We start from the raw sequence: 216539 nt of genomic DNA, 5'->3' as shown, positions 1-216539 counted from the left end.
GTATTCTGCTTGCACGTATGTGTCTCACGTGCAATCCTTGTGCCTATGGAGCCAGGAGCGGGTGCTGGATCCTCTGGAACTAAAGATGGCTGTGAGCCTAGACCTGGGTGTTGGGAATATAACCCAGGTTCTCAGGAGGAGCAGTCAGTGCCGTGCCCTTAACCACTGAGCCATCTCTTTAGTGTGAAAATCCATCTATTTATGATGTTTTGCCTGTTTGTGTATGTCTGTGTGCACCATGTGTGTGCCTGGTGCCAGTAGAGGCCAGAAGGGGCTGTCAGCTGGACTGAAGTTGCAGATTGATTTTTAAGCCACCATGTGGGTTCTGGTATTGAACCCAACTCCTCTGCAAGATCAGTGAGTGCTCTTAAACACCAAACTATCTCTCCAATCTGAAAGTTCATTTTTTTTTTCTGTCTGTCTGTCTTGTTGGTAAAAGCACGAGTCCGTTTCTGCTTTCACCGGATGAGAATAGCTTCTAGTCAGGCACCTTGTTTTAATCTTACTTTCCAGGCAGGCCAAGCCCAATTTTACTTTATATCATACCTCTGGAGTATAAGAGACCTCCCATGAGCTTAGTCTTTCTTCTGCCTTCGTGGTATCTGCACGCACATACAACACACACAGTGGAAGACTAGTTGCATAATTTACATTTGTTTCAACCATTCTCAACAATAAGCCAGCATAATCAAAGGACAGATTAGGTAAGGAGGATGCAGGGCTTTATTAGGAACTGGTGTTAAGAAACCAGGCAGTAGTGTTGAAGACCCCCATACTCGGGAGACCCTTCCTCAAGCCTCCGGAATCGCGACCACCCAAAAATCACAAGAAACCATACCTGGATGCAATCAGCAGAGGTTTATTAGGGGAGGAGCCGGCGGTCAAAAACGACAAGCTCTTTAGCTCCAAGAGCAGGGTTTTTGGCCACGTGTGGTGGGATAAAGGGTCTTTTATAGCATGGGGTGGGGGGAGGAAGGCATTTTCACGCGCTTACACATGATTGGTTGTTTTACAAATTTTGAACATAGCACTGGGAAGACCAAGGGAGGGGTAACCAAGAACAGTGGAACATTTCAGAGAATCTAGCCCAAATGATCTAGAGTCATGTGAGATCACTCTGCACACTCATTCTTCTCAAAAATGTGGTTTTCACCATGCTATTGTGTCCTATTCTGCCATTTCAGATTACTATCTTTACTTTTTCCGGCTATAGGGCTATGGCCCCACCTAGGTGATAGCATCTTTATCTGTAGTCAGGAATGCCTTCCTGCCTTGGGCGAGGCTTGGGGAATGTAATCCAGCAAGTGTCCTTCACCTGGAATGTGAAGGCCTGAAATCTTATTTTCAGTTCCCAGTTCTGTAAGGCGGAAAAATGTATACATATTTCATAAAATGGCCTTTATAATTTTTCACTCTACAGTGTCACACACTGTTAATCCCAGCACTCTAGAGGCAGAGGCAGGTGGTGGATCTCTGAGTTTGAGGCCAGCTTGGTCTACAGTGAATTCCAGGACAGCCAGAGTTGCACATTGAGACCCTATCTAAACAACCCCCCCCCATTGCAAAAAAACCAAACAAACTAACAAAAAAAAAAAAAAAAACGACAAAAAGGAGTGGCTGGTAGGTAGAGGTCAAATAGGTCTATCGATAATCTAAGGAGCTACTGCAAACAGTAGCTTAATGTGGCAACCAAATATGCCTGCCTTCTAATTCTGTTACTTCAACACTATATTAGGGTTCTCTAGAGTCACAGAACTTATGGATAGTCTCTGTATATAGTAAGGGAATTTGTTATGATGACTTACAATCCGTAGTCCGACTCCCCAACAGTGGTCAGCTGTGAATAGGAAGTCCAAGGATCTAGTAGTTGCTCAGTCCCACAAGGCTAATAGAGTGTAACAGATATACTGGCAAGTAAATGCAAGGAGAAGAAGAGCAAATCTTCTTTCTTCCAATGTCCTTATGTAGGTCTCCAGAAGAAAGTGTGGCCCAGATTAGCGGTGTGTACCACCAAGCCGGGATCTGTGATTTGTTTTGTCCCAGGCTGACCTTGAACTCAGAGGTCTCCTTGCCTTAGTCTCCTGGGATTCATAGCCACTATGCCACAAGATCTCCATGTCAAGATCTAGGTCAGAAACTTGTGTCTCCCAGCCTCAAGATCTGGATCACAGGTGAGCAGTCCAGTTCTGGATTGTAATACATTCCAGATATAGTCAAGTTGAGAACCAGTACAGTAGCCATTACAAATACTGGTGTATTTGTAATGAACCTCACTTGAAACAACAGCAAGAATAAACATGTGCATCATTACCAAAACATTCAAGACTACTGGGGCATCACCTTACATCCGCGTAGTTAGAAAACAACTCAATGTCTAGATTCTAGTGGTTCTTAGGCAAAAGTTTGTCCTGGTTTTCAGTTCTTAATGTTGCTAAGACTCCAACAGATTTGATGATAATTATGAAACGGTAAAGGGCCTGAGAAGATTTCAGTTCAGTTTCCCTGGGACTTGGAGTTCTATGGTAGTTAGTCTCCATCTTGCAAATCTAAACTCAGTTGGGGAAAATCACTTATTAAGAGGTGAATAGTGGGGGCTGGAGAGATGGCTCTGGAGAGAGCGGTTAAGAGCACTGACATCTCTGACAGAGGTTCTGAGTTCACTTTCCAGCAACCACATGGTGGCTCACAACCATCTGTAATGGGATCTGATGCCCTCTTCAAGTGTGTCTCTGAAGACAGCTGCAGTGTACTCATATAAATAAAAAGTAAATAAATCTTTAAAAAAAAAATGAATAGTGGGTTGGCAAGACGGTTCAGTAGATCAAAACATTTGCCACCAAGCTTGATAACCTGAGTATAATCTGCAGGATCCACATGGGATGAGATTCATCCCTCAGCCACAGGTTGTCTCTGACCTGCACATGAATGTGTGATGCTCATGTGCACACACACAATAATCAATGTAATAAAAAAATCAGTAGCTGGAGAGATGGCTCAGTGGTTAAGAGCGTTTCCCACTCTTACAGAGGACCGGGGCTCAGTTCCCATTGCCCACAGTTTATATAAAACCTACTGACTGCTCATATGTAAATGTGTAGGGCTGAACACTTGGGATGGAATGAGCTATCAGAGAACTTCCCCCTAGAGAAAACTGATTCTCTCTGCTGGCATTGATTAGTTCTTAATCTTGCTGCTGGTGGGGAGCTTAAAAAATATCTTCCATCTATATCAGCATGTCACGTGATGTCATTATGCAGGTCTTGTTTAGGGAAGCATATTTCATGGGACACAGTTTCCCTGACCTGCTTCATCCAGTCCAGCTTAAGATTGTTTTGAGTCTTAGATCCCTTAACTGGGAAGTATTTAGAAACACCATTATCACCAGGAATCACTCCAATATTATACTTAAATTTTCTTTCAGCAAAACTCCGAGTTCCAAGCTGGAGACCTGGCTCAGTGGTTAGGAACACGTAGTACTCCTGCCGAGGATCCAAGTGATTCCCAGCCTCATGTCAGGTTCTCAAGCTCTGAGGAGACCCACACCTTGGGTTTTTGTAGGCACCTGCATGTACTCACACTTAGACACATATACATGATTTAAAAAATCATCAGGCTCAGCGGTTTAGAGCACTGACTGCTCTTGCAGAGGTCCTGAGTTCAATTCCCAGCAACCACATGGTGGCTCATAACTATCTGTAATGGGATCTGATGCCCTCTTCTTGTGTGTCTGAAGACAGCTACAGTGTACTCAAATAAATACATCTTTAGAAACAAATCTTTGGAGCTAGAGAGGTGGCTTAGCAGCTATGAGCACCTCCTATTCTTACAAAGGTTTGATTCCTAGCATCCATATGGTGGCTCACACCATTCGTAACTCCACTCCTGAGAACTTGACACCTTCTGGCTTCTGCAGTATCACAAATGCTTATGGTACACAGATACATAGTACACAGTACCCTTTCTAGTGTAGTTGTTATGAGACATGCTGAGAGCTATACTGCTCACAGGACACATATCAAACTCAGTTATGACCAAAGCCCACAGCTTGTAGACATTGCTGCTACTGAGATATTCATTCCCACATTGTACATTTCATTGGATATTTGGTCACAATTTATGTGAAAATATAGAGAAATGAGAGCATTGAGTGTCTGATATATTGAAAAGGTTCTTGCCAGGCGGTGGTGGTGCACACCTTTAATCCCAGCACTCAGGAGTCAGGGGCAGTTGGATTTCTCAGTTCAAGTCCAACCTGGTCTACACAGTGAGTTCTAGAATGGCCAGGGCCACACAGAAGCCCCATCACAAACAAACAAACAAACAAACAAACCCTACCCACTCCCCAAAAAGGAAAAGGTTCTTATTAACTGAGAAAATGTTTACCAGCCAAGTTTATGCTGAGAATCATTTATTGAAGAAATGAATGAATGAATTTGAAGCAAGTATCTTCTACTACCAAGTTGTTCTTCTCAAGGAGCTGCTCTCTTTCAACACTCCCTACGGCTTCGTACACAATAGTGTACTCTACCACTGAACTCCAGACCCTGGCTCCCAAATTGGGAATCTTTGAAGAGTCAGTCATACTCCACACGGCTCTCTGAGAACTCAGTAACTTTTATTAGTGTTCAAACTCATCTGAGGAGTGTTCCTGTAAGAGAAATGTTTGCTTAGAGGAACTGAAGTCAGATTAAGAGAAAAGCCAATGCATTGGTAACCACACATACCCACAATCCAGCAGGAGGGTGCTGAACACTGAACTGGGGCTGACTAGAGACATTCTGATCTCATTGCAGGATAAAAAGAAAGCAGAGTAGATATAGGCAGAGAGGAAAAGCAAAGGACGTGGCTGCCTATGTGATTCTGAGGACTCCACTCCAGCAGAACAGATGGGGAGTAGAAGCATTATATTAGAGGTGTGTGGTACCCTGGGATAGAACAGGGGCTGCATGAGGAACAGAATGGGAAACTGATGTCCATATTCAAAGTTTAGCCCTATTGATTTTCAGCTCAGCGTATGAGGTAAGTAAGTCTTTCCAGACCTCTGCTTCTTTGAATATGAGATGTAGCTAAGAGCTATGACTTTAAAGATTCTGTGAGGGATCTGGGAGAGGAGATAACAGTAAAGGGGGTGATAGTAGGCAGGAAACAGGGTTGGGGATAAGTGACAAGGACCAGCCCTCCTCCTGTTATATGATACAGATAGAGAACTTGTGCAAGGCTGTGGGGAGGAATGACAACCCATTTATTCAGTCTCTTGCTTCACACCATGAAACACTGCCATAGGCATGTATGTCACTTTGCAAAGCTGAGAACATTTCTTTGTACTTTTCAAGGTTTGGAAATACTGGTCCATAAGATACATATGTACTCAATTTGTTACACTGTCTATAACCTGGTTGTTCTCCACAATGACTTTAAGTCCTCCCTGCTCCCAGCCATTGTGAGACTACTGCCCTCTTGTCTCCACCAGCACTGATAATGTCCCAGCCTTTCCCAGTATAGCTGGTAAATTGGAATGCCATTATTGTTTCAGTTTGAATTTGTCCAGTTATTCAAGAGCATTTGACCAGGCTTTGCATGTTAATTAGCTCATGATCAAACCCAAGAGCACATCCTGTCCCTAATTTTTGTTTTAGAAACAAGGTTTTACAGTGGAGGCAAGGCTAGCCTCAAAATTACAATCCTTCTGCTGTAGCTCTCAGGTGCTAGCATGTCAGATGTGACTATTTCTTCTGTAAAACTAGTCTTTGCCTATTTTTCTGTGAGTTTTTCTGAATATTAAGGTACAAGTGCATGGCTTTAGTCCCAGCACTCTGGAGGCAGAGGTCGGTGGTTCTCTGTGAGTTCAAGGTAAACCTGGTCTACATAGAGAGTTCCAGGACAGCCAGGGCTACTTAATGAGACTATCTCAAAAAACAAACAAACAAACAAACAAACACCCCAAGGGGCTTGGGGTGCTTAAAGGAAGAAAGAAGAGATACATATCCTTGTTTTCTGCCTGAGATTTGGGATGTTGGGGTGGGAACATTTCCTTCCAGGTTCTGCCAGCTGTCTACTAACTTACCCGCGGTGTTCTTTATATACCGGAGATCTGGCATCAGCTGGAGTAATCATAGGAATATAATATTTTCTAATACAGTTTTAGAGAAAACTAACATAATCTTAATGTTTAACTCAAAATTTAGGAGAATGGATTGTTACCCTGTTGAGTTATAAATTTTTATTTCCTGTTTTACTCTTAAAAATGAAAAAGGAAAAGAGACTTTACTTACACATGGTCCATCATGCACTTTAATTACAGTTCTGTCTTCATATCTGGAAAAAATTATATTATGAAATCATTGTTTGTTTTTTATATGTATGTATGTATGTATGTATGTATGTATGTATGTATGTATTTATCTATTTATTTATTGAGGCAATGTTACTGTGTATAACAGTCTGGCTGTCCTGAAAGTCAGTCTGTAGACCAGGTTGTCCTGGAACTCAGAAATAGCCTGCCTCTGCCTCCTGAGTGCTGGGACCAAAGGTATGCACTACTACTAGCTGGCTTGAAATGATTATTTTTGTTTTGTGGTATGCCATAAACCATGACACACCAGTTCTTTCTTGGTGGGACCAGGACAAACAAAGTTAAGAAAGAAATATTTTGTTAATAACTCTGAATACACACACACACACACACACACACACACACATCTGATGCATTTATTTTATGTGTATGTGTGGTTTGCCTGCATGTATGTCTGTGTACCCATGGAGGTTAGAAGAGGGTGAGTTTGGACAGCTTACAATAGCCTGTGATTCTAGCTCCAGGGGATCCAGTGACCTCTTCTGGCTTCCATAGGCTCCTGTATTTACTAATATTGCTATGCTATTTACATGTGCTATGTGTCTACACATACACACACACATAAAAAAATAAAACAGTTCTTTTTGCTGTTGTTGTTTTTTTTTTCAAGACAGGGTTTCTCTGTATAGCCCTGGCTGTCCTGCTCCTGCCTCCCAAGTGCTGGGATTAAAGGTATGTGCCACCACGGCATATATATGTTCAATGAGACCCTGTTTCAACTAAAAAGACAAACTGGAATCCATATGAAGAAACAGCCAGTACTGGGCAGCTCTTATGAAGCTAGAAAACACAATGAAATATATATTGTATTTGTATATGTTTTTCTCCAGATTTAAAAGACAGTAATAATATTTATGCCTTTGTTAACTGGTATACAATGGATAAAGGCATAGATGGTATGGCAGTGACAGCTCAAAAAAAGGATGGAATATCTAATAGTTTCATTTGTAATTGTTGTGAATCCAGATTAGATTGCTTTAATGTAGGGGTTGGTCTTGTGTGCTGTGTATTCAGATGCTGACTTCTGTACCCCAAGGTCAAGTTGCAGTCTGGACATGGGCATTTTATTGACCAGTGTGCTGTAAAGAATGTTCCCCCCAATAATCCCTGATTCAATACTAAAAAGCTAGAACCTGTGATTGGGCAGGGAAGAGAGGAAGGGGGAACTTTAGGTCAAGTGAGGGCATCTCAGACAGGGAGAAGGATAGACCATGAGGATGGACCATGAGCATATGACCAAAAGAAGCTTGCTCTGAGGACACACATGGAACAGAGCAAGACTCAGTTGGCAAGTGTGATGGTTTGTATGTGCTTGGCCCAGGAAGTGGCACTATTTGGATGTGTGACTTTGTTGGAGCAGGTGTGTCACTGTGGGCATGGGCTTTAATACCCTCAACCAAGCTGCCTGGAAGCCAGCCTTTAGATGAAGATGTAGAACTCTCAGCTCTCCCTGCACCATGCCTGCCTGGATGCTGCCATGTTCCTGACTTGATGACAATGGACTGAACCTCTGAACTTGTAAGCCAGCCCCAATTAAATGTTGTCCTCAGAAGAGTTGCCTTGCTCATGGTGTCTATTCACAGCAGGAAAACCCTAAGACAGCCAATAATGGTGCATTTATCTGGTTGTTAACAGTTGGGTTAGAATAGCTCAGAACCTGCCTGACATCGAGCCAGTAGCTTGTTAATAAATCATGTCTTTTACTTGGGAGCTAAAAGGGAATGACAGAGTTGGGCAGACTCCCCCCATCCCCAGTAAAATTACTGCTGCACTGTAAAGTTTGTTTGTGACCCAAGGGCAACTTCTAAGAGAATATTTAATTTCCTTAATTAATTTATTTTTATTTTTCTAGAAAGGGTGGTTTTTTTTTTCTTTTTTCTTTCTTTTTTTTTTTTTCTTTTTTCTTTTTTTTTTTTTTTTTGTAGCCCCGGTTGTCCTAGAATTCAGTATGTAGACCAGGCTGGCCTGAAATTCAGAGCTCTGCCTACCTCTGCCTCCCAAATGTTGGGATTAAAAGTGTGCACCACCACCACCAGGTAAATATATTTTATTATAATTATTTTTGGTTTTGTTGGCTTGTTTTAGATGGATGTACTGTGCAGCTTTGGCAGGCCTAGACCTTGCTGTGTATACCAGACTGGCCTCCAGTTCACAGCCATCTGCCTGTGTCTGTCTCCTGAGTGCCAGGACCACACATGGACACCATAATTATTTTTGAGTTGTTGGAGATATTGAACACAGGGCCTCACATATAACAAGAAAGAATTCTATCACTGAGCTATCTCTATAGCTCAAGAAAACAGCTTTATGTTTATATATGTATATGTATATGTATATGTATATGTGTGTGTGTGTGTGTGTGTGTGTGTGTGTGTGTGTGTGTGTGATGTATGTGTGTGCTGTCTACTCATCTGTGTGTAGGTACCTGCTTCACTGTGTATGTGTGGATAACCTGCTCTATCTTCATTTACTTTATTTTCTTGAAATAGGGTCTTTCACTGATCCCAGAGCTAACCCTGACAAGCCACAGTGGTCCTCCTGCCTCTGCTCTTCAGAACTGGGGTTACACGCAAGCAGTCATGGCTGCCTTCCTCAGGTGGAATAGGGGATTTGAACTCTGTTCTTTATACTGGTGTCACAAACATGGTCCCCCTGAATCATTTCCCCAATCTCTAATTTTTTAAATATAGTAAAAGTGAGCTTGTATATAACAGCGCCTCTTTGTCTATTGTGCTATGGGTATTTCTTGCAGTTATCTATGCCAGTCATTGAGGCTGATAGAAAAATTTCACCTCAGAGCTGAACATGGTAGTATACTCCTTTAAACCGAGCACTCAGGAGGCAGAGGCAGGTGGATCTCTATGAGTTCAAGGCCAGCCTAGTCTACAAAGTGAGTTCAAGACAGCCAAGGCTGGTCACATTGAGAAATCTTGTCTCGAAAAACAAAACAAAATCACCTCACAACTTTTATGGGCTCTAGTGTAAGTTTTAGTATTTGTACAACCAAGTACACAAAACAAAGTTTATTCTTTCGTGGCCAAACATCTCTCATATGGATCAAGAAGATTATTCTTTTTCTTAAAAAGGATGATGACAAGGAGGGAGGGATGTTTGACCTAGCCATGTGTGATGTGCAGACTTCTGTGCCTTGGATCAAAGACTTGGGCATTTTGTAGTTGTTTTCAAAAGCTAAATGTCACAGGCCCCAAACTAAACCACTGACAGGATGAGTGTTTAAAAAAAAAAAAAAAAAAAAAGTAAGCTATGTGGGGGAATAATCTGCATTTAAAGACCAATAAACCATTAGTTGGGCAAACTTATCACCCAGCTCACTTCTGCTCCCCATCCTCTCCTCCTAGCCACACCTCCTTTTCTGCCCATCCCCCTCCTCCTCGTTAAGACATGTTTTAATTACATATTTTATGTGTGTGCATGAGCATGTGTTTGTGTACGTGTGTGGCATGGTGTATGTGTGGAGGTGAGGACAATTTCTAGAATTTAGGGTTGTCCTTCTACCATGTGAGTCCCTAGGATCAAACACCAAGTCATCAGGCTTGGTATCAAGTGCCTTTACCTGCCGAGCCATCTCACCAGCCCATCTCTGCTTCATTAGGCTGTTCTGTAGCCAGGTGAACCCACTGGGCTATGGTCACATGACCTGAATCCTGTGCCCACTTGCTACTGAGTTCCCTCCATTTGGTCATTGTCCATGCCAGGCACTGCACTCTGACCTCTGTGGCTTTCTGTTTCTGCATTATTGGACCAGGATCCCATTCAACTTTGGGGAGTAAGAGGAGAGAGGGAAGAAATGGAAAAGCAAGTAATGGAGGGGTGTGTGAAGGGAAGAATGGGAGTGGTTGAGGCCAGAGATAATAAAATGAAGACTCACAGAATTCTGGAGCAGAACTGGCACTCACCCTGGTAGGTTTCTTGGTGACTGCCACATATAGGCTCACTGACCTTGAAGTAGGGGAGTATGCAGCACATCTGTGTATTCTTGATTCACAAGGCCTGAAGTGAGACACAGAACACTGCTTCCTTCATCTCCCTCCAGGCCCCTTGACCATTGTTAGTGGTAGCAGGAATGGTGGATAGAGTAACGAACACTAGACCAGGAGTTCAGAAGACAGGCTTCAGATCCTCCACATCTATCCTGGTCCTCACCATTGTTCCCTATATAACTATAGTAAATGTTCTGTGCTTTCCTAGCTTCCCTCCTCTTCCTTATTAGAAAGAAAGTCTCTGTTCTACAAATCACAGAGTGTCATTGTGATAGTACAGAAAGTAAAAGCTGGGAAACGTCTTCCCAAACAGGCATTTCTGGAGCTGGAGAGATGGCTCAGCACCTGTTGCTCTTTCAGAGGAGTGGAGTTGGGTTCCCAGCTCCTGTACCAGATGGCTCACAACTGCCTGTAACTCCAGCTCCAGGGGATCTTCTGTCTTCCACTGGGACCTGTGTACATGTGGTGTGAGCTCATACAGACCCACATACATTAAAATAATTATTCATAAGAAAGGAAAGGAATTTCTAAAAAAAAAAAATGGAGGGAGTTTCTTTTATTTTTCTTTTTGTTGTTTCCTTTTCTACTTTTCTTCCCTCTGTGTAGCCCTGGCTGTCCTGGACCTCTGTAGACCAAGCTGGCCTCTCTGCCTCTCTACTTTGATATTTCTACTTTTTTGTTACTTGATTGATTGATTGATTGATTGGAGACAGAATCTCTTTATGTAGCTCTACCTATCCTGTAACTTACTATGTAGACTAGGCTGGTCTTAGACTCACATAGAACTTTCTACCTGCGTCTCCCCAGTACTAGAATTAACATGAGACATCGTATCTGGCAAAAATTGGGATTTATTATAAGCATTGGTGAGTGACTTACAATCCATACTGTCTTAAATAGCAATACACTCAAACTTACCACATCACAATTAAGAGGAAGTGCCGTTGGAACAAGACTGGTATCAGCACATTCCAAAAATATTCCTTTACTTGCAGTTTCCCACCCGTAGTTAATCCAGCAGCATTTTAAAAAAGAATTCAAAGATGTCAAACAACCCCTTACTGGGTAAATATATAAGAACATCCAGAAGTCAAAACTCTAAACTGTGGATTTATAAAAAGCAGTTACAACATTTAAAAAGATGAGGCTTCGCTCTCATCAATGTCCTTATCTGGATCCTGTTCCGCAGCTTCTCTTTCCTGTTGCTGTTTCTTCCAAAGCTTGGCCATCGCCAGAAGCTTGAGGTTAGGCTGGTTGGCAGCATCCTCTGGAAAGATGTAGTCATAGACTTCTACCCATCCGGCATCAGACCCATCGTCGGCCTGGACCTTTCTTCTCTTCTTGACCTTTTCTGGCATGAGTTTGTCTACTCTCTCCTTGTCTGATGCTGTTCCAAATTTATCTTCAAACTTTCGCCAGGATTCCAGCAACATAAGCCTCTCTTCTTTTTCCTCACAGTTTCTCATGGTCTTGTTAGCTTCTTCATAAATCTGTCTGCATTTAGCCACACTTCCTTCTTCTTTCCCAGAAGATAACTCAAACTGAGCAAAACTAATCCATACCTTGACGTGCTGTGTTCGCTGAAGCAACCGTCGGTAAAGGTTTCTTGTTCTCTCAGTTTCTTCCTGCTCAATCTCAAAATCAATATATGATTTCCAAAGTACCTCTGGCATATCCAAGCGTGGCTGGCTGATGGCTAATTCATATATTGCCCGAGCTCTCTCAATATCACCAAGGATTGTCTCTAATTCTGCAAACTTAATCCATGACGTACAATTTTCAGGTCCAAATTCCAAAAACTTTTCATAAAGCTTTCTGCATCTGTCAAATTCTCGAAGCTGTAGTTCCAGTTCTATGTAACCTTTGAATAACTTGTTCTTTGGACATTTGCCTATGGAAGTTCCCAGAGCTCTTCTGGCAAATGGCAGATTTTTCTGTCTTATTTCAAACTGTGCGTAATATAACCACATTTTGGCAAACGTGAACTTTTTGTGAGGAATGAGTTCCAAAGACGCTTGATATACCTGTCTTGTCCTCTCAGGATCCTTGGCCTCCAGCTCTTCATAGAGTGCATAGTTAATCCAGAGGTAGATGTAGCGCTTCCAGTGCCTCTTCTCCTGGATGGGTGGCACATTGGCAATGGCTCTCTCATAGACTTCCCGCACAGTGTCAGCTTCTGCATCACTTTCCACCAAGCGTAAATAATCAAACCATGCATCATAATTGTGTGGATCAGCCTTCACTTCTTCTTCATACTGGAATCTCCGCTTGCTCACGAGGATATCTTCTATACCCCTCCGGTCACCAAACTTCTTCTCAAAGAGGGTATAGTTTTTAAAGAGTTCTTGGGCTTCTTGTTTTGGAATCCTATCCAGGGCATATCTGTAGATAACTCGTACCCTTTCAAATTCTTTCTGGTTTTCCTCAAATTTAGCAAAGGCCACATACAGGTGTTCGTCCATATGCTCATCCCCAAAAAACTCAACCGCTCTCTCGTAGACTCTCCGAGCTTGAGCAAAATAAGCATGCTTCTCTTCAAACCGAGCATACTTGATCCAGTTCTTCACAGCAGGGTGCACGAGCACAAAGCGTTCATAAATGGTGCGGGCCTTCTCCACCTCTTTGTATCTCAGCTCAAAGTTGATATAGGAGTGCCAGGCCTGCTCCTCAGGGTGCCATTCCATCCAGCGTTCAAACACCTGCCGAGCACCAGGAGGATTGTTCAACATCTCCTCCATGTGTGTGTACTTGTACCAGAACTGGTCGACTCGTGGCAGAGTTGTTACAGCACGGTCCCAGATATTTCGGGCATGGTTGACCTGGCGGTTCTTCATTTCCATTTCTGCATATTTCAGCCAGAGTGGAATAGTCTGGTTGTTGACACCTAAAGCACGCTCGTATATGGATCGAGCCCTTTGAATCTCCTTTAGACTTTCCTCCCATTGTGCATATTTTATCCAGTTGCTAATCACAGTTCTATTTTTTCTTATGTTATCTTCAAAAGTCTTCCTTTTCCGTAGTTTGTAATCCTCTAATTCTTCTTTGTCTGTGATCTTCTGCTGAGGTGGAGGCGGGAGGAGCTCGAGTTCTCTTTCTTTAGCTTCTCTTAGAAGCTGCTCAGCAGTTATCTGTACCTCTGCAGGCGCTTTGTTTTTCACCTTGGCCACTTTAGGAATCCGCTGTTTCCCGGCTGCTGTGGAGGCCGCCATGATTGCAGCGGCGGAAAACGAGCGACCCTGGCCCACACCTGGACTTCAGAAACCGACTTCAAGAAACAGCCCGCACCGCAGAGCCAGCCCACAACAAACTAGATTCCGGAACCTGTTGGGGACCGCACTAGCCCCACGTTGGGTCGGCCAAAATAATGTTGCAGCCCAGGCAAAATGTTGAGGCCGGGGCCGACCCACGTTTGGGTGGCCACTGTATCCCGGCCCAAGCTGCTGCTCTGGTCTGTGGGTCAAGGTTCCAGCAAGAGCGAGGGTGACAGCAGATTCTACCTAATGTCAGAGATTCGTCTCTGATGATCCCTCTATATTCTCTGATCTCTGTCTATATTCTCTGATCTCTGGTTCTGTCTTCTATAGTCTGACTAATGTCTTCTATCGTCTCAATTCTGATCTGTTCTGTCTCTGCCTTTTATATGTCTCACTTCTAAGCCACGCCTCTAAGTTACACCTTTAATCATGCCCTTAGGGCTTGCCTCTAACTCTGATCTCTATAATCTCACACACCTTTAATCTCAAGGTATCTAAACCAAGATTATCAGAGTGTTCTCAGCTGTTGTAGGCGATTGTAATTCAAATCTCATGTCAGGGTATATGGCTCAAGATGGCTGCAAAGCTGATAGCCATTTTCTGCTAAAAGTTGGCACCCAACAGTAACCGGAACCGGAAAGGGAACTTGAAAGGATGACCTTTGACCACTGCACAAATCAGGGGAAACGCCCATCCTTTCCGTAGCAACCGCGTGGGCGTCCTCTGTGGAGCAGAGCAGCTTGCAGGAGGTGAGAGTGAAGTGGATAGCGCAGGCTGCACTGCAGGGACTTGGGGCTCGGATGGCTAGGGCTCACCCAGGTCTAGCTCAGTGATGCGTGCAGCTGTAGGCAGTGCCACCTTCGAGGGGCATAGAAACCCATCTCCGATGTGGAAACTCGGGGGAGAAGCCGAAGCAGTTCTTTCATTATAAAATATGGCAAGAACACACCAAGTCCCTGGAAAAGCCAGAAGATTTCACTTACAAGGAAATTCACATGAAGACAACAGGTTAGCTAGAAGAGACACCCACTTGGTTTTTCCCATTCTCTGCAGTCCTACATTCTCACTCATTAAGAGGAAGGGACTTGTGGTTTAATGGGATGGAGCTGCCTTGCTAGGCTAGCCATAGAACCACTCTGTGATCTGCTGAGTGGTTGCTCAAAATCTTAAAACCAGCTCTATGTATCACTCCCTTGCCCTGAAGGCTTCATACCTTCCCTAGAGTACAGAGAGAATTTAATGGGGAAATTACTAGATAGGCTTTAGTTATCTTTTTTTTTTTTCTAAAAACTTCCTCAGAACAGCTTTCTGATAGAGAGATACTTTTAAATTTCTTTCACTTATTTTTAGCGTGTGTAAGTGATGTGTGTCCATGGCACTGTGTGTGTGTGTGTGTGTGTGTGTGTGTGTGTGTGTGTGTGTGTAGACAACTTTGTGGAATTGGTTCTCCTGATGGGAAAAATCTTACCTTTTCTGTTTGCTTTGAAACTATATCGCTGTGGCTAGCCTGGAACTTGATATGTAGACTACACTAGCCTCAAACTCAAGATCTGCAGCTTGCCTTCACTGGGACTGGGACATCTTTATATCTGGCTGTTTTATTTGTTTTGTTTCTTTTTCTCTTTGTTTCTTTCTTTGCTTCTTTTTCCTTTGTTTTCTTCCTTCCTTCCTTCCTTCCTTCCTTCCTTCCTTCCTTCCTTCCTTCCTTCCTTCCTTCCTTAATAGGATCTCATGTACTACAGGCTGACCTCAAATTCTTCATGTAGAAAACACCAATGACCTTGATTATTCTGCCTCCAAATGAGAACTGGGTTACGGTTTATAGGCCTCTAGGAACAGAACCAAGCACTCTGCCCACTGAGTTCCAGACCCAGCCCACAGTACCCATTTTGTATGTATAGAAGCACATTAAAGAGTAACTGTATCTGAACCAATGGCCAACCTCCAGTGTGCTTGACTGTGTCTGCTTCATCCTTCCCACAACTTTTATACAAGCCTTCAACAAGGTAGAGGAAACTGAAACATTCCTTCTTTGGTTTGAGTTGCCCCTCAACTGTCTGGTGTCCAAATATTGTTGGGGTTTCCTTGCAGGATTTCTGGAACATGCATGTTATCTCTCCGGGTGTGGCTTAACAAGAAACCAACAAGACAGATCAGTTGTCTGTATTGCAAATCCCAAGGCCCAGATTTCCACCCAGGATATTCATGAGGTGAGTCTGGCCAATGAGTAGCAAAAGTTACCTGGATGTGAATTGTGATTTCATCTTTTTGTTGTTGGTGATGATGACACAGGATCTCCATGTATAGACCTGACTGTCCTAGAAGTCCCCATGTAGATCCACCTATCTTGGCTCCCCATGTGTCAAAAGGTTTACACCACACACCTGATTTCCCCCCTTTTTTAGATTTATGAGTGTTTTTTGTGTATATATGTATGTGTGATGCAAGTGTGTCTGCTGCCTGTGGAGGTCACAAGAGGGTGTCAAGTCCCTTAAAACTGTAGTTGTAGATGGCTGTAAGCTGTGGGCACTGGAGCTGTGGGCTGGACTCGGGTCCTCAGCTAGGCCATCTCTGCAGTGCCTGTCAGTGTTTCAAAGTTTTTATCATAGAGATTGTTCACATACTAGGTTGGGTTTCCCCAGGTATTCCTTTTTTTTTTTTAAGACATGTTTTTTATTTTATATATGTATGTGCCTTGTTAGTTTATGGTTGGTGCCAGATATATTTTTTATTTTATATGTGTATGTGCCTGTGTTAGTTTGTGGTTGGTGCCTGCTGGCCAAGGCCAGAGACTGAGATGTTGTGTAGGCTTTGGGAACCCACCTAGGGTCTTCTGCAAGAACATTACTTGCTCTGAGCTGCTGAACCATCACTCTGGCCTCTTGCTTTAGGGTTTGTTTGTTGTTGTATTTTTGGTTTGGAACAGGGTTTCACTGTGTAAGAACCTTGGGGGATGCTGCTCTGTAGACTGGGCTGGCCTCAAACTCTGAGATCTACCAATCTCTGCCTGCTGGGATCAAAAGTGTGTACCACATCCACCAGGCCCTTTTAGGGTGGTGTTTCAAGGCTGCTGTGGATGGGATGGCTTCCCTGATCCTCTCTCACTGTGTCTATTGCTGTATAGGAAGGGCACTAATGTTCTTTCCCATGTTAACTTCATAGCCTATCAATCTGCTGGAAGTTTATCAGTTCTAAGAGTGTTCCGGTGGAGTCTCGGGGTCTCTAAGTACAGGCTTATAGTGTCTGCCAATGAGGCAACTCTGGCCTCTCTTTTCTATTGGCATCCCTTTTGTTTGCTTCTTTTGTTTGATTATTCTTGCTAAAACAATACCATTTTGAGGGAGAGTAGAGATTGTGGATATACTTGTCTTGTTCCTGATTTTTCTGGAAATGCTTTGAGGTTTTTTGTTTGTTTGTTTTTGTTTTTGTTTTTGTTTTTGTTTTTGTTTTTGTTTTTTTTTGTTTTTGTTTTTGTTTTTTTTTTTTTTTGTATTTGAGGGGATTCAGTAAAGAAACTGCTGACATGACTCTCCATAATAATGATTAAGGTTGTTTACTGTAGATATGAGAGAGCAGCCAGAGGCATCTAGAAGAGTTCAGAGCAGACAGAGGAAGAAGTAGATTATGTTGTGTTTTTAAAAAACCAGGATATGTTTTGTGAGCAAAGTCTGGTGAGGTGGAAGGGTGCCTTGGTGGGCCGACCTTGAGGCATCCCTTCCCCCTGAGGTAGCAAACATATGATGGGTATAGTATAGAATAGAGGTTATTTAAGGCAATGATTAGGGAGGAGAGAAAGAGAGGAGGGGAGGGGGAGAGTGAAAAGGGAAAAGGGGGTTAAGGAGAGAAAAGAGTCAGACAGAAGGGGCAGAGAGAGCAAGGAGGGGACAAACAGCCCCTTTTATGGCAAGCCAGGCCTACCTGGCTGTTGCCTAGGCTGGAGCCTAGAAGGCATGCTGACATTCCTCCATTTTGCTTTAATTTTTAAAAGGAGAAACTAGAAAGAGGTGGTGGTGAACCAGGGATAGGACCATCTTGATCTTTAGCTAGTTCCTGCTGACTTTGAGGTGTTGTGTCCCTGGGAAACCTAAGAAAACGAAGATGGGGATGTTGGTCCAGTCTTAGGAGAATTGGCTGTTTCTTTGCTATCTAGGATCTGTGGGACCATCTGTGGATAGGAAGAAGCAGGTGTAGTAGAAGCATCTGTGTCTGTGAGAGCAGGTGCTGGCACATCTGTTGTTTCTCTGGAGCTGTTCTGGATACAGATGTTGAGTAGATGCCTGGATATAGCAAGATGCTGAAATATATATATATATGGTATGTATATATATAATATATATATTAGAGGTAGAGAATACAGTTTAGTACTTTGGGGAGAATAATCTTCTTAGGTGTATATTTGAAACCCTTAGGTCTTGGTGGTTGGAGTGATTGAAGTCCCAATCCCAGGGAACAAGAGGGGAATCCCATCCTCTGGAATAGGTAACAGGTAGAAACTTAGGCTATTGATTGGCAAGTGTACTTATCTAAATGGAGTCTGTTTGGTTACATGGATCTGAGTGGGTTTCTTGGAGCTTATAAGTTTACAAAAGAGATAAATCTGTTAACAGCATGAACACTATTTGAGATGCATTTAGGGAAGACAAAAACCTTTTGTGGAGCAGAAGGAGGAAGAAGGGCTTTTTCCTTCTATCTGGGAGATTGATTCTATTTAAATTTAGCACGATGATAAACCTTTTAAGGTTACATTTAAAAGACAATTAAATTAACTTGAAATTTTGACCTTGTGAATAAGATAGTTGAATATATAGATTAGTATGAGAAACACCTTAAGTCTATAGTTAAGAGTGATAGAGAAAAGGTACGGGGTCTTGACAACAGCAGAGTCAGGGCAGCTGATGACAGCTGAAGATGACTTGACAGGGTCACTGCAGATGCTGTAAGTGGCAATTGTGAGTTAGTTCACCGTGTACATATAGCCAGCAATCTTTAAAGTGCCCAGGTTGCATGACATTAAGGACTTGGTAGGCTGAGGTCAGGGTCTGAAGCAAAAGGTGAAATGGCAGGTTACTGTTATTTATGAGGGGGGATGTCAAGGAAGTAAGGACCTTGGAAAAGTGTAAGAATAGAATGTTCAGTCTCTGGAAGCTGCTTGGTGAAAGGAGAGAACTGATTCCCACAGGTTATTATCTATCCACTCCATGTATATGAGCATAGGCATGCACTCACACACACACACACACACACACACACACACACACACACACACACACACACACAGGCACACACACAGGTACACACACACATGTATACAGTTACTCGTACACACAGGCATGCATGCATAGGCACATACATACTCAGGTACACACACAGGAGTGCATACATATACATACACACATGACAAGTAAGTATTAAAAAGTTTTAAAACAAATTCAGGACTGTAATGTCATGATAGTCTAATTATCAGTTGATAAGCTTCACTCCCATTTGAGTACTGACATCTTGTTTTTCCTTTGACAGCTCTTATAACAAAACATTATATGACAATGTGAGCATAATTCAAATGATGACAAATGGTCCCACCCACAACTATCTGATGGCATATACCTTGAACATATGTTCTTGAAAACTGAGTAGGTTATGTGTCCTCTTCCTCAATGATAATAAAAGTCTATTTGCAAGCCCAGGCTGGTGATTTCAGTGTTGCTAAGAAGTGAAGAGCCCAAATGTGGTGGTGCACACCTTTAATCCAAATACTGGGGAGGCAGAGGCAGGTGGGAGATCTGAGTTCTGAGGCCAGCCTGGTCTACAGAGCTACTTCCAGGCCAACCAGGGCTACATTATGAGAACCCATCTCTGAAACAAAACCCATGGCTAGTTGTAAGAGCAATTTGTCTGTGACATTTGTCACTTCACTGCTATAGGTTTGACTCAGATGACCAGGGCATGTGGGCAGGTTCTCACTGCAGAAGCCATGTGGCAAATTTTCAAAAAAGATTTTTTTTGAGACTATAATTACCCTTTCCCCCTTCCTCCTTTAAACTTTTCCATAGAACTCTCCTCACTAATCTCTTTTGAATTCTTGACCTCCTTTTTTTTTATTTCTCAAACCATTTTTTTTTTTAAAATCAAGGGCATATGGGCTGGAGAGATGGCTCAGCAGTGAAGACCACTGGCTGCTCTTCCAGAGGACCTGAGTTCAATTGCTAGCACACATACAGCAGCTAACAACTGTCCTTAAAGGCAAAACAGCAACACACATAAAAATCTTTAAAAAAAAATAATTATTAAAAGCCCGGTGGTGTCAGAGCACCCCATTAATCCCAGCACTTGGGAGACAGAGTCGACCGGAACTGAGTTGAAGGCCAGCCTGGTTTACAATATGAGTTCCATCACAGTCAGGGCTATGTATGCATGTGTACACAGAGAAACCCTGTCTTGAAAAACCTGAAGATGGAAAATCAAGGTTTAATTGAGCTTATGGTATTGTTGCAGGAAATATTAAAGTTGGCATCACCCCATGCTCTGTCCAGCTACTCTATCCCCAGCAGTCCCAGGCTCACCACCTCCAAGGCAAGCCCCAATACAGTGGTCTTCCCAGCTCTGGTTCTCTTACCTCAGAGCTGCTAGTTCTTTTTATGCCATCCATCCCTATGGCTGGTGGTAACAAATCCTCTTAATCCGGTAAATCAAAGCTCTTGAAGCATATAATTCATCAGTCAGATTTATATATCAATAGATTCTCAATAAGATGCCCACACAATACTGCAAGGCACTGAGTAGTCACACAGGCTGGGGCTCTAATTCCCTCAAAAGACAGAGATCAGTATAGAGCTCTCAGCAGTGCAGCTTGGAATGACAAGATTCCATGCTATCTGGGTTCTCAGTGGCAGCAGCAGGCTGATCTCTGGCATGGAATCAGACTCCTGGTGACTGGGAACCCCTGCTGCCCTGGCTCTGGAACTAGACTGCTGTTGAGAAAGCTAACAAAGGTAGGACATCTCAATCTGGGGTCATTGTGGACTTAACTCCCTAATAAGGAAGGAGAAAAACAAACTGTGCCATGCCAGTATAACTTCTGACAAGAATCACAAACATAAACCAGGCAGTGTATCATACCTTTAATTGCAGCACTCAGAAGGCAGAGGCAAACAGATCTCCATGATTTCAAGGCCAGCTGGGACTACAGAGCTAATTCCAAGGGCAGCCAGGGCTACATAAAGAAAACCTGTCTTGAAAAGAGGGTGGGAAAAATTATAAAAGTGAAAAATTCTAGTAGATTGCCAGGCATGTTTGGCCTTGTTATGCCAGCACTTGAGAGTCTGAGGAAGGAGTTCAAAGACTGCCTGGGCTACACAATGAGGCCCCACCTCAGTGTGTGTGTGTGTGTGGGCGGGGAGTGTGGGATGTGTACCTCATTCTGTCACCATGCCTGTAGACCTGAGTTCAGTCCCTGGATTCCACATGGTAGAGGAATAGCTCCTGAAATTTGTGCTAACCTATTCAAACTCCTGGAAGTTGTCATCTGACCTCCATGTGCACTGTGGCATCCTTGTACATGTGTTCATACACACTCACACACACACACACACACACACACACACACAGGCACACACAATCACACATAGAGGCACACACAAGCACACACACACGTTTAAGAAAAAGTTCCACTACCATATTTAGAAGAAATATTCCTATAGACTGCTCCATGGCTTCTTTTGCCTCTGTCTCCCTTAGTACTGCCACAGACCTGGGCAGTGAGTGAGTTCCAAGCCTGGTCCTGAATTATGTTACTTCTGAAGAGATCCAAATGGGTTTTTCTGGATGAGTCTCTAGGCTGGAAAGAATGCCAAGAGGCCAAGTTGTTGGTGACCACCTTTCCCCCTTTCCCTAGAGCCCAACACATGGTCCCACCCAGTTCCATGAAGGTGGCTGGTGGCCATCCAGCCCTGACCAGCTCATTCTTGCTCTCTATGATCCTCTAGCTTTTCCTGCTTGCCTTGTAGCTGCGACTGGGCTAGGATCATGGAGGGGTTTGTTGTTATTGTTGCTGTTGTTCAGTTTAATTTTGAGACAAGGTCTCACTGTGTAGACCCAAATGGCCTAGAACTCACAGCGATGTGCCTGCCTCTGCCTCCCGAGTGCTGGGAGAGTTGTAGAGTTTGAAGGAAGAGAACAGGGAAGAGCCTGCATGGTAGCCATCAGACCTGGTCCTGATTGTCCTGTCTTTGTTGGCTTCTCAGGTGACCTGGACTACAGGAGAAGTTTATCTGAGCAGAAGTTTTTTTTCTTTCTTTACAGGACAGGGAAGATGGGGAGCCACAGCCCAAGGAGCTCAGAGAAGAGGAAGAGGAGCACAGGTAGAGCCTGGGGTGGGGCGTTATTGCTGTGACACACTGCCCTGCTCTTCCCACTGACACCCTCCCAGTGCTCCTCACGGCTGGACTTTGCTCATGCTGTTGCCATGTTCAGACCTGAAAAGATCAACCCTATCACTCGTTAGGACTGTCCCTTCCTTGCTTACTGTGTAGCTCAGGGGTTCTCAACATTCCCACTGCTGCAACCCTACAGTTCCTCACATTGTGGTGACCCCTAACCATAAAATTATTTTGATTGCTACTTCATAAATGTAATTTTGCTGTTGTTGCAAATCATAGTGTAAACATCTGTATTTTCCCATGGTCTTAGGTGACCCCTGTTACCACCCCAGGTCGCAAACCACTGGTCCAGCTGTTAGCTTGGGTCACATTCTAACCTTGTATTACATTTTCAGTGTGCCATGCACTTTTGTGTGTTCCACATCCCTGCAAATGCAGGTCCCACTGTGGGCAAAGCTCTGATCATCTGCTCTCACCTGCCTTCTCAGCACACACTCATTCATTCATTCATTCATTCACTCATTCATTCATTCTTTAACTATTGAACATCTTCCTTCATGCACAGGTATTGCTGCTTGGAGTCTATACTTTGTATAGAAGGTAGGATGGCCCTATGGGCAGGCACAGTTCCCCAGAGGAACTGGGCTGTGATGCCAAAGCATGCCTTCCTGTTTCCATAGTCCTCAATCAGCTTCATAGCTCAAAGAGCAGGCCCTGATCTTTTTCATGTCCAACATCAGTTAGGATGCTTTCACATCATCCTGTAGGCAGTCCTTCAAGGTCCTTGCCATATCTGTTGTGTACAGAGTATGTCAACTGCTCTCTATCCCGAGAAGCTCTGCACTGGGCTCTGTGGTTTGTGGAGCCCCTAGCACCTTGGGGTTTCTTGCCATGTGCCAGCAGACCACCAGATTTGGGTGTATTTGCCCTACATGCTCTCCCTTATTCTTTTTTTTTTTTTTTTAATATATATGAGTACACCGTAGCTATCTTCAGAGACACCAGAGGGCATCAGATCCCATTACAGTTGATGGTAAGCCATCATGTGGTTGCTGGGACTTGAACTCAGGACCTCTGAAAGAGCAGTCAGTGCTCTTAACCACTGAGCCATCTCTCCAGCCCCAGTCTCCTCATTCTTAGTCATTACTTAGAAGGTGGAGCGTTTCCTTCTGGCTTGTTCATGGGTTCTCAGTTCATAGGTTCTAGCTGGAGCCTTGAGTCTCATTTCTGGGCTATCTCTGATACACTAGATGGTCTCTTCTCATCTTCTTCCTTGCTGAGAAAGAAAGGTCACTGGTTAGCAATAGGTGGGTCAGTAAGAGACTCAGCTGTTGGGCCGCCATGTGGCTGAATCTCTGAGATGGTGCTGTAGCAAAGAGAAAGTTTAGGATGAAGACTCAATTTTGGAAATAGTACATGTGTGTTTACCAGTCCTTACCAGCTTCACCGAATATCTGCTGTGTGTTCTGCAGGACACTGCTGCAAACACCTGGGAGACAGCAGTCTGTGGGTGGTGGCATTCCCTAAAGGGACACAGGCTGTTTACAAGAGGAGTGGTGATAAGCTGCTGGCTATAAACAGTGTGAATGCATAGAGAGAGGTGGCTGCAGTTAACACTGGTGAAGAGGTAAAGAGACTGGGCCCACAGTGGCTTTTGAGGTCTGTAATATGTGCTTTATTTTTAAACAAAAGACCAAAGGAAAGGGGCAAACACATCTCACTGTACAGTAAAATGTGGCTTTTTCTTGACTCAAGTTGGGTGAGGACATAAGTTATGACCCTTTTCCTATCCTAACTGAGAAAGAAGAAGGAGTACTTAGTTCCAGGCTGCTGTCAGTAAAAGGTCCACCCTGTGAGGCATGTCAAGGCTCTGCTCACTTGCTTGGTTTAAAAAGGTCACATGTAATAGGGCACTGGCCCTGTGTTCTCCTGTAAGAGCAGCTGATGACCAAGTGTGGTAGACACTGGGTTAGGTCTGATTCGCTTGCTCACTGTGTTCTGTTCTTGTCTCATCTCTCCTCTTGAGCAGTGAGGGTCGATCATGCAACTTGTCTGGCTGGGGAAGGGGGCCCAGCTAGCAAGGAAATGTACCTGTCTTCACAGCTCCCTGAGAAAAGCAGGCTCTTCTAATGTGAATGCCTTCAGAGCACAGAGCCAGGAAGGCCAGGCTGAGTCTTGGCAACAGTTAACATGAAGCCAGACCTTTGGGCTGGACCCTACACAGTGGTGTTCAGGGACTGAGCTCTCTAGGAAGAGCAGGGCGAATGAAGCCGAGGGCAGGTACTCCATGCAGAAAGGGCTCCAGCAGGATCACCTGAGCATTCTATCAGATCCACACAGACCCTGAGGCCAGGTCCCCTTGGGGAGAAAGGGTGACCCACAGCTCCACTGCAGGGCTGGTCGCTGAGTCTAGACAGTAGTGAGCATATTGGTTTCTTTGGCTTCTTCAAGGTGGAAACAGTTGGCTTCAGTTTAATGAAGCAGAAGGGAAACTTGGGAGACAGCATCCCTTGAGTGTCCTGTAGAGACCAGCACTTGCTTAGGCTGTTTTCAGCCAAGGGCAACAGGACAAGGCCTCATGGAGAATGGAGTGCCTTGAGTTGGGCATGGAATTCAGAGGGCAGGATGTGGGTAGTGGAGCCAGAGGCCTGAACCTGTAGTGGGAAAGGGTGGGTGGGCTGTGAAGATGGATAGCACCTCAACTCCTAGGACCTCTTACTCATGAGCCCCCAATACCAGGTTTACACAGTGTCAGTAGGGGTCCATCCTGGGAATGATACTGAGGGACTTAGAGAATTGATGTCTGAGTTTCGGACTGGATGGGACAAGACTAACCTGGCTTCTGACGCCTCCTGACCCAGACTCTGACAGGGAGGAAAAGGGGCCCTCTTTCTCTCCTTCCTTCCTTCCCCACTTCTTTTTTGCCCTGACCTGGAGATTCCTCCCTAGCCATTGCCTCACACACTGCCACCAGCAGGGGGCTGAACTCTCTCCACCAGAGGACTCCAGGGACCTACTTACTGTCAGTGTACACCTGTGTGCTGGCACAGAGTATGATCCACCTGCCCCAGTGCCCCTGCAGGTCACTTGGCACCACCTTGACAGTACACAGACACTTGGCTGATGGCCATTTCAATTGATTTGTATACCTACATCATCATGCACCTAAAAAACTATCAGCAATCAGCCCTGAAAGCATAGGAGCCAAGCAGATAGAATGAGGCTTGATGTCTGAAAGTCATATCCAGATTACAGGTCAGAGCCGAGAAATTATTAGCTGTTTGTCCCTAGGGTAAGTCATGTTGCCTTTTTGAGCTTGAACTAAGCAATCAGAAATGAAAGAACCTCTGCTTCCCCTGATGGGAAACTTAGGATATTGCCCAGTGCAGCTGGGCTCTGAGCAGCATGAAGATGGTCCCTCCTGAGATGGTTACAGACAGGCAGAGCTTGAACCTACCTAACTAGTTCTTAGAGAACACACTGTGCTAACTTTACAGCTAGGACAGTAGCTGGGGAAACAGCAAGGTGGGTGCATGGCATAGAGGTGAGCATATGTGACCACGAGGGGGAGGAGCAGGAGCCAGCACAGACAGAGCCATGTTCACTTGACAGAGTAGATAGTTCTGGGAGGAAGCCGAGTGGCCACATTTCACAGATTGAGCTGTCTAACCAGAAACATTGCAAGGCCAGGGTATGCAGCTGAGGAGCCATGGGACCAGCACCCTAGGGTCCTGCCCCTGCTTCCCCAGCGAAGTTGGTCTCATGGCCTGGCCAGGGTGGCCATCCCGTTGTCCATAAGAGGTTTTCCAGAATCACTTCTGCTGTTCTAATCCTTTCTTTCCTTATAAACTTTACAGTCATGCTGGATGTAGTGGCTCACCCGACATCCCAGCACTAGCAAGGCTGAGGCAGGACGATTGTTAAAAGTTTGAGACTCCCCTGAGCTACAGTTTGAGACTGTCTCCAGACTCTCCTCTGCTCTCACTCCCTCTAACAACCAGCTTGCTGATGTCAACTAAAGACAGGGAAACAAGCTGGCATTTTGATTACAATTTCATTGAGTCTGTGGATAATAAATACTATTTATTTTTCTTCTAGTATAAGTCTCATCCTGTTCCCCACAGACAAACCTGAGTTCAGTCCTGGTACCCATGTTGAAGGAGAGGACTCACTTTTACAAGTTGTCCTCTGACCTCTGTGGTGCATGTGCACACACCCACACACACTGTAGACATACATACATACATACAAACAGAGACAGAGACAGAGACAGAGACAGAGACAGAGACAGAGACAGACAGACAACAACAACCAAACCCTGCAGAAATAGAAAACAGAGTGGAAAATTAATTCTTTTATGTATTGCGGAGACAGTCTTACTGTGAGGTTCAGGCTACCCTCAAATTTGCAATTCTCCTGTCTCAAGTCCATTTCTGATCGTTCCAGTACATCCTTGGATTTCAGTGACCCATGGATGTTATTTATGTTGGAGCCCATCTGAAATTCTGGTTTGTTTTTTTTGTTTTCTCCATAGAGAGCTTCTTGCCCCTCCCAACAACACCTGGCCTAGGGGTTCCCTGATCCTCCCTTGTGGGACTGATGAGGTGCCCAGTTATATCGCACTCCCTGCTGAGGGGTGATCTACCTGCCCTGGGATTGTAGAGACTATTTCTATCTCTGGCAAAGTGGTATGCTACAGGCTCACCCAGTTCTTAAGATGGGGTCACAGTGGGTAGCCCAGAGCTTTGCCAGGGCCCTCTCCTCCTGGGCTCTGCTACATTCTTCTCTCTCCAGCCTGTGAGGTTGCAGGGAGCCCTGCTTTTCAGACACCATTAGCAAGAGTCAGGGGTTCAAAAGAGGCCCTTGTTATTTCTTAGCTCCACGTGCTCCCCTGCAATCCTTCTTGGCTTGGTTCTCTAAGGCCGACCAGTGGATGTTTAAACTGTTTCTGTGCCCCAGTTTGTTGTTTGTGGAAAGAGAGTAAAATCTTGGACTTGCTTAGAAAAGCCCAAAGCACAACCCAGTGCCCCTTTTCCTGAGACTCCTGCCCTTTGTCAGTGGGCCAGGGACACAGGGATTCAGGCTTTGGACCCCCTTCATGCTGGTGGCCATCTGAGAACACGGGGTGGCAGGTAAAGCTACGCAGTAGTCTCTTATTACTCATGGACCCTGGATCTGGTTGTGGGGTTGGAATTATTTTTTTTACTCTCCTCACTCATCCCTGCTGTTTTCTTTCCACATCCAGTTTCTGTTCCTCTTTTCTTTCCACCCTGTGGGGAACAAAGCCATGGCAGCAGATAGGCTCCACTTCTCACTGTGCACCCCAGTGACCTGTTGCTCACTCCAGACCTGAGCAGGCATAGGGAACAGGGCCTGTAGGGTACCCCTAGATGTGTGGGATGGGCACTTGGGTACCAGCACTCCCCGGGTTTAGCCTGGCCCCAGGGCCTTGGCAGGAGGGAAGAGGTGGTATGTTGGTATGTTAGCTGGGGACATGGCCACTAGTTAGTTATGTGGCCACAGGCATCGTGCACCTCACCTGTGGAATGACTTAACCCTCTCATGGACTGGGGAAGCCAGCAGCACTCTTAGCCTAGCCTAGGCAGAGCTCTCATGGTTGGAAGGCTGTCCTGAAAACCTAGGACTTTCTGAGGGACCACAGTTCAAGACAGAGTGGGGAAATAGCTCTTTCTTCTGTGCCTCTGGCCTAGGGTCTGTCCACTGTCCACACCTACCTTAATTAAGCCGAGTGACCCATCAGGAACTCTCAACTTGTTGCCCTGTGGGGTAGCCAGGTCCCCTCTTCCCAGGGACAGTCCTCTCTCTATTTGATTTGGATTTGATGAGCTGCTGAGCTGGGAGACTGCCTGCAGGTAGTGGATAAAAACCTGGGCTCCTGCTGGGGAAATTCTGGTTTCTGGGATTCCACACCCCTAGGTTTGAGGATTTTCTAGTTGCATTCAAAAGAGCTGTCAGGGTTTGAGCTTTGTGAGTCTCACCAGCATGTGAGCAGATCATGACATATGGTTAAGCCTTGTCCCCATGGCCTTTGTGGGCCACACCCATCAGGTGTCAAACAGATCAGCCTCTTGTGTCTCCTTTGTGTTGGTCAAATCAACTACAGCCTCAGGCCCAGAAGCCACCTTCTGGAATCTTTGTATGTAATATAAAGCCCCCCACCTGCACTTTTGAACACAGAGAGTGTCTCTCTCTGTCACTCTTCTCTGTCTCTCTCTCTCTTTCTCTCTCTCTGTCTGTCTCTCTGTGTCTCTGTCTCTGTCTCTGTCTCTGTCTCTCTCTCTCTCTCTCTCTCTCTCTCTCTCTCTCTCTCTCTCTCTCTCTCTCTTCTTCATATCACTTGGCCCAGTATACACAGACCCTTTCCACTGAAAGTGATGGACTGTGTGACATACACTGGCTGTAAGACTTAAAGGTTCTGAGGAGGTTTGGCTGGGTTAGGAGAGCTGGTATGGAGGGCTTTGTCATTGAGGCATTATGCAACCCAGGAGCTCTGGCTTAGCCTTGATCTCAGATGTACAATCTCTGCTGTGTGACCTCATGAAAATGGCATACCCTCAGTTCCCATTACTGTCAAATGGAGACAACCCAGTAGATGCTATTGTCCTCAGTAACCATGGCCCAGTTTCTGAGGAACGTGTGTGTGTGAGTGTGTGTGTGTGTGTGTGTGTGTGTGTGTGTGAGAGAGAGAGAGAGAGAGAGAGAGAGAGAGAGAGAGAGAGAGAGAGAGAGAGAGAGATGGGGGATGGTTAAGTTCTGTGCTTCCCTTTACTTGGCCACCTCCAGACAGGAGGAGGAAACGTGGAACTTGCACATGGGAAGCAGGCATCCCATCCCACTCCTGCACTGAAGTGTGCTTGTGCTCTGCTCTCACAGGGAACTCAGGCTTCAGAACTATGTCCCAGAGGGTGAAGACCTGAAGAGGTGTCGGGTCCCCCAGGCCAAACCAGTTGCAGGTACATGGACCTCTTTTCCCCCATGCTCCTTCCAGTCACCCTCAGAGAAGAGGTACCAAGTCAGAGAGAGCTGTCTGGGGCATTCACACACCTTCTCAGGGAACATACATAAAAGGGTCAGGAGGGCAGGGAGGAGGCCCCTTGTACCTCCAACCTGGAGTGGGCCACAGGTCCTCAGGGCATGAGGAGTAGAAGTGACCTGAGATCCTTGGACAGCAAGGCAAGATGGTGAGTCCTGTATTGCTGGGGAGAGGGGCAGAATGAAAGACCCCAGAGAGAAGCTAACCATAGAGCCTCAGGGGACAACCAGCAGCAACACAAAGGCCAGAGAGAGCCTTGTCCAGATTCCCCACTCCTTTGACTGAGGGTGACAGATGTAGGGTGAAGAGGGAACCTCCTAGTCACAGGAGCAGATTTATCCTTTGTCCTGAAGGATCTGGCTTCGTTTGGTTTTGAGACAGGGTCTCACTGTGGAGCTTACTTTCTAGACCAGGCTGGCCTTAAGCTCACAGACATCTACCTGCCTCTGCCTCCCAAGTGCCACCATGCTTATCCAAGAATCTTAGTTTTTAATTCTTGATACCAACTTTCCATTGTGCAAGTAATGAATGAGTAAATACCTCATCAAAAATTCAGAAGTTGCCCTATTGTTCGTTGCTACTCCTCTTCCTGCCCCATGGAGTAGTGGAGGGTGGCATGGGCACCCCACAGGGTGGGAGGGTGATGAGAAACTGGCCCTAGGCCTCTACCAGGAGGCTACCAGAACTTAAGTTTGGCAGAAGAAAGGAATGTCAGAGAAACACATCCCTGGTGACAGGTCTGAAGGCTGTCCATGTTGTTCCCTTTCAGGCATCCATCCCCAGAAGGGGACACTCAGAGAGAGACCTAGGGACTTACTGGAGCAGGAGGTGCCTGTCATGAGTCTGAGGTGGGATGAAAGGGAAGATAAGGCACCCAGACTCCAGCCATGCCAGACCTAGAGGCCATCCCTAGGACCTTCCCTTTTAGTGCGATAGTTCCCATGGACACAGGCTCCTCCCATTTTGTATCTGGAAGCCTGAGGCCCGGGCCTTGTCCACTCCAGCTATAGCCTGCTCTGTCCCTTTCTGGGTCCTGGGGTCTGCCTTCAACCTAGGAGACCAGATGTCTTCCAGGGTTGCTGCTGAGTGGTGTCCCTCCTCTTCCCTGGGGCCCTTTTGGCTGTTAAGTCTGGAGGAAGAGCTCCCACCCACCAGGCCTGTGTTGTTCTTTCCCCCTCTAGTGGAGGAGAAGGTGAAGGAGCAGCTGGAGGCTGCCAAGCCAGAGCCTGTCATTGAGGAAGTGGTGAGTACCTGGGAGGCCCCTCCCTGCTTGTGCTGCTTCCTTCTCTATCTGTCTCTGTTCCCACCCTACTAACTTCCTTGCCTGCCTGCATTTTTCTGCCTCTATGCCCAGTCTCTGCACTCCCTCTCAGGATGAGCCTTGGCCTGAAGCATTGTCTCCTCTCTCCCTAGGACCTGGCCAACCTGGCACCTCGGAAACCTGACTGGTGAGTGTTGTCCATGAAGGCTGGCACAAGCCCTTTGGGGAGGTGATGGTGTTTGGTGCATGTCAGAGGCCTCGGCTGGGAGGACAGCCAAGGGACAGATAGGGAATAGGGACAAGCACTGCAGGCATAGCTCTGCCCAAGAGAGTCAGGGATGAGGGCTAAGTAAGTAAGGCATGAGACATGGGCGAGGGTAAAGTGCTGAAGAGGGGCCCGAGGGATGAAAGAGCAGGCATCCTTTTGAGCCTCTTCTGTAGGGGGCAAAACTCACATACTCTGGGGGCTCTGACTTAGCAGTGCACCCCTGTGTGCTCAGGATACCACAGTGAAGAGACGGATGGGCAAGCAGATAGGGCTTAGGCCTCTGTTGTAACTGTGAAGTAGGGAACCCAATCTCTTCAAGCCTGGAAGCCCCTCTGAGTGAGCTGAGAATATGGGTGAGGGAAGGTGCTGTAGGCACGTTTGTTGGTGCCTGTAAATCTGTGGGGTGGGTGACAGCACCTACCACAGTGCTTTAATTTGATGAAACAGCCATGAGGTATATGCTGAAGGAACTCCAGAACTAGAGAACTCAGGCTGATTTTAGGAATTCTGGAAGCCCCAAGAGTGGGGGTGGGAGGCTGTGGCCAGAGGGGGAATAGGGCTGACAGTTGGCCACCACAAGTTTCTCTCTGATGCTGACTTAGGGGACATAGAAGGGGGAATCCCACGGAGCCAGCCACCATTCTGTTTCAGTCTTCTACCTTGACTGAGTGTGTGGTAGGCGTCCCCTTCTCTCAGTTACCTCGGTGGAGTTAGGAAGGCTGATGGATGATAGGGTCCAGAAAAGCAGAGAAGGTAGCATCATGTTCTCCCCAGAGCAGCATCTCAGGCAGGATAAATATCAAAGCCCTGCAGGAAGATCCCAGGGCCACACCATGCTAACCCTTAGCTTCTGCATTTCCCCTCTCTCCTGATGTAGGGATCTGAAGAGAGATGTGGCTAAGAAGCTGGAGAAGCTGGAGAAGCAGACCCAGAGTGCCATTGCAGAGATGATCCGTAAGTGCACTCTGGCCAGTGGGGGCCTGCCCTTGGAGCAGTGACTTCATCACAGACCTTTTCCACTTGTCTGCTCTCTCTCCATCCAGGTGAACGGCTGAAAGGCCAGGAGGACAGCCTGGCCTCTGCAGTGGCTGCCAACATTGAACCAGAGGCCTGTGACTCCGACTGACATGTTTTCCTATTTCATCTCTTCAGCACAGACATCTCCTCTGATGTAAACTGTGCTTTTTAACTTCTATAAATAAAGCTTTCTTTAATAGAGTCATGTCGCTTCTATTTTTCTAAAGACAGGCAGAGTTTTTGTAGTTTTGACATCAGAGAAGACCTAATAGGGGCTGGAGAGATGACTCAGGGTTTACTGACTTCTCTTCCAGAGGTTCTGAGTTCAGTTCCCAGCAACAACCACACGGTGGCTCACAGCCATCTGTAATGGGAATCAATGCCCTCTTCTGGTATTTCTTAAGACAGTGAATGTGTACTCAGACATTAAATAAATTGAGAGAGAGAGAGAGAGAGAGAGAGAGAGAGAGAGAGAGAGAGAACCTAATAGTAGTCCCAGTACACAAGAGTTTAGTAACCACTGACATTATTTTAGGAATTCTTCCAGGATCATTGTTAAGAATTAAGAAATCATCTATTTGTAGGGCGGTGGTGGCCCACGCCTTTAATCCCAGCACTTGGGAGGCAAAGGCAGGTGGATTTCTGAGTTCAAGGCCAGACTGGTCTACAGAGTGAGTTCCCGGATGGCCAGGACTACACAGAGAAACCCTGTCTCAAAAAAACTAAAAAAGAAAATGAAAAGAAATTGTCTATATAGCATCACAAGACAATACATCTTCATTGTTCTCCAGAGATCTCCTCATTAAGTAGGGTTAATACCTAGTGATAGTTACATATATTTAATAACCGGAAACATATCAACAGCAGGAATCTTTCCTAAAAATGAATTTCTGATGGGCCTTACCTACTGTAGTTCTGTCATAAATTAGAATCCAAAGTGGACCCATCTCGGGAATGTCACCTGCTATTTTCTAGCTTCTCCCAAGTTGGCTCCTGACAGTTTATTTTAGGGCTTCCTCTCATGCTAACTCATGAAGTGTGCTGGTCCATGTGTGTTGTGTTCCTTCCATACGGTGGCCCAGCTTTGGCAGACAGTGCCAAGGACTTAGGTCATGCAGTACAGTGCATGTGCACACAGAAGTTAGGACACCCAAACAAAGTAAATATAATCATTCAGATGACAGTTTTGAATCTCCTTGTGGCTGCAGATAACCTGGAATACCAGCAGTCGAGGGAGGCAGGGGGATCAGGAGTTCAGATCATCCAGCTACAGGCCAGCTTGAGGCTAGCCTGGGCCATAGAACCTTGTCTCCGGAAGTAGAAAGAAGGTGGTTGTTGGGGTTGGGGCAGGCAAGAGAAGAGAGAAGAGAGAGGAGATGTAGGGAAGGGAAGGTTTAGAGGCATTTCATGTGTTTTGCCTGAGTGTATGTTTGTAACTGTATCTCTGCCTGGTGCCCAAGGAGACCAGAAGAGGGCATCAGATGCCCTGGAACTGCAGTTTCAAATGGATATAAGCCAAGGGTAATTTACAGCCATGGAAGCTGAACCAATAGCCCCCAAATAAGTGTCTGTTTTATTCTCAGCGGAATAAGCAGTGCTATCCCTCTTTACACAACAAGAATTAGATGTAAGAGCTGATCAGAAACCCTGAAAATCAGCTCAGAGTGGCGTTACACACCTGTAAGTCCAGGTCTTTTAGATTGAGGCAGGAAGTTGAGGCCAGTCTGTGCTATAGACAGATGCTCTCAAAAGAGAACAGCCTAACCCCAGGTTGAAAATAAGGGACTAGCAGATCTCTGGTGAGCACAGGATTGGCAAAAAGCAGCAGAGACAGCTGGGGTAACCTCGGTGCAATGGAGACTTAGACATGTGTTTTCAGCTACACTGATGTGCTGGGTTTGGGGATCAGGAAGGTTGGCACAGTGTGGTGGCAGACAGTGAGACCACTTTGGCCAGTAGTGTGTGTTTCCTCTGCCCCTTAGTGTCCTGGTGGACTGTTACACTTGTAGGCCAGGTGCCAGGCCAGGAATTTCATAGGATCACAATAGCTCATGTACACACACACACACACTTAAAACCATTAGGGATATGAGTCCCTTTGTGTGTCTTCCACCAACCCCCTGCTTCACCTTTCCATGGTGGCACCTGCATTCACCTCCGGTCCCATTCACCACACTCACTGTCACTTAGCTGGCCATTAATATATCAGGGCTTCCACAAGCTTCAACAGTGTAAGGAGGCTAGGGGGATGAGAGTGATCTAAGCCAGGCACGTCATCCATTACTGAAAGAAAGGCAGCAAGCCATGCTTGCCCAGGGATGTGGGAGAGAGACATGGCTAATACACTGGCATCTTTTGGAAAGATCAGTAAGGTTGACTGCTGAACAAGACTGATATGGAAGACATAAGACCCAGGGATGAGATGAGAGTGTCATAGTCCACAGACATCCAAATATAAAGGCACATTACAGATTCAAGCGTGACAAAGGCTAGAGAGACGGCTCAGGGGTAAAAGTTAGTCCTTGCTGGGCAGCCCAGACATCCTGTGCTGGAGTCCTGTAACCCACGCAGAGGTGGAAGAATGTAATCCACAGAGTTGGCCTCTGACTTCTGTGTGTGCGAGTACAAGTGCACATGTGTACACACACAGACACTCTACCCTCCAGACTATACCCCCAACCCCAGGCTAACGGGTAACTTTAGATCCTACTCATGTCCCAAGTTAAACCTCATCACATCCCCAGGAATTATCACCCTAAGAGAGCTGAAAGGCTGGGCCAAGTCAACAGCACAAGTGAACCCTGCCCATAGTCAAGTGGAGTTCCTTAGAGCTGGAACAGAGTCAGTCACAGCAGGATGGGCGGGCCTCCAGCCTGCTACAAAACTGAGAGACAGGACATGCCATATATATATATATATATATATATATATATATATATATATATATATATATATGCATGCTTCAGTTTTGATAAAATTTCTAGCCATTACTGTTTGAGTCAATTTCATTATTTATATGAAATTTTCATTAAGATTTTGTTCAAAGATGAGAGTTTTGACGAGATAAAATTAAAGAAGTGGTGAAGACTTGTGCTCTTATGTTAGACATAAAAATGTTTACTTTGTTGTTCTTGTATATCACTTCTACCAACGTTTCTATTTTGTTAAAGGTTAAATTCAAATAACTGTCAAATGTAACTCAAGTTGCCTTTTAAAAATTGTTAATAACTGTATGAACCTTCAACATCTTAATAATCCTTGCTGTGAAATGCTACAGATAAGGTAAAAGCCTTGCTTTCACAAGACCTTTGCAGGTTCTGGTCTTCAGATTGGGGACCCCGTCAATTGATCAGGCCGTGGTCAGCAGCAGGTCAATTTGGAGCAGATTTGACTGAGACCTCCATGTGACAGAAGATAAGGGACACCCAGAGGCCCACGCCAGATTCCGCTGATAGGTCTTGAGAGAGAAGATTATATGAGACCCCACTAAGTTTGATCAGGACACATGAGGTTAAGCAGAGATCAGATAAGTTACCCACAGCCTTTCTAGACTAGCTCATAGAGACATTCTGTCAGTGTAGACAAGGCTCCAGAGGCTACAGAGACTACAAGATAAGTCATTGAAAGATTTAGGAAGTATACTACATATTAAAATGATTGATGGTAATAGCAAGTGAGAGAAGATTTAAAAGAAAGGAATAGAGAAGAGGAATAGAGAAGGTTTAGTGTAAGTCTAGAAGAAAAGAGTAGAGAAGAAGAATAGAGATCAGTTGCTGTGAGTCCAGAGGAATCGAGAGGAATAGAGGAGACTAGAGAGAGGTGAAGAAAGAGAAAGGTGACAGGAAAGAATTTACAGAAAGCAGAAAAAAGGGATTCCAATCAAAGAGAGATAAAACTCTTTGAAAAAGACCAGTGTGCGCATTGCAAGTGAAGGAGCCAGCTTCAGGGTCCAAGAGGGCCCTAACAAATAGAAGCCAGGGCCAGAAAATCCCAGGCCTCGAAAAACACCCCAAGTGGCGAAGATAACAGCTCTGTGTGAAGACGGCTATTGAGATAGACGGGGCAGCTTGGAGCCACCCAACTTTTGATAGACACAGGGGCTTCCTCCAGGCCAATGGGTCAAAATGTATTCATGGACTACCCGAAAATGGTGGACTAAGAGATGGGCTGGGTATCCCATTCATTTATGGTCATCCTAGACTGTCCCTACCCTCTGTTGGGTTGAGACTTACTCCCCAGGATTGGGGCCCAGACAGGCTGCAACTAACTGACAAGAACTCACGGGTAGAGGAAAGGCTCCTCCTACTGACTCCAGCCGGGAGCCGAGGTAACGTGCTTTACAGACGGGAGCAGTTTTCTCCATGCTGGTCAGAGACAAGCCAGCGCTACTGTGGTGGACACAAATGTCATCTGGACTGACTCCATACCCCTGAGATCATCGGTGCAGAGAACAACCTTGGAACTTGGGGCTGACAAGAAGACCAACATCTGCATGGACAACAGGTATGCTTTTGCCACAGTCCATGCCTGCAAGGCTATATGCCAAGAGAGGAAACCCTGATGAAGCCAGCAACTGTGAGTACTCGTTGCCCAGGACACCAAAAGGGAGGAGACTCAGTGGCCTGAGGCAATAACTGGACAGATCAAGTGTCTTGATACGGCAGCCTGTTCCAGTTGTGGGCCTAAGAGATGGCCTCACTTAAAGCACAGAGTAAGAAAAAGAACTCAGATTGCTAGCCATCCTGCCAGATACTACCTAGAGAAAAATAGACAATGGCGCACACAAGAAGGGAGAACTATACTCCCCAGAAAGCAAAGGATTTACCAGGCTAAATACACAGATGGACTCTTAAGATATGAGTGCAACCAAGCAGCTAAGAGACTTAAAGCGTATAAGGGACCTTAGGTTCTAAGCCAGAGAAATAATAAGACTTAGAGTAGATAAGAAATACCTAGGAGAAAACAGCCTAGAATAGGGACCTTCCCGAGGTTTCAAGTGTCCTAGGTAATTAGATCAGAGAGCAGTTTTAAGGTAAGTCAGGAATTGAAGATCCACTGTTTACATTGTCTCCGAAGCTCAGGACAGGTAGAGAGAATATACAGGACCCTAAAATTAAACTACCCTTGGGAACTGGCGCTGGCTAGAGTGTCCCTTGTTCTTGCTCCATACCCAGAATGCCCATTTTGTGTGAGAAATGATTTTTCAGGCTACTAAAAGACTGTTCCTGGTGCTGTGGACCATCCGACCTCCTTGAAGTTCACCATCACCACCTGTGACTGATGTCAACTGGAGAAGATCCAGAAGCCTGAACAACCCCCTACTCTTTGGCTCCAGGTCTTCTGCTATTCTACAAGGCTAAAGAAGCAGCAGGCCTTGACTCCTGAGACCACCCCAGAGGCACAGGGAAAATGCTGCCTTGGAGGGTGGGACTTAGTGTGTGTACACCCAAGGTTAAATGACAGCTTGTGATTACAAGATTGAAGTTGAAATGTGAATCTAGAGTTATATAGATTTGTTCCTTTTGCAATTTCTCTTTATTATATATGTGATTTTATGTATATGTAGACAGCTATGTGCCACAAAATGTGGAAAAGTCAGAAGACAACTTTGAAAGTGTGCTACAAAGAAAAGGAAATGTTTTGAAACCCCTAGTCAATAGAATAGAGCCCAAGAACCCCTGCTAACAGATACCTAGTGCCTAAAATTGATAAATGGTAGACTTACAGCTCCGGGTTAACACCATGTGTTTCCACTGCTATCTTTGATGAAAACAAAGATTATTGTGTACTTGTCCAGCTAGATCCCGCAGGTACTCTTGAACTGAGTTTGAGATACACCCTAGATGATTCTGCAGACAGCCTATTTTCCTTGACTCTAGCTGTTACATTGTGACTAGGAGTGGCCATAGGTATAGAGACAGGTGTAACTACATTGATACAGACACCTCATTACTTTCATCAGCTGAGAGCTGCCACTGATGTGGATTTGAGAGCCCTAGAACAGTCAGTAACAAAGTTAAGTTGTTACTAGACTTGCTGTTTCTTAAAGGAGAAAGTCTGTGTGCTGCTCTAAGAAAAAATGTTACTATTATGTAGACCATTCAAGAGTGACCAGAGAGTAAATTCAGAAAAAAAGTTAGACCAGAGACAAGATAGAGAGGCACAGCAATGTTGATTCGAGAGTTGGTTCAATCCTCCCTTGCTGGACCACTTGTGATTTTACTTTTGCTTTTAACCATATGCCCCTACATTTTAAATAGATTAGTAACTTTTGTTAGAGAAAGGATAAATGCTGTTCAGCTTTTTGTGTTGCGCCACCAATATAAGACTTTGGGTCAAGAAAATGCTAATTATGATGACACTGGAGTTTAAACTTTTCTAAAGATCCTAATCGGAAAAAGTGGGGTGAAAATAGACTTATTAATAATTGAGTTTTTATGATTAAAAACATAACCAAATTGGAAGAGGTGGGGATGTAGAGTGAAAAATTATAAAGGCCATTTTATGAAATATGTGTAGATTTTTCCGCCTTACAGAACTCGGAACTGAAAATAAGATTTCAGGCCTTCACATTCCAGGTGAAGGACACTTGCTGGATTACATTCCCCAAGCCTCACCCAAGGCAGGAAGGCATTCCTGACTACAGATAAAGATGTTATCACCTAGGTGGGGCCATAGCCCTATAGCCGGAAGGAAAAAGTGACTCTAGATCATTTGGGCTAGATTCTCTGAAATGTTCCACTGTTCTTGGTTACCCCTCCCTTGGTCTTCCCAGTGCTATGTTCAAAATTTGTAAAACAACCAATCATGTGTAAGCGCGCGAAAATGCCTCCCTCCCCCCACCCCATGCTATAAAAGACCCTTTATCCCACCACACGTGGCCAAAAACCCTGCTCTTGGAGCTAAAGAGCTTGTCGTTTTTGACCGCCAGCTCCTCCCCTAATAAACCTCTGCTGATTGCATCCAGGTATGGTTTCTTGTGATTTTTGGGTGGTCGCGATTCCGGAGGTTTGAGGAAGGGTCTCCCGAGTATGGGGCTCTTCAGAAGTACAGCCCCTCCACCAGAATCCAGTAGTTGTTTGCCAGGAAGTAGAGGAAAAAGGTCACGACGACTAGGCAGCCAGCCTAAGAGACCAACCAGGGTTAGTTCCAGAAGGTAGAACCTGCATCTTATAGGCAAGGTTTAGTTTTCATTGGGGTGGAGATTTGGGGGGTGGGGGGGGCAGAAAGTTCACTCAAGGCTGCTGGGTTGGGACCAATGTAGTCCATAACTCTGTTTAGGAAATAGACTCAAGGAAGGGGGCAGAGAAGAGACCCCTGAGATGGGGCATCAGAACTTTGAGACTGGATTGGAGATGTCTTCAGTCCTTATGGCAAAGTTCCCTTAGGGATGCAGGGGGAGGAGCTGGCCTCCCTCTGTAGGTCAAACACCCTCTCTCTAGGCTATGGCTGAGTCACACCCCTCTCCATCCCCTATCCTACTGATCCCATCTAGTTCTAGGGAATCTGGTTCTATGTAAGAGCTCTGTGTTTCAGAGAGGTTTTTCACCATTCTAGGCATGGCTTGGCTATCTTTTTTAAAAAGGAAGTTGGCCCAGCCCACCCTGTTAGGCACAAGCACCCTCATCAAAGTTCCCAGCCAGCCCCAAGCCATCTAAATCAACTAGAACACTGTGCTTTGCCTGCCATCTGTAATGGGCAACACATATACTTTTTAACAATTTTTCCAATCCCTCTGCACTCCTTACACACACACACACACACACACACACACACACACAGACACACAGATACACAGACAGACACACACACACACACACACACACACACACACACACACACACACAGGAAGAGACAGAGAGAGAGAGAGAGAGGAGAGAGAGAGAGGTGCATGGTCATGTCTGGGTGTGAGGGCTCTGGTGGGCAGACAGCACTTTCCTGGGTCCAGGATGGTAAGGATCACCTGAGCCTGCTGACTTTCCCCTGCCTGATCCATCTCTTTTAGGCCTTCACTCTGGCTGGGTCTCCCTCTATTTATTGAGCCCACTCTAGGTAGCCCTGACTGTCCTGGAAGTCGCTATGTAGACCAGGCTGGACTCAAACTCAGAGATCCATCCACCTGCCTCTGTCTCCCAAGTGTTGGGATTAAAGGCATTCACCACCACTGCCATGTGCTGGTCAAACTCTTTCTATACTGTGGCGCTTATTTGGCCCTGGTTGCCGTTTGCAGGATCCTAGGCAGGGAAGGCAGCCTGACTCTGATTATGTTGCAGCTCCAGAAAGGGATGAGTGATCATTCTTGAGTTCATAGGAAAAGGCCATGCAGCCAGGTCTCCAACTCAGCAGGTCTGGAGTCCAACCAGAGAGTGGAGAGCAAGGCATAAGAGCAACCACTCATCAGGTGAGTTTGAGGTGCCACTGGCTGCTGCTGTCTGTAGAGCAGAGAGAGGATGACCTGAGAGTGAGATGGGATTGAGAGTGGCCAAGGCAGGTTTCTGAGTGTTTGTCTGGTAGTGGGGCTTTAAGAAGAGGTTATCCTATGTAACCAGAATGAACCCGACCCCATAATTTTAATGATGCCTCAGCCTCTGAAGTGCTGGAATTACAAACGTGAACCACCTCACCAGGCTCAGAAAAAGTTTCTCAAGGCATTTGCTCTTGAAGAATTGGCACAAGTGGATAAGGATGGCTAAGTATTCCAAGAAGGCAATCAGGAGAGGAGTGTGGAGGTTAGGCAAAACCAGAGCAATCCACTCCCTCTATTCTCTTCCTCTAAGGTCTGATTCACTTGCTTTTCTAGGAATTTGGTTCCACTTAAAAATTAACTGCCCCAGGACACATCCTGGGAGGAGCACATTCCTTAGTCCAAGGACACCTGCTGGATTAACATCCAGAGGAAACAGGGATTAACATTCTCAGACCACACCTGCAGGTGGGGAAGGCCCTAGGCAGGTAGACACATTCCTCAGGAGGAATCAATCCTCAACATTAACAGACAAGGGAGGTCCTTGCCACCTCATTCCCCAAAGACCAATCAGTTTCAAAGTCACATTGTTCCACCAATCATATTGTGCCTAGTCACTGTTTAGTCCACTCCGTAAACAGTATAAAAACTGCTCTTAACTTCAACTTGAGGTTCTTCTTGGTGCTTCTGGCCTGTATGCAGAGAACTCCAGTGCACTGGGTTATTATTATCATCCAACCTCAGGTTATTGCAGCGAATCCGGACCGTGAGAGTTTCTGGGGGATCGTGTCCCCTGGTTTTAGATCTTTAAGTCCAACACTTTCTGACTGAGTCTGCGTGAGGCCAGAGCAGAAAAGGAGGGGGGCCTCTGCAAAGATGGCGGCTGCTCCTGCTGGTGTGTGCCAACTTGAAGAAGAGGCGCTGATGCGGAAAGAACGGCTGAAGGCCCTCCAGGAGAAAGCTGGGTGCAAGGACAGGGGAGATGGGAAGCCACAGTGCAAGAGGCTCAGAGATGTGGAAGAGGAGCACAGGAAACCCAGGTTTCAGAACTATGTCCCAGAGGATAGAGACCTGAAGAGGTGGCAGGTCCCCCAGGCCAAACCAGTTGCAGTGGAGGAGAAGGTGAAGAAGCAGCTGGAGGCTGCCAAGCCAGAGCCTGTCATTGAGGAAGTGGACCTGGCCAACCTAGCACCTAGGAAACCAGATTGGGATCTCAAGAGAGATGTGGCCAAGAAGCTGGAGAAGCTGGAGAAGCAGACCCAGAGAGCCATCGCAGAGCTGATCCACGAAAGGCTGAAAGGCCATTAGGACAGCCTGGCTTCTGCAGTGCACACCACCATCGAACAAGAGGCCTTGTTCTCCGACTGAGATGCTTTCTGTCTTTCATCTCTTCAGCACACACACATCCTGTGGGAAGGTAGTCTCAGACAGGGATGGGGTTAGGCTGACCAGCACTTTTGGGTCTTGAGAACTGAGCCAGCCCACTGAGTCTCAGCTTCTGTTGGTTGTGACAGTTCATCTCCCAGGGCATTCCACTACCCCGAGTGGGTCAAAGCTGCGATCTGTACATATGTATGTAAACAGAGCTTTGTAAGTTCTGGAAATAAAGCTGCATTCAGTAGAGGCGTGTCGCTTTCAGTTTTTTTTTTTTTTTTTTTTTTTTTTTTTTTTTTTTTTTTTTTTTTTTTTGCTCGGGGGGTTGGACTTGGGATGCAGAAGTTTTACTTACTGTTCTTACTCCTGGGTAGGGCCAGCCTAGGTGAGCCTGGAGGGGTGGGCAGCGCCAAGGTTGACCTTCTGCTCCTAGTCTCTAGTCAGACTCAGCAGTGGTCGCCTCGGAACCCTTAGACCACAGATATAGAGACTGGGATTGTCCTCTTAAGACCCCTCACAAGGCCTTGCAGTAGTTTGTGCCAAGGAAGGAGAGAGTCCCACATGGTCCTCTGGACCCCTGCCAGTATGAGAGTGAGGAGGCTGCACTCTGAAGAACTTCACAGAGAACATGGAAGGTTAGAGGCTATCACACTGCTCTCCCTGATCCTGCACTACTACCAGCCATGCATCTCTTTCCTCTCCCAGTCAGAGCTATGGGTCAGTTCTACTAGAGATCAGGCTGTGGTATGCTAGGGTTTAGCTGTGATCTTGGAGCCTGGAGTAAGCTGTGAGCCTCTGTGTTGATTCTCTAGATGACAGCCTGGAAGCATGAAGCTGATGTAGGTATAGCCATCTGGAGCTCCTCTCTGGGAAGATTACACCTGCAGTTTGCAGGGCCAGCCCCTGCGGACTTCTTTCCTGTTCTGGTTCTTCTTGAAGCAGCAGAGTGAGAGGAACTTCGAAGGGGGTGAGACTTGGTCTTAGGAGATATTTAGGGTTGTTGTGTAATAATTGAAGACCCCCATACTCACGAGACCCTTCCTCAAGTCTCAGGGAATCACAACCACCCAAAGATCACAAGAAACCATACCTGGATGCAATCAGCAGAGGTTTATTAGGGAAGAAACCTGGCAGCCAGCAGTGTCACCAAGCACTCGCGCAGGAGTGGGGTTCCACCCCAACATCCAGTCTGTGGAGGGTTTTAAAGTGAAAAACCACAAACCAGGGGAGTGGGGAGGGGGTTTGAGGGGTTGCCAAGGATACAGAACATAAGAATAGCAAAACATTCCAGAGAAACCCACCCTGAAAGGTTAATAGCCATGTCACTGTGTCCCACCTTCTCATTTACCAACTACTTCAGATTAACTATCTTCACTTCTTCCTGCTATGGCCCCACCTAGGTGGCTAGCATCTTTTTTCTGTGGGCAGGAATGCCTTCCTGCCTTGGGCCTCTCCCACCCACAGCTGGGTCTACTGCCTGAGGCTTGATTCAGGTAATAGTGTCCTCCACCTGGAATGTGTCCTGGGGTAGTGAAACCTTACATTCAGTTCCGCATTCTGGGACCGGCATTTTTCTGCCCAGGTCTAAGGGCAAAGAAGTCTACACATATTTCATAAAATGGCCTTTATAATTTTTCACTCTACATAATAATAAAGCATTTACCTATCTAAGTCTAAGTCACTTTGCTACTGTAGCTGACCTACCTTGGAGGCCAGAAACTGCAGTCTCTGGCATTCAACACCTCAATGTAAAACAGCAGGCTATTAGGTAAAGGATTAATTGTTAGAGCTTTTTCCCTTTTGTGGGGAGCCTGCAGATATCATCCTTGCAGCCATCTTTAGCCATATATCCCAACAAGAGTCTTGATTACAACAGCCTACATTGCTGAGCACATTCTGATAACATCTGGTTTTAGATACCCAGGATCTTCCCTTGGGTGTGTGAGACTTAAAGGTGTGTTACTTAAGGGTGTGACTTAGAGGTCAAGTTTAGAGATAAGGCCTACGGGCATGACCACAAGGCTATGTGCAGAACAGGTACCTAGAGGAGCACCTAGTTTCTCTATTGATTCCATATTGGTTAGAATGAATGGCATATGACTTTAGGGAAGAGGAATTCTAAAGAACAGGGAAGACTGTTACTAGTGGTCAGCACTGGCTGATTGCAACCAATAGCAAAAGCAGTGAGAGGCCGCCAGGGGACAGCTACCTCCCCCTCTGCAAATGGATTCATAGACCCCACTCTAGAAATAACCATTTCCTGCTGGGAGCCTGTGAACAATGAAGTTCTAACAGTGTGGTGTTCTCTACAGAGCAGTGGCTTTGTCAGGGAGAGTACCTGCTGACACTGCAAAGCAGAGTCACTGGAGCACATCAGCAGGAGTGATGACAACTGAGGCCCCACCCCTCAGTCCCTTCACAAGAGATAAAGGGAGCAGAAATCTTATTGACAGTGTGAGGACAAGAATGGTGGAATAGAGACAGTGATCCCTGTGCAATGTCACATGGAGTAAGGAGAGCATGGCTGCAGCAGACTCCACGGAAGTAAAATTAAAAGCCTTTTTTGTTGTTGTTGAATTTCTATGGAACATATTTCTGAGGAAAAGTCTCAGTGTTCTGAAGCCCCTTTGTAGCAGAGAAGAAGAGGCAGACAACAACTGTCTTCAGGCCCCACATACTGTTAAGTGAGTAGGTCACAGCCAGCCCAGAGGGAAAGAACTGGAGACAGTGGCCTCACAGCTAAGGCCCAGCTATCAGGAGCTGATGACAAGGACACAGACACAGACACAGCTCATGATCTTTCAGACCCATTGCTTCTGGCTAAATAAAAAAGGTTCTAATGTGCCCCGCTATGACCTTTTTATAGATTATTAAAGCTATATATGTCTCATTTTTTAACAACAAAAGAAAGAAAATTATTTTTAAAGCAAAATTAATAAAGATACCAGAAAGGGTTAGTAATATTTGTGAAATGAAGGAATAAGTGCCCAGAGTTTTTCAATAAATGTTTTAAAGTTGCAGTCACTTCTGGGGCAGGACCTGAAAGTCAACAGATAGTAAGAAGCAGAAAGGGACAGAACCCCAGACACACACTCTTAAGCTTTGGTAACATATCGCTTTTGTGTTAATAGTAACTGATGAAATTCCCAAAATGAAAGCCAGAGCATTGGTAGCAAGAGAACTGAAAAGCAGGTCTGAAACAGCTAGGGTGCAGGTGCAGTCTATTCTTGTGTTCTGGAAAATGATCTTTCCTGGTAAGTTCAGCCCATGACCTTCCCTGAATAAAAATAGATAATAAAACACTCTTTTATTTTCAGAAAATTCAATTCCCAGCACCACATGGTGGCTCATAACCATGTGTAATGGGATCTGATGCCCTCTTCTGGTGTGTCTGAAGAGAGGGACAGTGTACTCACATACATAAAATAAATAAATAAATCTTTTTTTTTTTTTAAAAAAAAAGTTATCCAAATACTTAGATTATACACTTACCAAAATAATCAAGAAAACTGCTGGGCAGTGGTGGCACACACCTTTACTCCCAGCACTTGGGAGGTAGAGGCAGGTGGGTCTCTGAGTTTAAGGCCAACCTGGTCTACAGAGGGAGTTCCAGGACAGGCAGGGCTGTCCACAGAGAAACCCTGACTCAAACAAACAATTAAGAAAAAGAATCAGGAAAGTCAGACCTGATACTGCTTTGGTGTTATCCAATCCAATTCCTTCATTAGATATGTGAAGAAAAAGAGACTCTGATCATAGTGGCATCTAATCTACCATCACTTTCATCTGGGAGGGTCCACAAGGACTCACAGCAAAGATTCTAAATTGGTGTCTTAGTAACAGAACACTAAGTTCTGTTAGTTGTTGACTCCATGGTGGTGGTTTAAATGAGAATGTCTCCCACAGGGGCAGTTGTTTGAACTTGGTTCCCAGTTAGTGGTGCTTTTTGTGTAGCCTTGAAGCTGTGGAAGGATGAAGTATCTCATGGAGGACTCAGAGCCACACATCCCTTCCAGTCCTTTATTTCCTCTGGCTCCTGCTTACAGCTCAGGAGCCAGTCTGCTTTGTGCCCAGCTTCCATGTTTTCTGTTCCAATCATGACAGTCTCTTAGCCCTCTGGAATCCTAAGTCCAAATGAACCCTTTCTCCTATGCTTTGGTCACGGTGTTTTATCACAGCAATAGAAAAGGAACTAAGCCAACCACATTGTCACAGCTCTTGTGTGTCTGACAGTGTCAATCATATTCTTAGCTATTTTAGGGGCTGCATGGTGTAAGAAAGTTAGTGGTGACTGACAACTTAATAGGATCTGGCATTTCCTATGGGACAAGCCTCCAGGCACACTTGTGAGGGGCTGTCTTGATTAGGTCAAAGACATGGATGACCCCTTCTTTTTTGTTCTTGTTTTGTTTTTTGAGACATGTTTTCTCTGTGTAGCCTTACCTATCCCGGAATTCACTCTGTAGACCAGGTCTTGACTTTAGGATGCACCTGTTTCTGTCTCTTCTGTGTTAGGATTAAAGGCATTTAATGCAGGGCTAAACACTTCTTTAAATTTCTTGCATCAGAGTATTTGATCATAGTGATGGAAAAAGCAACTAAGATAAATGATACCTCGTGTTGTAACTTTACTTGTTTCAATGCCCATTTTTACTGATGGTCTTTAAACACTTTAATCTCCCTTCTAGCCCAGCACCCAGCAGAGGCAGTGGAAAAGAAAAAATAGAGGGGAAGTGGGCCTGTTTAGAGATGGTCCTTTGGAGCAAATCCCATGTGCATTGTCAGGAAATCAGCAGTTTAGTTCACAGGTTACAGCTCGATCCACTCGTAAACACTTCAGGGATATCCTAGCAGTCCAGTTCGGTAGTGTCAGGATATGCCCAGCAGGGGTGGCATGGCCTAGGAGGAACAGCCAGGCCTCAGTCAAACCAGCAGGAGTGAGCAGGAGGGACCAGGGCCAACAGCAAAGCCAGGATAAGTTCATGGCTGTGCCTTTCTCAATGAAGGGAAGATCAACAAAGGTGTGAGACCAACAAGCATTTAGCTATGCAAGCAAGCCAAGCTCAGCCTTGGTCACTGTCCATCAAGTCCTATTTAAACTCCCTCCAAACATCATGTGTCCTCCATGGTTCTTGCCTCAGCACCAGAGTCTGTCTCAGCAGACATCATTCTGCCAATTGGCTGGAAAACATACCTTCACATCAGTTTTAGCACAACACCATCCAACACAACTGACTTTCCAAAGAACCCTTAAGTTTCCTCTTCATCGTGTGTTTTTACTCACGTATTATTTTTACTTATGTATATGTGTATAGGGGGTATGTTCAGATGAATGCAAGTGCCCACAAAGACAAGAAGAGCATTGGAATTCCAGGAATTGGAGCTATGGGCAGTGGTGAGTTGCATGGTGTGCGTCCTACTAGGAACCCAACTCCCTTATCCAATGGTGGAAGTGTTAAGTATTTTTTTTTTTCATGCTCCCCAACCCCCCGTGTTAAGTATTTTTAATTTAGGTATTTTCCTTTTTATATTTTTCTTCTTAAGTTAAACCTTTTTGTAATAATTACAGATTCTCATGCAATTTTCACAATTAGAAGAAATAGAAAAAACAATACACATAACCCCATATCTACTTTACTGTGTTTCCCCCATGGGAGCAACCTGGAAACAAATGTAACATTACAAGAAATTCAAATGCATATATTTAAGGTGTTTTACAGGTCATCAAATGTCCCACCCCCATTCCTGGCTTTGTTTTTTTTTTTTTTTTTTTTTTTTTTTTTTTTTTTTTTGTTTTGTTTTTTTTTTTGCAATAGGTTTCATCATATAATTCTGGCTAGTCTGGAATTCCATCATATAAGATCAGGCTAGCTTTGAATTCACTTGCCTCTGCCTCCCGAGTGATGAGATAAAAGGTTTGTGCCACCCAGCATACCTCCTCACTCACTGTTCAGTGACTTCACAGTGATTGTCTTTGTGTGTGTCTGTGTGTTATGATGAACAGCTAAACTGTGTTACAACTTTGGGATGTTTGATCTCTCCTTTTAGAACTGGATTATCATATCAACTGCAGCAGGAACAACAGAATTAATTATTGCAAACAATGTCAAAAGTAACTAAGGGAGAAACTGTCCATCTATTTTCTGTGCCCTCCCCCCAGGCCTAAGCAGGCCTGCAAAGTCATTTACCACAATAGACCAAGCAACAGTAGGACCTAGGAGATGCATTGCATTACCAGCCTTGGCACCTTGGAGCCTGCTACCTGAGCTAAGAAGAATGGACTGCTTGCTGAGCTAGCCTTGACACCTTCTGGACTGCTATCTCCTTGCCCAGCCCCTGGGCTGAACTGAGAAGAGACTCTGGGGGATGGGGCTTTCCCTTTATATGTGAAAGCAAATTATTAAACTTCGAGCCTTGATCAGAGAACTTTGTCTTGGCTTCATCTCTTCCCGCCCGTTTCCCTATTCTCAGCCTCTCTTACAGGTGAACCAGGTTCAGCTGTTGCTGCTGACGGCAACAATTTTCTAGAACTGGGAAGCAAATATCCTTAGAGAGCATCTCTTCCATTTTTTGGATAGAATTATGGTTTCCCCAAGGAATAACTTTTCCTGACAGTGTGATTCCTTGTATTTTCTTACAGATCTCAGATACTCAGGCTTTTGAGATAGAACATGAATGAGAAACACGCACAGCAGTGGTGTGTCACGAGGCTGAGCTGGTTCTGTGGTGTAGGTGCCAGCAAACACACCAACACCTGTGTCCCTCTGAGCCCTAATGAAGCTTACAAGGAAAAAAGACAAGGCAGTAGATGGGACTTGTTGGGTGCCGACTTTTAGCAGAAAGCGGCTATCAGCTTTGCAGCCATCTTGAGCCATATACCCTGACATGAGATTTGAATTACAATCGCCTACAACAGCTGAGAACACTCTGATAATCTTGGTTTAGATACCTTGAGATTAAAGGTGTGTGAGATTATAGAGATCAGAGTTAGAGACAAGACCTAAGGGCATGATTAAAGGTGTAACTTAGAGGCGTGGCTTAGAAGTGAGACATATAAAAGGCAGAGACAGAACAGATCAGAATTGAGACAATAGAAGACATTAGGGAGACTATAGAAGACAGAACCAGAGATCAGAGAATATAGACGGAGATCAGAGACTATAGAGGGATCATCAGAGACGAATCTCAGACATTAGGTAAAATCTGGCCTCACCCTCGCTCTTGCTGAAACCCGACCTGCAGACCGGAGCAGCAGCTTGGGCCGGGATACAGTGGCTGCCCAAACGTGGGTCGGCCCGGGCCTCAACATTTTGCCTGGGCTGCAATATTTATTTTGGCTGCCCCAACTTGGGGCTAGTGCGGTCCCCAACAGGGACTCACTTGGAAGAGGAAGGAGACTAAGGGGCATGTGAGGAGGACAGCAGGGAGGAGGGTGGCCAGGATTGGAGCACAGGATGTGCTTGTATGAAAAGGTCATCATGAACTCATCCCTATGTATAACTAGTATGTCCCAATAAAACATTCTTTAAAGTTTGTGCATATAAAGTACATTCAGTTTGGACCTTTAGCTTTTAAAAATTAGTTTATTTACTTTACATCCTGATTGCAGCCTCCCCTCTCTCCCTCTCATCCCCCATAATAAAATATTTTTAATAGTATGTAATGGAATTGACAAGAAGCCATTTCAATAGCCACTAATAATATTTATAAAATGTTTGTATTGTGTTTTAAATTTTTATTTTATGTGTGTTGGAGTTTTGCCTGCATGTTTGGAGATGTTGGATTCCCTAGGACTGGAATTGCAGACAGTTGCAAGTTACCATGTGGGTACTGGGAGTTGAACCTGGGACCTCTGGAAGAACAGCCAGTGCTCTTAACTGCTGAGCCATCTCCTCAGCTGCCACTAATAATATTTTTGAAGTTAAAAGGAGAAGAATTTACATTTTAATTATGCCTTCTGGCACACATTTGTCTTCAGCAGGTCACCAGAGAGCTCCCTGTATTCTGTAGTATCTACCTTACACATTGTTTTCAGTCTGGAAGGTCAAAGTTGAGATTTGCCACAGCAAGAAGTGATGCTAGCTAGTTGTAGAGGGTCAGTGTGAGTGACTCTTCTAGGAAAATGGTCATTGCTTTTGCTCTTCCCTTCTGATCAGGTGGGAAAGAACATATTCTTCCAATGGGTAACTGCTCAGAAGCTGCCAAGCTGCCTCTGAAGGCAAACCCAGGTGCACAGAGACCTGGGAATAGCCACAGGTCAGGTTTTGCTGGCTGACTTTCCCCTGCCATGACCTATGTTGCTTTTACAGAGGTAAGACATAAGATGCAATGGACCTAATGGCCCACGTCTTTCTTCAAAGGCTACACTTTTGCCAGAATGAAGCATGCCTGCTTCATGATGCATTGATCCTTCAAGGCAATCCTTGGCCTACTCACCATGAAGGATTTTACTTCAGGAGTCATTTACCAGAGTCTGTCTCTGCCATAACTTTATATCACAGACCAGAAAAATGACACTGGAGTGAATTCATAGAACCACTGATCTACACGAGGTAGACATGGCCTTTTACCCTTAGGTTTTAGTGTTTCCCGTGTTATTGTGAGAGTTATAAGTTACTTTTTTTTTTTAATCACCAGGCCATCAGAGGGAACTCATCCAACTGCAATAGACCTAGGATTATTCCTTTCCCCTTAAGTCCCACTAGCCAAACAGTAGGTGATACATGTTTTTTATACATGCAAAGGTTCATTCACAAGAACATCCAAGTCCTGTTTGAATAATGGGCTCTGTGTGGAAGACTTGATCCATACTAAAAATGTGTAGGGGATCATGATTTTCTGCCTGGTGGCTGACATGAGTTTTCTGCACTCTGTTGCTTCTGGCTGTAGATCATGAATGCCATTATCATTGCACCTGTAGAGACCCACTCCTAGGAACAGCAAGGCATGCTTGCCACTGACATAAAAAATCTTATAGTTCATGACCCCTGGGTTGCAAAGCCAGCCTTGTTTCTGGTTTCAGCAAGTTCAACTCTCTTGCTTCTGACCATAAATGTCACCTCTGGGGTCCTGTTAGATGGACACCCAGGGAACCTAGATTCTTAGTTACTCTCTTGCCTTCACCTGAAAATACTTTAGAGTAGAGAACACTCTCATGGATGCTCCACTCACATTTAGAGTGCATTCTAATGGCCTGTGGAAGTGCACACCTTTAATTTCAGCACTCAGGAGGCAGAGGCAGGCTTGGACTACAGAGCGAGTTCCACGATAGGCTCTGTAGCCTGGTGGAACTAGCCTGGTGGAACACGATAGTACCACCAGGCTACAGAGAGAAACCTTTTCTTGAAGATTAAAAATGAATGAATGTATGAATGAATAAATAAATAAATAAATGTATGTAAAACTCAACAGATGAGTGAAGGCTACAAGAGGATATGGAAAGAGAAGCCTGGTTTCCTTCCACATTACAGCGACATCCATTTCCTCTGTATCTAGGTAGCATCACATTGAGTGCCACCACCCATGGGCTGACACTCACACAGAGTCCTGTATGTTTGCCTCCAGCACTGAGGCATTTATGGAGTAACTATATCTCCATTATTGTTTTCCACCCCACGGTTGTGAGCTCTGGGCACACAGTAGGCGTCTGGGTCAGTGGGAGACAGATGCACTATGTTGGTTCACTGGAGAACTTAGTAGTTACTTCTGATCAGGAATAGCACTCCTCCTCCATCCTGTGGACATAGAAAATAGCAACTGAAGATAATAGATCTCGGTTTCTAAGTGATTATTATTGAATAATAAGGTTCACATGGGCCTCGTGTGGAGAGGTCAGCAAGAGGAACATCAAATTTTTTCTTACAGGTTCTAGGAAGTATACCTTAGATATGATATAAAAACTTGCTTTTATTCAGTGAGTTTGTAGTTATTTTTATAATCCAGCCAGCATGTGTGTATGTGTGTGTGTACGTGTGTGTGTGTGTGCATGTGTGTGTGCATGTGCATGTGTGTATGTTCATATGCAGTTGTGTATCATGGATACATGGGGAAACCAGAGGTCAATAGTGATTATCTTCTTTAGTCATTCCCTGCCTTATCTTTTGACAGAAGATCTCACTGAAGTTGGAGCTAACCAGTCTGATTCAGTGAGTCTAACCAAACTGGCCAGGGATCTTCCTCCTCCTCTACCTCCTCAGTGCTAGAACAAAGATGGTTTTCCCCTTAGTTTGTCTTCTGAGGTTAGTTCCCCTTGTTTGTCTTCTGAGACAGAGTCCTAGGATGTAGAAATTGGCCTCAAATTTATCCTTCCACTTCAGTCCTTCAAGTGCTGGAATTATTGGCAGGGACCTCCATGTATGTGTGTGTGTGTATGTGTGTATGTATGTATATACATACATACATACATACATACACAGTTTTATTTCTCTGTTGTATGTGTGGGAGTGCACACAGCACAGCCTTGGTATAAAGATCAAAGGATAAGTGGGGGAGTCCTTCCCTCCTTCTTCCATGTTGCTCTTGGAGACTGAATCAGTTCCTCACTTTGGCAGTAAGTCGTTTACATGCTGAACCATCTTCTCAGCTCCCAGCTTAAAACAAGACATTTTCTCCACCCAGAAACCTTTACAAAGGTAAATCAGAAAAAAAAGAGCTTTAATAAGCCTTCAGTCAGAATGTAACACACATCACAGGTAACACACTGGGAGACTGCAAAGACACACTCACCCTCTTGTGTTGCTATGTGAGCACAACCTATTACACAGATGTTCACAAGAGTCAGGGTAATTAGTCCTTAATTAGTTCTCCCAGGGAGAGAATTTGACAGCACCATTCATTTATCCTAAATCCAGCTGATATGGGGTCACCACCTGCATCAGTTCATTGGTTTTATACAATAGAAAAACAGGCTTTCTTTATGAAAGAGGTAGTTTCCCAAACTGGAGCCAAGCTTTCCCTGAAGCTGGGCTCCTCATCCACAGACACTGGGAGACGGGGACCTAGTACAGTTCATCTCATTACAGATCTCTGTACATAAGTAATGAAACATTTTATAGTGTAATGACATATTTATATTACAAAGACATTTAATAGAAGACAATAAATTCATATGTAAGTATGTAATCGGTTTATACATGCTGTGTAATAAGATGTCAAAAATCATAAGATTTCAAAAGTCAATCTGAATGATGTCATCAGAGAAGTACCTAGGCAACTAAATTTGAGTAGACTATTTAAAGAAATACACACACATTTTGAGACAGAAATAACGTAACTTTTTTTCCTGAAGGAAAATGCTTAAAGTAACGGAGGGAAATCTTTCCCTTGTCCTTCGGAGTGAGAGCTGAACCCCACATCTGATCTGTTTTTAGGCTGACCTTGAGCAGAGCCACTCTGGGTCAGCCACAGTCATTCGTAACCACGGGAATGAGCTCGCTTATATTCTCGTTGGTTTAGGATTGGTTAATCCAGTCCCTTATCCTTCAGGTCATAATTAAATCTCATGCACCAGAGAGAAGTCTGGACTGTGTGGATTCAGCAGTGAGTCAGAGGCAGACTCTCTTCACTAGGGAAATTATACTGCACAAAAGGAAACAGAACAAACAGATGAATAAGTATACTTAATAGTTTATTTCCAGTCTGCCCACAGGGCTGTGGAGTGCAAGGAGAAGAATGAAGCAGCCTGAGGGCCTGAGCTGGGCGGATACTGTGCACAGGAGGGCTGTGCAGTCTGAACTGTGAAGGAGTTCACTGCAGATGAAACCAGTCAGTGTCTCAGCAAAGGAAACAGATGTGTGGTTGGAGGAAGGGAACAGTTGCCAGGGGTGTTCCACTGGGAGTAGGAACATAGAAAAGTGGTCAGTGGGGCCAGATAGAATCCTGCTTTAAAACATGGGAAGTTTGAGGTTTCTCTTTTTAAATATTTGTTTAGTTATTACTATTTTTATTTAAATAGTATGTCTGTGTGTGCGTGTGCATATGTGCACGAGCATGCAAGGCCAATGAAGCCAGAAAAGGATGTTGGAGCCATTGGAGTTTCAGTTATAGGCAGTTGTGAGCTGCTGGGAACTGACCTTGGTCCCCTGGTACAGTGTTGGGTACTCCTAATTACAGATCCATCCCTGCAGCTCCAGAGATGCCTCCAAAAAAACCCAAAACAACAATCCATTCTTGTATGGTTGTAACAAGTGTTTCACAGGTATGTTTGTCTGTTTTGCTTGCATGTATGTCTGGGTACCTCCTGAGTGCCTCAGAAGAGGGCATCAGATCCCCCGGAACTGGAGCTGTGAGCTGCCATGTGGGTGTTGACACATGCAAGAACAACTGCTCTTAGGCACTGATTTACCTCTTAACAACAAAATACAGGGCTAGCCTGGGACTCCATCTCCAGGTCATCCAACACCCTGTTCCATCTCCCGTGGATACCCACTCACATCTAACATATGCACACATGTAGACACACACAAATAAATAAACCAATAAAAATTTAATTTAAAAAGTAACATTCAGGGCTGGAGAGATGGCCCGATGGTTAAGAGTACTGGCTGTAGACCAGGCTGGCCTCAAACTCAGAGAGATCCACCTGCCTCTGCCTCCTGAGTGATGAAATTTAATGGTGTGCCTGGTTACCTGCCTATTTTTTCTTTTCTTTTCTTTCTTTCTTTCTTTCTTCCTTTCTTCCTTTCTTTCTTTTTCTCTTTCCTTTTACTTTTTATTTTTTTTAGACAGGTTTCTCTGTGTAGCCCTGGCTGTCCTGGAAGTGACTCTGTAGACCAGGCTGGCCTCGAACTCAGACATCCACCTGCCTCTGCCTCCCAAGTGCTGGGGCTAAAGGCATGTGCCACCACTGCCCAGCATCCCTGCCTGTTTTTGACTATATAAATACTTAGGTTTAATGAAATTGTTGTTGCAAAGATTACCATTTGCCTTATAGAATGGCCCACAATGGGCTGGTCCTCCCACATTAATCACTAATTAAGGAAATTCCCTACAGGCTTGCCTACCGCCTCATCATTTGAAGGCATTTTCTCCCTTAAGGTTCCCTCCCCTCAGATGACTTTAGATTGTGTCAAATTGACATACAACTAGCCAGGACCAGGTCTAATGTGGTTGCAGTCAGATGGTGTTTCCAGTCCCAGTCATCCTCAGAACCTTCTATATTCTGTCCACTGCCTGGGCTGCAGGATCTGAGCTTCTCCTTCGTCCCTCTTCCTCCATTTCTCTGGAAGGGTGTTTTGAGCCTTAGCTGTCCCTTTACAGAACCTCAGGGTAGCCAAATGTCTTACTGGAAGTTGAAGACTGTGATGACAAGTATCCCAAACCAACTGGATAACACACTAAAGCCTGTTATTAAGAGCTATAGACATCTTGCCGTACCCAGGAAGGTCCCAGCTATTTGCAGCATGCACTGGTTAAGAACCTGTGTGCACTCTTGCTCAGTCCCTCGTTAATGTTGTTAAATTAAGGTGGTATTACAGGATTTCCAAACGCTGTGAATGTGCAAATATGTCTTTATTCAATAACTGCAGTGGCCAGTCATGGTGGGCCCTTCTAAAAGATACATCTATGTCCCAATCCCTGGAACCTGTATTGCCTTAATAGACACAGGTGTGAATGTCATTTAATATGATAAAATATATGACTGGGTAGGACTGGGGACATGGGTCATCAATTAAAAGAAGCATAAACCACTTCTACAGAAGACTCAGGTTCTATTCCCACAACTTACTGGGGCAGCCCACAACTGCCTGCAACTCTAGCACCAGGGAGATCTGACACCTCTAACTTTGTGGGCACCTGTGATCAAGTTCACAAACACCCATGCTCATTCACATAATTTTAAAAATCAAAGATGTGACTGGGTTATCAATCTCAAATGAGGAACCTATCTTATTTACCTAGATGTGCTCTGAATACATTTACAGGTGACCTAAAAAGAAAGACATCCTAGCTGGATGATGGTGGCAGTGGTATTCGCCTTTAATCCCAACACTTGGGAGACAGAAGCAAGCAGATCTCTGAGTTTGAGGTCAGCCTGGCTGATGGAGTGAGTATCAGGACAGCCAGGGCTACAAAGAGAAACTGTGTCTCAAACAAACAAACAAACAAACAAACAAAAGGCGTCTCAGCTTGAAGATATGCACCTTTAATCCCAGCACTCAGTCCACTCAGCAGCAGGCAGAGGCAGGTGGATCCCTGTGAGTTCAAGTCCAGCCTTGTCTACAGAGTGAGCCTAGGCCACCAGAGCCACAAAATGAGATACAACAAAGCAGAGAAGAATGTGGACCAGGATGAGAACATTGACTGGTGGCAGAGACAGTGAACCACCGTTTCTCAGGTCCAGGGATGCCAGGGTAGCTTCTGGGACCTGGCAGAGACAAGGGGTGGATAGTCTCCTAGTGTTCCTGCAGAGAACAGGGCCCTACCACTGTCAGATAAGCAATGTCTAAACCTGGGAGACAGTGTGTTTTCCCACACACCCCATCTCTTTGACACTCACTTCTTAATGGCCCAGGAAGCTACTGCAACAACCATGTTCTACTCACCTTGTGTGGTGAATGTCAGAGCCCCAGAAAATGTTTTTCAGCTCATTTCTCTACTGGTCCCTTGATGATCCCTTTGCCAGATGACCATTATTGAAATACAGGTTTAAATACAGCGAGAAGAAGTATCTGTTTAGGGGCAGGAGAGATCGCTCAGTGGTTAAGAGTACTGGCTTCTTTTCCAGAGGACCTGGGTTTGATTTTTAGTAACCACATGGTGTCAGTACCACTCACAACTGTCTGTAACCTCAGTACCAGGAGGTCAAATGCCCTTTTCTGGCTTCAGCAGGCAAGAGATCTCATGTTTGAGGCCAACCTAAACTTCACAGTGAATTCTAGGCCATCCTGGACCATGGATGGCCTAGAATGTCCTAGAGGATGATGTCCTCTTTCATTCATTCAGTCTCTCTCTCTCTCTCTCTCTCTCTCTCTCTCTCTCTCTCTCTCTCTCTCACAAACACACACACACACATCCCTTAAACAATTATACATTATAAAATAATCAGATCTCCTTCATGGATGGAAAGTATCCATTGTTAAGGTGTCTGTGGTAGCAATGCCTCATGACTATCATAAGGAGTTATAACAGCTGTGCATGTGAACATCTAAATCAGTCACTCAGAGAAAGAAGCCAGGGCCATCCTCTGGCTCAGCAAACGTGCAAACAGAAAGTCCAAAGCCAAGCACTGTGGCACACATCTTTCATGCCAGCCCTTGGGAGGCAGAGTCAGGCTGATCTGTAAGTTTGAGGCCTGGACTATATATATCAAGATCGAGGCTAGTCAGTCAGGGCTGGAGAGAGACCCTGTCTCAAAATATAACAAAGAAAAGAGAAAAAGGAAGAATGAACAAAAGAAAGGAAAAAAGAAAGAAGGAAAGAAAGAAAGAAAGAAAGAAAGAAAGAAAGAAAGAAAGAAAGAAAATTGAGAAGAGTATAGCACAAGGAGGCCTATGGCTCCTTTTGGAGCCTGCACTGTGGCCTGTTGTCCTCTCTTCAGGCTGCTTTGCTTTTGCTGGGTGCTTCACATTCAACCCTCCAACTCTGTAGTAGTAAAGTCAGGGGTGGGTTCTGCAGTCCTCAAAACTATTGTCAGTCTGATTCAGTAGAGAGCATAGTTTAAGAAATGTGTCTCTCTGTGTATATACATATATCCATTTTGTGTGTGTGTCTTTGTGTGTATACATATGTCCATTTTGTCTGTGTGTGTGTCTGTATGTATATACATATGTTCATTTTGTGTGTGTGTCTCTGTGTGTATATACATATGTCCATTTTGTATATGTGTGTCTGTGTGTATATACATATGTCCATTTTGTATGTTTGTGTGTCTCTGTGTGTATATACATATATCCGTACACTCTGTCATAGCACTGGTTCCTTGAGTTATTGTCTGTATTATTTTGTCTTTTTTTTTTTTCAGAGCTGCGGACTGAACACAGGGCCTTGTGCTTGCTAGACAAGTGCTCTACCACTCAGCTAAATCCTCAACCCTGAGTTATTGTCTTAAATGACAAAGGAGCACAGTTACCAAGGGTCCAGGACTTAAGCTCCACCCTGTGGCCGCACAGGAGAAGGTAATGTTAGATGAAAACACATTCCGATTTCTGGTCACTAACATAACGAGCATGAACAAAATCAGCATGACTCTTACTTTTCTATTTCTGACACAAAGTCTCAGTCTTTAGCCTGTTGAAAATTAGTGTATTACTCTGTATTTTCTAGAAAGTTCTGACAAGTACATCATCAATGGGAGCTACTGCAGCTCATGTACTTTTTTGGTCTCCACAGTGCCAGGCAGGGGTTGTTGAGCTCATCTATGAGATGAATAACACTGTGGAGTGAATTTAGGTGTGAACACTCTTAGCTGAGTGTATCTGGCTCCGGTGAGTGTGTGTGTGCATTGATGTGAGGCTGAGAGTCTACACACCTGCAGCTTGCTACAATCAAAGCCTGAGGAGTTGCAGGTGGCAGCCCTGTTAAATCTTTGGCCAAGCCTTTAAAATTGGAGCAAGCTGGGGAGGAGAAAGAAGAGTCAATGTGGACTTAGGCCCAGTAAGATGGAGTTTGATTTTCCTTATGTGGAGCTGCTAAGAATCCTCTCCTATCTGGTTGGCATCAGTTTGCTACAGGCTGCCCAAGTGAACAAGGTAAAAAAAGCTCCTAAGCTGAACTCTCCATCTGGTGCATCATAAGGCCCCTTTGACCTTGTCTCAGATATCCCAGCATTGTACTCACACAACCTTCCTTCCCTTCCTTTCCTTCCTTCCCTTCCTTCCCTTCCTTCCCTTCCTTCCCTTCCTTCCCTTCCTTCCCTTCCTTCCCTTCCTTCCCTTCCTTCCCTTCCTTCCCTTCCTTCCCTTCCTTCTTGTGCTTCTCTTCCCTCCTTAAACTTACCTCATTCTGACCTGTCTACTCAGCTCTGGCACATTAATGTCTCTGGAACTCAGCTGCTTCTCTTGACCAACAGGAGAGCCAACCTACAGAATAGCAAACAGATATATATTCTCATGGGTTAGCATTATCCACTCTGAAGACCTCAACTACAATTCAATGAGGCAGGAGTGGTGGCACATGCCTGTAATTGAAGCACTTGGGAGGTGGAAGCAAGATGGCAGGAGTTTGGGTCATACTCAATTACATGAATTTAGAACCAGCCCAGGCTACTTAGACACCCTATCTCAGAGCAGCAACAGTGACAACAACATTCTGCTAAATGAAAAGAACAAGCTGCCTTCAGGGGAAGTGCTGCTGATATGTGGCATCCTTGAGACTCCCTGTCAGACCTGTGGAGACTGGCCCTCCTTCCTCTGAGCCCTCCCAAGGTGATTTGTGTTTGCTGGGGTAGGTCTCTCCAGGCTGGCTGGGCCTGGGGAGCTAGGACTGTGCTTGATTAACCTGTGTAGGCCCAGCACAGACAAAATTGAGAGCAAGGGGAAGGGGGCTGTTGTTGATTTAAGGATTCTTTTCTCTCCCATAGGACTGGAATGCAATTGCAAGCAGTGACATCCTGTGGAAGTAAGGAGGGGGGGGGTGAGAGGGGAAGAAGGGATGAGATGGGGCAGGTAGGGAAGAGGAGGCCTCCTCAGTCTGGACCAGGACCTCTGCTGTGTGAGGATGGTTAGTGAATAAAAGTTGTATGCACTGTAACTGTGGCTCTAAGGTGAGGTGACTGGGGTCAGCCTGATGGGGTTGCAACTGTGCATTGCAGGAAGCTGTGTGTGAAGAGATGGCACTTCTGTGAGGACGTCACCCCGCAGCTCCTGGGCACAAAGACATGGAAGCAGTTCTCTCATTATAAAATATGGCAAGAACACACTAAGCGCTGGGCAAAGCCAGAAGATTTCACTTACAAGGAAATTTATACGGAGATAACAGGTTTGCTAGAAGAGACACCCACTTGGTTTTTCCCATTCTCTGCAGTCCTACATTCTCACTCATTAAGAGGAAGGTACTTGTAATTTAATGGGATGGAGCTGCCGTGCTAGGCTAGCCATAGAACCAATCTGTGATCTGCTGAGTGGTTGCTCAAAATCTTAAAACCAGCTCTATATATCGCTCCCTTGCCCTGAAGGCTTCATACCTTCCCTAGAGTACAGAGAGAATTTAGTGGGGAAATCATTAGATAGGCTTTAGTAGTTATCTTTTTCTTTAAAAACTTCCTTAGAACAGCTTTCTGATGGAGAGATACTTTTAAATTTCTTTCACTTATTTTTAGTGTGTATATGTGATGTGTGTACATGGCACTGTGTGTGTGTGTGTGTGTGTGTGTGTGTGTGTGTGTGTGTGTAGAGAACTTTGTGGAATCAGTTCTCCTCATGGGAAAAATCTTACCTTTTCTGTTTGTTTTGAAACTAAATCTCTGTGGCTAGCCTGGAACTTGATCTGTAGACTACACTAGCCTCAAACTCAAGATCTGCAGTTTGCCTTCACTGGGACTGGGACATCTTTATATCTGGCTGTTTTATTTCTTTTGTTTCTTTGTTTCTTTTTTCCTTCTCTCTCTCTCTCTCTCTCTCTCTCTCTCTCTCTCTCTCTCTCTCTCTCTTTCTCTCTCTCTCTCTCTATCTGTCTTTCTCCCAAGACAGGATCTCATGTATTACAGGCTGACCTCAAATTCTTCATGTAGAAAACACCAATCATCTTGATCCTTCTGCCTCCAAATGAGAACTGGGTTAAGGTTTATAGGCCTCTTTAGGAACAGAACTGAGCACTCTGCCCACTGAGTTCCAGCCCCAGCCCCCAATACCCATTTTGTATCTATAGAAGCACATTAAAGAATAACTGTATCTGAACAAATGACCAACCTGCAGTGTGCTTGACTGCCTCTGCTTCATCCTTCCCACAACTTTTATACAAGCCTTCTACAAGGTAGAGGAAAAAGAAAGATACCTTCTTTGGTTTGAGTTGCCCCTCAACTGTCTGGTGTCCAAATATTGTTGGGGTTTTCTTGCAGGATTTTGGGAATATGTATGTTATCTCTCCGAGCTTGGCTTAATAAGAAACCGACAAGACAGATCAGTTGTCTGTATCGTAAATTCTGAGGCCCAGATTTACACCTGGGATATTCACAAGGTGAGTCTGGCCAATGAGTAGCAAAAGTTACCTGGATGTGAATTGTGATTTCATCTTTTTGTTGTTGGTGATGATGAGAGAGGATCTCCCTGTATAGACCTGACTGTCCTAGAAGTCCCCATGTAGATCCACCTACCTTGGCCCCCCATGTGTCAAAGGTTTACACGACACACCTGCTTTGTCCTCCCTTTTTTAGATTTAATTATTTTATGAGTGTTTTCTGTGCATATATGTGTGATGCAAGTGTGTCTGCTGCCTGTGGAGGTCACAAGAGAGTGTCAAGTCCCTTAAAACTGTAGTTGTAGATGGCTGTAAGCTGTGGGCACTGGAGCTGTGGGCTGGACTCGGGTCCTCGGCTAAGCTATCTCTCAGTGCCTGTCAGTGTTTCAATTTTTTTTCTGTTTGTTTTTTTTGCGACAGGGTTTCTCTGTGTATTTCTGGCTGTCATGGAACTCACTCTGTAGACCAGGCTGGCCTCGAACTCAAAATCCACCTGCCTCTGCCTCCCAAGTGCTGGAATTAAAGGCATGCGACACCACCAACAGGCCTGTTTCAAAGTTTTTATCATAGAGATTGTTCACATACTAGGTTGTGTTTCCCCAGGCATTCCTTTTTAAGATATGTTTTTTTTTTTTTTTATATGTATGTGCCTTGTTAGTTTATGGTTGGTGCCAGATATATTTTTTATTTTATATGTGTGTGTGCCTGTGTTAGTTTGTGGTTGGTGCCTACTGGCCGAGGCCAGAGACTGAGATGTTGTGTAGGCTTTGGGAACCCACCTAGGGTCCTCTGCAAGAGCATTACTTGCTCTGAGCTGCTGACCCATCACTCTGGCCTCTTACTCCAGGGTTTGTTTGTTGTTGTATTTTTGGTTTGGAACAGGGTTTCACTGTGTGAGAGCCTTGGGGGACACTTGCTCTGTAGAGTAGGCTGGCCTCGAACTCTGAGATCTTCCAACCTCTGCCTGCTGGGATCAAAAGCGTGTACCACATCCACCAGGCTGTTTCAGAGTAGAGTTTCAAGGCTGTTGTGGATGGGATGGCTTCCCTGATCCTCTCTCACTGTCTATTGCTGTATAGGAAGGGCACTAATTTTTTTCCATGTTAAGTTCATAGCCTATCAATCTGCTGGAAGTTTATCAGTTCTAAGAGTGTTCCGGTGGAGTCTCGGGGTCTCTAAGTACAGGCTCATAGTGTCTGCCAATGAGGAAACTCTGGCTTCTCTTTCCTATTGACATCCCTTTTCTTTGTTTCCCTTGTTTGATTATTCTAGCTAAAACAATACCATTTTGAGGGAGAGTAGAGAGTGTGGATATACTTGTCTTGTTCCTGATTTTGCTGGAAATGCTTTGAGGGTTTTTTTTTTTTTTTTTTTTTTCTATTTGAGGGGATTCAGTAAAGAAACTGCTGACATGACTCTCCATGATAATGATTAAGGTTGTTTACTGTAGATATAAGAGAGCTGCCAGAGGCATCTAGAAGAGTCCAGAGCAGACAGAGGAAAAAGTAGACTGTGTTGTGTTTTTTAAAAAAGATCAGGATATGTTTTGTAGAGCAAAGTCAGGTGAGGTGGGAGGGTGCCTTGGTGGGCCGACCTTGAGGCATCCCTTCCCCCTGAGGTAGCAAACATATGATGAGTATAGTATAGAATAGAGGTTATTTAAGGGATTGAGTAGGGAGGAGAGAAAAAGAGGGGAGGGGAGAATGAAAAGGGAAAAGGGGGTTAAGGAGAGAAAAGAGCCAGACAGAAGGGGCAGAGAGAGCAAGGAGGGGACAAACAGCCTTTTTTATGGCAAGCCAGGCCTACCTGGCTGTTGCCTAGGCTGGAGCCTAGAAGGCATGCTGACATTCCTCCATTTTGGTTTAATTATTAAAAGGAGAAACTAGAAAGAGGTGGTGGTGAACCAGGGATAGGGTCATCGTGATCTTTAGCTATTTTCTGCTGACTTTGAGGTGTTGTGTCCCTGGGAAACCTAAGAGTTGGTGCCCGCTCTGTTCCGCAGGTCGGGGTCTAGAGAGAGAAAGAGAGAGAGAGAGAGAGAGAGAGAGAGAGAGAGAGAGAGAGAGAGAGAGGAGGTAAAGGGGAAGAGACGAGAAGAATGGAGACAAGACAGGGGTTCTGACCAAGTCTCCAGTCTCGTTTATTGAAGGGAAATCTGGGGTATTTATACACTTTTGCCAAGTGCCTTGTAGGTGAGTGGATACCACCTGCCTTGCAGGTGTTGATACGATGTAAGTCTTACAGGCATGGATAGCACGTGCACCTTACAGGCATGTATGGCATGGATAGCACGTGGACAGCACGTGAACTGCATGCCTTGCAGGCGTGGCTACCACGTGCTCCTTACAGCTGGGGGCACTAAACAGCAAAACAAAATATGTGGGATATCAGAGTATGCTTCAGCTATTGTAGCCTGTTGAAAAACAAGCCTCACGTCAGGGTATATGGCTCAAGATGGCTGCAAAGCTGATAGCCGCTTTCTGCTAAAAGTCGACTCCCAACACTTAAGAAAATGGAGGTGGGGATGTTGGTCCAGTCTTAGGAGAATTGGCTGTTTCCTTGCTATCCAGGATCTGTGGGACCATCTGTGGATAGGAAGAAGCAGGTCCAGTAGAAGCATCTGTGTCTGTGAGAGCAGGTGTTGGCGCATCTGTGGGTTGCTTCTCTGGAGCTGTCCTGGATGCAGATTTTGAGTAGATGCCTGGACATAGCAAGATGCTGAAATATGTATATATATTAGAGGTAGAGAATAAAGTTTAGTACTTTGGGGAGAATAATCTTCTTAGGTGTACATTTGAAACCCTTAGGTCTTGGTGGTTGGGGTGAGAGAAGTCCCAATCCCAGGGAACAGGAGAGGAATCCCATCCTCTGGAATAGGTAACAGGTAGAAACTCAGGCTATTGATTGGCAGGTGTACTTATCTAGATGGAGTCTGTTTGGTCTATGATACATGGATCTGAGTGGGTTTCCTGGAGCTTATAAGTTTACAAAAGAGATAAATCTGTTAACCACATGAACACTATTTGAGATGCATTTAGGGAAGACAAAAACCTTTTGTGGAGCAGAAAAAGCAAGAAGGGCTTTCTCCTTCCATCTGGGAGATTGAATCTATATAAATTTAGCATGATGATAAACATTTAAGTTTACATTTAAAAGACAATTAAGGGAAACTTGAAAATTTGACCTTGTGAATATGATAGTTGATTATATAGATTAGTATGAGAAACACCTTAAGTCTATAGTTAAGAGTGATAGAGAAAAGGTAGGGGGCCTTGGCAACAGCAGAGTCAGGGCAGCTGGTGAAAGGTGAAGTAAGATGACTTGACAGGGTCACTGGAGAAGCTGTAAGTGGCAATTGTGAGTTTGTTCAGGGGGTACACATAGCCAGCAATCTTTAAAGTGCCCAGGTTGCATGACATTAAGGAGTTGGTAGGCCGAGGTTGGGGTCTGAAGCAAAAGGGGAAATGCCAGGTTAGTGTTATTTATGAGGGGGGATGTCAAGGAAGTAAGGACCTTGGAGGAGTGTAAGAGTGTCCTGTGGTGGGTGAAATAGCTCAAACTACTTTGTCAGCTCGGTTGTTTCCTTTGGAGACAATAGTTATCAGTCTTGTGATACCTGCAGTGGATAATTCCATTGTGACTCGGGCAGAGGTAGTTTGGCCATTAGACCCAGAAGATGAGAAGCTTGTGAGACTGAGTCATGTGCTCCATGGAAACAAGGACTTCACCAGGTTGCCTTTCAAAGGAGGCAAGATTGACTCAAAGGGGAGATTATGTTTAGAGGGAAGAAGAGGTAATTAATAATTTTCATGCAAATGGAGCTAGGGCTTAGAAATGGCTATATTGTTTGCTGCCTCTAATATTTTACTAAATTTAATTATGCTTTTCGCTTTTTGTTACTTACGCTGCTGCTGGTGGTGTGTGTGTGTGTGTAGGTATGTGTGTGTGTGTGTGTGTGTGTGTGTGTGTGTGTGAGAGTGTGTGTGTGTGTGTGTGTGAGTGTCTATGAGTGTTTGTATGAATGTGTGAGTGTGTGTGTGAGTGTGTGAGAAATTGTGTGAGAGAGTGTGAGAGTGTGTGTGAGAGAGTGTGTGATTTTTTTTAAAAGAAAAACTTCTTTATTTTATTTGCTTTATCTGCATGTATACCTACATGCCCAAAGATGGCATCAGATCCCATTACAGATGGTTGTGAGTCACCACGTGGTTGCTGGGAATGGAATTCAGGACCTCTGGAGGAATACTTGGTTCTCTTAACCACTGAGCCATCTCACTAGGCCCTTGATTTTTTTTTTTTTTCTTTAAGCTAAAGAAAAGCCTGGAAATGAACCTGCTTTTCTCATTTGCAGTGTATAAGAATTGATGATACAATAACCAGTTTTGGAATTGATTCATTGTAGATAGGTTTGTTTCAGAGTCAGAACTGAGGTGAGGAGAACTTTTGTAGACAAAACTGAACACAAGAAGAACTTAGAAGTAAATACATACCATTGAGAGCAATGGTATTAAGAGTAAAAACATCACTGTGACATCAGAGCAGGAGGAGAGAGTAGGACAAAAAAGCAGACTGGAATAACTTATAAACTATAAGGCAACTTAAAAAACTAAGAGAGCAATATGCAGCATGCTAAGGGAAGAAGGAAAACAGAGGAAGCTGCAGAGAGAAGAGAAGGAGCAGGCAGGCTTCTACTGCCCATGGGACAGAACAAGCCTTTTCTTAATAGCAAGGCAGGCTTAGTCTTATTAAAGAGAAGAAAACTTTCTTCTCTTACAGATTTGAGTTTAATTCAGTTAGCAATAAAAGGGCAGAAGCTTTTTCTTTCTCTATGCAAGAAAGATTGGAGCTCATTTTTCATCCAGAATGAGTGAGTTCTTTCTGCACTGGTGCTTGGTCTTTTGCTCCAAATGCATGTTAGTATGGGTATGTGTGTCCAACTGTAACTGTGAGACCATATACAAGCTGGACCTCACTGGTTTGAATAAAAATGTATAAGTGTGCATGCATGAATCTGTCTATGAATTTATATGAGCTTACTCCATATTTGCTTATGTAAAAGTTTTTCCTCCTGCTAGCTTGACTCTCTTCCCTTGGTTCAATAAGAGTTTACTTCTCCACCCTTCCCCCTAGCCTGACCAGGGAGAAGCATCTGGACAAAGGGGGAAAGGCTCTAACAATTAATCCTTTACTTAATAGCCTGCTGTTTTACATTGAGGTTGAACCCAAGAGACTGCAGTTTCTGGCCTCAAGGTAGGACAGCTACAGTAGCAAAGTGACTTAGACTTAGGTAAATGTTTCATTATTATAAAATAATCCTAAATATCTCCTAAGACCAAGTCTCACCTTCTTCGCAGCTCCTCTCACTCTGCTGCCTCAAGAAGAACCAGGATAAGAAAGAAGTCTGCTGGGGCTGGCCCTGCAAACTGTAGGTGTAATCTTCCTGGAGGGGAGCTCCAGATGGCTGTACCTACATCAGTCTTCATGATGCCAAGCGAGATGATGTCATCTAGAGAACCAACCAAGAGGCTCACAGCTTAGCCCAGGCTCCAAGATCACAGCTAAACCCTAGCATACCACAGCCTGATCTCTAGTAGAACTGACCCATAGCTCTGACTGGGAGAGGAAAGAGATGCATTGCTGGTAGCAGTGCAGGATCAGGGAGAGCAGTGTGATAGCCTCACTGTCTTAAGAAATACCAGAAGAGGGATTGGATCCCATTACAGATGGCTGTGAGCCACCATGTGGTTGCTGCTGGGAACTGAACTCAGGACCTCTGGAAGAGCAGTCAGTCAACCCTGAGTCATCTCTCCAGCCCTTATTAGGTCTTCTCTGGTGTCAAAACTGCAAGCCCTCTGCCAGTCTTTAGAAAACTAGAAGCCACATGCCTCTACTAAATAAAGCTTTATTTACAGAAGTTGAAAAGCACAATTTACATTAGAGGAGATGTCTGTGATGAAGAGATGAAATAGGGAAAACATGTCAGTCGGAGTCACAAGCCTCTTGATCAATGTTGGTAGCCACTGCAGAGGTCAGGCTATCCTCCTGGCTTTTCAGCCATTCACCTGGATGGAGAGAGAGTAAACAAGTGGAAAATGCCTGTGCTGAAGTCACTGCTCCAAGGGCAGGCCCCCACTGGCCAGAGTGCACTTACGGATCAGCTCTGCAATGGCTCTCTGGGTCTGCTTCTCCAGCTTCTCCAGCTTCTCCAGCTTCTTAGCCACATCTCTCTCGAGATCCCTACATCAGGAGAGAGGGGAAACACAGAAGCTAAGGGTTAGCATGGTGTGGCCCTGGGATCTTCCTGCAGGGCTTTGATATTTATCCTGCCTGAGATGCTGCTCTGGGGAGAGCATGATGCTACCTTCTCTGCTCTTCTGGACCCTATCATCCATCAGCCTTCCTAACTCCACCGAGCTAACTGAGAGAAGAGGACGCCTACCACACACTCAGTCAAGGTAGAAGACTGAAACAGAATGGTGGCTGGCTCCTTGGGATCCCCCTTCTATGTCCCCTAAGTCAGCATCAGAGAGGAACTTGTGGTGGCCAACTGTCAGCCCTATTCCCCCTCTGGCCACAGCCTCCCACCCCCACTCCTGGGGCTTCCAGAATTCCTAAAATCAGCCTGAGTTCTCTAGTTCTGCAGTTCCTTCAGCATACATCTCATGGCTGTTTCATCAAATTAAAGCACTGTGGTAGGTGCTGTCACCCACCCCACAGATCTACAGGCACCAAGAGACGTGCCTACAGCACCTTCCCTCACCCATATTCTCAGCTCACTCAGAGGGGCTTCCAGGCTTGAAGAGATTGGGTTCCCTACTTCACAGTTACAACAGAGGCCTAAGCCCTATCTGCTTGCCCATCCGTCTCTTCACTGTGGTATCCTGAGCACACAGGGGTGCACTGCTAAGTCGGAGCCCCCAGAGTAGGTGAGTTTTCCCCCCTACAGAAGAGGCTCGAAAGGATGCCTGCTCTTTCATCCCTCGGGCCCCTCTTCAGCACTTTACCCTCGCCAGTGTCTCATGCCTTACTTACTTAGCCCTCATCCCTGACTCTCTTGGGCAGAGCTATGCCTGCAGTGCTTGTCCCTATTCCCTATCTGTCCCTTGGCTGTCCTCCCAGCCGAGGCCTCTGACATGCACCAAACACCATCACCTCCACAAAGGGCTTGTACCAGCCTTCATGGACAACACTCACCAGTCAGGTTTCCGAGGTGCCAGGTTGGCCAGGTCCTAGGGAGAGAGGAGACAATGCATCAGGGGCAAGGCCCAGCCTGAGAGGGAGTGCAGAGACTGGGCATAGAGGCAGAAAAAGGCAGGCAGGCAAGGAAGTTAGTAGGGTGGGAACAGAGACAGCTAGAGAAGGAAGCAGCACAAGCAGGGAGGGGCCTCCCAGGTACTCACCACTTCCTCAATGACAGGCTCTGGCTTGGCAGCCTCCAGCTGCTCCTTCACCTTCTCCTCCACTAGAGGGGGAAAGAACAACACAGGCCTGGTGGGTGGGAGCTGTTCCTCCAGACTTAACAGCCAAAAGGGCCCCAGGGAAGAGGAGGGACACCACTCAGCAGCAACCCTGGAAGACATCTGGTCTCCTAGGTTGAAGGCCGACCCCAGGGCCCAGAAAGGGACAGAGCAGGCTATAGCTGGAGTGGACAAGGCCCGGGCCTCAGGCTTCCAGATACAAAATGGGAGGAGCCTGTGTCCATGGGAGCTATGGCACTAAAAGGGAAGGTCCTAGGGATGGCCTCTAGGTCTGGCATGGCTGGAGTCTGGGTGCCTTATCTTCCCTTTCATCCCACCTCAGACTCATGACAGGCACCTCCTGCCTCCAGTAAGTCCCTAGGTCTCTCTCTGAGTGTCCCCTTCTGGGGATCCATGCCTGAAACGGAACAACGTGGACAGCCTTCAGACCTGTCACCAGGGATGTGTTTCTCTGACATTCCTTTCTTCTGCCAAACTTAAGTTCTGGTAGCCTCCTGGTAGAGGCCTAGGGCCAGTTTCTCATCACCCTCCCACCCTGTGGGGTGCCCATGCCACCCTCCACTACTGCATGGGGCAGGGAGAGGAGTAGCAATGAACAATAGGGCAACTTCTGAATTTTTGATGAGGTATTTACTCATTCATTACTTGCACAATGGAAAGTTGGTATCAAGAATTAAAAACTAAGATTCTTGGATAAGCATGGTGGCACTTGGGAGGCAGAGGTAGATGTCTGTGAGCTTAAGGCCAGCCTGGTCCAGAAAGTAAGCTCCACAGTGAGACCCTGTCTCAAAACCAAAGGAAGCCAGATCCTTCAGGACCAAGGATAAATCTGCTCCTGTGACTAGGAGGTTCCCTCTTCATCCTACATCTGTCACCCTCAGTCAAAGGAGTGGGGAATCTGGACAAGGCTCTCTCTGGCCTTTGTGTTGCTGCTGGTTGTCCCCTGAGGCTCTATGGTTAGCTTCTCTCTGGGGTCTTTCATTCTGCCCCTCTCCCCAGCAATACAGGACTCACCATCTTGCCTTGCTGCCCAAGGATCTCAGGTCACTTCTACTCCTCATGCCCTGAGGACCTGTGGCCCACTCCAGGTTGGAGGTAGAAGGGGCCTCCTCCCTGCCCTCCTGACCCTTTTATGTATGTTCCCTGAGAAGGTGTGTGAATGCCCCAGACGGCTCTCTCTGACTTGGTACCTCTTCTCTGAGGGTGACTGGAAGGAGCCTGGGGGAGAAGAGGTCCATGTACCTGCAACTGGTTTGGCCTGGGGGACCCGCCACCTCTTCAGGTCTTCATCCTCTGGGACATAGTTCTGAAGCCTGAGTTCCCTGTGAGAGCAGAGCACAAGCACACCTCAGTGCAGGAGTGGGATGGGATGCCTGCTTCCCATGTGCAAGTTCCATGTTTCCTCCTCCTGTCTGGAGGTGGCCAAGTAAAGGGAAGCACAGAACTTAACCATCCCCCCATCTCTCTCTTTCTCTCTTTCTCTCTTTCTCTCTTTCTCTCTTTCTCTCTTTCTCTCTTTCTCTCTCTCTCTCTCTCTCTCTCTCTCTCTCTCTCTCTCTCTCTGTCTCTCTCTCACACACACACACGTTTCTCAGAAACTGGGCCATGGTTACTGAGGACACTAGCATCTACTGGGTTGTCTCCATTTGACAGTAATGGGAACTGAGGGTATGCCATTTTCATGAGGTCACACAGCAGAGATTGTACATCTGAGAACAAGGCTAAGCCAGAGCTCCTGGGTTGCATAATGCCTCAATGACAAAGCCCTCCATACCAGCTCTCCTAACCCAGCCAAACCTCCTCAGAGCCTTTAAGTCTTACAGCCAGTGTATGTCACACAGTCCATCACTTTCAGTAGAAAGGGTCTGTGTATACTGGGCCAAGTGATATGAAGATGAGAGAGAGAGAGACAGAGACAGAGAGACAGAGAGAGACAGAGAGAAGAGTGACAGAGAGAGACACTCTCTGTGTTCAAAAGTGCAGGTGGGGGGCTTTATATTACATACAAAGGTTCCAGAAGGTGGCTTCTGGGCCTGAGGCTATAGTTGATTTGACCAACACAAAGGAGACACAAGAGGCTGATCTGTTTGACACCTGATGGGAGTGGCCCACAAAGGCCATGGGGACAAGGCTTAACTATATGTCATGATCTGCTCACATGCTGGTGAGACTTACAAAGCTCAAACCCTGACAGCTCTTTTGAATGCAACTAGAAAATCCTCAAACCTAGGGGTGTGGAATCCCAGAAACCAGAATTCCCCAGCAGGAGCCCAGGTTTTTATCCACTACCTGCAGGCAGTCTCCCAGCTCAGCAGCTCATCAAATCCAAATCAAATAGAGAGAGGACTGTCCCTGGGAAGAGGGGACCTGGCTACCCCACAGGGCAACAAGTTGACAGTTCCTGATGGGTCCCTGGGCTTAATTAAGGTAGGTGTGGACAGTGGACAGACCCTAGGCCAGAGGCACAGAAGAAAGAGCTATTTCCCCACTCTGTCTTGAACTGTGGTCCCTCAGAAAGTCCTAGGTTTTCAGGACAGCCTTCCAACCATGAGAGCTCTGCCTAGGCTAAGAGTGCTGCTGGCTTCCCCAGTCCATGAGAGGGTTAAGTCATTCCACAGGTGAGGTGCACGATGCCTGTGGCCACATAACTAGTGGCCATGTCCCCAGCTAACATACCAACATACCACCTCTTCCCTCCTGCCAAGGCCCCTGGGGCTAGGCTAAACCCGGGGAGTGCCGGCACCCAAGCGCCCATCCCACACATCTAGGGGTACCCTACAGGCCCTGTTCCCTATGCCTGCTCAGGTCTGGAGTGAGCAACAGGTCACTGGGGTGCACAGTGAGAAGTGGAGCCTATCTGCTGCCATGGCTTTGTTCCCCACAGGGTGGAAAGAAAAGAGGAACAGAAACTGGATGTGGAAAGAAAACAGCAGGGATGAGTGAGGAGAGTAAAAAAAATAATTCCAACCCCACAACCAGATCCAGGGTCCATGAGTAATAAGAGACTACTGCGTAGCTTTACCTGCCACCCCGTGTTCTCAGATGGCCACCAGCATGAAGGGGGTCCAAAGCCTGAATCCCTGTGTCCCTGGCCCACTGACAAAGGGCAGGAGTCTCAGGAAAAGGGGCACTGGGTTGTGCTTTGGGCTTTTCTAAGCAAGTCCAAGATTTTACTCTCTTTCCACAAACAACAAACTGGGGCACAGAAACAGTTTAAACATCCACTGGTCGGCCTTAGAGAACCAAGCCAAGAAGGATTGCAGGGGAGCACGTGGAGCTAAGAAATAACAAGGGCCTCTTTTGAACCCCTGACTCTTGCTAATGGTGTCTGAAAAGCAGGGCTCCCTGCAACCTCACAGGCTGGAGAGAGAAGAATGTAGCAGAGCCCAGGAGGAGAGGGCCCTGGCAAAGCTCTGGGCTACCCACTGTGACCCCATCTTAAGAACTGGGTGAGCCTGTAGCATACCACTTTGCCAGAGATAGAAATAGTCTCTACAATCCCAGGGCAGGTAGATCACCCCTCAGCAGGGAGTGCGATATAACTGGGCACCTCATCAGTCCCACAAGGGAGGATCAGGGAACCCCTAGGCCAGGTGTTGTTGGGAGGGGCAAGAAGCTCTCTATGGAGAAAAAAAAAAAAAACAATCCAGAATTTCAGATGGGCTCCAACATAAATAACATCCATGAGTCACTGAAATCCAAGGATGTACTGGAACGATCAGAAATGGACTTGAGACAGGAGAATTGCAAATTTGAGGGTAGCCTGAACCTCACAGTAAGACTGTCTCCCCAAAACATAAAAGAATTAATTTTCCACTCTGTTTTCTATTTCTGCAGGGTTTGGTTGTTGTTGTCTGTCTCTGTCTCTGTTTGTATGTATGTATGTATATGTATGTACGTAATGTATGTATGTCTACAGTGTGTGTGGGTGTGTGCACATGCACCACAGAGGTCAGAGGACAACTTGTAGGAGTGAGTCCTCTCCTTCAACATGGGTACCAGGACTGAACTCAGGTTTGTCTGTGGGGAAGAGGATGAGACTCATACTAGGAGAAAAATAAATAGTATTTATTATCCACAGACTCAATGAAATTATAATCAAAATGCCAGCTTGTTTCCCTGTCTTTAGTTGACATCAGCAAGCTGGTTGTTAGAGGGAGTGAGAGCAGAGGAGAGTCTGGAGACAGTCTCAAACTGTAGCTCAGGGGAGTCTCAAACTTGTAACAATTGTCCTGCCTCAGCCTTGCTAGTGCTGGGATGCCAGGTGAGCCACTACATCCAGCATGACTGTAAAGTTTATAAGGAAAGAAAGGATTAGAACAGCAGAAGTGATTCTGGAAAACCTCTTATGGACGATGGGATGCCCACCCTGGCCAGACCACGAGACCAACTTGGCTGGGGAAGCAGGGGCAGGACCCTAGGGTGCTGGTCCCATGGCTCCTCAGCTGCATACTTTGGCCTTGTAATGTTTCTGGTTAGACAGCTCAATCTGTGAAATGTGGCCACTCGGCTTCCTCCCAGCACTATCTACTCTGTCAAGTGAGCATGGCTCTGTCTGTGCTGGCTCCTGCTCCTCCCCCTCGTGGTCACATGTGCTCACCTCTATGCCATGCACCTACCTTGCTGTTTCCCCAGCTACTGTCCTAGCTGTAAAGTTAGCACAGTGTGTTCTCTAAGAACTAGTTAGGTAGGTTCAAGCTCTGCCTGTCTGTAACCATCTCAGGAGGGACCATCTTCCTGCTGCTCAGAGCCCAGCTGCACTGGGCAATATCCTAAGTTTCCCATCAGGGGAAGCAGAGGTTCTTTCATTTCTGATTGCTTAGTTCAAGCTCAAAAAGGCAACATGACTTACCCTAGGGACAAAGAGCTAATAATTTCTCGGCTCTGGCCTGTAATCTGGATATGACTTTCAGATGTCAAGCCTCATTCTATCTGCTTGGCTCCTATGCTTTCAGGGCTGATTGCTGATAGTTTTTTAGGTGCATGATGATGTAAGTATACTAATCAATTGAAATGGCCATCAGCCAAGTGTCTGTGTACTGTCAAGGTGGTGCCAAGTGACCTGCAGGGGCACTGGGGCAGGTGGATCTTACTCTGTGCCAGCACACGGGTGCACAGTGACAGTAGGTCCCTGGAGTCCTCTGGTGGAGAGAGTTCAGCCCCCTGCTGGGTGGTAGTGTGTGAGGCAATGGCTAGGGAGGAATCTCCAGGTCAGGGCAAAAAAGAAGTGGGGAAGGAAGGAAGGAGAGAAAGAGGGCCCCTTTTCCTCCCTGTCAGAGTCTGGGTCAGGAGGCGTCAGAAGCCAGGTTAGTCTTGTCCTAACCAGTCCGGAACTCAGACATCAATTCTCTAAGTCCCTCAGTATCATTCCCAGTATCATGGACCCCTACTGACACTGTGTAAACCTGGTATTGGGGGCTCATGAGTAAGAGGTCCTAGGAGTTGAGGTGCTATCCATCTTCACAGCCCACCCACCCTTTCCCACTACAGGTTCAGGCCTCTGGCTCCACTACCCACATCCTGCCCTCTGAATTCCATGCCTAACTCAAGGCACTCCATTCTCCATGAGGCCTTGTCCTGTTGCCCTTGGCTGAAAACAGCCTAAGCAAGTGCTGGTCTCTACAGGACACTCAAGGGATGTTGTCTCCCAAGTTTCCCTTCTGCTTCATTAAACTGAAGCCAACTGTTTCCACCTCGAAGAAACCAAAGAAACCAATATGCTCACTACTGTCTAGACTCAGCGACCAGCCCTGCAGTGGAGCTGTGGGTCACCCTTTCTCCCCAAGGGGACCTGGCCTCAGGGTCTGTGTGGATCTGATAGAATGCACAGGTGATCCTGCTGGAGCCCTTTCTGCATGGAATACCTGCCCTCGGCTTCATTCGTCCTGCTCTTCCTAGAGAGCTCAGTCCCTGAACGCCACTGTGTAGGGTCCAGCCCAAAGGTCTGGCTTCATGTTAACTGTTGCCAAGACTCAGCCTGGCCTTCCTGGCTCTGTGCTCTGAAGGCATTCACATTAGAAGAGCCTGCTTTTCTCAGGGAGCTGTGAAGGCAGGTACATTTCCTTGCTAGCTGGGCCCCCTTCCCAAGCCAGACAAGTTGCATGATCGACCCTCACTGCTCAAGAGGAGAGATGAGACAAGAACAGAACGCAGTGAGCAAGTGAATCAGACCTAACCCAGTGTCTACTACAGTTGGTCCTCAGCTGCTCTGACAGGAAGACACAGGGCCAGTGCCCTATTACATGTGACCTTTTTAAACCAAGCAAGTGAGCAGAGCCTTGACATGCCTCACAGGGTGGACCTTTTACTGACAGCAGCCTGGAACTAAGTACTCCTTCTTCTTTCTCAGTTAGGATAGGAAAAGGGTCATAACTTATGTCCTCACCCAACTTGAGTCAAGAAAAAGCCACATTTTACTGTACAGTGAGATGTGTTTGCCCCTTTCCTTTGGTCTTTTGTTTAAAAATAAAGCACATATTACAGACCTCAAAAGCCACTGTGGGCCCAGTCCCTTTACCTCTTCACCAGTGTTAACTGCAGCCACCTCTCTCTATGCATTCACACTGTTTATAGCCAGCAGCTTATCACCACTCCTCTTGTAAACAGCCTGTGTCCCTTTAGGGAATGCCACCACCCACAGACTGCTGTCTCCCAGGTGTTTGCAGCAGTGTCCTGCAGAACACCCGGCAGATATTCGGTGAAGCTGGTAAGGACTGGTAAACACACATGTACTATTTCCAAAATTGAGTCTTCATCCTAAACTTTCTCTTTGCTACAGCACCATCTCAGAGATTCAGCTACATGGCAGCCCAACAGCTGAGTCTCTTACTGACCCACCTATTGCTATCCAGTGACCCTTCTTTCTCAGCAAGGAAGAAGATGAGAAGAGACCATCTAGTGTATCAGAGACAGCCCAGAAATGAGACTCAAGGCTCCAGCTAGAACCTATGAACTGAGAACCCATGAACAAGCCAGAAAGAAATGCTCCACCTTCTAAGTAATGACTAAGAATGAGGAGACTGGGGCTGGAGAGATGGCTCAGTGGTTAAGAGCACTGACTGCTCTTTCAGAGGTCCTGAGTTCAAGTGCCAGCAACCACATGATGGCTTACCATCAACTGTAATGGGATCTGATGCCCTCTGGTGTCTCTGAAGATAGCTACGGTGTACTCATATATATTTAAAAAAAAAAAAAAAAAAAAAAAAAGAATAAGGGAGAGCATGTAGGGCAAATACCCCCAAATCTGATGGTCTGGTGGCACATGGCAAGAAACCCCAAGGTGCTAGGGGCTCCACAAACCACAGAGCCCAGTGCAGAGCCTCTCAGGATAGAGAGCAGTTGACATACTCTGTACACAACAGATATGGCAAGGACCTTGAAGGACTGCCTACAGGATGATGTGAAAGCATCCTAACTGATGTTGGACATGAAAAAGATCAGGGCCTGCTCTTTGAGCTATGAAGCTGATTGAGGGGTATGGAAACAGGAAGGCATGCTTTGGCATCACAGCCCAGTTCCTCTGGGGAGCTGTGCCTGCCCATAGGGCCATCCTACCTTCTATACAAAGTATAGACTCCAAGCAGCAGTACCTGTGCATGAAGGAAGCTGTTCAATAGTTAAACAATGAATGAATGAGTGAATGAATGAATGAATGAATGAGTGTGGGCTGAGAAGGCAGGTGAGAGCAGATGATCAGAGCTTTGCCCACAGTGGGACCTGCATTTGCAGGGATGTGGAACACACAAAAGTGCATGGCACACTGAAAATGTAATACAAGGTTAGAATGTGACCCAAGCTAACAGCTGGACCAGTGGTTTGCGACCTGGGGTGGTAACAGGGGTCACCTAAGACCATGGGAAAATACAGATGTTTACACTATGATTTGCAACAACAGCAAAATTACATTTATGAAGTAGCAATGAAAATAATTTTATGGTTAGGGGTCACCACAATGTGAGGAACTGTAGGGTTGCAGCAGTGGGAAGGTTGAGAACCCCTGAGCTACACAGTAAGCAAGGAAGGGACAGTCCTAACGAGTGATAGGGTTGATCTTTTCAGGTCTGAACGTGGCAACAGCATGAGCAAAGTCCAGCCCTGAGGAGCACTGGGAGGGTGTCAGTGGGAAGAGCAGGGCAGTGTGTCACAGCAAGAACGCCCCACCCCAGGCTCTACCTGTGCTCCTCTTCCTCTTCTCTGAGCTGCTTGGGCTGTGGCTCCCCATCTTCCCTGTCCTGTAAAGAAAGAAAGAAAACTTCTGCTCAGATAAACTTCTCCTGTAGTCCAGGTCACCTGAGAAGCCAACAAAGACAGGACAATCAGGACCAGGTCTGATGGCTACCATGCAGGCTCTTCCCTGTTCTCTTCCTTCAAACTCTACAACTCTCCCAGCACTCGGGAGGCAGAGGCAGGCACATCGCTGTGAGTTCTAGGCCATTTGGGTCTACACAGTGAGACCTTGTCTCAAAATTAAACTGAACAACAGCAACAATAACAACAAACCCCTCCATGATCCTAGCCCAGTCGCAGCTACAAGGCAAGCAGGAAAAGCTAGAGGATCATAGAGAGCAAGAATGAGCTGGTCAGGGCTGGATGGCCACCAGCCACCTTCATGGAACTGGGTGGGACCATGTGTTGGGCTCTAGGGAAAGGGGGAAAGGTGGTCACCAACAACTTGGCCTCTTGGCATTCTTTCCAGCCTAGAGACTCATCCAGAAAAACCCATTTGGATCTCTTCAGAAGTAACATAATTCAGGACCAGGCTTGGAACTCACTCACTGCCCAGGTCTGTGGCAGTACTAAGGGAGACAGAGGCAAAAGAAGCCATGGAGCAGTCTATAGGAATATTTCTTCTAAGTATGGTAGTGGAACTTTTTCTTAAACGTGTGTGTGCCTCTATGTGTGCTTGTGTGTGCCTCTGTGTGTGCCTGTGTGTGTGTGTGTGTGTGTATGAACACATGTACAAGGGTGCCACAGTGCACATGGAGGTCAGATGACAACTTCCAGAAGTTTGAATAGGTTAGCACAAATTTCAGGGGCTATTCCTCTACCATGTGGAATCCAGGGACTGAACTCAGGTCTACAGGCATGGTGACAGAATGAGGTACACATCCCACACTTCCCCCCCCACACACACACACACTGAGGTGGGGCCTCATTGTGTAGCCCAGGCAGTCTTTGAACTCCTTCCTCAGACTCTCAAGTGCTGGCATAACAAGGCCAAACATGCCTGGCAATCTACTAGAATTTTTCACTTTTATAATTTTTCCCACCCTCTTTTCAAGACAGGTTTTCTTTATGTAGCCCTGGCTGCCCTTGGAATTAGCTCTGTAGTCCCAGCTGGCCTTGAAATCATGGAGATCTGTTTGCCTCTGCCTTCTGAGTGCTGCAATTAAAGGTGTGATACACTGCCTGGTTTATGTTTGTGATTCTTGTCAGAAGTTATACTGGCATGGCACAGTTTTTCTCCTTCCTTATTAGGGAGTTAAGTCCCCAAAGACCACAGATTGAGATGTCCTACTTTGTTAGCTTTCTCAACAGCAGTCTAGTCCCAGAGCCAGGGCAGCAGGGGTTCCCAGTCACCAGGAGTCTGACTCCATGCAGAGATCAGCCTGCTGCTGCCACTGAGAACCCAGATAGCATGGAATCTTCTCATTCCAAGCTGCACTGCTGAGAGCTCTATACTGATCTCTGTCTTTTGAGGGAATTAGAGCCCCAGCCTGTGTGACTACTCAGTGCCTTGCAGTATTGTGTGGGCATCTTATTGAGAATCTATTGATATATAAATCTGACTGATGAATTATATGCTTCAAGAGCTTTGATTTACCGGATTAAGAGGATTTGTTACCACCAGCCATAGGGATGGATGGCATAGAAAGAACTAGCGGCTCTGAGGTAAGAGAACCAGAGCTGGGAAGACCACTGTATTGGGGCTTCCCTTGGAAGTGGTGAGCCTGGGACTGCTGGGGATAGAGTAGCTGGACAGAGCATGGGGTGATGCCAACTTTAATATTTCCTGCAACAATACCATAAGCTCAATTAATCTTTGATTTTCCATCTTCAGGTTTTTCAAGACAGGGTTTCTCTGTGTACACATACATACATAGCCCTGACTGTCATGGAACTCACTTTGTAAACCAGGCTGGCCTTCAACTCAGTTCTGGTTGACTCTGTCTCCCAAGTGCTGGGATTAAAGGGGTGCTCTGACACCACCGGGCTTTTAATAATTATTTTTTTTAAAGATTTTTATGTGTGTTGCTGTTTTGCCTTTAAGGACAGTTGTTAGCTGCTGTATGTGTGCTAGCAATTGAACTCAGGTCCTCTGGAAGAGCAGCCAGTGGTCTTCACTGCTGAGCCATCTCTCCAGCCCATATGCCCTTGATTTAAAAAAAATGGTTTGAGAAATAAAAAAAAGGAGGTCAAGAATTCAAAAGAGATTAGTGAGGAGAGTTCTATGGAAAAGTTTAAAGGAGGAAGGGGGAAAGGGTAATTATAGTCTCAAAAAAGGTCTTTTTAAAAAATTTGCCACATGGCTTCTGCAGTGAGAAGCTGCCCACATGCCCTGGTCATCTGAGTCAAACCTATAGCAGTGAAGTGACAAATGTCACAGACAAATTGCTCTTACAACTAGCCACGGGTTTTGTTTCAGAGATGGGTTCTCATAATGTAGCCCTGGTTGGCCTGGAAGTAGCTCTGTAGACCAGGCTGGCCTCAGAACTCAGATCTCCCACCTGCCTCTGCCTCCCCAGTATTTGGATTAAAGGTGTGCACCACCACATTTGGGCTCTTCACTTCTTAGCAACACTGAAATCACCAGCCTGGGCTTGCAAATAGACTTTTATTATCATTGAGGAAGAGGACACATAACCTACTCAGTTTTCAAGAACATATGTTCAAGGTATATCAGAAATATCAGATAGTTGTGGGAGGGACCATTTGTCATCATTTGAATTATGCTCACATTGTCATATAATGTTTTGTTATAAGAGCTGTCAAAGGAAAAACAAGATGTCAGTACTCAAATGGGAGTGAAGCTTATCAACTGATAATTAGACTATCATGACATTACAGTCCTGAATTTGTTTTAAAACTTTTTAATACTTACTTGTCATGTGTGTATGTATATGTATGCACTCCTGTGTGTGTACCTGAGTATGTATGTGCCTATGCATGCATGCCTGTGTGTACGAGTAACTGTATACATGTGTGTGTGTACCTGTGTGTGTGCCTGAGTGTGTGTGTGTGTGTGTGTGTGTGTGTGTGAGTGCATGCCTATGCTCATATACATGGAGTGGATAGATAATAACCTGTGGGAATCAGTTCTCTCCTTTCACCAAGCAGGTTCCAGAGACTGAACATTCTATTCTTACACTTTTCCAAGGTCCTTACTTCCTTGACATCCCCCCTCATAAATAACAGTAACCTGCCATTTCACCTTTTGCTTCAGACCCTGACCTCAGCCTACCAAGTCCTTAATGTCATGCAACCTGGGCACTTTAAAGATTGCTGGCTATATGTACACCGTGAACTAACTCACAATTGCCACTTACAGCATCTGCAGTGACCCTGTCAAGTCATCTTCAGCTGTCATCAGCTGCCCTGACTCTGCTGTTGTCAAGACCCCGTACCTTTTCTCTATCACTCTTAACTATAGACTTAAGGTGTTTCTCATACTAATCTATATATTCAACTATCTTATTCACAAGGTCAAAATTTCAAGTTAATTTAATTGTCTTTTAAATGTAACCTTAAAAGGTTTATCATGGTGCTAAATTTAAATAGAATCAATCTCCCAGATAGAAGGAAAAAGCCCTTCTTGCTCCTTCTGCTCCACAAAAGGTTTTTGTCTTCCCTAAATGCGTCTCAAATAGTGTTCATGCTGTTAACAGATTTATCTCTTTTGTAAACTTATAAGCTCCAAGAAACCCACTCAGATCCATGTAACCAAACAGACTCCATTTAGATAAGTACACTTGCCAATCAGTAGCCTAAGTTTCTACCTGTTACCTATTCCAGAGGATGGGATTCCCCTCTTGTTCCCTGGGATTGGGACTTCAATCACTCCAACCACCAAGACCTAAGGGTTTCAAATATACACCTAAGAAGATTATTCTCCCCAAAGTACTAAACTGTATTCTCTACCTCTAATATATATATTATATATATACATACCATATATATATATATATTTCAGCATCTTGCTATATCCAGGCATCTACTCAACATCTGTATCCAGAACAGCTCCAGAGAAACAACAGATTTGCCAGCACCTGCTCTCACAGACACAGATGCTTCTACTACACCTGCTTCTTCCTATCCACAGATGGTCCCACAGATCCTAGATAGCAAAGAAACAGCCAATTCTCCTAAGACTGGACCAACATCCCCATCTTCGTTTTCTTAGGTTTCCCAGGGACACAACACCTCAAAGTCAGCAGGAAATAGCTAAAGATCAAGATGGTCCTATCCCTGGTTCACCACCACCACTTTCTAGTTTCTCCTTTTAAAAATTAAAGCAAAAATGGAGGAATGTCAGCATGCCTTCTAGGCTCCAGCCTAGGCAACAGCCAGGTAGGCCTGGCTTGCCATAAAAGGGGCTGTTTGTCCCCTCCTTGCTCTCTCTGCCCCTTCTGTCTGACTCTTTTCTCTCCTTAACCCCCTTTTCCCTTTTCACTCTCCCCCTCCCCTCCTCTCTTTCTCTCCTCCCTAATCATTGCCTTAAATAACCTCTATTCTATACTATACCCATCATATGTTTGCTACCTCAGGGGAAGGGATGCCTCAAGGTCGGCCCACCAAGGCACCCTCCCACCTCACCAGACTTTGCTCACAAAACATATCCTGGTTTTTTAAAAACACAACATAATCTACTTCTTCCTCTGTCTGCTCTGAACTCTTCTAGATGCCTCTGGCTGCTCTCTCATATCTACAGTAAACAACCTTAATCATTATTATGGAGAGTCATGTCAGCAGTTTCTTTACTGAATCCCCTCAAATAGCAAAAAAAAAAAAAAACAAAAAAAACAAAAAAAACAAAAAAACAAAAACAAAAACAAAAACAAAAACAAACAAACAAACAAAAAACCTCAAAGCATTTCCAGCAAAATCAGGAACAAGACAAGTATATCCACAATCTCTACTCTCCCTCAAAATGGTATTGTTTTAGCAAGAATAATCAAACAAAAGAAGCAAACAAAAGGGATGCCAATAGGAAAGAGAAGCCAGAGTTGCCTCATTGGCAGACACTATGAGCCTGTACTTAGAGACCCCGAGACTCCACCGGAACACTCTTAGAACTGATAAACTTCCAGCAGATTGATAGGCTATGAAGTTAACATGGGAAAGAACATTAGTGCCCTTCCTATACAGCAATAGACACAGTGAGAGAGGATCAGGGAAGCCATCCCATCCACAGCAGCCTTGAAACACCACCCTAAAAGGGCCTGGTGGATGTGGTACACACTTTTGATCCCAGCAGGCAGAGATTGGTAGATCTCAGAGTTTGAGGCCAGCCCAGTCTACAGAGCAGCATCCCCCAAGGTTCTTACACAGTGAAACCCTGTTCCAAACCAAAAATACAACAACAAACAAACCCTGGAGTAAGAGGCCAGAGTGATGGTTCAGCAGCTCAGAGCAAGTAATGTTCTTGCAGAAGACCCTAGGTGGGTTCCCAAAGCCTACACAACATCTCAGTCTCTGGCCTTGGCCAGCAGGCACCAACCACAAACTAACACAGGCACATACACATATAAAATAAAAAATATATCTGGCACCAACCATAAACTAACAAGGCACATACATATATAAAATAAAAAACATGTCTTAAAAAAAAAAAGGAATACCTGGGGAAACCCAACCTAGTATGTGAACAATCTCTATGATAAAAACTTTGAAACACTGACAGGCACTGCAGAGATGGCCTAGCTGAGGACCCGAGTCCAGCCCACAGCTCCAGTGCCCACAGCTTACAGCCATCTACAACTACAGTTTTAAGGGACTTGACACCCTCTTGTGACCTCCACAGGCAGCAGACACACTTGCATCACACATACATATATACACAAAAAACACTCATAAATCTAAAAAAGGGGGGAAATCAGGTGTGTGGTGTAAACCTTTTGACACATGGGGAGCCAAGATAGGTGGATCTACTTGGGGACTTCTAGGACAGTCAGGTCTATACATGGAGATCCTGTGTCATCATCACCAACAACAAAAAGATGAAATCACAATTCACATCCAGGTAACTTTTGCTACTCATTGGCCAGACTCACCTCATGAATATCCTGGGTGGAAATCTGGGCCTTGGGATTTGCAATACAGACAACTGATCTGTCTTGTTGGTTTCTTGTTAAGCCACACCCGGAGAGATAACATGCATGTTCCAGAAATCCTGCAAGGAAACCCCAACAATATTTGGACACCAGACAGTTGAGGGGCAACTCAAACCAAAGAAGGAATGTTTCAGTTTCCTCTACCTTGTTGAAGGCTTGTATAACAGTTGTGGGAAGGATGAAGCAGACACAGTCAAGCACACTGGAGGTTGGCCATTGGTTCAGATACAGTTACTCTTTAATGTGCTTCTATACATACAAAATGGGTACTGTGGGCTGGGTCTGGAACTCAGTGGGCAGAGTGCTTGGTTCTGTTCCTAGAGGCCTATAAACCGTAACCCAGTTCTCATTTGGAGGCAGAATAATCAAGGTCATTGGTGTTTTCTACATGAAGAATTTGAGGTCAGCCTGTAGTACATGAGATCCTATTAAGGAAGGAAGGAAGGAAGGAAGGAAGGAAGGAAGAAAACAAAGGAAAAAGAAGCAAAGAAAGAAACAAAGAGAAAAAGAAACAAAACAAATAAAACAGCCAGATATAAAGATGTCCCAGTCCCAGTGAAGGCAAGCTGCAGATCTTGAGTTTGAGGCTAGTGTAGTCTACATATCAAGTTCCAGGCTAGCCACAGCGATATAGTTTCAAAGCAAACAGAAAAGGTAAGATTTTTCCCATCAGGAGAACCAATTCCACAAAGTTGTCTACACACACACACACACACACACACACACACACACACAGTGCCATGGACACACATCACATACACACGCTAAAAATAAGTGAAAGAAATTTAAAAGTATCTCTCTATCAGAAAGCTGTTCTGAGGAAGTTTTTAGAAAAAAAAAAAGATAACTAAAGCCTATCTAGTAATTTCCCCATTAAATTCTCTCTGTACTCTAGGGAAGGTATGAAGCCTTCAGGGCAAGGGAGCGATACATAGAGCTGGTTTTAAGATTTTGAGCAACCACTCAGCAGATCACAGAGTGGTTCTATGGCTAGCCTAGCAAGGCAGCTCCATCCCATTAAACCACAAGTCCCTTCCTCTTAATGAGTGAGAATGTAGGACTGCAGAGAATGGGAAAAACCAAGTGGGTGTCTCTTCTAGCTAACCTGTTGTCTTCATGTGAATTTCCTTGTAAGTGAAATCTTCTGGCTTTTCCAGGGACTTGGTGTGTTCTTGCCATATTTTATAATGAAAGAACTGCTTCGGCTTCTCCCCCGAGTTTCCACATCGGAGATGGGTTTCTATGCCCCTCGAAGGTGGCACTGCCTACAGCTGCACGCATCACTGAGCTAGACCTGGGTGAGCCCTAGCCATCCGAGCCCCAAGTCCCTGCAGTGCAGCCTGCGCTATCCACTTCACTCTCACCTCCTGCAAGCTGCTCTGCTCCACAGAGGACGCCCACGTGGTTGCTACGGAAAGGATGGGCGTTTCCCCTGATTTGTGCAGTGGTCAAAGGTCATCCTTTCAAGTTCCCTTTCCGGTTCTGGTTACTGTTGGGTGCCGACTTTTAGCAGAAAATGGCTATCAGCTTTGCAGCCATCTTGAGCCATATACCCTGACATGAGATTTGAATTACAATCGCCTACAACAGCTGAGAACACTCTGATAATCTTGGTTTAGATACCTTGAGATTAAAGGTGTGTGAGATTATAGAGATCAGAGTTAGAGACAAGCCCTAAGGGCATGATTAAAGGTGTAACTTAGAGGCGTGGCTTAGAAGTGAGACATATAAAAGGCAGAGACAGAACAGATCAGAATTGAGACGATAGAAGACATTAGGGAGACTATAGAAGACAGAACCAGAGATCAGAGAATATAGACGGAGATCAGAGAATATAGAGGGATCATCAGAGACGAATCTCTGACATTAGGTAGAATCTGCTGTCACCCTCGCTCTTGCTGGAACCTTGACCCACAGACCGGAGCAGCAGCTTGGGCCGGGATACAGTGGCCACCCAAACGTGGGTCGGCCCGGGCCTCAACATTTTGCCTGGGCTGCAACATTATTTTGGCAGACCCAACGTGGGGCTAGTGCGGTCCCCAACAGGTTCCAGAATCTAGTTTGTTGTGGGCTGGCTCTGCGGTGCGGGCTGTTTCTTGAAGTCGGTTTCTGAAGTCCAGGTGTGGGCCAGGGTCGCTCGTTTTCCGCTGCTGCAATCATGGCGGCCTCCACAGCAGCCGGGAAACAGCGGATTCCTAAAGTGGCCAAGGTGAAAAACAAAGCTGCCTGCAGAGGTACAGATAACTGCTGAGCAGCTTCTAAGAGAAGCTAAAGAAAGAGAACTCGAGCTCCTCCCGCCTCCACCTCAGCAGAAGATCACAGACAAAGAAGAATTAGAGGATTACAAACTACGGAAAAGGAAGACTTTTGAAGATAACATAAGAAAAAATAGAACTGTGATTAGTAACTGGATAAAATATGCACAATGGGAGGAAAGTCTAAAGGAGATTCAAAGGGCTCGATCCATATACGAGCGTGCTTTAGATGTCAACAACCGGACTATTCCACTCTGGCTGAAATATGCAGAAATGGAAATGAAGAACCGCCAGGTCAACCATGCCCGAAATATCTGGGACCGTGCCGTAACAACTCTGCCACGAGTCGACCAGTTCTGGTACAAGTACACACACATGGAGGAGATGTTGAACAATCCTCCTGGTGCTCGGCAGGTGTTTGAACGCTGGATGGAATGGCAGCCTGAGGAGCAGGCCTGGCACTCCTATATCAACTTTGAGCTGAGATACAAAGAGGTGGAGAAGGCCCGCACCATTTATGAACGCTTTGTGCTCGTGCACCCTGCTGTGAAGAACTGGATCAAGTATGCTCGGTTTGAAGAGAAGCATGCTTATTTTGCTCAAGCTCGGAGAGTCTACGAGAGAGCGGTTGAGTTTTTTGGGGATGAGCATATGGACGAACACCTGTATGTGGCCTTTGCTAAATTTGAGGAAAACCAGAAAGAATTTGAAAGGGTACGAGTTATCTACAGATATGCCCTGGATAGGATTCCAAAACAAGAAGCCCAAGAACTCTTTAAAAACTATACCCTCTTTGAGAAGAAGTTTGGTGACCGGAGGGGTATAGAAGATATCCTCGTGAGCAAGCGGAGATTCCAGTATGAAGAAGAAGTGAAGGCTGATCCACACAATTATGATGCATGGTTTGATTATTTACGCTTGGTGGAAAGTGATGCAGAAGCTGACACTGTGCGGGAAGTCTATGAGAGAGCCATTGCCAATGTGCCACCCATCCAGGAGAAGAGGCACTGGAAGCGCTACATCTACCTCTGGATTAACTATGCACTCTATGAAGAGCTGGAGGCCAAGGATCCTGAGAGGACAAGACAGGTATATCAAGCGTCTTTGGAACTAATTCCTCACAAAAAGTTCACGTTTGCCAAAATGTGGTTATATTACGCACAGTTTGAAATAAGACAGAAAAATCTGCCATTTGCCAGAAGAGCTCTGGGAACTTCCATAGGCAAATGTCCAAAGAACAAGTTATTCAAAGGTTACATAGAACTGGAACTACAGCTTCGAGAATTTGACAGATGCAGAAAGCTTTATGAAAAGTTTTTGGAATTTGGACCTGAAAATTGTACGTCATGGATTAAGTTTGCAGAATTAGAGACAATCCTTGGTGATATTGAGAGAGCTAGGGCAATATATGAATTAGCCATCAGCCAGCCACGCTTGGATATGCCAGAGGTACTTTGGAAATCATATATTGATTTTGAGATTGAGCAGGAAGAAACTGAGAGAACAAGAAACCTTTACCGACAGTTGCTTCAGCGAACACAGCACGTCAAGGTATGGATTAGTTTTGCTCAGTTTGAGTTATCTTCTGGGAAAGAAGAAGGAAGTGTGGCTAAATGCAGACAGATTTATGAAGAAGCTAACAAGACCATGAGAAACTGTGAGGAAAAAGAAGAGAGGCTTATGTTGCTGGAATCCTGGCGAAAGTTTGAAGATGAATTTGGAACAGCATCAGACAAGGAGAGAGTAGACAAACTCATGCCAGAAAAGGTCAAGAAGAGAAGAAAGGTCCAGGCCGACGATGGGTCTGATGCCAGATGGGTAGAAGTCTATGACTACATCTTTCCAGAGGATGCTGCCAACCAGCCTAACCTCAAGCTTCTGGCGATGGCCAAGCTTTGGAAGAAACAGCGACAGGAAAGAGAAGCTGCGGAACAGTGTACCTTCCCCCCAACCATGAGCAAGCCTGAAGAGACCTTGGTTACCACAACAAGGTCAAGTGACTGGATCTAGGTGGAGTTACCCACCTTGGCTGCCCGGAACACAGAAGCAGAACTGCCCCTGGGCTTGCCTTGAGACATCTCTGACTGTGACCTGGAACGACTATGGATTATCCCACCCATCTGGAACCAGGAGGGGTTGTGGGTTGGGTCTTCCCCTTTAAATTGAGAGCTGCACATTAAAGCTTTGGGCCTTGATCAGAGAACTTTGTCTTGGCCTCATCTCTTCTTGCCCTCCAGCCCCTTTCATTCCCAGCCCCCCTTTCAGGTGAACCCAGTTGACTTGTGGCCGAGGGCGGCTACAATGGTCCCTCCTGAGATGGTTACAGACAGGCAGAGCTTGAACCTACCTAACTAGTTCTTAGAGAACACACTGTGCTAACTTTACAGCTAAGACAATAGCTGGGGAAACAGCAAGGTGGGTGCATGGCATAGAGGTGAGCACATGTGACCACGAGGGGGAGGAGCAGGAGACAGCACAGACAGAGCCATGTTCACTTGACAGAGTAGATAGTGCTGGGAGGAAGCCGAGTGGCCACATTTCACAGATTGAGCTGTCTAACCAGAAACATTGCAAGGCCAGGGTATGCAGCTGAGGAGCCATGGGACCAGCACCCTAGGGTCCTGCCCCTGCTTCCCCAGCCAAGTTGGTCTCATGGCCTGGCCAGGGTGGCCATCCCATCGTCCATAAGAGGTTTTCCAGAATCACTTCTGCTGTTCTAATCCTTTCTTTCCTTATAAACTTTACAGTCATGCTGGATGTAGTGGCTCACCCGGCATCCCAGCACTAGCAAGGCTGAGGCATGACGATTGTTACAAGTTTGAGACTCCCCTGAGCTACAGTTTGAGACTGTCTCCAGACTCTCCTCTGCTCTCACTCTCTCTAACAACCAGCTTGCTGATGTCAACTAAAGACAGGGAAACAAGCTGGCATTTTGATTACAATTTCATTGAGTCTGTGGATAATAAATACTATTTATTTTTCTTCTAGTATAAGTCTCATCCTGTTCCCCACAGACAAACCTGAGTTCAGTCCTGGTACCCATGTTGAAGGAGAGGACTCACTCCTACAAGTTGTCCTCTGACCTCTGTGGTAGCATGTGCACACACCCACACACACTGTAGACATACATACATACATACATACATATACATACATACATACAGACAGAGACAGAGACAGAGACAGAGACAGAGACAGACAGACAACAACAACCAAACCCTGCAGAAATAGAAAACAGAGTGGAAAATTCAATTCTTTTATGTTTTGGGGAGACAGTCTTACTGTGAGGTTCAGGCTACCCTCAAATTTGCAATTCTCCTGTCTCAAGTCCATTTCTGATCGTTCCAGTACATCCTTGGATTTCAGTGACCCATGGATGTTATTTATGTTGGAGCCCATCTGAAATTCTGGTTTGTTTTTTTTTTTTTCTCCATAGAGAGCTTCTTGCCCCTCCCAACAACACCTCGCCTAGGGGTTCCCTGATCCTCCCTTGTGGGACTGATGAGGTGCCCAGTTATATCGCACTCCCTGCTGAGGGGTGATCTACCTGCCCTGGGATTGTAGAGACTATTTCTATCTCTGGCAAAGTGGTATGCTGCAGGCTCACCCCGTTCTTAAGATGGGGTCACAGTGGGTAGCCCAGAGCTTTGCCAGGGCCCTCTCCTCCTGGGCTCTGCTACATTCTTCTTCTCTCTCCAGCCTGTGAGGTTGCAGGGAGCCCTGCTTTTCAGACACCATTAGCAAGAGTCAGGGGTTCAAAAGAGGCCCTTGTTATTTCTTAGCTCCACGTGCTCCCCTGCAATCCTTCTTGGCTTGGTTCTCTAAGGCCGACCAGTGGATGTTTAAACTGTCTCTGTGCCCCAGTTTGTTGTTTGTGGAAAGAGAGTTAAATCTTGGACTTGCTTAGAAAAGCCCAAAGCACAACCCAGTGCCCCTTTTCCTGAGACTCCTGCCCTTTGTCAGTGGGCCAGGGACACAGGGATTCAGGCTTTGGGCCCCCTTCATGCTGGTGGCCATCTGAGAACACAGGGGTGGCAGGTGAAGCTACGCAGTAGTCTCTTATTACTCATGGACCCTGGATCTGGTTGTGGGGTTGGAATTATTTTTTTTTACTCTCCTCACTAATCCCTGCTGTTTTCTTTCCACATCCAGTTTCTGTTCCTCTTTACTTTCCACCCTGTGGGGAACAAAGCCATGGCAGCAGATAGGCTCCACTTCTCACTGTGCACCCCAGTGACCTGTTGCTCACTCCAGACCTGAGCAGGCATAGGGAACAGGGCCTGTAGGGTACCCCTAGATGTGTGGGATGGGCACTTGGGTACCAGGCACTCCCCGGGTTTAGCCTAGGCCCCAGGGACCTTGGCAGGAGGGAAGAGGTGGTATGTTGGTATGTTAGCTGGGGACATGGCCACTAGTTAGTTATGTGGCCACAGGCATCGTGCACCTCACCTGTGGAATGACTTAACCCTCTCATGGACTGGGGAAGCCAGCAGCACTCTTAGCCTAGCCTAGGCAGAGCTCTCATGGTTGGAAGGCTGTCCTGAAAACCTAGGACTTTCTGAGGGACCACAGTTCAAGACAGAATGGGGAAATAGCTCTTTCTTCTGTGCCTCTGGCCTAGGGTCTGTCCACTGTCCACACCTACCTTAATTAAGCCCAGGGACCCATCAGGAACTCTCAACTTGTTGCCCTGTGGGGTAGCCAGGTCCCCTCTTCCCAGGGACAGTCCTCTCTCTATTTGATTTGGATTTGATGAGCTGCTGAGCTGGGAGACTGCCTGCAGGTAGTGGATAAAAACCTGGGCTCCTGCTGGGGAATTCTGGTTTCTGGGATTCCACACCCCTAGGTTTGAGGATTTTCTAGTTGCATTCAAAAGAGCTGTCAGGGTTTGAGCTTTGTAAGTCTCACCAGCATGTGAGCAGATCATGACATATGGTTAAGCCTTGTCCCCATGGCCTTTGTGGGCCACTCCCATCAGGTGTCAAACAGATCAGCCTCTTGTGTCTCCTTTGTGTTGGTCAAATCAACTATAGCCTCAGGCCCAGAAGCCACCTTCTGGAACCTTTGTATGTAATATAAAGCCCCCCACCTGCACTTTTGAACACAGAGAGTGTCTCTCTCTGTCACTCTTCTCTGTCTCTCTGTATCTCTCTCTCTCTCTCTCTCTCTCTCTCTCTCTCTCTCTCTCTCTCTCTCTCTCTCATCTTCATATCACTTGGCCCAGTATATACAGACCCTTTCCACTGAAAGTGATGGACTGTGTGACATACACTGGCTGTAAGACTTAAAGGTTCTGAGGAGGTTTGGCTGGGTTAGGAGAGCTGGTATGGAGGGCTTTGTCATTGAGGCATTATGCAACCCAGGAGCTCTGGCTTAGCCTTGTTCTCAGATGTACAATCTCTACTGTGTGACCTCATGAAAATGGCATACCCTCAGTTCCCATTACTGTCAAATGGAGACAACCCAGTAGATGCTAGTGTCCTCAGTAACAATGGCCCAGTTTCTGAGGAACGTGTGTGTGTGTGTGTGTGTGTGTGTGTGTGAGAGAGAGAGAGAGAGAGAGAGAGAGAGAGAGAGAGAGAGAGAGAGAGAGAGAGAGAGAGATGGGGGGATGGTTCAGTTCTGTGCTTCCCTTTACTTGGCCACCTCCAGACAGGAGGAGGAAACGTGGAACTTGCACATGGGAAGCAGGCATCCCATCCCACTCCTGCACTGAGGTGTGCTTGTGCTCTGCTCTCACAGGGAACTCAGGCTTCAGAACTATGTCCCAGAGGATGAAGACATGAAGAGGTGTCGGGTCCCCCAGGCCAAACCAGTTGCAGGTACATGGACCTCTTTTCCCCCATGTTCCTTCCAGTCACCCTCAGAGAAGAGGTACCAAGTCAGAGAGAGCCGTCTGGGGCATTCACACACCTTCTCAGGGAGCATACATAAAAGGGTCAGGAGGGCAGGGAGGAGGCCCCTTGTACCTCCAACCTGGAGTGGGCCACAGGTCCTCAGGGCATGAGGAGTAGAAGTGACCTGAGATCCTTGGGCAGCAAGGCAAGATGGTGAGTCCTGTATTGCTGGGGAGAGGGGCAGAATGAAAGACCCCAGAGAGAAGCTAACCATAGAGCCTCAGGGGACAACCAGCAGCAACACAAAGGCCAGAGAGAGCCTTGTCCAGATTCCCCACTCCTTTGACTGAGGGTGACAGATGTAGGGTGAAGAGGGAACCTCCTAGTCACAGGAGCAGATTTATCCTTGGTCCTGAAGGATCTGGCTTCGTTTGGTTTTGAAACAGGGTCTCACTGTGGAGCTTACTTTCTAGACCAGGCTGGCCTTAAGCTCACAGACATCTACCTGCCTCTGCCTCCCAAGTGCCACCATGCTTATCCAAGAATCTTAGTTTTTAATTCTTGATACCAACTTTCCATTGTGCAAGTAATGAATGAGTAAATACCTCATCAAAAATTCAGAAGTTGCCCTATTGTTCGTTGCTACTCCTCTCCCTGCCCCATGGAGTAGTGGCGGGTGGCATGGGCACCCCACAGGGTGGGAGGGTGATGAGAAACTGGCCCTAGGCCTCTACCAGGAGGCTACCAGAACTTAAGTTTGGCAGAAGGAAGGAATGTCAGAGAAACACATCCCTGGTGACAGGTCTGAAGGCTGTCCACGTTGTTCCGTTTCAGGCATGCATCCCCAGAAGGGGACACTCAGAGAGAGACCTAGGGACTTACTGGAGGCAGGAGGTGCCTGTCATGAGTCTGAGGTGGGATGAAAGGGAAGATAAGGCACCCAGACTCCAGCCATGCCAGACCTAGAGGCCATCCCTAGGACCTTCCCTTTTAGTGCCATAGCTCCCATGGACACAGGCTCCTCCCATTTTGTATCTGGAAGCCTGAGGCCCGGGCCTTGTCCACTCCAGCTATAGCCTGCTCTGTCCCTTTCTGGGCCCTGGGGTCTGCCTTCAACCTAGGAGACCAGATGTCTTCCAGGGTTGCTGCTGAGTGGTGTCCCTCCTCTTCCCTGGGGCCCTTTTGGCTGTTAAGTCTGGAGGAAGAGCTCCCACCCACCAGGCCTGTGTTGTTCTTTCCCCCTCTAGTGGAGGAGAAGGTGAAGGAGCAGCTGGAGGCTGCCAAGCCAGAGCCTGTCATTGAGGAAGTGGTGAGTACCTGGGAGGCCCCTCCCTGCTTGTGCTGCTTCCTTCTCTAGCTGTCTCTGTTCCCACCCTACTAACTTCCTTGCCTGCCTGCATTTTTCTGCCTCTATGCCCAGTCTCTGCACTCCCTCTCAGGATGAGCCTTGGCCCTGAAGCATTGTCTCCTCTCTCCCTAGGACCTGGCCAATCTGGCACCTCGGAAACCTGACTGGTGAGTGTTGTCCATGAAGGCTGGCACAAGCCCTTTGGGGAGGTGATGGTGTTTGGTGCATGTCAGAGGCCTCGGCTGGGAGGACAGCCAAGGGACAGATAGGGAATAGGGACAAGCACTGCAGGCATAGCTCTGCCCAAGAGAGTCAGGGATGAGGGCTAAGTAAGTAAGGCATGAGACATGGGCGAGGGTAAAGTGCTGAAGAGGGGCCCGAGGGATGAAAGAGCAGGCATCCTTTCGAGCCTCTTCTGTAGGGGGGAAAACTCACCTACTCTGGGGTCTCCGACTTAGCAGTGCACCCCTGTGTGCTCAGGATACCACAGTGGAGAGACGGATGGGCAAGCAGATAGGGCTTAGGCCTCTGTTTTAACTGTGAAGTAGGGAACCCAATCTCTTCAGCCTGGAAGCCCCTCTGAGTGAGCTGAGAATATGGGTGACGGAAGGTGCTGTAGGCACGTCTCTTGGTGCCTGTAGATCTGTGGGGTGGGTGACAGCACCTACCACAGTGCTTTAATTTGATGAAACAGCCATGAAGTGTATGCTGAAGGAACTGCAGAACTAGAGAACTCAGGCTGATTTTAGGAGTTCTGGAAGCCCCAGGAGTGGGGGTGGGAGGCCGTGGCCAGAGGGGGAATAGGGCTGACAGTTGGCTACCACAAGTTCCTCTCTGATGCTGACTCAGGGGACATAGAAGGGGGATCCCACGGAGCCAGCCACCATTCTGTTTCAGTCTTCTACCTTGACTGAGTGTGTGGTAGGCGTCCCCTTCTCTCAGTTACCTCGGTGGAGTTAGGAAGGCTGATGGATGATAGGGTCCAGAAAAGCAGAGAAGGTAGCATCATGTTCTCCCCAGAGCAGCATCTCAGGCAGGATAAATATCAAAGCCCTGCAGGAAGATCCCAGGGCCACACCATGCTAACCCTTAGCTTCTGCATTTCCCCTCTCTCCTGATGTAGGGATCTCAAGAGAGATGTGGCTAAGAAGCTGGAGAAGCTAGAGAAGCAGACCCAGAGTGCCATTGCAGAGATGATCTGTAAGTGCACTCTGGCCAGTGGGGGCCTGCCCTTGGAGCAGTGACTTCAGCACAGACCTTTTCCACTTCTCTGCTCTCTCTCCATCCAGGTGAACGGCTGAAAGGCCAGGAGGACAGCCTGGCCTCTGCAGTGGCTGCCAACATTGAAACAGAGGCCTGTGACTCTGACTGACATGTTTTCCTATTTCATCTCTTCAGCACAGACATCTCCTCTGATGTAAATTGTGCTTTTTAACTTCTATAAATAAACCTTTCTTTAATAGAGTCATGTCGCTTCTATTTTTCTAAAGACAGGCAGAGTTCTTGCAGTTTTGACATCAGAGAAGACCTAAAAGGGTCTGGAGAGATGACTCAGGGTTGACTGACTGCTCTTCCAGAGGTTCTGAGTTCAGTTCCCAGCAACAACCACACGGTGGCTCACAGCCATCTGTAATGGGATCCAATGCCCTCTTCTGGTATTTCTTAAGACAGTGAATGTGTACTCAGATACATTAAATAAATTTAAAGAGAGAGAGAGAGAGAGAGAGAGAGAGAGAGAGAGAGAGAGAGAGAGAGAGAGAACCTAATAGTAGTCCCAGTATAGAAGAGTTTAGTAACCACTGACATTATTTTAGGAATTCTTCCAGGATCATTATTAAGAATTAAGAAATCATCTATTTGTGGGGCGGTGGTGGCCCACGCCTTTAATCCCAGCACTTGGGAGGCAAAGGCAGGTGGATTTCTGAGTTCAAGGCCAGACTGGTCTACAGAGTGAGTTCCAGGATGGCCAGGACTACACAGAGAAACCCTGTCTCAAAAAACCTAAAAAAGAAAATGAAAAAAAACTGTCTATATAGCATCACAAGACAGTACATCTTCATTGTTCTCCAGAGATCTCCTCATTAAGTAGGGTTAATACCTATTGATAGTTACATATATTTAATAACAGGAAACATATCAACAGCAGGAATCTTTCCTAAAAATGAATTTCTGATGGGCCTTACCTACTGTAGTTCTGTCATAAATTAGAATCCAAAGTGGACCCATCTCGGGAATGTCACCTGCTAGTTTCTAGCTTCTCCCAAGTTGGCTCCTGACAGTTTATTTTAGGGCTTCCTCTCACCCTAACTCATGAAGTGTGCTGGTCCATGTGTGTTGTGTTCCTTCCATATGGTGGCCCAGCTTTGGCAGACAGTGCCAAGGACTTAGGTCATGCAGTACAGTGCATGTGCACACAGAAGTTAGGACACCCAAACAAAGTAAATATAATCATTCAGATGACAGTTTTGAATCTCCTTGTGGCTGCAGATAACCTGGAATACCAGCAGTCGAGGGAGGCAGGGGGATCAGGGGTTCAGATCATCCAGCTACAGGCCAGCTTGAGGCTAGCCTGGGCCATAGAACCTTGTCTCAGGAAGTAGAAAGAAGGTGGTTGTTGGGGTTGGGGCAGGCAAGAGAAGGGAGAAGAGAGAGGAGATGTAGGGAAGGGAAGGTTTAGAGGCATTTCATGTGTTTTGCCTGAGTGTATGTTTGTAACTGTATCTCTGCCTGGTGCCCAAGGAGACCAGAAGAGGACATCAGATGCCCTGGAACTGCAGTTCCAAATGGATATAAGCCAAGGGGAATTTACAGCCATGGAAGCTGAACCAATAGCCCCAAAATAAGTGTCTGTTTTATTCTCAGAGGAATAAACAGTGCTATCCCTCTTTACACAACAAGAATTAGATGTAAGAGCTGATCAGAAACCCTGAAAATCAGCTCAGAGTGGCGTTACACACCTGTAAGTCCAGGTCTCTTAGATTGAGGCAGGAATTTGAGGCCAGCCTGTGCTATAGACAGATGCTCTCAAAAGAGAACAGCCTAACCCCAGGTTGAAAATAAGGGACTAGCAGATCTCTGGTGAGCACAGGATTGGCAAAACGTAGCAGAGACAGCTGGGGTAAACTCGTTGCAATGGAGACTTAGACATGTGTTTTCAGCTACACTGATGTGCTGCGTTTGTGGATCAGGAAGGTTGGCACAGTGTGGTGGCAGACAGTGAGACCACTTTGGCCAGTAGTGTGTGTTTCCTCTGCCCCTTAGTGTTCTGGTGGACTGTTACACTTGTAGGCCAGGTGCCAGGCCAGGAATTTCATAGGATCACAATAGCTCATGCACACACACACACACACACACACACACACACACACACACACTTAAAACCATTAGGGATACGTGTCCCTTTGTGTGTCTTCCACCAACCCCCGGCTTCACCTTTCCATGGTGGCACCTGCATTCACCTCCGGCCCCATTCACCACACTCACTGTCACTTAGCTGGCCATTAATATATCAGGGCTTCCACAAGCTTCAACAGTGTAAGGAGGCTAGGGGGATGAGAGTGATCTAAGCCAGGCACATCATCCATTAGTGAAAGAAAGGCAGCAAGCCAGGCTTGCCCAGGGATGTGGGAGAGAGACATGGCTAATATACTGGCATCTTTTGGAAAGATCAGTAAGGTTGACTGCTGAACAAGACTGATATGGAAGACATAAGACCCAGGAATGAGATGAGAGTGTCATAGTCCACAGACATCCAAATATAAAGGCACATTACAGATTCAAGCGTGACAAAGGCTAGAGAGACAGCTCAGGAGTAAAAGTCAGTCCTTGCTGGGCAGCCCAGACATCCTGTGCTGGAGTCCTGGAACCCACGCAGAAGTGGAAGAACGTACTCCACAGAGTTGTCCTCTGACTTCTGTGTGTGCGAGTACACGTGCACATGTGTACACGCACAGACACTCTACCCTCCAGACTATACCCCCAACCCCAGGCTAACGGGTAACTTTAGATCCTACTCATGTCCCAAGTTAAACCTCATCACATCCCAGGGAATTATCACCCTAAGAGAGCTGAAAGGCTGGGCCAAGTCAACAGCACAGGTGAACCCTGCCCATAGTCAAGTGGAGTTCCTTAGAGCTGGAACAGAGTCAGTCACAGCAGGATGGGCTGACCTCCAGCCTGCTACAAAACTGAGAGACAGGACATGCCCCATGGGAGTGCCTGACTCTGGTCCACTTTCACCCTACCCACCACACTGGGCTCCCCACCCAAGCAAAGATGGTGAAGGCACACAGGTACTGCTTCTCTGAGAAAAAGACCATGAAGATGAGGCTGTGCAAGTACAGCCCCTCCACCAGAATCCAGTAGTAGTTGTTTGCCAGGAAGTAGAGGAAAAAGGTCACGACCACTAGGCAGCCAGCCTAGGAGACCAACCAGGGTTAGTTCCAGAAGGTAGAACCTGCATCTTATAGGCAAGGTTTGGTTTTCATTGGGGGTGGAGGGTTGGGGGGCCAGGAAGTTCACTCTAGGCTGCTGGGTTGGGACAAATGTAGTCCATAACTCTGTCCAGGAAATAGACTCAAGGAAGGGGGCAGAGAAGAGACCCCTGAGATGGGGCATCAGAACTTTGAGACTGGATTGGAGATGTCTTCAGTCCTTATGGCAAAGTTCCCTTAGGGATGCAGGGGGAGGGGGTGGCCTCTCTCTGTAGGTCAAACACCCTCTGTCTAGGCTATGGCTGAGTCACACCTCTCTCCATCCCCTATCCTACTGATCCCATCTAGTTCTAGGGAATCTGGTTCTATGCAAGAGCTCTGTGTTTCAGAGAGGTTTTTCACCATTCTAGGCATGGCTTGGCTATCTTTTTAAAAAAGGAAGTTGGCCCAGCCCACCCTGTTAGGCACAAGCACCCTCATCAAAGTTCCCAGCCAGCCTCAAGCCATCTAAATCCACTAGAACGCTGTGCTTTGCCTGCCATCTTTAATGTGCAACACATATACTTTTTAACAATTTTTCCAATCCCTCTGGACTCCTTACACACACACACACACACACACACACACACAAACACACACAGACACACACACACACACACACACACACACACACACACACACACACATGGAGAGAGAGAGAGAGAGAGAGAGGAGAGAGAGAGGTGCATGGTCATGTCTGGTTGTGAGTGCTCTGGTGAGCAGACAGCATTTTCCTGGGTACAGGATGGTAAGGATCACCTGAGCCTGCTGACTTTCCCCTGCCTGATCCATCTCTTTTAGGCCTTCACTCTGGCTGGGTCTCCCTCTATTGAGCCCACCCTAGGTATCCCTGACTGTCCTGGAAGTCGCTATGTAGACCAGGCTGGACTCGAACTCAGAGATCCATCCACCTGCCTCTGTCTCCCAAGTGTTGGGATTAAAGGCATTCACCACCGCTGCCCCGTGCTGGTCAAACTCTTTCTATACTGTGGTGCTTATTTGGCCCTGGTTGCTGTTTGCAGGATCCTAGGCAGGGAAGGCAGCCTGACTCTGATTATGTTGCAGCTCCAGAAAGGGATGAGTGATCCTTCTTGAGTTCATAGGAAGAAGCCATGCAGCCAGGTCTCCAACTCAGCAGGTCTGGAGTCCAGCCAGAGAGTGGACAGCGAGGCTTAAGAGCAACCACTCATCAGGAGAGTTCGAGGTGCCACTGGCTGCTGCTGTCTGTAGAGCAGGGAGAGGCTGACCTGAGAGTGAGATGGGATTGAGAGTGACCAAGGCAGGTTTCTGAGTGTTTGTCTGGTAGTGGGGCTTTAAGAAGAGGTTATCCTATGTAACCACACTGAACCCGACCCCATAATTTTCATGATGCCTCAGCCTCTGAAGTGCTGGAATTACAAACGTGCACCACCTCATCAGGCTCAGGGAAAGTTTCTCAAGGCATTTGCTCTTGAAGAATTGGCACAAGTGCATAAAAATGGCTAAGTATTCCAAGAAGGCAATCAGGAAAGGAGTGTGCAGGTTAGGCAAAACCAGAGCAATCCACTCCCTGTATTCTCTTCCTCTAAGGTCTGATTCCACTTGCTTTTCTAGGAATTTGGTTCCACTTAAAAATTAACTGCCCCAGGACACATCCTGGGAGGAGCATATTTCTTAGTCCAAGGACATCTGCTGGATTACCCTGCTGGATTAACATTCAGAGGAAACAGGGATTAACATTCTCAGACCACACCTGCAGGTGGGGAAGGCCCTAGGCAGGTAGACACATTCCTCAGGAGGAACCAATCCTCAACATTTACAGACAAGGGTGGTCCTTGCCACCTCATTCCCCAAAGACCAATCAGTTTAAAAGTCACATTGTTCCACCAATCATATTGTGCCTAGTCACTGTTTCTCTAGTCCACCCCTTAAACAGTATAAAAACTGCTCTTACCTTCAACTTGAGGTTCTTCTTGGTTCTTCTAGCCTGTATGCAGAGGACTCCAGTGCACTGGGTTATTATTATCATCCAACCTCAGGTTATTGCAGTGAATCCCGTCTGTGAGAGTTTCTGGGGGAGCGTGTATCCTGGTTTTAGATCTTGTAAGTCCAACACTTTCTGACTGAGTCTGTGTGAGGCCAGAGCAGAAAAGGAGGGGGGCCTGTGAAAAGATGGCGGCTGCTCCTGCTGGTATGTGCCAACTTGAAGAAGAGGCACTGATGCTGAAAGAATGGCTGAAGGCCCTCCTGGAGAAAACTGGGTGCAAGGACAGGGGAGATGGGAGGCCACAGCGCAAGAGGCTCAGAGAAGAAGAGGAGGAGCACAAGGAACCCAGGTTTTGGAACTATGTCCCAGAGGATAGAGACCTGAAGAGGTGGCAGGTCCCCCAGGCCAAACCAGTTGCAGTGGAGGAGAAGGTGAAGAAGCAGCTGGAGGATGCCAAGCCAGAGCCTGTCATTGAGGAAGTAGACCTGGCCAACCTAGCACCTCGGAAACTGGAATGGGATCTCAAGAGAGATGTGGCCAAGAAGCTGGAAAAGCTGGAGAATCGGACCCAGAGAGCCATCACAGAGCTGATCCACGAAAGGCTGAAAGGCCATTAGGACAGCCTGGCCTCTCCAGTGCACGCCACCATCCAACAAGAGGCCTGTGACTCCGACTGAGATGCTTTCTGTGTTTCATCTCTTCAGCACACACACATCCTGTGGGAAGGTAGTCTCAGACAGGGATGGGGTTAGGCTGGCCAGCACTTCTGGGTCTTGAGAACTGAGCCAGCCCACTGAGTCTCAACTTCTGTTGGTTGTGACAGTTCATCTCCCAGGGGTTTCCACTACCCCGAGTGGGTCAAAGCTGTGATCTGTACATATGTATGTAAACAGAGCTTTGTAAGTTCTGGAAATAAAGCTGCATTTAGTAGAGTTGTGTCGCTTTCAGTTTTTTTGGTGCTCGGGGGTTGGACTTGGGATGCAGAAGTTTTACTTACTGTTCTTACTCCTGGTTAGGGCCAGCCTAGGTGAGCCTGGAGGGGTGGGCAGCGCCAAGGTTGACCTTCTGCTCCTAGTCTCTAGTCAGACTCAGCAGTGGTCGCCTCGGAACCCTTAGACCACAGATATAGAGACTGGGATTGTCCTCTTAAGACCCCTCCCAAGGCCTTGCAGTAGTTTGTGCCAAGGAAGGAGAGAGTCCCACATGGTCCTCTGGACCCCTTCCAGTATGAGAGTGAGGAGGCTGCACTCTGAAGAACTTCACAAAGAACATGGCAGATTAGAGGCTATCACACTGCTCTCCCCGATCCTGCACTGCTACCAGCCATGCATCTCTTTCCTCTCCCAGTCAGAACTATGGGTCAGTTCTACTAGAGATCAGGATATGGTATGCTAGGGTTTAGCTGTGATCTTGGAGCCTGGACTAAGCTGTGAGCCTCTGTGTTGATTCTCTAGATGACAGCCTGGAAGCATGAAGCTGATGTAGGTATAGCCATCTGGAGCTCCTCTCTGGGAAGATTACACCTGCAGTTTGCAGGGTCAGCCCCTGCAGACTTCTTTCCTGTTCTGGTTCTTCTTGAAGCAGCAGAGTGAGAGGAACTTCGAAGGGGGTGAGACTTGGTCTTAGGAGATATTTAGGGTTGTTGTGTAATAATTGAAGACCCCAATACTCGGGAGACCCTTCCTCAAGTCTCAGGGAATCACAACCACCCAAAGATCACAAGAAACCATACCTGGATGCAATCAGCAGAGGTTTATTAGGGAAGAAACATGGCAGCCAGCAGTGTCACCATGCACTTGCGCAGGAGTGGGGTTCCACCCCAACATCCAGTCTATGGAGGGTTTGAAAGTGAAAAACCACAAACCAGGGGACGGGGGATGGGGTGAGGAGTTGCCAAGGATACATAACATAAGAGTAGCGAAACATTCCAGAGAAACCCACCCTGAAAGGTTAATAACCATGTCACTGTGTCCCACCTTCTCATTTACCAACTACTTCAGATTAACGATCTTCACTTCTTCCTGCTATAGCCCCACCTAGGTGGCTTGCATCTTTTTTCTGTGGTCAGGAATGCCTTCCTGCCTTGGGCCTCTCCCACCCATAGCTGGGCCTACTGCCTGAGGCTTGATTCAGGGAATAATGTCCTCCACCTGGAATGTGTCCTGGGGTAGTGAAAATCTTACATTCAGAAAAATGGGACCTGCATTTTTCTGCCCAGGTCTAAGGGCAAAGAAATCTACACATATTTCATAAAATGGCCTTTATAATTTTTCACTCTACATAATAATAAAGCATTTACCTATCTAAGTCTAAGTCACTTTGCTACTGTAGCTGACCTACCTTGGAGGCCAGAAACTGCAGTCTCTGGCATTCAACACCTCAATGTAAAACAGCAGGCTATTAAGTAAAGGATTAATTGTTAGAGCTTTTCCCCTTTTGTGGGGAGCCTGCAGATATCATCCTTGCAGCCATCTTTAGCCATATACCCAGACAAGAGACTGGATTACAATAGCCTACATTGCTGAGCACATTCTGATAACATCTGGTTTTAGATACCCAGGATCTTCCCTTGGGTGTGTGAGACTTAAAGATGTGTTACTTAAGGGTGGGACTTAGAGGTCAGGTTTAGAGATAAGGCCTAAGGGCATGACTTGAGGGAGAGACTTAGAAGGGAGACATATAAATGGCAATAGGCAGACAGAAGAAAGCTATAGAGAATGGGCACTTGGAATATGCACATGAGACTTGAGACTGGAACTTGGAGGCACTAGGGACTAGAAACTCAAGACTTGGGACTTGGACTAAGAAGAGAGACTGAAGGATAAACAGGATTGAATCACACTCTGTCTGGTCTCCATTCCTTGCATCTGTTCTCTCTCTCTTTCTCTCTTTCTCTCTCTCTCTCTCTCTCTCTCTCTCTCTCTCTCTCTCTCTCTCTCTCTCTCTCTCTCTCTCTCTCTCTTGCTGAACCCCGACCCATGTGGACTGGAGCAGCTTGGGGCAGTGTGGGCTCTAACAATTTAGGCCCCAAGGCTTTCGGTAGTGTGGGTTCCAATATTGATAGTGTGGTCACTGACATTTTGGCCCCCAAATGTGAGGCATCTTGGGCCATGACACCCTTTGTCTAGATGCCTCTTGCTGGTCAGGCTAGGGGGAAGGTTGGAGCAGTAAACTCCTATTGAACCAGGGGAAGAGAGTCAAGCTAGCAGGAGAAAAAACTTTTACATAATCAAAGATGGAATAAGCTCATATAAATTCATATTCATAAGCTCATATAAATTCACAGATTCATGCATGCACACTTATACATTTCCATTCTAACCAGTGAGGCCCAGTTTGCATATGTTCTCACAATTACATATGGAACCATACACACATCCATACTAACATGCATTTGGAGCAAAAGACTAAGCACCAGTGCAGAAAGAACTCACTCATTCTGGATGAAAAACGAGCTTCAGTCTCTATTGCACAGAGAAGGAAAAAGCTTCTGCCCTTTTATTGCTAACTGAATTAAACCCAAATCTGTAAGAGAAGAAAGCTTTGTTCTCTTTAATATGACTAAGCCTGCCTTGCTATTAAGAAAAGGCCTGTTCTGTCCCATGGGCAGTAGAAGCCTGCCTGCTCTTTCTGCTCTCTCTGGAGCTTCCTCTGTTCTCCTCCTTCCCTTAGCATGCTGCATATTGCTCTCTTAGTTTTTTAAGTTGCCTTATAGTTTATGAGTTATTCCACTCTGCATTCTTGTCCTACTCCCTCCTCCTGCTCTGATGTCACAGTGATGTCCTTACTCTTAATACCATTGCTCCCAATGGTATGCCTTTACTTCTAAGTTCTTCTTGTGTTCCGTTTTGTCTACAAAAGTTCTCCTCAGCTCAGTTCTGACTCTTCTGGTCGTCCTCAGCACATAGCCATCTTTCAGAATACATGATCATATGGTATAAAAAGTTCATCACAAGTTTACACATAAATAAGTTTACAACAGAGAATGTTTACATGCATAGACATTAGGAGTAATTATCTGGCCAGACATTATCTGTCACAGCTCTACAGGGTCATAGAGAGTTAAAAACAGTAAGTTATTAGTGAAGCTTTGTATAGAAAAACCCAGTCAATATTTTATCTTCTGTCCTTGTGCCTATAGTAAATTGTAGTTCCCTTTTTATGACCTTTGGTTAATGGTTTTACAACCTCTTGGAATGTGCTCTGAGTAGTAGGTGCCTGCTTGCTATCTCAGAAGCAACTAACTCATGACACTAAAGACTGGCAGAGTTCTCCTCGCGATTTTGACATCAGTGAAGACCTAAGAGGGGCTGGAGAGATGGCTTGGCAGTTGAGAGCACTGACTGCTCTTCCAGAGGTCCTGAGTTCAATTCCCAGCAGCAACCACATGGTGGCTCACAACCATCTGTAATGGGATCCAATGGCCTCTTCTGGTATTTCTTAAGACAGTGAAGATGTACTAGCATACATTAAATAAATTTAAAAAGAGAGAGAGAGAAAGAAAGAGAGAGAGAGAGAGGAGGAGGACCTAATAGTAATCCCAGTATAAAAAAGCTTAAAAATACTGGCATTATTTAGGAAATCTTCCAGGATCATCATTAAGAATTAAGAAATCACCGGGCAGTGGTGGCTCATGCCTTTAATCCCAGCACTTGGGAAGCAGAAGCAGGCAGATTTCTAAGTTTGAGGACAGCCTGGCTTACAGAGTGAATTCCAGGACAGCCAGGACAACACAGAGACACCCTGTCCTGAAAAACATCCTATATTTGTCTATATAGCATCACAACATAGTACATCTCCATTGTTCTGCAGAGATCGGCTCAAAAGTTTGGGTTAACACATAGTGATTTTTACATATATTTAATAAGAACAAAAAAGCATATTAATAGCAGAAATCTTTCCTAAAATGAATTTCTGATGGGCCTTGCCTACCCTAGTTGTGTCATAAATTAGGATCCAAAGTGGACCCATCTCAGGAATGTCACCTGTTAGTTTTTAGCTTCTCCTAAGTTGGCTCCTGACAGTTCATTTTAGGGCTTCCTCTCCCCCTAACTCATTCAGTATGCTGGTCCCTGTATGTTGTGTTCCTTCCATACAGTGGCCCAGCTTTGGCAGACAGTGCCGAGGACTTAGGTCATGCAGTAAAGTGCGTGTGCACACAGAAGTTAGGACACCCAAAAAGTAAATAAAATCTCTCAGATGACAGTTTCAGATCTTCATGTGGCTGTAGATAACCTGTAACACCAGCAGTCCAGGGAGGCAGGGGGATCAGGAGTTCAGATCATCCAGCTACAGGCCAGCTTGAGGCTCGCCCAGGGATGTGGGAGAGAGAAATGGCTAATATACTGACATCTTTTGGAAGGATCAGTAGGGTTGACTGCTGAGCAAGACTGATGGAAGACATAAGAACCAGGACTGAGATGAGAGTGTCATAGTCCACAGACATCCAACTACATAGGTACATTACAGATTCAAGTGTGGCAAGGGCTGGAGAGGTGGCTCAGGGGTAAAAGTCAGTCCTTGCTGCGCACCCCAGACAACCTGTGCTGGAGTCCTGGAACCCACGCAAAGGTGGAAGGACTGACTCCACAGAGTTGTCCTGTGCCTGTATGTGCACAGGCATACATGCACAAACACTATAAGCTCCAGACTATACCACCAACCCCAGGCTAACTGGTGACTTTAGATCCCACTCCCGTCCCAAGTTTTACCTCATTGCATCCCCAGGAATTATCACCCTAAGAGAGCTGAAATGCCAGGCCAAGTCAACAGCACCTCGTGAACCCTGCCTATAGTCAAGTGGAATTCCTTAGAGCTGTAACAGTCAGTCACAGCAGGATGGGCGGCCCAGCCGGCTATAAAACTGAGACAGGACATGCCCTGTGGGAGTCCACTTTCACCCTACCCACCACACTGGGCTCCGTACCCCAGCCAAAGATGGTGAAGCCCCACAGGTACTGCTTCTCTGAGAAACAGGCCATGAAGATGAGGCTGTGCAAGTACAGCCCCTCCACCAGAATCCAGTAGTAGTTGTTTGCCAGGAAGTAGAGGAAAAAGGTCATGGCCACTCGGCAGCCAGCCTAAGAGACCAACCAGGGTTAGTTCTAGAAGGTAGAACCTGCATCTTATAGGCAAGGTTTGGTTTTCATTGGGGGTGGGGGGTTGGGTAGGAAGTTCACTCTAGGCTGCTGGGTTGGGACCAATATAGTCCATAACTCTGTCCAGGAAATAGACGCAAGGAAGGGGGCAGAGAGGAGACCCCTGAGATGGGGGATCAGAACTTTAAGACTGGATTGGAGATGTCTTCAGTCCTCATGGTAAAATTCCCTTAGAGATGCAGGGGGTAGGGGGTGGCCTCTCTCTGCAGGTTAAACATGCTCTGTCTAGGCTATGGCTGAGTCACACCCCTCTCCATCCCCTATCCTACTGATCCCATCTAGTTCTAGGGAATCTGTTTCTATGCAAGAGCTCTGTGTTTTTGAAGAGCTCCAAACTCCGGAGACCCTTCCTCAAGTCTTAGGACATTGTGGCCACCCAAAAATCACAAGTAACCATACCTGGATGCAATCAGCAGAGGTTTATTAGGGGAGGAGCCGGCGGTCAAAACGACAAGCTCTTTAGCTCCAAGAGCAGGGTTTTGGCCTAGAGTGGTGGGTTAAAGGGTCTTTTATAGCATGGGGTGGGAGGAGGATGGCATTTTCGTGCTCTTACACATGAATGGTTGCATTTTCGCGTGGTTACACATGATTGGTTGTTTTACAAATTTTGAAAAGACCAAATTTTGGAAGACCAAGGGAGGGGTAACCAAGAACAGTGGAACATTCCAGAGAATCTAGCCCAAATAATCTAGAGTCATGTGAAAATCACTGCACACTCATTTTTCTCAAAAATGTGGTTTCACCAAGTCACTGCCCTACCTTGTATTCTCACTAGCTCCAGCTGTAAAGCCACAGCCCTGTCATTGTGTTTTTACCACCTGAATGACTTTCACTCCTTACAGCCAGTTCCTGGAACTGGCCTGGCTTGTTTCAGAGAAAATTTTCCATGTCCCTAAAAAAACTTAAAGGGCATATATATATATATACATACATATATATATATATATATATATATATATATATATATATATACACACATACATATATATATATATGTTCTATAAAAATGATTTTTATAATTTTTCATTCTTCATTTCCCCATTTTCTCTAATGACAGGTTTTTAATCATAAAAACTTAGATTTCAGTATCATCATAATTGTCATTTTCTTGACCTAAAGTCCAATATTGATGTCGCAGTACTAAAAATTGAACAGCACTTATTCTGTCTCTAACAAAAGTTACTAATCTATTTAAAATGCAAGGGCCTATGGTTAAAAGCAAAAGTAAAATCACAAGAGGTCCAGCAAGGGAGGATAACAGGGTTGTCAACCAAGGAGACTTATTGAACCAATTTTCAAAACAGTTCTGCTGTTCCTCTCTATCTTTCTGTCTGTAGTCTAACCTTAACATTCTTCTCTTAGAGCAACAGACTTCTTTAAGAAACAGCAAGTCTAGTCCTCTTAGCAGCACCTGTCTCTATACCTGTAGCCATTCTTAGTCTCAATGTAACAGCTAGAGTCAAGGAAAATAGGCTCTCTGTAGAAGCGTCTAGAGTGTATCTCAAACTCAGTTGAAGAGTACCTGCGGGATCTAGCTGGACAAGTACACAATAATCTTTGACTGCAAGCACACATCATGATTTATCAATCTTAGGAACTAAGTATCTGTTAGCAGGGCTTCTTGGGCTCTATTCTATTGACTAGGGGTCTCAAAACATTTCCTTTTCTTTGAAACACACTTTCAAAGTTGTCCTCTGACTTTTACACATTTTGTGGCACATAGCTGTCTACATACACATAAAATCACATATATAATAAAGAGAAATTGCAAAAGGAACAAATCTATATAACTCTAGATTCACATTTCAACTTCAATCTTGTAATCACAAGCTGTCATTTAACCTTGGGTGTATACACACTAAGCCCCATCCTCTAAGGCAGCATTGCCCCCGTGCCTCTAGGGTGGGATGTCTCAGGAGTCAGGGCCTGCTCTTTGGCCTTGTAGAATAGCAGACGACCTTGAGCTAAACAGCAGGAGGTTGCTCTGGCGTCCGGATGTTCAGGCACGTGTTGGTGGATTTCAAGGAGGTCGGGTGGGTAGCAGCACCAGGAAGTCTCTTAGCATCCTGAAAAATCATTTCTCACACAAAAGGGACATTCTGGGTATGGAACAAGGACAAGGGACACTCTAGCCAGCGCCAGTTCCCAAGGGTAGTTTAATTTTAGGGTCCTGTATATTCTCTCTACCTGTCCTGAGCTTTGGAGACAATATAAAACTGCTCTCTGATCTAATTACCTAGGGCACTTGAAACCTCGGGAAGGTCCCTATTCTAGGCTGTTTTTTCCTAGGTATTTCTTATTTACTCTAAGTCTTATTATTTCTCTGGCTCAAAATCTAAGGTCCCTTATACGCTTTAAGTCTCTTGGCTGCTTGGTTGCACTCATATCTTAAGAGTCCATCTGTGTATTTAGTCTGGTAAATCCTTTGCTTTCTGGGGAGTATAGTTCTCCCTTCTTGTGTACACTATTATCTCTTTTTCTCTACATAGTATCTGGCAGGATGGCTAGCAATCTGAGTTCTTTCTCTTATTCTGTGCTTTAAGTGAGGCCATCTCTTAGGCCCACAACTGGAACAGGCTCCCATATCAAGACACTTGATTTGTCCAGTTATTGCCTCAGGCCACTGAGTCTCCTCCCTTTTTGGTGTCCTGGACAACGAATACTCACAGTTCCTGGTTTCATCAGGGTTTCCTTTCTTGGTATATAGTCCTGCAGACATGGGCTGTGGCAAAAGCATACCTGTTGTCCATGCAGATGTTGGCTTTCTTGTCAGCCCCAAGTTCCAAGGTTGTTCTCTGCACCGATGATCTCAGGGGTGGGGAGTCAGTCCAGATGGCATGTGTCCACCACAGTAGTGCTGGCTTGTCTCTGACCAACATGGAGAAAACTGCTCCCGTCTGTAAAGCACGTTACCTTGGCTCCTGGCTGAAGTCAGTCTTCTATCCGTTGAATTCTTGTCAGCTAGTTGCAGCCCAGGAAGTGTTGTATCTGGATGTCCATCCTAGGGAGTATCCCCTCAACCATACAGGGGATAGGAGCAGCCTAGGATGACCATAAATGAATGGGATACCCAGCCCATCTCTTAGTCCACCATTTTCGGGTAGTCCATGAATATGTTTTGACCCATTGGCCTGGAGGAAGCCCCTGTGTCTATCAAAAGTTGGGTGGCTCCAAGCTGCCCCGTCTATCTCAATAGCTGTCTTCACACAGAGCTGTTATCTTCGCCACTTGGGGTGTTTTTTGAGGCCTGGGATTTTCTGGCCCTGGCTTCTATTTTTTAGGGCCCTCTTGGACCCTGAAGTTGGCTCCTTTACTTGCAATGCGCACACTGGTCTTTTTCAAAGAGTTTTATCTCTCTTTGATTGGAGTCCCTTTTTTCTGCTTTCTGTGAATTCTTTCCTGTCACCTTTCTCTTTCTTCACCTCTCTCTAGTCTCCTCTATTCCTCTCGATTCCTCTGGACTCACAGCAACTTATCTCTATTCTTCTCTACTCTTGTCTTCTAGACTTATAGTAAACCTTCTCTATTCCTCTTCTCTATTCCTTTCTTTTAAATCTTCTCTCACTTGTTATTACCATCAATAATTTTAATATGTAGTATACTTCCTAAATCTTTCAATGACTTATCTTGTAGTCTCTGTAGCCTCTGGAGCCTTGTCTACACTGACAGAATGTCTCTATGAGCTAGTCTAGAAAGGCTGTGGGTAACTTATCTGATCTCTGCTTAACCTCATGTGTCCTGATCAAAATTAGTGGGGTCTCATGTAACCCTCTCTCTCAAGATCTATCAGTGGGATCTGGCATGGGCCTTTGGGTGTCCCTTACCTTCTGTCACATGAAGGTCTCAGTCACATCTGGTCCAAATTGACCTGCTGCTGACCACGGCCTGATCAATTGACGGGGTCCCCAATCTGAAGACCAGAACCTGCAAAGGTCTTGTGAAAGCAAGGCTTTTACCTTATTTGTTGCTTTGAACTCTGTGTAGACTGATGCATTTGTGAGGCTGCATGACTGCTGTTCACATCACACTAGAGACCATAACCTAATTCAGTCTGCAAACAGTACCTTGTCCACAGGTGTAATGTGAGCTCACCTCTGAAGCTCTAAGAAAGAAACCAAATCAGAATGAATAGCCTTATCTGTAGCATTTCACAGCAAGGATTATTAAGATGTTGAAGGTTCACACAGTTATTAACAATTTTTAAAAGGCAACTTGAGTTACATTTGACACATATTTGAATTTAACTTTTAACAAAATAGAAACTTTGGTCATAGTTCTATAAAAACCTTTTAAAGAGTTATTTCTGATTACAACAAGAACAATAAAGTAAACATTTTTATGTCTAACATAAGAGCACAAGTCTTCACCACTTCTTCAATTTTATCTTGTCAGAACTCTCATCTTTGAACCAAATCTTAATGAAAATCTCATATAAATAATGAAATTGTCTCAAACAGTAATGGCTAGAAAATCTATCAAAACTGAAGCCTATAGATATATATATATACCTATATATATACCCGCATAACCTACATGCGGTAGGCGGGCTGTAGGAACATGAACCTCGAGCAAGAACCGAGGTAGCTGCCCCTTATTAAAGGACCTGCCCGCCTTTCTGCAGCTGTATTCTTGAACCGGCGGCTTCATTTCTCTCTCTGCCGGCAATCATGTTACCTATTTTTCACTCAAGATGTTTAACACAGTAGATTAACAGCTAACACACAGATGATTTGCCAAGAAAAGACACACACATATAAAAAAAACAACACAAATAGCTCACCCCTCTCATGGGTGGTACATAAAACACAGATAGCTCACCCCTGCCACGGGTGGCACAAATAACACTTAACTACATTTGGTCACGACCCCAGATGGAGAAGGATTCCACGTCTCCTCCCAAGTAGGAGCGCTCAGTCTCTTGAAACCTGACAGTCAGATCCCCTGACCTTCTGGAAGGCCTCTCGCCTTTGCCCTGAAATCCAACGGTCAGATCAGTAAGAGATTTTTTGGCAAGTAAAGAAAGAAAGGCATGTTTTAAATGTGGTAAGCTTGGACACTTTGCAAGAGATTGCAAAGTAAAAAATGAGTTAAGCCAGAGACAGCCCAGAAAACAGCCTGGGCTCTTCCCAATTTGCAAACGTGGAAGGCATTGGGCTAGTGATTGTAGGTCTAAACAAGACGCACAAGGTAATACCCTTTCCCATAATCAGGGAAACAGGAACAGGGGCCAGCTCCAGGCCCTGAACTGATGCAAGCCAAAACAGGCTTATGGAGCAGTCAGTTTCTTACCAATAAACACCAATCCCTTTCTGAACTCAGTCGAGCAACACCAGGAAAAGCAGGACTGGACCTCAGTTCTGCCACCCACACAGTATTAATCCCAGAAATGGGATCTCAGGCCTTCCCATTAATCTCTGGGGCAGAGATCTGTTATCCCAGTTGGGACTGATTATGTGCAGCCCTAATGAAATAATCACAGCTCAAATGATAAACCCTGGATTTTCGCCCAGGGAAAGGATTAGTAAAAAGTGAAGAAGAGATTATCTAACTTGGATCTGCCAGGTGGTGGTGTCACACGCCTTTAATCCCAGCACTCAGGAGGCAGAGGCTGGTGGATTTCTAAGTTCAAGGCCAGCCTGGTCTACAGAGTGAGTTCCAGGTTAGCCAGGGCTACCAGGTCCTCTCTCTGAAGGAAATACCAAGGCAGAACTAGCTACTCGTATAGCTGCAGTGACTTTATCAGATCTGCCATCTAATTTGGATCAGGCCATAAAGGCTCATGAGTTACATCACCTTAATTCTAAAACTTTAAAAGGTATGTTTAAAATTACTAGAGAACAAGCTAGACAAATTGTCAAACAATGTCAATCATGTGTTAAGCTTTTACCAGTTCCTCATTTGGGTGTAAATCCAAAGGGACTGATACCAAACAGTATCTGGCAAATGGATGTTACTCATTAAAATGAATTTGGCAAGCAAAAATATATACATGTATGTGTAGACACATACAGTGGTTTCATCTATGCAACATTACAAACTGGAGAAGCAAGCAAGCATGTGATTGCTCATATGCTTGCTACAATCGCTGTAATGGGTGTGCCTAAACAGATAAAAACTGACAATGGCCCAGGTTATACAAGCTCCAGTTTCTACCAATTTTGTGAAAGATTGGGAATACTACATAAAACGGGTATTCCATATAATCCACAGGGCCAAGGTATGGTAGAAAGGGCACACCAAACCATTAAATGTCAATTTGAAAAAATTAAAAAGGGGGAATGGTACCCTACCAAGGGATCCCCCAGAAGTATCCTTCATCATGCACTCTTCGTTTTAAATTTTTTAAATTTCGATTCTGAAGGAAAATCTGCTGCAGATAGATTCTGGCATCCTGATACCAAAAAGAATTTTGCAACAGTCCTCTGGAAAGACCCATTAACTGGAACCTGGAATGGGCCAGACCCAGTGCTTATCTGGGGAAGAGGTTCTGTTTGCATATATTCCCAAACTGCAGATGCTGCACGTTGGCTGCCAGAGAGACTGATTAAACAAATAGACAACAATAACAAATCCAGGGAGGAGAAACCCCCTGAGAAGCGTATTTTTTCTTCACAGGAAACATGAAGATGCCTCACAATTGTCTTCAAACTGGAACAGATCAATGAGTAAACCTGACTTGGGAAGTTATCAGTGCTGAAGAAGACATCACCACCCATATCTCCAGGGTAGCTCTATTGGACTCTTGATTCCCTGACTTATGATTTAGTGGGGAACTAGATTGTTTTAGATTTAGTGGGAATTTAGATTGTTTAGACCCAGGAGAAAACACACTACCACAGTTACTGTAGTTGTTTCTTGGGTTTGAGATTGACTAGAGCAGGAACAGGGATTTCCTTAGTTTTCTTTAGATCAAAACTATGATTAGTTTTGTATTTATATAGATTTAGATTCTGATATAAGACATTTATAAACAGAATAGAAGAGGCTTACACTTTTTACTCCTCTGATAGAGGGAGTTATATGTTGCCCTTTAAAAAGAGTGTTGCTGTCATACTAACTATTCAGGTGTTGTTAAGTCTCTTGTCTTTTGGGTCCACGCGGTTCAACAAACTGATGCCTTTTGTATGAGATGCTATTCAAATGAAACCCACACAGGTCCATTATTACAGGCTGGAAGCAAGGGATTGTAAAACCTCTGTCATCAAGACTAATGAGGTATATCCCCTAACTTACACACTAAACCGGATAGTCAGTGACGGGTAAGAGAGCATACCGAGACCCTTGCCCCTAAAAGAAGGGAGGCCTCACCATCCTAAGACAGGAGCTCAACCAATGGCTGTTGAGTATCTAAGGACGGGAAAGAAAGGCTGGGGTCCTTTGCTCCAACCTAGGACAGGCACGGTTTCCGTAAGTTTTCCCAGCCTTCCCTTTAATAAAAAATTTAAAAAGGGGGACCTGTTGGGTGCCCACTTTTAGCAGAAAGCGGCTATCAGCTTTGCAGCCATCTTGAGCCATATACCCTGACATGAGATTTGAATTACAATAGCCTACAACAGCTGAGAACACTCTGATAATCTTGGTTTAGATACCTTGAGATTAAAGGTGTGTGAGATTATAGAGATCAGAGTTAGAGACAAGACCTAAGGGCATGATTAAAGGTGTAACTTAGAGGCGTGGCTTAGAAGTAAGACATATAAAAGGCAGAGACAGAACAGATCAGAATTGAGACTATAGAAGACATTAGGGAGACTATAGAAGACAGAGCCAGAGATCAGAGAATATAGACGGAGATCAGAGAATATAGAGGGATCATCAGAGACGAATCTCTGACATTAGGTAGAATCTGCTGTCACCCTCGCTCTTGTTGGAACCTTGACCCACAGACCAGAGCAGCAGCTTGGCAGGGATACAGTGGGCACCCAAACGTGGGTCGGCCCTGGCCTCAACATTTTGCCTGGGCTGCAACATTATTTTGGCAGACCCAACGTGGGGCTAGTGCGGTCCCCAACAGGTTCCGGAATCTAGTTTGTTGTGGGCTGGCTCTGCGGTGTAGGCTGTTTCTTGAAGTCGGTTTCTGAAGTCCAGGTGTGGGCCAGGGTCGCTCGTTTTCCGCCGCTGCAATCATGGCGGCCTCCACAGCAGCCGGGAAACAGCAGATTCCTAAAGTGGCCAAGGTGAAAAACAAAGCGCCTGCAGAGGTACAGATAACTGCTGAGCAGCTTCTAAGAGAAGCTAAAGAAAGAGAACTCGAGCTCCTCCCGCCTCCACCTCAGCAGAAGATCACAGACAAAGAAGAATTAGAGGATTACAAACTACGGAAAAGGGAGACTTTTGAAGATAACATAAGAAAAAATAGAACTGTGATTAGCAACTGGATAAAATATGCATAATGGGAGGAAAGTCTAAAGGAGATTCAAAGGGCTTGATCCATATACGAGCGTGCTTTAGATGTCAACAACCAGACTATTCCACTCTGGCTGAAATATGCAGAAATGGAAATGAAGAACCGCCAGGTCAACCATGCCCGAAATATCTGGGACCGTGCCGTAACAACTCTGCCACGAGTCGACCAGTTCTGGTACAAGTACACACACATGGAGGAGATGTTGAACAATCCTCCTGGTGCTCGGCAGGTGTTTGAACGCTGGATGGAATGGCAGCCTGAGGAGCAGGCCTGGCACTCCTATATCAACTTTGAGCTGAGATACAAAGAGGTGGAGAAGGCCCGCACCATTTATGAACGCTTTGTGCTCGTGCACCCTGCTGTGAAGAACTGGATCAAGTATGCTCGGTTTGAAGAGAAGCATGCTTATTTTGCTCAAGCTCGGAGAGTCTACGAGAGAGCGGTTGAGTTTTTTGGGGATGAGCATATGGACGAACACCTGTATGTGGCCTTTGCTAAATTTGAGGAAAACCAGAAAGAATTTGAAAGGGTACGAGTTATCTACAGATATGCCCTGGATAGGATTCCAAAACAAGAAGCCCAAGAACTCTTTAAAAACTATACCCTCTTTGAGAAGAAGTTTGGTGACCGGAGGGGTATAGAAGATATCCTCGTGAGCAAGCGGAGATTCCAGTATGAAGAAGAAGTGAAGGCTGATCTACTCAATTATGATGCATGGTTTGATTATTTACGCTTGGTGGAAAGTGATGCAGAAGCTGACACTGTGCGGGAAGTCTATGAGAGAGCCATTGCCAATGTGCCACCCATCCAGGAGAAGAGGCACTGGAAGCGCTACATCTACCTCTGGATTAACTATGCACTCTATGAAGAGCTGGAGGTCAAGGATCCTGAGAGGACAAGACAGGTATATCAAGCGTCTTTAGAACTAATTCCTCACAAAAAGTTCACGTTTGCCAAAATGTGGTTATATTACGCACAGTTTGAAATAAGACAGAAAAATCTGCCATTTGCCAGAAGAGCTCTGGGAACTTCCATAGGCAAATGTCCAAAGAACAAGTTATTCAAAGGTTACATAGAACTGGAACTACAGCTTCGAGAATTTGACAGATGCAGAAAGCTTTATGAAAAGTTTTTGGAATTTGGACCTGAAAATTGTACGTCATGGATTAAGTTTGCAGAATTAGAGACAATCCTTGGTGATATTGAGAGAGCTCGGGCAATATATGAATTAGCCATCAGCCAGCCACGCTTGGATATGCCAGAGGTACTTTGGAAATCATATATTGATTTTGAGATTGAGCAGGAAGAAACGGAGAGAACAAGAAACCTTTACCGACAGTTGCTTCAGCGAACACAGCACGTCAAGGTATGGATTAGTTTTGCTCAGTTTGAGTTATCTTCTGGGAAAGAAGAAGGAAGTGTGGCTAAATGCAGACAGATTTATGAAGAAGCTAACAAGACCATGAGAAACTGTGAGGAAAAAGAAGAGAGGCTTATGTTGCTGGAATCCTGGCGAAAGTTTGAAGATGAATTTGGAACAGCATCAGACAAGGAGAGAGTAGACAAACTCATGCCAGAAAAGGTCAAGAAGAGAAGAAAGGTCCAGGCCGACGATGGGTCTGATGCCAGATGGGTAGAAGTCTATGACTACATCTTTCCAGAGGATGCTGCCAACCAGCCTAACCTCAAGCTTCTGGCGATGGCCAAGCTTTGGAAGAAACAGCGACAGGAAAGAGAAGCTGTGGAACAGGATCCAGATAAGGACATTGATGAGAGCAAAGCCTCATCTTTTTAAATGTTGTAACTGCTTTTTATAAATCAACAGTTTAGAGCTTTGACTTCTGGATGTTCTTATATATTTACCCAGTAAGGGGTTGTTTGACATCTTTGAATTATTTTTTAAAATGCTGCTGGATTAACTATGGGTGGGAAACTGCAAGTAAAGGAATATTTTTGGAATGTGCTGATACCAGTCTTGTTCCAACAGCACTTCCTCTTAATTGTGACGTGGTAAGTTTGAGTGTGTTCCCATTTAAGACAGTATGGATTGTAAGTCACTCACCAATGCTTATAATAAATCCCAATTTTTGCCAGATATGATGTCTCATGTTAATTCTAGTACTGGGGAGACACAGGTAGAAATTTCTATGTGAGTCTAAGACCAGTCTACTCTGCATAGTAAGTTACAGGATAGGTAGAGCTACATAAAGAGATTCTGCCTCAAATCAATCAATCAATCAATCAATCAATCAAGTAACAAAAAAGTAGAAATATCAAAGTAGAGAGGCAGAGAGGCCAGCTTGGTCTACAGAGGTCCAGGACAGCCAGGGCTACAGGGAGGGAAGAAAAGTAGAAAAGGAAACAACAAAAAGAAAAATAAAAGAAGAAACTCCCTCCATTTTCTTAGAAATTCCTTTCCTTTCTTATTAATAATTATTTTAATGTATGTGGGTCTGTATGAGCTCACACCACATGTACACAGGTCCCCGTGGAAGACAGAAGATCCCCTGGAGCTGGAGTTACAGGCAGTTGTGAGCCATCTGGTACAGGAGCTGGGAACCCAACTCCACTCCTCTGAAAGAGCAACAGGTGCTGAGCCATCTCTCCAGCTCCAGAAATGCCTGTTTGGGAAGACGTTTCCCAGCTTTTACTTTCTGTACTATCACAATGACACTCTGTGATTTGTAGAACAGAGACTTTCTTTCTAATAAGGAAGAGGAGGGAGGCTAGGAAAGCACAGAGCATTTACTATAGTTATATAGGGAACAATGGTGAGGACCAGGATAGATGTGGAGGATCTGAAGCCTGTCTTCTGAACTCCTGGTCTAGTGTTCGTTACTCTATCCACCATTCCTGCTACCACTAACAATGGTCAAGGGGCCTGGAGGGAGATGAAGGAAGCAGTGTTCTGTGTCTCACTTCAGGCCTTGTGAATCAAGAATACACAGATGTGCTGCATACTCCCCTACTTCAAGGTCAGTGAGCCTATATGTGGCAGTCACCAAGAAACCTACCAGGGTGAGTGCCAGTTCTGCTCCAGAATTCTGTGAGTCTTCAGTTTATTATCCCTGGCCTCAACCACTCACATTCTTCCCTTCACACACCCCTCCATTACTTGCTTTTCCATTTCTTCCCTCTCTCCTCTTACTCCCCAAAGTTGAATGGGATCCTGGTCCAATAATGCAGAAACAGAAAGCCACAGAGGTCAGAGTGCAGTGCCTGGCATGGACAATGACCAAATGGAGGGAACTCAGTAGCAAGTGGGCACAGGATTCAGGTCATGTGACCATAGCCCAGTGGGTTCACCTGGCTACAGAACAGCCTAATGAAGCAGAGATGGGCTGGTGAGATGGCTCGGCAGGTAAAGGCACTTGATATCAAGCCTGATGACTTGGTGTTTGATCCTAGGGACTCACATGGTAGAAGGACAACCCTAAATTCTAGAAATTGTCCTCACCACCACACTTACACCATGCCACACACGTACACAAACACATGCTCATGCACACACATAAAATATGTAATTAAAACATGTCTTAACAAGGAGGAGGGGGATAGGCAGAAAAGGAGGTGTGGCTAGGAGGAGAGGATGAGGAGCAGAAGTGAGCTGGGTGATAAGTTTGCCCAACTAATGGTTTATTGGTCTTTAAATGCAGATTATTCCCCCACATAGATTACCTTTTTTTTTTTTTTTTAATGTTCATCCTGTCAGTGGTTTAGTTTGGGGCCTGTGACATTTAGCTTTTGAAAACAACTACAAAATGCCCAAGTCTTTGATCCAAGGCACAGAAGTCTGCACATCACACATGGCTAGGTCAAACATCCCTCCCTCCTTGTCGTCATCCTTTTTAAGAAAAAGAATAATCTTCTTGATCCATATGAGAGATGTTTGGCCAAGAAAGAATGAACTTTGTTTTGTGTACTTGGTTGTACAAATACTAAAACTTACACTAGAGCCCATAAAAGTTGTGAGGTGATTTTGTTTTGTTTTTTGAGACAAGATTTCTCAATGTGACCAGCCTTGGCTGTCTTGAACTCACTTTGTAGACTAGGCTGGCCTTGAACTCATAGAGATCCACCTGCCTCTGCCTCCTGAGTGCTCGGTTTAAAGGAGTATACTACCATGTTCAGCTCTGAGGTGAAATTTTTCTATCAGCCTCAATGACTGGCATAGATAACTGCAACAAATACCCATAGCACAATAGACAAAGAGGCACTGTTATATACAAGCTCACTTTTACTATATTTAAAAAATTAGAGATTGGGGAAATGATTCAGGGGGACCATGTTTGTGACACCAGTATAAAGAACAGAATTCAAATCCCCTATTCCACCTGAGGAAGGCAGCCATGGCTGCTTGCCTGTAACCCCAGTGCTGAAGGGCAGAGGCAAGAGGACCACTGTGGCTTGTCAGGGTTAGCTCTGGGATCAGTGAAAGACCCTATTTCAAGAAAATAAAGTAAATGAAGATAGAGCAGGTTATCCACACATACACAGTGAAGCAGGTACCTACACACAGATGAGTAGACAGCACACACATACATCACACACACACACACACACACACACACACACACACACACATACATATACATATACATATATAAACATAAAGCTGTTTTCTTGAGCTATAGAGATAGCTCAGTGATAGAATTCTTTCTTGTTATATGTGAGGCCCTGTGTTCAATATCTCCAACAACTCAAAAATAATTATGGTATACATGTGTGGTCCTGGCACTCAGGAGACAGACACAGGCAGATGGCTGTGAACTGGAGGCCAGTCTGGTATACACAGCAAGGTCTAGGCCTGCCAAAGCTGCACAGTACATCCATCTAAAACAAGCCAACAAAACCAAAAATAATTATAATAAAGTATATTTACCTGGTGGTGGTGCACACTTTTAATCCCAACATTTGGGAGGCAGAGGTAGGCAGAGCTCTGAATTTCAGGCCAGCCTGGTCTACATACTGAGTTCTAGGACAACCGGGGCTACAAAAAAAAAAGAAAAGAAAAGAAAAGAAAGAAAAAAGAAAAAAAACTACCCTTTCTAGAAAAATTAAAATAAATTAATTAAGGAAATTAAATATTCTCTTAGAAGTTGCCCTTGGGTCACAAACAAACTTTACAGTATATCAGTAATTTTACTGGGGATGGGGGGAGTCTGCCCAACTCTGTCATTCCCTTTTAGCTCCCAAGTAAAAGACATGATTTATTAACAAGTTGCTGGCTCGATGTCAGGCAGGTTCTGAGCTATTCTAACCCAACTATTAACAACCAGATAAATGCACCATTATTGGCTGTCTTAGGGTTTTCCTGCTGTGAATAGACACCATGAGCAAGGCAACTCTTCTGAAGACAACATTTAATTGGGGCTGGCTTACAGGTTCAGAGGTTCAGTCCATTATCATCAAGTCAGGAACATGGCAGCATCCAGGCAGGCATGGTGCAGGGAGAGCTGAGAGTTCTACATCTTCATCTAAAGGCTGGCTTCCAGGCAGCTTGGTTGAGGGTATTAAAGCCCATGCCCACAGTGACACACCTGCTCCAACAAAGTCACACATCCAAATAGTGCCACTTCCTGGGCCAAGCACATACAAACCATCACACTTGCCAACTGAGTCTTGCTCTGTTCCATGTGTGTCCTCAGAGCAAGCTTCTTTTGGTCATATGCTCATGGTCCATCCTCATGGTCTATCCTTCTCCCTGTCTGAGATGCCCTCACTTGACCTAAAGTTCCCCCTTCCTCTCTTCCCTGCCCAATCACAGGTTCTAGCTTTTTAGTATTGAATCAGGGATTATTGGGGGGAACATTCTTTACAGCACACTGGTCAATAAAATGCCCATGTCCAGACTGCAACTTGACCTTGGGGTACAGAAGTCAGCATCTGAATACACAGCACACAAGACCAACCCCTACATTAAAGCAATCTAATCTGGATTCACAACAATTACAAATGAAACTATTAGATATTCCATCTTTTTTGAGCTGTCACTGCCATACCATCTTTGCCTTTATCCATTGTATACCAGTTAACACAGGCATAAATATTATTACTGTCTTTTAAATCTGGAGAAAAAGATATACAAATACAATATATATTTCATTGTGTTTTCTAGCTTCATAAGAGCTGCCCAGTACTGGCTGTTTCTTCACATGGATTCCAGTTTGTCTTTTTAGTTGAAACAGGGTCTCATTAAACATATATATGCCGTAATGGCACATACCTTTAATCCCAGCACTTGGGAGGCAGGAGCAGGACAGCCAGGGCTATACAGAGAAACCCTGTCTTGAAAAAAAAAAACAACAACAGCAAAAAGAACTGTTTTTTTTTTTTTATGTGTGTGTGTATGTGTAGACACATAGCACTTGTAAATAGTATAGCATTATTAGTAAATACAGGAGCCTATGGAAGCCAGAAGAGGTCACTGGATCCCCTGGAGCTAGAATCACAGGCTATTGTAAGCTGTCCAAACTCACCCTCTTCTAACCTCCATGGGTACACAGACATACATGCAGGCAAACCACACATACACATAAAATAAATGCATCAGATATGTGTGTGTGTGTGTGTGTGTGTTCAGAGTAATTAACAAAATATTTCTTTCTTAACTTTGTTTGTCCTGGTCCCACCAAGAAAGAACTGGTGTGTCATGGTTTATGGCATACCACAAAACAAAAATAATCATTTCAAGCCAGCTAGTAGTAGTGCATACCTTTGGTCCCAGCACTCAGGAGGCAGAGGCAGGCTATCTCTGAGTTCCAGGACAGCCTGGTCTACAGACTGACTTTCAGGACAGCCAGACTGTTATACACAGTAACATTGCCTCAATAAATAAATAGAGAAATACATACATACATACATACATACATACATACATACATACATACATATAAAAAACAAACAATGATTTCATAATATAATTTTTTCCAGATATGAAGACAGAACTGTAATTAAAGTGCATGATGGACCATGTGTAAGTAAAGTCTCTTTTCCTTTTTCATTTTTAAAAGTAAAGCAAGAAATAAAAATTTATAACTCAACAGGGTAACAATCCATTCTCCTAAATTTTGAGTTAAACATTAAGATTATGTTAGTTTTCTCTAAAACTGTATTAGAAAATATTATATTCCTATGATTACTCCAGCTGATGCCAGATCTCCGGTACATAAAGAACACTGCGGGTAAGTTAGTAGACAGCTGGCAGAACCTGGAAGGAAATGTTCCCACCCCAACGTCCCAAATCTCAGGCAGAAAACAAGGATATGTATCTCTTCTTTCTTCCTTTAAGCACCCCAAGCCCCTTGGGGTGTTTGTTTGTTTGTTTGTTTGTTTGTTTGTTTTTTGAGATAGTCTCATTAAGTAGCCCTGGCTGTCCTGGAACTCTCTATGTAGACCAGGTTTACCTTGAACTCACAGAGAACCACCGACCTCTGCCTCCAGAGTGCTGGGACTAAAGCCATGCACTTGTACCTTAATATTCAGAAAAACTCACAGAAAAATAGGCAAAGACTAGTTTTACAGAAGAAATAGTCACATCTGACATGCTAGCACCTGAGAGCTACAGCAGAAGGATTGTAATTTTGAGGCTAGCCTTGCCTCCACTGTAAAACCTTGTTTCTAAAACAAAAATTAGGGACAGGATGTGCTCTTGGGTTTGATCATGAGCTAATTAACATGCAAAGCCTGGTCAAATGCTCTTGAATAACTGGACAAATTCAAACTGAAACAATAATGGCATTCCAATTTACCAGCTATACTGGGAAAGGCTGGGACATTATCAGTGCTGGTGGAGACAAGAGGGCAGTAGTCTCACAATGGCTGGGAGCAGGGAGGACTTAAAGTCATTGTGGAGAACAACCAGGTTTTAGACAGTGTAACAAATTGAGTACATATGTATCTTATGGACCAGTATTTCCAAACCTTGAAAAGTACAAAGAAATGTTCTCAGCTTTGCAAAGTGACATACATGCCTATGGCAGTGTTTCATGGTGTGAAGCAAGAGATTGAATAAATGGGTTGTCATTCCTCCCCACAGCCTTGCACAAGTTCTCTATCTGTATCATATAACAGGAGGAGGGCTGGTCCTTGTCACTTATCCCCAACCCTGTTTCCTGCCTACTATCACCCCCTTTACTGTTATCTCCTCTCCCAGATCCCTCACAGAATCTTTAAAGTCATAGCTCTTAGCTACATCTCATATTCAAAGAAGCAGAGGTCTGGAAAGACTTACTTACCTCATACGCTGAGCTGAAAATCAATAGGGCTAAACTTTGAATATGGACATCAGTTTCCCATTCTGTTCCTCATGCAGCCCCTGTTCTATCCCAGGGTACCACATGCCTCTAATATAATGCTTTGACTCCCCATCTGTTCTGCTGGAGTGGAGTCCTCAGAATCACATAGGCAGCCACGTCCTTTGCTTTTCCTCTCTGCCTATATCTACTCTGCTTTCTTTTTATCCTGCAATGAGATCAGAATGTCTCTAGTCAGCCCCAGTTCAGTGTTCAGCACCCTCCTGCTGGATTGTGGGCATGTGTGGTTAACAATGCATTGGCCTTTCTCTTAATCTGACTTCAGTTCCTCTAAGCAAACATTTCTCTTACAGGAACACTCCTCAGATGAGTTTGAACACTAATAAAAGTTACTGAGTTCTCAGAGAGCCGTGTGGAGTATGACTGACTCTTCAAAGATTCCCAATTTGGGAGCCAGGGTCTGGAGTTCAGTGGTAGAGTACACTATTGTGTACGAAGCCGTAGGGAGTGTTGAAAGAGAGCAGCTCCTTGAGAAGAACAACTTGGTAGTAGAAGATACTTGCTTCAAATTCATTCATTCATTTCTTCAATAAATGATTCTCAGCATAAACTTGGCTGGTAAACATTTTCTCAGTTAATAAGAACCTTTTCCTTTTGGGGGAGTGGGTAGGGTTTGTTTGTTTGTTTGTTTGTTTGTTTGCGACAGGGCTTCTGTGTGGCCCTGGCCATTCTAGAACTCACTGTGTAGACCAGGTTGGACTTGAACTGAGAAATCCAACTGCCCCTGACTCCTGAGTGCTGGGATTAAAGGTGTGCACCACCACCGCCTGGCAAGAACCTTTTCAATATATCAGATACTCAATGCTCTCATTCCTCTATATTTTCACGTAAATTGTGACCAAATATCCAATGAAATGTACAATGTGGGAATAAATATCTCAGTAGCAGCAATGTCTACAAGCTGTGGGCTTTGGTCATAACTGAGTTTGATATGTGTCCTGTGAGCAGTATAGCTCTCAGCATGTCTCATAACAACTACACTAGAAAGGGTACTGTGTACTATGTATCTGTGTACCATAAGCATTTGTGATACTGCAGAAGCCAGAAGGTGTCAAGTTCTCAGGAGTGGAGTTACGAATGGTGTGAGCCACCATATGGATGCTAGGAATCAAACCTTTGTAAGAATAGGAGGTGCTCATAACTGCTAAGCCACCTCTCTAGCCCCAAAGATTTGTTTTTAAAGATGTATTTATTTGAGTACACTGTAGCTGTCTTCAGACACACCAGAAGAGGGCATCAGATCCCATTACAGATAGTTATGAGCCACCATGTGGTTGCTGGGAATTGAACTCAGGACCTCTGCAAGAGCAGTCAGTGCTCTAAACCGCTGAGCCATCTCTCCAGCCTGATGATTTTTTAAATCATGTATATGTGTCTAAGTGTGAGTACGTGCAGGTGCCTACAAAAACCCAAGGTGTGGGTCTCCTCAGAGCTTGAGAACCTGACATGAGGCTGGGAATCACTTGGATCCTCGGCAGGAGTAGTACGTGTTCCTAACCACTGAGCCAGGTCTCCAACTTGGAACTCGGAGTTTTACTGAAAGAAAATTTAAGTATAATATTGGAGTGATTCCTGGTGATAATGGTGTTTCTAAATACTTCCCAGTTAAGGGATCTAAGACTCAAAACAATCTTAAGCTGGACTGGATGAAGCAGGTCAGGGAAACTGTGCCCCATGAAATATGCTTCCCTAAACAAGACCTGCATAATGACATCACGTGACATGCTGATAGAGATGGAAGACATTTTTTAAGCTCCCCACCAGCAGCAAGATTAAGAGCTAATCAATGCCAGCAGAGAGAATCAGTTTTCTCTAGGGGGAAGTTCTCTGAAAGCTCATTCCATCCCAAGTGTTCAGCCCTACACATTTACATATGAGCAGTCAGTAGGTTTTATATAAACTGTGGGCAATGGGAACTGAGCCCCGGTCCTCTGTAAGAGTGGGAAATGCTCTTAACCACTGAGCCATCTCTCCAGCTACTGATTTTTTTATTACATTGATTATTGTGTGTGTGCACATGAGCATCACACATTCATGTGCAGGTCAGAGACAACCTGTGGCTGAGGGATGAATCTCATCCCATGTGGATCCTGCAGATTATACTCAGGTTATCAAGCTTGGTGGCAAATGTTTTGATCTACTGAACTGTCTTGCCAACCCACTATTCATTTTTTTTTTAAAGATTTATTTACTTTTTATTTATATGAGTACATTGCAGCTGTCTTCAGAGACACACTTGAAGAGGGCATCAGATCCCATTACAGATGGTTGTGAGCCACCATGTGGTTGCTGGAAAGTGAACTCAGAACCTCTGTCAGAGATGTCAGTGCTCTTAACCGCTCTCTCCAGAGCCATCCCTCCAGCCCCCACTATTCACCTCTTAATAAGTGATTTTCCCCAACTGAGTTTAGATTTGCAAGATGGAGACTAACTACCATAGAACTCCAAGTCCCAGGGAAACTGAACTGAAATCTTCTCAGGCCCTTTACCTTTTCATAATTATCATCAAATCTGTTGGAGACTTAGCAACATTAAGAACTGAAAACCAGGACAAACTTTTGCCTAAGAACCACTAGAATCTAGACATTGAGTTGTTTTCTAAATACGTGGGTGTAAGGTGATACCCCAGTAGTCTTGAATGTTTTGGTAATGATGCACATGTTTATTCTTGCTGTTGTTTCAAGTGAGGTTCATTACAAATACACCAGTACTGTACTGGTTCTCAACTTGACTATATCTGGAATGTATTACAATCCAGAACTGGACTGCTCACCTGTGATCCAGATCTTGAGGCTGGGAGACACAAGTTTCTGACCTAGATCTTGACATGGAGATCTTGAGGCATAGTGGCTATGAATCCCAGGAGACTAAGGCAAGGAGACCTCTGAGTTCAAGGTCAGCCTGGGACAAAACACATCACAGATCCCGGCTTGGTGGTACACACTGCTAATCTGGGCCACACTTTCTTCTGGAGACCTACATAAGGATATTGGAAGAAAGAAGATTTTCTCTTCTTCTTGCATTTACTTGCCAGTATATCTGTTACACTCTATTAGCCTTGTGGGACTGAGCAACTACTAGATCCTTGGACTTCCCATTCACAGCTGACCATTGTTGGGGGTTGGACTATGGATTGTAAGTCATCATAACAAATTCCCTTACTATATACAGAGACTATCCATAAGTTCTGTGACTCTAGAGAACCCTAATATAGTGTTGAAGTAACAGAATTAGAAGGCAGGCATATTTGGTTGCCACATTAAGCTACTGTTTGCAGTAGCTCCTTAGATTATCGATAGACCTATTTGATCTCTACCTACCAGCCACTCCTTTTTGTCGTTTTGTTTGTTTGATTGTTTGTTTTTTTCGCAAGGGAGGGGTTGTTTAGATAGGGTCTCAATGTGCAACTCTGGCTGTCCTGGAATTCACTGTAGACCAAGCTGGCCTCAAACTCAGAGATCCACCACCTGCCTCTGCCTCTAGAGTGCTGGGATTAACAGTGTGTGACACTACTGCCTGGTTTCTTAACACCAGTTCCAAATAAAGCCCTGCATCCTCCTTACCTAATCTGTCCTTTGATTATGCTGGCTTATTGTTGAGAATGGTTGAAACAAATGTGAACTATGCAACTAGTCTTCCACTGTGTGTGTTGTATGTGCGTGCAGATACCATGAAGGCAGAAGAAAGACTAAGCTCATGGGAGGTCTCTTATACTCCAGAGGTATGATATAAAGTAAAATTGGGCTTGGCCTGCCTGGGAAGTAAGATTAAAACAAGGTGCCTGACTAGAAGCTATTCTCATCCTGTGAAAGCAGAAATGGACTCGTGCTTTTACCAACAAGACAGACAGACAGACAAAAAAAAAAATGAACTTTCAGATTGGAGAGATAGTTCGCTGTTTAAGAGCACTCACTGATCTTGCAGAGGAGTTGAGTTCGATACCAGAACCCACACGGTGGCTCAAAAAACAATCTGCAACTTCAGTTCCAGCTGACAGCCCCTTCTGGCCTCTACTGGCACCAGGCACACACATGGTGCACACAGACATACACAAACAGGCAAAACATCATAAATAGATAGATTTTCACACTAAAGAGATGGCTCAGTGGTTAAGGGCACGGCACTGACTGCTCCTCCTGAGAACCTGGGTTATATTCCCAACACCCAGGTCTAGGCTCACAGCCATCTTTAGTTCCAGAGGATCCAGCACCCGCTCCTGGCTCCATAGGCACAAGGATTGCACGTGAGACACATACGTGCAAGCAGAATACGCTTACATGTAATATTTTTTTTAAAAACCTTAAGTCTTTAAAAAAAAATAAAGGAATAGACTTTCCTGAGGAAGATACCTTGTGTTAACAAGCTCTAGGCGCTGCAACTGAGCCCTCTAACACAACAAGAGTGCGGAACTAGACTGTGGCACTGGTAAGGCTGCTCGGATGTGTGCCTGAAGGACCCCAAAGGGCCCGCGGACTATCTAACTCAGTGCCTGGTGGACAGGAAGATTGGCGGGAGTACCACGTGAACCCAGAACCAGGGCCCCCATTGGAGCCGGAGTAGCTGAGTCTGGGGTGGACTTTGGCCCGTAGTAGGGAAACCCAGGTTGTGTACGGTTGTGTCCTAGAATGTGGGGGCAATAGGAGGGTTGGGCGCCAAAACTGGGGGCGGGGGGAGTAGGAGGCATGGCTGCAGAAGTGAGGCAGCAGTGGAGTTGAGGAGCCAGCAACCACGTGACCATCATGGGCACTAAAAATGTGGCTTCCTCAGTTGGCCGGGCAGCTTGTAAAATGTGTAAATGTCTGATAGGGTGACCTTTAAGTCAAGCCAGTTTCTTTACTTGACAGCATTTTCTTGTAAACCAATAACTAAAACAGCCCTAACCTAACTGGAACCACACCCTCTCTACAGGTCGCCTGTCCTCCCAGGAGACCCCTTAGCACCCTGGCCTTGGAATGGCTGGATCAGGTTCCTGCACTGATTCACCCAGATAAATACTGTGGAAAGCCAGGTACATACTAGGCACCCTGCATAGGGACTAAGGTGAAGATGGTGAGCTAAACGGACATGAGCTTTCATGAAGCTTTCCTTTAATGAGGAATATGGAATCAAAGGAATCACTAAGAAAGCCTGACTGTGCCGGGCAGTGGTGGTGCACGCCTTTAATCCCAGCATTTGGGAGGCAGTGGCAGGCGGATTTCTGAATTAGAGGCCAGCCTGGTCTACAGAGTGAGTTCCAGGACAGCCAGGGCTACACAGTGAAACACTGTCTCAGAAACCAGAAGAAGAAGAGGAAGAGGAGGAGGAGGAGGAGGAGGAGGAGGAGGAGGAGGAGGAGGAGGAAGAAGAAGAAGAAGAAGAAGAAGAAGAAGAAGAAGAAGAAGAAGAAGAAGAAGAAGAAGAAGAAGAAGAAGAAGAAGAAGAAGAAAGCCTGACTGCAGAAGTGAGCTGAGCTCAAATGGGCAAGTAGGGGATAAGCAGGGAGTGGAACACAAAAGGTTACGAACACCTCCTTGTACTCTCCCCTCCATGAGCAGGACTGAGAGACCTTGGTTGCCACAAGCAAGGTCAAGTGGAGTTACCCACCTTGGCTGCCCGGAACACAGCAGAACTGCCCCTGGGCTTGCCTTGAGACATCTCCGGCCGTGACCTGGAACTGACTATGGATTATCCCACCCATCTGAAACCAGGAGGGGTTGTGGGTTGGGTCTTCCCCTTTAAATTGAGAGCTGAACATTAAAGCTTTGGGCCTTGATCAGAGAACATTGTCTTGGCCTCATCTCTTCTCGCCCTCCTTCCCCGTTCATTCCCAGCCCCCCTTTCAGGTGAATCCAGTTGACTTGTGGCCGTGGGCGGCTACACCTCCTTACACACAGATCGTCAGACAAGAAAGGCCTAGAACTGAAAAAGCCTATGAGCAAAAGAGAGAAGGTGCTCCACATGACTCCCCAGAGAAGTTCCCAGGGACAGAAGTACCCAAATGAGCTCAAAAATCAGAGAATGCTATAGAAGGTTAAGGAGGGGAATATATGCTTAGCTTTTATTCCAGTAGTTGTAATGTACTTGAGAACAGAGTTAGAGTGACAAGAGTAAAAGCCTAGGAACCAATGAGGAGGGTGCCAAAAAGTCCGCAAGAGTAATGGTAGTTATAAGGAGAAGACTTGTGTGGACTTTTTGTCCTTACAGATTTGTATGGGTGAGAGTCTTAGAACTTGGTAATAGTGTGGAGCTGAGGAACTGGAGGTCTCAAGGACATCCCCTTGGGCAGTTGGCCACAGTGCCATGTGATCATGTAGAATATTATTAGGTCAAGTGGGGTATGCTGTTCCTGTACTGGTTAGGTTGGGCGTGGCTACATAGTTAGGATAGAACATCCAGTAGTACGCTGTAAAGAGTATGTGAGCAGAAGAAGCTTTAGCATAGTTTCTTTGTTTGGTCTTACCCTGGTACTACTGCCATGACTCCTAAGCTGTATTCAGGCTAAAAACAATGAGACTATTGTGCCCAGTGTGTGGCCCTGTACACCTTCTCTCTATTTGTTAACAAATACATAGACACATACATAACAAATACAAATGATAAATACATACGAATGACATAAAGTGTTAGATAAGAGATGCTGTGTGGCCATGAGGCATTTTTATTATCCTTCCAATTCTACAGTGGATAGAAGGCAGCTAGAGAGTAGGGCCTTACAAGCAGAGGCAGTCAAGCTCAGCAGCGATGGCAGGCGCCTTTAATCCTAGTGCTCAGGAGAGGCAGAGGCAGGTGGATTTCTGAGTTCGAGGCCAGCCTGGTCTACAGAGTGAGTTCCAGGACAGCTAGGGTTATATAGGGGAAAAAACCTTGTCTCAAAAAAAAAAAAAAAAAAAAAAAAAACAGGAGACAGTCATTGTAGTCTTATGGCTAGGCTATTGAAGAGTAGACATCATAAACCTTATTTAAAACACACAAAAAAAGTGTAGAAGATAGAAAAGTATTGACAAAGTCAGGTGGCAGTGTCTCAACTTAATTTCTCTTCAACGGAGAGCTCCCTGGTGCCCTTATACTTGTGTGAACCGAATGTATATCTCCCAGGGTAACCTGAGTGTCCCCTCTACCATCTCATGAATACAAATAGCCAAGTGAATGAGTATCCTACAGCTCCAAAATATAACAGAGTGTAGCTCTGTGAGTGTCGGGTGGAAGCCCTGCTGAGCTTGCAAGGCTACATGGTTCCAGGGTAGAAGGTACTGAGAGCTCAATGCTGTGTGGTCCTTAATCCAGCTCTCCGATGCCAGGGCTGAGATGAGCGCCATCTTGCGAAGTCCTCAGGCTCTCCAACTCACACTAGCCCTGATCAAGCCTGATGCAGTTGCCCACCCACTGATCCTGGAGGTAAGAATGGACCTGAAGCCTCCATTGCACTGTTTCAGGTGACACAGGACCACCTGTGGCAACAAACACTTGAGTCATGTGTTAGATGCTGAGGTTGAAAACCTAGAGGGATCAGCTTGTCTGCCCAGCATATAAAGGCCTGAGTCTGACCCTGGATCCCAGATAGTGAAAGGGGAGAACCAATTCTTGTAAGTTGTCATCTGACCTGCGTGTGCATGTGCGTGTGCGCGTGCGCACACACACACACACACACACACACACACACACACACACACACACACACACACAGATGCAGCAACCACAAGAACAGTTAAGAAGAAAAGCAAACTGAGTGCAATGGTGCATGCCTTTAGTCTTCCCAGCACCCAAGAGGCAGAGGCAGACCTGGTCCACAGAGCAAGTTCTAGGATATCCAGAGCTATACAAAGAAACCCCATCTCAGAAAAAGATAAGAAAAGAAAAAAAGCCAAGGGCTGTGGGGTCTGACCCTAAGAAGACTGTATTTTTAGAGAGTTACAGCATATCTAAAAGACAAGAAATAGAAGGTTTTGCATTATTTTTATTTATTTTATATGAGCACTAAGTCCTCATGCCTGCACAGCAAATGCCTTCATCCACTGAACCATCTTCTTGGCTCAATTTTTCTCTTTTCTTTGTTTTGGAACAAGGCTATTGTGTAGCTACAGCCAGCCTGGAACTTGCTGTGTAGACCAGTTTGGCCTAGAACTCATGAGTACCAGGATTAAAGATGAATTCTAACATGCCCAGCCCCAATTTAAAAGAAAAAAAAATCTAGTCTCAGTCTCTCTCTTTGTATATGTGTGTGTTAATATTAGTTTAACACATGTATTAGTTTAACTAATGTATTAACTAATTAGTTAACTATTTACCTAATGTATTAAAGTAATTAGTTTTATATAATACATATGTATATATGTTTATACATACATATCAGTTACAAGTTGCTATATTCCAGATTTGACAGCTTAAAACAACACTCATTTCAGGCTAGAGAGATAGTTCAGCACTTAAGAACACTGGCTATTCTTCCAGAGGACCTGGGTTTAATTCCCCGAACCTATATGTTGGCTCAGAACTATCTGTACCTCCAATTCCAGGGAATCCAATGCCCTCCTCTGGCTTCCTCAGACACTAGGCACATACATGCTACACAGAACTACTTAAGGCCAAAACACTTCATAAGATAATAAAAATAAATTTTAAAAATCATACATGTTTATTATCTCACAATTTCATAGTTTATAGGTCCAGTAGGTTTTCCTGGGGTATCTCCTGCTTAAGGTCTCCTGAGCCCAAAGACAAGATAGGGATTACCTAGGTGATGGTGGTGAACTCCTTAGTCCCAGCACTCAGGAGGCAGAAACAGGCAGATCTCTGAGTTCCAGGCCAGCCTGGTCTACAGAATGAGTTCCAGGCCAGCCAGGGCTACACAGAGAAACCATGTCTCAGAAAATATAAAAATTAAAAAAATGTCTAGGGGTTTTCCAACTCCAGGATTGCTGGGCTGCTGACAGAGTGTGGTTCACACAAGCTCTGCACTTGCCAGCCGTCAGGCAGGGCCAGCTCTTCCAGAGATAACCACATTCTTCACACATGTCAGACACAGCAGTGGTGCAGCTAGTCCTTCACATTCTTTAGACCTCTCTAACTTTCAACCCTGGCCAGAGAAAACTGCTTTCAAAGGGCTGTGTGATTTTTTTATTACATTTATTTATCTGTTTGTTTTATGTGTGTATGAGAGAAAGAATGACAGCCATGTGTGTGTGTCATGATGTATGTGTGCAGGTCAGAGGACAGCTTAAGGAAAATTGTTTCTTGGCTTCCACAATGTGGATTTTGAGAACTGAACTTGGGTTATCAGGGTTGACAGCAAGCACCTTTAGCCACTGAGCCATCTTGCTGGCCCTTATGTGACTATTTAATCCAAGCAGGTGATTTAGCTAAAGAAGAATCAACTTATTAGTAACCTAAATCGTATCTTCAAAATCCCCTTACATAACAAACATTGTCACACTCTCAGACCTGAGGACAAGGGTGGAAGACCTGAGCTGATGGTCAGTACATGGAAAGCACTACAACCATCTGAAATGGTAGAGTGAATGGAATTGACAAGAAAAAGAGTCCAGGCAACGTGAGATAGAGTGACAAGAGATGAGTGAATTCTAGTATTAGGAAATGTTTCTCCCGAGAACTAGACGGTTAGTTATCCTTAGGTTAAGAACTCAGCAGGCTCCCTGTAGTGTGGAAACAGCAGGAAATACAGTATACATCACTCCAGAATGGTAGGACTCAGGCCTCAAAGGATGAACAAACTGATAATGCCAGGAGAGAAGAAGGGAGACATTGATGCAGGGCTGGCTGGCCAGGGTGGCAGAACCAGAGAGAAGAGGTAAGTGCTGGGCTGAGGTACACATACTTTGTTCCATAGTAGAAACCACCCAGAACTTTCTGATCAGAGCATGTGACTAAGCTGCAGAGGTTTTAATCAAATGTGATGGTGTAGAAAGAATGAGGAAAACGGGGAAGGGCCATTCAAAAGAATAGCAAGCTGTTCTGGGTGGTGGGGCCTAGGGACATTACTTCCTGTCTCCAAGTACCCTACGTTCATGCTCTAGCAATATAACTCAGACCTTGACCTTTGCCCCTCTTCTTCTGACCCACTCTATTTGTTAATCAGCTTTCTACCACTGGGCCACACATAAACGAAGGGAAGATTCATTACCTAAAGGTTCCTGGGTTTTAGTCCAGAGCTGCTTGGCCCTGTGTCTCTGAGCCTGTGTTGAGGATAAACACTGTTGAGAAGTGCTCGCAGCATTGGCTGGGGTATGAAGTGTGTACAGACTCAGGTCCCAGGGTCCCCTTCAAGAGCACTCTCCTGATGATGTCACCTTCAGGAAGGCCACCTTCTCAGATTTAACAGGGCCTTGCAAAAGTGCCACCAGCTGACCTTAATACATGAGTGTGGGTGGCAGGGTACTCAACATAACTCTTCAGTGGAATAGACACTTAATTAATCCTTCTGGACAGCTTGAGTCCTGACTGATTTTCTCTCTGGGATGATTGGTTCTCTAGGCTGTTCATCAGCAGATTCTGAGCAACAAGTTCCTCATTGTACGAATGAGAGAACTGCAGTGGAAGCCTGAGGACTGCAGGAAGTTTTACTGAGAGCATGAAGGTAACGCCAGTAGTCGATATTATGGTGTAGATGTGTGTGTGTGTGTGTGTGTGTGTGTGTGTGTGTGTATGTTCATGGTGTGTGTGCGCACGTGTGTGTGCACGTGTGTGCATGTGTGTGTGTGCACATGTGTGTGTGCATGTTCGTGGTGTGTGCATATGTGTGTGTGCATGTTCGTGGTGTGTATGCACGTATGTGTTCATGTTCGTGGTGTGTATGCACATGTGTGTGTATGTTTGTGGTGTGTGTGTGCACATGTATGTGCATGTTCGTGGTGTGTGTGTGCACGTGTGCATATATGTGTATGAAGTGCACATGTACACATGTACAGGCAAGAGGACAGTTGTAGATGTCAGACACAGGCATCATCCACTTTTTTCCCTCAACCAGGGTCCCATCTCTGGCCTAGGACTTGACATGTAGATAAGGCTGGCTTGTCCCTGAGCCCCAAGCATCTACCTGCCTCAAACTCTGGTTTGCCAATGTGTGCCCCATGTCTGGCATGTGTATGTGTTCTGGGACTCCAGCTCTGGTCCTCATTCCTGTAATGCAGGCCTTTTCCTGGCTGAGCCATCTCCCTGACTCTTCTTGTTTGTTTCGCACAGACTTCTCATTATAATCGGGATTTTCTATTCCTAGAAGAGATTTCCTGTAGAGTCCCAATCAGAAACGTAATATTATGTCTTGGAAATAACAGTATCTAACACTGAGTGAACATTTATTGTGTCAAGTGTTTCCCTTATGCTTAGCATTTCACTTAATCTTCTCAGACTTAGAAAAGGCAGGCGGTGTTCTTGGTACTGCCCCTTGCTCCTTGCAGGCGGTGTATTCAGTAAACCTTATCCTTCATCAGTTTATTTTTTGTTGTTGTTTTTTGTTTTTTGTTTTGTTTTGTTTTTCGAGACAGGGTTTCTCTGTAAAGCCCTGGCTGTCCTGGAACTCACTCTGTAGACCAGGCTGGCCTCGAACTCAGAAATCCGCCTGCCTCTGCCTGCCAAGTGTTGGGATTAAAGGCATGTGCCATCATTGCCCAACATTTTTTTTTTTTTTTTGAGGCAGTATCTCACTGTGTAGCCTTGGAACTCACTCTGTAGACCAGGCTACAGGCTACCTTTAAACTCACAGAAGCTCTGCCTCTTAAATGACAAAGTTAAAGTTTAAAGGTACGTACAACACAGGAAAAGAGTTTTGCTTTGTTTTTTTTTTTTTTTTTTTTTTTGGAGGGGGGAGGTGTTTTTTTGTTTTTGGGTTTTTGGGGTTTTTTTGTTTTTGTTTTTGTTTTTGTTTTGTTTTTGTTTTGTTTTTGTTTTTTTCAGAAAAAAATATACAGCACTCAAGGGGCAGAGGCAGGTGGATCTCTGTGAGTTGAAGGCCAACTTGGTACATATTGAGTTTCATGCCAGCTAGGATTATGTAGAGAGACTCTCCCTCTGACTCTCTCTTTCTCTGTTTCTCTCTCTGTATCACACACACACACAAAGAAAAGTAAAAAATTTTCCCAAATCATAGGGAGTTGATGTTATATCCTCAGGGCACAGAAGTGGGAAGACAAGTTACAGAAGGTAACGAATTGATCAAAACCATACAGATTGTGAGTGGCAGTCTGCTTCCACACTCAGAAATGTCAGACTCCAAGCTTCTTGTTATTTCTCTATAAACTAATCGGTGTGACATTATAGGGAGTGAGAAGTGAGAACCTTCTCTTGAGCACCATGGTCTCCATTGAAGGTACTCTCTCTTAGCAGGGCGTTTTTTCTATCAGCGGTTGGTGGAATTCATGACAAGGTACTTCTAATTTTGGTCCTGCTATCTTTACGTGCTGTGAGATACCTCCTCTTCCCTGTGAATAGAACTGTCGATTTCACTTACCACTGTCAAGCCTAAAAAAACATGGCTGTGCTACACCAACCCGGTGGGCACCTGTTCTGTAGTTGCTGGACCAGTGGCCGGGGTGGAGCACTGGGGTGGAGCACTGTTGTTGCTGCCTAGCAGTCCTGTTGATCACTTCTTGCACATCAGTAGTCACCTCTGCCCGTCACTTTCTTACACCAGCATCAGTACTCACTAGAAGGGAAAGGAACCCTCAGAATGTACTGTTCACTTTTATTCTTGCCCTGCTCACAAACATGTTCTAGACTAAGTGATCATATCCCTTTTTTTATTCCCAGTGGGCCGATCCGAGCCTACATCCTTGCCCACAAAGATGCCATCCAACTTTGGAGGACACTGATGGGAACCACCAGAGTATTTCGAGCACGCCATATAGCCCCAGATTCAATTGGTGGGAGTTTGGGCCTCACTGACACCCGAAATACCACCCATGGCTTAGGTGAGTCTAAACCTCTCATCCACAGCCACAGGTGAGGAAGCCACGTGGGAGACTGACAGTCCGTGCTCTCTCCAGTGAGCTGTGTCTCATATTTCTGGCCCTTTGTAGCTGTGTCAGCCATGTGGCCTGTGAGCTTTCTTTATATATCCCGGGACTGAGTGGTTCATATTTCTGAGCCTGACTGTGACTGAGTCTTGCTTATCTTTACCCTACATTCCCTGTGATGGCCCCTTCTCTTATTTATTTTATTCTCTGAGCCGTGGTCCCAATCTTGCAGTCCTCCTGCCTCAACCTCCTAAGTAGTTCTTCTCTGCCTCTCCTCTTCTCATAGACTCTGTGGTTTCTGCCAGCAGAGAGATTGCAGCCTTCTTCCCTGACTTCAGTGAACAGCGCTGGTATGAGGAGGAAGAACCCCAGCTACGCTGTGGTCCTGTGCACTACAGTCCAGAGGAAGGCATCCACTGTGCAGCTGAAACAGGAGGGCCCAAACCAGCCTAGTAAAGTCCTATCAGTCCCTGAGAAGGTGGGCTGAAGGCACTGTCCCTGTTGGACCTCACCTCCTGCTGGAAGGTCTAGCCACCCACAGCTCAGCTGCTGCAGTCCACCTCTATCTACCTCTTCTGTGGAGTATTCATGGGTGTTCAGGAAGGATGGTGACGCCTCTTTTTACAAAGGACTGTCCTCCTTCCTCCAGAAAGAGCAGCCTGTTGACTAGTCAGGAAAATGCAGTGCCTGTGTAACCAGCATCTGACCTGGCTTCCTTAGTAAACTCTTTGCTACCGAATGCTCCAGGCTGGCAGTATTCCTGTACAGGCTTTCTCTCTGTCCTTCATGGGAGTCCTTGCATCTACCCTGAAGCCAGGTTTCTGATCTGTGCTCAAGAGAGACTCCTGTAAGACTCTCTCAGTGAGTTGGTTATGTAGCACATAAACACAATCACTCACCAAGTTCAGTGTGGACTTAAATCATGCTGTGGACCTCAGCACAGGGCTGTGTCCTAGGAAAGTTCAGTGTGGACTCAAACCATGCTGTGGACCTCAGCACAGGGCTGTGTCCTAGGCAGAAGCACCTCTTTGCTCCAAGGAGCCTCTGTGCCTCTGCCCAGTGAAGGTGTGTTTTAATGAGGCTGGGTAATAAGACAGGATTTCTGATTTCCATAGAGGTACTAATGGCAGTTATACCTCCACTATATCAACACGACAGTTAATTCTTTGCAACATTACAGCAAACGTCATCGGTCTAAAATGCCGAAGAACATCCCTGGTTATCTGTCAGCTGACTGCTTCTGTTACTTTCAGCCAGGGTCATTTGCACAGCTATATTCATCAGGTGAATTGATTATGGTTGGTCATCCTGAGCTGCTCAACACAACTTGTTTCAGGTGCCCAGAGGGCTGGCCCATATTACAGTTCAGGAAGCTTTTGCTTATGCCTGAGTTAGAGGATAAAGATTCTGGGATGTGGTGGCACATGCCTTTAATGCCAGCACTCGGAAGGTAAAGATAAGTGGGTTTCTGTATGTTCCTCAGCACAGGGCTGTGTCCAAGGGAGAGGACTGGCTAGTATTGAACACACGGAATAGAGGCTCTGCAGTGACATTCAGCTCTAAGGCCTGAGGTCCACATCTGAGGTGCACATCCACAACTAGAGGTATCTACCAAGCAGTACACCCAGGTATGAGATCTGAGCACACTGCTCAAGCTAAGATCTAGATAGAACGTCAAACCACTGTTCTAGGCCATCCCATTTCAACACACATGTACAGTTGCAAGCCCAAATTCCTAGTTGATACATGCTGTCACAGGTCAGTATCCCAAAGATGTAACTTTAGAACACTTGTCGCCTAAATTGTACTCCCTACCCCAGCTTATAAGCTGAATTCCTAATTCCAAATATTTCAGAATGTGAGTCTATTTGGAAGTAGTCATTGCAGACGTAATTAGTTATGCATAACCCCAAGTAAATAAATACATGTAACTTAAAACTTGAGATTTAAAAAAAGCAATTTAAAAATATTCCTCAGAATAAATATATGAGCATAACAATAACACCACCACCAGATGAAACAACATAAAAATAAGACCACATCAGGTTGTCCAGTTAGAAGCAAATTCAAATGATGAATTTACACTGAAACAGAGGAAGAAAGCAGGTTAGAATGCAAATGGAATCAGGCCAACTCAAAGGAGGCACATGCAGTTCCAGATAGACACAGCCAGATACAAGGAACACATCAAAACTATTGGATTCAAAGTTGTGTCCAATGAAAGAGCTTCTGACAGACACTCTGAGGATAAGACCCTTAGTCAAGAACCAAGCTGTAAGTCCCAACTCCCTTATAGGGAGTGGTTTGGTTGGTACCAGGCCATTGGTGATGGTTTGTGTTGTGTCTTTTGTGTTGAGTTTTTCTGTTGGGGTGTGGTTGTCTTGACTTCCTCTTTTTCTGAGCTCACTAGGACATTGTTTTCTGTGACTCTTCCTAGAGGAATGTCTGCATGAAGTTCAGCTCTAGGAACTGGTGGTTCCTGGTATTGACTATGAAGAGTCAATATGAAGAGTCTTGGCTGAATGCCAACAGGACCACAGGTGGAGCTAGACACTTGCCCCAAGGTGACCAGATGGAGTCAAAATGTTGGTCACCTGTGGGTTCTACGAGCCTTCTGGATACCAAGTTTCAGACCCAGGGAAGTGTGGAGGCTATGGTTAGAGCCACAGACCTAAAGAAACCCCTGAGACCACTCAGGTCTTACAGTGGCCAAGGGGACTTGAAAACCATAAGAACTCAGAGATCTGCCTACCTCTGCCTCTCCAGTACTGGGACTAAAGATGTGCACCACCACCACCATTCCTAAAAATATTTTACCTGACAGTCATATATTAGGTCAAATGTAGGTAAGCAATAAATGAATGTTTAGGGGCTGGAGAGACGGATCCGTGGTTAAGAGCACTTATTATTCTTGCAGAAGACCCTGGGTTTAGTTCCCAGCATCTACATCTGGCAGTTCACAACTACCTGTAACTCTTGTTCCAGGAGATCTGACATCTCTTCTAGCCTTCTAGGCAGTGGTGGTGCACGACTTTAATCCCAGCACTTGGGAGGCAGAGGCAGGTGGATTTCTGAGTTCAAGGCCAGCCTGGTCTACAGAGTGAGTTCCAGGACAGCACAGGCTATACAGAGAAACCCTGTCTCGACAAACAAAAAAACAAATAAACAAAATAATGAATAAATAAATAAATAAAAAGACAGTTTCTCTGGTTGGCTCTGGCTGTTCTAGAGCTAACTCTATAGACCAAGCTGGCCTTGAACCCAAAGATCCAACTGCTTCTCACTTGCAAGTGCTATATACCATCACTACCCAGCTAATGAATCTTTTTTTGGAGGGAGAGGGGAGGGTTCAAGACAGGGCTTTTCTGTGTGCCCTTGGCTATCTTGCAACTTGCTCTGTAGACCAGGCTGGTCTCAAACTCAGAGATCCACCTGCCTTTGCCCCGCCCCTCCAAGTGCTAGAATTAAACATGAATACTCCACTGCCTGGCTATAAACCTTTTGAAAGTGGACCTCTTGCCCTGCTGACTTATATACACCTCCTGAATGGACAGTTACCTTCCTCTTTCTCACACACACACATAGAGAACATAAAATTATAGCACACACATGTGCTCAGAAAGCCTCCACAGGTAAAGACAATGAATACAAAAGCCACTGAGAGAAGTTTCTTTTACCAAGTTTATTATTTTAGGGATCCAGAAACAGGCCAAGGCAGGACTACTGCTCTGTCTCAGGTGCAAGTTTCTGAAAAAAAAAAATCCTTAATTTTCTGGCCAATTTTCTTAAGCTTTTCACCAATCTTCTCCCCACCTTTCCAGAGGAGTCCAGCCAGCCATGAAACTTTCTTGAACCGAAAGGGCTGTATACCAGGCTGTGTACCAGGAAGAAATGGGTTCCTTGTGGGGCTGGTTCCAGGGCCACCCAAGATTCTTCCCCACCTAGACCATACTTCTGGGATACTCCAAGAACCTCTGGACCCTATTCAGCCTTTGGGACATGCAGTTGGATCCTTAACCCCAATAAAAGATGAGAACCCGGAGCCTAGGAATAGCAAGGGGCTCCCAAGGGTCTGAGAAAGTGTACCCTAAGAGAATGCTCTGAACTTCAATTTAGCAGGACTCAGAATATCCAGTAGAGTGTATTAAATCCCAGGTGAAAAAGTCCTCACCCTCGAGTCCTGTCAGTCTTAGTGAGATCTAAGAATCTGCATCCGGAACAAGTTCCTATGTAGCCATGTCTGGCCTGGAACTCATTATGTAGGTAAGGCTGGCCTAGAACCCATCGGGATCCTCTTGCCTCTGCCTCCCAAGGAAGAGCCAAACTGAATCACTACTCCAGGGAATGACAGTCTTGAAGTTCAGGCTCAAGGCAGGAGCCAAGGGGATGGAGGGGAGCTCTCTTCTGCTCTGGGTAGGAATAGGGACTAACTGGTCTGCAGGATAACCCATGTTCCATCCCCTCACCATCCCCTGCATCCCACTCACCCCATTACAGATGATGTCAAAAGAATCTGAGGCCGGGTTCAGGGTGACTGTCCCCATATACTGCTTCACCACCTTAGAAGAGAAAAACCATGGTCAAACTGGAATTCATTTGCCATAACCCCTAAACCCTAGTCCACTGGATGGAAATATTCCCTTGGGACTCCTTGACTAGTTCCTCAAGAGGGACTCCCACCCCCAGCCCCTCTGCCTTACCCCCTGTTCCTTGAAGGCACATTGCTCAGGTATCTGCTGCATTGCCTTGGCACACACAGTCTTCTTCACTCGGAACCTCACATACTTGGGAGTATCTGGGTCCTCATCCTGGTCAGGGAAGAAAGGAGGGAGACTAGTCTCAGGCCCATTCTCAAAACTTGAAGGATCAGTCTCCTGACATGCACCGACAGGGTGACCCTCCAGCACTACATGCTGGGTGCTGAGACAGGAGCTAGTGCTGAGGTACAGAGGGAAGAAAAAATGAGCCCCCTTCTCCCTCACCCCCCTCCCAGTGAATGAGATCAGCTCTCAGGCAGCTCCCCTTCTGCAAAGAGAGAGGGACTCGAGGATCAGGCACAACCTTAGGGACTTTAAGGTAGTGTCCCTCTTTGGATATGGAAAAACTTAAAGAAAAAACAAAAGGCTAATTCCCAGGGTCAAGATTCCACCCCAGTCCCTGCAATGGAAGTCCCAGGCATCTTGTGCCACAGCAGGTATTCCAAGGCCAAAAGCTGGCAATCTGAAAGGAGACACAGATTTATGGAGTCTCCTGGGGAAAGGAGAGACTACACTGAAAGGAGGTGCCTTGGATTAGAACTTGGCTCTTCCTCTGCCTCACCCCTTGGGGCTCAGAATCCAGGTCTAAGAGACAGTAGAGATTGGTGTCCAAGGACTGCTGGTTGAAGGCATCCACAGCACGGAGCACAGCCTCCCTGTAGCTGAGAGTCTGGGAGATGGCTAGAGGCAACCCCAGGCCCAGTAGCAACAGCAGTGATAGCAAACACCACAGGGAAGGGACGTCCCTATGGGACTGCACGGTTCGCAAGACTGCCTCCTCCAGGCCACGAGAGCTTCATTTATTCTCATCCTGAGATGTCCAGATGTGATGGATACTCCCCTACTTCAAGGTCAATGAGCCTATATGTGGCAGTCACCAAGAAACCTGCCAGGGTGAGTGCCAGTTCTGCTCCAGAATTCTGTGAGTCTTCATTTTATTATCCCTTGCCTCAACCACTCACATTCTTCCCTTCACACACCCCTCCATTACTTGCTTTTTTCCATTTCTTCCCTCTCTCCTGTTGCTCCCCAAAGTTGAATGGGATCCTGGTCCAATAATGCAGAAACAGAAAGCCACAACAGAGGTCCTACCCAGGAGTAAGAATAGTAAGTAAAACTTCTGCATCCCAAGTCCAACCCCCAAGCAACAACAACAACAAAAAAAAAACTGAAAGCGACACGCCTCTACTAAATGCAGCTTTATTTCCAGAACTTACAAAGCTCTGTTTACATACATAAGTACAGATCGCAGCTTTGACCCACTCGGGGTAGTGGAAAACCATGGGAGATGAACTGCCACAACAAAGAGAAGCTGAGACTCAGTGGGCTGGCTCAGTTCTCAAGACCCAGAAGTGCTGGTCAGCCTAACCCCATCCCTGTCTGAGACTGCCTTCCCATATGATGTGTGTGTGCTGAAGAGATGAAACACGGAAAGCATCTCAGTCGGAGTCACAGGCCTCTTGTTGGATGGTGGCGTGCATTGTAGAGGCCAGGCTGTCCTAATGGCCTTTCAGCCTTTCGTGGATCAGCTCTGAGATGGCTCTCTGGGTCAGCTTCTCCAGCTTCTCCAGCTTGTTGGGCACATCTCTCTTGAGATCCCAATCCAGTTTCTGAGGTGCTAGGTTGGCCAGGTCCACTTCCTCAATGACAGGCTCTGGCTTGGCAGCCTCCAGCTGCTTCTTCACCTTCTCCTCCAATGCAACTGGTTTGGCCTGGGGGACCTGTCACCTCTTCAGGTCTCTATTTTCTGGGACATAGTTCTGAAACCTGGGTTCCCTGTGCTCCTCTTCCTCTTCTCTGAGCCTCTTGTGCTGTGGCTTCCCATCTCCCCTGTCCTTGCACCCAGCTTTCTCCCGGAGGGCCTTCAGCCATTGTTTCCACACCAGCGCCTCTTCTTCAAGTTGGCACACACTAGCAGGAGCAGCTGCCATCTTTTCAGAGGCCTCCCTCCTTTTCTGCTCTGGCCTCACACAGACTCAGTGAGAAAGTGTTGGACTTAAAGATCTAAAACCAGGGGACACGCTCCCCCAGAAACTCTCACGGATGGGATTCGCTGCAATAACCTGAGGTTGGATGATAATAATAACCCAGTGCACTGGAGTTCTCTGCATACAGGCCAGAAGCACCAAGAAGAACCTCAAGTTGAAGGTAAGAGCAGTTTTTATACTGTTTAAGGGGTGGACTAGAGAAACAGTGACTAGGCACTATATGATTGGTGGAACAATGTGACTTTTAAACTGATTGGTCTTTGGGGAATGAGGTGGCAAGGACCACCCTTGTCTGTAAATGGCAAGGATTGGTTCCTCCTGAGGAATGTGTCTACCTGCCTAGGGCCTTCTCCACCTGCAGGTGTGGTCTGAGAATGTTAATTCCTGCTTCCTCTGAATGTTAATCCAGCAGGGTAATCCAGCAGGTGTCCTTGGACTAAGGAATGTGCTCCTCACAGGATGTGTCCTGGGGCAGTTAATTTTTAAGTTGAACCAAATTCCTAGAAAAGCAAGTGGAATCAGACCATAGAGGAAGAGAATACAGGGAGTGGATTGCTCTGGTTTTGCCTCACCTCCACACTCCTCTCCTGATTGCCTTCTTGGAATACTTAGCCATCCTTATGCACTTGTGCCAATTCTTCAAGAGCAAATGCCTTGAGAAACTTTCCCTGAGCCTGGTGAGGTGGTGCACGTTTGTAATTCCAGCACTTCAGAGGCTGAGGCATCATGAAAATTAGGGGGTTGGGTTCAGTGTGGTTACATAAGATAACCTCTTCTTAAAGCCCCACTACCAGACAAACACTCAGAAACCTGCCTTGGCCACTCTCAAACCCATCTCACTCTGGGGTCAGCCTCTCCCTGCTCTACAGACAGCAGCAGCCAGTGGCACCTGGAACTCTCCTGATGAGTGGTTGCTCTTAAGCCTCGCTCTCCACTCTCTGGCTGGACTCCAGACCTGCTGAGTTGGAGACCTGGCTGCATGGCCTTTTCCTATGAACTCAAGAATGATCACTCATCCCTTTCTGGAGCTGCAACATAATCAGAGTCAGGCTGCCTTCCCTGCCTAGGATCCTGCAAACAGCAACCAGGGCCAAATAAGCACCACAGTATAGAAAGAGTTTGACCAGCACAGGGCAATGGTGGTGACCGCCTTTAATCCCAACACTTGGGAGACAGAGGCAGGTGGATGGATCTCTGAGTTCGAGTCCAGCCTGGTCTACATAGCGACTTCCAGGACAGTCAGGGATACCTAGGGTGGGCTCAATAGAGGGAGACCTGTAGAGTGAAAAATTATAAAGGCCATTTTATGAAATATGTGTAGATTTTTTGCCTTACAGAACTGAAAATAAGATTTCAGGCCTTCACATTCCAGGTGAAGGACACTTGCTGGATTACATTCCTCAAGCCTCGCCCAAGGCAGGAAGGCATTCCTGATTACAGATAAAGATGCTACCACCTAGGTGGGGCCCTAGCCCTATAGCCGGAAAAAGTAAAGATAGCAATCTGAAATGGCCGGATAGGGCACAATGGCATGGTAAAAACCACATTTTTGAGAAGAATGCAGGGCGATTTCCACATGACACTAATCATTTAGAGTGAATACCTCTGAATTGTTCCACTGTTTTCATGTTTTGTATCTTTAACAACCCCATCCCACTCCCCTGGTTTGTGGTTTTTCCCTTTAAAACCCTCCAAGGACTGGCCGAGGGGGTCGGACCTTGACTCCAGCGCGAGTACCTGGTCAGACCGCTGGCTGCCAGCTCTTTCCCTAATAAACCTCTGCTGATTGCATCCAGGTATGGTTTCTTGTGATCTTTGGGTGGTCGCGATTCCGGAGGCTTGAGGAAGGGTCTCCCGAGTATGGGGGTCTTCATTTGGGGGCTCGTCCGGGATATGCGACCACCTTAATCCAAGAACCACGCTGGGAGGTAAAGGGACACCGCGGTTTTTTTCTGTCTGGTTGTTGTGTGACCTTTTGTATAAATTGCCTGGTTTTTCATGTACTGATTTCTGGTTTTTCATGTGCGGGTTTGCCTAAATCGTCTGATTTCTCGTGTGCTAGGGTTGCCTAAATCGTGTGCTGTTTTGTCTAGGTTTGTTTAAGTTATTTGGTTTCTAAGTTGTTTGTGCCCGTCTGTCTGAATTATTTGGTTTCTGAAAAGTGCACTTCGGTTTGGACTAGCAGCTGTTTCTGTCTCGTGAGGGGCAGTAAACCATTTTTGTTTCGAGAGGAGACAAATGAGTGATTAGCAGACGTGCTGGAGAGTCACTAGCTGCTGCACCCCCAGAGACGTTTGGGGGTTCATCTAGGTGCCGGGGAGGACGTGGAATCCCTCTAGGCTGGCACAGGTTTGCATCTAGGTGCCGGAGAGGATGTGGAATCCCTCTTGGCTGGCACTGGCAATTGAGACGGGTTTTTTTGTTAGTCTTTTTGTGTGTTAACAATGAAAACTAGAGAGAAAAGGTCAGAAATGGCCACCGTGGTAGTTGTGCTCTCATGGCAGTGTGTCTATTTTTGGGTTGTTCATTGCTGGTATGTTAGAAATCTGTTAGACTTGGTCCAGCATAGGCTGACCAAGTTGTCTGAATCTGTTAAATCTGAATCTGTGAAGACTGACCGCGTTGTCTGGTTATTGGAGTCTTACTTGGAAGGCGAGAGGACTTCCAGAAGGTCAGGGGATCTGACTGTCAGGTTTCAAGAGACTGAGCGCTCCTACTTGGGAGAAGACGTGGAATCCTTCTCCATCTGGGGTCGTGACCAAATGTAGTTAAGTGTTATTTGTGCCACCCGTGGCAGGGGTGAGCTGTGTTTTATGTACTACACGTGAGAGGGGTGAGTTATTTGTGTTGTTTTTTTATATGTGTGTGTCTTTTCTTGGCAAATCATCTGTGTGTTAGCTGTTAATCTACTGTGTTAAACATCTTGAGTTAAAAATAGGTAACATGATTGCCGGCAGAGAGAGAAATGAAGCCGCCGGTACAAGAATACAACTGCAGAAAGGCGGGCAGGTCCTTTAATAAGGGGCAGCTACCTCAGTTCGTGCTCGCGGTTCGTGTTCCTACAGCCCGCCTACCGCATGTAGGGAATGCTTCAGGTAACAGCACATGGAGGGTGCCCTCACCCAGCCCGCTCACCCAGCCCTCACTTGGCGGGCTACAACTTGTGGTTCCCCAGCACAGCAACAGCATGCAACAGCTACCTAGTTTGGTATTCCTGGCTGTACTGGGTACCTTGAGGTCACTAGTGCAACAAATGGTGGTTTTCCACCTGCCGCCTATGAAGATAGATGAGAACCCAGGTGATAAAAGAAAAAAGAAAAAAACCTGGCAGTGGAGCCAGGACAGCTAGACAAACAGCCGCAGCAAGATTGTTCACCTGAGAGTTAATTATTTTTTTTTAAAAAAAAAAGAGAGACAAGAACTGGTTAAAACTGCTTACTTAATTTAGTTTAAAACTTACTTGTGAGGCAGTCTTGATTTACACAAGAAAAACTGATAATTCGCCCTGCTCTGTGGCTAGGAGAAGGACACCAGCAGAAAGTAGAAAAAAAAGGGGGCCAGCAGTTTTTTAGCTTCTGTAATAAGGAAGTTGATAATGATTTTTCCCAGTTTTATAAGTAAAGGAGTGCTTTTTTCTAAAATTACAGCTTAAAAGTTATAGGCTGCCCTGAGTCAGAAATATATATATATGAGTCAGAAATATATATATATATGAGTCAGAAATATATATATATATGAGTCAGGAATATATATATATATATATATATATATATCTCCTTCAGTTTTGATAAATTTTTTAGCCATTACTGTTTGAGACAATTTCATTATTTATATGAGATTTTCATTAAGATTTGGTTCAAAGATGAGAGTTCTGACAAGATAAAATTAAAGAAGTGGTGAAGACTTGTGCTCTTACGTTAGACATAAAAATGTTTACTTTATTGTTCTTGTTGTAATCAGAAATAACTCTTTAAAAGGTTTTTATAGAACTATGACCAAAGTTTCTATTTTGTTAAAAGTTAAATTCAAATAAGTGTCAAATGTAACTCAAGTTGCCTTTTAAAAATTGTTAATAACTGTATGAACCTTCAACATCTTAATAATCCTTGCTGTGAAATGCTATAGATAAGGCTATTCATTCTGATTTGGTTTCTTTCTTAGAGCTTCAGAGGTGAGCTCACATTACACCTGTGGACAAGGTACTGTTTGCAGACTGAATTAGGTTGTGGTCTCTAGTGTGATGTGAACAGCAGTCATGCAGCCTCACAAATGCATCAGTCTACACAGAGTTCAAAGCAATAAATAAGGTAAAAGCCTTGCTTTCACAAGACCTTTGCAGGTTCTGGTCTTCAGATTGGGGACCCCGTCAATTGATCAGGCCGTGGTCAGCAGCAGGTCAATTTGGAGCAGATTTGACTGAGACCTCCATGTGACAGAAGGTAAGGGACACCCAGAGGCCCACGCCAGATTCCGCTGATAGGTCTTGAGAGAGAAGATTATATGAGACCCCACTAAGTTTGATCAGGACACATGAGGTTAAGCAGAGATCAGATAAGTTACCCACAGCCTTTCTAGACTAGCTCATAGAGACATTCTGTCAGTGTAGACAAGGCTCCAGAGGCTACAGAGACTACAAGATAAGTCATTGAAAGATTTAGGAAGTATACTACATATTAAAATGATTGATGGTAATAGCAAGTGAGAGAAGATTTAAAAGAAAGGAATAGAGAAGAGAAATAGAGAAGGTTTAGTGTAAGTCTAGAAGAAAAGAGTAAAGAAGAAAAATAGAGATCAGTTGCTGTGAGTCCACAGGAATAGAGAGGAATAGAGGAGACTAGAGAGAGGTGAAGAAAGAGAAAGGTGACAGGAAAGAATTTACAGAAAGCAGAAAAAAGGGATTCCAATCAAAGAGAGATAAAACTCTTTGAAAAAGACCAGTGTGTGCATTGCAAGTAAAGGAGCCAGCTTCAGGGTCCAAGAGGGTCCTAACAAATAGAAGCCAGGGCCAGAAAGTCCCAGGCCTCGAAAAACACCCCAAGTGGCGAAGATAACAGCTCTGTGTGAAGACGGCTATTGAGATAGACGGGGCAGCTTGGAGCCACCCAACTTTTGATAGACACAGGGGCTTCCTCCAGGCCAATGGGCCAAAATATATTTATGGACTACCCGAAAATGGTGGACTAAGAGATGGGCTGGGTATCCCATTCATTTATGGTCATCCTAGACTGTTCCTACCCTCTGTCGGGTTGAGACTTACTCCCCAGGATTGGGGTCCAGACAGGCTGCAACTAACTGACAAGAACTCACGGGTAGAGGAAAGGCTCCTCCTACTGACTCCATCCGGGAGCCGAGGTAACGTGCTTTACAGACGGGAGCAGTTTTCTCCATGCTGGTCAGAGGCAAGCCAGCACTACTGTGGTGGACACAAATGTCATCTGGACTGACTCCCCACCCCTGAGATCATCGGTGCAGAGAACAACCTTGGAACTTGGGGCTGACAAGAAAGCCAACATCTGCATGGACAACAGGTATGCTTTTGCCACAGTCCATGCCTGCAAGGCTATATGCCAAGAGAGGAAACCCTGATGAAACCGGAAGCTGTAAATATTTGTTGCCCAGGATACCAAAAAGGGAGGAGACTCCAGCCTGAGGCAACAACCGGACAGATCAAGTGGCTTGATACAGGAGCCCTCCCAGGTTTGGGGCCTAAAATAGACAATGGCGCACACAAGAAGAGAGAACTATACTCCCCAGAAAGCAAAGGATTTACCAGGCTAAATACACAGATGGACTCTTAAGATATGAGTGCAACCAAGCAGCTAAGAGACTTAAAGCGTATAAGGGACCTTAGGTTCTAAGCCAGAGAAATAATAAGACTTAGAGTAGATAAGAAATACCTAGGAGAAAACAGCCTAGAATAGGGACCTTCCCGAGGTTTCAAGTGTCCTAGGTAATTAGATCAAAGAGCAGTTTTAAGGTAAGTCAGGAATTGAAGATCCACTGTTTATATTGTCTCCGAAGCTCAGGACAGGTAGAGAGAATATACAGGACCCTAAAATTAAACTACCCTTGGGAACTGGCGCTGGCTAGAGTGTCCCTTGTTCTTGCTCCATACCCAGAATGCCCATTTTGTGTGAGAAATGATTTTTCAGGCTACTAAAAGACTGTTGCTGGTGCTGTGGACCATCCGACCTCCTTGAAGTTCACCATCACCACCTGTGACTGATGTCAACTGGAGAAGATCCAGATGCCTGAACAACCCCCTACTCTTTGGCTCCAGGTCTTCTGCTATTCTACAAGGCTAAAGAAGCAGCAGGCCTTGACTCCTGAGACCACCCCAGAGGCACAGGGAAAATGCTGCCTTGGAGGGTGGGACTTAGTGTGTGTACACCCAAGGTTAAATGACAGCTTGTGATTACAAGATTGAAGTTGAAATGTGAATCTAGAGTTATATAGATTTGTTCCTTTTGCAATTTCTCTTTATTATATATGTGATTTTATGTATATGTAGACAGCTATGTGCCACAAAATGTGGAAAAGTCAGAAGACAACTTTGAAAGTGTGCTACAAAGAAAAGGAAATGTTTTGAAACCCCTAGTCAATAGAATAGAGCCCAAGAACCCCTGCTAACAGATACCTAGTGCCTAAAATTGATAAATGGTAGACTTACAGCTCCGGGTTAACACCATGTGTTTCCACTGCTATCTTTGATGAAAACAAAGATTATTGTGTACTTGTCCAGCTAGATCCTGCAGGTACTCTTGAACTGAGTTTGAGATACACCCTAGATGATTCTGCAGACAGCCTATTTTCCTTGACTCTAGCTGTTACATTGTGACTAGGAGTGGCCATAGGTATAGAGACAGGTGTAACTACATTGATACAGACACCTCATTACTTTCATCAGCTGAGGGCTGCCACTGATGTGGATTTGAGAGCCCTAGAACAGTCAGTAACAAAGTTAAGTTGTTACTAGACTTGCTGTTTCTTAAAGGAGAAAGTCTGTGTGCTGCTCTAAGAAAAGATGTTACTATTATGTAGACCATTCAAGAGTGACCAGAGAGTAAATTCAGAAAAAAAAGTTAGACCAGAGACAAGATAGAGAGGCACAGCAACGTTGATTCGAGAGTTGGTTCAATCCTCCCTTGCTGGACCCCTTGTGATTTTACTTTTGCTCTTAACCATAGGCCCCTACATTTAAAATAGATTAGTAACTTTTGTTAGAGAAAGGATAAATGCTGTTCAGCTTTTTGTGTTGCGCCACCAATATAAGACTTTGGGTCAAGAAAATGGTAATTATGATGACACTGGAGTTTAAACTTTTCTAAAGATCCTAATCGGAAAAAGTGGGGTGAGAATAGACTTATTAATAATTGAGTTTTTATGATTAAAAACATAGCCAAATCGGAAAAAGTGAGGAATGTAGAGTGAAAAATTATAAAGGCCATTTTATGAAATATGTGTAGATTTTTTGCCTTACAGAACTGAAAATAAGATTTCAGGCCTTCACATTCCAGGTGAAGGACACTTGCTGGATTACATTCCTCAAGCCTCGCCCAAGGCAGGAAGGCATTCCTGATTACAGATAAAGATGCTACCACCTAGGTGGGGCCCTAGCCCTATAGCCGGAAAAAGTAAAGATAGCAATCTGAAATGGCCGGATAGGGCACAATGGCATGGTAAAAACCACATTTTTGAGAAGAATGCAGGGCGATTTCCACATGACACTAATCATTTAGAGTGAATACCTCTGAATTGTTCCACTGTTTTCATGTTTTGTATCTTTAACAACCCCATCCCACTCCCCTGGTTTGTGGTTTTTCCCTTTAAAACCCTCCAAGGACTGGCCGAGGGGGTCGGACCTTGACTCCAGCGCGAGTACCGGGTCAGACCGCTGGCTGCCAGCTCTTTCCCTAATAAACCTCTGCTGATTGCATCCAGGTATGGTTTCTTGTGATCTTTGGGTGGTCGCGATTCCGGAGGCTTGAGGAAGGGTCTCCCGAGTATGGGGGTCTTCAAGAGCAGTTTTTATACTGTTTAAGGGGTGGACTAGAGAAACAGTGACTAGGCACTATATGATTGGTGGAACAATGTGACTTTTAAACTGATTGGTCTTTGGGGAATGAGGTGGCAAGGACCACCCTTGTCTGTAAATGGCAAGGATTGGTTCCTCCTGAGGAATGTGTCTACCTGCCTAGGGCCTTCTCCACCTGCAGGTGTGGTCTGAGAATGTTAATTCCTGCTTCCTCTGAATGTTAATCCAGCAGGGTAATCCAGCAGGTGTCCTTGGACTAAGGAATGTGCTCCTCACAGGATGTGTCCTGGGGCAGTTAATTTTTAAGTTGAACCAAATTCCTAGAAAAGCAAGTGGAATCAGACCATAGAGGAAGAGAATACAGGGAGTGGATTGCTCTGGTTTTGCCTCACCTCCACACTCCTCTCCTGATTGCCTTCTTGGAATACTTAGCCATCCTTATGCACTTGTGCCAATTCTTCAAGAGCAAATGCCTTGAGAAACTTTCCCTGAGCCTGGTGAGGTGGTGCACGTTTGTAATTCCAGCACTTCAGAGGCTGAGGCATCATGAAAATTAGGGGGTTGGGTTCAGTGTGGTTACATAAGATAACCTCTTCTTAAAGCCCCACTACCAGACAAACACTCAGAAACCTGCCTTGGCCACTCTCAAACCCATCTCACTCTGGGGTCAGCCTCTCCCTGCTCTACAGACAGCAGCAGCCAGTGGCACCTGGAACTCTCCTGATGAGTGGTTGCTCTTAAGCCTCGCTCTCCACTCTCTGGCTGGACTCCAGACCTGCTGAGTTGGAGACCTGGCTGCATGGCCTTTTCCTATGAACTCAAGAATGATCACTCATCCCTTTCTGGAGCTGCAACATAATCAGAGTCAGGCTGCCTTCCCTGCCTAGGATCCTGCAAACAGCAACCAGGGCCAAATAAGCACCACAGTATAGAAAGAGTTTGACCAGCACAGGGCAATGGTGGTGACCGCCTTTAATCCCAACACTTGGGAGACAGAGGCAGGTGGATGGATCTCTGAGTTCGAGTCCAGCCTGGTCTACATAGCGACTTCCAGGACAGTCAGGGATACCTAGGGTGGGCTCAATAGAGGGAGACCCAGCCAGAGTGAAGGCCTAAAAGAGATGGATCAGGCAGGGGAAAGTCAGCAGTCTCAGGTGATCCTTACCATCCTGGACCCAGGAAAGTGCTGTCTGCCCACTAGAGCCCTCACACCCAGACATGACCATGCACCTTTGTCTCTTTCTCTGTGTCTCTCTCTCTGTCTCTGTCTCTGTCTCTGTCTCTCTCTCTCTCTCTCTCTCTCTCTCTCTCTGTGTGTGTGTGTATGTGTGTGTGTGTGTGTGTGGATGTAAGGAGGGCAGAGGGATTGGAAAATTTGCTAAAAAAAATATGGGTTTCTCTTTGCAGATGGCAGGCACAGCACAGGATCCTAATGGATTTAGATGTCGAGAGGGAGGCCAGGAGTTTTGATGAGGGTGCTTGTGCCTAACAGGGTGGGCTGGGCCAACTTCCTTAAAGAAAAGATAGCCAAGCCATGCCTAGAAGGATCAAAAGCTCTCTGAAACACAGAGCTCTTGCATAGAACCAGAATCCATAGAACTAGATGGGATCAGTAGGATAGGGGATGGGGAAGGGTGCGTGTGACTCAGACATAGCCTGGACAGAGGATGTTTGAACTACAGAGGGAGGCCACCCCGGCATCTCTAAGAGACCTTTACCATGAGGACAGAAGACATCTCCCATCCAGCCTCACAGTTCTGATCCCCCATCTCAGGGGTCTCCTCTCTGCCCCCTCCTTGAGTCTACCTGGTCACAGATATGGACTACATTGGTCCCAACCCAGCAGCCTAGAGAGAACTAACTTCTCACAGTAATGAGAACCAAACCTTGCCTATAAGATGCAGGTTCTACCTTTTGGAACTAACCCTGGTTGGTCTCTTAGGCTGGCTGCCGAGTGGCCAGGACCTTTTTCCTCTTCTTCCTGGCAAACAACTACTACTGGATTCTGGTGGAGGGGCTGTACTTGCACAGCCTCATCTTCATGAACTTTTTCTCAGAGAAGAAGTACCTGTGGGGCTTCACCATCTTTGCCTGGGGTGGGGAGCACAGTGTGGTGGGTAGGGTGAAAGTGGACTCCCACAGGGCATGTCCTGTCTCAGTTTTATAGCAGGCTGGGTCCGCCCATCTGCTGTGACTGACTGTTACAGCTCTAAGGAACTCCACTTGACTATAGGCAGGGTTCACGAGGTGCTGTTGACTTGGCCTGGCATTTCAGCTCTCTTAGGGTGATAATTCCTGGGGATGCAATGAGGTAAAACTTGGGACGGGAGTGGGATCTAAAGTCACCAGTTAGCCTGGGGTTGGGGGTATAGTCTGGAGCTTACAGTGTTTGTGCGTGTATGCCTGTGCACATACAGGCACAGGACAACGCTGTGGAGTCAGTTCTTCCACCTTTGCGTGGGTTCCAGGCCTCCAGCACAGGTTGTCTGGGGTGTGCAGCAAGGACTGACTTTTACCCCTGAGCCGTCTCTCCAGCCCTTGCTAAACTTGAATCTGTAATGTACCTATGTAGTTGGATGTCTGTGGACTATGACACTCTCATCTCAGTCCTGGTTCTTATGTCTTCCATCAGTCTTGCTCAGCAGTCAACCCTACTGATCTTTCCAAAAGATGTCAGTATATTAGCCATTTCTCTCTCCCACATCCCTGGGTGAGCCTCAAGCTGGCCTGTAGCTGGATGATCTGAACTCCTGATCCCCCTGCCTCCCTGGACTGCTGGTGTTACAGGTTATCTACAGCCACACAAAGATCTGAAACTGTCATCTGAGAGATTTTATTTACTTTTTGGGTGTCCTAACTTCTGTGTGCACACGCACTTAACTGCATGACCTAAGTCCTCGGCACTGTCTGCCAAAGCTGGGCCACTGTATGGAAGGAACACAACATACAGGGACCAGCACACTTCATGAGTTAAGGTGAGAGGAAGCCCTAAAATGAACTGTCAGGAGCCAACTTAGGAGAAGCTAAAAACTAGCAGGTGACATTCCTGAGATGGGTCCACTTTGGATTCTAATTTATGACACAACTAGGGTAGGCAAGGCCCTTCAGAAATTCATTTTAGGAAAGATTTCTGCTATTAATATGCTTTTTTGTTCTTATTAAATATATGTAAAAATCACTATGTGTTAACCCAAACTTTTGAGCCGATCTCTGCAAAACAATGGAGATGTACTATGTTGTGATGCTATATAGACAAATACAGGATGTTTTTCAGGACAGGGTGTCTCTGTGTCGTCCTGGCTGTCCTGGAACTCACTCTGTAAACCAGGCTGTCCTCAAACTTAGAAATTCACCTGCCTCTGCTTCCCAAGTGCTGGGATTAAAGGCATGGGCCACCACTGCCCGGTGATTTCTTAATTCTTAATGATGATCCTGGAAGATTTCCTAAATAATACCAGTATTTTTAAGCTTTTTTATACTGGGATTACTATTAGGTCCTCCTCTCTCACACTTTCTCTCTCTCTCTTTCACTCTCTCTCTCTCTGTTTCTCTCTCTCTCTCTTTTTAAATTTATTTAATTATGCAAGTACATCTTCACTGTCTTAAGAAATACCAGAAGAGGCCATTGGATCCCATTACAGATGGTTGTGAGCCACCATGTGGTTGCTGCTGGGAATTGAACTCAGGACCTCTGGAAGAGCAGTCAGTGCTCTCAACTGCCAAGCCATCTCTCCAGCCCCTCTTAGGTCTTCACTGATGTCAAAATCGCAAGGAGAACTCTGCCAGTCTTTAGTGTCATGAGTTAGTTGCTTCTGAGATAGCAAGCAGGCACCTACTACTCAGAGCACATTCCAAGAGGTTGTAAAACCATTAACCAAAGGTCATAAAAAGGGAACTACAATTTACTATAGGCACAAGGACAGAAGATAAAATATTGACTGGGTTTTTCTATACAAAGCTTCACTAATAACTTACTGTTTTTAACTCTCCATGACCCTGCAGATAATGTGACAGATAATGTCTGGCCAGATAATTACTCCTAATGTCTATGCATGCAAACATTCTCTGTTGTAAACTTATTTATGTGTAAACTTGTGATGAACTTTTTATACCATATGATCATGTATTCTGAAAGATGGCTATGTGCTGAGGACAACCAGAAGAGTCAGTACTGAGCTGAGGAGAACTTTTGTAGACAAAACGGAACACAAGAATAACTTAGAAGTAAAGGCATACCATTGGGAGCAATGGTATTAAGAGTAAGGACATCACTGTGACATCAGAACAGGAGGAGAGAGTAGGACAAGAATGCAGAGTGGAATAACTCATAAACTATAAGGCAACTTAAAAAACTAAGAGAGCAACATGCAGCATGCTAAGGGAAGGAGGAGAACAGAGGAAGCTCCAGAGAGAGCAGAAAGAGCAGGCAGGCTTCTCCTGCCCATGGGACAGAACAGGTCTTTTCTTAATAGCAAGGCAGGCTTAGTCATATTAAAGAGAACAAAGCTTTCTTCTCTTACAGATTTGGGTTTAATTCAGTTAGCAATAAAAGGGCAGAAGCTTTTTCCTTCTCTGTGCAATAGAGATTGAACCTCGTTTTTCATCCAGAATGAGTGAGTTCTTTCTGCACTGGTGCTTTGTCTTTTGCTCCAAATGCATGATAGTATGGATGTGTGTGTGTGTCTGTGTGTGTGTCTGTGTGTGTGTCTGTGTGTGTGTGTGTGTGTATGTGTGTGTCTGTCCATATGTAATTGAGAGAACATATACAAACTGGGCCCACTAGTTTTAATAAAAATGTATACGTGTGCATGCATGAATCTGTCTATGAATTTATATGAGGTTAATCCATATTTGCTTATGTAAAGTTTTTCCTTCTGCTAGCTTGACTCTCTTCCCCTGGTTCAATAGGAGTTTAATGCTCCAACCTTCCCCCTAGCCTGACCAGCAAGAGGCATCTAGACAAAGGGGAAAAGGCTCTAGCAATTAATCCTTTACTTGATAGCCTGTTGTTTTAGCTTGAGGTGTTGAATGCCAGAGACTACAGGTTGTGGCCTCAAAGGTAGTTCAGCTACAGTAGCAAAGTGACGTAGACTTAGATAGGTAAATGCTTTATTATTATATAAGAACCCTAAATATCTCCTACGACCAAGTCTCACCCTCTTCGAAGCTCCTCTCACTGTTGCCTCAAGAAAAACCAGAACAAGAAAGAAGTCTGCTGGGGCTGGCCCTGCAAACTGCAGGTGTAATCTTCCTAGAGGGGAGCTCCAGATGGTTGTACCCACATCAGTCTTCATGATGCCAGGCTGTCATCTAGAGAATCAACCCAGAGGCTCACAGCTCAGCCAGGACATCATAGGCGCAGGCTCCAAGATCAGAGCTAAACCCTAGCATACCTCTAGTAGAGCTGACCCATATCTTTGACTGGGAGAGGAATGATTACATTGCTGGTTGCTGGTAGCAGTGCAGGATCCGGGAGAAGCAGTGTGATAGCCTCTAATCTGTGATGTTCTATGTGAAGTTCCTCAGAGCGCACCCTCCTCACTTTCATATAGGGAGGGGTCCAGAGGACCATGTAGGAGTCTCTCCTTCATTTGCACCAACTACTGCAAGGCCTTGTGAGGGGTCTTAAGAGGATAATCCCTGTCTCTGTATCTGTGGCCTAAGGGTTCTGAGGCGATGACTGCTGACTCTGACTAGAGAGTAGTAGCAGAAGGTCAACCTTGGTCCTGCCCACCCCTCCAGGCTCAACTAGCCTGGCCCTACCCAGGGGTAAGAATACTGAGTAAAACTTCTGCATCCCAAGTCCAACCCCAGAGCACCTAGAAAACTGGAAGCGACATGCCTCTACTAAATAAAGGTTTATTTCCAGAAGTTAAAAAGCAGCATTTACATACATATGTACAGATCTCAGCTTTGACCCACTCAGGGTGGTAGACAGGCTTGGGAAATGAACTGGTCACAACCAACAGAAGCTGAGACTCAGTGGGCTGGCTCAGTTCTCAAGACCCAGAAGTGCTGGCCAGCCTAACCCCATCCCTGTCTGAGACTCTCTTCCCACAGGATGTGTGTGCAGTAGAGACGAAACACGGGAAAACATGTCAGTCAGAGTCACAGGCCTCTTGTCCGGTGGTGGCATCCACTGCAGAGGCCAGGATATCCTCCTGGCCTTTCAGCCGTTCACCTGGATGGAGAGAGAGCAGACAAGTGGAAAAGGCCTGTGCTGAAGTCACTGCCCCGAGAGCAGACCTCCACTAGCCAGAGAGCACTTACGGATCAGCTCTGCAATGGCTCTCTGAGTCCGCTTCTCCAGCTTCTCCAGCTTCTTAGCCACATCTCTCTTCAGATCCCTACATCAGGAGAGAGGGGAAACACAGAAGCTAAGGGTTAGCATGGTGTGGCCCTGGGATCTTCCTGCAGGGCTTTGATATTTATCCTGCCTGAGATGCTGCTCTGGGGAGAACATGATGCTACCTTCTCTGCTCTTCTGGACCCTATCATCCATCAGCCTTCCTAACTCCACCGAGCTAACTGAGAGAAGAGGACGCCTACCACACACCCAGTCAAGGTAGAAGACTGAAACAGAATGGTGGCTGGCTCCTTGGGATCCACCTTCTATGTCCCCTAAGTCAGCATCAGAGAGGAACTTGTGGTGGCCAACTGTCAGCCCTATTCCCCCTCTGGCCACAGCCTCCCACCCCCACTCCTGGGGCTTCCAGAATTCTTAAATCAGCCTGAGTTCTCTAGTTCTGCAGTTCCTTCAGCACACACCTCATGGCTTTTTCATCAAATTAAAGCACTATGGTAGGTGCTGTCACCCACAGATCTACAGGCACCTAGAGACGTGCCTACAGCACCTTCCCTCACCCATATTCTCAGCTCACTGGGGGAGGGGGGGTTTCCAGGCTTCAAGAGATTGGGTTCCCTACTTCACAGTTACAACAGAGGCCTAAGCCCTATCTTCTTTCCAATCCGTTCTTGTCACTGTAGTATCCTGAGCAAAAAGAGGTGCACTGCTCAGCTGAGTTTTCCCCCCTACAGAAGAGGCTCAAAAGGATGCCTGCTCTTTCATCCCTCGGGCCCCTCTTCAGCACTTTACCCTCGCCCATGTCTCATGCCTTACTTACTTAGCCCTCATCCCTGACTCTCTTGGGCAGAGCTATGCCTGCAGTGCTTGTCCCTATCTGTCCCTTGGCTGTCCTCCCAGCTGAGGCCTCTGACATGCACCAAACACCATCACCCACCCACCCCCCAAAGAGCTCGTGCCAGCCTTCATGGACAACACTCACCAGTCAGGTTTCCGAGGTGCCAGGTTGGCCAGGTCCTAGGGAGAGAGGAGACAATGCATCAGGGCCAAGGCCCAGCCTCAGACGGAGTGCAGAGACTGGGCATAGAGGCAGAAAAATGAAGGCAGGCAAGGAAGTTAGTAGGGTGGGAACAGAGACAGCTAGAGAAGGAAGCAGCACAAGCAGGGAGGGGCCTCCTAGGTACTCACCACTTCCTCAATGACAGGCTCTGGCTTGGCAGCCTCCAGCTGCTCCTTCACCTTCTCCTCCACTAGAGGGGGAAAGAACAACACAGGCCTGGTGGGTGGGAGCTGTTCCTCCAAACTTAACAGCCAAAAGGGCCCCAGGGAAGAGGAGGGACACCACTCAGCAGCAACCCTGGAAGACATCTGGTCTCCTAGGTTGAAGGCAGACCCCAGGGCCCAGAAAGGGACAGAGCAGGCTATAGCTGGAGTGGACAAGGCCCGGGCCTCAGGCTTCCAGATACAAAATGGGAGGAGCCTGTGTCCATGGGAGCTATGGCACTAAAAGGGAAGGTCCTAGGGATGGCCTCTAGGTCTGGCATGGCTGGAGTCTGGGTGCCTTATCTTCCCTTTCATCTTTTATCTTCCCACCTCAGACTCATGACAGGCACCTCCTGCCTCCAGTAAGTCCCTAGGTCTCTCTCTGAGTGTCCCCTTCTGGGGACAGATGCATGAAATGGAACAACGTGGACAGCCTTCAGACCTGTCACCAGGGATGTGTTTCTCTGACATTCCTTTCTTCTGCCAGACTTAAGTTCTTGTGGCCTTCTGGTAGAGGCCTAAAGCTAGTTTCTCATCCCCCTCCCACCCTGTGGGATGCCCATGCCACCCCTCCACTGCTCCATGGGGCAGGGAGAGGAACAATTGGGCAACTTCTGATTTTTTGATGAGGTTTTTACTCATTCATTACTTGCACAATGGAAAGTTGGTATCAAAAATTAAAAACTAAGATTCTTGGATAAGCATGGTGGCACTTGGGAGGCAGAGGCAGGTGGATGTCTGTGAACTTAAGGCCAGCCTGGTCTAGAAAGTAAGCTCCACAGTGAAACCCTGTCTTAAAATCAAACAAAGCCAGATCCTTCAGGACAAAGGATAAATCTGCTCCTGTGACTAGGAGGTTCCCTCTTCATCCTACATCTGTCACCCTCAGTCAAAGGAGTGGGGAATCTGGACAAGGCTCTCTCTGGCCTTTGTGTTGCTGCTGGTTGTCCCCTGAGGCTCTATGGTTAGCTTCTCTCTGGGGTCTTTCATTCTGCCCCTCTCCCCAGCAATACAGGACTCACCATCTTGCCTTGCTGTCCAAGGATCTCAGGTCACTTCTACTCCTCATGCCCTGAGGACCTGTGGCCCACTCCAGGTTGGAGGTACAAGGGGCCTCCTCCCTGCCCTCCTGACCCTTTTATGTATGTTCCCTGAGAAGGTGTGTGAATGCCCCAGATGGCTCTCTCTGACTTGGTACCTCTTCTCTGAGGGTGACTGGAAGGAGCCTGGGGGAGAAGAGGTCCATGTCCCTGCAACTGGTTTGGCCTGGGGGACCCGACACCTCTTCAGGTCTTCATCCTCTGGGACATAGTTCTGAAGCCTGAGTTCCCTGTGAGAGCAGAGCACAAGCACACCTCAGTGCAGGAGTGGGATGGGATGCCTGCTTCCCATGTGCAAGTTCCATGTTTCCTCCTCCTGTCTGGAGGTGGCCAAGTAAAGGGAAGCACAGAACTTAACCATCCCCCCATCTCTCTCTTTCTCTCTTTCTCTCTTTCTCTCTTTCTCTCTTTCTCTCTTTCTCTCTTTCTCTCTCTCTCTCTCTCTCTCTCTCTCTCTCTCTCTCTCTGTCTCTCTCTCTCTCACACACACACATGTTTCTCAGAAACTGGGCCATGGTTACTGAGGACACTAGCATCTACTGGGTTGTCTCCATTTGACAGTAATGGGAACTGAGGGTATGCCATTTTCATGAGGTCACACAGCAGAGATTGTACATCTGAGAACAAGGCTAAGCCAGAGCTCCTGGGTTGCATAATGCCTCAATGACAAAGCCCTCCATACCAGCTCTCCTAACCCAGACAAACCTCCTCAGAGCCTTTAAGTCTTACAGCCAGTGTATGTCACACAGTCCATCACTTTCAGTAGAAAGGGTCTGTGTATACTGGGCCAAGTGATATGAAGATGAGAGAGAGAGAGACAGAGACAGAAGGACAGAGAGAGACAGAGAGAAGAGTGACAGAGAGAGACACTCTCTGTGTTCAAAAGTACAGGTGGGGGGCTTTATATTACATACAAAGGTTCCAGAAGGTGGCTTCTGGGCCTGAGGCTATAGTTGATTTGACCAACACAAAGGAGACACAAGAGGCTGATCTGTTTGACACCTGATGGGAGTGGCCCACAAAGGCCATGGGGACAAGGCTTAACCATATGTCATGATCTGCTCACATGCTGGTGAGACTCACAAAGCTCAAACCCTGACAGCTCTTTTGAATGCAAGTAGAAAATCCTCAAACCTAGGGGTGTGGAATCCCAGAAACCAGAATTCCCCAGCAGGAGCCCAGGTTTTTATCCACTACCTGCAGGCAGTCTCCCAGCTCAGCAGCTCATCAAATCCAAATCAAATAGAGAGAGGACTGTCCCTGGGAAGAGGGGACCTGGCTACCCCACAGGGCAACAAGTTGACAGTTCCTGATGGGTCCCTGGGCTTAATTAAGGTACATGTGGACAGTGGACAGACCCTAGGCCAGAGGCACAGAAGAAAGAGCTATTTCCCCACTCTGTCTTGAACTGTGGTCCCTCAGAAAGTCCTAGGTTTTCAGGACAGCCTTCCAACCATGAGAGCTCTGCCTAGGCTAGGCTAAGAGTGCTGCTGGCTTCCCCAGTCCATGAGAGGGTTAAGTCATTCCACAGGTGAGGTGCACGATGCCTGTGGCCACATAACTAACTAGTGGCCATGTCCCCAGCTAACATACCAACATACCACCTCTTCCCTCCTGCCAAGGTCCCTGGGGCTAGGCTAAACCCGGGGAGTGCCGGTACCCAAGTGCCCATCCCACACATCTAGGGGTACCCTACAGGCCCTGTTCCCTATGCCTGCTCAGGTCTGGAGTGAGCAACAGGTCACTGGGGTGCACAGTGAGAAGTGGAGCCTATCTGCTGCCATGGCTTTGTTCCCCACAGGGTGGAAAGAAAAGAGGAACAGAAACTGGATGTGGAAAGAAAACAGCAGGGATTAGTGAGGAGAGTAAAAAAAATAATTCCAACCCCACAACCAGATCCAGGGTCCATGAGTAATAAGAGACTACTGCGTAGCTTCACCTGCCACCCAGTGTTCTCAGATGGCCACCAGCATGAAGGGGGCCCAAAGCCTGAATCCCTGTGTCCCTGGCCCACTGACAAAGGGCAGGAGTCTCAGGAAAAGGGGCACTGGGTTGTGCTTTGGGCTTTTCTAAGCAAGTCCAAGATTTAACTCTCTTTCCACAAACAACAAACTGGGGCACAGAGACAGTTTAAACATCCACTGGTCGGCCTTGGAGAACCAAGCCAAGAAGGATTGCAGGGGAGCACGTGGAGCTAAGAAATAACAAGGGCCTCTTTTGAACCCCTGACTCTTGCTAATGGTGTCTGAAAAGCAGGGCTCCCTGCAACCTCACAGGCTGGAGAGAGAAGAAGAATGAAGCAGAGCCCAGGAGGAGAGGGCCCTGGCAAAGCTCTGGGCTACCCACTGTGACCCCATCTTAAGAACGGGGTGAGCCTGCAGCATACCACTTTGCCAGAGATAGAAATAGTCTCTACAATCCCAGGGCAGGTAGATCACCCCTCAGCAGGGAGTGCGATATAACTGGGCACCTCATCAGTCCCACAAGGGAGGATCAGGGAACCCCTAGGCGAGGTGTTGTTGGGAGGGGCAAGAAGCTCTCTATGGAGAAAAAAAAAAAAAAAACAATCCAGAATTTCAGATGGGCTCCAACATAAATAACATCCATGGGTCACTGAAATCCAAGGATGTACTGGAACGATCAGAAATGGACTTGAGACAGGAGAATTGCAAATTTGAGGGTAGCCTGAACCTCACAGTAAGACTGTCTCCCCAATACATAAAAGAATTAATTTTCCACTCTGTTTTCTATTTCTGCAGGGTTTGGTTGTTGTTGTCTGTCTGTCTCTGTCTCTGTCTTTGTCTCTGTCTCTGTTTGTATGTATGTATGTATGTCTACAGTGTGTGTGGGTGTGTGCACATGCACCACAGAGGTCAGAGGACAACTTGTAGGAGTGAGTCCTCTCCATCAACATGGGTACCAGGACTGAACTCAGGTTTATCTGTGGGGAACAGGATGAGACTTATACTAGAAGAAAAATAAATAGTATTTATTATCCATAGACTCAATGAAATTGTAATCAAAATGCGAGCTTGTTTCCCTGTCTTTAGTTGACATCAGCAAGCTGGTTGTTAGAGGGAGTGAGAGCAGAGGAGAGTCTGGAGACAGTCTCAAACTGTAGCTCAGGGGAGTCTCAAACTTGTAACAATTGTCCTGCCTCAGCCTTGCTAGTGCTGGGATGCCGGGTGAGCCACTACATCCAGCATGACTGTAAAGTTTATAAGGAAAGAAAGGATTAGAACAGCAGAAGTGATTCTGGAAAACCTCTTATGGACGATGGGATGGCCACCCTGGCCAGGCCATGAGACCAACTTGGCTGGGGAAGCAGGGGCAGGACCCTAGGGTGCTGGTCCCATGGCTCCTCAGCTGCATACCCTGGCCTTGCAATGTTTCTGGTTAGACAGCTCAATCTGTGAAATGTGGCCACTCGGCTTCCTCCCAGAACTATCTACTCTGTCAAGTGAACATGGCTCTGTCTGTGCTGGCTCCTGCTCCTCCCCCTCGTGGTCACATGTGCTCACCTCTATGCCATGCACCTACCTTGCTGTTTCCCCAGCTACTGTCCTAGCTGTAAAGTTAGCACAGTGTGTTCTCTAAGAACAAGTTAGGTAGGTTCAAGCTCTGCCTGTCTGTAACCATCTCAGGAGGGACCATCTTCGTGCTGCTCAGAGCCCAGCTGCACTGGGCAATATCCTAAGTTTCCCATCAGGGGAAGCAGAGGTTCTTTCATTTCTGATTGCTTAGTTCAAGCTCAAAAAGGCAACATAACTTACCCTAGGGACAAACAGCTAATAATTTCTCGGCTCTGACCTGTAATCTGGATATGACTTTCAGACGTCAAGCCTCATTCTATCTGCTTGGCTCCTATGCTTTCAGGGCTGATTGCTGATAGTTTTTTAAGTGCATGATGATGTAAGTATACTAATCAATTGAAATGGCCATTAGCCAAGTGTCTGTGTACTGTCAAGGTGGTGCCAAGTGACCTGCAGGGGCACTGGGGCAGGTGGATCATACTCTGTGCCAGCACACAGGTGCACACTGACAGTAAGTAGGTCCCTGGAGTCCTCTGGTGGAGAGAGTTCAGCCCCCTGCTGGTGGCAGTGTGTGAGGCAATGGCTAGGGAGGAATCTCCAGGTCAGGGCAAAAAAGAAGTGGGGAAGGAAGGAAGGAGAGAAAGAGGGCCCCTTTTCCTCCCTGTCAGAGTCTGGGTCAGGAGGCGTCAGAAACCAGGTTAGTCTTGTCCCATCCAGTCCGAAACTCAGACATCAATTCTCTAAGTCCCTCAGTATCATTCCCAGGATGGACCCCTACTGACACTGTGTAAACCTGGTATTGGGGGCTCATGAGTAAGAGATCCTAGGAGTTGAGGTGCTATCCATCTTCACAGCCCACCCACCCTTTCCCACTACAGGTTCAGGCCTCTGGCTCCACTACCCACATCCTGCCCTCTGAATTCCATGCCTAACTCAAGGCACTCCATTCTCCATGAGGCCTTGTCCTGTTGCCCTTGGCTGAAAACAGCCTAAGCAAGTGCTGGTCTCTACAGGACACTCAAGGGATGCTGTCTCCCAAGTTTCCCTTCTGCTTCATTAAACTGAAGACAACTGTTTCCACCTCGAAGAAGCCAAAGAAACCAATATGCTCACTACTGTCTAGACTCAGCGACCAGCCCTGCAGTGGAGCTGTGGGTCACCCTTTCTCCCCAAGGGGACCTGGCCTCAGGGTCTGTGTGGATCTGATAGAATGCTCAGGTGATCCTGCTGGAGCCCTTTCTGCATGGAGTACCTGCCCTCGGCTTCATTTGTCCTGCTTTTCCTAGAGAGCTCAGTCCCTGAACGCCACTGTGTAGGGTCCAGCCCAAAGGTCTGGCTTCATGTTAACTGTTGCCAAGACTCAGCCTGGCCTTCCTGGCTCTGTGCTCTGAAGGCATTCACATTAGAAGAGCCTGCTTTTCTCAGGGAGCTGTGAAGGCAGGTACATTTCCTTGCTAGCTGGGCCCCCTTCCCAAGCCAGACAAGTTGCATGATCGACCCTCACTGCTCAAGAGGAGAGATGAGACAAGAACAGATCGCAGTGAGCAAGTGAATCAGACCTAACCCAGTGTCTACCACACTTGGTCATCAGCTGCTCTTACAAGAGAACACAGGGCCAGTGCCCTATTACATGTGACCTTTTTAAACCAAGCAAGTGAGCAGAGCCTTGACATGCCTCACAGGGTGGACCTTTTACTGACAGCAGCCTGGAACTAAGTACTCCTTCTTCTTTCTCAGTTAGGATAGGAAAAGGGTCATAACTTATGTCCTCACCCAACTTGAGTCAAGAAAAAGCCACATTTTACTGTACAGTGAGATGTGTTTGCCACTTTCCTTTGGTCTTTTGTTTAAAAATAAAGCACATATTACAGACCTCAAAAGCCACTGTGGGCCCAGTCTCTTTACCTCTTCACCAGTGTTAACTGCAGCCACCTCTCTCTATGCATTCACACTGTTTATAGCCAGCAGCTTATCACCACTCCTCTTGTAAACAGCCTGTGTCCCTTTAGGGAATGCCACCACCCACAGACTGCTGTCTCCCAGGTGTTTGCAGCAATGTCCTGCAGAACACACAGCAGATATTCGGTGAAGCTGGTAAGGACTGGTAAACACACATGTACTATTTCCAAAATTGAGTCTTCATCCTAAACTTTCTCTTTGCTACAGCACCACCTCAGAGATTCAGCCACATGGCGGCCCAACAGCTGAGTCTCTTACTGACCCACCTATTGCTAACCAGTGACCCTTCTTTCTCAGCAAGGAAGAAGATGAGAAGAGACCATCTAGTGTATCAGAGATAGCCCAGAAATGAGACTCAAGGCTCCAGCTAGAACCTATGAACTGAGAACCCATGAACAAGCCAGAAGGAAACGCTCCACCTTCTAAGTAATGACTAAGAATGAGGAGACTGGGGCTGGAGAGATGGCTCAGTGGTTAAGAGCACTGACTGCTCTTTCAGAGGTCCTGAGTTCAAGTGCCAGCAACCACATGATGGCTTACCATCAACTGTAATGGGATCTGATGCCCTCTGGTGTCTCTGAAGATAGCTACGGTGTACTCATATATATTTAAAAAAAAAAAAAAAAAAAACAATAAGGGAGAGCATGTAGGGCAAATACACCCAAATCTGGTGGTCTGCTGGCACATGGCAAGAAACCCCAAGGTGCTAGGAGCTCCACAAACCACAGAGCCCAGTGCAGAGCTTCTCGGGATAGAGAGCAGTTGACATACTCTGTACACAACAGATATGGCAAGGACCTTGAAGGAATGCCTACAGGATGATGTGAAAGCATCCTAACTGATGTTGGACATGAAAAAGATCAGGGCCTGCTCTTTGAGCTATGAAGCTGATTGAGGAGTATGGAAACAGGAAGAAATGCTTTGGCATCACAGCCCAGTTCCTCTGGGGAACTGTGCCTGCCCATAGGGCCATCCTACCTTCTATACAAAGTATAGACTCCAAGCAGCAATGCCTATGCATGAAGGAAGATGTTCAATAGTTAAAGAATGAATGAATGAGTGAATGAATGAATGAATGAGTGTGGGCTGAGAAGGCAGGTGAGAGCAGATGATCAGAGCTTTGCCCACAGTGGGACCTGCATTTGCAGGGATGTGGAACACACAAAAGTGCATGGCACACTGAAAATGTAATACAAGGTTAGAATGTGACCCAAGCTAACAGCTGGACCAGTGGATTGCGACCTGGGGTGGTAACAGGGGTCACCTAAGACCATGGGAAAATACAGATGTTTACACTATGATTTGCAACAACAGCAAAATTACATTTATGAAGTAGCAATGAAAATAATTTTATGGTTAGGGGTCACCACAATGTGAGGAACTGTAGGGTTGCAGCAGTGGGAATGTTGAGAACCCCTGAGCTACACAGTAAGCAAGGAAGGGACAGTCCTAACGAGTGATAGGGTTGATCTTTTCAGGTCTGAATGTGGCAACAGCATGAGCAAAGTCCAGCCCTGAGGAGCACTGGGAGGGTGTCAGTGGGAAGAGCAGGGCAGTGTGTCACAGCAAGAACGCCCCACCCCAGGCTCTACCTGTGCTCCTCTTCCTCTTCTCTGAGCTGCTTGGGCTGTGGCTCCCCATCTTCCCTGTCCTGTAAAGAAAGAAAGAAAACTTCTGCTCAGATAAACTTCTCCTGTAGTCCAGGTCACCTGAGAAGCCAACAAAGACAGGACAATCAGGACCAGGTCTGATGGCTACCATGCAGGCTCTTCCCTGTTCTCTTCCTTCAAACTCTACAACTCTCCCAGCACTCGGGAGGCAGAGGCAGGCACATCGCTGTGAGTTCTAGGCCATTTGGGTCTACACAGTGAGACCTTGTCTCAAAATTAAACTGAACAACAGCAACAATAACAACAAACCCCTCCATGATCCTAGCCCAGTCACAGCTACAAGGCAAGCAGGAAAAGCTAGAGGATCATAGAGAGCAAGAATGAGCTGGTCGGGGCTGGATGGCCACCAGCCACCTTCATGGAACTGGGTGGGACCATGTGTTGGGCTCTAGGGAAAGGGGGAAAGGTGGTCACCAATAACTTGGCCTCTTGGCATTCTTTCCAGCCTAGAGACTCATCCAGAAAAACCCATTTGGATCTCTTCAGAAGTAACATAATTCAGGACCAGGCTTGGAACTCACTCACTGCCCAGGTCTGTGGCAGTACTAAGGGAGACAGAGGCAAAAGAAGCCATGGAGCAGTCTATAGGAATATTTCTTCTAAGTATGGTAGTGGAAATTTTTCTTAAACGTGTGTGTGTGCTTGTGTGTGCCTCTATGTGTGATTGTGTGTGCCTGTGTGTGTGTGTGTGTGTGTGTGTGTGTGAGTGTGTGTGTGAGTGTGTATGAACACATGTACAAGGATGCCACAGTGCACATGGAGGTCAGATGACAACTTCCAGGAGTTTGAATAGGTTAGCACAAATTTCAGGAGCTATTCCTCTACCATGTGGAATCCAGGGACTGAACTCAGGTCTACAGGCATGGTGACAGAATGAGGTACACATCCCACAATCCCCCCCCCACATACACACACACTGAGGTGGGGCCTCATTGTGTAGCCCAGGCAGTCTTTGAACTCCTTCCTCAGACTCTCAAGTGCTGGCATAACAAGGCCAAACATGCCTGGCAATCTACTAGAATTTTTCACTTTTATAATTTTTCCCACCCTCTTTTCAAGACAGGTTTTCTTTATGTAGCCCTGGCTGCCCTTGGAATTAGCTCTGTAGTCCCAGCTGGCCTTGAAATCATGGAGATCTGTTTGCCTCTGCCTTCTGAGTGCTGCAATTAAAGGTGTGATACACTGCCTGGTTTATGTTTGTGATTCTTGTCAGAAGTTATACTGGCATGGCACAGTTTGTTTTTCTCCTTCCTTATTAGGGAGTTAAGTCCCCAAAGACCCCAGATTGAGATGTCCTACCTTTGTTAGCTTTCTCAACAGCAGTCTAGTTCCAGAGCCAGGGCAGCAGGGGTTCCCAGTCACCAGGAGTCTGACTCCATGCCAGAGATCAGCCTGCTGCTGCCACTGAGAACCCAGATAGCATGGAATCTTGTCATTCCAAGCTGCACTGCTGAGAGCTCTATACTGATCTCTGTCTTTTGAGGGAATTAGAGCCCCAGCCTGTGTGACTACTCAGTGCCTTGCAGTATTGTGTGGGCATCTTATTGAGAATCTATTGATATATAAATCTGACTGATGAATTATATGCTTCAAGAGCTTTGATTTACCAGATTAAGAGGATTTGTTACCACCAGCCATAGGGATGGATGGCATAGAAAGAACTAGCGGCTCTGAGGTAAGAGAACCACAGCTGGGAAGACCACTGTATTGGGGCTTGCCTTGGAGGTGGTGAGCCTGGGACTGCTGGGGATAGAGTAGCTGGACAGAGCATGGGGTGATGCCAACTTTAATATTTCCTGCAACAATACCATAAGCTCAATTAAACCTTGATTTTCCATCTTCAGGTTTTTCAAGACAGGGTTTCTCTGTGTACACATACATACATAGCCCTGACTGTCATGGAACTCATATTGTAAACCAGGCTGGCTTTCAACTCAGTTCTGGTCGACTCTGTCTCCCAAGTGCTGGGATTAAAGGGGTGCTCTGACACCACTGAGCTTTTAATAATTATTTTTTTTTAAAGATTTTTATGTGTGTTGCTGTTTTGCCTTTAAGGACAGTTGTTAGCTGCTGTATGTGTGCTAGCAATTGAACTCAGGTCCTCTGGAAGAGCAGCCAGTGGTCTTCACTGCTGAGCCATCTCTCCAGCCCATATGCCCTTGATTTTAAAAAAATGGTTTGAGAAATAAAAAAAAGGAGGTCAAGAATTCAAAAGAGATTAGTGAGGAGAGTTCTATGGAAAAGTTTAAAGGAGGAAGGGGGAAAGGGTAATTATAGTCTCAAAAAAAATCTTTTTTGAAAATTTGCCACATGGCTTCTGCAGTGAGAAGCTGCCCACATGCCCTGGTCATCTGAGTCAAACCTATAGCAGTGAAGTGACAAATGTCACAGACAAATTGCTCTTACAACTAGCCACGGGTTTTGTTTCAGAGATGGGTTCTCATAATGTAGCCCTGGTTGGCCTGGAACTAGCTCTGTAGACCAGGCTGGCCTCAGAACTCAGATCTCCCACCTGCCTCTGCCTCCCCAGTATTTGGATTAAAGGTGTGCACCACCACATTTGGGCTCTTCACTTCTTAGCAACACTGAAATCACCAGCCTGGGCTTGCAAATAGACTTTTATTATCATTGAGGAAGAGGACACATAACCTACTCAGTTTTCAAGAACATATGTTCAAGGTATATGCCATCAGATAGTTGTGGGTGGGACCATTTGTCATCATTTGAATTATGCTCACATTGTCATATAATGTTTTGTTATAAGAGCTGTCAAAGGAAAAACAAGATGTCAGTACTCAAATGGGAGTGAAGCTTATCAACTGATAATTAGACTATCATGACATTACAGTCCTGAATTTGTTTTAAAACTTTTTAATACTTACTTGTCATGTGTGTATGTATATGTATGCACTCCTGTGTGTGTACCTGAGTATGTATGTGCCTATGCATGCATGCCTGTGTGTACGAGTAACTGTATACATGTGTGTGTGTACCTATGTGTGTGTGTCTGAGTGTGTGTGTGTGTGTGTGTGTGTGAGTGCATGCCTATGCTCATATACATGGAGTGGATAGATAATAACCTGTGGGAATCAGTTCTCTCCTTTCACCAAGCAGCTTCCAGAGACTGAACATTCTATTCTTACACTTTTCCAAGGTCCTTACTTCCTTGACATCCCCCTCATAAATAACAGTAACCTGCCATTTCACCTTTTGCTTCAGACCCTGACCTATGCCTACCAAGTCCTTAATGTCATGCAACCTGGGCACTTTAAAGATTGCTGGCTATATGTACACGGTGAACTAACTCACAATTGCCACTTACAGCATCTGCAGTGACCCTGTCAAGTCATCTTCAGCTGTCATCAGCTGCCCTGACTCTGCTGTTGCCAAGGCCCCGTACCTTTTCTCTATCACTCTTAACTATAGACTTAAGGTGTTTCTCATACTAATCTATATAATCAACTATCATATTCACAAGGTCAAAATTTCAAGTTAATTTAATTGTCTTTTAAATGTAACCTTAAAAAGTTTATCATCATGCTAAATTTAAATAGAATCAATCTCCCAGATAGAAGGAAAAAGCCCTTCTTGCTCCTTCTGCTCCACAAAAGGTTTTTGTCTTCCCTAAATGCATCTCAAATAGTGTTCATGCTGTTAACAGATTTATCTCTTTTGTAAACTTATAAGCTCCAAGAAACCCACTCAGATCCATGTATCATAGACCAAACAGACTCCATCTAGATAAGTACACTTGCCAATCAATAGCCTAAGTTTCTACCTGTTACCTATTCCAGAGGATGGGGTTCCCCTCTTGTTCCCTGGGATTGGGACTTCTCGCACTCCAACCACCAAGACCTAAGGGTTTCAAATGTACACCTAAGAAGATTATTCTCCCCAAAGTACTAAACTGTATTCTCTAACTCTAATATATATACATATTTCAGCATCTTGCTCTATCCAGGCATCTACTCAAAATTTGCATCCAGGACAGCTCCAGAGAAACAACAGATGTGCCAGCACCTGCTCTCACAGACACAGATGCTTCTACTACACCTGCTTCTTCCTATCCACAGATGGTCCCACAGATCCTGGATAGCAAAGAAACAGCCAATTCTCCTAAGACTGGACCAACATCCCCATCTTCGTTTTCTTAGGTTTCACAGGGACACAACACCTCAAAGTCAGGAGGAAACAGCTAAAGATCAAGATGGTCCTATCCCTGGTTCACCACCACCTCTTTCTAGTTTCTCCTTTTAAAAATTAAAGCAAAATGGAGGAATGTCAGCATGCCTTCTAGGCTCCAGCCTAGGCAACAGCCAGGTAGGCCTGGCTTTCCATAAAAGGGGCTGTTTGTCCCCTCCTTGCTCTCTCTGCCCCTTCAGTCTGACTCTTTTCTCTCCTTAACCCCCTTTTCCCTTTTCACTCTCCCCCTCCCCTCCTCTCTTTCTCTCCTCCCTTATCATTGCCTTAAATAACCTCTATTCTATACTATACCCATCATATGTTTGCTACCTCAGGGGGAAGGGATGCCTCAAGGTCGGCCCACCAATCACCCTCCCACCTCACCAGACTTTGCTCGCAAAACATATCCTGGTTTTTTAAAAACACAACATAATCTACTTCTTTCTCTGTCTGCTCTGAACTCTTCTAGATGCCTCTGGCTGCTCTCTCATATCTACAGTAAACAACCTTAATCATTATTATGGAGAGTCATGTCAGCAGTTTCTTTACTGAATCCCCTCAAATAGCAAAAAAACAAAAACAAACAAACAAACAAACAAAAAACCTCAAAGCATTTCCAGCAAAATCAGGAACAAGACAAGTATATCCACACTCTCTACTCTCCCTCAAAATGGTATTGTTTTAGCTAGAATAATCAAACAAGAGAAGCAAACAAAAGGGATGCCAATAGGAAAGAGAAGCCAGAGTTTCCTCATTGGCAGACACTATGAGCCTGTACTTAGAGACCCCGAGACTCCACCGGAACACTCTTAGAACTGATAAACTTCCAGCAGATTGATAGGCTATGAAGTTAACATGGGAAAGAACATTAGTGCCCTTCCTATACAGCAATAGACACAGTGAGAGAGGATCAGGGAAGCCATCCCATCCACAGCAGCCTTGAAACACCACCCTAAAAGGGCCTGGTGGATGTGGTACACACTTTAGATCCCAGCAGGCAGAGATTGGTAGATCTCAGAGTTTGAGGCCAGCCCAGTCTACAGAGCAGCATCCCCCAAGGTTCTTACACAGTGAAACCCTGTTCCAAACCAAAAATACAACAACAAACAAACCCTAAAGCAAGAGGCCAGAGTGATGGGTCAGCAGCTCAGAGCAAGTAATGCTCTTGCAGAAGACCCTAGGTGGGTTCCCAAAGCCTACACAACATCTCAGTCTCTGGCCTTGGCCAGCAGGCACCAACCACAAACTAACACAGGCACATACACATATAAAATAAAAAATATATCTGGCACCAATCATAAACTAACAAGGCACATACATATATAAAATAAAAAACATGTCTTAAAAAAAAAAAAAAAAGGAATACCTGGAGAAACCCGACCTAGTATGTGAACAATCTCTATGATAAAAACTTTGAAACACTGACAGGCACTGCAGAGATGGCCTAGCCGAGGACCCGAGTCCAGCCCACAGCTCCAGTGCCCACAGCTTACAGCCATCTACAACTACAGTTTTAAGGGACTTGACAACCTCTTGTGACCTCCACAGGCAGCAGACACACTTGCATCACACATACATATATACACAAAAAACACTCATAAATCTAAAAAAGGCGGGAAATCAGGTGTGTGGTGTAAACCTTTTGACACGTGGGGAGCCAAGGTAGGTGGATCTACATGGGGACTTCTAGGACAGTCAGGTCTATACATGGAGATCCTGTCTCATCATCACCAACAACAAAAAGATGAAATCACAATTCACATCCAGGTAACTTTTGCTATTCATTGGCCAGACTCACCTAATGAATATCCTGGGCAGAAATCTGGGCCTTGGGATTTGCAATACAGACAACTGATCTGTCTTGTTGGTTTCTTGTTAAGCCACACCCGGAGAGATAACATGCATGTTCCTGAAATCCTGCAAGGAAACCCCAACAATATTTGGACACCAGACAGTTGAGGGGCAACTCAAACCAAAGAAGGAATGTTTCAGTTTCCTCTACCTTGTTGAAGGCTTGTATAAAAGTTGTGGGAAGGATGAAACAGACACAGTCAAGCACACTGGAGGTTGGCCATTGGTTCAGATACAGTTACTCTTTAATGTGCTTCTATACATACAAAATGAGTATTGGGGGATGGGTCTGGAACTCAGTGGGCAGAGTGCTTGGTTCTGTTCCTAGAGGCCTACAAACCGTAACCCAGTTCTCATTTGGAGGCAGAATAATCAAGGTCATTGGTGTTTTCTACATGAAGAATTTGAGGTCAGCCTGTAGTACATGAGATCCTGTCAAGGAAGGAAGGAAGGAAGGAAGGAAGGAAGGAAGGAAGGAAGGAAGGAAGGAAGGAAGGAAGGAAGGAAAAAGAAGCAAAGAAAGAAACAAAGAGAAAAAGAAACAAAACAAATAAAACAGCCAGATATAAAGATGTCCCAGTCCCAGTGAAGGCAAGCTGCAGATCTTGAGTTTGAGGCTAGTGTAGTCTACATATCAAGTTCCAGGCTAGCCACAGCGATATAGTTTCAAAGCAAACAGAAAAGGTAAGATTTTTCCCATCAGGAGAACCAATTCCACAAAGTTGTCTACACACACACACACACACACACACAGTGCCATGGACACACATCACATACACACGCTAAAAATAAGTGAAAGAAATTTAAAAGTATCTCTCTATCAGAAAGCTGTTCTGAGGAAGTTTTTAGAAAAAAAAGATAACTAAAGCCTATCTAGTAATTTCCCCATTAAATTCTCTCTTTACTCTAGGGACAGTATGAAGCCTTCAGGGCAAGGGAGCGATATATAGAGCTGGTTTTAAGATTTTGAGCAACCGCTCAGCAGATCACAGAGTGGTTCTATGGCTAGCCTAGCAAGGCAGCTCCATCCCATTAAACCACTAGTCCCTTCCTTTTTTTTTTTTGTTTTTGAGACAGGGTTTCTCTGTTTAGTCCTGGCTGTCCTGGAACTCACTCTGTAGACCAGGCTGGCCTGGAACTCAGAAATCCGCCTGTCTCTGCCTCCCAAGTGCTGGGATTAAAGGCGTGTGCCACCACCGCATGGCAAGTCCCTTCCTCTTAATGAGTGAGAATGTAGGACTGCAGAGAATGGGAAAAACCAAGTGGGTGTCTCTTCTAGCTAACCTGTTGTCTTCATGTGAATTTCTTTGTAAGTGAAATCTTCTGGCTTTGCCCGGGACTTGGTGTGTTCTTGCCATATTTTATAATGAAAGAACTGCTTCGGCTTCTCCCCCGAGTTTCCACATCGGAGATGGGTTTCTACGCCCCTCGAAGGTGGCACTGCCTACAGCTGCGTGCATCACTGAGCTAGACCTGGGTGAGCCCTAGCCATCCGAGGCCCAAGTCCCTGCAGTGCAGCCCACGCTATCCACCCCACTCTCACCTCCTGCAAGCTGCACAGCTCCACAGAGGAGGCCTGCGCGGTTGCTATGGAAACGAGGAAACAGCATTTCCCCTGATTTGTGCAGCGGTCAAAGGTCGTCCTTTCAAGTTCTGTTTCCTGTTCCGGTTCCGGAATCTAGTTTGTTGTGGGCTGGCTCTGCAGCGCGGGCTGTTTCTTGAAGTCGGTTTCTGAAGTCCAGGTGTGGGCCAGGGTCTCTGGTTTTCCGCCGCTGCAATCATGGCAGCCTCCATAGCAGCCGGGAAACAGCAGATTCCTAAAGTGGCCAAGGTGAAAAACAAAGCGCCTGCAGAGGTACAGATAACTGCTGAGCAGCTTCTAAGAGAAGCTAAAGAAAGAGAACTCGAGCTCCTCCCGCCTCCACCTCAGCAGAAGATCACAGACAAAGAAGAATTAGAGGATTACAAACTACGGAAAAGGAAGACTTTTGAAGATAACATAAGAAAAAATGGAACTGCGATTAGCAACTGGATAAAATATGCACAATGGGAGGAAAGTCTAAAGGAGATTCAAAGTGCTCGATCCATATACGAGCGTGCTTTAGGTGTCAACAACCGGACTATTCCACTCTGGCTGAAATATGCAGAAATGGAAATGAAGAACCGCCAGGTCAACCATGCCCGAAATATCTGGGACCGTGCCGTAACAACTCTGCCACGAGTCGACCAGTTCTGGTACAAGTACACACACATGGAGGAGATGTTGAACAATCCTCCTGGTGCTCGGCAGGTGTTTGAACGCTGGATGGAATGGCAGCCTGAGGAGCAGGCCTGGCACTCCTATATCAACTTCGAGCTGAGATACAAAGAGGTGGAGAAGGCCCGCACCATTTATGAACGCTTTGTGCTCGTGCACCCTGCTGTGAAGAACTGGGTCCAGTATGCTCGGTTTGAAGAGAAGCATGCTTATTTTGCTCAAGCTCGGAGAGTCTACGAGAGAGCGGTTGAGTTTTTTGGGGATGAGCATATGGATGAACACCTGTATGTGGCCTTTGCTAAATTTGAGGAAAACCAGAAAGAATTTGAAAGGGTACGAGTTATCTACAGATATGCCCTGGATAGGATTCCAAAACAAGAAGCCCAAGAACTCTTTAAAAACTATACCCTCTTTGAGAAGAAGTTTGGTGACCGGAGGGGTATAGAAGATATCCTCGTGAGCAAGCGGAGATTCCAGTATGAAGAAGAAGTGAAGGCTGATCCACACAATTATGATGCATGGTTTGATTATTTACGCTTGGTGGAAAGTGATGCAGAAGCTGACACTGTGCGGGAAGTCTATGAGAGAGCCATTGCCAATGTGCCACCCATCCAGGAGAAGAGGCACTGGAAGCGCTACATCTACCTCTGGATTAACTATGCACTCTATGAAGAGCTGGAGGCCAAGGATCCTGAGAGGACAAGACAGGTATATCAAGCGTCTTTGGAACTAATTCCTCACAAAAAGTTCACGTTTGCCAAAATGTGGTTATATTACGCACAGTTTGAAATAAGACAGAAAAATCTGCCATTTGCCAGAAGAGCTCTGGGAACTTCCATAGGCAAATGTCCAAAGAACAAGTTATTCAAAGGTTACATAGAACTGGAACTACAGCTTCGAGAATTTGACAGATGCAGAAAGCTTTATGAAAAGTTTTTGGAATTTGGACCTGAAAATTGTACGTCATGGATTAAGTTTGCAGAATTAGAGACAATCCTTGGTGATATTGAGAGAGCTCGGGCAATATATGAATTAGCCATCAGCCAGCCACGCTTGGATATGCCAGAGGTACTTTGGAAATCATATATTGATTTTGAGATTGAGCAGGAAGAAACTGAGAAAACAAGAAACCTTTACCGACAGTTGCTTCAGCGAACACAGCACGTCAAGGTATGGATTAGTTTTGCTCAGTTTGAGTTATCTTCTGGGAAAGAAGAAGGAAGTGTGGCTAAATGCAGACAGATTTATGAAGAAGCTAACAAGACCATGAGAAACTGTGAGGAAAAAGAAAAGAGGCTTATGTTGCTGGAATCCTGGCGAAAGTTTGAAGATAAATTTGGAACAGCATCAGACAAGGAGAGGGTAGACAAACTCATGCCAGAAAAGGTCAAGAAGAGAAGAAGGGTCCAGGCCGACGATGGGTCTGATGCCGGATGGGTAGAAGTCTATGACTACATCTTTCCAGAGGATGCTGCCAACCAGCCTAACCTCAAGCTTCTGGCGATGGCCAAGCTTTGGAAGAAACAGCAACAGGAAAGAGAAGCTGCGGAACAGTGTACCTTCCCCCCAACCATGAGCAAGCCTGAAGAGACCTTGGTTACCACAACAAGGTCAAGTGACGGGATCTAGGTGGAGTTACCCACCTTGGCTGCCCTGAACACAGAAGCAGAACTGCCCCTGGGCTTGCCTTGAGACATCTCTGACCGTGACATGGAACGACTATGGATTATCCCACCCATCTGGAACCAGGAGGGGTTGTGGGTTGGGTCTTCCCCTTTAAATTGAGAGCTGCACATTAAAGCTTTGGGTCTTGATCAGAGAACTTTGTCTTGGCCTCATCTTTTCTCGCCCTCCAGCCCCTTTCATTCCCAGCCCCCCTTTCAGGTGAACCCAGTTGACTTGTGGCCACGGGTGGCTACAGAGTGGCTCGCACAACATGGGACTTGAAAAAGGGGGACCGAGCTGAGGAAAGCTGTCTTAGGTGGAGCTCCACGGAAAACAGGACTAAGAAGGTATCCCACACACTTAGGAAGTAGCAAACAGTATTGAAGCTATCGCTAGTTAAATTTTGAAGGCCGTGTTTGCAGGAAGTATGTTTTGGGGGATAAGGTCTAGGTCAGCTAGGTGTTGACCCGACGCCTATTCTGCCTAGTGGGTGACAGGAAATTATGGGCCAGGAGAATTCTAAAAGGGCATTTGCCTGCAGCCTTTGAGAGCTGCTTCAGATGGGAGGAGCTGGGTTGTCAGATAGTGTGTTGGAAGATTTTTTGGCAGAGGTAGATTCATGCTGCCCATGGTTCCCTCGAGAAGGAAAGTTGAACAAAAAGACCTGGGAGACAATCGGAGAGGTTTTGAAAACCACCAGGGCAGATTATAACACCCTCTGCCTTTGGAAACTGGTAAAAGACGCAATTGATAATAAAACAGATAAAGAGACCTCGAAGGCTTTAGCTATTGCCCAGGCGCAGCTTGAAGAGTTCCAAGAACACCCATCAGAAAGCCCTTGTACCAAAAGGGCCATTCTCAACTCTAAATCAGGGAAATGTAGACCTAGTACACTTTCTCCAGCTCAGATAAAAGAATTCGGAAACTCTGGTAATAAATCAGAGCAAGAGAAAGGAGCTGATTTGAAAATAGGGGGTTCCAAATGCCACGAGGAATGGCCCCCTCCCTATGCACCTTCTGCTCCACCTACGGTCCTTGATGCAGCAGAAGCTGCCCAGATGGACATGAAGGCATATAAATTAGAGATGGAAATTAAGCTGCAGAGATTGACTAACGAGCTACAGGAGTTAAAGTGTCAGTCAGGTGCAAAAAGGAGCGATGATTCTGGGATATGTCAATCGCCATTAGAAAGAGCTGTGAGTCAGGCCCGCAGGGATGGGCAGGATACATCTGACGTGTTAGAGTTTCCTGTAGTGGAAGTAGTTGATCAACAGAACCAAAGAACTAGATAGACAATATCAGGCATTAGAGTTTAAAGTGATAAAAGAGTTGAAAACTTCGGTTTCTCAATATGGGCCTACGGCGCCCTTCACACAAGCTTTATTGGATACTGTGGTAGAATCAAATTTAACACCCCAAGATTGGAAAACTTTGTGTAAGGCTACTTTGTCAGGAGGAGATTACTTGCTTTGGAGCTCAGAATGGCGTGAGGTTAGTAAGAAAACTGCCGCGAAGAATGCTCAGGCGGGTAATCCTAGCTGGGACCTGAACATGCTTTTAGGAGAAGGTCAATATGAAGGGAATGCTAATCAGGTCGAGCTGCCTGCAGGTGTGTACGCACAGATTGCAATGGCTGCTCGCCGTGCTTGGAATCAGTTACCCACTAAAGGGGATGTTAATGGGAGTTTATCCAGTATCAAGCAGGGTCCTGATGAATTATTCCAGGACTTCGTGGACAGGCTGCAAAAGACAGCTGGTAGAATTTTTGGAGATCCTCAGTCAGGAATTCCTTTTGTTACACAGCTGGCTTATGAGAACGCTAATGCAGCTTGCCGCGCGCCTATCAGGCCTTACAAAGCAAAGACAGATTTACATGGATACATTGGTCTTTGTGCTGAAATTGGGCCCTCTTACAATCAGGGTCTGGCCATGGCTGCTGCTTTTCAGGGGACCACTATACATGCAATACTTGCACAGAACTGTAAAGATAGAAGATGTTATAAATGTGGAGATACAGGTCATTTTAAAAATGACTGTCCCAGGAGAAAGGGCGTGGACCATCAACCAGGTCGCATGTCAGGAATTTGTCCTCGGTGCAAGAAGGGTCGTCATTGGGCTAACAAATGTAATGCTAAAACAGATAATCAGGGCCATCCCTTGTCGGGAAATGAGTGGTGGGGCCAGCCCTAGGCCCCCAGGAATCCACAGCCAACAGCTTATGGGGCCATGAAGCTGTTGCCAAGTCAGGGAAATCTATTTCAGAACTTATTAGAGCAACCCCAGGAAGTGCAGGATTAGACCTTAGTTCCACTACCCATGCCGCACTGACACCAGAAATGGGAGTTCAGACGTTGCCTACAGGAGTTTTTGGGCCCTTGCCTCCAGGGACTTGGGGGTTACTTTTAGGCCGAAGCAGTAGTATTGTAAAAGGATTGCAAATTTATCCAGGTGTTATAGATAGTGATTATGAGGGAGAGATTAAGATCATGGCTGCTTCCCCCCAGGGCGTGATAACTGTGCCTACTGATAAGAGAGTTGCTCAACTTGTTTTGGTTCCTCTGCATCTACTCCCTTCCAAGTTTGTTAAGAATTAGAGAGGACAGGATTGCTTTGGTTCTTCTGATGTGTATTGGGTTCAATCTATTACTAATGAGAGACCTACTCTTAAGTTAACAATTGAGGGAAAGAGTTTTGAGGGTCTCATGGATACAGGAGCTGACATCACGATGGTGAGAGGACAGGACTGGCCTTCAGCTTGGCCTTTGTCTGATACGCTCACGCACCTTCAGGGAATTGGCTATGCTAACAATCCGAAACGGAGTTCTAAACTCCTAACTTGGAGAGATGAAGAGGGCAATTCAGGACAAATTCAACCCTATGTGATGCCGAATTTGCCTGTCACCCTCTGGGGAAGAGATCTTTTGTCACAGATGGGTCTTATGATGTGCAGCCCTAATGAAATAGTGACTAAACAAATACTAAGACAAGGATTTTTGCCTGGCCAAGGACTAGGAAGAGAAGGGCAAGGTATTAAAACTTTTAAAGCGCCCGAGCCTCATACTAACTCTAGAGGCTTAGGGTATTTTCCATAATGGCCACTGTCTTGCCTGCATCCCATGCAGATAAAATTCAATGGCTTAATAACGTCCCAGTGTGGGTTGATCAGTGGTCATTGTCTAAAGAAAAAGTAGAAGCTGCTTCATTGCTTGTGCAGGAGCAATTAGAGGCAGGGCATATAGTAGAATCTCAGTCACCTTGGAACACTCCAATATTTGTTATCAAGAAAAAATCTGGGAAATGGCAATTGTTGCAAGATCTAAGAAAGGCTAATGAAATCATGGTACCTATGGGAGCTCTACAATCTGGGCTGCCATCTCCAGTGGCCATTCCCAAAGGGTTTCATAAAATAATAGTAGATTTGAAAGATTGTTTTTTCACTATTCCCTTGCATCCTCGGGGTTGCAAGAGATTTGCTTTCAGTGTTCCTTCTGTTAATTTCACGGAGCCGATGAAAAGGTATCAATGGGTAGTTCTTCCTCAGGGCATGGCTAATAGCCCTACATTATGTCAAAAATTTGTGGCACAAGCCATTGAGCCTGTAAGACGGCAATGGCCAATGATGTACATCAGCCATTACACAGATGACATTCTTTTAGGTGGGAAAGATCCCCAGGAGTTGCTTCTATGCTATAGAGATTTACAGCAAGCATTAGCTGATAAAGGATTACAAATAGCTCCTGAAAAGGTACAAACTCAGGAGCCTTATGATTATTTAGGCTTTAGGCTTACAAATCAAGCCATTTGTCCCCAGAAGATAATCATCCGCAGGGACTGTCTAAAAACTCTAAATGATTTTCAAAAGCTGTTAGGTGATATCAATTGGCTTCGTCCCTACTTAAAGCTTACAACAGGCGAATTGAAACCTTTATTTGATATTCTCAAGGGGAGTGCTGATCCTACCTCCCCTCGATCCTTAAACCCAGAAGGATTGTTGGCCTTACAACAAGTAGAAAGAGCCATTGAGGAACAATTTGTTACTTACATAGATTATTCCTCACCTTTACATTTGTTAATTTTTAATACAACTTACACACCTACAGGATTGTTGTGGCAAAAGGCTCCCCTCATGTGGATACATTCAAAGATATCCCCTAAACGTAACATCCTACCGTATTATGAGGCAGTAGCCCATATGATTGTACTTGGAAGGAAACAGGCAGTGACTTATTTTGGCAAAGAGCCAGACACCATTATTCAGCCTTTTAGTGCAGATCAAAATATTTGGTTAAAGCAACATAGTACAGATTGGTTGCTTGCTCAAATAGGATTTAATGGCATTATAGACAATCATTATCCTCCAGATAAATTGATACAGTTTTTAAATGTACATGAGGTTATATTTCCTAACATGACTTCTTTACAGCCTTTACATAATGCTCTTTTAATATTTACTGATGGATCCTCTAAAGGACGAGCAGGGTATCTTTTAAATAATCAACAGGTAGTCATAGAGACACCTGGACTCTCTGCTCAACTAGCAGAACTGACAGCAGTTCTAAATGTTTTTCAGTCGATAAGTGATGCTTTTAACCTCTTTACTGATAGCCTATATGTAGCTCAGTCTGTCCCCTTGTTAGAAACTTGTGGAGTATTGCAGTTCAATACTCGAGCCGGATCTTTGTTTTCTCGACTACAAAACCTCATTCTTACCAGAAAAAAATCCCTTTTATACTGGCCATATAAGAGCTCATTCTGGTCTTCCTGGGCCTTTAGCTGCTGGCAATGATTGTGTTGACAGAGCTTTAATAGGAGAAGCATTAATTTTGGATCCTGTTGCTCTGGCTAAGCGAGATCATGAAAAGTTTCATCTCTCTAGTCACACTTTAAGGCTCCGACATAAGATTACTAAGGAGCAAGCTAGAATGATTGTAAAAGTGTCCTAACTGTCTTACCTTATCCCCGGCTCCCCATTTAGGCGTTAATCCAAGAGGCCTTAAGCCCAATCATATTTGGCAAATGGATGTAACCCATTATGCAGAATTTGGAAAATTGAAATATATACATGTCTGTATTGACACTTGCTCAGGATTCCTTTTTGCTTCTCTACATACAGGAGAAGCCTCTAGAAATGTATGTAATTGATCATTGCCTACAAGCCTTTAATTCTATGGGATTGCCTAAAGTTCTCAAAACAATGGGCCAGCTTATACTGGTAACAACTTTACATCCTTTTGTAAAGAATTTGGTATTGAACATAAAACTGGAATTCCTTATAACCCAATGGGACAGGGAATCGTTGAATGTGCACATCGCACTCTAAAAAATTGGCTTATTAAAACTAAAGGGGGAGAGTTATACCCTCCAAGGTCACCAAAAGCACATCTTGCTTTTGTGTTATTTGTTTTAAATTTTCTGCAAACTGATGTTAAAGGTCAGTCTGCGGCAGATCACCACTGGCATCCAGTCACTTCCAGGTCATTTCATTTGCCAGGGTCAAATGGAGAGACCCCCTAACTAATTCTTGGAATGGTCCTGACCCTGTCTTAGTTTGGGGTCGTGGATCAGTCTGTATTTTTTCAGAAAAAGAAAATGGAGCCCAATGGCTGCCTGAAAGATTGGTCCGTCAAGTAGACGCAGATCTTGAGCCTAATAATTATGATTCTGATAATGAAGAATCTGATGACAAAATTTAGTCAGACACATTATCATGTGTTAGCCATGGAGGACCCAAGACTCTAGATAAGGTTGTTACTCTATTCAGGGTGTTCCCAAGTCTCATCTCCACCCAACCTAAAAGAGGGGGCTTCCGCCCCTAGACCAAGCAGAGAGGGGCCACCCAGAACGCCCTCTGTCTGGCAATCTGAATTCTTGCTAAGGCTGCGAGGCTAAGCACTGCAAGGGAATATAAATAAAAGTTAAAAATATGTTTCTGGGTTCCCTGAGGGACAAGCCTGACTGCATAGGGGTTGATGTCAAAAGTATCCCCTCTCCAGGAAAAAGACATTGGGACGGGTATGGCCCTCAGGCCTTACTGGACAACGACAGGAGGACTGGAGCCATTACAAGGTTCCCTTTAATTATTGGAGGTCAGGCCTCTATCCCCGCCTGGGTAAGATTAGAATTGCCACAGTCCTTCTATACTTGGAAAAGAGAGGAGACGTCAGGGACAGCCCTGCTTAACACTGAAGGCCTAAAATCAGCTATAAGCCTAAAATTCAGCAATAGGCCTGGCTTAATTGCCTGCTCAAAGTCTTAGGTCTCCATGGAAAAACACTGAAACAGAGGGCTATAAATTATTGTAAACAGACAGCTTTTGTTGAAATCTACCAGCCTGAGTAGTCATAGACTTTGTATCTGATCCCCGTCTACCAGCAGTTGGATTAGATACTAAAACAGTTCCATTCTCAACCTTATTTCCTACTCGGCTTGGATAATCATATTGCTGTTAACTTTTGAACCTTGTGTCTCAAGCAGATAGGTTGCCTTCACACAAGATCTCTCCCAACAAGCCCGGCTACTCGGTACCCCAGATGGGATGAAATCGTGTACCTCACACAGCTGCTTCTACTGGACCTGTTCCTCCTGACCTATCCTCAGATGGGCTCCATAAACCCTGGACAGCAGAACACAGCCGACTCTCCTACATCCCCCATACCCATTCTTCTAGGTTCCCCCTAGAGACACGTCGCCCCCAATGTCAGCAGGAAGTAACCAGATATCACGACGACCCTATTCCTGTTTCACCTCTCTCTTTTCCTTTTAAGTTAACCAAAACGGGGGAAACTGTACCTTCCCCCCCACCATGAGCAAGCCTGAAGAGACCTTGGTTACCACAACAAGGTCAAGTGACTGGATCTAGGTGGAGTTACCCACCTTGGCTGCCCGGAACACAGAAGCAGAACTGGCTCTGGGCTTGCCTTGAGACATCTCTGACCGTGACCTGGAACGACTATGGATTATCCCACCCATCTGGAACCAGGAGGGGTTGTGGGTTGGGTCTTCCCCTTTAAATTGAGAGCTGCACATTAAAGCTTTGGGCCTTGATCAGAGAACTTTGTCTTGGCCTCATCTCTTCTCGCCCTCCAGCCCCTTTCATTCCCAGCCCCCCTTTCAGGTGAACCCAGTTGACTTGTGGCCTCGGGCAGCTACAGAACAGGATCCAGATAAGGACATTGATGAGAATGAAGCCTCATCTTTTCAAATGTTGTAACTGCTTTTTATAAATCCACAGTTTATAGCTTTGACTTCTGGATGTTTTTATATATTTACCCAGTAAGGGGTTGTTTGACATCTTTGAATTATTTTTTAAAATGCTGCTGGATTAACTATGGGTGGGAAACTGCAAGTAAAGGAATATTTTTGGAATGTGCTGATACCAGTCTTGTCCCAACGGCACTTCCTCTTAATTGTGATGTGGTAAGTTTGAGTGTATTGCTATTTAAGACAGTATGGATTGTAAGTCACTCACCAATGCTTATAATAAATCCCAATTTTTGCCAGATATGATGTCTCATGTTAATTCTAGTACTGGGGAGATGCAGGTAGAAATTTCTATGTGAGTCTAAGACCAGTCTAGTCTACATAGTAAGTGACAGGATAGGTAGAGCTACATAAAGAGACTCTGACTCAAATCAATCAAATCAATCAATCAATCAATCAAGTAACAAAAAAGTAGAAATATCAAAGTAGAGAGGCAGAGAGGCCAGCTTGGTCTACAGAGGTCCAGGACAGCCAGGGCTACACAGAGGGAAGAAAAGTAGAAAAGGAAACAACAAAAAGAAAAATAAAAGAAGAAACTTCCTCCATTTTTTTTAGAAATTCCTTTCCTTTCTTATTAATAATTATTTTAATGTATGTGGGTCTGTATGAGCTCACACCACATGTACACAGGTCCCCGTGGAAGACAGAAGATCCCCTGGAGCTGGAGTTACAGGCAGTTGTGAGCCATCTGGTACAGGAGCTGGGAACCCAACTCCACTCCTCTGAAAGAGCAACAGGTGCTGAGCCATCTCTCCAGCTCCAGAAATGCCTGTTTGGGAAGACGTTTCCCAGCTTTTACTTTCTGTACTATCACAATGACACTCTGTGATTTGTAGAACAGAGACTTTCTTTCTAATAAGGAAGAGGAGGGAAGCTAGGAAAGCACAGAACATTTACTATAGTTATATAGGGAACAATGGTGAGGACCAGGATAGATGTGGAGGATCTGAAGCCTGTCTTCTGAACTCCTGGTCTAGTGTTCGTTACTCTATCCACCATTCCTGCTACCACTAACAATGGTCAAGGGGCCTGGAGGGAGATGAAGGAAGCAGTGTTCTGTGTCTCACTTCAGGCCTTGTGCATCAAGAATATACAGATGTGCTGGATACTCCCCTACTTCAAGGTCAGTGAGCCTATATGTGGCAGTCACCAAGAAACCTACCAGGGTGAGTGCCAGTTCTGCTCCAGAATTCTGTGAGTCTTCATTTTATTATCCCTGGCCTCAACCACTCGCATTCTTCCCTTCACACACCCCTCCATTACTTGCTTTTCCATTTCTTCCCTCTCTCCTCTTACTCCCCAAAGTTGAATGGGATCCTGGTCCAATAATGCAGAAACAGAAAGCCACAGAGGTCAGAGTGCAGTGCCTGGCATGGACAATGACCAAATGGAGGGAACTCAGTAGCAAGTGGGCACAGGATTCAGGTCATGTGACCATAGCCCAGTGGGTTCCCCTGGCTACAGAACAGCCTAATGAAGCAGAGATGGGCTGGTGAGATGGCTCGGCAGGTAAAGGCACTTGATACCAAGCCTGATGACTTGGTGTTTGATCCTAGGGACTCACATGGTAGAAGGACAACCCTCAATTCTAGAAGTTGTCCTCACCACCACACATACACCATGCCACACACGTACACAAACACATGCTCATGCACACACATAAAATATGTAATTAAAACATGTCTTAACGAGGAGGGGGGATGGGCAGAAAAAGAAGTGTGATGAGGAGGAGAGGATGGGGAGCAGAAGTGAGCTGGGTGATAAGTTTGCCCAACTAATGGTTTATTGGTCTTTAAATGCAGATTATTCCCCCACATAGATTACCTTTTTTTTTTTTTTTTTTTTTTTTTAACATTCATCCTGTCAGTGGTTTAGTTTGGGGCCTGTGACATTTAGCTTTTGAAAACAACTACAAAATGCCCAAGTCTTTGATCCAAGGCACAGAAGTCTGCACATCACACATGGCTTGGTCAAACATCCCTCCCTCCTTGTCGTCATCCTTTTTAAGAAAAAGAATAATCTTCTTGATCCATATGAGAGATGTTTGGCCAAGAAAGAATGAACTTTGTTTTGTGTACTTGGTTGTACAAATACTAAAACTTACACTAGAGCCCATAAAAGTTGTGAGGTGATTTTGTTTTGTTTTTTGAGACAAGATTTCTCAATGTGACCAGCCTTGGCTGTCTTGAACTCACTTTGTAGACTAGGCTGGCCTTGAACTCATAGAGATCCACCTGCCTCTGCCTCCTGAGTGCTCGGTTTAAAGGAGTATACTACCATGTTCAGCTGTGAGGTGAAATTTTTCTATCAGCCTCAATGACTGGCATAGATAACTGCAACAAATACCCATAGCACAATAGACAAAGAGGCACTGTTATATACAAGCTCACTTTTACTATATTTAAAAAATTAGAGATTGGGGAAATGATTCAGGGGGACCATGTTTGTGACACCAGTATAAAGAACAGAATTCAAATCCCCTATTCCACCTGAGGAAGGCAGCCATGGCTGCTTGCCTGTAACCCCAGTGCTGAAGGGCAGAGGCAAGAGGACCACTGTGGCTTGTCAGGGTTAGCTCTGGGATCAGTGAAAGACCCTATTTCAAGAAAATAAAGTAAATGAAGATACAGCAGGTTATCCACACATACACAGTGAAGCAGGTACCTACACACAGATGAGTAGACAGCACACACATACATCACACACACACACACACACACACACACACACACACATACATATACATATACATATACATATATAAACATAAAGCTGTTTTCTTGAGCTATAGAGATAGCTCAGTGATAGAATTCTTTCTTGTTATATGTGAGGCCCTGTGTTCAATATCTCCAACAACTCAAAAATAATTATGGTATACATGTGTGGTCCTGGCACTCAGGAGACAGACACAGGCAGATGACTGTGAACTGGAGGCCAGTCTGGTATACACAGCAAGGTATAGGCCTGCGAAAGCTGCACAGTACATCCATGTAAAACAAGCCAACAAAACCAAAAATAATTATAATAAAGTATATTTACCTGGTGGTGGTGGTGCACACTTTTAATCCCAACATTTGGGAGGCAGAGGTAGGCAGAGCTCTGAATTTCAGGCCAGCCTGGTCTACATACTGAGTTCTAGGACAACCGGGGCTACAAAAAGAAAAAAAAAAAGAAAAAAAAAGAAAAACAAAACCACCCTTTCTAGAAAAATAAAAATAAATTAATTAAGGAAATTAAATATTCTCTTAGAAGTTGCCCTTGGGTCACAAACAAACTTTACAGTGCAGCAGTAATTTTTCTGGGGACTGGGGGAGTCTGCCCAACTCTGTCATTCCCTTTTAGCTCCCAAGTAAAAGACATGATTTATTAACAAGTTGCTGGCTCGATGTCAGGCAGGTTCTGAGCTATTCTAACCCAACTATTAACAACCAGATAAATGCACCATTATTGGCTGTCTTAGGGTTTTCCTGCTGTGAATAGACACCATGAGCAAGGCAACTCTTCTGAGGACAACATTTAATTGGGGCTGGCTTACAGGTTCAGAGGTTCAGTCCATTATCATCAAGTCAGGAACATGGCAGCATCCAGGCAGGCATGGTGCAGGGAGAGCTGAGAGTTCTACATCTTCATCTAAAGGCTGGCTTCCAGGCAGCTTGGTTGAGGGTATTAAAGCCCATGCCCATAGTGACACACCTGCTCCAACAAAGTCACACATCCAAATAGTGCCACTTCCTGGGCCAAGCACATACAAACCATCACACTTGCCAACTGAGTCTTGCTCTGTTCCATGTGTGTCCTCAGAGCAAGCTTCTTTTGGTCATATGCTCATGGTCCATCCTCATGGTCTATCCTTCTCCCTGTCTGAGATGCCCTCACTTGACCTGAAGTTCCCCCTTCCTCTCTTCCCTGCCCAATCACAGGTTCTAGCTTTTTAGTATTGAATCAGGGATTATTGGGGAACATTCTTTACAGCACACTGGTCAATAAAATGCCCATGTCCAGACTGCAACTTGACCTTGGGGTACAGAAGTCAGCATCTGAATACACAGCACACAAGACCAACCCCTACATTAAAGCAATCTAATCTGGATTCACAACAATTACAAATGAAACTATTAGATATTCCCTCCTTTTTTTGAGCTGTCACTGCCATACCATCTATGCCTTTATCCATTGTATACCAGTTAACACAGGCATAAATATTATTACTGTCTTTTAAATCTGGAGAAAAAGATATACAAATACAATATATATTTCATTGTGTTTTCTAGCTTCATAAGAGCTGCCCAGTACTGGCTGTTTCTTCACATGGATTCCAGTTTGTCTTTTTAGTTGAAACAGGGTCTCATTAAACATATATATGCCGTGGTGGCACATACCTTTAATCCCAGCACTTGGGAGGCAGGAGCAGGACAGCCAGGGCTATACAGAGAAACCCTGTCTTGAAAAAAAAAAAAAAAACAACAGCAAAAAGAACTGTTTTATTTTTTTATGTGTGTGTGTATGTGTAGAAACATAGCACATGTAAATAGCATAGCATTATTAGTAAATACAGGAGCCTATGGAAGCCAGAAGAGGTCACTGGATCCCCTGGAGCTAGAATCACAGGCTATTGTAAGCTGTCCAAACTCACCCTCTTCTAACCTCCATGGGTACACAGACATACATGCAGGCAAACTACACATACACATAAAATAAATGCATCAGATATGTGTGTGTGTGTGTGTGTGTGTGTGTGTGTGTGTGTGTGTGTGTGTTTGTGTGTTCAGAGTTATTAACAAAATATTTCTTTCTTAACTTTGTTTGTCCTGGTCCCACCAAGAAAGAACTGGTGTGTCATGGTTTATGGCATACCACAAAACAAAAATAATCATTTCAAGCCAGCTAGTAGTAGTGCATACCTTTGGTCCCAGCACTCAGGAGGCAGAGGCAGGCTATCTCTGAGTTCCAGGACAGCCTGGTCTACAGACTGACTTTCAGGACAGCCAGACTGTTATACACAGTAACATTGCCTCAATAAATAAATAGATAAATACATACATACATACATACATACATAACATACATATAAAAAACAAACAATGATTTCATAATATAATTTTTTCCAGATATGAAGACAGAACTGTAATTAAAGTGCATGATGGACCATGTGAGAGTAAAGTCTCTTTTCCTTTTTCATTTTTAAGAGTAAAGCAAGAAATAAAAATTTATAACTCAACAGGGTAACAATCCATTCTCCTAAATTTTGAGTTAAACATTAAGATTATGTTAGTTTTCTCTAAAACTGTATTAGAAAATATTATATTCCTATGATTACTCCAGCTGATGCCAGATCTCCGGTACATAATGAACACCGCGGGTAAGTTAGTAGACAGCTGGCAGAACCTGGAAGAAAATGTTCCCACCCCAACGTCCCAAATCTCAGGCAGAAAACAAGGATATGTATCTCTTCTTTCTTCCTTTAAGCACCCCCAGCCCCTTGGGGTGTTTGTTTGTTTGTTTGTTTGTTTGTTTTTTGAGATAGTTTCATTAAGTAGCCCTGGCTGTCCTGGAACTCTCTATGTAGACCAGGTTGACCTTGAACTCACAGAGAACCACCGACCTCTGCCTCCAGAGTGCTGGGACTAAAGCCATGCACTTGTACCTTAATATTCAGAAAAACTCACAGAAAAATAGGCAAAGACTAGTTTTACAGAAGAAATAGTCACATCTGACATGCTAGCACCTGAGAGCTACAGCAGAAGGATTGTAATTTTGAGGCTAGCCTTGCCTCCACTGTAAAACCTTGTTTCTAAAACAAAAATTAGGGACAGGATGTGCTCTTGGGTTTGATCATGAGCTAATTAACATGCAAAGCCTGGTCAAATGCTCTTGAATAACTGGACAAATTCAAACTGAAACAATAATGGCATTCCAATTTACCAGCTATACTGGGAAAGGCTGGGACATTATCAGTGCTGGTGGAGACAAGAGGGCAGTAGTCTCACAATGGCTGGGAGCAGGGAGGACTTAAAGTCATTGTGGAGAACAACCAGGTTTTAGACAGTGTAACAAATTGAGTACATATGTATCTTATGGACCAGTATTTCCAAACCTTGAAAAGTACAAAGAAATGTTCTCAGCTTTGCAAAGTGACATACATGCCTATGGCAGTGTTTCATGGTGTGAAGCAAGAGACTGAATAAATGGGTTGTCATTCCTCCCCACAGCCTTGCACAAGTTCTCTATCTGTATCATATAACAGGAGGAGGGCTGGTCCTTGTCACTTATCCCCAACCCTGTTTCCTGCCTACTATCACCCCCTTTACTGTTATCTCCTCTCCCAGATCCCTCACAGAATCTTTAAAGTCATAGCTCTTAGCTACATCTCATATTCAAAGAAGCAGAGGTCTGGAAAGACTTACTTACCTCATACGCTGAGCTGAAAATCAATAGGGCTAAACTTTGAATATGGACATCAGTTTCCCATTCTGTTCCTCATGCAGCCCCTGTTCTATCCCAGGGTACCACACGCCTCTAATGTAATGCTTCTACTCCCCATCTGTTCTGCTGGAGTGGAGTCCTCAGAATCACATAGGCAGCCACGTCCCTTGCTTTTCCTCTCTGCCTATATCTACTCTGCTTTCTTTTTATCCTGCAATGAGATCAGAATGTCTCTAGTCAGCCCCAGTTCAGTGTTCAGCACCCTCCTGCTGGATTGTGGGTATGTGTGGTTACCAATGCATTGGCTTTTCTCTTAATCTGACTTCAGTTCCTCTAAGCACACATTTCTCTTACAGGAACACTCCTCAGATGAGTTTGAACACTAATAAAAGTTACTGAGTTCTCAGAGAGCCGTGTGGAGTATGACTGACTCTTCAAAGATTCCCAATTTGGGAGCCAGGGTCTGGAGTTCAGTGGTAGAGTACACTATTGTGTACGAAGCCGTAGGGAGTGTTGAAAGAGAGCAGCTCCTTGAGAAGAACAACTTGGTAGTAGAAGATACTTGCTTCAAATTCATTCATTCATTTCTTCAATAAATGATTCTCAGCATAAACTTGGCTGGTAAACATTTTCTTTTTTGCTGGAAAGACTTACTTACCTCATACGCTGAGCTGAAAATCAATAGGGCTAAACTTTTCCTTTTGGGGGAGTGGGTAGGGTTTGTTTGTTTGTTTGTTTGTTTGTGACGGGGCTTCTGTGTGGCCCTGGCCATTCTAGAACTCACTGTGTAGACCAGGTTGGACTTGAACTGAGAAATCCAACTGCCCCTGACTCCTGAGTGCTGGGATTAAAGGTGTGCACCACCACCGCCTGGCAAGAACCTTTTCAATATATCAGATACTCAATGCTCTCATTTCTCTATATTTTCACATAAATTGTGACCAAATAACCAATGAAATGTACAATGTGGGAATGAATATCTCAGTAGCAGCAATGTCTACAAGCTGTGGGCTTTGGTCATAACTGAGTTTGATATGTGTCCTGTGAGCAGTATAGCTCTCAGCATGTCTCATAACAACTACACTAGAAAGGGTACTGTGTACTATGTATCTGTGTACCAATAAGCATTTGTGATACTGCAGAAGCCAGAAGGTCAAGTTCTCAGGAGTGGAGTTACGAATGGTGTGAGCCACCATATGGATGCTAGGAATCAAACCTTTGTAAGAATAGGAGGTGCTCATAACTGCTAAGCCACCTCTCTAGCTCCAAAGATTTGTTTTTAAAGATGTATTTATTTGAGTACACTGTAGCTGTCTTCAGACACACCAGAAGAGGGCATCAGATCCCATTACAGATAGTTATGAGCCACCATGTGGTTGCTGGGAATTGAACTCAGGACCTCTGCAAGAGCAGTCAGTGCTCTAAACCGCTGAGCCATCTCTCCAGCCTGATGATTTTTTAAATCATGTATATGTGTCTAAGTGTGAGTACGTGCAGGTGCCTACAAAAACCCAAGGTGTGGGTCTCCTCAGAGCTTGAGAACCTGACATGAGGCTGGGAATCACTTGGATCCTCGGCAGGAGTACTACGTGTTCCTAACCACTGAGCCAGGTCTCCAGCTTGGAACTCGGAGTTTTGCTGAAAGAAAATTTAAGTATAATATTGGAGTGATTCCTGGTGATAATGGTGTTTCTAAATACTTCCCAGTTAAGGGATCTAAGACTCAAAACAATCTTAAGCTGGACTGGATGAAGCAGGTCAGGGAAACTGTGCCCCATGAAATATGCTTCCCTAAACAAGACCTGCATAATGACATCACGTGACATGCTGATATAGATGGAAGATATTTTTTAAGCTCCCCACCAGCAGCAAGATTAAGAGCTAATCAATGCCAGCAGAGAGAATCAGTTTTCTCTAGGGGGAAGTTCTCTGATAGCTCATTCCATCCCAAGTGTTCATCCCTACACATTTACATATGAGCAGTCAGTAGGTTTTATATAAACTGTGGGCAATGGGAACTGAGCCCCGGTCCTCTGTAAGAGTGGGAAATGCTCTTAACCACTGAGCCATCTCTCCAGCTACTGATTTTTTTATTACATTGATTATTGTGTGTGTGCACATGAGCATCACACATTCATGTGCAGGTCAGAGACAACCTGTGGCTGAGGGATGAATCTCATCCCATGTGGATCCTGCAGATTATACTCAGGTTATCAAGCTTGGTGGCAAATGTTTTGATCTACTGAACCGTCTTGCCAACCCACTATTCATTTTTTTTTAAAGATTTATTTACTTTTTATTTATATGAGTACACTGCAGCTGTCTTCAGAGACACACTTGAAGAGGGCATCAGATCCCATTACAGATGGTTGTGAGCCACCATGTGGTTGCTGGAAAGTGAACTCAGAACCTCTGTCAGAGATGTCAGTGCTCTTAACCGCTCTCTCCAGAGCCATCTCTCCAGCCCCCACTATTCACCTCTTAATAAGTGATTTTCCCCAACTGAGTTTAGATTTGCAAGATGGAGACTAACTACCATAGAACTCCAAGTCCCAGGGAAACTGAACTGAAATCTTCTCAGGCCCTTTACCGTTTCATAATTATCATCAAATCTGTTGGAGTCTTAGCAACATTAAGAACTGAAAACCAGGACAAACTTTTGCCTAAGAACCACTAGAATCTAGACATTGAGTTGTTTTCTAACTACGTGGATGTAAGGTGATGCCCCAGTAGTCTTGAATGTTTTGGTAATGATGCACATGTTTATTCTTGCTGTTGTTTCAAGTGAGGTTCATTACAAATACACCAGTATTTGTAATGGCTACTGTACTGGTTCTCAACTTGACTATATCTGGAATGTATTACAATCCAGAACTGGACTGCTCACCTGTGATCCAGATCTTGAGGCTGGGAGATACAAGTTTCTGACCTAGATCTTGACATGGAGATCTTGAGGCATAGTGGCTATGAATCCCAGGAGACTAAGGTAAGGAGACCTCTGAGTTCAAGGTCAGCCTGGGACAAAACAAATCACAGATCCCGGCTTGGTGGTACACACCGCTAATCTGGGCCACACTTTCTTCTGGAGACCTACATAAGGACATTGGAAGAAAGAAGATTTGCTCTTCTTCTCCTTGCATTTACTTGCCAGTATATCTGTTACACTCTATTAGCCTTGTGGGACTGAGCAACTACTAGATCCTTGGACTTCCTATTCACAGCTGACCACTGTTGGGGAGTCGGACTATGGATTGTAAGTCATCATAACAAATTCCCTTACTATATACAGAGACTATCCATAAGTTCTGTGACTCTAGAGAACCCTAATATAGTGTTGAAGTAACAGAATTAGAAGGCAGGCATATTTGGTTGCCACATTAAGCTACTGTTTGCAGTAGCTCCTTAGATTATCGATAGACCTATTTGACCTCTACCTACCAGCCACTCCTTTTTGTCGTTTTTTTTTTTTTTTTTTTTTTTTTTTGTTAGTTTGTTTGGTTTTTTTGCAATGGGGGGGGTTGTTTAGATAGGGTCTCAATGTGCAACTCTGGCTGTCCTGGAATTCACTGTAGACCAAGCTGGCCTCAAACTCAGAGATCCACCACCTGCCTCTCTCTCTAGAGTGCTGGGATTAACAGTGTGTGACACTACTGCCCGGTTCTTAACACCAGTTCCAAATAAAGCCCTGCATCCTCCTTACCTAATCTGTCCTTTGATTATGCTGGCTTATTGTTGAGAATGGTTGAAACAAATGTAAATTATGCAACTAGTCTTCCACTGTGTGTATTGTATGTGCGTGCAGATACCACGAAGGCAGAAGAAAGACTAAGCTCATGGGAGGTCTCTTATACTCCAGAGGTATGATATAAAGTAAAATTGGGCTTGGCCTGCCTGGGAAGTAAGATTAAAACAAGGTGCCTGACTAGAAGCTATTCTCATCCCGTGAAAGCAGAAATGGACTCGTGCTTTTACCAACAAGACAGACAGACAGACAAAAAAAAAAAAAATAATGAACTTTCAGATTGGAGAGATAGTTTGGTGTTTAAGAGCACTCACTGATCTTGCAGAGGAGTTGGGTTCGATACCAGAACCCACACGGTGGCTCAAAAAACAATCTGCAACTTCAGTTCCAGCTGACAGCCCCTTCTGGCCTCTACTGGCACCAGGCACACACATGGTGCACACAGACATACACAAACAGGCAAAACATCATAAATAGATAGATTTTCACACTAAAGAGATGGCTCAGTGGTTAAGGGCACGGCACTGACTGCTCCTCCTGAGAACCTGGGTTATATTCCCAACACCCAGGTCTAGGCTTACAGCCATCTTTAGTTCCAGAGGATCCAGAACCTGCTCCTGGCTCCATAGGCACAAGGATTGCACGTGAGACACATACGTGCAAGCAGAATACGCTTACACGTAACATTTTTTTAAAAAAACCTTAAGTCTTTAAAGAAAAATAAAGAAATAGACTTTCCTGAGGAAGATACCTTGTGTAAACAAGCTCTAGGCGCTGCAACTGAGCCCTCTAACACAACAAGAGTGTGGAACTAGACTGTGGCACCCGGAGGGCTGCCCGGATGTGTGCCTGAAGGACCCCAAAGGGCCCACGGACTATCTAACTCAGTGCCTGGTGGACAGGAAGATTGGTGGGAGTACCACGTGAACCCAGAACCAGGGCCCCCATTGGAGCCGGAGTAGCTGAGTCTGGGGTGGACTTTGGCCTGTAGTAGAGAAACCCAGGTTGTGTACTGTTGTGTCCTAGAATGTGGGGGCAATAGGAGGGTTGGGCGCCAAAACTGGGGGCGGGGGGAGTAGGAGGCATGGATGCAGAAGTGAGGCAGAGGTGGAGTTGAGGAGCCAGCAACCACGTGACCATCATGGGCACTAAAAATGTGGCTTCCTCAGTTGGCCAGGCAGCTTGTAAAATGTGTAAATGTCTGATAGGGTGACCTTTAAGTCAAGCCAGTTTCTTTACTTGACAGCATTTTCTTGTAAACCAATAACTAAAACAGCCCTAACCTAACTGGAACCACACCCTCTCTACAGGTCGCCTGTCCTCCCAGGAGACCCCTTAGCACCCTGGCCTTGGAATGGCTGGATCAGGTTCCTGCACTGATTCACCCAGATAAATACTGTGGAAAGCCAGGTACATACTAGGCACCCTGCGTAGGGACTAAGGTGAAGATGGGGAGCTAAACGGACATGAGCTTTCATGAAGCTTTCCTTTAATGAGGAATATGGAATCAAAGGAATCACTAAGAAAGCCTGACTGTGCTGGACAGTGGTGGCGCACGCCTTTAATCCCAGCATTTGGGAGGCAGAGGCAGGCGGATTTCTGAGTTAGAGGCCAGCCTGGTCTACAGAGTGAATTCCAGGACAGCCAGGGCTACACAGTGAAACCCTGTCTCAGAAACCAAAAAAAAAGAAGACCGAGGAGGAGGAGGAGGAGGAGGAGGAGGAGGAGGAGGAGGAGGAGAAGGAGGAGGGGAAGGGGAGAAGGAGAAGGGGAGAAGGAGAAGGGGAGAAGGAGAAGGGGAGAAGGAGAAGGGGAGAAGGAGAAGGGGAGAAGGAGAAGGGGAGAAGGAGAAGGGGAGAAGGAGAAGGGGAGAAGGAGAAGGGGAGAAGGAGAAGGGGAGAAGGAGAAGGGGAGAAGGAGAAGGGGAGAAGGAGAAGGAGAAGGAGAAGGAGAAGGAGAAGGAGAAGGAGAAGGAGAAGGAGAAGGAGAAGGAGAAGGAGAAGGAGAAGGAGAAAGCCTGACTGCAGAAGTGAGCTGAGCTCAAATCGGCAAGTAAGGGATAAGCAGGGAGTGGAACACACAAGGTTACGAACACCTACTTACACACAGATCGTCAGCCAAGAAAGGCCTAGAACTGAAAAAGCCTACAAGCAAAAGAGAGAAGGTGCTCCACATGACTCCCCCCAGAGAAGTTCCCAGGGACAGAAGTACCCAAATGAGCTCAAAAATCAGAGAATGCTATAGAAGGTTAAGGAGGGGAATATATGCTTAGCTTTTATTCCAGTAGTTGTAATGTACTTGAGAACAGAGTTAGAGGGACAAGAGTAAAAGCCTAGGAACCAATGAGGAGGGTGCCAAAAAGTCCGCAAGAGTAATGGTAGTTATAAGGAGAAGACTTGTGTGGACTTTTTGTCCTTACAAATTTGCATGGGTGAGAGTCTTAGAACTTGGTAATAGTGTGGAGCTGAGGAACTGGAGGTCTCAAGGACATCCCCTTGGGCAGTTGGCCACAGTGCCATTTGATCATGTAGAATATTATTAGGTCAAGTGGGGTATGTGAGCAGAAGAAACTTTAGCATAGTTTCTTTGTTTGGTCTTACCCTGGTACTACTGCCATGACTCCTAAGCTGTATTCAGGCTAAAAATAATGAGACTATTGTGCCCAGTGTGTGGCCCTGTACACCTTCTCTCTATTTGTTAACAAATACATAGACACATACATAACAAATACAAATGATAAATACATACAAATGACATAAAGTGTTAGATAAGAGATGCTGTGTGGCCATGAGGCATTTTTATTATCCTTCCAATTCTACAGTGGATAGCAGGCAGCTAGAGAGTAGGGCCTTACAAGCAGAGGCAGTCAAGCTCAGCAGCGATGGCAGGCGCCTTTAATCCTAGTGCTCAGGGGAGGCAGAGGCAGGCAGATTTCTGAGTTCGAGGCCAGCCTGGTCTACAGAGTGAGTTCCAGGACAGCTAGGGTTATATAGGGGAAAAACCTTGTCTCAAAAAAAACAGGAGACAGTCATTGTAGTCTTATGGCTAGGCTATTGAAGAGTAGACATCATAAACCTTATTTAAAACACACAAAAAAAGTGTAGAAGATAGAAAAGTATTGACAAAGTCAGGTGGCAGTGTCTCAACTTAATTTCTCTTCAACGGAGAGCTCCCTGGTGCCCTTATACTTGTGTGAACCGAATGTATATCTCACAGGGTAACCTGAGTGTCCCCTCTACCATCTCATGAGTACAAATAGCCAAGTGAATGAGTGTCCTACAGCCCCAAAATATAACACAGAGTGTAGCTCTGTGAGTGTCGGGTGGAAGCCCTGCTGAGCTTGCAAGGCTACATGGTTCCAGGGTAGAAGGTACTGAGAGCTCAATGCTGTGTGGTCCTTAATCCAGCTCTCCGATGCCAGGGCTGAGATGAGCGCCATCTTGCAAAGTCCTCAGGCTCTCCAACTCACACTAGCCCTGATCAAGCCTGATGCAGTTGCCCACCCACTGATCCTGGAGGTAAGAATGGACCTGAAGCCTCCATTGCACTGTTTCAGGTGACACAGGACCACCTGTGGCAACAAACACTTGAGTCATGTGTTAGATGCTGAGGTTGAAAACCTAGAGGGATCAGCTTGTCTGCCCAGCATATAAAGGCCTGAGTCTGACCCTGGATCCCAGATAGTGAAAGGGGAGGACCAACTCTTGTAAGTTGTCATCTGACCGGCTTGTGCATGTGCATGTGCGTGTGCACGCGCGCGCGCACACACACACACACACACACAGATGCAGCAACCACAAGAACAGTTAAGAAGAAAAGCAAACTGAGTGCAATGGTGCATGCCTTTAGTCTTCCCAGCACCCAAGAGGCAGAGGCAGAGGCAGACCTGGTCCACAGAGCAAGTTCTAGGATATCCAAAGCTATACAAAGAAACCCCATCTCAGAAAAAGATAAGAAAAGAAAAAAAGCCAAGGGCTGTGGGGTCTGACCCTAAGAAGACTCTACTTTTATAGAGTTACAGCATATCTAAAAGACAAGAAATAGAAGGTTTTGCATTATTTTTATTTATTTTATATGAGCACTAAGTCCTCATGCCTGCACAGCAAATGCCTTCATCCACTGAACCATCTTCTTGGCTCAATTTTTCTATTTCTTTGTTTTGGAACAAGGCTATTGTGTAGCTACAGCCAGCCTGGAACTTGCTGTGTAGACCAGTTTGGCCTAGAACTCATGAGTACCAGGATTAAAGATGAATTCTAACATGCCCAGCCCCAATTTAAAAGAAAAAAAATCTAGTCTCAGTCTCTCTCTTTGTATATGTGTGTGTTAATATTAGTTTAACACATGTATTAGTTTAACTAATGTATTAACTAATTAGTTAACTATTTACCTAATGTATTAAAGTAATTAGTTTTATATAATACATATGTATATATGTTTATACATACATATCAGTTACAAGTTGCTATATTCCAGATTTGACAGCTTAAAACAACACTCATTTCAGGCTAGAGAGATAGTTCAGCACTTAAGAACACTGGCTATTCTTCCAGAGGACCTGGGTTTAATTCCCCGAACCTATATGTTGGCTCAGAACTATCTGTACCTCCAATTCCAGGGAATCCAATGCCCTCCTCTGGCTTCCTCAGACACTAGGCACATACATGCTACACAGAACTACTTAAGGGCAAAACACTTCATAAGATAATAAAAATAATTTTTAAAAATCATACATGTTTATTATCTCACAATTTCATAGTTTAGAGGTCCAGTAGGTTTTCCTGGGGTATCTCCTGCTTAGGGTCTCCTGAGCCCAAAGACAAGATAGGGATTACCTAGGTGATGGTGGTGAACTCCTTAGGCCCAGCACTCAGGAGGCAGAGACAGGCAGATCTCTGAGTTCCAGGCCAGCCTGGTCTACAGAATGAGTTCCAGGCCAGCCAGGGCTACACAGAGAAACCATGTCTCAGAAAATATAAAGATTAAAAAAATGTCTAGGGGTTTTCCAACTCCAGGATTGCTGGGCTGCTGACAGAGTGTGGTTCACACAAGCTCTGCACTTGCCAGCCGTCAGGCAGGGCCAGCTCTTCCAGAGATAACCACATTCTTCACACATGTCAGACACAGCAGTGGTGCAGCTAGTCCTTCACATTCTTTAGACCTCTCTAACTTTCAACCCTGGCCAGAGAAAACTGCTTTCAAAGGGCTGTGTGATTTTTTTATTACATTTATTTATCTGTTTGTTTTATGTGTGTATGAGAGAAAGAATGACAGCCATGTGTGTGTGTCATGATGTATGTGTGCAGGTCAGAGGACAGCTTAAGGAAAATTGTTTCTTGGCTTCCACAATGTGGATTTTGAGAACTGAACTTGGGTTATCAGGGTTGACAGCAAGCACCTTTAGCCACTGAGCCATCTTGCTGGCCCTTATGTGACTATTTAATCCAAGCAGGTGATTTAGCTAAAGCAGAATCAACTTATTAGTAACCTAAATCATATCTTCAAAATCCCCTTACATAACAAACATTGTCACACTCTCAGACCTGAGGACAAGGGTGGAAGTCCTGAGCTGATGGTCAGTACATGGAAAGCACTACAACCATCTGAAATGGTAGAGTGAATGGAATTGACAAGAAAAAGAGTCCAGGCAACGTGAGATAGAGTGACAAGAGATGAGTGAATTCTAGTATTAGGAAATGTTTCTCCCGAGAACTAGACGGTTAGTTATCCTTAGGTTAAGATCTCAGCAGGCTCCCTGTAGTGTGGAAACAGCAGGAAATACAGTATACATCACTCCAGAATGGTAGGACTCAGGCCTCAAAGGATGAACAAACTGATAATGCCAGGAGAGAAGAAGGGAGACATTGATGCAGGGCTGGCTGGCCAGGGTGGCAGAACCAGAGAGAAGAGGTAAGTGCTAGGCTGAGGTACACATACTTTGTTCCATAGTAGAAACCACCCAGAATTTTCTGATCAGAGCATGTGACTAAGCTGCAGAGGTTTTAATCAAATGTGATGGTGTAGAAAGAATGAGGAAAACGGGGAAGGGCCATTCAAAAGAATAGCAAGCTGTTCTGGGTGGTGGGGCCTAGGGACATTACTTCCTGTCTCCAAGTACCCTACGTTCATGCTCTAGCAATATAACTCAGACCTTGACCTTTGCCCCTCTTCTTCTGACCCACTCTATTTGTTAATCAGCTTTCTACCACTGGGCCACACATAAACGAAGGGAAGATTCATTACCTAAAGGTTCCTGGGTTTTAGTCCAGAGCTGCTTGGCCCTGTGTCTCTGAGCCTGTGTTGAGGATAAACACTGTTGAGAAGTGCTCGCAGCATTGGCTGGGGTATGAAGTGTGTACAGACTCAGGTCCCAGGGTCCCCTTCAAGAGCACTCTCCTGATGATGTCACCTTCAGGAAGGCCACCTTCTCAGATTTAACAGGGCCTTGCAAAAGTGCCACCAGCTGACCTTAATACATGAGTGTGGGTGGCAGGGTACTCAACATAACTCTTCAGTGGAATAGACACTTAATTAATCCTTCTGGACAGCTTGAGTCCTGACTGATTTTCTCTCTGGGATGATTGGTTCTCTAGGCTGTTCATCAGCAGATTCTGAGCAACAAGTTCCTCATTGTACGAATGAGAGAACTGCAGTGGAAGCCTGAGGACTGCAGGAAGTTTTACTGAGAGCATGAAGGTAAGGCCAGTAGTCGATATTATGGTGTAGATGTGTGTGTGTGTGTGCACGTGTGTGTATGTGTTTGTGTGCACATGTGTGTGTGCATGTTCGTGGTGTGTGCATATGTGTGTGTGCATGTTCGTGGAGTGTGTGCGCACGTGTGTGTGCACGTGTGTGCATGTGTGTGTGTGCACATGTGTGTGTGCATGTTCGTGGTGTGTGCATATGTGTGTGTGCATGTTCGTGGTGTGTATGCTCGTATGTGTTCATGTTCGTGGTGTGTATGCACATGTGTGTGTATGTTTGTGGTGTGTGTGTGCACATGTATGTGCATGTTCGTGGTGTGTGTGTGCACGTGTGCATATATGTGTATGAAGTGCACATGTACACATGTACAGGCAAGAGGACAGCTGTAGATGTCAGACACAGGCATCATCCACTTTTTTCCCTCAACCAGGGTCCCATCTCTGGCCTAGGACTTGACATGTAGATAAGGCTGGCTTGTCCCTGAGCCCCAAGCATCTACCTGCCTCAAACTCTGGTTTGCCAATGTGTGCCCCATGTCTGGCATGTGTATGTGTTCTGGGACTCCAGCTCTGGTCCTTATTCCTGTAATGCAGGCCTTTTCCTGGCTGAGCCATCTCCCTGACTCTTCTTGTTTGTTTCGCACAAACTTCTCATTATAATCGGGATTTTCTATTCCTAGAAGAGATTTCCTGTAGAGTTCCAATCAGAAACGTAATATTATGTCTTGGAAATATCAGTATCTAACACTGAGTGAACATTTATTGTGTCAAGTGTTTCCCTTATGCTTAGCATTTCACTTAATCTTCTCAGACTTAGAAAAGGCAGGTGGTGTTCTAGGTACTGCCCCCTGCTCCTTGCAGGCGGTGTATTCAGTAAACCTTATGCTTCATCAGTTTTTTTTTTTGTTTTTTTTTTTTGTTTTTTTTTTTGGTTTTTCGAGACAGGGTTTCTCTGTGTAGCCCTGGCCGTCCTGGAACTCACTCTGTAGACCAGGCTGGCCTCGAACTCAGAAATCCGCCTGCCTCTGCCTGCCAAGTGTTGGGATTAAAGGCATGTGCCATCATTGCCCAACATTTTTTTTTTTTTTTTTTGAGGCAGTATCTCACTGTGTAGCCTTGGAACTCACTCTGTAGACCAGGCTACAGGCTACCTTTAAACTCACAGAAGCTCTGCCTCTTAAATGACAAAGTTAAAGTTTAAAGGTACGTACAACACAGGAAAAGAGTTTTGCTTTGTTTTTTTTTTTTTGGAGGGGGGAGGTGTTTTTTTGTTTTTGGGTTTTTGGGGTTTTTTTGTTTTTGTTTTTGTTTTGTTTTTGTTTTGTTTTTGTTTTTTTCAGAAAAAAATATACAGCACTCAAGGGGCAGAGGCAGGTGGATCTCTGTGAGTTGAAGGCCAACTTGGTACATATTGAGTTTCATGCCAGCTAGGATTATGTAGAGAGACTCTCCCTCTGACTCTCTCTTTCTCTGTTTCTCTCTCTGTATCACAAACACACACAAAGAAAAGTAAAAAATTTTCCCAAATCATAGGGAGTTGATGTTATATCCTCAGGGCACAGAAGTGGGAAGACAAGTTACAGAAGGTAACGAATTGATCAAAACCATACAGATTGTGAGTGGCAGTCTGCTTCCACACTCAGAAATGTCAGACTCCAAGCTTCTTGTTATTTCTCTATAAACTAATCGGTGTGACATTATAGGGAGTGAGAAGTGAGAACCTTCTCTTGAGCACCATGGTCTCCATTGAAGGTACTCTCTCTTAGCAGGGCGTTTTTTCTATCAGCGGTTGGTGGAATTCATGACAAGGTACTTCTAATTTTGGTCCTGCTATCTTTACGTGCTGTGAGATACCTCCTCTTCCCTGTGAATAGAACTGTCGATTTCACTTACCACTGTCAAGCCTAAAAAAACATGGCTGTGCTACACCAACCCGGTGGGCACCTGTTCTGTAGTTGCTGGACCAGTGGCCGGGGTGGAGCACTGGGGTGGAGCACTGTTGTTGCTGCCTAGCAGTCCTGTTGATCACTTCTTGCACATCAGTAGTCACCTCTGCCCGTCACTTTCTTACACCAGCATCAGTACTCACTAGAAGGGAAAGGAACCCTCAGAATGTACTGTTCACTTTTATTCTTGCCCTGCTCACAAACAGTTTCTAGACTAAGTGATCATATCCCTTTTTTATTCCCAGTGGGCCAATCCGAGCCTACATCCTTGCCCACAAAGATGCCATCCAACTTTGGAGGACACTGATGGGACCCACCAGAGTATTTCGAGCACGCCATATAGCCCCAGATTCAATTGGTGGGAGTTTGGGCCTCACTGACACCCGAAATACCACCCATGGCTCAGGTGAGTCTAAACCTCTCATCCACAGCCACAGGTGAGGAAGCCACGTGGGAGACTGACAGTCCGTGCTCTCTCCAGTGAGCTGTGTCTCATATTTCTGGCCCTTTGTAGCTGTGTCAGCCATGTGGCCTGTGAGCTTTCTTTATATATCCCGGGACTGAGTGGTTCATATTTCTGAGCCTGACTGTGACTGAGTCTTGCTTATCTTTACCCTAGATTCCCTGTGATGGCCCATTCTCTTATTTATTTTATGCTCTGAGCCGTTTTCCCAATCTTGCAGTCCTCCTGCCTCAACCTCCTAAGTAGTTCTTCTCTGCCTCTCCTCTTCTCATAGACTCTGTGGTTTCCGCCAGCAGAGAGATTGCAGCCTTCTTCCCTGACTTCAGTGAACAGCGCTGGTATGAGGAGGAAAAACCCCAGCTACGCTGTGGTCCTGTGCACTACAGTCCAGAGGAAGGCATCCACTGTGCAGCTGTAACAGGAGGGCCCAAACCAGCCTAGTAAAGTCCTATCAGTCCCTGAGAAGGTGGGCTGAAGGCACTGTCCCTGTTGGACCTCACCTCCTGCTGGAAGGTCTAGCCACCCACAGCTCAGCTGCTGCAGTCCACCTCTATCTACCTCTTCTGTGGAGTATTCATGGGTGTTCAGGAAGGATGGTGACTTCTCTTTTTACAAAGGACTGTCCTCCTTCCTCCAGAAAGAGCAGCCTGTTGACTAGTCAGGAAAATGCAGTGCCTGTGTAACCAGCATCTGACCTGGCTTCCTTAGTAAACTCTTTGCTACCGAATGCTCTAGGCTGGCAGTATTTTTGTACAGGCTTTCTCTCTGTTCTTCATGGGAGTCCTTGCATCTACCCTGAAGCCAGGTTTCTGATCTGTGCTCAAGAGAGACTCCTGTAAGACTCTCTCAGTGAGTTGGTTATGTAGCACATAAACACAATCACTCACCAAGTTCAGTGTGGACTTAAATCATGCTGTGGACCTCAGCACAGGGCTGTGTCCTAGGAAAGTTCAGTGTGGACTCAAACCATGCTGTGGACCTCAGCACAGGGCTGTGTCCTAGGCAGAAGCACCTCTTTGCTCCAAGGAGCCTCTGTGCCTCTGCCCAGTGAAGGTGTGTTTTAATGAGGCTGGGTAATAAGACAGGATTTCTGATTTCCATAGAGGTACTAATGGCAGTTATACCTCCACTATATCAACACGACAGTTAATTCTTTGCAACATTACAGCAAACGTCATCGGTCTAAAATGCCGAAGAACATCCCTGGTTATCTGTCAGCTGACTGCTTCTGTTACTTTCAGCCAGGGTCATTTGCACAGCTATATTCATCAGGTGAATTGATTATGGTTGGTCATCCTGAGCTGCTCAACACAACTTGTTTCAGGTGCCCAGAGGGCTGGCCCATATTACAGTTCAGGAAGCTTTTGCTTATGCCTGAGTTAGAGGATAAAGATTCTGGGATGTGGTGGCACATGCCTTTAATGCCAGCACTCAGAAGGTAAAGATAAGTGGGTTTCTGTATGTTCCTCAGCACAGGGCTGTGTCCAAGGGAGAGGACTGGCTAGTATTGAACACACGGAGTAGAGGCTCTGCAGTGACATTCAGCTCTAAGGCCTGAGGTCCACATCTGAGGTGCACATCCACAACTAGAGGTATCTACCAAGCAGTACACCCAGGTATGAGATCTGAGCACACTGCTCAAGCTAAGATCTAGATAGAACGTCAAACCACTGTTCTAGGCCATCCCATTTCAACACACATGTACAGTTGCAAGCCCAAATTCCTAGTTGATACATGCTGTCACAGGTCAGTATCCCAAAGATGTAACTTTAGAACACTTGTCGCCTAAATTGTACTCCCTACCCCAGCTTATAAGCTGAATTCCTAATTCCAAATATTTCAGAATGTGAGTCTATTTGGAAGTAGTCATTGCAGACGTAATTAGTTATGCATAACCCAAGTAAATAAATACATGTAACTTAAAACTTGAGATTTAAAAAAAGCAATTTAAAAATATTCCTCAGAATAAATATATGAGCATAACAATAACACCACCACCAGATGAAACAACATAAAAATAAGACCACATCAGGTTGTCCAGTTAGAAGCAAATTCAAATGATGAATTTACACTGAAACAGAGGAAGAAAGCAGGTTAGAATGCAAATGGAATCAGGCCAACTCAAAGGAGGCACATGCAGTTCCAGATAGACACAGCCAGATACAAGGAACACATCAAAACTATTGGATTCAAAGTTGTGTCCAATGAAAGAGCTTCTGACAGACACTCTGAGGATAAGACCCTTAGTCAAGAACCAAGCTGTAAGTCCCAACTCCCTTATAGGGAGTGGTTTGGTTGGTACCAGGCCATTGGTGATGGTTTGTGTTGTGTCTTTTGTGTTGAGTTTTTCTGTTGGGGTGTGGTTGTCTTGACTTCCTCTTTTTCTGAGCTCACTAGGACATTGTTTTCTGTGACTCTTCCTAGAGGAATGTCTGCATGAAGTTCAGCTCTAGGAACTGGTGGTTCCTGGTATTGACTATGAAGAGTCAATATGAAGAGTCTTGGCTGAATGCCAACAGGACCACAGGTGGAGCTAGACACTTGCCCCAAGGTGACCAGATGGAGTCAAAATGTTGGTCACCTGTGGGTTCTACGAGCCTTCTGGATACCAAGTTTCAGACCCAGGGAAGTGTGGAGGCTATGGTTAGAGCCACAGACCTAAAGAAACCCCTGAGACCACTCAGGTCTTACAGTGGCCAAGGGGACTTGAAAACCATAAGAACTCAGAGATCTGCCTACCTCTGCCTCTCCAGTACTGGGACTAAAGATGTGCACCACCACCACCATTCCTAAAAATATTTTACCTGACAGTCATATATTAGGTCAAATGTAGGTAAGCAATAAATGAATGTTTAGGGGCTGGAGAGACGGATCCGTGGTTAAGAGCACTTATTATTCTTGCAGAAGACCCTGGGTTTAGTTCCCAGCATCTACATCTGGCAGTTCACAACTACCTGTAACTCTTGTTCCAGGAGATCTAACATCTCTTCTAGCCTTCTAGGCAGTGGTGGTGCACGACTTTAATCCCAGCACTTGGGAGGCAGAGGCAGGTGGATTTCTGAGTTCAAGGCCAGCCTGGTCTACAGAGTGAGTTCCAGGACAGCACAGGCTATACAGAGAAACCCTGTCTCGACAAACAAAAAAACAAATAAACAAAATAATGAATAAATAAATAAATAAAAAGACAGTTTCTCTGGTTGGCTCTGGCTGTTCTAGAGCTAACTCTATAGACCAAGCTGGCCTTGAACCCAAAGATCCAACTGCTTCTCACTTGCAAGTGCTATATACCATCACTAGCCAGCTAATGAATCTTTTTTTGGAGGGAGAGGGGAGGGTTCAAGACAGGGCTTTTCTGTGTGCCCTTGGCTATCTTGCAACTTGCTCTGTAGACCAGGCTGGTCTCAAACTCAGAGATCCACCTGCCTTTGCCCCGCCCCTCCAAGTGCTAGAATTAAACATAATACTCCACTGCCTGGCTATAACCTTTTGAAAGTGGACCTCTTGCCCTGCTGACTTATATACACCTCCTGAATGGACAGTTACCTTCCTCTTTCTCACACACACACATAGAGAACATAAAATTATAGCACACACATGTGCTCAGAAAGCCTCCACAGGTAAAGACAATGAATACAAAAGCCACTGAGAGAAGTTTCTTTTACCAAGTTTATTATTTAGGGATCCAGAAACAGGCCAAGGCAGGACTACTGCTCTGTCTCAGGTGCAAGTTTCTGAAAAAAAAAAAATCCTTAATTTTCTGGCCAATTTTCTTAAGCTTTTCACCAATCTTCTCCCCACCTTTCCAGAGGAGTCCAGCCAGCCGTGAAACTTTCTTGAACCGAAAGGGCTGTATACCAGGCTGTGTACCAGGAAGAAATGGGTTCCTTGTGGGGCTGGTTCCAGGGCCACCCAAGATTCTTCCCCACCTAGACCATACTTCTGGGATACTCCAAGAACCTCTGGACCCTATTCAGCCTTTGGGACATGCAGTTGGATCCTTAACCCCAATAAAAGATGAGAACCCGGAGCCTAGGAATAGCAAGGGGCTCCCAAGGGTCTGAGAAAGTGTACCCTAAGAGAATGCTCTGAACTTCAATTTAGCAGGACTCAGAATATCCAGTAGAGTGTATTAAACCCCAGGTGAAAAAGTCCTCACCCTCGAGTCCTGTCAGTCTTAGTGAGATCTAAGAATCTGCATCCGGAACAAGTTCCTATGTAGCCATGTCTGGCCTGGAACTCATTATGTAGGTAAGGCTGGCCTAGAACCCATCGGGATCCTCTTGCCTCTGCCTCCCAAGGAAGAGCCAAACTGAATCACTACTCCAGGGAATGACAGTCTTGAAGTTCAGGCTCAAGGCAGGAGCCAAGGGGATGGAGGGGAGCTCTCTTCTGCTCTGGGTAGGAATAGGGACTAACTGGTCTGCAGGATAACCCATGTTCCATCCCCTCACCATCCCCTGCACCCCACTCACCCCATTACAGCTGATGTCAAAAGAATCTGAGGCCGGTTTCAGGGTGACTGTCCCCATACACTGCTTCACCACCTTAGAAGAGAAAAACCATGGTCAAACTGGAATTCATTTGCCATAACCCCTAAACCCTAGTCCACTGGATGGAATATTCCCTTGTGACTCCTTGACTAGTTCCTCAAGAGGGACTCCCACCCCCCAGCCCCTCTGCCTTACCCCCTGTTCCTTGAAGGCACATTGCTCAGGTATCTGCTGCATTGCCTGGCACACACAGTCTTCTCACTCGGAACCTCACATACTTGGGAGTATCTGGTCCTCATCCTGGTCAGGGAAGAAAGGAGGGAGACTAGTCTCAGGCCCATTCTCAAAACTTGAAGGATCAGTCTCCTGACATGCACCGACAGGGTGACCCTCCAGCACTACATGCTGGGTGCTGAGACAGGTGCTAGGGCTGAGGTACAGAGGGAAGAAAAAATGAGCCCCCTCCTCCATCACCCCCCTCCCAGTGAATGAGATCAGCCCTCAGGCAGCTCCCCTTCTGCAAAGAGAGAGGCACTCGAGGATCAGGCACAACCTTAGGGACTTTAAGGTAGTGTCCCTCATTTGGATATGGAAAAACTTAAAGAAAAAACAAAAGGCTAATTCCCAGGGCCAAGATTCCACCCCAGTCCCTGCAATGGAAGTCCAGGCATCTTGTGCCACAGCAGGTATTCCAAGCCAAATGCTGGCGATCTGAAAGGAGACACAGATTTATGGAGTCTCCTGTGGAAAGGAGAGACTACACTGAAAGGAGGTGCCTTGGATTAGAAATTGGCTCTTCCTCTGCCTTACCCCTTGGGGCTCAGAATCCAGGTCTAAGAGACAGTAGAGATTGGTGTCCAAGGACTGCTGGTTGAAGGCATCCACAGCACGGAGCACAGCCTCCCTGTAGGTGAGAGTCTGGGAGATGGCTAGAGGCAACCCAGGCCCAGTAGCAACAGCAGTGATAGCAACCTCCACAGGGAAGGGACTGTCCCTATGGGACTGCATGGTTCCCAAGACTGCCTCCTCCAGGCCACGAGAGCTTCATTTATTCTCATCCTGAGATGTCCAGATGTGATGGATACTCCCCTACTTCAAGGTCAGTGAGCCTATATGTGGCACTCACCAAGAAACCTACCAAGGTGAGTGCCAGTTCTGCTCCAGAATTCTGTGAGTCTTCATTTTATTATCCCTTGCCTCAACCACTCACATTCTTCCCTTCACACACCCCTCCATTACTTGCTTTTTTCCATTTCTTCCCTCTCTCCTCTTGCTCCCCAAAGTTGAATGGGATCCTGGTCCAATAATGCAGAAACAGAAAGCCACAACAGAGGTCCTACCCAGGAGTAAGAATAGTAAGTAAAACTTCTGCATCCCAAGTCCAACCCCAAGCAACAAAAAAAAAAATGAAAGCGACACGCCTCTACTAAATGCAGCTTTATTTCCAGAACTTACAAAGCTCTGTTTACATACATAAGTACAGATCGCAGCTTTGACCCACTCGGGGTAGTGGAAACCCCTGGGAGATGAACTGCCATAACCAAGAGAAGGGGAGACTCAGTGGGCTGGCTCAGTTCTCAAGACCCAGAAGTGCTGGTCAGCCTAACCCCATCCCTGTCTGAGACTACCTTCCCATATGATGTGTGTGTGCTGAAGAGATGAAACACGGAAAGCATCTCAGTCGGAGTCACAGGCCTCTTGTTGGATGGTGGCGCATGCATTGTAGAGGCCAGGCTGTCCTAATGGCCTTTCAGCCTTTCGTGGATCAGCTCTGAGATGGCTCTCTGGGTCCGCTTCTCCAGCTTCTACAGCTTCTTGGCCACATCTCTCTTGAGATCCCAATCCAGTTTCTGAGGTGCTAGGTTGGCCAGGTCCACTTCCTCAATGACAGGCTCTGGCTTGGCAGCCTCCAGCTGCTTCTTCACCTTCTCCTCCAATGCAACTGGTTTGGCCTGGGGGACCTGCCACCTCTTCAGGTCTCTATTTTCTGGGACATAGTTCTGAAACCTGGGTTCCCTGTGCTCCTCTTCCTCTTCTCTGAGCCTCTTGTGCTGTGGCTTCCCATCTCCCCTGTCCTTGCACCCAGCTTTCTCCCAGAGGGCCTTCAGCCGTTCTTTCCGCATCAGCGCCTCTTCTTCAAGTTGGCACACACCAGCAGGAGCAGCTGCCATCTTTTCAGAGGCCTCCTCCTTTTCTGCTCTGGCCTCACACAGACTCAGTGAGAAAGTGTTGGACTTAAAGATCTAAAACCAGGGGACACGCTCCCCCAGAAACTCTCACAGATGGGATTCACTGCAATAACCTGAGGTTGGATGATAATAATAACCCAGTGCACTGGAGTTCTCTGCATACAGGCCAGAAGAACCAAGAAGAACCTCAAGTTGAAGTAAGAGCAGTTTTTATACTGTTTAAGGGGTGGACTAGAGAAACAGTGACTAGGCACAATATGATTGGTGGAACAATGTGACTTTTAAACTGATTGGTCTTTGGGGAATGAGGTGGCAAGGACCACCCTTGTCTGTAAATGGCAAGGATTGGTTCCTCCTGAGGAATGTGTCTACCTGCCTAGGGCCTTCCCCACCTGCAGGTGTGGTCTGAGAATGTTAATCCCTGCTTCCTCTGAATGTTAATCCAGCAGGGTAATCCAGCAGTGTCCTTGGACTAAGGAATGTGCTCCTCCCAGGATGTGTCCTGGGGCAGTTAATTTTTAAGTTGAACCAAATTCCTAGAAAAGCAAGTGGAATCAGACCTTAGAGGAAGAGAATACAGGGAGTGGATTGCTCTGGTTTGCCTCACCTCCACACTCCTCTCCTGATTGCCTTCTTGGAATACTTAGCCATCCTTATGCACTTGTGCCAATTCTTCAAGAGCAAATGCCTTGAGAAACTTTCCGTGAGCCTGGTGAGGTGGTGCACGTTTGTAATTCCAGCACTTCAGAGGCTGAGGCATCATGAAAATTAGGGGGTTGGGTTCAGTGTGGTTACATAAGATAACCTCTTCTTAAAGCCCCACTACCAGACAAACACTCAGAAACCTGCCTTGGCCACTCTCAAACCCATCTCACTCTGGGGTCAGCCTCTCCTGCTCTACAGACAGCAGCAGCCAGTGGCACCTGGAACTCTCCTGATGAGTGGTTGCTCTTAAGCCTCGCTCTCCACTCTCTGGCTGGACTCCAGACCTGCTGAGTTGGAGACCTGGCTGCATGGCCTTTTCCTATGAACTCAAGAATGATCACTCATCCCTTTCTGGAGCTGCAACATAATCAGAGTCAGGCTGCCTTCCCTGCCTAGGATCCTGCAAACAGCAACCAGGGCCAAATAAGCACCACAGTATAGAAAGAGTTTGACCAGCACAGGGCAATGGTGGTGACCGCATTTAATCCCAACACTTGGGAGACAGAGGCAGGTGGATGGATCTCTGAGTTCGAGTCCAGCCTGGTCTACATAGCGACTTCCAGGACAGTCAGGGATACCTAGGGTGGGCTCAATAGAGGGAGGAGACCTGAGAGTGAAAATTATAAAGGCCATTTTTGAAATATGTGTAGATTTTTGCCTTACAGAACTGAAATAAGATTCAGGCTTCACTTCCAGGTGAAGACACTTGCTGGATTACATTCCTCAAGCCTCGCCAAGCAGGAAGGCATTCCTGATACAGATAAAGATGCTACCACTAGGTGGGTCCCTAGCCCTATAGCCGGAAAGTAAGATAGCAATCTGAAATGGCCGATAGGGCACCAATGGCATGGTAAAAACCACATTTTTGAGAAGAATGCAGGGCGATTTCCACATGACACTAATCATTTAGAGTGAATACCTCTGATTGTTCCACTGTTTTCATGTTTTGTATCTTAACAACCCATCCCACTCCCCTGGTTTGTGGTTTTTCCCTTTAAAAACCCTCCAAGGACTGGCGAGGGGGTCGGACCTTGACTCCAGCGCGAGTGTACCTGGTCAGACCGCTGGCTGCCAGCTCTTTCCCTAAAAACCTCTGCTGATTGCATCCAGGTAGTTTCTTGTGATCTTTGGGTGGTGCGATTCCGGAGGCTGAGGAAGGGTCTCCCGAGTATGGGGGTCTTCCCAGCCAGAGTGAAGCCTAAAAGAGATGGATCATGGATCAGCAGGGGAAGTCAGCAGTCTCAGGTGATCCTTACCATCCTGGACCCAGAAAGTGCTGTCTGCCCACAAAGCCTCACACCAGACAGACATGCACCTTGTCTCTCTCTCTGGCTCTCTCTCTCTCTCTCTCTCTCTCTCTGTGTGTGTGTGTGTGTGGTGTGTGTGTGTGTGTGGTGTGTGGAGTAAGGAGGCAGAGGGATGGAAAATTTGCTAAAAAAATATGGGTTTCCCTTTGCAGATGGCAGGCACAGCACAGGATCCTAATGGATTTAGATGTCGAGAGGGAGGCCAGGAGTTTTGATGAGGGTGCTTGTGCCTACAGGGTGGGCTGGGGCAACTTCCTTAAAGAAAAGATAGCCAGCCATGCCTAGAAGGGTCAAAAGCTCTCTGAAACTCAGAGCTCTTGCATAGAACAGAATCCATAGAACTAGATGGGATCAGTAGGATAGGGGATGGGGAAGGGTGTGTGTGACTCAGACATAGCCTGGACAGAGCTGTTTGAACTACAGAGGGAGGCCACCCCGGTATCTCTAAGAGACCTTTACCATGAGGACAGAAGACATCTCCATCCAGCCTCACAGTTCTGATCCCCATCTCAGGGGTCTCCTCTCTGCCCCCTCCTTGAGTCTACCTGGTCACAGATATGGACTACATTGGTCCCAACCCAGCAGCCTAGAGAGAACTAACTTCTCACAGTAATGAGAACCAAAACCTTGCCTATAAGATGCAGGTTCTACCATTTGGAACTAACCCTGGTTGGTCTCTTAGGCTGGCTGCCGAGTGGCCAGGACCTTTTTCCTCTACTTCCTGGCAACAAATACTACTGGATTCTGGTGGAGGGGCTGTACTTGCACAGCCTCATCTTCATGAACTTTTTCTCAGAGAAGAAGTACCTGTGGGGCTTCACCATCTTGCCTGGGGTGGGAGCCAGTGTGGTGGGTAGGGTGAAAGTGGACTCCCACAGGGCATGTCCTGTCTCAGTTTATAGCAGGCTGGGTCCGCCCATCCTGCTGTGACTGACTGTTACAGCTCTAAGGAACTCCACTTGACTATAGGCAGGGTTCACGAGGTGCTGTTGACTTGGCCTGGCATTCAGCTCTCTTAGGGTGATAATTCCTGGGGATACAATGAGGTAAAACTTGGGACGGGAGTGGGATCTAAAGTCACCAGTTAGCCTGGGGTTGGGGGTATAGTCTGGAGCTTACAGTGTTTGTGCGTGTATGCCTGTGCACATACAGGCACAGGACAACGCTGTGGAGTCAGTTCTTCCACCTTTGCGTGGGTTCCAGGACTCCAGCACAGGTTGTCTGGGGTGTGCAGCAAGGACTGACTTTTACCCCTGAGCCGTCTCTCCAGCTCTTGCTAAACTTGAATCTGTAATGTACCTATGTAGTTGGATGTCTGTGGACTATGACACTCTCATCTCAGTCCTGGTTCTTATGTCTTCCATCAGTCTTGCTCAGCAGTCAACCCTACTGATCTTTCCAAAAGATGTCAGTATATTAGCCATTTCTCTCCCCACATCCCTGGGCGAGCCTCAAGCTGGCCTGTAGCTGGATGATCTGAACTCCTGATCCCTGCCTCCCTGGACTGCTGGTGTTACAGGTTATCTACAGCCACACGAAGATCTGAAACTGTCATCTGAAAGATTTTATTTACTTTTTGGGTGTCCTAACTTCTGTGTGCACACGCACTTTACTGCATGACCTAAGTCCTCAGCACTGTCTGCCAAAGCTGGGCCACTGTATGGAAGGAACACAACATACAGGGACCAGCACACTTCATGAGTTAGGTGAGAGGAAGCCCTAAAATGAACTGTCAGGAGCCAACTTAGGAGAAGCTAAAAACTAGCAGGTGACATTCCTGAGATGGGTCCACTTTGGATTCTAATTTATGACACAACTAGGTAGGCAAGGCCCTTCAGAAATTCATTTTAGGAAAGATTCTGCTATTAATATGCTTTTTTGTTCTTATTAAATATATGTAAAAATCACTATGTGTTAACCCAAACTTTTGAGCCGATCTCTGCAGAACAATGGAGATGTACTATGTTGTGATGCTATATAGACAAATACAGGAGTTTTTCAGGACAGGGTGTCTCTGTGTCGTCCTGGCTGTCCTGGAACTCACTCTGTAAACCAGGCTGTCCTCAAACTTAGAAATTCACCTGCCTCTGCTTCCCAAGTGCTGGGATTAAAGGCATGGGCCACCACTGCCCGGTGATTTCTTAATTCTTAATGATGATCCTGGAAGATTCCTAAATAATGCCAGTATTTTTAAGCTTTTTTATACTGGGATTACTATTAGGTCCTCCTCTCTCACACTTTCTCTCTCCTCTCTTTCACTCTCTCTCTCTCTGTCTCTCTCTCTCTTTTTTAAATTTATTTAATTATGCGAGTACATCTTCACTGTCTTAAGAAAATACCAGAAGAGGCCATTGGATCCCATTACAGATGGTTGTGAGCCACCATGTGGTTGCTGCTGGGAATTGAACTCAGGACCTCTGGAAGAGCAGTCAGTGCTCTCAACTGCCAAGCCATCTCTCCAGCCCCTCTTAGGTCTTCACTGATGTCAAAATTGCAAGGAGAACTCTGCCAGTCTTTAGTGTCATGAGTTAGTTGCTTCTGAGATAGCAAGCAGGCACCTACTACTCAGAGCACATTCCAAGAGGTTGTAAAACATTAACCAAAGGTCATAAAAAAGGGAACTACAATTTACTATAGGCACAAGGACAGAAGATAAAATATCGACTGGGTTTTTCTATACAAAGATTCACTAATAACTTACTGTTTTTAACTCTCATGACCTGTAGAGCTGTGACAGATAATGTCTGGCCAGATAATTACTCCTAATGTCTATGCATGCAAACATTCTCTGTTGTAAACTTATTTATGTGTAAACTTGTGATGAACTTTTTATACCATATGATCATGTATTCTGAAAGATGGCTATGTGCTGAGGACAACCAGAAGAGTCAGAACTGAGCTGAGGAGAACTTTTGTAGACAAAACGGAACACAAGAAGAACTTAGAAATAAAGGCATACCATTGGGAGCAATGGTATTAAGAGTAAGGACATCACTGTGACATCAGAGCAGGAGGAGAGAGTAGGACAAGAATGCAGAGTGGAATAACTCATAAACTATAAGGCAACTTAAAAAACTAAGAGAGCAACATGCAGCATGCTAAGGGAAGGAGGAGAACAGAGGAAGCTCCAGAGAGAGCAGAAAGAGCAGGCAGGCTTCTCCTGTCCCATGGACAGAACAGGCCTTTTCTTAATAGCAAGGCAGGCGTAGTCATATTAAAGAGAACAAAGGTTTCTTCTCTTACAGATTTGGGTTTAATTCAGTTAGCAATAAAAGGGCAGAAGCTTTTCCCTTCTCTGTGCAATAGAGATGAAGCTCGTTTTTCATCCTAGAATGAGTGAGTTCTTTCTGAACTGGTACTTAGTCTTTTGCTCCAAATGCATGTTAGTATGGATGTGTGTGTGGTTCCATATGTAATTGTGAGAACATATGCAAACTGGGCCTCACTGGTTAGAATGGAAATGTATAAGTGTGCATGCATGAATCTGTGAATTTATATGAGCTTATGAATATGAATTATATGAGCTTATTCCATCTTTGCTTATGTAAAAGTTTTTCTCCTGCTAGCTTGACTCTCTTCCCCTGGTTCAATAGGAGTTTACTGCTCCAACCTTCCCCCTAGCCTGACCAGCAAGAGGCATCTAGACAAAGGGTGTCATGGCCCAAGATGCCTCACATTTGGAGGCCCAAAATGTCAGTGACCACACTATCAGTATTGGAACCCACACTGCCGAAAGCCTTGGGGCCTAAATTGTTAGAGCCCACACTGCCCCAAGCTGCTCCAGTCCACAGGGTCGGGGTTCAGCAAGAGAGAGAGGAGAGAGAGAGAGACGAGAGAGAGAGAGAGAGAGAGAGAGAGAGAACAGATGCAAGGAATGGAGACCAGACAGAGTATGATTCAATTCGTGTATCCTTCAGTCTCTCTTCTTAGTCCAGTCCCAAGTCTTGAGTTTCTAGTCCCTAGTGCCTCCAAGTTCCAGTCTCAAGTCTCATGTGCATATCCAAGTGCCCAATTCTCTATAGCTTTCTTCTGTCTGCCTATTGCCATTTATATGTCTCCCTTCTAAATCTCGCCCTCAAGTCATGCCTTAGGCCTTATCTCTAAACCTGACCTCTAAGTCCCACCCTTAAGTAACACACCTTAAGTCTCACACACCCAAGGGAAGATCCTGGATATCTAAAACCAGATGTTATCAGAATGTGCTCAGCAATGTAGGCTATTGAATCCAGTCTCTGTCTGGGTATATGGCTAAAGATGGCTGCAAGGATGATATCTGCAGGCTCCCCACAAAAGGGGGAAAAGCTCTAACAATTAATCCTTTACTTAATAGCCTGCTGTTTTACATTGAGGTGTTGAATGCCAGAGACTGCAGTTTCTGGCCTCCAAGGTAGGTCAGCTACAGTAGCAAAGTGACTTAGACTTAGATAGGAATGCTTTATTATTATGTAGAGTGAAAAATTATAAAGGCCGTTTTATGAAATATGTGTAGATTTCTTTGCCCTTAGACCTGGGCAGAAAAATGCAGGTCCCATTTTTCTGAATGTAAGATTTTCACTACCCCAGGACACATTCAGGTGGAGGACATTATTCCTGAATCAAGCCTCAGGCAGTAGGCCCAGCTCTGGGTGGGAGAGGCCCAAGGCAGGAAGGCATTCCTGACCACAGAAAAAAGATGCAAGCCACCTAGGTGGGGCTATAGCAGGAAGAAGTGAAGATCGTTAATCTGAAGTAGTTGGTAAATGAGAAGGTGGGACACAGTGACATGTATTACACCTTTCAGGGTGGGTTTCTCTGGAATGTTTCGCTACTCTTATTATGTATCCTTGGCAAATCCTCACCCCCTCCCCTGTCCCCTGGTTTGTGGTTTTTCACTTTCCAAACCCCCATGGACTGGATGTTGGGTGGAACCCCACTCCTGCGCAAGTGCATGGTGACACTGCTGGCTGCCAGGTTTCTTCCCTAATAAACCTCTGCTGATTGCATCCAGGTATGGTTTCTTGTGATCTTTGGGTGGTCGTGATTCCCTGAGACTTGAGGGAAGCGTCTCCTGAGTATGGGGGTCTTCAATTATTACACAGCAACCCTAAATATCTCCTAAGACCAAGTCTCACCCCTTCGAAGTTCCTCTCACTCTGCTGCTTCAAGAAGAACCAGAACAGGAAAGAAGTCTGCAGGGGCTGACCCTGCAAACTGCAGGTTTAATCTCCCAGAGAGGAGCTCCAGATGGCTATACCACATCAGCTTCATGCTTCCAGGCTGTCATCTAGAGAATCAACACAGAGGCTCCAGCTTAGTCCAGGCTCCAAGATCACAGCTAAACCTAGCAACCATAGCCTGATCTCTAGTAGACTGACGCATAGCTCTGACTGGGAGAGGAAAGACATGCATGGCTGGTAGCAGTGCAGGATCGGGGAGAGCAGTGTGATAGCCTCTAATCTGCCATGTTCTTTGTGAAGTTCTTCAGAGTGCAGCCTCCTCACTCTCATAGGACTGGCGGGGTCCAGAGGACCATGTGGGACTCTCTCCTTCTTTGGCACAAACTACTGCAAGGCCTTGTGAGGGGTCTAAGAGGGACAATCCCAGTCTCTATATCTGTGGTCTAAGGGTTCCGAGGCGACCACTGCTGAGTCTGACTAGAGACTAGGAGCAGAAGGTCAACATTGGCGCTGCCCACCCTCCAGGCTCACCTAGGCTGGCCCTAACAGGAGTAAGAATAGTAAAGTAAAACTTCTGCATCCCAAGTCCAACCCCCGAGCACCAAAAAAATGAAAGCGACACAACTCTACTAAATGCAGCTTTATTTCCAGAACTTACAAAGCTCTGTTTACATACATATGTACAGATCGCAGCTTTGACCCACTCGGGGTAGTGGAATGCCATGGGAGATGAACTGTCACACCCAACAGAAGCTGAGACTCAGTGGGCTGGCTCAGTTCTCAAGACCCAGAAGTGCTGGCCAGCCTAACCCCATCCCTGTCTGAGACTACCTTCCCACAGGATGTGTGTGTGCTGAAGGATGAAACACAGAAAGCATCTCAGTCGGAGTCACAGGCCTCTTGTTGGATGGTGGCGTGCATGGAGAAGCCAGGCTGTCCTAATGGCCTTTCAGCCGTTCGTGGATCAGCTCTGTGATGGCTCTCTGGTCCGATTCTCCAGCTTTCCAGCTTCTTGGCCACATCTCTCTGAGATCCCAATCAGTTTCCGAGGTGCTAGGTTGGTCGGGTCTACTTCCTCAATGACAGGCTCTGGCTTGGCACCTCCAGCTGCTTCTTTCACCTTCTCCTCCACTGCAACTGGTTTGGCCTGGGGGACCTGCCACCTCTTCAGGTCTCTATCCTCTGGGACATAGTTCCAAAACCTGGGTTCCTTGTGCTCCTCCTATCTTCTCTGAGCCTCTTGCGCTGTGGCCTCCCATCTCCCCGTCCTGCACCAGTTTTCTCCCGGAGGGCCTTTCAGCCATTCTTTCAGCATCAGTGCCTCTTCTTCAAGTTGGCACATACCAGCAGGAGCAGCCGCCATCTTTTCACAGGCCCCCTCCTTTTATGCTCTGGCCTCACGCAGACTCAGTCAGAAAGTGTTGGACTACAAGATCTAAACCAGGGGACACGCTTCCCAGAAAATCTCACGGTCAGGATTCACTGCAATAACTGAGGTTGGATGATTAATAATACCAGTGCACTGGAGTTCTCTGCATACAGGCTAGAAGACC

The 216539-nt window shown here is 45.7% G+C and overlaps 2 protein-coding genes, 3 long non-coding RNA genes and 12 pseudogenes across 9 annotated transcripts; 10 read left to right on the top strand and 7 right to left on the bottom strand.

The window, feature by feature from the left end:
• Positions 1–4445: 4445 nt before the first annotated feature.
• Positions 4446–10330, bottom strand: LOC117693843 (uncharacterized). Its single transcript, XR_004604472.2, has 3 exons — positions 10270–10330; positions 6273–6315; positions 4446–4648 (listed from the first exon to the last, which is right to left on the bottom strand). It is a non-coding gene; the product is annotated as an uncharacterized LOC117693843 (long non-coding RNA).
• A 1135-nt stretch (positions 10331–11465) lies between these two features.
• Positions 11466–13665, bottom strand: LOC117693827 (crooked neck-like protein 1 pseudogene; annotated as a pseudogene).
• Positions 13666–30079: 16414 nt separating this feature from the next.
• On the top strand, positions 30080–31783 carry LOC117693236 (coiled-coil domain-containing protein 12-like). The gene is made up of 4 exons (XM_034483713.2): positions 30080–30279; positions 30450–30484; positions 31443–31519; positions 31609–31783. Exons 1-4 carry the CDS (start codon positions 30100–30102, stop codon positions 31689–31691), a joined length of 375 nt encoding a protein of 124 aa, XP_034339604.2. The 5' UTR covers positions 30080–30099; the 3' UTR covers positions 31692–31783.
• A 9112-nt stretch (positions 31784–40895) lies between these two features.
• On the top strand, positions 40896–41354 carry LOC117693837 (coiled-coil domain-containing protein 12 pseudogene; annotated as a pseudogene).
• Positions 41355–66412: 25058 nt separating this feature from the next.
• Positions 66413–77094, bottom strand: LOC117693842 (coiled-coil domain-containing protein 12-like). The gene is made up of 7 exons (XM_076918103.1): positions 77056–77094; positions 76181–76239; positions 69251–69330; positions 67931–67992; positions 67725–67759; positions 66682–66767; positions 66413–66592 (listed from the first exon to the last, which is right to left on the bottom strand). The coding sequence occupies exons 1-7, from the start codon at positions 77092–77094 to the stop codon at positions 66510–66512; spliced, it is 444 nt and encodes a 147-aa protein (XP_076774218.1). The 3' UTR covers positions 66413–66509.
• Positions 77095–84496: 7402 nt separating this feature from the next.
• Positions 84497–86618, top strand: LOC117693234 (crooked neck-like protein 1 pseudogene; annotated as a pseudogene).
• A 4668-nt stretch (positions 86619–91286) lies between these two features.
• On the top strand, positions 91287–93240 carry LOC117693845 (uncharacterized). Its single transcript, XR_004604474.2, has 3 exons — positions 91287–91945; positions 92902–92978; positions 93068–93240. It is a non-coding gene; the product is annotated as an uncharacterized LOC117693845 (long non-coding RNA).
• Positions 93241–98401: 5161 nt separating this feature from the next.
• Positions 98402–98833, top strand: LOC117693839 (coiled-coil domain-containing protein 12 pseudogene; annotated as a pseudogene).
• Positions 98834–112464: 13631 nt separating this feature from the next.
• LOC117693829 (crooked neck-like protein 1 pseudogene) lies at positions 112465–114592 on the top strand (annotated as a pseudogene).
• A 1143-nt stretch (positions 114593–115735) lies between these two features.
• Positions 115736–121584, top strand: LOC117693844 (uncharacterized). Its single transcript, XR_004604473.2, has 3 exons — positions 115736–115796; positions 119712–119754; positions 121387–121584. It is a non-coding gene; the product is annotated as an uncharacterized LOC117693844 (long non-coding RNA).
• A 3972-nt stretch (positions 121585–125556) lies between these two features.
• Positions 125557–134776, top strand: LOC143435439 (nucleoside diphosphate kinase 6-like; annotated as a pseudogene). The gene is made up of 7 exons (XR_013105756.1): positions 125557–125695; positions 126002–126101; positions 128357–128467; positions 131561–131663; positions 133409–133448; positions 133832–133992; positions 134324–134776. The product of XR_013105756.1 is annotated as a nucleoside diphosphate kinase 6-like (transcript).
• A 2928-nt stretch (positions 134777–137704) lies between these two features.
• Positions 137705–140077, bottom strand: LOC117693233 (cathelicidin antimicrobial peptide-like; annotated as a pseudogene). The gene is made up of 5 exons (XR_013105737.1): positions 140030–140077; positions 139357–139548; positions 138738–138845; positions 138525–138596; positions 137705–137911 (listed from the first exon to the last, which is right to left on the bottom strand). The product of XR_013105737.1 is annotated as a cathelicidin antimicrobial peptide-like (transcript).
• A 151-nt stretch (positions 140078–140228) lies between these two features.
• LOC117693834 (coiled-coil domain-containing protein 12 pseudogene) lies at positions 140229–140725 on the bottom strand (annotated as a pseudogene).
• A 13935-nt stretch (positions 140726–154660) lies between these two features.
• LOC117693835 (coiled-coil domain-containing protein 12-like) lies at positions 154661–207800 on the bottom strand (annotated as a pseudogene).
• On the top strand, positions 172445–174584 carry LOC117693828 (crooked neck-like protein 1 pseudogene; annotated as a pseudogene).
• On the top strand, positions 193251–201866 carry LOC117693832 (nucleoside diphosphate kinase 6-like; annotated as a pseudogene). Its single transcript, XR_013105534.1, has 6 exons — positions 193251–193436; positions 195434–195544; positions 198620–198722; positions 200500–200539; positions 200922–201082; positions 201414–201866. The product of XR_013105534.1 is annotated as a nucleoside diphosphate kinase 6-like (transcript).
• On the bottom strand, positions 204826–206687 carry LOC117693607 (cathelicidin antimicrobial peptide-like; annotated as a pseudogene). Its single transcript, XR_013105733.1, has 4 exons — positions 206440–206687; positions 205825–205929; positions 205612–205683; positions 204826–204998 (listed from the first exon to the last, which is right to left on the bottom strand). The product of XR_013105733.1 is annotated as a cathelicidin antimicrobial peptide-like (transcript).
• Positions 207801–216539: the final 8739 nt, after the last annotated feature.

This window comes from Arvicanthis niloticus, chromosome 21 (assembly GCF_011762505.2).
Source record: "Arvicanthis niloticus isolate mArvNil1 chromosome 21, mArvNil1.pat.X, whole genome shotgun sequence".
In the NCBI taxonomy this organism is placed as follows: domain Eukaryota; kingdom Metazoa; phylum Chordata; class Mammalia; order Rodentia; family Muridae; genus Arvicanthis; species Arvicanthis niloticus.
Note: the sequence above shows the minus strand (reverse complement) of the source record. Positions and strands in the feature narration are given on the sequence as shown.

Excerpts from the sequence above, each read along its gene's own strand:
- LOC117693236 (XM_034483713.2), top strand. The coding sequence starts at position 30,100 with ATGTCTTCCAGGGTTGCTGCTGAGTGGTGTCCCTCCTCTTCCCTGGGG. Across the intron at positions 30,485-31,442 it reads GCACCTCGGAAACCTGACTG|GGATCTGAAGAGAGATGTGG; the intron begins GTGAGTGTTGTC and ends CTCCTGATGTAG. Across the intron at positions 31,520-31,608 it reads TGCCATTGCAGAGATGATCC|GTGAACGGCTGAAAGGCCAG; the intron begins GTAAGTGCACTC and ends CTCTCCATCCAG.
- LOC117693842 (XM_076918103.1), bottom strand. The coding sequence starts at position 77,094 with ATGCCTGTAGACCTGAGTTCAGTCCCTGGATTCCACATG. Across the intron at positions 69,331-76,180 it reads GAAGAGGAAGAGGAGCACAG|GGAACTCAGGCTTCAGAACT; the intron begins GTAGAGCCTGGG and ends CTGCTCTCACAG. Across the intron at positions 67,760-67,930 it reads AGCCTGTCATTGAGGAAGTG|GACCTGGCCAACCTGGCACC; the intron begins GTGAGTACCTGG and ends CTCTCTCCCTAG.